The 270946-nt window shown below is 44.6% G+C and overlaps 1 protein-coding gene across 9 annotated transcripts; it reads right to left on the bottom strand.

The window, feature by feature from the left end:
* Positions 1–36700: 36700 nt before the first annotated feature.
* DGKG (diacylglycerol kinase gamma) lies at positions 36701–260658 on the bottom strand. Of its 9 annotated transcripts, none has more exons than XM_069558572.1 (25): positions 260310–260652; positions 207412–207728; positions 190366–190442; positions 182073–182337; positions 181591–181653; positions 169187–169357; positions 165855–165904; positions 162521–162595; positions 161724–161846; positions 157048–157165; positions 155437–155522; positions 152098–152214; positions 151007–151099; positions 149360–149419; positions 146687–146766; positions 145457–145531; positions 142730–142815; positions 137999–138088; positions 135230–135390; positions 127843–127907; positions 92942–93032; positions 73048–73225; positions 51357–51477; positions 48966–49026; positions 36701–37640 (listed from the first exon to the last, which is right to left on the bottom strand). In XM_069558572.1, exons 2-25 carry the CDS (start codon positions 207476–207478, stop codon positions 37542–37544), a joined length of 2472 nt encoding a protein of 823 aa, XP_069414673.1. In that variant the 5' UTR covers positions 207479–207728; positions 260310–260652; the 3' UTR covers positions 36701–37541. The 9 variants fall into 9 exon arrangements, with proteins under 9 accessions (XP_069414673.1, XP_069414704.1, XP_069414709.1 ...); XM_069558603.1 differs by having other exon boundaries at positions 182172–182337; XM_069558594.1 differs by lacking the exon at positions 36701–37640 and adding an exon at positions 46306–46375.
* Positions 260659–270946: the final 10288 nt, after the last annotated feature.

The raw sequence follows: 270946 nt of genomic DNA, 5'->3' as shown, positions 1-270946 counted from the left end.
TTTACCGAGGTTTGGCTCTTTCCCCTTTCCCATTCACTCCTGCTTCTCTCCCCCCCAAACCCCCCACTCCCAGCAACACCCCCGCCAGGATAGGGCTACTGGGCGCCAGTCGTTCGCAGCTGCAGAACCAAAAGAAGCTATCATTTTAGGATTCAGACGAGAGGAATCCGTCATTCCACCCAGAAAGAAACTCGCTGACCGACCTGGGCGTTCGGCCCACAGAAACACAGAAAACGGAAACCGAGCTCTCTAATCTTAGTTACCTTTAAGAGAGGCCTTAATTTCCTTTAACTAGGTTTCCAGTGAGGGAAGAATAAGCAGTATCTTCCTTTTAAAATCTGAGCTCTCAAACAGATTTTAGTTACTATTTTATACTGGCAGGCCAAGGCCCAACCAAATCTCCATTTCTCCCCACGTTTAATTGCAGTTTATAACCGCCAGAGTGGGTTTTAGGACCCGAGATGAGAGAGGGTTGGCGCTCAAAGAAATCCTCTCCAGAGACGACGCCAGTCAGTCAGCCGACCTAGAAACATAAATCCCTCCGAAAGGGGCTTACAGAGGTAGATCGCCTGCCTCCCTCCTGGGACTGCTGTTTTCCATTTAAGTGTTGAATGCAAGATGGTGTATTTGCGAATTAGATCCCGTGCAGCTGGGAACGATGAGAAGCTACTCTGCTTGCCAAACGACCGGGCACTAACTGCAATTGCTGAGATTCTTAACACAGTGTTCCAGGAAACAAATAAGCAGTCCTCTCCCCTCTCCGCCCCCTCTGTCCCCTCCTGTGAAGGCCGTGGGGCGGCTCTCTACTCTCCCAGCATCCTGGGGCTTGTGAGGGAGTTCTTCTGTTCTCGTTTGTGTGCCCTGCCATTCACCCCATGTGCCAGGGGTGGAGAGGGAAGAAACCAAATGTCAAGAGAGAGCCCCTAATAAAAGGGGGCCCTAGCCAACTCTGGGGCTGCCTCCTACCACCATGGGCCTGGAGTGTGGATTTTAGAGAAAAAAAATTTTTTTTAAGTCAAAATTTTCCCACTTTCTTTTCTGCTTCCACTTAAGGTTCTTGTTAGTCACTCAGTCATGTCCCATTCTTTGAGGTCCTGTGGACTGTAGCAGGCCAGGCTCTGCTGTCCATGGGATTCTCCACATAAGAACACTGGAGTGGGTTGCCATGCTTTCCTCCAGGGGATCTTCCTGACCCAGGGACCGAACCCCAGTCTCCTGCGTTGCAGGCAGATTCTTTACCATCTGAACCACCAGGGAAGCCTTGGTCTGTCATTTATAGCCAAGAAAGACCAGAATTCACCAAAGGAAACCTGTAATTCCTAGGCCCAGTGCTGCCAAGCAAGAACCTTTGCAAAAGAATGGGATGGACATGGGTGGGTGGGTGGGAAAGTGCTCTGAACTTTTAGCAAGCAGTTCCATGGTATCTAGGGATTCCCTGATAGCTTGGTTTGTAAAGAATCCACCTGCAATGCAGGAGACCCTGGTTTGATTCCTGGATCGGGAAGATCTGCTGGAAGATTCCTGGGTTGGGAAGAAGAGATAGGCTACCCACTCTAGTATTCTTGGGCTTTCCTTGTGGCTCAGTTGGTAAAGAATCTGCCTGCAATGCGGAAGACCTGAGTTCAACCCCTAGGTTGGAAAGATCCCCTGGAGAAGGGAAAGGCTACCCACTCTAGTATTCTGGCCTGGAGAATTCCATGGACTGTATAGTCCATGGGGTTGCAAAGAGTTGGACACCACTGAGCGACTTTCACTTCACTTCACTTCACTTCCATGATATCTAGTGTCCTAGGAGAGCAATCTGAGAAGGCAATGGCACCGCACTGCAGTACTCTTGTCGGGAAAATCCTATGAACAAAGGAGCCTGGTAGGCTGCAGTCCATGGGGTCGCTAAGAGTCAGACATGACTGAGTGACTTCCCTTTTACTTTTCACTTTCATGCATTGGAGAAGGAAATGGCAACCCACTCCAGTGTTCTTGCCTGGAGAGTCCCAGAGACGGGGGAGCCTGGTGGGCTGCCGTCTATGGGGTTGCACCGAGTCAGACATGACTGAAGTGACTTAGCAGTAGTCGGACAGCAATATGCTCCCCACCCCAGCTGCAGTGAAGTTTTCCCCTAGAGAGCACAGCCCTAGAGCAATTGTGCTCCCTATGTTTTGCCGAGGGCTGTCTCCCTCCCTAGACTCAAGGCCCAGATAGTTCCAGGTTCTAGTCCTCCTCCTCCCCAGCTTGTCTGCCCTTCTCCTACCCCATTTCATCCCACCTTGTACTGCCCTTTGATCTAGTTTCTCCAGAAGAGCTTCAGAACTCCTCGTCAATCTGTCTTCAGGCCCCAACCTTTGGGTAGGCCTGCAGCCCATGGGGCCACATGTCCTTTACCATATAAGCCTTGGCACATCAATCACACTGGCTACAGGGAAACTATACAGGACACTTCAGTGAATTCCTCCATGGGGTTGGACTTGAAGCCTAAAGTATACCTTGGATGACCTATGCCTCAAGCCAAGGCTCTCCATCCCACCTTGGGAAGAAAAGCTGGGTATTTAAGTGGTAATGATGCATGCGAGCTTAGTCATGTCTAACTCTTTGTGACCCCCATGGACCGTAGCCCATCCTGGCAGAAATACTGGAGTGGGTTGCCGTTTCCTCCTTCAGGGGATCTGAGTCTCCTTCTTTGGCAGGTGGCTTCTTTACCACTGTACCATCTGGGAAGCCCAAATGGTAATAGCAGCTAGATTGGGGGCAGGGAAGGAGTTGGAAGATGGATTTTTAGGAGAAGATTGTCATTGACAGAAGATCATGGAGGGATTTGCACCAGAGCAGAGCTCTTGCCAACTAATGAGTCATTCAGTAAACATTTATTTTGTACCCAATACTCAGCCAAACCCTGTGTGCAGCAAAAATGTTAGCAATGAGTAAGATCCAGTGCTTGTCTTGGAGGAGCCCACCATCTATTGTACCATTCAACAACTTGAGTTTACCTAATGTGAAACCTGAACATGCCATGTACAATTCTCTATAGATTCTCTCATTTAATCCCCGTAAGAATAGAATTGGTCTCTGTAAAGTACAGATATTAACAATAGACAACAAACAAAGGCACAGATTAACTAATCTGCCAGTAGTTGCACAGTTTGTAGGTTTGTGAACCTGGATAGCACTAAGGCAAGTAGGCTTCAGACCCCATGTGCGGGAGACATAGCATGTGTCTCTGCTCAGAAAACCACCAGGAAATATAATTTGAACCCCAAATCGTAGAGGGCAGAACTGGTTGAAGTCATAAGGAGTCAGATTTTTAACTCAGTATAGGGTTAGGAAGGACTTTGGAATGTGTGCAGTGGCTCCCAAAGGAATGCTGCTGCTAGTAATGCTAGAATGCCTCACCAGAGGCATTAGGGCAGAAAGATTCAGTGCAGAGGGACTATTACACTGGGTGGGCTAGATGAACTTGGAGGATTGCTCCAGATCAAAGAATATGACTCTGAGGATTAGGCGCTTGTGTTAGATGGGGATCAGGCCCTGGGCTCAGGCATCTTGGCTCTGCTGTGAAATGTGAGGGTGTAACTCGTGATGCACTTCCCCAACTGACTCCTGGGCCCAGAGTCGGTTCCTCACTGATAAGTGTTTATCATGTCTCTTGTCTTCACCTCTTTCTCCTGATTCTCCGTCTTAATGACTCCCATCCCCATCCCACCCCCATCTGCTTGAATGAACTTTGCTTTAAAAACAGCTGTGTGCACACTCAGATGTGTCTGACTCTATGGACTGTAGCCCACCAGGCTACCCTGTCCATGAGATTTCCCAGAAGAACAATGGAATGGGTTGCCATCTCCTACTCTGGGGGGATCTCCTAGACCCAGGGATCGAACCTGTGTCACTTGGCATCTCCTGCATTGGCAGGTGGATTCTTTAACACTGTGCCACCTGGGAAGCCCTTTGAAAGAGTGAATATGGGTCAATATTTTGAAGTTATTTGTTTAGTACACTGAGTGTGTCTTCCTAAGAACATCACTTACATTGGAGGATTTTTCTAGCCTGTGTTCTGATGTAGCATAGTCTCTCTTCAGGAGAGAAACAGGACTGGGAACGATAACAAAAAGAGACCAGCCCTCAGAAACATCCATGTCGTGTCAATCTAGCCTTTGTTCTCTGGCAGCAGCAAAACTCAGTCGCAGTGGGATAGCTAGCCCCTTGTTCTTCAATTTGCAGTATGTCTTCAGAGAAACAACACGGAAGGATAGAAAAACGAGTCCCTTGCCCCCAGCCTGAAAGCTTCTGTTTCCCGTTAGAGGACTGGTTTTAAAGTCTTCCTCTAACCCCCTCAAAGCATGTTTAAGTATAAGGCAGGTAACCCTGCCTTGAGCTGATCACCAAGATGGCAGTGGGAAATATGTGTCCCCTCACAGGGGACGATGCCTCCCTTTCCTCTCTTGGAAGTCGCATCAAGGGACTTCCCAGGTGGTCCAGTGCTTAAGAATCCACCTTCCAGTGCAGAGGGGAAGGGTTTGATCTCTGGTGGGGGAACTAAGATCTCACACGCCTTGTGGCCAAAAAACCAAAGCATAAAACAGAAACAATATTACAATACATTCAATAAAGACTGTAAATATGGTCCACATGGGAAAAAAAAAAACCTTAAAAAAAATGCTGTGAGGAGGGTAACCCTGTCTGAATGTAACGGTGTGGGCTTCACGACCCTGGGTTGTGGGGAGTCCTTTTCCATTTTTGTTCAGGATGATCTAAGGAACTTGAGGACTACATCTGAAGGGTACAGCAATGTGTTTCTTGTCCTCATGGCATAAAGAATTCTATCTGGCTGGCACACCTTCCTCTGTAGAATTCAGATATAAATACCCTAAAAACTGAGGCAAGAAAAGAAAATCTTTTAGATTTTTAATGTCTCTTTAAACAGCTAGGTGCCATATTGTCTTCAGGGTTCTTTGTAGTCAGGGAATAATAATAGCTGACATTTACTGAGTGCTTCATATGAGCCAGACACTTTTCTAAACACTTCACACGTATTAGCACATTTAGTCCCAACAACAACCTTCTGAGGGAGGTACTATTATTATCACCTCCACTTTTCACAGAGGAGGAAGGTTAGGTACAGGGAGGTTACATAAATTGCTATGTGGCTAGCACATGTTCAGAGGGTGAGGGTACCCACTGGGCCCCCTCTGGAGCCCGGCCAGTAACCATTCTGCTGGGCCATCTCAGCTCCAGGGATGGCATGTGTGCTTAGTGACAATAGCTGACACAGAAAGATCTTTTTCTGTGCCAGGCCATTTAGAGGCTTTGCCTATACTTACCACCTAACCACCCTGTGATGTAAATAACCATTATTGTCCTTATTTCATACATGACAAAGCACAGAGAGGTAACTTGCTGAAGATCACACAGCCAGGAAGAGTTGGAGTCAGGAGCCCTATTCAGATCGTGAGCAGCCCTTGCTAGGAGCCACTTTACCATACGGTCTTCACTCTAGCCATCTCCCACTCTGTCGGTTTTCCTCCTCTTGCCTTTGGGGCTCTGGCTGCTTCCTGGCCTCTCCCATGAGAGGTGCTCTGCTTCCTTGGGAACGTGCTCCAGCAATCCCAGGCAGACTTCTGCATTATTATTCTGGGCCAGCTAGAATTTGTCTTTATCAGTCACAGAAGAAAGACTGGAAATCCCCTGTACTAAGGATGCCCTAGATGCCAGGCTCTGGACCGAGACCCTTCACATACGTGGTCACTTAGTGTTCCCGTTCCTCCTCACAGGTGGTGATCGTACCCAATTTGCAGATGTGAAAACAAAGCGAGAAGTTAAAAGCTGATGTCTGAGTCTTCACACTTAGGAGCAATCAGGGTCTCTGACCCAACAGGCTGACCCTGTGACTCATGGCCTAGTGGCACCTCTTTCCTCTCCTGGCTCATTTTCTGAGCTCAAGGACACCCTCTCTCCTAACTCCTTCTCCCAACTGTCAATTCTTGGACTTTATAAAACATCCACTATCAAGAAAACCTGGGGGCACATGTCATATTTAGATTGTCTGATGACTGGGGAATTTCTCCCTTAAGCCTCAAACCTTCTCAGAACAGTGGGTGTCAATCTTTGGAAGCTTTCCTGTGGCTTCCTGTTGCCTTCAGAAAGGAGTCCAGCCCAGCAGCAGGATCTTTACTGCACCCTGGGGGCCTTGCAGTCACTCCTGAGGCTCCTGGGCCCTTGGGTCTGGCCATGCAGGACACAGCTGCCAGACTCCTGTCAGCACGCTACTGTACCTCTGAGGCCTGTGAAGGGTTCCTGTGTGAAGCAGCTTCAGGTTGATGGGCTTCTGGGGAAACCCGTGTCTGATCTTTAGTGTCTTCCTGCTCCTTTTCCATGATAGGTTGTCAATCAGAACTTGTCAGTACCTTAAGAACATCCTTTTCCAGCAACTCTTCATATTTGCCAGGATTTTCAGCCTCAAATGGACCATGACCTTGGAAACCCGCAACCCAAGGGAGTTGGAAACTGCGCCCGTGGGTTCTGAGTGAGAGCAAAAGGGCCCCTCCAGTGAGGAAGCGAATGAACTTGAATGTGTAGACTTGACAAAAACGATTTTGACCTTTCGGAGTCTGCCTTTTGCTTCTTTCTCCTTAATGGAGAGTTTCCTTTGGCCTAAGGCTAACCCTTGCTTGGGCAGGCTCGGGCTTTAGGCTCTGAGGTCTGCTCCGGCCGTGCTGGGTGAGCAGGCTGAGCGAATGGTGGGCTGAGAGGCACATCCTCTCATGGATCTGCTTCACCATGGCAGCGGAGAGCGGGTGGTGAGGAGGGCAGTTTTTTTCAGCTCTTGGCTTGTTTTGTGAGTGCCCGCCCTGGCTCTGTCAGGCCTGTGGAGGGAGGGGTTGTATTTATTTTGAGTTGGACGAAGAGATCAACTGTGCCTGACTGGTAATAGAGCCTGCAGGTGAAATAATCCCCCAGTGTGGATTTCATCCCAAGGCTTCAAATCAGGCGTCCAGCAGTCTTCCTGCCTGTTGTCACCTGAAGCCAAACAGAGTGTTTAAAAACACGTAGGTGGCCTCTCAGGCTTCCCAGGTGGCTCAGTGGTAAAGACTCCTCCTGCAATGTAGGAGACATGGGTTCAATCCCTGGGTCAGGAAGATCCCCTGAAAGAGAAAATGGAAACCCACTCCAGTGTTCTTGCCTGGGAAATCCAATGGACACAGGAGCCTGGCAGGATAGAGTCCATGGGCTCTGGATTTGTAAAAGATTCAGGCACGATTTAGTGACTGCACAACTAACAGATGGCCTCTGCTAATGTTTCCCCATCTTGATTCTTACTGTCTGTCTCTGACACCTTCCATTTAAACCAGAGCCCACCTGAACACCTCTCTTTACCCCTGCTCCTCTCCCTTTTGGCCCATCAAAAACCCTGTGCTTGCATGCTAAGTCACTTGGGTCTTCTCTTCCCGGCCCAGGGATTGAACCTCTGCCTCTTGAGTCTCCTGCACTGGCAGGCGGGTTCTTTACCACTAGTGCAGCCTGGGAAGCCCTTAAAAAGCCAAACTACTGGGTTAGAAAGGCGAAGTATGAGAACAGCATCTCCTTCCAGGAAACTCGGGCTGCTGTGTGTCTTGGAGGTGCTCAGGTGCTCTGCACTCAGGCTTTCCCTTGCGTGGTGCACAGGTGCTCATAAAACCATTAGGGAACCACGGCTTAGATCCCACTTCCCACTGCTATGCCATCAGCTGGCCATCTAGGAAGCTGGAAGTTCAGCGTCTGACTCTCAAGGGGGCTGTCAGCTTGGTGTAATGGAATGCTCAGGCATCTCATTTGCGGCCTATTTCATGTGTTTGTTTGCTTTTCACCAATGTATAATGTACATATAGGAAAGTACACAGATCGTAAGTGTGGAACTTAATGAATTTTCACAAAGCAAACACTTCTGTGCATCTAGGACCTAGACTACAAAACATTTCAGCTCACCCCTCCCAAAGGGCCCCCTCAATCCCCCTTCTAGTCACTAACTTAACCCTGCCCCCGACAAGGGTAGCTACTGTCCTGGCTTCCAGCATCACAGATCAATTTTGCCTGGTTTTGTACATTATATAAGTGGAATCCTACAGTACATACTCTTTTGTATCTGGCTTCTTCAACATGATGTTTGGAAAAGTCATCCATTTCGTAGTGTGTACCTGTGCTTTGCTCATTCTCTTTGCTGTATAGTATTCCATTGTATGAATACATTATAACTGATTTTTCGAGTTAACTGTTAATGGACCCTTGAATGGTTTCCAGATTTTTTTTTTTTTTTTTTTTTTTTGCTATTAATGACATTGCTGTGAACACTCTGTGTGTTAGTCACTCAGCTGTTTAACTCTTTGCAACCCCATGGACTGTATAGCCTGCCAGGATTTTCTATCTGTGGAATTCTCCAGGCAAGAATACTGGAGTGGATTGCCATTCTTTTTTTCCAGGGGATCTTTCTGATCCAGGGATCAAACCCAGGTCTCCTGCATTGCAGGCAGATTTTTTTTTTTTCTTTTAACCATCTGAGCCACCAGGGAAGCCCATGAACACTCCAGTGAGACTCTAGTGTATGTTCTTTGGTAAACCGCCACCTAAGTTTCATTGCTCATTTAAGGTATAGTCATAGGATTCATTTTCATGTCTTATTTGTTTGAAAAGTGACAGAGACTCATGACAAATCTCAAATCACAGAAAGGTACAGAGTGGAAAACTCCCCACGTCATCTCCTAGCCTGTCCTCCTCCAAAATCCTACACTAGTAACACTTTCTGGATATGCTCTGTTGCCTAGACAATCATACCTAAGTATACGCATTTTAGCCTTTAAAAAACACAGGTTGGACTTTACCACCCTGTATTTCTGCCCCCTGCCCTTTCCCTCCCCACTATACCCTCCCCCTGACCCCAGCAATACGGAGGCTCAGCAATAAGGAGGTCAGAGTGTTTGGCCGTGGAAGGTGAACGGCACTTCCCATCTGTCAGACAAGGCTGGGCTATCACTTTTAATAGGCCCTTACCTTATTAAGGTAAGACACACGGGGGTTTACCCAGCCGTAAACTTCATTTCCACGTCCATAAACATTTATTGACTGACCGGTGTCCTCCGCGTGGGGCTTGTCTGCTGAGAAGAGCTCCCAGTCTGGTGGGAGGTGGGTGAAAGGCGCAGGAACAAATAGCCATTATACAGTGTTTACAGGCGTCATAACTGAGGCCTGTAAATGGGTTCTGGGAGTACAAACGAAGGAGGAGCGAGTACTTCCTGTTAGGGTCAAGGAAGAACCAGAGGGCTTGACATATGGACCAACCCTTGAGTGATTAATTACTAGAACTTTGCTGGGCTGAGCGAGGAGGGAAGAGCCTTCCAGGCAGAGAGAACAGTGCACAGACACGGAGGCCTGGTGGTCTCTGGGGAGTGTGGCTAAACTGTAGACGGTCGGTCCGGGAGGAGATGTGACTGGGAGGGGAGCTAGTTGGGTACTTGGGGACAGGGCATCAGGGATCCTATATAGTCATTAAAGAGGGATCATTCACATTTTGAAACCACAGGATACACACAGGTGCTTTCAGCCATCCACCGAAAGGCACACAAAGACGACTTCTCCTGTGTTGTCCTTCAGGAGAGTGTGTATCAATCACATTGTCTGTGTGGCTGTGTTGCCCAAAGGAGAAATTCCTCTAATAGGGACCCTCCTGGATGCCTGTGAATTACCCAGCCCCAAACACAGCACCTGTGTCTTAGCAGGCGGTCACTAAAAATGAATGAACAGGTGAAGGTGCGAGTGACTTCTTGTGTAAGTGTGCTCAGCCATGCCCGACTCTTTGCGACCCCCTGGACTGTAGCCTGCCAGACTCCTCTGTCCATACATATTCTAGGCAAGATTACTGGAGTAGGTTGCCATTTCCTTCTCCAGGGGATCTTCCCAACTCAGGGATCAAACCTGCAGCTCCTGAGTTGGCAGGTGGATTCTTTTTTTTAATCAATTAACTTTTTAATGGAAGGATAATTGCTTTACAGAATTTCGTTGTTTTCTGTCAAACCTCAACATGAATCAGCCATAGGTATACATATATTCTCTCTCTCTTGAATCTCCCTCCCATCTTCCACCTCTCTAGGTTGATGTGGAGTCCCTGTTTGAGTTTCCTGAAACATACAGCAAATTCCTGTTGGCTATCTCTTTTATATATGGTAAGTTTCCATGTTACTCTCTCCATACATCTCACACTCTCTACCCCTCTCCCCATGTCCATAAGTCTGTTCTCTCTGTTTTTCTCCATTGCTGCCCTGCAAATACATTCTTTGGTACCATCTTTCATATATTTTGTATATATGTGTTAGTATATGATATTTGTTTTTCTCTTTCTGACTTACTTCACTCTGTATAATAGGCTCTAGGTTCATCCACCTCATTAGAACTGACTCGAATGTGTTCCTTTTTATGGCTGAGTAACATTCTGTTGTGTATATGTACCACAACTTCTTTATCCATTCATCTGTCGATGGACAGCTAGGTTTCTTCCATGTTCTAGCTATTGTAAATAGTGCTGGCAGTTGGATTCTTTACCGCTGAGCCACCTCTACTGCAGAGCAAAACCCTGTGCTCAAGAAAGGGGGTGCCTGAGTTACCCTCTCTTCATGGATTTTTTCCATGCATGGCCAGCTTCAGCCTGCCCACTTGGTGGCGAGGAACAAGGAGTGGATGACCTGGGCTCTGTGATAGCTCAGGGTGTGGGCTGAGGGAGGCGCTGCATTTTCTTAGCAGCAGCACCTGGGCCTGGGACACTGGGTTCCCTTTTATCCAGATCTGGGGTGGCATGGAGCGTGGTGGGAACCTTATCTTGGCCCTTAGCAACCCAGAGCAAATCATGTTCCTGAATGCCCCAATCTCCCATTTGTATTTTGAAAGTCCAGACCTTGTTTAGGAGGGGAATCGGCATCCTTATCAACTTATTCAACCCAGATGCTCCCCGACAGGCGCCCCCTTGCCCACTGGGCGGGCAATCTTGAACAGCTTGGAAGAACCACATTCCTTTTCTCCTTGGGCCTCAGGTGGCCAGCTTCCTGGGATAAACCCCCAGGGCACCTTGTCTGTCTCCTTTAGGCAGCCAAGAATGATAAACGTTTCAGCCTGACCACTGAGGAATTTCCTTTACCAGGTAGCATCCTGGTTGGGAGGATTTCATGTACCCTTTGACTTGAACTGCTTTTGAAATCTTTCCTCACTCTCCTTGCTCCTTTCTCCATAACCTAATTGCTTTGGATATTTATCTGGGTTTCATCTGGACTTTCCCACCTAGGAATATTCATCTTAAACTGGAAACTGACCTCAGGGCCTGTCCTGACAAGGTAGTCTCAGCCACAGCAGAATATCAAAACTAAATATGGTTTTCCTCTTCCTCCCTGTATGTTAAATTTCCTTCAAAGATAAGATGTAATTTCTCCTTATGGAATCCATGTTTTACCCTTTCCAACCCACGCATCCTGACTGGAATGCGGGCAGCATTCATTTACAACTGTGTGTACACCTTGCAAATGTAAATGGTAACTAGGTAATCCATATGGTAATAGCTCTACAGACTCCTGTCTGGAAGCAGTTTTTGATTTATTCAAAGATTTTCAGTGGGTTAATTAGCTCCCCCTGCTCCCCAGATTCATTGCCTTCACTTGCAGTTACTAAGTTATACCTGTACTCTTTGCCTGGTGAATCAAGGGTGGACATGAAGTTAAATGCCCATTTCCTAGCTCACCTCCATCATTGCTAACTGACACAGGCTGGGACCCAGGACCCTTTGCTGCCATGCTTGCACTTGGACAAATGTCTTCTACAGCAACAACATACAAAGAAACCATAAGGGATAAAAAATAATTACGTGCATGCGAGGTTGGGGCAAATTTTGGACAGCAAGATACAAAAAGACCACCTCCCTGCCCCACTTGCCACTTCTGAAGAGCTGGGAGCAAAAACAGGATGTTGGGAGCAAAAAAGCAGGGTGCTGTGCATGCCCCCTGCACTCAATATCACCAAAGTGAAGTGAAGTCGCTTAGTCGTGTCCGGCTCTTTGTGACCCCATGGACTGTAGCCTACCAGGCTCCTCCATCCATGGGATTCTCCAGGCAAGAATATTGGAGTGGGTTGCCATTTCCTTCTCCAGGGGATCTTCCCGACCCAGGGATTGAACCCAGGTCTCCCGCAATGCAAGCAGAGGCTTTATGGACAAAACACCTAGGCCACACCTCTGGCCTGACCCCTGAATCCACCCCTACCCTCACCCCATGTAAGGAAACAGCTTGCCTCTGTTAGGGAACGAGCAAGGGAACCTTCTACTTGTTTTTGCTCCTCTTCTCTGCAGCAGGGGCCCCACTCAAGCCTCGTCTGAATTTCTTGTCTGACCTCTAGTAGAAGTAATATTAGTTGCTCAGTTGTGTCTGACTCTTTGGAACCCCATGGACTTTAGCCCACCAGGGATTCTGTCCATGGGATTCCCCGGGAAAATATACTGGAGTGGGTTGCCATTTCCTTCTCCATGTCTGACTGCTAGTCAATTTCTGTTGATTAGGAAAGGCCAAGAACCCTGGTCGCCATCATAACTACGTGACTGTCATCAGACCATTTCAATTCTCTGTACTCTAGTCTCCTTGAAAAAATGGGAATCACAACTCCTGACTCACAGAGCTGTTGGATTGTTCAGGGAGAGCATGAGTGAATATCCAGTGCCTAGTAGATGTGGGCAGTGGACCTGGGTGTCCCTCCCGGCTCTGCCACTTGCTAAGTGGGTGACTTCAAGCAACCTCAGCCTTGCTGAGACACAGTCATATCATTTGCAGAATAAAGAGGATCATGCAAATCTTAAGATTTCTGAGGAGGGATAAATATTCAAAAAGCACCTAACAATGTCTGGCATAGAGTGAAAACATACTACATCTTCTCCCTCCCCTCTTCTCTGTATGAATGCAGGCACTAGGTGCTAACCTTTCGTGACCATTACTGATGCTTTTAGTATCTGCCCCCCTACACCACAACCTCAGTAAATTAAAGAGTTCCCAACATTTTGCTTCTCAGTATTATTTCCTCTTTTGTAGATTTCACTTAGTATTTTCTTAACTACTTTTCTCTGATGTCTAGTGTTTTTTCTTCATAGATTTCTAGAGGAACTAAAGGAGTTCTGTTGGATCTCAGGACAGGGCAGAAAGCCTTCATGAAGGCTGCGCAATGAGACCTTGCAGAATGCAGAGGGGTTCAAAGATCATAGATGACAAAGGCACAAATGTGTCTGTGTGTGTGATATGTTGGAAAAGGGGCATTGTGTGTTCAAAGCAGTGGTTTGTAAAATCACCCAGTGTCCTGGCTCACAGCAAACATAATTTTCTTAGCAGACCATGAAGATTAAAAAAAAAAAAGACCATCATAAAAGCATGTGAGACATAATTCTATAACATGAACCAATGACAATTTTATTAGCAGAAAATGGAAATTTATTTTATGTGTACATATAAAACCACAAGCGTGAGCACATGTCTGTGAAATAAACAAGCTGTTAAAGACACGTGATGGGCTGTTCCTAAGGCTTTTCCATGAATTTTCACCAGGGACTTGTTTTTTCATTTTGCCATCTGTAGGCTCTCACTAGCGCTAGGCAGAGCTGCTGGTGCCAAAGGTTTAACAGAAGTTGATGGGAGAAAACTTAACATTGGAGAAAATTGTATCTTTGAGCACAGTTTGGACAAGACTCCATTATTCTATTTTAGTAAAGGAACATTTCTTTCCACTGGATGGGACTTGGGAAGGCCATTGACGTGCAGCCTGCCAGATGGGAGGGCTGGGCTGGATGCTAAGGTGGGTGGTAGGGTGGATGGGGGAGGTGGAGGTCAGAGGAAGATGGGTTTGGAGAGGGTTGAGTAGGGATTGTGTCTTGGAGATCTGAGGAGTCTGGATCTGATTCCTTGAGCAAGAGAGAACCAGGGGAAGTTCTGGAGTAAGGGAGGGACAAGTGGAAAGAGCTGCAGAAGATCAATGAAAATGGGTGTAGGGTGGCTTCAAGTGCCTCAGAGCAGAGAGGTGAGAGAAAAACTGCGGCTTCCAGATGAAAAGAAAAGGTCAGCAAAGCATCTGTTAGGTGCCTTCTCATCCTAGGTCAGATCACCCCAAAGCGCAAATAAACAGGACCGAGTCCACAGGCAGGATGGCGAAGGCTGTCTATGAGCTGCTAGTGTTCCGAGAGCTTCGGAAGGATTGGCGTCAACCCAGCATGTCCTGCTGCTGCTGCTGCTGCTGCTGCTGCGGCTTTCTGCCTCTGCTGGCTGGCAGAGAAGGGGGAGAACCGGTCTAAATTCTTTCAGTGAGTGAGTGACTAAGCTCACAGTAGGCTGGGGAGGAGGTGCAGGCTTGCTTGCCCCTGCCTCCTTTCTACCCCCCACACACCAGGGATTTCTTCCAGGGGCCCTTCATCAAGCCTGACCACGAATGGTAGAGGTCAGTTCAAGCTATTTTCCACCCAAGTCCATGGTTGACAAGTAACAGAATCCTGCACGTTGTTACATTTGTTATTTTAAAAGACTTGGTACATTTTTACTTGTAAGGGAGTAGGATCGGAAGTAGAAGTTGTTCTTTTTAACAGGCAAGCATTCATATCTATCTTGATACTCAAAAATTTTTCTAAATTTATGGCCTAATTCCAATCAGAATTTTCAGATATTTAATACATTTTTGCAGTTTCCCCCAAGTTTTTAATTTTTAAAATCAGACTTCTTAAAATTTTAAAAATATTTCAGATTATAAAATCATTATATATGCATAGTGTACAATTGCATGCGTGTGTGCTAAGTCACTTCAGTCGTGTCTGAATCTTCATGACCGCATGGACTGTAGCCCTCCAGGCTCCGCTGTCCGTGGGACTCTCCAGGCAAGAGTACTGGAGTGGGTTGCCCTTTCCTTCTCCAATAGTGTACAATTAGGAAATACAAAAACCAAAAATGAACAGGCACCTATAATTCTATAAATGAATACTGTTGACATTTAAACATATTTCTTCCCTGTCTTTTTTTGGGGGGGAGGGAGGTCTGTTTTGTATATTAGAGATATTTTTTAAACATAACTTTTCATTTGCCTAGCATTATATCATAGACATGTCCCCCTAGGGCATTAAACACTCTCCATGAGTTCCATTTTTAAGGTTTGTCTAATACACCTTCTTACAGCTATAACACTTACTTAATTCCCTGCTGTTGGAAATTAGGCTGTTTCCAGTTTTTTGAAGTTAAGAACAGCACTACCATGAACAATGTGTGTGTGTGCATTAGTGTAGATCAGACTGTTGGAGATCTGGCTAGACTTCGTTGCTTATTTCAGATAAGGGTCAAAGGCTCCCTTTCATTGTGAATGACAGCTGTCAGGCAAAGGGAGGACTGCGTCAGAGGCATCCATCTGGCTCCTGGGAGAGGCAGTAGGACTCAGAGCATTGGGGTGTTGTCAACACATCACTTTGTAATGGGGGAATGTAAAAGGCAGTTTTCAAAAGAAATATAGAGATTTTTTAAAAAGTCTGAATTTTTGAAATTCAGTTTGAATTGATCAGGTTATTATTGTGTACCTTTTAAATTGCATTACATATATTAAAAGACAGAATTTAATGAGCAGAGAATAACAGTTGCTTTGAAAAACAACTGGTAGGAATAGGCAGACCTTGGCTTTTGTGCAGACTGGCTCCCTTGGTGAAGTGATCCCCTGGGAAGGAGCTTTAAAGTCAGCAAACTGGACTTCTGTCTTGAGCTGGGCTATCTCAGGCAAGTTGCTTGACCTCTCTGAGTCTCAGATTCTCCACTTACAAAATGAGGTTGATGAGGACACCATCAAGGCTCACCTGCAGTTTGTTGAGAGGATTTGAACACCAAGTGAGGGGAGGGAAATGGTGGCTGAGTTGTGCCCTAAGGAGGGGCTGAGGCGTGATCAGCCCAGAATTCTAAATAGATATGCCTGTCCCCCCAGGATAGCCCAATCTAGAAGGTTCACACTTACAAGACATGGAAATGAAGTGGGCATCCTGGGTTATAGTTTCAGAGTCCACTGCAGGGATCTTAAATGATCTCTCTTCAGGTGTTTAATAAATGGTTTAATTTGCACACACTGGGTTTCCATAACTGTTAGTTCAATGCTGTGCTTCCCCACCCCCACCTCCCAGCCTGTAATAGGGACAGGGCTGGCTAAACACTGAAACATCGCATTCCTTGGTCAGACACTTTAAAACCCTGCAATCAAACCTGAGGCTGTATTCGGAAACAACTGTATCCTATGACAGCTTATTATGGAAGGTTCTGAACTTCTAAGAATTCCTTAGTAGGAAACAAACAAACTACAAAGATCTCTTTCGAATTTTCTGCCAGGAGGAATTTTTTCTTTTTCTGATGTTTCCAACTGTGCTCCATCTTTGCTAAAATATAGGTACACAGATACAGGGCGCATGATGCTTGGGTGGGCAGAAGGATAGTTCCAGGAGACCGGAGAGCTGGAGAGAGTTTTGGTCAACTCCCACACATTCCTGGGAGGTAGATTTCTCCATTAGCTCACCATGGACATCAAGTAGAGGTTTCTGGTGTGAGCATGTTGGTGTGGTTTCAGATCACAGGCACTTCTGAATCTGTAGAATGATAGGAAAGAAAATGTTGATCACTGGTTGTGTCTAGGATGCTGATATCCCGCACCCCTCCAGAGGTTTCACTGAGAGCTATTCCAAGGGGAATTTATCACCCTGGCTTCATCTTCTCTTCTCTCTGGGGAGGAAAGGGTTACACTCTTCCTGTTCCCTGCCTGGACATTTTATTTTCACAGTTCTTTGAAGTGCCCTCAGAAAGCTAAGTGTCAGACTGAAGGCTCTGTGTATCTTTGCAACAGATTAGAACATATTCACATTTTATGTGTTCCCAGGGCAAATATTTCCTTTGGAATGAAACTGAGGCAGCGGAACAGGATCAGGCAGGACTGGCCACCAAAAACAGAACCCCCGGCCCCCAGGGCCTACATGGTGGTTCTCCCCTATCTGCTCACTTAGGCCAGAGAGACCCACACTGATTCACTGATTCATTCAGAAATAATCACTGAGTCTCAGCCATGAACCAAGCACTGTGCAGTTTTCAGAAATAAACAGAGAAACAGATCCTGTCCTCAAGGGTCATAGTCAAGTAGGGGAGATAAGAGGTGTTTGCGTATGAATGACACTTAAGTCTTCAGAATTGGGGAGATCAAACATTCTGAGGTGGGTCATTATTCTGTGTGTGTGTGTAAGGGTGGGGGGACTAGCAGAAGGTGTGTGGTACAGTCAGTTGTGATGCGTACGTGCCTCTATGTGCGGGGGTGGTGGTGTTCAGTTGCTTAGTCAAGTTCGGCTCTTTGCAACCCTGAGTGTGTGCATGTTAACAGGAGTAAGCATATTAAGTGGTGGTGGTAAATGTGGGTGTGGGTGTGAGTGTGATTGTGGAGGGGGTGTGTTTGTGATAGCGGCAGAGTGAGTGTGTGTATTGATCATGGTGGTGGTGGAAATGAGGTAGGGAAGACTTGGGCAAAGGGGGACGGGTAGGAAAAAGAAGGGGTGTATACGTGTGTGTGTGTGTGCGTGTGTGTGCGCACACATATGTACACAGGGCTCCCTGTGGAGGGTGGTTGTAGGAGAGGGAGAGCGAAGGCCTACACAAGTGCAGATGGAGGAGGGGGCACAGCAGGCAGGGACTGTGCCAGCAAGGCATGCAGGTGGGACACCTCTGGGTGGGTGGGGCGGGAGGCACGTACAAGGGGAGGCTGGGTGGTAGGAGTTAAGCTAAGATGGCGTGTTTAACTTTGATAAGTGTTTTCGGATCAAGACAAAGGCCGTTTGGCATTCACCAGCTGTCCCTCTTCCTAGGTTCCTGCTGGGACCTTGGGTAAAGGAGCTTTTTCTTTCCCTGAGGGGCAGACCCAGCAAGAAGTCGGGCCTCCTGCCCTACTCTCTCAGTGTTGACTGGGCCCCCTCTCTACCTGTGCTGCTTCTCAGTTTCCAGCCTCCTGAGGTCTCAGGGTGGTGAAGGTGGATTCCACTGGGCAAATGCTAGAGGAAGGACACGCTGTGTGTAAGCTACCCGCCAGCAGAGCATGGGGCTCTCCAGCACTCTCACAGGTCAGGGCTGCCCTGGCTGGGTCTGCATTTTGTGGCGCTCTTTAAAGAACAAACAAGGAGGCAGATGGTAGGAGCTGGCTCCCTTTCTCAAATTTTGGTTTGCTTTTCATTACTTTCCCCTCTCTAGATAGGGTCAAAGCTGCTGCGTGATTAAACCTTGGCCAGATAAGAATGTTTTATTTCCATTTAATCAGACAAGGAAAAGAAACTAACATTGAGAGAGAGTCTAATGTTTGCAAGATACATGTCCTCTTCACAGTTCTCTGAGAGGTAAATATTATCATCTTATTTTACAGGTAAGGAAATTAAGGCTAAGAGAAGCAGGGTAACTAACACAAAATTGCTCTGATAACCTCTGTAGTGAGTTCCCCATTACTGGTCTCCTCGCTGAAGCTTGAATGCAATTCTATTTGGCATTAAAGACCATGCTTTTTTCATAACACTTCCTGAAGTTTAGGAGGTAGCATGATATAGTGAAGGGATGGTATATTTTATCATCAGATGGACATAGTTTCAAACCCAAGCTCTTCCCTGTACTGACTGGGTATGACAGCTTGGATTCCTCTCTTCGTTGCTTTCTTGGCAAATATTCGTCAGGGTATATTTTATTCGCGCCAAGCACTGAGCTGGGAGTGTATCAGTGAACTGCACTGCCTCTGGCATCCCAGAGCTCCAGTCTGGTGGCTCGTGCAGACCATGAAGCAGGCAGCTGTGCTGGAGAAGTGCTGTGATGGGGAAGCACCAGACACTGTGGGAGCTTCTCTGTCTGATATGGTGGCCACTTAGCCCAGGCTAGTTGCTGATGTAAATTAAATACTGGTTTTGAAGACTTAGTATGAAAAAATAATGTTAAGTAACTCATTTTTATATGAGTACAGGTTGAAATTATAGCATTTGAAATATGCTGAGTTAAATATTTGATTAAAGTTCATTTCACCTGTTCCTTTTTATTCCTTTTGTGTGCCTACTAGGAAATTTAAACTTACATAGGTGGCTCACATTATAATTCTATTGAACAGCTCTACTCTGGAAGAATAAAGACATGGATGATGTTTCCTATCTTAATGCAACGAGCTAAGAACATTTATCATGTGACTGCCCTAGAAAGGCACGCAAGAGTTGCTTAACTAGTAAGGGTTTCCTTTCCCACATCATCTAAGTGGTCACGGTGGAAGGGTTGTTCTTTGTGGGGCCCTTAGTACCCTGTGAAGAGGGTGTCAGGTGACAGCTGCAGAGCCTCTTGTTTAGACTCCTTGAGGATTCCTTAATCTTGGGGTCCTGCTTCTTGAGAGGTAGCTGTTGTAATCCTTTTCTCCTCCTCCCCCCACAAAACTCGGGACTGGAAATCAGGTGAAATAAACATTGTTTATTGCCATAACCCCTAGCCATATTTGCTTTTCTTTATTTTAGCAAAAGAAATTCATGTGCAATATCTGATGTTCAATATCTTCATTGAGTTGAAATAAAAGAACTGTTGAATTAACAATAAAGTCTTTTCAACCTGGGCTTCACCTGTCAAACATGAGACTTGGGTTCAATCCTTGGGTCAGGAAGATCCCCTGGAGAAGGAAATGGCAACCCATTCTAGTATTCTTGCCTGGAAAATTCCATGGACAGAGGAGCCTGGTGGGCTACAGTCCATGGGGTTGCAAAGAGTCAGACATAACTTTTCTACTTATTAGATTCACAGAACTGAGAAAGTTCTTGGAAATGGACTAGTCTCACTGAGATGCCCGCCCCTCAAAGTGAGACTCTGATAGGCTGGGGGCTTGCCTTGGTGTCAGGACCAGACAAGGTGAATGGGACATGGAACGCACTGCTACAAACCCCCTGTGGAGCACACACATGCCACCTCACATTGCCCATTCTGAGGCTTTCTTCCAGCTCTGCCCTCCCAAAGGCTCTCTCTGGCAAGTTGTCCTTTTCTGCTGTCTTTCCTCTCTGATGCGGTGTCTTCCTTTTAAGCTGAGGGGCAGTAGAAATGGGAGTCAAAAGATGGAGATAAGGTGAAGGTGGGAAGAAATTAACAAGACAAAATGGAACATAAAAGATGATTTTGAATAGACACTAACAGATGATGTCAGGGAGACTTTCTTGGGCTTAACAGAGGTTCAAGTGAAAAGACAAACATGGGTGTGTTTGGAGGAGCATGGATTTGGCTTGAGCCTGGCAATGTGGCCTTGGAAAAACCTTAGTTTCTTCATCTTTAATCAACTTCACTGGCTTGTAGTGAAGAGTAAAAGAGACCGTGTTTCTGAAAGGACTTTGTGATCTGTGAAGCACCGCACTAGTGGTCATTATTAGCACACGTTAGAGGCTAGGAGAGGTTGGCTGTGAGGGCCAGATGAATTAGCAGGGTGGCACAGGTGCCAAAGAAAGCTAGCGTGGCATCCAGAGCAAGGATGCGGCTCTGCATTTGTCCACCCAATCCTGTGCTGTGCTCAGTTCTGGGAACCGCAGTTTAGGAGGGATGTGGACAAACTGCTGTCATTCCAGAGAAAGCTGCAAGAATAGATTAGGGTCTGAGAGTCATGATCCTATATAAGGGATGATCCTATCTAAGGGTATGACCCATATAAGGGATGACTTAAGGATTTAGAGAATGTTGTTCGGAGGGGGGAAAAAAATTAGGACAGATGTTTCCAAACATCTGAAAGCTGTCCTGCAGAAGGGAGGAGAGATTTATTTTGTGTTTCTAGTGACCAAGTCAGGGCCCACCAATGGGAGTGAATGGCAGGCAGATGTGGGTGCAAGGGGGCACCTAAGGCTCAGAAAACCACTCTTCCTGGGAAGGTGGTGGGCCGCGCATCAGCAGAAGTCCTCAAGCAGAGGTGGCCACATACAGAGGGGTATGGTCCTGGGGAGTCCAGCTCTGGCTGGAGGGTAGGCTAAGTGTTCTCTGAGAGTACTCTGATGCTGAGACCGTGACCACATCCGTACGCTCTCACTGATCTTTCCTAGCTGCTCCTATCACCGCTTCTTGCTGCTTTCTGACTTTTTATAATTTTATTTATTTTTGGCTGTGCTGGGTCTCTGTTGCTGTGCGGGCTTTTCTCTGGTTGGGGTGAGCAGGGGCTACTGTCTAGTTGCGGTGCTTGGGCTTCTCATTGCAGTGGCTTCTCTTGTGGAGCACGGGCTCTAGGGTGTGTGGGCTTCAGTAGTGACGGCACGTGAGCTCAATAATCGCAGCTCCCGGGCTCTAGAGCACAGACTCAACACTTATGATGCACAGGCTTAGTTTCGCTGTTGCATGTGGGATCTTCTTGGACCAGGCGAACCTGTGTCTCCTGGACTGGCAGACAGATTCTTTACTACTGAACCACCAGGGAAGCCCTGCTTTCTGACTTTTTCTCCCATTGTGAATGGCTTTAGGATTTTAGATTCAGAAATATATCTGTAATTGATAGTTTGGGTTAATGAAAAGTGGGAGGGAAGAACATTTAAAAACAAAGGCAGTTTTGTTCCTTTACAGGGCACACAGTAACCTGTTGCATGGTGGGAGGAGTAGGAACTTGGTCCCCTGAGTTAGAAAATCTTGTCAATATTACAGCAAATGGCTCATTCTTTGCTATTGTTGCAAACACAAACACAATTGCTAAAAGCCTTTGTTCTTGAAAGGACCAGCATTTTCTTTGTTTACCCAATTCTTTTGTTAGCTACAGAGATTCAAGAAAACTCTACGATAAGAGTTCAGTATTATAAATGACTTTCCATATTCATAATTTCAGTGTTTTGCTGATTTGGTAACTTCAGATTCTGTACCAGAGGGGTTTTCTTGAATTCTTGAGGAAAATATTTTCTTGAGGAAAATATTTTTCATGCATAGTTAGTGTTTCAACGGGGAGGGTGAGAGCTAAATCTCCCCAAAGTTGAGTGGGCAGCTGAGCTATTTCCAGAACTTTCTTCTGCCCTCAAGTAGCAATTACACATCTGTCTCAGTGGCCCCACCTCAAACATCCCAACCAACGTTTCAGAAACCTCTACCTAGACTGAGGCACAAAATAGAACTCGGCAGATCCAGGTGGACGGGGAAGGGAATGGGTAGGAGTGAGTAACATTTTGGGAAGGTTCCCTGAGGTTAGAGTCCTTGCCCAGCTCTGAGGATGATGGCAGGGACGTGGAGAAGACTTGAGAGGTCCAGGAGTGAGTTCTGGGGCTGTTGGAACCTTGTTGGTCAGTTGTGACAGAAAGAGCCTGGAGAGTAGACACTGATGACTTTTTAAATACCAAGGAGAGGCCAGTCAGGCTGGGCTGGGCCACGAGGTGGGGCTGAGAAGGCCGCAGGAGCCCGACAGCAGTGGCCAAGTGCCCGGGGCCCCACCCTCTGGGGATGCTGCCCCACAGCTCTGCAGGGCCCGGCCCCAGGGCTCCTGTGTTGGAACCACACCTCCTTGCCCAGCCCCACCCCGGTGTGACCTTGGACCCTGTGGCTCAGGACAGCCTCCACCTAGAGCCTAGCTGAAGATCTTGTTTTTAGGGTCTAAATTCTGGGGTGAGGGGCAGCCTACCCTGATGTGAAGTCCGGGGCCTCACTTCTTTTCGCCCTGTCAGTGCAGACCGGCTTTCTCTCTAGGACTCTTCTGTCTAAGGATGTTCTTCTTCAATCTCCGCCTAGAGCGGCCCTGCCCTCTAGCAGGTGTGGTACGGTGGTTCTCAAGCTTTCGGGGGCACAAGGATCTATCAATAGTCCCAGGTTATATGATGAAAACACATTGGAACTAGAAGTGGTGGTTGTACAACATCATCATTATACCAAATTCCACCAAAAAACACTTAAAATGGCTCACTTTATGTCATGCAAATTTCACTTCAATAAAAATATTTCTCAAACAAACAGACAAATGATCCCAGGTTATAAATATCAGATCTCAGGGTCTCAGCCTCAGAGATCATGATTCAGGAGAATGTTCTTGCTGTAAGCAGTCCATGGTCCATACTTGGAGAAACACTAGAGAAGAGAACATGAATCTGGGGGTCTGCAAGAGACAGAACCAGGATACTTATGTGTTAATTATTGAGCAAGCTCATTCCTTTTTCTGTGCCTTTGTTTCCTTATCTACAAAATGCTAACCAATTCATAAGGGACTCTTCAGATGTCAGTGAGCTTGTTTACATGAAACATTTAACAGGTGCTTATTTAACAAAATTTTTGGCTTCCTCTTTCTCTCCTTCAGTATCAGGAAAGTGGCACCTGGAATTTCTATTCTTCCTGGTCCTGGCATTTCAGTGGTACCCACCTCCCCCTGGCAATGGGTAACTGGGGAGAGGCTACAGAGTAGTCTAGAGAACATGCGCATCTCCAGTGCTCTTCACTGACCAGACAATCCTGATTTCTCAAGCCATGGCATGGAAAAAACCTACCAGCAGGTCAGAGGCCAGCCAGCTGTCATTTTTATTTACAGTAAACCACAGAATCAGACACACATACACACGGTAAGCTACAGAACAAGTCCACAAGGCACTCTGGGCTGGCAGACAGGTGGGCTGGAGCAGGCACTGCCACGGCAGAACAGCATACCTATGGGTGGAGGAGGAGGGGGAGGTGGAGAGCCAGGAGGGAGGGATCTGGGCCCTGGCACTGCCTAGCTGGTTGCTGCCCCAGTCTCCGCTGGTAGAGTCTGCATTTAGGGGCTGCAGTTGAGGGGTGTTAGAACAGCAGTTGAGGGGTGTTAGAACATTTAGCTTCATTCAGCCTGAGCCCAGGGTTACCCCCAAACATGGAGGTTTGGCTAAGTTCCATAAGAGGAAGAAGTGCTTTTTGTTGGTGGGACTGAACTCTCTCCTAACACACTGGCAATTAGAAAAAGTAATACAGACTTGGTAGAAAGAAGGGAAAATGTTTACACTTCAGGGTTTGAATATGTGTGTCTGTATATATGTGTGTGTGTGTGTGTATGTGTGTGTGTGTGAATGTGTGTACAGGTGGAGGGATTATCAAAGAATTGTAGTGTTTTTTTTTTTTTCATTTTGGCCCCCCAAATCAGCTGATTTCTGAGCACTATCAATCCTCCACAAGGAAGGAAGGTAGACTCTTGGCTGAGAGGCTAAGAGTAGCCCTGTGAGGTTGGCAGGGCAGGGGGGTACCTTGGGGCTTGTGGAAGACCCACGAGAATAAGCAAAGCAACGTTTGTCCCGGGTGAAGGTAAGATTGGTAAAGTGAGAAGGTCTCCAGAGACCCCTTGTGTGATACACAGAGAAAGTTCAGTTCAGTTCAGTCATTCAGTTGTGTCTGACTCTTTGCCACCCCATGGACTGCAGCATGCCAGGCCTCCCTGTCCATCACCAACTCCCGGAGTTTACTCAAGAGGACTCCCAAAAGGCTAAAGGACATGTCCAAGGCCACAAGGCCTCCCCAGTTTGCTCTTGTTTCCCAGGCAGAGCTTCTTTCTTCACACCATCATGGGACAGGGCATGGCTTCCTTCCTCAGCAGCCTTGATGGAACATTTGCCAGATTTTTCTAAGAGAGAAGGGTCTTGTTTTCTGCAGAAAGAGAAAAATATCCATCCTTAAAAGAACCATCCTTAGCAGGTTGTTTCTTGGAGTTACAGTTCCTTGCCATCAACAGTCCTTCCCCTGGGATCTCTCTCGAACACTGAGGATGATGGTATGGAAAGGCACACCAGGGGATTTCTTCCCGTTCTATGGGAGAGGGCAGCTGTCCTGTAGGCTAGGTTGGTGACTTGTTGTCAGGCACTCTTTTCTTCAGTTGGGTCTCCTGGCTCTTGTCATTTGGGGAAGAAAGAGAAAAGATGCCACAGGTTTTGAAATCTGCCTCTTTGTCCGGTGACCTGCTCACTAGATCACACTGCCTCTATCAAGACCATAAGCCACCTTGGCAGGTTCACATGGACCAAAAGGGGCACATTCTGGAGCATCGGGTCTTATTCAAGTGTAGATCTGGCCTGCTCCCTCTCTGAGGGCCTGCGAAAATGGCTTTGGAGAGGATTTCTATTTATGGTGACACAGGAACTAAGGCTGAATGACCACCATCCATCGTTCAACTACCATCAACAGAGCACAAACATTACGCCATGCAGGCGACCAACTCAGTGTGAAAGGTTGGACTTGATGACTTCTATGCAAGGGCTTTCCAACAGGAGGGGCCTAGGATTCCAGAACTCCCTGTTCAATGACATTTCAGATCAGTTGAGATCGTATATCAAATTGTGACTCCAGAGGGTTAGGCTTATTTGTTCTGTTTTTGTTGATAGAAGCCAAACCCTCTTAACTGTCACGGTCTCTAGTGCCTTCTTTGTTCCTGATTCTGTTGTTTTTACACTGAAACTAATATTTTTATGTTCTGGGATGTTGAACAATGTCATTTTGTGCTAAATGTCCCAACAGTTCTGTACCCAGAAAGGTGCTGTAGGCTGAGAAGTGACTCAAAATGTAAAGAGAAAGAGGAGTGTAGCATTGTGTATAAGTGAGACTGAGGACAAGTTCTTGATGGGAGAAGCTGAGACGTTGGAATGCATCCTGAGACAGGGCTCTGGACTATGTCCTCGGATCTTTTGAGCACAGAATTGCCTGGAGATAACAAAGTAGGGAGATATCCCCTTATAATCCCTCTGATCCTCTGATTTTATGTAAAAACACTAAAAATAGAATCATGGGAATGAAGAGAAATATCATGAGGCTAAAAAGAGGAAGAAAAAGCAGAAGCAACAGGCTCTGGGGGTGGAGGTTGAGACAAGCAGAATATGAGAAAAAGTAAGATTATTGCATTGCAACATGTTAGGTTAAGGTACATACTTAGCAAATAGACATTGGTTAATCACAAAATACTCTGAGTACATGAATAAAGGCATTAACCATCCTCTCCAGCCCCATTTCACAGGTGGAAAGCTTGAGATATAACATGAGTTGCCCAAGTCCTTCCTATGAACTGGTGTCAGGGTAGGACAGGGCGTTGGCCCATGAGAGGAGCACCACAGCGCTAAGCAGAGTGCTTGTTCCCAGTGATGCTGCATGGAGAGGAGGTGCCCTTGGGTCAGCAGGAGGCAGGCTGAGACCCCAGTCTTCTCCGGCCTTGCCTCCAGCTGCCCAGGCCTGGAGTAACCAAGGCCACGGCATGGAACTCATTACTGCCAAGGGTCCTCCCCACTCCTTTCTTTTCCTTGAAAGAAAGAAATGGCAGCAAAAACACCAAGCCCTGACCTAACATCTTCCGCCCTCCTCTTGGGAGCCGTGTGAAACACCTGCTGGATGTGGAGGTTGGGCTCTCAGCCTTCCCTTGTTTTCTCTGACTCCTCACTTCTTTTTGAGCCTCCTGGGTACAGTTCCCAAAAGTTTCTTTCCTACTTCAAGAAAACAGGGTCTGGACAAGGATGGGAATTCTTCCCAAGTCAAGTGGAGGCAGGATCAATTTCCTGCAGATAGCCTGCTTCTGAGAACATCTGACAGATCTCCATAAACCCCCCTACTTTTCTTCCCTTTTGGGGGAAGATAGAATTCCCATCCATGTTGTCTCTCCCTCTGGCCTCGACCCTGCTCACCAGCATCTCAGAAGGAACATTTGAACTGGCATCCTTAGAGTCACCAAGAAGTCCTGTCCTCTGATTCTGTTTGTTTTTTTAAACTATTTCCTATTGGAGTATAGCTGATTAACAATATTGTGATAGTTTCAGGTGAACAGCAAAGGGACTCAGCCATACATATACACACGTATCCATTCTCCCCCAAACTCCCCTCCCACTGATTCCATTTTCTTTCTTTTCTTGCTCCTCTGTCCACATACTAAGCAGTACAGGCTGATAATGGAAAAGAGCCAAGCAAAGGGCAGTGCCACCATGAAGAAGGCTCAACAGCTGCAAGTGAACTTTCTCTGTTATTCTCCACCCGCCCCCCCACCCCACCCCAGGAAACTGTGTCAATTTTGATCCCTGGGATATAGGAGGTGATGCTGTCCTTCCTCCTTCCTGCTACCAAAACCACTCATGAGCAGCAGTATAGCCAGGTCTCTGGTTCAGAGAAGACGGGGGAAAGGAAAGTCATGTGGCCCAGAGGAGGCAGCACGGGTGAGCAAACGCAGCCCACCATTGTCTGCAAGAAGGTCTGCCAAGAACTCTTCTCTAAGCCCTAGGGAGCTCATATGTTTTCACGTCCATCACCGGATCCTGGGCTTTCGGGTGCCAGGGGTTAGGCTGGAGGAGGGAGCTCAGAAGAGATGGTGTTCTTCTAAAGAGGGGGTGCTCTGAGAAGAAAACATACTCCCACTGGCAGGATGATGCAAACAATTTTCATTCCCATCCTAGTCAACACTGGCTCTCATTTCTCATGGCAGCTATGTCAGTAAAGGTGGTGGTGGTGGTCTTATGAGCCCCATGGTTTTGGGGCATGGGGTGATGGGCTGGGGTGTTTAATAAGTGAGAGGTCTGCAAGAGTGCGCTGGGACTGTGGCTAAGAGTGCTCCCTCCTGATGGGTGGGGAAGTCAGATGGGCGCTCAGGTCCACTGGCCACAGGCTGGGAATTGCACCTTGGTGAATATCAGGCCTTGCTTTCCAAGTGTTGCTGCACCTAGGCTGTTCTTGAATAACAAACTCATTTCACTCATTGGTGGGCTGAGTATTCAGGAACCTGCTGTCACTCACTCTATCCTCGTCCCTTTGGTTGGGCAGAGTCACTTTTGAGAGCAAGCCAGCCTACTATATTGCCCACCCTCTTGTCCAGAACATCTACGGTCAGTCCACCCTGACACCAGCAGCCCAACACAGAGCATATGGAATGCTACCTGCTCCCCTTACCCTTTGCTCATTGAAAATGATAAATTGCCCTGCCAACTAGGCCTCCCAGATGGTTTCTCAGGGCCTGACACACCCCCAGTTCAGTTGCCCCAGTGTGTGTGTGGTGGGGAGGATCTGTCTGTACAACTCAGCAGCTGCCCTCTCCCTCAGTCTAGCTTCCTCTTTTCATGTGGCGGGGCAATAACTAGAATTGGTTCTTATGCGATCAAATGAATCTGCAGGTATGATGTTTCACTGTTTTATTTGTCCCAGCTAATGCTGTGCCCTGTCTTCCTGTAACTCCTAATGTTTTAAACAATGTTTATTTCAAAAATAAGGATACACATCCTTCAGGTACATTCCCAAGTCCTCCAAGTGCTTTCTTTGCCTTTTCCCTGACATCATTAATGCTTTAATACTCCCCAGTTTAGTGTCTTTTGAGAATTTAGTTAATGTGTTTATCTTCCTCTTTTCCTCTTTCCAAATCAATCAGGTATGCTTTGAATGCAGCTAAGATCTTCCTTGGTTTCCACCCCCAAACTTTCTCCTATCAGTGACAAAATGATGTCCTGGTTAACTTCGACTTGTGCAACTGGATTCAATTCAGTTGAGAAATGACTGAGCTCATATGTACAATACCCTGAAATCTCCCTCCAGCAACATGGATGATACCCACAAAGTTGAACACTTAAAGGAACCCTCACCATGATGAATATGTAGTATTTTGGTGTGAGGTGTCATGACACCTATTATTTAAAGTATTCCAGTGGGAAAAAAGATGAAGCAAATATGGCAAAATGATAACAACTGTTGAATCTAAATGATGGGTCTATGGGTTCTTGTTATATGTATGGCTCTAGTTTTGTGTATGGTTGAAAATTGTCATAATGGAAAGAAATTATTCCCAGATGTTCTAATTTCAAGACATATATAACTGGGATGGGAGCTTCAGGAGGCTAAAGGGGGGGGCATGGGATTGGGAACTGCTTAATCCTCTTAAGTTTATGATCATTACCTTAATGCCTGGTAGTAGTACAGTGTGATGTGTTTGACCCCAAACAGCAATACAATGACATCTTCTATCATTGACGCCTTCCATGCATGGATGTTTCTCTAAATTAAAGGCTCTAGTTCTCAATCTTTTTACCTCAAGGTTGTGGGGGAGAGAGGAAATATTCAACAGGAAATTTTTTTTTCTTGAAGGTCATGCCATTTTCTGGTAACCAACTGGTACTAGTTTTCTTAAAAAAAAAATAAATAAAATAAAGTTCATGACTTTGAAAGTACTGTTGTTTAGTACCTCAGCAGCAAAGGCAGACTCTCTGGAATCTTTTTCTGGATTGCCACTTAGATTGTGACATTTATAAATTCTTTTTTTTTTTTTTGGTATTATCTAACATAAAAAGAAATTACCATTTTTATTACCCCTCACTTGTAATTCTTGCAAAGATTCCATTTTAAAAATAATATTTTTGGAAAGGAAAATTTTTTTGCATTATTTTAGAAGCAGTCTTTTTACTCCAAATTATGATTCACTCAACACATTTTTAAAAGGACACTTCAAGTCTCCATCCCACCTTTAGGTATCAGGTACTGAATTTTGATGTTTGACTAACCAACCTCATTTCACTGGACCTTTTGATGTGGTTTCTTGGTGTGTTTTTTTAATATGATCTTTAATATCCTGCAAGTACTCTGATCTGGCTGAGTTCTTCACCAGGTGTTCACGTTGGCACTCTGTTCTCTGAGTGGTGTTTGAGGAGGTTCCCCTCATGCCTGGGAGCAAGGGCCTAGGAAAGGAGGTGGGCAAGGCATGTGTGGACTTGCTGAGTCCAGACCTGCTCTTCCAAGCATGCCATTGAACCCAAGCCAATGCTGAATGCCGTTTCCCACTCCAGCTCTGTGGAAGGGGAGGGGACATGGATTTCAAGTTTGAGATGTAGGTGACCATGCACACGGGGTGGGTTTGGGAATAGTAAATCCCTGTCACCATGCTTGAAGCTCAGTGGCCTCAGCCAGGGCACTGCAGCCACGAACACGGACCCTGAAAGGCAGATTCTGACAGACCTGCATCCCAGATCTGCCTCATGGGATTTGCTCTCTTTCTGAGTTTCTTCGTTTGTCTAGTTCTCAATCTTTTTACCTCAGTGTTCTGGGGGAGAGAGGAAGTAGTCACCAGGAAAGTTTTTTTCTTGCAGGTCATGTCATGCCATTTTCTGGTAACCAACTGGTACCAGTTTGTGTGTGTGTGTGTGTGTGCGCGTGTGTGTGTGTGTGCGCGCGTGCGTGTGTGTAGTAGAGTTTTATTAAAGTAAGAAAAGGGACAGAGAAAGCTTCTGACATAGACATCAGAAGGGGGAACAGAGAATGAATGCCCCACTAGCTAGTCTTATCAAGGCCTTATATACTTTTTTCAGACCCACTCCCACAATCTTAAATTAACAACATTAGAACAAACAATAGAAAGATCTTACCAGACCCACTCCCATAATATACATTAAAAAAAAGGCAAAAATTATAAAGTTCATGACTTTGAAAGTATTGTTGTTTAGTCCTTCAACAGCAAAGGCGGACTGTCTGGAATCTGGGGAACTGGAAGTGGGGAACCATATAGCCCTCACCTCAAAAGGTTCTTGTGAAGTTTGAAAGTGGTCACAAAAGCTATAGGTCTTGGACTGGACAATAAATGATCGTTGTTATTTAATAGATGTCAATGCCTGGACGTTTCTGCTTTACCATGAACTCAATGTTAAGCTTTTTTAATTTCTCAGTTCTTTCTTCCATTTTGTCCAGGCTCATGTCCCTTGCCCAGATAAACCTGCTAAAAATCCATCTCTTCTCTATCCTATGAATTCTCTCTTTTCATCTCATGAGTCTGTATCTTATCATGCTGATCTCTTACTCTATTGTAATTCCACTTCTGCGCTGTCTTTTTGGTTTTGTCAGTTCAGACCTGATCTCTAAGAAATAGATTGCAAACAGTTCTTTTTGTCCAAGTTGAATTTTATATTTTCTGAATCATGAAGCTGCCCTCCATGTGACCTAGAAAGCCCTTTGATGATCCATATTTAGCTGTATCCATCATTCAACAGATGTCTGAGTAGTTAAAGGCCCCTATGAGCTCCCTCTACATCCTGTGGTTTCAAGTTCCCGAGTTGTTAGTTAAGAAGCTTTCATCCCCTCTACCCCAATCCCTCCTCCCCTACCCATTCCAGGGTAGAAGGACAGATACCACTTTGGCTATTCATTCATTTAGTAAATATTTGCTTATTACCTGTTACATGCTTGATACAGGATTAGATGTTATCCTCTTTGCTTCCAAACTGCATTTTCTAATTTGACCTATTTAGACAAGTCCTCCAAATTTTCTGATTATTCCCCTAGAATCTGCATTGAGCATCCAGTTAAATGGTCTCTTCTACCTATAGTGTTTCCTGAGCCCTGGGAGACTTGGAGGCTTAATTCCAAATCCTGGTGCCTTGCTATAATGCATCTGCCATTGCACCTACAGATTCTAGGATAATAGGTTCAGCTTGGGATCCATGTAAGGGAGTTAACTTAGCAGATGAGACTGGGAGTCTCCCTGTCCTGCACCATGGACACGAAGGGTGAAGTGGTAGCAAAGGCAAAATGCCCTGCAATTAAGCTGCTAGTTTCCAAAACCCCTTGGTTTTCTGTGTGTCCCTGGTTTCCCACAGAGAGGCCCAGGAGGAAAATGCCTCTCTGCTTTTTGAGCTCCCTGGATCTTGCCATTAGATAGCATCATTTGGCATCTGAAAGGCAGTCTGCCATTCTGTTCTCCTGTGGAACACAGATGGCCCAGCCCACGCCTATCACTAATGATGATCACATGCAGAGCCTTCTTGCTGGAGGCTCCCTTCCACAACCCTAGCTCTCCTTCCCTGTGCAGGCCAGTCATTGCTGACCATAGCATTTGAGTCTGAGAAGGCTGCTTGCTGCTCTCTCACTCAGTGCTGAATAGAAAAATCTATTAGGCGGGCCTTGGGAAACAATTCTCATTCAGCTGGAATTTGAAACACTGAGGATTAAGGGATAGCTGCCAGTTTGATTGCAAGGGTGAGGCTTTGGGTTCTAGCTGCCCACGGAGGCTGCTGAGTTTCAATATGAGCAAGTGTTGGAAGCTCTTCAGTAGAAATATGAGCAGATGGCCATGCAGAGGTTGACCAGATAGAACATCAACTATCTGTGTAATCTCACCCAGGATGAGTTGGAAATAGATATAAAGGTTAAAGACACTAAAATACAGTAGAAAAAGCACCAACATTGATATAAGTCAGACCCATGTCAAGTCTTTGCTCTACCACTTGTATCTGTTTGACCTTGAACAAGGTACTTCATCTTTCTATGTACTAACTCCTTTATCTGTGAAAGAAGCAAAATGCCCAGATCATGGGCTGTTCTGAGGATTAAATAGGATAGCACATGAAAAGGCCTTGACATAGTGCCTCATCCCTGGTGACTCAGATGGTTCCTATAGAAAGAATCTGCCTGCAATGCAAGGGACTCAGGTTCAATCCCTGGGTTGTGAAGATTCCCTGGAGAAGGGAATGGCTACCCACTCCAGTATTCTTGCCTGGAGAATTCCACGGACAGATGGGCTACAGTCCATAGGGTTGCAAAGAGTCAGACACAACTGAGTGACTAACACTTCCACTTTCACCAAGCAAGCCAGAAATGAGAATTCCCTTTCTTGTTTTCTCCCTATAGTAGAAAGTTAAAAGATGTATTTGAATATGGTGGAACATTAAAGTGAGCTAAAAACCATGGTCTCATGTGAAATTCTACACAATTCTATTCACCTGTTTTATGCAAAACTGGATTGGTATTCGAGATGGGATAGTTTCTTTTTTCTTGCTATTTATTCCAAGTTGGATGCAGGTCTGGTATTCATGACTAAGAGAAGATTTCCAAACTGCTAATATGAACACCAACAGAAATCCAAGCTCTCTTTTGGGCGTAACACTGTAACTCTTTCCTTTAACTCAGAACAGCTGAGGAAAGATCACCACCACCACTAGTTGCCCTTGACGGCACCAACAATTTTGGTCAGTCTCGCCATGTACCAGTGTGGTCTAACTGGTCAGTACCCACTGATCCGGAACCCCTCTGGGAGTCATTTTTCACTCTTTCAGAAAATGATGGACGCTGAGGTTTGCTCCTCAAAAGGAAGTAGCAGATTTAACTATTGATTTAACACTGATGCCTATGAAAATAGTTTCAATAGCTTTTCAACAAGGTAGATCAATCACTACTTGTTCCTCCCCAACTAGGTCAAGGTTCTTTCTATAAGAACAGGTGGTTGTTCAACTTCTCACAAAACAGCTCTTTCCATGTTTTGCCAGCTAGCTTCAAAAGTGGTCATTAAATTGAATAAACATTGACTCTTCCCACAACTGTGTTCTTCAGACCTGGTTCACTCCTCTGGACCAACATAGTCTGACCTTTATCATGGTTTTCCCTTAATTTCCCCCCAATCCTTTCTCCATTCAGGAAACAAGGAGGCCAGATCCTTGATTCTTGCTTGAAGACATGTAGATCAGAACAATAAAAGTAGTTAAACAATCACAGAAGAAACTAGAAAGAGTGTCTTAAGAGTAGAGACTCCTTGTCCTGGAAAAGTACTTTATGGAATATTGCAGAGGATGGTAACTTACATGTTCCCATATCCCTAGAGAACAAAAAGAAATGGTGGGGTTAGGGCAAGTTTCTAACTTACTGATGTTGCCAAATAAATCCCCTTCTCTCTTCTAGAAGGGGATCTAGTACTTGATCACAGAACTGTTATTGTGCATGGAGCATAGATACCAGTATTGCGTGAAACACATTTTAGGAAATTATGGTTTCAGATGTGCTGCAGAAACTTAGACTAGATTTTGGAGTAACTTCCTAATTGATGGTCAGATCCTGGAACTGGTGGCCAAGGAACACGGTTTCCTTCCTTGGATGGTTGGTAGATTCTTCCTCTCTCTCCTCACCTCTCCCTTTAATATCAGCACTAGGCATCCGCCTACCTGGGAACATCGATACAGGGGATCTGGGGGTCTAGATCCATCCCATCCCCAGAATCTATTTTTATGGATCCCAGTCATGGTAGTATTCCATGGTAGGTGCAGCCTAGCTAGGACAGGAGGTAGCTAAGGGTTTTGGCCAAGAGGAGAGGGGGCTAGAGATGGGAAAAGTTGATGCAATTATTTTTGGCAGGAGTTGGAACCAAAGCAGCAGGAGAGAGTAAGTTTTAAGACTCTCTGGCAAGGCAACTTCCTAATCTGTCACTGGGTATGTGTAAAAAGTGATTAGTGGGTCTCTATATTTATCATGATTACTCACAAATATGTAATTTACATAATATATACAGCACATTAAGTACTATGTCACCTTATATAATGTGCATATGTATAATGTATATGCATGTTATGTAACGCCAGTCTGGAGGCTCTTCCAGATTCTGCCAAGTATTTCCTAATTTATTTGGCAATTTCAACATATCTTTTCCATCTGTGGAAAGAACTCTCTTGAGAGGAGCTGGTCTCTGACCTGAAATAAAATCGTTCTACCAAATCTATCTCCATTCTCAACTCACTGGAGGAAACCTACAAAGACCAACTTATAATAAGATGCAACACCTCATCCATTAGTCCAGAGACACAGAATGTATTGAAGATTTCCTGTTTCATTTTTATTGCCAGAGGGGTAGAAGTGTGTGGGGGCAGGTGAGAACATGTCTGTGCATGGTCAGAATCAGATAAGATGAGGAATAAGGGAGGATTTTCCCCTGACTGCCTAATTTTGAGAAGTCACTAAGTTATATTAAGCCTTGTTTTCCTCATTATTTAGATGGGGTTAATAATACCTTCTCCAGTCTCAGGGGTTGCTGTGAGGAGCACTATGATGAGGTACTCCACAGTTGGAAACTACAGTCCCACTAGTTAAAAGATGAGTTGCAAAGTCAGATTAAACAACATCACTAGACTCAGGTTACAAAACTGTAAGTACAATTCCACCAACATTTGTTATACTCTGTGGTTTTAAGGAGGAGGACATGGGACGTGTCTTTTAAGCAACATTGCCAGTCCTGTGCACCCGAGTGGGCAGGCAGGGTCCAGTCTCTGATGGGTGAATCTCTGAGGATCAGTCTCATCTGTTGACAGTAGTGCAGTGTCTCAACAGCCCCAATCTTGGGGGGTTGGGGCGGAAGCACATGCAATAACTTCTATAAATGTCTTACAATCAGTGACTTCCAAACTGAACCTGCCTTCATTTCAGAAGCAAGCGGCTTCCAAGAGTATCTGCTATCATTCTGGAGCTTGTTGGTCCCATCGCAAGGAGCCCATCATTCAGGACATTCTTCAGGGGTTTCCCTTCGTCTGGTGTTCCTCGCTGTTAGGTTGAACGGGATGGTTCTAGATCTCTTATCTGAGGTGGTCCCAGATGACTGCTTCCTTCAGAGTTATGAACAGTTTGTACATACAATCTTAACTTTCCCTTCTTTGCACAAAGTTCCTGACCCAGTACGAGGAGATGAGAGGGAGTTTAGTGGGGTGATGCCAAGTGGGTACAGGTTTGCTTTTCAGAAATCTCAGAGGGGATAGGGGACAAGGTGAATGTTTCTTTCTACCAACGAAGCTCTCCACACACAGGCTTGCCCTTGGGGAAGGCAGTGATGCTCGTGCCAGTGGAATGAAGCCCACTGAGCTCTGCCAAGACCCCTCTGGCTGGCAGTTCCTTGCTGACGGTGCCTTTGTCCTCCTTGTGCCTCTCTGCTGAGGTCATTCCTGCAGCCAGGAGTGTTTCCAGATTTAAGAGACTATGATGATGTGACATGTGGAGAGTTTAACCTGTCTACTGACCAGGTTAGGGCTTCCCCCGTGTCTCAGCAGTACAGAATCTGCCTGCCAGTGCAGGAGATGCGGGAGATGTGGGTTTGAACCCTGGGTCAGGAAGGTCCCCTAGAAGAGGGCATGGCAACCTGCTCCAGAATTCTTGCCTGGAAAATCCCACGGACAGCAGACCCTGGCGGGCTATAGTCCACGGGGTCACAAAGAGTCTGACACGACGGAGCACGCATGCACACACTGACCCGCTCAGACCTGAGAGAGTCTCCACAAGCATGGGGGAGGCCCTTATTTTCTCACATGGGCTTGTCCCGTCCACATGTGTACCACATGCTCATTCCTCCCTGGCAACCTGGATCTAAATGGAATCACTTCTCAGTGACCAGAAATGACCCTATTCCAAGATGTGTAGGCTCTTTTCTCTACTAAGTATCTTTTTAGTGGCACCGAGTCCCAAACCACTTTAGCCAAGATACCATGGACAAGTCTCTTAACTTCCCTAGGACTCAGTTTCCTTATTTGACAAATGAGAAAGTAAATCCTGCCCCTCATAGCTTTCATAGTTGTTCTGAGAATAGAAATTCTCAGTCTCTTTATAAGAAGATACTTCAATTTCCCTTGAATCCTATGATCACCAGGGAGAAATGTGTCTTGACAATGAAATGGCAGAAACAAGCATTTCTTTTTCTTTCCCACTTTCAATTCTTATACTGCATTTTTTTTCAATTAGGAAAAATCCATAAGTAAATAAATATTTATATATATATAAATATATATATATATATATGCTACATATATGTACACACACTGAAGACCTGCAGAAGGGTCTTCAGGTCGTTCTTTGGGAGTGGCAAGTACAAAGAGGCAGGAGGGAACAGCCTGAAGGCTTGTCTCCTGGTCTCCTCAGCGAAAGGCCCTTCCCTCCCATCTTCTTTGCCTTCAGGAATAGTCTGCCACCAGGCCCTGGAACTCAAACAGGAAACACGCTTTGGCTTGAAAAAGAAAGAAGCTGGGGGTGTTTTTTTTTTCCCTCTTCCCTTTTTACACAATATTATGACACCGATTTAAAACATAAATCCCAGTTTCTCTGCTTTCCCTCCCAGGTGTTCACAGACCTAAGAAAATAAATACCACATCTAAGGTGTGCTGTGCACGCAGCTCTGGGGGATCTTGGAGCTGGCTCTAAACAAGCACACAGTCACCAGAAGGCTTCAGGAGAACCACTAGTGCCCACTGACAACGTGCAGAACCAAGAAGGGAAACACAGCTTTCCACAGCCTTTCTGCCTCCTCAGCTAGTTCAGGGAGAAGCTTGAAGGACAACTGAGAGACCAGCATGCGGGTACCAAGCCCTGCCAAGGGCTGCGCTCTGAGAGTCCGAGGCCGTCCTGTCTCCGCACAGAGGGATCTTTGTGCGAGTTTTCTGGAACACAGACTCTTTTTCTTGGCCACATCCGACCTCAGCATAGGCAGGAAACCTGCAGCCTGCTCCTTGCAAGCAGCCGTGAGGAAACTTGCAGGGCTGGTGGAAAAAAGGGGGATTTCTCCTTCAGTCTCAGAAAGTCCCACTCAAGGCCTTCTGGGAAAGTGAAGGTTGCTGCACGAGCCAGCCACACCCTGGAGAATCCCAAGTCCACTCAAAACGTCCTGGCGGCACTGGCTCTGGTGGGGATGCATCCATGGTTGAAACAGTGGATGAAACTTTCTTCCTGAAGGGTGGCTTGGCTTCCGTTGGTTGGAGAAGAGTATGGCGTTTGTGTGTGTGCATGTGGGTGTGTGCGTGTGTTTCAGCTTCCTGTCTTCTCTCTTGGTTGAACTGGCGTTGGGCACAGTGTCTAGTCCTTTGAACGGCTTTTCCTCCTCAGCGAAAAGAAGCTGCTCTTGTGAGGGGGCCCCATCATCATAGGCGCTTGGTTCTTATGAGTAATTTTAATCTAAAAGTAAAGACGGAGAAATGAATTAGTGGCCTGCAAACCCCAGGAGCCTATGGGAGAGTGACTTGCAGAGAGAGGAAGGGAGGCCAGCTTCGAGCTGGAAGGAGCCCCACGCAGAAGGACGACTGTCCTTGAACAGCTTCACAATTGGCAACTGGACCCTGAATGGTGCTGGAAGCAAGGGGCGGAAACGCTGGGGAGAGACAGGTGTGAGCTTCCCACGTGGTGATCAGCTCGCACCTGTCTTGTGTCCTTGCTATTCATAGACTCAGAATGTCACAACCGGAGGAGACCTCGGGACCATCTCAGTCAAGCCCTCTGTAGGACAGATAAAGGAATGGAGACCCCCAAGGCTCTGCTGAGCCTCAGGTTAGCCTAAGGTTGCACAGAGAGGGGCAGAACAGCCAGAGTCCCACTCTTCCCTGTTCCTGGCCATTCCTGCCCAAGCATAGAGACATAAACCAGGAGCTCCAAACTGACCTAGGACCTTGAATCTGACCTCTGAACCAATCGCCACTCATGTGGATAGTTTAAAAGTGAGTCTTAGGCATTTCCTCTTTTGTTAGTCTTCCAGGGGAGATCCAACTTTCTTATAAAAGCTTTCTTTCTTTCTTTCTTTTTTTTTTTTTACTTTTAGGTTTAATGAGTGTTTTCTCCTTCAAACATGAAGTTTGCAATTGGAAGTGAAAGACACTGGTGAAGTCTTTTTTCCTCTTTCTTGCCAACCTTACCTTCAGGGCGTGGGTTCAAAATGCTTGTTATCTATTTGAATGTGGCCTAGTGACCCTGATACATTGATAATCTGCACTCTCAGTCTTATCAACATTTATCAAATAGGAAGATGAAGTGGGAACAAGAGGCATTTAGGATTCAAAGACCTGGATTTGGGTCTTAGAACTCCCCCTTCTTTGCTGTGGACTTTTGGACAAATCATTTAGCCTTCATAATCAGTGCTTGCTGAACTGTAAAATGATAGTAACATTTGTTCTAGTTTCCTCACAAAGTTGTGAAGATGAAATGACAGTCAATGAAAACCCAGTGTAAACAATGGAATGCACCAGTTAAAAACTTACCCTATACTGGAGAAGGAGAAAGATGTATGTCAAACAGAATCTGGACACCAAGAGGGGAAAGGGAGGGGTGGGATGAATTGGGAGTTTGGGACTGACATATACATACACTACTATGCAGCCATGAAATTAACAGACGCTTACTCCTTGGAAGAAAAGTTATGACCAACCTAGATAGCATATTCAAAAGCAGAGATATTACTTTGCTGACTAAGGTCTGTCTAGTCAAGGCTATGGTTTTTCCTATGGTCATGTATGGATGTGAGAATTGGACTGTGAAGAAGGCTGAGCGCCGAAGAATTGATGCTTTTGAACCATGGTGTTGGAGAAGACTCTTGAGAGTCCCTTGGACTGCAAGGAGATCCAACCAGTCCATTCTGAAGGAGATCAGCCCTGGGATTTCTTTGGAAGGAATGATGCTAAAGCTGAAACTCCAATACTTTGGCCACCTCATGCGAAGAGTTGACTCATTGGCAAAGACTCTGATGCTGGGAGGGATTGAGGGCAGGAGGAGAAGGGGACGACAGAGGATGAGATGGCTGGATGGCATCAGGGACTCGATGGACGTGAGTCTGAGTGAACTCCGGGAGTTGGTGATGGACAGGGAGGCCTGGCATGCTGCGATTCATGGGGTCGCAAAGATCGGACACGACTGAGCGACTGAACTGAACTGAACTATGTGTAAAACAGATAACTAATGAGAACCTACTGTGTAGCACAGCGAACTCTACTAAGTGCTCCGTGGTGACCTAAATGGGAAGGAAATCCAAAAATTGGGGCTGTGTGTATACACACAGCTGATTCACTTTGCTGTACAACACTGGAAAGCTATACTGTACTCTAATACAAATTAATTTAAAAAACTATCAAAAAGAAACAGTCTATGAACCCGCTCTCATGGCTTTTGCCACCTATTCAAATGACAGTGTGATCCCAGAGAACAACGGAAGAGCTCTTGAAGAGCCAGACTCATCAACATGTTTAAATTAACGTAGGATAAACCAAGTGGTGTCAGAAAGAAGGTTCAGTAAGGAATGAGAAGAATCTGAATGGAGCAACTGAGGAAGCATTTTAAGATCTGAAAGGAAGGGAAGAAAATGTATTGGTGAGAGAGAAAGGGAAGGCACTAGCTTAAGGGGCCACATACCAACTGGTTGAGTGTGGACCGCAGGATGAGAAGGGAAATCAGGGACACCAGAGGGGAAGGTGGTGAAGGGCTTTAAAGGGGAGGTGGCAGAGATTGGGTTTAATATGAGGTAATGGGAACCATGACAACTTTTTAAGCTGGAGAATTCACTAGGAAAAAAAAGCTTGAAAGGAATTATTCAATAGCTGTTGTCAGGATGAGCTGGAGTAGGGGAGTGTCTGGCTAAGAAGTTCTATTGCAACCTGGATTTAAATTTATAAGGCTGCAGGTTGTGAAAAGCAAAAGATGGGACCAAAAGACACTGTGGAAGAATGAGCTTAACCTGGGGGAAGAAAGCTTTAAATGACTGTTAGGTTGGTTTCCACCAGCCTGGAGATATAGGAGGTGAATAGTAAGTCTCTGTGCTTTGGGGTGGTCCCCAGAGGAGTACACCAAGGACACTTCAAGCACCATTTTGCCTGATTATGGCATCATCTTTATCTCAGAATTCAGGGAAGTGAGGCGCAGATGACAGGGGGCCCTGATACTACTCATCTGTGGCATGCAATTTAGCCCCAGCTGATGGCAGTGATTTGTGGCAAGAAATTCATCCTATTCACCTTGGTATTTCCTGAGAAAGCACAGAACTGGTACCTGCTATGGAAGTACTGACTAGTTAGCCCAGCCAAGAAGAACGAGGGATATCCTGTCAGTGGAGCTGGACGTGCTTGGGGCAGAGTGGCAGCTGGTGCACTGCTTACATTTCCCGCTGATGGAGCCCATTTTTTTTAGACCATAGAAGACCTTTGCTTCTCCTTTTTCTCCCCCTAGCTGACCAACTTATTTGCTTGTTAGCACCTCCTGGGCAAAGAGGAGGAAGTGAAACTCAAATCCCTCCCATTTGGGTTTTCAGCAGTTTTGAGAAATGTCTTGATAAGGTAGGAGTTTGGAGATGCTGGGCAATGTGAGGTTTTGTGGTTTGTGGATTCTAGTACTACAAGCATGAGAGGTTAGTATATAGTCATCCCTTGGTATCCATAAGGAATTGTTTCCAGGACCCCTGGGGCTACCAAAATCCATGGATGCTGGTTTTATACAAGCCCCTTATGTAAGATGGTATAGTATTTGTGAATAACCTATGCATATCCTGTATCCTTTAAGTCATCTCTAGATTACTTACTGCAATGTAAATACCTAATGTAATGTAAATGCTATGTAAATAGTTGTAAATACAATGTTAATGTTATTTAAATAGTTCCCAGCACAGAGCAAATTCTAGTTTTGCTTTTTGGAACTTTCTGGAATTTTTTTTCCTGAATATTTTCTATTCAAGGTCGGTTGACTCCAAGGATGTGAAGCCCATGGATGTGGAGGTCTAATTGTATAATGGCATTTTCCCAAACAGGCAATTTCTTGGATACCATATGTTAAACAGTCCATTACTTTCAAATTAATTTATGATCTTTCTTTTTTCCTTCACTACCTTTTATATACACTAGAGTTTCTTAGGGCTCTCTTCTGTATCATTGATTTACCTATCCAATATTGGGCCAATTATTGTAGCTATATAACTATTTTAATATCTTGTGGGAAGTTCTTCACAGCTCTTTTATAAAATGCCTTAGCTATGGCATTGTTTTGTCAAGTTAAAAAATTGCATTGGAATTTTGTTTGGGGGTCCCTTTTAGAAACATGGGATGTGTCTAAATTCAAATCTTTTAAAAAATATTAACTAAGTCTTGCTTGCAGTCTTCTTCATCTATTTTTCACAGTTCGGCTTGGTATTTTGTTTTTATTTGTTGCCATATAATATTTCAGCTTTTTTCTATTATGTTCTTCCGATTGGTTATTGCTGGTATGTACAAAAGCTGTTAACTTTTGTCTCTTTCTATATAGCTTCACTGAAATAATTTAACCTATGAGGTTTTCAGTTGATTTTATTAGATTTCTTTTACATATATTACCTGCAAATAATGAGTTTTGATTCTTTTCCAAATAGTTATATCTCTTTTCTGCTTCATGCGTTTTGCGCTGGTTAGAATTTCCAAACAACATTAGCATACGTCTTATCCACAATTTTAATGAAAATTGTACTACTGTTTTACATTAAGTATTAGTTATTGGTTTAATAACGAATTATTTTATTTTGAGGAAGTGTCTTCCTAATCTGAGTTTTGCAAGAGTTTCTAATCTTTAAAAATCAGAAATGTTCAATGTGTTTGAGTATTTTGGGTCATCTATTCATATTACTGGAGAAGGCAATGGCAACCCACTCCAGTACTCTTGCCTGGAAACTCCCATGGACGGAGGAGCCTGGTAGGCTGCAGTCCATGGGGTCGCTAAGAGTCAGACACGATTGAGCAACTTCAGTTTCACGCATTGGCGAAGGAAATGGCAACCCACTCCAGCGTTCTTGCCTGGAGAATCCCAAGGACAGAGGAGCCTGGTAGGCTGCAGTCTATGGGGTCGCACAGAGTTGGACACGACTGAAGCGACTTCGCAGCAGCAGCAGCAGCATTCATATTACCATGTAATTTTTCTATCTAAACTTCTATTAAGGAGACTTCCTTAGGGAAGGGAATTAACATATCCTGCTACACACCAAGCCTATTAATATAAAAGTTTTTATCCTTTGTATCTAATAACTTTGTGCTGTGCTTAGTCACTCAGTCCTGTCTGACTCTTTGTGACCCCATAGACTGTAGCCCACCAGGCTCCCCTGTCCATGGGGATTCGCCAGGCAAGAATACTGGAGTGGGTTGCCATGTCCTCCTCCAGGGGATCTTCCCGACCCAGGGATTGAAGCCAGGTCTCCTGCATGGTAGGTGGATTCTTTACCATCTGAGCCATCAGGGAAGCCCAATCTTTATTTATTTGGCTGAGTTAGGTCTTAGTTACAGTATGTAGGATCTAGTTCCCTGACCAGGGATAGAACCTAGGCCCCTGCATCAGGAGCTCAGAGTCATCCACTGGACCACTGGGGTGGGAAATGCTTTTTATGTTAAATAAGGCAATTGGTTTTGTTAAAAACAAAAAACTTTAAAACAGACTTTCTTGCACATTTCTTTGATATATTCTTGAGGAGTGACTGATTCTTTTAATATGTTGTTCAATTCTATCTACCAATACTTTGACAATTTTTATATCATTCATATTTGAGATTGGTCTGTAGCTTTCTTTCTTTTTTTTTTCCCCAGCTGCACCATGCAGCAGGCAGGATTTTCTTTCCCCAACCAGGGATTGAACCCATGTCCTCTGCATTGGGAGCACAGAGTTTTAACCATTGGATCACAAAGGAAGTCCCAGTAGCTTTCTAATTTTAAGCACAGCTTTTGTTAGATTTTTCTATCTGTCTTAATTCTATGAAATGGATTGGATAGCTTTCTATCTTTGTCTATTCTATGGAACAAAGACTTCAAATAAATATTTATTCCATAACAGTATGGAAGAACTCACCGGTAAGATCAAATATTTTTCATTTCATTAAGGGTTACCTAAAATTTTTTAAAAACTTTTTATTTTACACTGGAGCATAGCCAGTTAACAATGTCATAGTTTCAGGTGGACAGCAAAGTAACTCATCCATAACATACATGTATCCACCCTCTCCCAGTTTTCTCTCCCATCCAGGCTGCCATGCAACATTGAGCAGAGTTCTCTGTGCTATAAAGTAGGTCCTTGTTGGTTATCTATTTTAAATGGAGCAGTATGTACAGGTCCATCCCAAACTCCCTAACTAGCCCTTCCTCCCACTCTTCCCCCAATGGTTACCTAGGATTTTTATCAGATGTTCAAGTTTATTAGAATCAAGAAAACTATAAATGTCACATAATGTCTTATAATTAAATAAAACCATTACCACATTTATATTTATATATATTTTAAATATATATCTCTAATCTCTTCTTAAAATTATGTTTTCAAACATTTCACATTTAAAGAACTAGTTCTGTATTTTCCTGTTTTTTTAATTATTTAATTTCTAATTATATCTTTTGTTTTCTTTTTTCTGCTTCTCCTAACTTTGTTTTATTATTGTTCTTTTAATTTGGGGATTATATATTACATTTTTTCCCTTTTCAAATGATGGTAATATATGAGACTTTGAATTTATTTCCAAATATGCTGCTGCTGCTGCTAAGTCGCTTCAGTCGTGCCCGACTCTGTGCGACCCCAGAGACAGCAGCCCACCAGGTTTCCAAATATAGTTTAGGCTATATTCTAAAACTTTTGAATGAGAGCCTTCTAATTTTATTATTTTTTAAATAGTCAATAATACTGGCTTTGATCCCCTCTTAAATCTATTCTTTAGGAGAATGTAATAATCTGATTGGATTTCATTTATCATTTAATCTATTATTTATAGTTTTATTGCTTTGTGGTCAAATAAAACAACCTTTATAATATCTGTTATTGGATTCTGTTTTTTTCTTCATGAACTGGTTTATAGTCTATTTTAGTAAACATCCTGTGGACCTTGAAGAAATTAGATTTGTTTAAGGCATAGTTATTTCATCCAAGTTTAATTCTTGAATGAATGTCATATAATTGACATATGACATTATATTAGTTTCAGGTGTACAGGTTAATGATTTGATATTTGTATATAATGTGAAATGACCACCACAATAAGTCTAGTTAACATCTGACACCATAGTTACAAAATTACTTTTTCTTGTGATAGGAAATTTTAAGATTTACTCACTTGAGTTCAGTTCAGTTCAGTCACTCAGTTGTGTCTGACTCTTTGCGACCCCATGAATCGCAGCACGCCAGGCCTCCCTGTCCATCACCAACTCCCAGAGTTCACCCAGACTCATGTGCGAGTCAGTGATGCCATCCAGCCATCTCATCCTCGGTCGTCCCCTTCTCCTCCTGCCCCCAATCCCTCCCAGCATCAGGGTCTTTTCCCATAGTCAACTCTTCACATGAGGTGGCCAGAGTTAGAAACTTCTAAATATGCAATACAGTATGATCAACTCTAGTCACTCTGCTGTATATTACATCTTCAGGACTCCTTTATTTTATAACTGGAAGTTTGTACATTTTTACCCCATCCACCCATTTCACTTACCTTGCCCTCCCTGCTCCCACCTCTGAAAACCCATCAGTCTACTCTTTGTATCTCTGAACTTGTGTTTTAAAAACAGAAGTTTTATGTCATCTATGTTTTTTTTTTTTTTTTACAACTTGACCTCAAAGACAGAAACAAATATTTTAAAGTCTCTCAATAACTGTCTTTTCGTAAGTTTCTTATGTATCTTTATTCTCAGAATATACTACATCTATACAGTTTTTCACCGGCTGTTCACTGATGGCTCAGTCGGTAAAGAATCTTCCTGCAGTGCAGGGAGACCCGGGTTTGATCCCTGTGTTGGATAGACTCCCTGGAGAAGGGAATGGTGGCCCACTCCAGTATCCTTGCCTGGAGAATCCCATGGACAGAGGGGCCTGGTGGGCTGGTCCATGGGGTCGCAAAGAGTCGGGCACAACTGAGCGACTAACACTACTACTACTAAGAACACTATACAGTTTTTCACAGTATAAATGTTGATTCTATTATCAGACAAATAAATTTTTATGACCATTAGATCTCAAAACTGAGTGTACTTTTTACTAAATAAAAAGTGACCTTCTTTATTCCACTTTATGCTTTTGGCATGTTGGAAGGTTAGTTTGCCCCAAGTTATCATATCTTACTTTTAATTTCTCTATGCTCGATAAAGGATACGATAAAAATTTATGTTTTGTTGCTTTAGATGTATCTCTTTACAAGAAATGTATTGACGCATTTTAACCCAATGTGGGAGTTTTGTTTTTCTAATAGGGAACATAAGCACGTTTATGGTATTTTGTCATTATTGATATATTTAGTCCTAACTTCTTTTATCTTAAAGCATTTAAAATGTTTGCTTGTTTTTCTCTTTTTTGTGTTACACTGATAGGGTTCATAAAATTTAAGTGCTCCCAGATTCAGAAGGTGTCTACCCTGTTTTTAGTTTCACTAGTAATTATCTAGTTACTAAATTTTTCTTCAGATTTACATTTTTAAATTACCAACGTGAAGTGAATTATCAATTACCAAATTTAACATACTTTTACTATTCCTTCAACAAGGTCTCCCACGTGCTTTCAGTCTCGGTGAATATCACTTTAGGTTTGGGATCCAAGTTACGAATGTTTACACTATCTTCTCTTTCAAAAAATGATTTCTGCCATTTGGATTTAGTTGCATAGCCATATTCAACAGTTTGTTTCTTCATTCTAATTTGCTGCTGTTGTTCCGTCGCTCAATCATGTCTGAGTCTTTACAGCCCCATTAGGCTGCAGCATGACAGACTTCCCTGTCCTTCACCATCTCCTGAAGTTTGTACAAACTCATGTCCGTTGAGTCAGTGATGCTATCTAACCATCTCATCCTCTGTCACCCCATTCTCCTTTTACCTTCGGTCTTTCTCAGAATCAGGGTCTTATTTCCAATGAGTTGGCTCTTCATATCAGGTGGCCAAAGTATTGGAGCTTCAGCTTCTGCGTCAGTCCTTCCAATAAATATTCAGGGTTGATTTCCTTCAGAATGGACTGGTTGGATCTCCTTGCAGTCCAAGGGACTCTCAAGAGTCTTCTCCAACACCACAGTTCAAAAGCATCAGTTGAACACTCAGCCTTCTTCATGGTCCAACTCTCACATCCATACATGACTACTGGAAAAACCGTAGCTTTGACTATATGGACCTTTGTCAGCAAAGTGATGTCTCTGCTTTTTAATACTGTCTAGATTTGTCATAGCTTTCTTTCTAATTTAACTGGTTTTAATTTTCATCAAACATTCTTTTGTTGCTGTGATGTCCTATCATTAAGCCTTCAATTCTGAATCACTTCACAGTTAGTGAGTGCCTTCACTCAGGAAAATGTTTCATAAAGGGTGTTTTAACTTTTGGAAGTTTAAGAAGGACTTCTGTTACCTTCTGCTATGGACTAAACTGTGTTCCCTACCAAATTCATGTGTTGAAGCCCTAATCCCCAGGGTGACTACATTTGGAGATACGGCCTTTAAGGAGGTGCTTGCATGCTCAGGCATATCTGACTGTAGCCCGCCAGGCTTCTCTGTCCATGGGATTCTCCAGGCAAGCATACTGGAGTGGGTCACCATTTCCTTCTCCAAGGGATCTTCCCAACCCAAGGATCAAAACCATACCTCCAGCATTGTCAGGTGAGCTCTCTACCACTAAGCCAACAGGGAAGCCCGTTAAGGAGGTAAATAAGGTTAAATGGAATCATAAAGGTGGGGCCCTAGTCCAATAGGACTGGTGTCTGTACGAGAATAGGAAGAGACATCAGTAGTAAATGCACACATAGAAAAGGCCATGTGAAGACATGGTGAAAGAGCTTCTATCTGCAAATCAGGAAGACAGGCCTCACCAGAAAGCAACCCTGCTGACACCTCAGTGTTGGACTTGGAGGCTCTAGATCTATGAGAAACTATGCTGTTTATGCCACCCAGTCTGTAGTATTTTGTTAGGGCAGCCTGAGCTGACTAACATACCTTCACATATGACTGTATACCATAAAATCACTGGGTTTTATTATTATTATTATTTTTCATAGTAAGTAGTAATGTCTGAAGGGTGGCATGGAGAGAGAGCAGGGATTGGAGGAATGTTTGGCTACTTTAAAACCAGTACTTGGATCTGGAGGGATGGCAGTTCAGTTTCTAGATATCACTGAGCTGGGTAGCCAAGGGTTTGCTTTCTTCCAGCTTTTTCTTTTTTCCTTTTAGGAGACAGGAGGACTTTGGATAGAGTTTTCTTAATTCAATTCTATCAAAATTAAAAATAGTACAAATTCCCTCCATTCTTCCCAACTAGGGTAAGATATTATTAGATTTTGCTATAGTGTATTCATCCTTTCCTTAGACTTCATAGAAGCCAAAAGATTGAGGTAAGATTTTACAGAAAAAGTTATACTTTTGATATCTTCTATAAAAGATGCCATTTTAAAAAGTCTTTGTCTCTAGGGACTAACTTGGCAATTTGTAGAAGTTACACAGAGCAAAGAGTTATAGAAATAAACCTACAGTTCATGCCCAGTAGCTATCTCGTGAAAATCCTTTCTCTAGTAGAGGACGAATTGATGTTCTGAAGGGCTCCAAATAGCAGGTTCTTGAGGTATCTGAATACTCCACTAGAGTGAGGAAGCTCAGAAACATAAGTTCTGTCTTTTGAAATTTGCACACTTACAACAGTATCAAAGATGTTGCTAACATCATATTCCAGTTAATACCCTGGGCTCTAAATACCAGGACAGTGGTTTCTCTTCGCCATAGAGAGTCTAGTTGGGTTTCTGAGAACAAACTGCCAACGAACTGGTAAGGCAGAGAATGGGATTGTTCCCTTTATTTTTGTTTGTTCATTTGTTCAATTCTTTATTCACCTTTCAACAAATATTGTGCAACTATTGCAAAACAGGCACAGTCCTAGGGGATGGGTAACATGGGTCACAGAAATGCCATAAAGGCAATAGATAACCTATGAGGTTACACTTTCAGGGGAGTTTTCAGGCAGTTCCTCGGGGTTGTGGGTGCATCTGGGGTGCAGCGTGCCTGTGCATTGTGGGAATTCTTCCCCAGGAGCCCGAGTGGTCATAGTAACTAGGTGGAATTCTAAGGTCAAGTGTGCAGATTTTGCTCCACATAAAGAAGCATTTTCTAGTAATTAGGCTTGCTCATTATTGTAACAGTCTTCCTTTTGGGTCGTAAGTTCCTTGCCACTAAAGCAATTCAAGTGGAGGCTCTCAAGGATAGAGAAGAAGCCTCAGATGAAGCAAGAAAATAAGGCCTCAGAGTAGATGAAGCCTCAGAGTTCACCTAGAACTATAAGCTCCTTGAAGACAGGTCTATGTCTCCTTTGGTTTTGGAACTGGTGCCTCCCAGTGCTTGGCTCATAGCACCTAATCAATAAAAGCTCAGCAGATAAATGAATGGATGGATGAACTAAGTGGAAGAGAAGCTGTGCTGGATGATCTCCCAAAGCCCCTGTAATTCAGAGACTCAGAATTTCATGTTAAGTCAGTGCCCCAAAGGGATCCCACATAAAACTTCTCACCCTCATCTCAAAGATTGGTATAACTCACCGAGCATGGCGGCTGCATCCAGGGCTCGCCATCCACTTGCATTGGCAGCAGCTTGTTTGTCCTGGAGACCGGAGAACAGAGAGAGCACAGTGGGCTTCTTAGAGTTGGAGAATGAAGGCTGTCCTTTCCAGGGAAACAGAAGTTGAAAGTGGAGCCACCTAGGAGTGGTTCTGAAGACTCCTGGGGGGCTTGTTGAAAACAGATTTCTGAGCTCACCTCAGGGGGTCCCAATGTGGCAGGTCTGAGTCAGGCCTAGGGGTCTGTGTTTTCATAAGCACTATGGACAACTCTGTTGCTCTGGTCCTCAGACTATTTTGAGAAACATGGCCCTGAATGAGCAGTGAAATCCACAGGCGTCTGGGGAGAAGTGGCCAACAAGTATGGCAGCACCATATCTAAGGGGACCCCTAGTCAAACAACCAGCCAGAGGGCTTGCCCATGGTGCCAAAAACTCCACTGTGAAATGGGAAAGGTTATGAAATAGGGAAAGGCATGGGTTCTATGTTGAGTGAGCAGTTGCATAATGTCAGTGAGGTAATGTCTCCTACTTATACGAGGTACAGCTCAGGTCTGAGTATGTCTTGCCTTGCCCCCAATCCTCAACCATCCCCTCTTTTATCTCCTGAACAACCGTAGACATTATGGTTGCATGGACTGTGGACCTGGCTTAGCTGGGGAAGCAGGGTCATTGGGAATGTGATCCCTACGGGTAGGCAGAGGGGAGAGGAGAAAGCCTTATTTCCTTGCTTGGGTCAAGGCTTCTTTGGCTTATGGACTGTTAAGGCTGAGGGACAATGGAGAAAAGGTAGGTCCTTTTGGAGGTCTCCGGTCTGGGCCAGCCAGGAGCAGTTGCCAGGCACTGGCCAGAAAGCCCTCACCTGGGTCTGGCATCTGCCCTGTTTCTGAAATTATAAAATGAGGGAGGCAAGCTGTTTTGATGTAGATGATTCCCCAACTGACCCTGAGGATATTTAATAACAAAAACCAATAAACCTAATAATAAAACAAATAATAAAAGGAAAGAGTAGAATTTTGCTTTTGTGGCGTGAGGAGATTATGTAGGGAATGCCCAGGGGGCTAGGGCTCCTGACTCAACCCCTGTTTTTATGTGGAAACAGAAAATATCCTCTCTCTTACACATTTTTTTTTCCCCAAATTCTTCAGGAATCAAAATTCTCTGGTCCACATAAGTTATGGCTTAGATGTTCTAACAGACTGGATCTACTTGGTGTTAAGAGTCATGGAGAAAGGAATTAAAGAGATGAACTTGGAAAACAGGTCCCAGCAACACAATAGCCCAAAAGGAAAGAGAAGCAAAGATCTGGGGAATAATAGAAAGGACAGGAGACACAGAGGGAATGAAGAAAGGGGGTTAGTGGGATAGATCAGGGAACAGCTCCGGGGACCTCTATGAAGGATGCAGGGTGGCACTAAGAACAGATATTCCCCCAAAGAACTCTGAGGACATTTCACCCAGGATAAGGGGTAAAAGGGTTCTGTGTTTAAACAACTTTGGGAAACCTGCACATGGGAGTCCCCTCTAGGACATCCCCAAGACACACTATAGAAATTAAATGGGAAATGGAAAGGAATAAGGACCCTGGAAATAATAATGCGGAGAAAAATCTGTGACTAGTTGCATTTATTAAACAGAAGCAACCAAAAATCAGAAGATCCCCTCCATTAGACCCCATCTGGTAAGGAGTCTGTATTGGCTGACCTATGTGGTTCATACTCTAAAAAACTGTCATCCTCTTTGTCAATTATGACGGGTTTGCTGACGTCAGTTTAGCTCTACAAAGGTATATGCGACTGTTTAATAAAAGTGTTTCTGAGACCACTATCCAAGAATGAGCAGTGTAGAGCAGAGAGTCTCAGTTCAGTTCAGTCGCTCAGTCGTGTCCAACTCTGCGACCCCATGAATCACAGCACGCCAGGCCTCCCTGTCCAACACCAACTCTTGGAGTTCACTCAAACTCATGTCCATCGAGTCGGTGATGCCATCCAGAGCAGAGAGCCTGGTTTTTGTTAAAGCTGCCCTCTGGCATGTGTTGAGCATTTCAATATGGAGATAAGGAAGGCAAGGAGTTGGATCTCTGGTTCTCTGGACCTCATCTTACAATCCTATTTCTAGAGTTTCATCCATTTTAAGAGAACGGCAAACTGGTTGTGGTGGGACCCTCCAGTTGATGTCCTGGATGGTTGTAATACCTGGTTTGGAAAGTGGTCTCCAAAAACATTCTTTATAAACGTTATTGAACTTCTACCCCCACCCTGCCCCCACACTCGCTGCACTGAAATCTAAAGAGGGCTTTCAAGGTGTTATCTGTAGGAATCCGGGTGGGGGTGGGGGGTGGGGGGCACGGCCTGCTGGGTGACGAGGAAACGTACCTGATGGAGACCGAGGAGCACTGGGCTAGCCTCCTGCCTGCACTCTTCAGGCCAGTGTAGATCTGCCCCATTTCCATGGCTCCCTCTAGCCCCACCACTTCAAGAAGCTGGTCACTGAGGTCTGTGGAGTGAGACAAGCAGAACCAGTGTGTACACATGTCTCTGTTCCCCAGTGTGGTTTGGGCCAGAAGGTGTAGTCCCCAGATGGCCTACCTAGAACTGTCAGTGTCTTTTAGCTCCCACCAAACAGCATTTCACCCTCATTCTGAATAGGGCATTTCCCCAGAAGTCAATAAATGTACCTTTTCATAAACAGAAACCTGGTTCCAGTGAAAAAAGGTTTTGCTCCAGATTGCATGATCATGCATGCACTGAATAGAGTGACATATCCAGAAGTTTCTTCAAAGGCAGAGTAATGTAAAGGATGAACCATCTGTTTCTGAAATACCCCGCCCCCCGCCCCCACCTTGCAGCTAAAGACACACTGGTTTGGGATTAGGATAGGAAGGAATGCTGATGAAGGTCATTATCCAGAGCTGGATCAGGTTTCTCTTCCCTGAATGCCTGAATAACATCTTGGCCCTACTGATGATGACTGATGCTTAATTAACTTCAAATTTGGCCTGCGGTAAGCCAGTGGTGAGCCAACCTCCTTGGACATCCTTGGGGGAAGTCAGTGACCTCTTTCAGGACACCAGGTGCCTAATCTGAGCCAAGGAAAAGAATATTTCACCTACATCAGATTATCCTGGGTCCAAAGTACAAAAAGAGGGACAGAAAATATGAGTCTCAGGCTCAGAGTCGCATAGGATCCATGGCCTCCTACAGTGGGAGTTACTTCTGATTCAGCACCTAGAAGAGATCCTTTCTTTCCAAAGTTCCTGGGACTCGGACTGTGCCTGTCCAACTTCTGGGGAAAGCAACGGCAGGATTAAGGTTTGATGTTGGCCCAAAGACTCATTTTTACAACACAACTTTTATTTACTTAAAACAGAAGCAAAATAAAAAGGCAGATTCTTTAAAAGCTTCCATTCCTCCTCTGCCTACCAAAGCAAGTGTAATTCTCTCATAGTTTGTGGCTAATCACTAACATCCTATTAATATTCACAAAGTAGAAAACTGCTCTATGTTAATGTTTTGCTTCTTTGGCAGATGGCTTCTGTCTTCTAAGGTACCCATGCTCAGTTGGTTCAGTTGTGTCTGACTCTTTGTGACCCCATGGACTACAGCCCGCTAGGCTCCTCTGTCCTCCAGGCAAGAATACTGCAGTGGGTTGCCATGCCCTCCTCCAGAGAATCTTCGCCACCCAGGGATCAAACCCACATCTCCTGTGTCTCCTGCATTCCAGACGGATTCCTTACCGCTGAGCCACTGGGGAAGCCCATCTTCTATGGTGTCTCCTGGCATAACGCGATACTGTTTATTAAGACTGGCAAGGGGATATTTGGGTTTGTCTTTCTTGTTCAGAACACTATTGATTAAAAAACATTCTCTTGACAAATATACTTCTATTTTACATTCACTTCATTCTTTCTACCAATTTTTATTGAATACAAATTGTGTGCAGGACACTTTTCTATGTCTTTGGAACTCAGCTTGTAAGAGGTGTAGGATCTAATATGGGAGGTAAGACATATATACAAATAGTCATGTACATAAATTTAAAATTATAAACAGATCATAGGAGAAATGTTCTGTTAGAATGGAAGCTTGAGTGGAAGGAGCTAAATATATCTTTCCCAAAGTTAATGAAATCCTGTATATGACTTTATGGATATTCTTCTAACGAAGACAGGTAAACTATTGGGCTGCCCACAAATGTGTAAACATTGCTAAAGTTTGCTAACCTACTGAGGATCACCGATGAACACCAGCTGCCAACAGCTACCCAAACTGTTAGTCTCTCTGTGATGGCACATAGGTTGCCTCCTTTATACCCACTGACACTCCCATTTTTCTTCTCTGGTACTCCTTTTTTTCACATGTGTGAAAAGATACAGTCTCCTTAAACCCTCCATCTCATTTGGACTTTAACAAGTCCAAAGAAGCCACAAAAGGGCAAAGTTTGTTTAGGAGAATGCTTCAGGCTCTTTTAAGGAGTTTAGATCCAATAAACAGTGAACGTCTAAGCCTCTAGTCACTTAATTAATTCCCTTCTTACCCAAGCGTGTTGAATAACCATTGGATAGTTTGGCTTACTGTGTCATTTTACAGTGTCTGTGATATCCATAAGGGTTGTGAATGAGAGAAGGAGGAGAAGAAGGGGGAGGGGAGGAAGAACTGGAGGGGGAGAAGGGAGGAGGGAGTTGTACTGGGGTGGGAAAAAGGAGGAGAAAAGAGAGGCAGAAGTTTCTCTGTTGGCAGAGAGACAGATGTCTTTTAAAATGTTGCTCTCTGTACCAGGCTTTGGTGTCTAACAGTGCTGTGATAGTTCAATGTTTTCCCTCCTTGAAACATTCCCTCGTAACAAAATGTTCTAAGAAGCAGGGGACTGAACAGACTCAAGTTCAGCTTTTACAATGTCTTGGTCTTTTAACAAATTTCCCTGTTGAATGGCTTTAACTCGAAAAGTTGTTATCACTTCCCACACATTACCTTGCAGCTATCACTTCCCACACATTACCTTGCTTCCTGGCTCTAGAAGAGATGTAATCCAGGCTGATCTCATCAGTGTGGTGGGTGGTTGGGCGGGGGGCAGGGGGTTTACACAGATGTGGGACTGGGGGGCAGAGAGGGGATAAGTGCAGGAGAATGGCAAGGATCTTGTTATACTTTTGGCCACTCTGCCTTTGACTCTGAATCTCTCCTGGCATTAAGAGGCTCGGATGACTCCTGACTGCTACTGCAGGAAGGCTGACTGCTCTTCTGTCTCTCTACCCTTGCCCGACTGATCTTTCAGCTTAAAGTGCCTACCAGGAAGTTCTGAGGTAAAGAAATATATTTAACTCTGCTTCCCAAACCTGCTGGACCATGAGACTCTTCTTTTGTGTGACATCTATAAAACAGTTTTGTAGGTATCTATGGTCGTTTTCTTTGGAACACATTTTGGGAAATTCTGGCATCACTTAATTCCCTGTGCTTCCTTTAGCACACAGATACTTATGCAGAAACTAAATCTGGAGTTAAAATGAAACAGAAACAGAGTTACAAGTCAATGACCAGGTACACAGACCACTTAATGTTCAGAACATAGAATCCAGGATCAGGACATCTGCTATACCAGGTGTCCTGTTTTACCTTGCTGTGCTGTGCTTAGTCGCTCAGTCAAGTCCGACTCTTTGCGACCCCATGGACTGTAGCCCCCCAGGCTCCTCTGTCCATGGGGTTTCTCCAGGCAAGAATACTGGAGAGGGTTGTTGCCATGAGCTCCTCCAGGGGATCTTCCCAGCCCAGGGATCAAACCTGGGTCTCCCACATTGCAGGTGGATTCTTTACCATCTGAGCCACCAGGGAAGCCCAAGAATATTGGAGTGGGTAGCTGATCCCTTCTCCAGGGGAACTTCCCATCCCAGGAATCGAACCGGGGTCTCCAGCACTGCAGGCAGATTCTTTACCCACTGAGCTACCGGGCAAGCCCCCTGTTTTACCTCAGGTATGAATGACTCAGAGAGTGGTTTTCGGCAATTCATATCATCTCCATATTGTTTCTATACTCAAGTCACTTGTATTTAAGATGGAATGTCCGTGTACCTTAGTAAAACAGGAATGCGTTAATTCACTCATTCAACAGTTACTGAGTGACAACCATGTGCCAGACACTGTGTTAAGAACTGGGAATACAAAATGTTCTACTCCTCAAGGACTCTTAGCCAAGAGGGAGAAAGTGTTAGGTATAGAAAATGTTGTGAGTAAACTACTAGAAGAAGGATGCCTGAGTAACTGATTCTGGGCAAGGTATGGAAGGAAGGTGCCACAGACTTAAGCAAGGTCTTGAAGGATGAATGTCAAGATAATTTGCTGGGTTAAGAGGAAAGAAGGACATTTCAGGGACAGGGATTGTTACGTGTAGGACTGGATAGTCACTGGATGCACAAGGAAACTAATTTAGCAATAAACTCACTTGGAAGTGTCACTGGAAAATATAAAAAGGTATTTCTACCTAGTTAGAATTACTATTTAGAGATTTGTTTTCTATAAAACTATCAAAAGAGGGTCTCTGGGCTGGGCATCAACTTACTGCAACCATAGAGCTAGGTCTTTCAGCACTTTTCTTGGTAACAAAGCATTATTCCCGGCTCTATGTGAAGCAAACACTTACTATATGCTCTCCAAGAAAGAATAAAGATGAAGAATGGGAACACGGGATTAGGAAAAAGTGGAAGCAAAGACGGAACACCATGGGCAGCCATAGTTGTTCCAACCTGGTGCATCTGATTCAGCCTCCAGTATAGGATTTTATAAATGCACAGCTGCTGATGTCACGCCCATGGCAAAAACTCTTCAGGGGCACCAGCCATGATACCGGGTGCTGGAAAGGGAAGATGAAATGTGCATTCTTTGACACCTATGATCAGAGTGTAAACTGGAAGAGAAGTTTTTAGAAGTTTGGTAATGAGTCTAAAACGTTCATACTGTTGATTCATATCTCTCTTGATATTGATCACAAGAACATTGCAAAACCTAAGTTCATACAGATATGAATATTGTGGCATCAGTTATTATAGTGAAACGTCTCCCTCTCCCATTTCTAGGTTTATGAAAATGGTAAATTATATGGTATCATACTATAGAACTATTATAATGCTTACATTTAAATAACACTAAATATGTATATGTTATAATTTTAAGTGTGAAGGCAGAATGTAAACTTTTACAGCATGTTCTCAACTATGTAAGAACGTGCATAGAAGACAACAAATTCCCCCAAAATCTTAACAGTTGTGGGTTCTGGGTCATTAGATTAAAAATGATTATTTTCTACTTGATGCTTTCCTAGTTATTCTGCATTTTCTAAGTATATATTACTATTTCAATTTAAAAGTCATTTTAAAATGCCTATCAACTACCATTTATACTTGGAAAGATGTAAGTTTCCTCACCTGATGCCCAAGACCCACCCCCATCTGGCGAAAGGCTGCCTCCACAGTGTTTTCCTGACATCACAGGGCAAGTTCCTGCTGCAGACACACACAGCAACATGAAGCTCCCCCAGGAACCTCACTGTTCCCCTCTCTTCTGTGCTTCTACCTCTGCTGTATCCCTGCTTGAAACACTCTCTTTCATTTTTACCTGCCCATCCAGACTTGGCTCGAGTGCCATCCACTTCAAGAAGCCTCCTGGACCTCCATGCCTGCAGTCAGATTTAGATATTCCTCCTCAGATTTTCCCAGGTAGACATATATGGTCAAAGGAAGAACAGGGTGCTTGTTGTATTGCTGTGGGCAAGAGATGGCTGCAGTGATCAGATTTATGTTGAACAGAGAAGGAGATGATGGACTAGGCAAAAAGGGAAAAGGCACGTGAGAGACTGGATGAGCTCCAGGGGCGGGAGTTCTAAGATGGCTGGGAGGACGTGTTGCAAGTGGGGCTAGTATGACACGTTCAGTGGTGGCAGCTGAGGGACAGGGTTCTGATGGAGATCAGAGTCAAGGAGAAAAGAGGCTAGGTCAGTGGCTCCTCAACTTTGCTGCATGTGAGAATTACCTGGGGGGTGGTGGTATTTAAAAATAATGATGCCGAGGTTGCCCCTATACCAGTTAAATCAAAATGTGTGGACCTCCTACTGTATAGCACAGGGAACTATATTCAGTATCTTGTAATAACCTCTAATGGAAAAGAATCTGAATATATCTGTATACGTATATAATGAATAACGGAATCACTCTGCTGTATACCTGAAACATGGTGAATCAACTAAACTTCAATGAAAAATAAAGTGTGAGCCTGGAGCCAGGCATCAGTATTTCCTTTTAAAGATCCTCAGGTGATTCCAAAATGCAAACAGTTTGGGAATCCCTGGGCCAGGTTACTGGGTAGATCATTCCCATGGGCCAGTGATTCTCAGAGTGTGGTTGTTTCCAGGGGAGGCCGAGCGGCAGCACCAGCCTCACCTGGAAACTTGTTAGAAGCGGAAATCCTCAGGCCTCACCCAGACCGACTGAATCAGAAACTCAAGGGGCTGGGCTGGGCGGTCTGTGTTCTAACAAGCCCTCTGGAAGAGTCTGAGGCACACTCAAGTTGGAGAACTCGAGCCTCAGGCAATAAAACTGCCCCAAACATACGCTGGAGTTGGCATGAAGAAAAATGTAAACAAGTTACTTCCTGACTGCTTTGATCCACAGCTTCCTCACCCTGAAAAGAAGTTAGGAATAATAATACTGACCTCAAAGAGTGGTTATGAGATTCAGTGGCAGGGGTGTAGGTGAAAGCGCCTGGCACAGAGCGGGCTCCAAAAATATTATCAGTTTTGCTTTCCTTTATGTCACATTCACCCTCCCAACTCCCAACTCTGTGTACCTCAGAGCTGTGTACGAGAGTCTACACCATCATGTTCAGGGTAAAACACATTTAACAATCTGCAGGGTTCCTCATGGTTTCACACGTCCACACAAATGCCATAATTCCAGTTGAGCTTTAGATGAACTGGGAGTCCTGCTCCAGCTGTATTTCCTCCTTTAAACTCTTCCCTGACTCTGCTCCTTTTCCCACTTCGTCGATCTCAACAGTCCCATTTTGCTTTTCTATCTTGAGACCTGCGTGCAGGTGGGAGGAGGGGCTGGAGCTCAGTACTGACAGGCAGAGGCTAGGAGGGTGCTCATATTTGAGGAGCACATCTTCTTTCTTCAAACTCTCTGGAAGCCCAAGGGACAACGTCTTAGTTCTCAGTGAGGTGTGCGAGGTCCCCCGCTATCTGTCCCTGTTCCCAGCACAGGAATGCCTCTGCCTGGAGAACTCATACTTACCCTCCTGTGTTACCCCAGGCAGCGTGCCTTTTCCCCTCTCCTGTGCTCAGTGGATCTCGCCCAACAACAACTGTCTCTGTACACATCACTCTCCCAAGCCCACTGAGAGACGAAGGCTGGGAGATAATATTCTTATTTTGTTTATGTTTGAATCCTTAGCAGCCATCCCAGGCCTTGGCATACAGAAGTGAAGTCGCTCAGTCATGTCCGACTCTTTGCGACCCCATGGACTGTAGCCTACCAGGCTCCTCCATCCATGGGATTTTCCAGGCAACAGTACTGGAGTGGGTCACCATTTCCTTCTCCAGGAGATCGTCCCGACCCAGGGATTGAACCCGGGTCTCCTGCATTGTAGGCAGACGCTTTACCATCTGAGCCACCCCCTCTAAATGCTTGTTAAATAAATTGAATAAACGACATGCTTTGGTGCCAAAGACTTTGACATGTTTAGCTTGAAACAGGAAAAAGATGGTGATTAATGATAATGATAAAACAATTTGCCTGGATGGAAACTGGGTAACATGCTCTCCATGCATCAACCCATTTAATCTGCATACAGTGATGGCCCAGTCTGGTTTTCACCTCTCTTCTTTAATGAATAATTTTTATGTTCATTCTCATCTTGGCTGCTGGTTCACACTGATGAAAATTTCGTCCTTTAAGATGTGAGGGATATGTGGGTGTCATGATCTGGGCTCCTTGCTTGTGGGGCCCTGGAGAAGCATGGGAGATCTAGCAAGGCTTAGCAGGATGCCTTGCTACTGTCAATCCCACTGCCAACCCACTTTCCCCTTCCATCAGCACGAAGGTCTGAGGACTGCCATGGACCACCCTGGGAATCAAGCAATCCTCAGTGGAGGTGCTGAAACTCTGAGTATGTGATGGCACCCAGAGGATTTCTGAAACATCGCATCCCGGTGGTGGGGAAGGCTGCCCATACCCTGTGGTGGCTGTGTGATGTAATAAACTGGTGGGCTCTGCCCCCTTACGTAGGTTCCAGCAGCACCGGTGGACTGAGTTGCTAGGGCTCCAGCCCAAAGTAAGGATGGACACGGGTCGATTCAGTGGGCAACATGCATCAGCTAACGCGGATCTGAAGCTCTGACGGACAGATCTGTGTGTCTGATTAATTCAAAATGCAGAAATGCGTCACTACTACGTGTGTGGCCTCTGACAGACAAATATGAAGTCTCAGGATAAAGGCTGAGACACAAGTTCTTGAGTTCGGGGCTAACAGCCTGATGGCTGTGTCCATATAGGGCAGGGTGTTTGTTTTCTGAGTCTGTTCTTTTGCTTGGGGTGCCGCAGGCTGAATGGCTTAAACAACACACATCTAGTCTTTCATGGTTCTAGAGGCTGGAAGGTCAAGGTGAAGTTACACCTTGCAAGGTTGGCTTCTTCTGAAGCCCCTGTCCTTGATTTGCACATGGCCAGCCCCCACCCCTGGCTGCCTCTTCATGTGGCCCTTCCTCTGTGCACCCCCAGGGCCTCTCTCTGTGCCCAAATGTTGTCTTCTTATAAGGACACCAATCAGATGGGAGTAGGGCCCTAACTGCCCATTTAAACTGAATCACCTTTTTAAACTATCTCCAAATACAACCATGTTCCAGGGTACTGGGAATCAGGGCTTCAACATATGAACAAAATTCCCCCCACGATGTCCCTGCCCATAAGAGGGACAATAATAAAACCTGTATCATGGGTTATTTTGAAGACTAGAGAAAGAAAGAATGTGCAGGTGTGCAGTAAAACAGCAACTAGAAATGTCCCTTATCACTTGGTTACTGAGACACCCATGTGCATGGGGAGGGCGGGTGTGCTATCTTCTCACTCTCCCTAGAAGGAAGGGATGTAACCCTGCCCTGCCTTGCGGTTCAGCCCCCACCGTCTAGAAGGTGAGTGGTAGCTGGCAAGCTCCACCCACCAAGACTGTGTCCCCTCCCCCTTGGGCTCCCCTCCTGCTACCAAATTTCCATGGAGATAGGCCACACACCCTAGGAAGCTCAGGAACACTGAGCCCCGCAGACCTGGGCACAGATCAGCCCACCTAAGCTGCCCACTGGCTCTGGTCTGTGAAGAAGAAAGGCTGCTTCCAACTAGAGAGCTTCAAAGCTGGCTTTGAAGCATGGCAGCCTGAAAATGGCCTGGGGGTGGGGAGACGAAGATGGAGGGGACTTTAAGGCTTCCCTGGTCACACAAAGGTGAGTAAGTAAAGAAGGCTGTCAGTTACCTGCCATGTTCCCACTTGGTCTTTCACAGCACCAGGCCTCAGGTATCCCAATCATAATTTATCTGAAGAGTAATCTGTGACCTGTGCTTTCCCTAGAGATTCTAAGTCAGACCCAGCATAAAGGAAGAGGGGCCCCATGCCGGCAAATGGAATAGGTAAGGGGCTCACCCCTTGGCCTAGAGAAGGAAATGGCAACCCATTGCGGCATTCTTGCCTGGAGAATCCCATGGACAGAAGAGCCTGGTGGGCTACAGTCCATGAGTCTTAAGAGTCGGACACAACTGAGTGACTCTATGTCATGTCACCCCGGCCTTCTATACACCCAGGGTGAAGAACATGCCACTGGGCCAAAGTGTGGCACGCAGAGCGTGGGCTTGAGGCAGATTCGGCGCTCACTAGTTCTATCACTTTGGGATAAGTCACTTAGCTCCTCCAAGTCTTCTTATCAGGAAAATGTAGATCTAATAACCACTTTGGCAGGACTGCTGTAAGGTTTAGACGTGATGCCATCCAGGGCCTGCACAGAGAGCATGAAGAAGGCCCTCAGAAAACAGGGGCTCATTACTGTGACTTTAGGTTTCTTTAGAAATGGATGTCCTGGAAACTGCCTTTGCTGCGTAGTAAGTGTGTGGCCTTTTGCAGATGGTAATTAATGTAACCCAGAGAAGATAGTTCAGGAGGAGATGGAGGGGGAGGAGGGGAGCCAGAGGAGGAGATGGGAGGGTAGGAAAAGGAGGAGAAGGGTGCTGAGGGAGAGAGGTGCAGAAATACTGTGACCTTGAGATTTTAGGGTGACTATCCTTCTGGCAAGAGAAGCATCCCTATTTCAACTTCTTTTATTTTAAGACAGGGAGGTTTTTACTTGTAAATGAGTTTCTAACTTCCTTTCCTTCCCCGTGCGTGCGTGCGTGTGCGTGCGTGCGTGCGTGCGTGTGTGTGTGTGTGTGAGTGAGTGAGAGAGATACAATTTCACAACGGTTCAGGTGACTGTCCCTTGCTTCTGGGCTGAGCAATTGGATGCAGAGCCTTTCAGTCACGGCTCTGTAACGCCTGGTGCAGCCAGGCACCCCTCCTGATGAGCATTTCCTTGATGCCCTCGTCACACTGGCTGGCAGGTGTCGTCCACTCCCAGAAGTCTGTAAAGCACCATCAGGAGCAGGGCTGCAAGGTGGAAGGGAGAGGAGATGCCCTGCAGGCAGGGCTGGTTTTCTGCCTCAGCTCTGGCTGTCTAGTTGTGTGACCTTGGGCCAGTCACTTTTCTTCTCTGGGCCTCTGTTCCCTTGATCAGAGGCAAGGATATTCTATCCTGAGTGTTAGTTTGAGCTCTTCTAACAAAGGTGGAGGCTGGGGTTTCTGGTCGGCTGGGTCAAGAGCAGGCCGGCAGCAGGCCTTGCTATTTCTCACACTGTGCAGAAGACAGAACATTCTGTGCAGCTCTACACGGAGACAAGAGGAAGAGCGAGTGTGGACCCACAGTGGCCTTTGTCACTGGCTCCTAAAAGCCTGTTTGTGCGGTGGGGCGGGGCGGGGGGACAGGGCCTCCATTCTGCGTGGCGTTCCCTTCTCGGGTTTAGCTGGGCTCTGATGAAGGCTCTGTACATTGGGGGAGGGGGCTCCTTATACCCTCCATGCCTCTGGGCAGGTGCTTCAGAAGGGGAGGGCAGAGTGCTGGTGGAGTTGTGTGGTGGGAGATTTCTCCAGAAGAAAGGGTCTCCCCACGTGGCTCTGAGGTGAGGGTCTGACATCATCGTGGCGGCAAGAAAGACCAAGAGTGAGATGTCTTTTAAGGCTTGGGAGGTGGTCAAACTACAGGAATCTTGAGCTGGTGCTTCCAATGACAACAGGAAGGAAAGGACCAGTACTGGCTACAGACTCTAAAGCAGGCCTAGAGCTTTATAAACATTACTGTTTTTAATCCTTGTGGCAACTCTGTTGGGTAGAAACTATTATCCCAACATTAAAAAAATAAAAACTTGAGGCTCAGAGAGGTTGAAAAACTCACCTAATGTCACAGAGCTGGCATATGGTAAAGCTGGAATTCAAACCAAGGCCTGTCTGACATAAAAAACAAGCTTCTAAATAAAGGATGCAAAGCAGAGACCAAATGTCTTGGCAGGCTGGAGTGTCTGATGGCAGGGAAGGGGGTGTGTAGTGGGGTAAGCCCCTCCCTGGCTGCTCTCGGGGGAGATTTCTTGGCAACACAGTCTTGTTAAACAGAATGCCGAAGCTGAAATCCTAATTGGTGTGTGACCTGGCATTACTATGCCCATTGAGCTCAAGAAGCTTCAACTCCACATTCAGTGTCTGTAACAGAATAAATCAGTTAGTGGAGATTTTCCAGTTCAAGCCCGAGGCATGACACACACAAGGTGCATTACAGAGAACAACACCTACTGAACTAATCACAGCTCAGAGGGACTCACGTACCTAGAAGGGCAGAGCTAGAGGAGAGCTGTGACTCTCTGGCTGTTGGGTCAAGACCAACCAGAAATGTGGATGGTGGGAGAGGGTATTGTGGCATGGAAGGAAAGAATACCAGGTTTGGTATACTTGGACGTGGCTCTAGTCCCAGATTCACCAATTAGTGAGGCCTTGGACAGGTCAATTAATCTCGCTGGGCCTCATTTTTCTAATTATAAAGTGTCTCTCAGGGGTGCTGTAAGGGATGAAAAAGAGACGATGAATGCAGAATATTTCTAGTAGCATTGAGTGCTGATTTCAAGTAGGTGCTTAACAAGTGTTGGATGAACTGTCCTGAAAATGGGAAGAACTGGGTGCTGGCTGCAGGTGGAAGACACAGGGCCCTGCTTAAGACATCCATTCTACCAACAGCAGCCACTGGGAATGGGGAGGGCTCTGAAGTGGAGGAAGACAGGAGAAGGCTGAGTTTGTGGGCAGAAGAGGCTGGGACTCTGTTGGGTAGTGTTCCCTTTGTTTGTCTCTCAGTTCCTGTTGACTTTTATCCATTTTTCCTCTCGTGCCACTGACTCTCATTCAAGGCCTTAGACCTGTGAGCCTGTGCTCAGCACCAGCCTCCTAACTGAACCTCTTGCTGCCAGTTCCGTTCCCTTTCTTCCAGTATTTAATGCGTGCTGCTCTCTCATCCTATTGCTCCTGGCTTAGAATGCTTCATCTCTTCCCGTTAGTCAAAGGATCACATATTCAAGGGCACATTATTCAAAGGCCTTTACCAGTCTTCCCTTTGCTATTTCTAGGTGCTAGGTGCTAATGCCCTAGCTCATGTGCCTCTTCTCTCATTCCATCTTTTCAAATCCATTCCAGCTTCAAGTATTGGCACACATACCTTCTACCTTGTTCATTCATTCAGTCCTACATCAAATATTTATTGATTGCCTCCAAGGTCCCTGGCACAGTGCTGGGCAGCTGGGGACTGAGTTCCTAAGGAATGTTGCTCCTATTCTTACCCACCCCCACTCCAATGATACTGTTTCAGCCGATCATGCCAGTGGTAACTTGATGGTTCTACATGCATTTTTTTACATTAGATTGGGAAGTATTGGAAGTCAGGTCCACGTCATCATGCTGACACCCTCTACGGCATCTGGAGCATTCAGTACTTGAAGGCAGGTTGGCATCTGGTTCTATTGGGTATTGTCTTCATTCTTGGGACAGTCACTTAACCTCATTAGCTTCAGCCATAAAATGGATTAAGAAATTAAACAGGCAACAGCTTGGCTCATAAATATGTGCTCAGTAAATAACAGCCTAATACACATATTTATTGATTAATGAAGAAGATAAAGAACTTCTCACATGCCTTAGACATAGATCAAGAAGCATAGGTTATGCAAAATGTGTGGCCAGCATGGAGTCTTGCTGTGGGTTGAGTCTTAGGAGGTGCCAGGTATTAAAGCTGCTACAGGGGAACAGGAGCTGGTATGTGGGTCAAGATGGGGCAAGCAGAAGAGGGAAAAATCTACAATGTCTAGGCCTGCCAGAGAGCCGGTCTAGAAATTTCTTCTGCAAGTGAAAAATGAAAGGTTCTTTCGTTCTATTTTGAGCCGCAAATCTCCAAAGGCAGGAATTCAGTTGGAGTTTAACTCCAACTTGAACCTGTGTGAGCAAGTTTCCCTCTGGAGAAGGGGAACAGCCTCTGGAGGCCCAATTCTGCCTCCCCTGCCCCTCCCAGTCTTGGCAGGGAGTGGGTGGGAGGAGACACAGCTGGAGGCAGAGTTCTCTTGATTCACAAGTCAGCTGGGAAAGAAAGAGGAATTGCTTCACTCGAATTTCTAGTAAATGCGGGTTGGGTCAGGGACTGGCAGAAGTGGGGAGGATGGGATGGGTTCTCTGGTGTGTGTAGAAGCAATTCCATGTTTGAAAGACTAGAACTTGGGCTCTAGTCCCTGGTCCACCAACTTGTGTCACCCTGAATGGGCCAAGTAACCTCCCTGGGCCGTATTTTTCTACTCTGGAAATTTCTTCTTGGCATTCTCAGCGGGGGCAGCCGGGCCCACCAGTGCAGTACTTCTCAATCTGGAGCAAGCAAACACCACCAGGGGATCTTGCTGACAGGCAGACTTGGCTTCGGGAGGTCTGGCCTATATTCTGACACTCTCAGGTGATGCCTTTGATGCTGGCTGTGGACCACATGAGGTCCCAGTGCAGGGCTGGGCAAACCACAGTTGGAGGGCCAGACCCAGCCCGCTGCTTGTTTGTGTAAATAAAGTTGGACTGGAACCCAGCCACGCCCGTTCGCCTGCGTGTTGTCTATGACCACTTTCCTGCTAAGTGGTTGGAGGAAAGCAGTTGTACCTGAGATGGTATGGCCCACAAGACCTAACTATTTTAATAGTTACTATGTGGTCTTTTATAGGAGAAATTTGCAACCTCTGCTCTAGAGCACAGAAGGCAGGCCTGTGTGAACTAAAAGACTGGCATTTCAGTCCGGGTTTGGTCAAGCCAGCTACTTCACCTTGCTGGTTCTCACTCTCTTTCTAGAGGAAAGGACCTCTAAATTTCTAAAGAGACCTGTGATTCTGGGATTTCAATACTACATAGGAAACATTATAGCTTCTACGGGCATCTGAGAATCAGGTTGTATGGCTTTTATTTGGAAGCTGTGAAAACACACCTGGATAACCCGCAGAGTCCAGCAGACAGCCTTGACAGGAGCAGAGGGGCTGCGCAACATAGAGGCAGCTGAAAATACACAGGGGCTCAGAGAGAGGACCAGTAAAGATGGAAGGGGACCTCCTGGCCTCCTGTACAGGCTGACGCCAGCACACAGGCCCTGGAACACTGCTCACGAGCATCACACACACGTGTTCCATCCCATCAAACACAATTCCCTATCTTACCACTCCGGGTGCTCCTGGCCCTGGGAGCTCCTGGTCAACCAATGTTAATTAGCTCTTTCGAGGTCTCAGAGACCATGCCAGGCATAGGCAAGTAGAAGGAACTATGACATCTAGAACTGTGAGCTCACAGTTGGGTGGGAGAGACACCATCTGAGTTAATAATTACAGGACAGTTTCATGAGCAAACCACAGGGGAAATGCTTGACTCTGGGTCCCTACCTTGGGCAACAGGTGACGCTGTCAGCACGGCAGGGAACGTGGGGGTGGGTAGTGGGCGATAGGAGAGGAGGGAGGATATGTAAAGAGGGCGAAGACAATGCCTTGGGCTTTGTTGATTCCAATGTGGGTGCCTGAAGGACTGAGTGACAAAGCTGATTTTCTGTGGAAAGCAGAGCAGGGTCACTCTGCAGGCCTGCCACTGTCACAAGGAATGACTAGTATGTTGCCATGGTTACTTCCCAGCACTGAGGGACATCCCAGTGCACATCTAAGTATCTCCAGGCTCTTAGGGGGTCACTCTCCTTGCTCTGTCTCAGCCCTGAGGTGAGACCTTGGCCAGAGAGACCTCTGCAAAATGCATGCTTTTTAGGAACATTTCTATTTTTCAACTTGAATGAGCATTAAGAAGCTGGTGATTGCTCACTATGACTGTCTTTCTGGTCAGGTCTCCACCAAATAGGAAAATTGGGAACCTACAGCCCTGGACAGCTCTTGAACCCAACTGGCTACTTTCTGTTCTGGGGTCATACAAGTGAGGAAGGAGCCCCAAGAAGCAATGAACTCATGTGCTCGTGATTATCGTGTTGTCTCACTGAACTGTGGCTCTCCACCTGGGATGGTGGATCTGTCATGTCTAGTTGGGGTCCCTTTCCCTTGTTTTGGGATTAAGGGTATGACCCATACAACTAGTGAAGATCTATGCGGGCACTGCGTGGGCAGACTGAATGACCTGTGCCTGCATAGTGGTGTCAACTGAGTGTGAGGCGGCGGGTTTTCCTCTTCCCAGGCAAGGCCTGGGCATCTGGGCGGCATATTTGATGACTATATGCTTTTGCCAGGAGGCTGCCTCTGTAAGTGCCTGCTAGTCGGTTTGAGTACCAAGCTAGTGAGGCATATCTGCAGCCACACCCGGCTGGCCGACTGGCATACTGGGTAGTCGTGATACTCCTTCTTAGTACTTATGACAGATTCTAATTATATACCTGTCAGTGGGACTATTTAACTGAGGCCTGGCTCCCGCAATCCCTAATGGCTGCAGGCGTTAGGCCTGGTTTTGCTCGTCACTGTGCCTGGCATTTGGCCGGTGCTTCGTATGTGTGTGTTGAATAAATGACAGAAAGCCTGTCCCCAATGCTGGGAAACTGACTCAAACTGTATATCCTACCAATGGTGTCTGTCTCCCTGTCTTTACAAGGAATTGAAAAAATTATTACCTAATGAGACTCCAGGCAGATTTATGCCCTCACTGCTTAGAAACTCGTCTAGGACACTCTGGTGGCAGTTCAAATGGGATTGACTAAGAAATCACTGAGGGGAAGGTGACCTTAATATTGAATAACCAGAGGGGCCAGCTGTGGTTGACATAGCCTCAAGGCTACTACTGGCTCCAGACTGAAGGCTGGACGGGGACAGATATGAAGCTCAGAGAAGAGTCTGAGAACATGTGTAGGAAGTCTCTGCATTCACATCCAGGGTGGTGCCAGACAGAAGCAGTGGCAGTTTCCAGGGCTTTACTCTCTAGCCTCTAGCCTGATAAGGACTGATGCAATCTTGTGCCGTGCATACCCTTGGTGCTTCAAGATTTGGCACGGTTCCCCTTACCTTGCTTCAGCAGACAGCTTGCTCAGGTGGAACCCCCACACTGGCAGCAACAGCCAAACACATTAGGTACAGTGCCAACAAGTAACCTTTGTTAGAGTTATGGGTTGCTCTAGACCAAATTTCTGAAGCAGAGATCAAGAGAGTGAAATTCTAAATTTGGTCATTTTCTTACATACCAAATACTTATCATTTAATTCTTCTGATCACTATTGATCAAGTGCTTACTATGTTCTAGGCATTCTGATAAGTATTCTAAGTGGATGATCTCATTTAACCCTCAAAACAAGGTGGCTATGCTGAGGGAGAGAGATTATACCAGGTTCCATTTTGCAAGGGTTGACATGGAGGCTTGGAGAGGTTCAATGACTCAACCAACGTCACATGGCTGGTGGTGGGGAGGCCTAGGTCTTTCAAGTTCTAGTTAAATGGTTAGGCTCTTACTCCACACTGACTCTCAGCTATAAGTCCTCTAGGCTACGGGTCGGGAAGATCCCCTGGAGAAGGAAATGGCAACCCACTCCAGTATTGCCTGGAAAATCCCATGGACAGAGGAGCCTGGTGGGCTACAGACGATGGGGTCGCAAAGAGTTGGATACGACTGAGTGACTTCACTTTCACTTTTTCAGGCATATCTTACCAACTGAGTTTCTAATGGTTTCATAAAATGAAATTCTCAGTTTCACAAATACTTGCATTAAACAGTTTATAAGACGATTTTTCTCTAACATTTTTCATGGAGGGTCTGTTCCTGTCCAGCTCCAGAATCTACTGCCCACTGTGCTCACAGACCAAAGGCAAGATTCCTTTCTCTCTCTCTACCTCCTTCTGACAAGCATTTCTATAGAAATGGGCCAGGTAGAATGTTAGTCTTTGAAGGGGACACAAAGGTGAAGAACACGTGCTCCCTATTTTCCAGGTGCTGGCAAGAGAAAGATACGATGAGGATACACATGCCTACGAGAAAAGGCCACCTATAACCAGTGTGCTGTCAAGACAAAAGGCAAAATTAAGTGCTCTAGGAACTCAGAGGCCAGATTCACTTCTGGGGGTGCCACTATAGGCACCAGGAAGCAGATGGCCCTTGCGGTAGGTCTTGCAGGAGGAGCAGAATTTCAACCAAGTGTTTGTTTGGATTGGATCATAAATACTTCCTGTTTCCTGAGTGTCTCTGGCTTGTGCAGTGCACATAGTAGGTTCTCAAATAAATGTTCTAGGTGGACACTAACCACTTGGGGCCAGGCTAGGAATCATGAACTTTGTTCTGCTGCAACCACTGGACATAAATTGTGTAGGTCCTGCCACTTCTCTGGGCCTCTGTTTTTCTCAACTATGAAATAGTGACATGGTGGGGAGTGGGTATACCCTTACTCATGGGTTTCTGGTTAGGACTAGATTAAGTCAATATATGCAAAACTAGCTACAAAATACCATCTGTCACTATTCTTATTGGTATTACAAACACTAAAAAGGATGAATGCTGTGGACTGCTCAATTATCCAACAACTTTTTTTCTTTTCTTTTGACTAACTCTATTGGGTCAGGCACTGGGGATACAAAAATTAAAATCATCTAGCCTCCATCCTTGAAAAGTCTGGAAAAGAGGCAGTAGGTACAATTGATGGTATGAGTTTAATGTACTAGGGCAAAGGGGAGGCTGGAGTTTGGCAGGATCTCTACTGTTTCTTAGTGACAGTATGGGTAGGTGGCAAGGCTAGAGATAAGAACTTCACAATCAGAAATTTGGCTGTTAGTACCAATTTAAAACAGAAAGATGAGGAGAAAATTTTCTTACAGCTTGAGGTTATACTATGTTCCAGGTACTCTGACATCCATCAGGATAACAAGCTAGATGTTATTATGCCAATTTTACAGATAAGGAAGCTGAGACTCAGAAAGGTTGGGTGACTTTCCAAGGTTTATAAGATTATAAAGTATAAAGCCTAAATTTAAACCCAGGTCATTCAACTTCAAGCTTGGTGCTTTTCCCAGGACCCCTTCTTGCTTTCTAATCAGCCAACGGTTGTATAGAACTCATTCCATGCTAATCTTTTTTTTTTTTAATTGAAAAACATTTTTTGGGGGGCTACACTGCAGGGCATATGTGATCTTAGTTCCCCAACCAGGGATCAAACCTGAAACCCCCGCACTGGAAACACAGAATCTTAACCAGTGGACCACCAGGGACATCCCCACCAGGGACATCCCCATGTTAATCCTGATTGATCTTTTTTGGATTGCTTTTCCTAGAAGAAAGACTGACCCATGATGAGATTTGACAGTAACCTTTTCTGTTGTCATTTCCTTTAACATTTCCTATGATAAACCCCTTCCCTCCCACTAATTTCTCCTGTCTCCTCCTTGACCCTAAAGCCCAGTAAAATTGCCAAAGAGTAACAAATCCCGACAAATGATGAACGGTGCAGAGAGAGAGATCCCTACCTTCTCAGCCACTGGCCTGTAAGGTGTGAGACAAAACACACTGGAAAAAGAAACCTGCCATATAATTCTGTTCAAGGAATCCATTGGACCAAAACCTGGCCATGCCATAATTCTGCAGCTGCAGCTCTGTAAGGAACCTGTGCGCTACGGGAACCCATACAACTGTCAGATTTGCCTGTGTTATACAGATAATGAAAATTGAAACCCAAGAAGGTGAGTGAACTTGCCAGCATCACACACTAGTGAGAGGCAGAGACTGCACAGGAACCCAGAATTCTCAACATCAGGCCAGTGCTTTTCCACTAAAATGGGTCACCTCCTTAGCTTTTCCTCAGTAACATCTCATCTTTTTTTAAAAAATTTATTTATTTTAATTGGAGGTTAATTACTTTACAATATTGTATTGGTTTTGCCATACATCAACATGAATCCGCCTTAAAGGAGATTATGGCCCTTTAAGAGAGCTCACTGTTGGTTGGTTCTCTGCAAAGCTAAGAAGCCAAGGCTCCCTCTTCAGCCTCTGCTCTGATCAGCTCATGACCTCATCTAAAGAACAGGAAGTAGCTTCATTTTTAGCTCTGAAAGCATATTCTTGGGGTGAGAAAGGGGGATTTGAGGAAGAGAGTTCCTGTACATGATGGTCATGAGCGATCAGCAGATATTCTTGCTTGAAGAAGGGGAAGATAAATGGTAAGACATGTAAGGAACTGACAGTTGTCCTTGAGTTCTAACCAGAACACATCCTCAGCAAGGGTGTCCCCAAGTCTCTGCCTGATATGGGTGGTGGGGTCCTGCCCTGATTCTGTTCTGCTGAGATGACAGAGTGGGGGCTGGGATGAAAGCTCCAGGGTGGGAAAGTTTGCAGGAACTTTCTACAACCTCCAATGCTTCCCCCACCCTCTGCTAGTACCCACAACTTCCCCTGCCAAGGGAGGAAGGAGGAACACATTACTCAGTTTAATAATTTATACAAATTGAAAAATTTACTGTGTGAAGGAAAAGGGACTTAAGAGGGCAGCAGAGAAAAAAAAAAATTCCCCAGTTCTCTCTTAAAAAGGACAGGTGTGACGGTGACGCCTCTTGATGACCTTGGAATATGACAATCTGATTGTCTAACAGGTAGGTCTGAAATAAGCCAGTAACCACTTTCTTGGATGGTCAGCCAAGTTTTGTTTCCTTCTACTGGAGGGATCACATCCAGTCTTAGGACTAACAGCCTCAGACATCAAAGAACCCAGACTCCGATTCCTGGACACTTGTCTGTGTCAGTGTTTCTCAAACCTGGCAGCCCATCAGATCATCTGGGGAGGCCCAGAGTCCCAGGAACCAACCCAGAGATTGATCAGGGAGACCTAGGCTGGGGCCCAGGACTTCATTTGCTATAGACAGGTGTGGTTTAGAAACCAATGATCAATCCCATCCATTCTGTTATCAAAACTTCTACATCAGATGTGGGGTTTACAGCAAAGAAACCCGAGGTGCCAAGAAGTAGGTGAATGCCAGCACCTGGATCTGAATCCATTCTCCTGCCTCCTCACCGGGGGATCTTTGCCATAGCCCTCCTCACATACGGCTTCTCCCCCAGCCCCTGGTCACCAAGTCCACTGGGGATCCCTGGGGGTGAGTGAGGCCTGTTTGTCCAATCCACAGAGGAGTCAGAGATGCCAGGAACTTTGAGTCCCATTCGGTGCATTGGTGGAAATGGCTGGTAAGGCGTAGGGCTGAAAGTAATTTTAAGGGCATTCTCAGAGACCTATGTTCTGTATCCTGGTGGGTAGGATGGCCTACCTGATGGCCTCTAAGGTACACTACCAAGTTGTTCCAGGCAGAAAGAAGAGTCGGCTCATGGAGGCGGCCTGCCATGTTAGAGGTGCCAGGGTGGCAGAGGCAGAGGGAGCTGAGGGGGAGTAAAAGAAGACATCTAGACCTAATGAGAGGCCAGAACATTTAGGGTCCTCGAGGCCACGTGAAGACCTTTAGATTGTAATCTTAGCCACTGCAGAATTTAGAGAAGAGTGGCACCGTCAGACATATTTGCCCATGGGCATTCTGATGAGGTGGTGAGAACAGACTGTAGAGGGTGGGGGTACAAGCAGGGAATTCAGCTGGGAGGATGTGCAGGAATCCAGGGGACAGAGGATGGTGGCTCAGACCAAGGTGGTAGGAACGCAGTGGTGAGAAGTGGGTGACTCTTAGATGTTTTTAAAAAGTAGAGCTAACAGATTTTCTGATGGGTTGGATATGAAATGTGAGATAAAAGGGAATCGAGGATGCTGCCAAGTGTTTTGGCTTAAGCAATGGGCAGGTTGGAGTTATCGTCAACTGAGATGGAGAAGGCTGTGGGTGGAGAAGGTTTGAGGGAGGGACGCTGGAGTTCAGTTTTGGACTTGCTGAATCACTCGCCCTCACGTGGTACTTAAATAAAGTCTCACTACTCAATGAGGTCATCAAGGGAGTGAGAGCAGACAGGGAGGAGAGGGTTGAGGGCCCTGCCTAGGGACCCTCCAGCATCAAGAGGTTAGAAAGAAGATGAGTAATCAGCAAAAGAGACTAATGAGAAGTAACTAGTGGGAAGAAGGGAAACCAGGAAGGTGTGGAGTCCTGGAAGGAGTGATCAGTTAGGGTCAAATGCTGCTGACAGATGAAGCAAGATCAAGGTTGAAAATTGACTACTGGATTTAGTTACTGAAGGACTGGTAATCCTGACACAAGTAGCATTTGACTCCTAACCTCATGGAGTTTCAAGGTTTGATTACTGACTGCCATTTAGGGATCGATCCCTTACTATACATTTTCTCTTCTCAATTAGGTTATAAATGATGACGCATCAGGGATGAGTCAGTGTATTGCTGGGTTCTTGTAAAGCTGCAGAACCTTCTAGAGCCTGCTGTAGACCCTAATACGGTTTGCTCACAGACCCACCTGAATATGGCTCCCACTGGGGCACTGACCCAGCACTATTTTTCTCATGCCTGGCTTACCTTGGACACAGAATTTCAGTTCCTTGGGGTCAGTGACGACCTTCCTGCTTTCCCAGATCACAGCCCGGTTCTTCTTGGTTTCTCCCCAGAGATTGGTGCCACCATACATGCTGGGAATGTTGAGAATAGCAATGCCTTCGAGGAAGATGCTGCTCAGGTCCACCCCAACCCCGTCACACTGGGGGACAGAGAAAAAAAGGTCATCTGTTAATGTCCTCATTGTATCCCAACTCAAGGTGCGGTGAGTGTGGTGGGGGCTCTCATCAAGAATGTGACAGACCCTTAGCCACCAGCCAGCCTTGGCTAAAGTTGCTCAGGTCTAATGCCTTATCCACTGCAGTGAGATGAGGGAGGTGATTTCCTGTCAGCTCTGAGGGTACAGTACAAAGCTTCAGGAACCATCTCTAGCAGGGGTCCCCAACCTCTGGGATCTAATGCTTAATGATCTGAGGCGGAGCTGAAGTAATAATAACAGAAATAAAGTACTCAATGAATGTAATGTGCTTGAATCATCCTGAAGCCACTCCTTCCTCTGTGGAAAAACTGTCTTCCACAAAACCTGTCCTTGGTGCCAAAAATGTTGGGGACCACTGATGTATAGATTTAGAAGGGCTGGTTCAGAAGACAACTGCAAACTGAGCTCCAGTCTAACTTCATTATCATCAATCCTGTCTCTCCTGCACCACTGTGAAGATATGGTGGGACATGGAGTCCAGATTCGAACAAATGACAGGAGAGTTTCATCTTACCCCTTCTCATTTAATCCCTCTTGTGAGAAGTATAAGACTTTAAGATCTGGCCGGCTTTCAGACTTTTTCTGTCTCCTGTATCTCTATCCTAAGTGCAGTTTTGGCATATGTGCTTGCTGATGTAGCAGAGTTTCTTTATCCAGTCTCCACCACCCGCATCCCGCCAGGTACAAAAGGCCAGAAGGCTTGACTCTCTCTGTCTCAGGTATCTTAATAGAAGTCAGCCTACCTTGGCATAATGCTCACCAACACAGCAAGAAATATATTAGCTCTGATCCTTGTTCTTCAGAACTGGAGGTAATTTACTTCATTTACAGAAGAGAACACTACCCAGAGAGGTAAGCTAAGTTGTCCAAGATTGCACAGTTGATAAATAACAGAGCAGGGATTCAAAGTTGGGGAACTGGACTACAAAGCCCTCTTTATCTTGCTTATTATGAGGTAGGAAAAAAGTTAGAAGCATGCAACAAAAATCTCTCTTTGAGGTTACCTACAAATCCAAACTTATAGAGATTTCTCAAAAGAGGAAGAATACAAAGGTAAGGCTTGTTGCCATTCATCCGGGCATCCTGATTTCTTTGCAGCTCCTAATTTATGGTATCTTGTCATCCCCATGACTTGTTTCCCCAGCTACAAAATGGAATAGAGTAGGCTTCTCTTGTGACCAGGAACTCCTTTCTTTATTAGGAAGTTCTGATTATTTGACAGGTCTTTTAATGTTGACCTGCTCCTTCTGTTCCTTCCTGCTTCCACCCATTGGTCCTTTTCTCCCTTCTGAAGTCAGAATGAGCTTCCTTCCTCCTCCATGGGAGCACCCACCAGGTACATGATGATATGTACACTTCATCACCATGCATATGTACTAAAACATTGCCATTGACCAGTAAGCTTTTATACACATCTCCGTTATTGCCTTCATAATAGGCATGATAATAATCTTATAAATTAGTTAATAATCTTACCAATTAGTTACTTTATAATAATCTTATAGATTAGTTACTTATTATAAATCTTATTATAGATTTATAATAATCTTATAAATTAGTTGCTAAGATTACCCTCATTTTACATTTGGGGAAACTTGCCCAAGTCACACAACTTATAAACAGAAGTTCATGGATTGACGGCAGGCTGTGGAGCCTCAGTCTTAGCCACTCCTCTCTCTCCTCTCTCTCACACCACCATCTAGTTGTGCCTCCTCTGGGTGAGTGCTCTCAGCCCTCTGGCCCCTCCTGTGGACTTGACCTGATCTACACAGACTATGCTTTGTTACTCTCCTACTCTACGAGGTCCTGGCACTAAAAACACCACCTGTGGCAGGGTCTGCTGGCACAAGCGGCAAAGGCATCAGCCCTTCCTGGGGCTGGAACCCCCCAGTACTATCATGGCCCAGAAATGAGACTATGGGGAGCCCATGTACGGGCTCAATATGTCCGCCATGATCAATATCCTTACTGTCATGTATGATCAAAGTTGCATTAGCTCTTTTGTGAGCAGCTACATGATGGCTGAATCACTTCACCTTGAATGGGAGGTCATCTCAGGCACTCAGATCCTGATTCCATCATCTACTTCTCAGCCTACTCGTCTTCATCCTGAACTCGTGTACGTATTTTTAAATAACTTAGACATAGGGTTTTATACTTATTTCATCTGGCTTTCAGCCCAAGCTTCCTCCAGTCCATCTAGTTTATATTAAATCTTCATTCTATGACCGTATGCCATGGCTCTCTTCTCATTTGGAGACTGTCTTTAATACATGTATATAATGGGCAAAACAGGGAACAAGCCCTTTCCTTGGTCAGTTTAACACACCAGATATTGTACATTAAATGGTCCTTGGGGTATGGTTGCCTTATTAGGGATGCATTCTCTGTGTACGACTGTCACCTAGCCCACTTTTCATTACAGTGGGGAATCATGGAACTTAGAGATGACAGGGACCTAAGAGAACACGTCCTATCTTTCATCAATGAGGCCAGAGAGGTTAAGGTCACCCAACTCATAATTGTGGAGCTGGGCTAGTATCCCGGTCTGCAGACCTCAAATTTGTGCTCTTTCCACTGAAACATAAGACATTGTGCTGAGATCAAATAATATTTCCTAAATGACCACCTTACGACCTCTATCAGAAAAGGAATAAGAGAACTCATATAAAGCCAAAAATGTCTGTAAAGGGCAAATACTTAGTTAATACTTGATTCCAGAATTTTCCCAGGGATTGGGATAAAGTTTGTCAGTCTGTGCCTTCCAGAATGTATCCCTAATTTAAAAAAAAAACTGGGACATTTGTCTGTTTGCCTCTCATTGGCTGGAACCTACTCTGCTTTGTAGATTTGTCGAAGTGGTCACCAAACGACATCTATATAGGTTTGTCCAGCAACTTCGATTTAAATGTGTATGCTTTCCAAGGTCAATTAGTTCTCTATTGATCAATCTTGGGTTCTGATACCCACCTTTATCATCTATTCTTCTATTTTTTTTGTTAAAGCTACTCTCTCTCCCTCTGGAAAAGATAAAAAAGCTCTCTTGGAATGGCAAAATCCTAATGAGGTATGCTTTCCATGTTCTTTTTTTGCTTCAAACACTGTCTAAGATTCTGCTTGGCCTTCAGCTTGTCCAAAGCCAGGATCCCAGGTCTGAGTTGCCTTTGTATATTCACACTTGGGTGCATACTCACACCTTATCTGCGAGTATGTCTGATGGTGGTGCTTTAGTGACTAAGTCATGTCCTACTTTTGTGATCTCATGGACTGTAGCCTGGCAGGCTCCTCTGTCCATGGGATTTCCCATGGACAAGAATACTGGAATGGACTGCCATTCCCTTCTCCAGGGGATCTTCTCCACCCAGAGATGAAACTCCCGTCTCCTGCATAGCAGGCAGATTCTTTACCGCTGAGCCACCAGGGAAGCCCCTATGAGTATGTGTACAACCCTCCAAAAGCATGGACTCAACCCAGACCTCCTTATTGCTGTCATGGTGATTATTATTGTTTTTTTAATTAAAAACTTTTTGCTGTTTTCTTCCTGAAAGAATTAATGAACTGTTAAGAAATTTACTTTGGGATGTTTTTCATCTTTTTGTCCTTTAAACACATATTCTTATTTAGGGACTTGGGCTAGAATCCCACTGGATCAGACTTTTCACCAAACTCTCTGAAATTATCTTTGTTCAACCCAGTGCCCAGCACTGAATTCTTGCACCCTTATTGCCTCCTAGACCACTCAGACACTCTTTCTTTTGGTTGTAGTTACTTCTGCATGAGCTCAATTTAATCAATGTTGGCCAAAATCCCTCCTCCCTTCTAGAGGTAATAATAATAATATTACCAGTTATCTGATGAGAGCTTCCTTGTGCACTGTCCTGGTCCTGCCCTTACACTCTCTTGGGATGCGTACATGAACACCATGAGGGAGGAACTATTGGTACCTCCAAGTGACAGAGTCTCAGAGAGGTTAGGGTGCTGGTGTAAGGCTACACAACTTCCACTCTACAGGCTGGCAGAGCTCAGTTGCAAACCTAGGCAAGTCAGATGCCAGATTCTACTGGAGATGAAAGTCAGTGCAGCAACGTGGGACTTTTGCTGATGCTAGACTTTTCACAAAATTAAACTTCCAGCTGTTTGAATAACTGAAATCGCCCACCACTGCTCTGTCTTATAGATACTAAGAGGAGTGCCCAGCACGCCAGTGTTGGTATCAGTATTATACTTGCCTCTGTGCCAGCTTGGTGTTTTTTTTTTTTGTTTAAGTAAACTAGTTGCACAGCTCAGTCCTTGGTACCTAGTATTCCACAATGTCCCCTTTCTTCCAACTGCCGTTTTAAGTGTGCCCTATCCCCTCCACTTCTGGTCATAACAAGCTCAGAGTGTTAGTTATTAACTTGGTAAGCTATTAACCTCTCTGGAAGAGCAAACAGTCCTCACTTTGCTTTATGATAGGATGTCCCCTCCCCCACCATCTCACTGAGTCATAGGTGGACTGGGGAGAGTGGAGGAGGTGGGGGGAGCTCCGGGACTGCTGGCTATAGATGCCCCCACCTTCGGAATGCACCTATTTGAAAACTGAGAGGCAGTGCCTTGTCTTGGAAGGAGCATGCCTGAGCTTGGAGACAGAGATATGGGTTTAAATCTTGGCTCTGTCACTTGCCAGCTGTATGATCCTGGATCCTCCTTGGTTCCTTAACTCTTCCAGCTTTAATCTGTCATCTGTAAAATGGGGTGGGGGTAGGGAAATTGCATCTACTTAAACAGTCTGATTGGTCTCTGGAAGGCAGTAGCATTCCATAATTGTCTGCACTGTTATTACTGTTAATAATAATAATAATACCTGTGCTATGAGGCATTTTTCAGCCTGAAATCATTCTCCCACTGTCTGAGGCCTTGCTAGAAGCATTTTAATGGCCTTTTGGCCCAACTCATGCTAGTGGGAGCCTTGCCAGACCATACCTGCATGCCCATTCTCCACGCTTCTTGGCCTAGACACCACTCACTGATTTCTTTCAGAACCCCAGGGCTGCTTAGGGCTCGGGAAAGGTGGAAAGCTGCCGTGCTGGATTTGGAAACGTGGAGCCGTGGAGAGAAGTACACTGGAGGCTTAAATGGTACATAGCCCCCGGCGGGTTCCTGAGCTATATCCTCCTGCAGTTCCATGACGTCATGGGGCCCCTCCCCCTGCTCCCACGGGGGAGGGGAGAGGGGGGCTCCTGGGGAGAGCGCAGGGAGGGCGGCAGTCCCTGCGCGCACCGTTGGCCATCCCTAACCTAGCTTTGGGCCGGCAGGCTCGCCTCCGAGTCGAGGCTGCGTGCAGTGAAACCCAGGTAGTTATAGCCGGGTATGGGTTGAAACAGAGACAGTTCTTGTCCCCAGCCCCCCGGCAGCATGCACGCACACGCCCCGAGCCGTACTCCCGGCCGGCGAGGGCGGTGAGGTGCCGGACACCGGTCTGAGGCAGCGGCGCTGCCGGCGCATGGGGTGGGTGGGTGCAGCCCGGCCCAGCCCGGCTCCTGGCCGCCTGGAAGACGTTCAGGAATCTGCCGGAGCGCGGGCCCGGAGCCGCCCGCACCCGCCTGCTCCAGGCCCCACTGTGCAGGCCCGCAGCTGTCGGCGAGTTCAAACTTCGTGACCCCTGGCGAAGACAATCTCAAGTTCTAGTTTCTGAGCCGAGGGACGGTGGAGAGTCAGTGGGTAGTCCTATTCATTCCCATCCTCCCATCCCCTTCCACCCATCTCATAATTATGGGCAGAGCTAGGACCTGCCAAGTTCACCGTGCTGCCTGAGAGGGACAGAGCCGAGGACGTGAGAGGGCACTGGTGCTTCCCTGTCCGGGCTCTGGGCTTTTCCGCGCCCCGGGTGCCTGGCGGCCTCGGTGACCTGAAAAAGGCGGCGGATGGGGAATGAGGCCGCCTCCATTTTAGCCTTGTGGATCCTATTTTTGAAGGTCCTTAGAGAAGGAGATCCCATAATTTATTTGATGACCTGTTTCAGTTTATAGCAACTAGGAAATTCTCTCGTCTTCTAACCTCGATTCAAGGTGCCACCGATTGCACTGATTTTCTCCAGTTTAGAACTCAAGTGTTTGGTTTCATCCTCCCTGCCATCTGGCAGTGTTCGCTGTCTGGAATGACCTCTTCATTATAAGGTGGAACAACCCTCACCCACCATGACTCTGGGGGCATTTGTCCCCTTTCTGCTTGACATTTTCTATCTTGGGTTCCCCGTCACTGCCTTCTCTTGATGGACGCTCTCATCTTTGATAACTCCTTCTTGGACTTAAAACAAGCAAATTTTTATTAGGGATATTTTCAAATATACAGGACAATAAAATAATAAATCCCATGAATCCCAAATCTAAGCTTCAGCAGTTAGCAACTCATGGCTAATCTTGTTTGAACTCTAACTCAGTTCATTTTCCCCACCACCATGTTGAACTATTATTTTATAGCAAATCTCAGATATTCTATCATGTCATCTACAAATACTTCTAAAAGTAAACTGCTCAGTCATGTCCAGCTCTTTGAGACCCCATGGACTGTGGCCTGTCAGGCTTCTCTGTCCATGGAATTCTCTAGGCAAGAATACTAGAATGGATTGCTATTCCTTTCTCCAAGGGATCTTCCTGACCCAAGGATTGAACCCGGGTCTCCTGCATTGCAGGCAGATTCTTTACATATCTTTAAATGATAAGATTCTTTAAAAGGAATTACCCCAATTCTCTGATCACTTTTTAAATGTAACAATAATTTTTTAATATTGATAAATATCCAGTAGTTGTTCAAATTTCCTCAAGAGTCTCATTTAAAAAAATAACTGGTTTGTCTGAAAGGTCTACAGGTTGAACTTGGCTGATATGTCTTTTAGGTTTCTTCAGATCTATAAACTCCTTGTTCTTTTTTTTTTCCCTTGCCTTGTAATATTTACTGGGGGAAATGGGTCTTTTGTCCCATACAGCAGTGCTTCTCAAACTTTAATGTGCATACAAATCACTTCAGGATGATTTAAATGCAGATTTTGATTCAGGACATCTGAGGTGGCCTGAGACTGCATTTCTGCATCATTATCTGGTGATAATGATGCTGGGTGTGGTGGACCACACTTTGAGACAGAAGGCTGTGTAGTGTTTCCAGATTTTGGATTTTGCCTATTGCACCTCTGAGGTATCTTTTAAACATATTCCAGCCTATCTGCAGGGCTGATCAAATTCAGGATGGACGTTTTAGCAAGATTACTCTATCAGTGTAGTTCCTATTGCATCTCATCAACAGGCACATAATTTGCTGGTCTCACTTTTTGGTGATGTTCGTGTTAGTTAGTGGGTTCAGGTGTTGTCAGCTTGAATCTTTCGTTCTAGAGTTCTTGATCAGTGGGTAGAGGAGGGCACGACAACCCACCCCAGTATTCTTGCTTGGAGAATCCCATGGACAGAGGAGCCTGGCAGGCTATATAGTCCATAGGGTGGCAGAGGTGGACATGACTGAAGCGACTTAGCACAGCACAGTCAGTGGATGACGATCCTTGTCTGGACCCATATCACGGTCCCTCAGTGGTAGGATATCCTTGTGGACACCCAGCACCCTTTCTACACTCTTCGTCTAAGTCTACAAATGCCGTAACAGGATCTCTCTCTCTCTCGTCTCTGCATCTGTGTTCTCACGGAATCAAAGATCTGAAGTGTTTTGAGAGATCATTCAGTCTAATTACCTCATTTTATAGATGAGAAAAATGGAGGTTAAGGAGGTAAAAGGAATGGTCCAACGTCACATAGCTAATCAGGAGTGAGCAGATCTGGAATCAGACCTTCGGTCATGTGGTCTGGCAACTAAGGGGTCAGGAGTGACTTTGTAAAGAGTAATTTTAGCAGCTGAAAGAGGGCCAACGCACAGAATCTTAGAATGGTAAAGCCAGATGGAACATTTGGTTTGTTAATATCTTATCACCATGATGAGAACAATCAGCCCTAGAGTTGGTAAGTAACTTTCCTAGATCACACAGCTGTCTCTTGCAAGAGCTAGGGCTCAACTAGGGCCATATATGTGGGTCACAGAGTTGAGCCTACTTGCTTTTTCTGTTGTACTCACTGTCTGAACTGCCATGCAGCTCTTTTATGCCTGTGAAAATCCTACCCTTTCAAAACTAAACTCCTCCTATGAGGCCTTTCCTATAGAGGCAGCTGCTCTAGATAGAAGTTGATCTTCCCCTCCTCTGAATTTTCCTTGCTTTTTCTGTTGTATATTGAATATGTATTCTGCCATGCATCAGACATACGTACCTATCCCCAGGAGATGTTAAGCTCCCAGAGGGGAGGGGCCACATGCTACCTGGCTCTGTGTTCTCCATAGTTCTGGCATGTATTACCCATTTCCGAAGTCCAATATAACTTTTTTAAACTGGAAGAATTCATTTGTGGAGAGATCCCCAAATGAAAACCAAGGTGTTAAAGAAACCTGGCAAAGGGTCTTTCCTTCCAGATGAGTTTCTACAACTTCCCAGGATGAATATATTGACCAGTGAAAGTGGATTGAGTATCCATATTAGGGAGAAATCTGGAAGCTTAATCCAAGACTTCAAGAAGTGGTCCTCTGATCACAGCTAAGAGAAACCTATATCTAACAGCTAGTAGTAAGCATAGGACACATGGGGCACGATGTATGTGAGAGTAATGTTAAGAGACAGAAGACAAGAATGATGGGGCCCTACTTACTCAGTGCTAGACCCTGGGGAAGGAGTGGAAATGGGTCCTCAAGGGATCTCTCCAGTCAGTGCTAGAGGCAGTGGTGTGCTGCTAAATGTTTAACAGGATCTCCAGGATAAAAAAAAGCTGTGATTGTGGTGTTTCATGGTGTAAATTCTCCCACAATGGCCAATTTGAAGCTACCAACATGCCATCCCTAAAGGCAGAGCTAAGGAGAGATGTGCCAGCAGGCAAGCTGGCCTCAGCACACCACTGAGAAGGCAGTAGACATCTGCATATCTGTAGGGCCTATGGCCAGAACAGAGAAATTTATTGAGAGTGAAAGAAGAGCAGTCAGGGCAACCATGCTGTCTTTTTCCCCTAGAGAAGAACTAGAGAGAATGTTTTTAGTGCCCATAATCTGATGTGGGTCCTGAGGGAAGAAAAGGAAAGAAATTGAGTGGTGTTGATGAGAGGTGACAACATTACTAGAGAGACAGTCCAGTAATATCTACATTAAAAAAATTTAGCCTGGCATGTAGCTGGAGTGGCTTCCCCTGCAATCCAGAGGAACTGTTTTAATTTATTTATTTCATTCATTTTAGAACCTAAGATCTGTTGTGGGCAGTTAGATACTAATATATACATGTTATGTGATAATATTGATAGATAATCATTTATTGAGTAATTCTTATGAACCAGGCACTTCATATATTTTATGTCTAATCCTTAGAGCCCTGCAAGGTTGGTGTTTGTATCTTTTTTTTTTTTTTTTTTTTTTTACAGATGAGGAAACACTCAGTGACGTTTCCCATTTTAATCAGGTTTGTGGTGGGCTTCATGAACCTACAGGTTTCCTGCGAAGATGCAAATGACGAGATCAAAAAGACAGTCTAGCTTACGGAGCATGTACCTGAGGCCTGTTAATTTCATGCTTTGTTACCTATGAGATTACTTTTGGGAAGGATATATAAAATATAAGGGATTTGATTCTTCATTTTAAGGAGACTGGAAAAAATGGATTCTATCAAGAGAAGGCAGGTCAGGATAGTCAGGGACCTATACATCGAGCCATAAAAGGAACTGGGGATATTTAGCTCAGTGAAGAGCAACAGGAGACATGGAAGATAGATTGCACCCTATGAAGGGCAGCCATGTGGAGGAGCAGGAAGGTATGTTCTGTATGCCCCCAGAGAGTGGAACAGGCCCAGAGGATGGGGAATTCAGTCATGCATCCCACAAACACTTATTGTGCACCTATTTTGTTCCAAGAACTGTGCTGAGGGCTGATGAGGGAAGGATATGGCAATGAAAGGGACATTCATCCTTGTTCAACATCGGGAAGAAAACTTTCTGAAAGCGATTTCCAGCAATGGACAGGTTTCTGGCACAGTAGTAAGCTTCCTTTCCTTGGAGTATTCAGGAAAAGGCTAGATGTGTACTTATCAGAATGTGCCAGAATGGATCTTTTTGTTGAGCAGTACACGGGACCAAATCCCTTTCCAGTTCAGAGATTCAGTCTCTGCTCAGCCTTGCTTTGGCAGGCTACAATGCTGTGCTGATAAAGTGGCATCGTGGTCCCCCTCTTGCTGCCCGTGTCCATCTAGCTGCCTGCCCTGCCTTCTCTGACGGGGAGCGGTGGCAGGCCAGTTAGACTGGAAAGTGCCTGCCATCTGTGACGGGGACGATGGTGTTTTGGCGGGTCTGTGTGGGCTCCAGGAATGCAGCATTGAAGCCATGTACACACAACCTGCTTAAGAACATCCCATGGGCAGAAAATGTTTGCTTCCTCTTCAGCCCTCCTCTGTTGCTGTGCCAGGCAGGCACAATGGTGCCTTTGAGAGGGGCAGCTGGAAGGGGGTGTTGGCAGGGAGGCTGGAAGTAGAACACTGCAGCTGAGGGGAGAACCAAATTCATTTCCAGGAGCAAGCCTGCCCTGGGTGCCAGTTTCCAAAACAAAACTGCTGTTTCTCAGAGCTCACAGTGGTGGGTTGCCTCAGATTTGGATAGAGGGCAAAGCTATTTCCTACCCACTGCTCCACCCTCCCCAAGTTTAAAAAAAAAAAAAAAGGAAAGAAAAAAACAACCTAGTGTGTTGAGGCATTCTTGCTCTGGATGCAGTTTAATAGGTCTGAGGTCTGTCTGGGGCGCTCAGACCAACCTGGGGTGGATGGGGCTTTCTGAAGGGTCAGACTCGCCTGCAGACAGAACAGGGCTTATAGCTATAGGGGCTGGCAAGGCTCAGGGCAGGTAGACTTCTGGGCCACCAGAGTGGGCTCAGGGTGGAGACGCCTTCTTCTGCCTTTTGGAGTCACTTCCTCTGACCCCCGAGCAGCCCTGTACCCTTGCTGCCATGTGGGCTCTGCCCACTCACTGTCTTCACTCTCCTTGGTGGGAAAGAGGTGGGAGAACTCTGGCATTTCCTGTCCTGGGTTCACAGTTGTCCCAGACCCTCAGTTACTTTCAAAGGTCCCAGCAACAGCTCAAAGATGGGCGTGGGAGGTCTTCCCACTCACCCAATGGTTAGAAGAAGGCCTGAGTGCCAGGCTGCAAGCCCATTCTGTCTTAAAGACGGAGCGAAGTGGGTCCCTTTTACTTTGGGGACGTCCAACACAAAGGTATCACTTGAGTCTTGTCAAGTAGTAATCTGTTAGTGTTCACATTCATTATGGGATTTTTTTTCACACTGTGGTTGAAATTGTGCAATCAAAAACTAGAGAGCAATGATTTCATTTCAGGTATTGGGGATACAGGGTGAATAAGATGAGTCTTTGCCTAATAGATAGGCCAAGTCCTGAAGGGGAGCCATACCACCAACTCAGCTGATATATACCTGAGGGGGAAAGCAGAGGTAGATTCGACAGGGAGTGCTGTGCTTGGGGCACATGGGCTTGGAACTCATCTGATCTTGGAGTACTTATCTTAAGGAGACTTAGTTTCCTTGTGTACATAATGCACACCATGCAGAGTTGTTATGAGGATTAAACAAGCCAGTGTAGGAAAGTGCCAGGATATAGAGCTTGTTGCAAGGTGAGTGCTTAGTAAAGTGGCTGCTGCTATTAATTTGTGGATTCCAATGAACTTGCATGTAATGTATATGTGTACACAGTATTTAACTGGTCCTTTGTTAGATTATATATCCTTCCTGAGTCATTTCTTCTCTTTTCTTAATTCCTCTTCTGTAGAATACTAGGATCAGCATGTTTATGACCTCACTAAGACAGATAACCAGACTAGTCCACTAAAGCCAAGGAGACATATGTATGTGTAATATTCTGTTTCATAACCCAGTGGTAGAAGCTGGAAAAGATTGAATGCTTTTCATCCAAGCTCCCTGAATGTGCTGAGTGTGGAGATGAAGATCATGAGTTCTTTTCAATGTTCTAAAAAGTCTAAGAGAAATAACACATTTCCCACAGACAGGGCCTCACAGGTTGTTATTATTTAAAAGATGCATTTGTTTGTAGACATAGCTTGGGGAAAGTTATTCTTTCACTAGGGGACCTTGGCGGGTAGAAAAGTTAAGCTTGCTGGGGCAGAGGTTAGCCTTGAGGTCTCTCAGGAACCTGAGTGGAGGTCCTTCTAGCCCAACATGCTGAGTCACGCATGGGACCCCAAGCTTGGTCCCCTGAGACACCCCCAGGCCTCGTCTATCCACTATGCTGCATATATCCCTCCCCCACCATCTGCTTTGTGAAATTGTAAGCATGAGAATTCACCCCTAAAAGTTATTCCAAAGTACTTGGGAGACACAAAGTGTATGAAGGCAGGAATCTGAAGACAAAGAAAATCAAAGCAATTCACAAAGAACAAAAGAAATGGGAAAGAATAAGAAAATAAAAGCACATGGATGAATGGAGGCTTGAAGTGAAATAGAGGGTATGCATGTGTAGGGAATAAAAAAGAGGGTCATTTAAGAGAAAAAGTTATGTGTCAAACTGTAGGCAAGCAATGGGATTTTTAGAGAGAAAGCTGCCAATTTCTTCTCAGTAGGCTGAAAGATTTTGAGGATCTGTGAAGGAAACTTGTAGTCAGTGCATGGCTGAAAGACGAAGAGAGATAGAAAGGATGGAGCTGTGTTTAAAAATGGATAAAGATTAAGGCAAAGAGTCAAAGAGGTCCTCCAGAGGCCTGCTCTTAAAGATACAAGGGCTGACATTATTACAGGACTGAAACAAGGCCAACATTAGAACAGCACTGATCCCTGATTGCTGAGATTGTGGGTTACTTTTCCTTTCCACCTCTCTATGGTTTAACATGTTCTATCATGGATTTGGGGCTTCCCTGGCAACTCAGACAGTAAAGAATCCGCCTGCAATGCAGGAGACCCAGGTTCCATCCCTGGGTCAGGAAGTCCCCCTGGAGAAGGAAATGGCAACCCATTCCAGTATCCTTGCCTAGAGAATTCCATGGACAGAGGAGCCTGGCAGGTTAAAGTCCACAGGGTTGCATAGATTTGGATTACTTTTCTAATCAAAAGAATTTAGCACCTGTCTTAAGAGGGAGCAGGCAGAAACTGAGGCTTGGGTACCTGGAGCAGTGAGAACTGCAGGATAGGGAAGAAGAAATTTGAAGTGGCAAGTGCGGGCCTTGGGTGGTCTCACAGTGAGGATGCTCCTGGAAAGATGGAACCCCTGGACTTGATGGAAGAAGAGAATGGACTCCACAAATGGGAGAGGATGTCTGTGTCCATTCCAGCCTCTGACTTCAAGGTTTGGTGCATGATCAGGTTGCCCTCTTTTGTTTTCTGAGATCTCAACATTTCTACTCTTCTCCATGAATCTTTCTTTCCCTTCCCCATGAATATGTTTTCATTTCATCTCCCTTGGAATCACTGTGGCTGGGTTGATGAGCTGAGCTTTTGGCTAGTTCCCACTTCATTACTCCAAGCTCTGGAAGGTTCCACTTGCCCAAGCACAGATGGTATATATAGATGATGCCAGAAAAGGTGCTTGAAGGTTTATCCTCTAATTTAGGAGTGTGCAACATTGCCAGTGGATATCAAGGCAGCCATGGGCTCTCTTTTGCCACTTACTGGCCGGGTGAAGTTGGCCAACCGACTCAACCTGTAAAGTCCTTGACTTCTCTCTTCTGAGCAAATGGCACCTGGCTGGATTGGAGTAGGTAAAGCTATCTGCTCAATCTTAAAGTAATCTGATTCATTATTTATTCTGCTTCTTTACATACACATAGCTGTGCTAAAGGTTAGTTTTAGAGTTTAGGATTCTCATGGACAGGGCCCATCTCATGATATGGCTTCATGTTGAAAAAAATTAGGATGAAATTCACCTGACACAAAATTAGCCATTTTAAAGAATATAATTCAATGGCCTTCACTCTCTCTCTTTGAAGTGTTGGAATAATATGGTCTCTGGGGTTGGTTCCATTTTGTTGTAATAATAAAGGATTGCACTGTATCTCTGTGCTCATCACCCTGTGAACTTCTGTGCGGGAAACTCTCTAGGTCTAGGATGTGAAGAACCTACTGGGTCATTCGTCCTAAAAGATAATTTTCAGTTCAGTGTTTGTTGTCAGACTGCTCTCCAAAGTGGTTCACCACTCATGTCCCCCGAGAGGGTCTGAGGGTCCCCATTTCTGCTCCTGCTCCCATCACAGGGTGGGGGTATTCCTGGAGCCCCACGGCACAGAGTAGGTAAAAGTAATGAGCTAGCTCCAGCAACATCACCACAGAGAGATCTTGAGAACTAATGGTGAGTGAAAAAGGCAAGTTGCAGAGCACAAAATGGTTGTGGGGAACGCAGTTCCATCCATAAATTTTTATTTCTTTGGTTAAAAAGATACTTGAAGGGAATAAAACAAAATAGTGATAAATATCAATTCTAAGTGAGGGAGAAATGGGAATATCTGATACACTGTTCTCAAAACTTTGTTGTATTAAAAAAACATCCTCAATTAAAAGGGGAAAATTGATGTGCAGAGTTTCCCAAAATACACCGGGTAACAGATTTTTTTTTTTGAAGCAGCCTCCACATTTAGACTCACTTTTCCCCAGGCAGAGGTTCATATTAGGGAAGCTGGCTAGCCTTCCCTTGTGAACATTGTTTAAAAGTAGATATGATATCAAGGAATTTTGGAAGTTCATATTTTTAACCAGTACAATTTCCACAGCATGTAAAATAAGTGCTCAAGTCGATGCCTGCCTGGTTTGCTCCACCTAACCATAACTAAGGCAAAACCTGTGCAAGCCTCTTTTGGGCCTGGGGTGGGGGAGATGACTCACTATGTTCTTCCCTCTCCTCCCCACTCCTTATTCAGGTACAATCAGATCAGAAAAAACATCAAGGACGGCTTTGGAAGGGAAGGGAAGTCAGAGACTTGGAGACCCTGAGAGACTGCTTTTGTTCCACCAGGGCTGATGACAACTATGTGGGTGACAGGCTGCCTTCTTAATTAGAGGCAACCCCAATTGGCTCAGTGGTAAAGAATCTGCCTGCCAATGCAGGAGATGCAGGTTTGATCCCTGGTCTAGGAAGATCCTTGAAAAGGAAGTGGCAACCCACTCCAGTATTCTTGCCTGGAAAAACTCCACAGACAGAGGAGTCTGGCAGGCTATAGTCCATGGATCACAAAGAGTTGAATATGACTTAAGCCTGAACAACAACCAAATTAAAAGCACCCATTTCCCAGGAAGGGTACTCACTCTCATAGCTTGCTTTATGTGCTTGCAGAGGAAGCATTTAGAGCATGCTTTTTTTTTTTTTTTTTTTTTTTAGCTTTTCTTCTTGATAAATGTAAAAGTCTCATACTTGCTTTTCAGTTCAGTTCAGTCGTTCAGTCATGTCCGACTCTTTGAGACCCCATGAATCGCAGCATGCCAGTATCCCTGTCCATCACCAACTCCCGGAGTTTACTGAAACTCATGTCCATTGAGTTGGTGATGCCATCCAGCCATCTCATCCTCGGTCGTCCCCTTTTCCTCCTGCCCCCAATCCCTCCCAGCATCAGAGTCTTTTCCAATGAGTCAACTCTTCGCATGAGATGGCCAAAGTACTGGAGTTTCAGCTTCAGCATCAGTCCTTCCAAAGAATACCCAGGGCTGATCTCCTTCAGAATGGACTGGCTGGATCTCCTTGCAGTCCAAGGGACTCTCAAGAGTCTTCTCCAACACCACAGTTCAAAAGCATCAATTCTTGCTTTTAGTGTTACCCAAAATATTAAAATAAAGTGTATGACTAAAGAGAAGATCAGATATACCTCATACCGGTGAGAATCTCTGCTCTAGAATGATGTGCCAGTACTGCCCTGAAACTCCTGGGTTTTGGGCAAATCTGAATTTGAAGCCTGACCTGACCACTCAGAGTCATGCACCTCAGGTGAACTTTTTCTCAGCTTCTATCCCCATCTCCGGAAAGGGGATGTGACATCTGCCACTTGGGGCTGCTCTGTGGATTCAGTGAGGCACTTGGCACCATTGCCAGTTACTTTAAAAAAAAAAATCTGAAAATGTTAATCAATAGCCTTGGGAAGTAGACTAACCCCTTTCCCCCATTTTATAGACGAGAACACTGAAGCCCAGACAACAGTTCCATGAAGAGGGCTGATGCCTGTCCAAGCCAAGCCCCTTTCACTGAGCAACCCCGCCCCACCACACTGGCCTTGACCAAGTGTCTGCAGGTGACCAGTAGATCTGCAATCATCTTCTCTCTGGCCTTAGTCTCTGACCCCAAAACAGTGTCCAGGGTGATTGCTCACATGGGTCCTCAAGGTCCCAGGATCAAGTTTTCTTAGCACTAGTTAAGTGAGTATTATATTAACCAGCTCATGTTTGTTCTCTCAACTGGGCTGTAAACTATTTCAGAGAAGGGACCAAATTCTCCTAGTTTCCAATACGCTACAAGTCTCTGAAAAACAGGCTGTATTCCTTGCGAGAGACTTTCAGTGCAGAACTTCCGCATAAAACTCATTTTAGCTTTAAATTTCACCATCCAAATGTTACCGAGGTGACACATAGACACAGAATGAAATAGACTTTCTAATCTGTTCTCCTGAACTGCTAACCTTTGTGCCCTTTCACAAGTTGCTGAACTTCTGAGCCTCAGTTTCCTCACCCAGAAAGTAAGGATATTCATGTCTTCCCTGCATACTCTGTGGATCAAAATGAGATGCTGCATGGGAAGACCTCTGGTAAACTTTAAGGCGGTTTTCCTCCCTGACTCCTCCTGTCCATGCCTTCTTCCTCAAATGAGCAAGCAGTAGGACTGTGCCCTCTGTTCTCCTAAAGCGTTTCCCAGCAGCCCTGCCCTTCTGCTGCAGCTGAGACAGAACCAAGCAGCCGTACATTCAGAAAAGGAGGAAGAAACAGTGTATCCGAGCTGAAAAATTCAGCAAGCTCCTAGCACTTGTTAGGTCAATCTGTTTATTGGGTTCCAAGCTAAAGTCCTTTCCAGGAGGTCTAGGAAGGCCTAGACTCTTACACGTTTCCAGCAATGAAACCTTGGTCAAATTACTTAGTGTGTCTGAGCCTCAGTTTCCTCATTTAAAAAAATGTGATCATACTTGCTTTGCTGGGTGATGGAATCAAATGAGGACATGCTACAGTAGGCAGTCAGAGTGTGATTTTCTCCTCTCCCCTTGTTACTTCTCTCTCCGTTCTGCTTATCTTTCTAGCCCTCTGTGCCTTAGCTTGCTTTCTGTGATGTGGGGATAAGAATACCGGGCCTACTTAGCTCACTGGTTGTTGTGTGACTCTGCAATAAAGGCTGTGGTGGGGCTTTGAAAATGGTGGCACATAGTATAAATACCTGTGTATTCTCAGGCTCACTGACCTTGAACTGATGAGCGTGCTGGTCCTCCCAGGCCTGGGCTGTTGTGTGCAGCCGCCACTTGGAGAAGGTCACTTAACATACCTTCTGTTATTGTCCTTCCCGAGGCCCCTGATGCACTCACATCTACCTGGCTGCCCCACAGCCTCCTAACATCTGTTATTCACACGCCTCCCCCTCTGTCTCTCTGGTCTCCTCTGTATCATAAGACCCAGGACTGTCTCCCCTCCGCTCCCTGGATACAAAAGGATGCCTGCCACAATCTTGCAGGCTGTCAGAACAGAAGCTGCCTGTCAGATGCACCCCCACCCCCCATCCTTAGCCTGAGGAATAAATACTAAAAAGACTCATGATGGGGAGCTAAGGAAAACAAGAAGTGCTGCTGAAAGCCCCCAACAACCCACAGTGCGAACACCCCCACCTCCTCCAGAGGCCACCCTCTGCAGGCCACCCTCTGCAATTGAGGACGAGCCGCTGTGCACTGGACTCAGAGGGGCCCATGATGCTGTGGGCTGGAAGCTGGGAGTTGGGAGCTGGGAGGGCGGAGCCCACCGAGGCAGGGGAGCTGAGCTGCTCTATTCTGGGCACAGTTTCAAGGCCAGCTGCAGGGAGAACAAGCAGTCGCTGTGTGTCTGCAGCTGGCAGTGGTTAGGCCAGGGCTGTCCCTCACTTGGGGTATATTTAAAGACACCCCAGATGATCATGCCAACAGGAAAAATGCACACAGAGCTCCAGCCATGTCCAGTTTCCAGCCCAGTCCAGCCCACCCCCACACCCCCACCCCCGCCCCCTTTGCTGTAGAGTTTCTGGCCATGGATTTACGTGTCCATAGAGGAAGGCAGGCTTCTCAGACTTTCCCAGGTGGAGGTGGTACCACCTGGGGACACGTGTCCCACATTCCTGGGCCTCTCTGCCCTCTGACTGAGCTGGCTAGAAGTTCAGGGGATTAGCTGGGCTGGCTCCTCCCAGCCTGGGGTTGGTAACCCAGCAACCGCTGGGGAGAGGCAGGCAGATGAGTTAAAGAGAAGCACAGAATCTCTGGCTTTGCGTTTTGATTGTGAAAACTCCCCGTGAGTGCAGGCTCTCTTCCGCAGGGAGTGGTGGGGCTTTCCCACACTGCTTCAGGCCAAATGCTCCTCCTCCAAGGGATGCCTGGGCCCCACTTGACCACTGCTGCAAGCTCAGGGACAACGCTGGTGGCCCAGCAAGAGCCCATCCAGGCCCAACTCTGACTGCCTTTCACTTGTTTTTCTCAAGTGAAAACAAGACCACTGGCCTGAATTCCATGGGAAGGGGTATGGGGGTTGGTAACAGAACTATGGGCAAGGGGCCCCAAGGGCCTGAGGTCCCGCAGAGCAGAGACAGCAGATGTGCATAGAAGTTTGGGCTTGCAGGTGGATCTTTTCTTAGAAGTGAGAAGACCTCAGGAGAGCAGCCCAGCAGAAGCAGGGTGGGGAATGAGAAGTGGGCAGCTTATCAACCAGTAAGTGAAGCCCACAGGCTGTGTCTGAGGCAGGCTGCTGCAAGTCCTGGGAGAGTTAAAATGCAAGTGCACCAACAGGATCAGCTATGTAATTTGAGTGTTCAAAATGCACATAAAGGGCCCTTTGCTAAAAAAAAAATTACCAAGAATTTTAAGACAGTCACAGAAGAGCATTAAATGAGGAACCTTCTGAGTGACTGTGCAGGTCGCACACTTGGGAAGCTGGCCCTGAGTGCCTGAACTGGCTCCTTGAAAGTTGAGGCAGGTGAGCTGAGGATGTCTGGTCACCTCTGGCCTCAACCGCAGACCCCTCAGCCCTGTGGTCTTCAGTTCCCAGACTTTTACCAGGCTTGGGACATTGCCTCTATCCCCATAGCAGCTTCTTTCCCTGAATGGGTAGCACCTGTCTTCATTTCTTGAAAAAGAAGAAACTGAAAGGTGATGGTGGAGAGAGGGCTGAGGGCAGGAAAGGACTGCAGCCCTGAGTCCACTGGGCCTCTAGGTCTCAGACCCCAGGACTCCCTGGCCGGGCTGAGAAAGGCAGACCCCGAGATTAGAGCCTACAGGGAGTGAGGCTGTGGGCATGTTGGGAACAGGATGGAGGCAAGAAGGATTACACTTGGGACCACCGTGAACCTAGGGGACATGTTCTGAGGGTCTGTGACAGTCCAGGACCAGAACCGACATGCAGTAAGCTTTGGGAACTCACCTCCAACTCTATGTGGTCGTGGAGTTTCTTGCAGGTGGCCGCGAAGGTCTCCGAGGTGCCAAATTCAAAGTACCACAGCTTGTTCTTCATCCTGGGCCAGGAGTCAAAAAGATGGTTCAGTGTTCTGTGTTTGCAATGCCTGTGTACAACAGCTATGCTACTGGGCCAGGACACTCAAGCCCTCAGCTGCCCCCAGTCTTATGTTTTCATCACTTCTTAATTGGATGATCAGAGATGGAAGACTTTTTTAACCAACTGTTCTTGCCACCAACTTAAAGAAAAACCTATTTGTTTCTTAGATATCATGGCTACTCTGGGTGAACAGCCAATGGCTCTCTGATCTTCCTGGTCAGAGCCAGAGAAAGGCCTGCTTGCCTCCGGATCTGGATCAAGGGAGGAGTTCCATGAAAGTCAACCAGGTGGCACCTGAGAGTGTCCTTTCTACCATGAATGCAGAGGAGCTTCAAAAGTTGGGGTACAAAGGGAGGGCGATCAGTTAGCCAGTTGAGACTCGACAGAGGTAGAGCCTCGGGACAGAGGAGGCATAGCCCCACATCAAACCAGCTAAATGTGCGCTGCTTGGTCTGCGCGCTGACTGGGAGAAGCATGATGGAGACATTTAGACACAGATTTGCAGGCAAGGAGGAAAGAGAAAAAAAAAAAGTGAGTTGTTTTGGTAGCAATAGTTTCCCCCCACTTCTTTCCCAATTGTATTTGCTGAGGCTATGACAATCCTTCATTGAGGGGTAGGCCTTGTCCTATTTGCTTCAAAGTAAGAGCTCACTGTTTTGCACTTTAAAGACGTTCAACATTTTCCTGATGGGCGGGGTGGGGGTGGGGAGCCGGAAACAATGGTGTTCCCATGTAGCCAGGAGCTCTGCAAAGTCAGATGGTTGTGTCCTGACACTTGGTCATTTTGATCAGATGGTCTCACCAGGAAGTGTTTCTGAAGGTATTCCATTCCTCCCGTCCCAACTGTCATCCTATTCTCAGGGGCTGGCTAAGAGAAGGGACACCTGTCCAGTTTATAAGCTGGCAGATTTTGCTGAGGAAGGATTAAACAGAATCACAATCTTCTTGGCACGTCTTCAGGAGAGAGGATGCGCCTTGCGTATTGCTGATCCTCCATCCTAAGAGCTGTGGATTAAGAGAAAGGAGCATTCTTCAAAGGAAAGGCTTTCTTCCTAGTATTTCTTAGGCCATAGAAGGTGATGCTTTCAAACAAGAGGCACAACTTTTCTCTCTACGTTTCTCAAAGAGTCCACCCACAGCTTAAAGATGAGTCTGCGTTCTCCCACTGCATGAAGATTTCTAAGATCTAGTTGGGAAGTAGCCTTTCTGACTCTTGGTAAGCAGGAAAAGAAATGATAAACAATGAAGGGAATAAGCAGTATTTATGGAGTTACACTTATGAAGAAACTTAGAAGGGTTGGGTGTTCTTTAAGTAGACCTTCTCAGCCAGTGTACTAGGCCCAGGTGTGCCTGAGATGCCAATCTCCTCAGCTTTGGGTGGCCAGGTTGGGGTCTGGGGCAGGCTGAGCCCCTGATGCCACAGCTGGGGTTCTTTTTGTATGAGATAAACACCAAGCAATTGCTTTTGTTTTCTATGCCTGCCATGATGTGCAGAGGAAACACTGCTCTGATCAGTTCTCGGTATGCACAGAAATGTGAATACAAGTTACCCAGGGATTTCATTAAAATGCAAATTCTGATTCAGTCATTCAGGATTTGGGCAGAAGAATTCCTTGTTTTCTAACATGCTGCTAGTACTGGTCCAGCAATCACACTTGGAGCTGTGAGGATTTGGGGACTCCTTTTGTGGCTCTGAAACATTAGTATTCATAAGAATCACTTGTGAATGTGATTAAAATGCTAGTTCCTGGGCTCTAATTTGTAGAGATTCTATGTGGCCTGTGTCTGACAGGGCCCAGGAATATGCATTTTATGAGTGCCCAGGTGATCACTATTCAGGTGGTCAGCTGTCAGGATTTTCCGAAGCATTGCTCTAGATCCCAGTGAAGTGACAACCAAGGAAGAAGACAGACCGATTAGCCCTGAAAGAGAGGATTCCTCAGGGAAGACAGAATGAGGGTCAGCGCCTTTCAACAGACAATGACAGCAAAAGACCCAGTAACAGGAAAAGCGCAGATTGTCATAAATGCCAAAGTTGAGGATGCCTCACAAGCAGCGAGAGCATCTCTGTAGCCAGGAGACCCGCATTATGATTCCATTTTCAAATATCACTGCTGGTCTGAATCATGACTTTTGAAAGTTATTGCCAGGAGATTTAGAGTTTTAATAAAAATTTCCGGAAGCCGCAAGCTATTTTTACCCAGAAGTGGTGCTTCTGATGATCTAATAAGGTTAAGAGGTCATGGTTAGGTCAGTATTGCAGAAAGACGGAGAAGATCAAACAGACGGCTCTTTTGTTGCTGGTTAGATGTCCATTGCTGGCTGTGAACCCTAAGCCTCAGTTTCCTGATCTGTAAAATGGAGGTAATAAAAAGATCTGCTTAAAAGGGTAGTTGTAAAGATTAAATGGGATGACCGCAAAGCACTTCTTATAATGCTTGCTGCATAATAATCTCACTGATAATGTTAGCTACTTACTTATCAGTTATTATTTCAATGTCTTGGCATGTTTGGATACCATAATAAGGTTATGGTATCAGGTTGGGCAGCCGTAGACACCGTTGTTGTTGTTTAGTCACTAAGTTATGTCCAACTCTTCACAACCCCATGGACTGCAACACGCCAGGCTTCCCTGTCCTTCACCAACTCCTGGAGCTTGCTTAAACTCATGTCTATTGAGTCGGTCATACCATCCAACCATCTCATCCTCTGTTGCCCCCTTCTCCTCCTGCCCTCAATCTTTCCCAGCATCAGGGTCATTTCCAATGAGTTGGCTCTTTGCCTCAGGTAACCAGTGTTGGAGCTTCAGCATTAGTCCTTCCAATGAATATTCAGGGTTGATTTCCTTTAGGATTGACTAATTTGATCTCCTTGCAGTCCAGAGGGACTCTCAAGAGTCTTCTCCAGCACCACAATTCAAAAGCATCAATTCTTCAGTGCTCAGACTTCTTTATGGTCCAATTCTCACATCTGTTCATGACTACCATAGCTTTGACTATATAGACTTTTGTAGACATTATATGTCCAAAATTTTCTGGGACAGAAAAACATGTGATCATACTAGTCAGAGCATGTGTCTTGACTTTTGGCTAAAAATATATGTTCCCTCCATGTCTAATCTAACAGTTTTTTTTTTTTTTTTTCCACAGTCAGACCACACCCTAATCCTTGGTTAATTATCTTGACTGGTCACATGATTGTCCAAAGATATCATATTTGCAAATATGCTTCTGAGAAAGTACACATTTGGTGTGAGACAAAGTATTTATTGACTTAAGAAATATTCAGTGTGCCAGGACTAGATAGGGTGTACTTAGGTGCAGGGGAGAACAAAACACAGAACTCCATGAGCCAGACACCTGGGAAAGGCAGCCGAGGAAACAGACTGGAAACAGTCATGTGCCAAGTACTAAGCCTTGGGTATACCTAGGAAGAGGGACATCCAATTCTTAGTGAGGCCACCACTCATCCTAAGTGAGTGATGAGTTCTGAAGAATGTGGAAGGGAATAAGGAAAGTGGAGGAAGATCACTCCAGGCAGAGGAAAAAGCCCAAGCAATGGCCCAGGGTAAGAGAGAGCACAGTCCTGCTGGAGAGGATCTGGAATTCAAGGAGGGATAGATTGGCCAGATAAGGGGGGGTGCAGTGCTTAGGTGTTTGAGCTTTATCTTAAAGTCTGTACTGTGTTGTGGACCATCCTCAAGTGAGAGTAGTGGTGAGGGGCTGGTGGTAGCGAGCTGACAGATTTTTGTGCTTTTTAAAGATCACTCTGTTCCAAGTCTGGAGAGTCGATTGGAAGGGGTGGGTACAGACCTGAGGCCTGGAGGATGGTGTGTAGGTGGTGTAGAAACCCAGGAGAGAACTGGGAAGGACCTGAACAAAGGTAGTGACAGTAGAGCTCAGGCTAAGGAAAGGGATCCGCAAGCTAAAATTTAGGAGGTGGAACTGACAGGGCTGGTTTGTTGTAAGGAGTGAGTGAGAAAGAATAGTCAACGACACCCAAGTGTTTAGGTTGCATGATAGATGGCGGGTGCTGTTCACTGAGTGAGAAGCACAGGAGTTCAGTTCTCCAGCGACAGTCCTCTTTGTAACTGAAGGACAGCACTTGTGTGTTTTGGCATGTCTACCCATCTATCCATAGATCATCTATTGAGCCATACTATGGACTAGGCACTGCATATGACCTGGAGATGAGTGATAAATAAGAAGGCAGGATCTTTGCCTCACACGTTTCCATACTTTTAACAGCTTCACCAAGATGCTAATATTCAACCTCTGACTGACAGGACTTTTGTTCAGAAATCTGAGAGCTTTTCTTTCTCCTCTTTTAACTCAGGCATACTTTAGTTAGAAGTAAATACAATCTGGAAAATTCCATGGATGGAGGAGCCTGGTGGGCTACGGTCCATGGGGTTGCAAAGAGTTGGACATGACTGAGCAACTTCACTTTCACTTTCAAATACAATATATTCCTATGGTTCTTTGGTTTTTCATTTTGCAAACCATTTCACATGCACTATCTCTTTCCCTTGCTTACAAGTAAGGGAAGACTTGAGGAAAGGTAAATTGTCAAGGTTGTGGAGCAAGTAAGTGTGGAAGTGGCCCCCTCCCTGACTGTCAGGCCCCAGAGCCTGTGTTTTGCTGATTGCCACACTATCTTCTCATGTCTTTGCATGCGGTGTGGTGCTGTGTGCTCTGATCACAGACTAGGCCACTGTAAACCAGGCTATGAAATGCAAGCGGTTGCAGGCCTGGGGTGTAAGTGGTTGCATCACAAGCTGGGAAATGCTGTCTGATGAAGAGTGTACCCTCCCCCCGACCTAAGTCCCAGTGGCCAGGGGCAGGGTCTAGATGAGTCTCAATTGGATTTGTCACAGGAACCTCCTGGTCTTGAATCTAAACAACCTCAGAAAGTTGGGGAAACCAGAATAGATCCCTAGAAAAGCCAGAGGCCCCCAGGACACCCTGGACCTTTTTCTCTCAGCTCACCCAGAAATGAGGCATAGGCAGTGCCCATGAGGCATCTCCTACACAGAAGGAGACGGGGAAAGCTGGGAGACAGATGTAAATTTCACCTCGGGTGCCTCCCATTTCAGCTCTAATGTGGGCCACTTCTGGCCACACATAATAAGAGAGGGCCAAGACCCCAGGATGGAATCTAGGAGCCCTGCTTTCAAATGCTGACTCTGCCCTTTACAGGTTGTATAACTTTGAACTTTTTATTTTTTTTTTTTACTTTTCTGAGCCTCTTTACTCATAAAATGGGTAAATACCTAATTCACAGAGTGTTATCAATACTAAATGAGACATGTAAAGTCATTTAGAACAGGCCTTGGTCTACAGGCCTTCATCCCCTGTATACATTAAAAGTTTGATTATTGGCAAGCCATTAGCAACATTCAATATTAAAAAACAAAGTACCCTCTTCCTAATGAAGGTCATGTCTCTGGTTTCTCAGAAAAAATTGCCAGTAGCCTTATATTAGATAATATAAAGGGGGATTATTCTGATTGCCTCTGCCCTAGCTGCCAAAATGGTTGCAAGTCCAAAGGCTGGAGCCAGGAGGGTACGGACAAAGGAAGGAAGAGACTCCTCTTGGGATGAAGCTTGATCAGGTAGAGATGGCCCCCAGCACCCTGCATGACTGAGGTCAGACATTAATGGTGGGCCTGAGGTGGAGGCTGGCATTGGGCCAAGTAACATATAGGACAGACTCTCTCTTTGTATATGTTGGGGTGTTGTCACCAAGGACTGCACTGGCAGGCCCATCTGAGGCAGGGCTTCCTAAAGGTTTCTCAGCTGCTATGGGGCTTCCCTGATAGCTCAGTTGGTAAAGAATCTGCCTGCAATGCAGGAGATCCCAGTTTGATTCCTGGGTCAGGAAGATCCGCTGGAGAAGGGATAGGCTACCCAAACCAGTATTCTTGGGCTTCCCTTGTAGCTCAGCTGGTAAAGAATCTGCCTGCAACGCGGGACACCTGGGTTTGATGCCTGGGTTGAGAAGATCTCCTGGAGAAGGGAAAGGCTACCCACTCCAGTGCTCTGGCCTGGAGAATTCCATGGACTGTATAGTCCGTGGGGTTGCAAAGAGTCAGACACGACTGAGCGACTTTCACTTTCATGAGAACAGGAAGGAAGCCAAACCCCCAGCCTTCTACCACTGCATATCACAACACCAGGGAGGAGTAACCTAGATTCTCTGGTTCTGTCTACACTGGCAGAGCAGATGTGGATAGTGCTGAGTGCTGACAGGTTCTTTGTTGATCTGGAAGTAGAGAAAGCCTTTCATCAGGGAGGCTTTAGACTTTAGGCTTTACATTTTCCCTGGTGGCTCAGACAGTAAAGAATCTGCCTGCAATGTGGGAGACTTGGGTTTGATCCCTGGGTTGGGAAGATCCCCTGGAGAAAGGAATGGCTCCAGTATTCTTACCTGGAGAATTCCATGAACAGAGGAGCCTGGTGGGATACAGTCTATGGGGTCGTAGAGTCAGACAAGACTAAATGACTAACATTTTCATTTTTTCAAACATTTTATGTATATTATCTCTTTCCATTCTTAGAAGAATCCTATGAGGAGGTGCTCTTGATAAATTCACAGAGTGAAGCAAATTCTTCTCAGCCTCATCTTTTCTCTTTCCCCTTTTGCATCATCACACTAAGCCCCTTTCCAAAGAAAGAGGTAATAAGACTCTCCAACAATTTGACAAAGCCCTCATTCTCCCTGCTGAGTAGACAGCCTGACCGCCAGCGTTCTCTGGTCTTTTGAAGATGTCTTTCCTGCCATTACTTTTAGCCCTGGTTGGAGGCTTGCTGCTGCTGCGTGTGGTACTAGTTTTTGTCTGTTTCATTTTCAGCTGTATAAGAGCTTGGCATTTAGAGTCCGAGAGGCTAGGGTTCACGCCTGGTTCTGCCATTTCCTGGTTAGACAAGTTACTTCAGTCCTTTGACCCTTCATTTCTTCTCCTACAAAACGGGAGTATGATTTTCTACCCAGCAAAGTTGTGAAGCTCATATGGCAAATCCAAAGCAGCAAGCAGGTGTTTCACCCATGGGAAGTACCCCCTCACTGTTCTCTCTTGTTGCTAAGAGACCCACCCCCTGGGAGATTTGTTCCCCAAAGGCTGCAGGGGTAGGGACAGGAGCCTGTGGGGTTTTATCCCAGGCAGCCAATATTTTTTGAAGAAAATAAAGCTAACAATGTTTTAATGACTTTTGGATTGCTTTTTCTGCATCCGTCTTCCTGAGTTGTTTTTGGCCCAGCATTTCTTTCCTTCTCATAATCACCTTTCAGCTGGAGATGACTAATCTGTAACCAGTTGTCCTGAGGCTGGTTTCCAGGTCCAAGAAACTCCTGGGTTCACTGTCAGGCTCTAAGCTACCCTGGTGAACCCGTTCTTGAGGCAGAAGCCCCTCATCTGAGGCAGAAGCTCTCAGGGACTCTGAGGCACGTGGAGGAGTGGTAAACAGCAGCAGTGACACCGTGGGTTGACTCTATTTCTGGGCTTTCTTAATTTCCCCCTGCTTTATAAGAAAATAACATTGATTGCACACTAGTTAGTTGAATCTTTTCATTTGACAGATGAGGGAAAAATGAGACTAATTAAAAATGTTCTTTTATATTTGTCAGCAATTTAGGACTGGATTCAGTCACCATCCTGACAGCCTATGAATAGCCTGTTTTCAAGGATGTCCACAAGTGAAACCAAGCTCACTGCTGGTCATTTTCACCAGCAAAGGCAATGAGCTTCTGATGGCCCTTTTCTGATCATCTAGGAAGTTTTAAAGGCAGTAGACTTTTGAAGTCATCAAAACATGAAAACATTTCTTTGGACGTAGAAGGCTACAAAGAGGACACTATAGCTATTTCTAGAAATAGGAGCCCTTGAACTGAAGGTGTTCCTCTTTGTGGTTTGGACTTTGATAATCAGATTCCCTGAGTGGGTCAGGACTCGGTCAGTCAGTTGGCCTCTGTCAGCCCAGTGAAGCAGATGCTGCTCCCAAGATATGCTCTGTGTTGGGTTGAGGGAGCCAAATGATGTGGTGATCATGCTGGGCCAGCGGGCAGGAGACCTCCAGCCCCACTTCTCATACACACTAGAATGTCGACCCCACGAGAGTTTCGCAGGGTCTCCTGGACTCAGTTTCCTCATCCTACAATGAAGGGTGGAGGACGACAAATTTCAGAGGTTTCTCCAAGCTCCCTGAAGACCCTGAGATGACAAGATATAGGATAGGGCGGGAGGGCCCCCTTGCTCCACAGTCAGAACCATGGAGGAGTGTGGGCCCGAGTATTGCCAGAGCTGCCTTTTTTTTTTTTTTTAACAAAGATGCCACAAAAATGTATTTTAAAGTAAACTCTCTTAATTATTAAAGTTGGCAACTAGTTCAACTCTTTAAAAGAACACCATATGGGCCCCAAACTGCACACCTGGGGAAAACTCCACCTAGCCAATAGGCTACTTTGGTACATTAATTATATATTTTCATAAGGCTCATCTCAATTAAAAAACAGAAACAAATGATCTCAGTACCATGAGTCTGCTGGGTTATTGGTGCTGTTACTGCTTTGACTACTAAAGTTAGACTAGTGTCAGGTTATGAAGGAAAATAGGAATCTAGCACAACCAGAGAGGTATGATAGCAACCTAGGAAGAGCAAGTGCAACTCAAGCTGAATAACAACTGTTATAATATTGAGACCATTTATTTGTTGACATTTTACATTATTTAAGTCCCGAGTGCTTTTGGATGTTCAGTGATTATGTTAACCAGAGTTTAGATCAAAATTTTAAAAAAGAAAAAATAAAAGCCAAGGTAGGTAAGGCTTAGTTCCAAGGCCAGGGTGTCAAGTCCTATAAGGGGCCAGTGAGTGTCGTCTCACAGGTGCTGCAGAGGCCATCTGTGTAACCCGCACACCCAGCTGTCCTGGCCCATCAGAGAGCTTGTCACCACGTCTAATCCACCCTGCGTGCTATCCCCTGCCCTCGCTGCTCATTGGAATGGCACTTGGTGACCTGCTGGCACAGAGCTATGGATGGAAGGATCTTTTCCAAGGGGAGGCAGTGGCCCTGTTGGTCCAAGGGCAAGTGAGCCCCCAGCAATCAGGAAGCGGACTTTATAAATAGCTGTTTTTGTTCTCTGAGTTTGACTCTTGTGCCCGCTGCTCCTGCCAACAGATTTGCCTTGGCTCAGCTCAAGGGGCAAGGTATTCCCTGGCTTTTTTCCATACTAGCGACAAGACTGGTGTTCATGGTGCTCAGAAAAATATAGGGTGGTGAAAGGACAGGTGGACTGCAGACCAAGACCAGAGACCAGAACGGGGTGGGCAACAAGACCAGAAGCGTGTGAGGAACAGGAAAGGGGAAGAGCTCAAGAAGGGGCTAAAGGAAACCGAAAAGGCCAAGAAAGGAGGGAGGAACCTGCCTAGTGTGCACTTTAGAGTATAAAGACAAAATCCTTTTAATAATCTATGAAGACACTTCTTAAGTCATTTTCATGTGGGAAAAATTACCTGCAAAATCACAGGTGACAGATCATTTGCACTTAGGGGAACTCTGGGGTCCAGGGATTCCCAGCTGGGAGATCAGATTCCAAGGACTATTCCAAAGTATGGAAGGAGTTCATGAGTTGCTGTCAGTGTTTCTTAATATGTAACAGTATTTGGGCATTTACTCATAACAAAGACTGTACAGGCTAACTAGCGGGTTAAAAATTTTTTTTTATGTGGAATGGAATAAAATCAATTACATTGGTTACTCTTAGCAACCTGCTCTGATTGAATGGCAAATGGATTCTGTTGAATCCTAAAGATAGAAAATGAATGGTTACTTAGAACAGCCTTTCTGGGCAACAGAAATCTTATTCAGTAGGGCATCCATGGTGGACGGTGGTGAGGAATAAATAAGAGTAGTGCTCCATTTGATAGTATGTGAGTGCAAGCAGAACCACACCAGCTCTGCACAGTGGTTCTCTTCTAAGCCATACCAGCCTTCTCAGGGTACAGATTAGAAGACTGACATCAGCCTTAGGAAGCTGAGATTGAGGATGCCCCAGCTGGGATTCAACTCCCAGCTTCCACCTTCCACCTTCCCATCCTTATTCCTTACCTTGCCATCTACCCCCACTCCCCCTCCTGCGGCTTTACCCCAGAGGCATCTGAGAGAAGTGGAAAGGTCAGCCCAAACCACAAGAGCTGGTGACGGCAAAACTGCGGGCCATTCCCATTCGTGCCTGTGGGCTGGCTTTGATCACAAGCCACGGTAAGACCACAAGCTACAGCTCCAGGTTGGCGGACTCAGGCTACTCCAGCCCTTGTGTTGCTCTTCCCCACGGAGTCGGCCGTCTGGGTCTCCCTATGGGTCTCCATTTCCACTCTCGTCCCCAGAGAAAAGAAGGGCCAAAGCCACTGGCCTCCTCTAGAGCAGCCATTCTGCCCCTCCCTCCCAGGGTAATTTTGAGCCTCGGAGAACCTGCTCCTGTTAAGCAGCGATCCTCCTGCTGCACACAAGACGGTTGCTTTCTGGGGACTAGGGGCAGAGTCTCCTTCGCTGGGCACTCTGGAATTCTGTCTCACACGGAACAGTTTCTCCTCCAAAGGGCGGGACTCGTTGTGGGCACGAAGCCAGTCAGAGTCTGAAACGGGATCCTCCCCCAGGATAGCACCTCCGGGGACACACCCCTGTGCCCAAGCGGGAGGTTTCTCTCAGACCCTCTGTCCCTGGGTACCCAGCACCCTCACAGACTCTGCGGCCCTGAGGCAGAGTCTCTCCCAAGAGACAGAAGTGTGACTTGAGAACTGCCACCGTGATGGGAATGCTACCACATGGTCCTGCCACTTTGGGGGTGACCCTCAGGATAGGCAGCTGGTGAGGCAGCTAAAGTTTTCCTCTATTGAGGGCCCGAGTCTCTGGAGTGTTTTTCCAGTCAGTATCTGTCCTTGCCAAGGGAAAACAGTTCCCTTCCCCCATCCAAAATAATAAAATAAAATAAAAATCTCACCAAGTTTGGCTGCTTTTAGCAATCCTTTCTCTCTTTGAAGATTTATTTGTGGAACGAAAATCCCCTTCAGGCAGATTTGGCTGAGGCTAGAGGCCTCTGAGTAAGCACAACCTCACAGCTCTCAGACAGCAAAGTCAAATACGAGGACAGAGAGCAGCCTGGCTCCCAGAGACAGGGAAAGGGGAGAACGCAGATGGGCACGTGGGGCTCTAAGGCTCTGTAATGATTACTTAGTTGTTGTGTGGCTTTTTGATCCTGATCTGAGCTTTATTAGCATTCACACATCCATCAGGCCAGCAAACTGGTACCTGAAGGCAGTTGGGAACAGTTAAGGCCAAGGTGGGGAGGATGGCTGATTAGAACAGAGTTTGGGATTGACATATTCACACTGCTGTATTTAAAATGGGATAGTCAACAAGGCCCCACTGTATAGCACATGGAACTCTGCTCACTGTTATGTGGCAGTCTTGATGGGAGGAGAATTTGGAGGAAAATGGTTATATATATTTGTATGGCTGAGTCCTTTTGCTGTCCACCTGAAACTATCATAACATTGTTCATTGGCTATATGAAAGTGAAAGTTACTTAGTCGTGTCCAGCTCTTTGCAACCCCATGGACTATACAGTTCAGGGAATTCTCCAGGCCAGAATACTGGAGTGGGTAGCCATTCCCTTCTCCAGGGTATCGAACCCAGGGTATTGATTCCCAACCCAGGGATCGAACCCAGGTCTCTTGCATTGCAAGTGGATTCTTTAACAGCTGAGCCACCAGGAAAGCTCAAGAACACTGGAGTGAGTAGCCTATTCCTTCTCCAGCAGAACTTCCTGACCCAGGAATCAAACCGGGTCTCCTGCATTGCAGGTGGATTCTTTACCAGCTGAGCTACCCCAATAAAAATAAAAAGCTTTTTACAAAATAAGGAAATGAAAGATAAATAAATAAAAAGAGATTTTTGTTCTCCAACCAACCAACCAAATATAGCCCTGAACACCGGGAGAAGGTAGGCTGAGGAAGCTCTCAGAAGCTCTTGCTGAGGAAGACCATTTCCTGGGTTCTGACCAACCAAAGCTAGAAACTAGGAACCGTTTAGTGGAGAAGGAGGCAAACCCCCAAAGCAGGTCCACAACCCCACCCTACAGTAATTCACCCTACGTTATTCCCAGGGAGCCCCGAGAGAGACAGCAGAGCTCCTCCTCTGTCTCTACCCCCTCCACTCCCAGCTCACCCCCAGCTGTTGGGAATTGTCTTGGTCTCTACTTATCCGGTGTCTATTGTGTGCTGGACCTGCATTAGCTGCTTTAGAAACCAAAGGGTCCCCTCCTGTGGTCCTCACATCTGTCTTCTGTGGTGGGTGCTATGTGGTTATTTTACAGATACCTTTGAGGCTGCTGTTTCTGGGCAAACACAAAGCTGGCTTGAAATGGTATCGCGGTGTCTGAGGGGTTGCTGGCTGAATAAGCCTGGTCTCCTCTCTCCCTCCCACAGCCAGCCTTTCTGAGCTTGAGGTGGTGCCCAATTTGTGACAGGTCAGGTTACAAAAGTTCCTTGCTTAAGCCAGTTGTTTGTCACTTCGAGCACATTTTCCCATAGAAACAATGTCATGTTGAGATTGGGTTCTCAGAGTAACCACCAAAGCCAATTATCCCACTAGATATCCAATGTCTAGCTTTGCAGACAGTGTGGTAAGGCTGAAAAAGCCCTGGTCAGAAGCCAGAAAGGCCTGGGTTTCAGCCGCAGATCAGTCACTTACTTGCTACGTGGCCTTGGGCAAGTCATTTAGTCCCTAGCCCTTAGTTTCTTCATCTTTGAATTGGGATGGTATTCCCTACCTTGCAAGGTATTAGTTGAGAAGGTATACATGGGTCCTCTGATATACACTCAGATAATGAAGCAACAGAACTCCATTGCCATGTATAAAACTGGCTTTGTGGCCTCATGGATTCTGAGTCACAACTTGAAATACAAGCGGCACATCTTTCTTGCTGAATTTGGATTGGGGAATCTTTGTTCTCCTTAACTTCCTGGAAAAGAAACATGGGGACTATTAATAAAACCCACCCTAAAATCCCTGGTGGCTACCCTAAAGTTGGGCTGGAGTTCTGCTTAGACTGGGACCAGGGGTGGCAGAGGGAAGTAAGAAGCAAAAGAGGTAAGAAGGGGGAGGAAAGGGCACAACTAAAGGATGCCTCATATTTCTTTGGCTTTCATAAAACTGCACGACGGCCTGGCTGCTTCCTCTGAAGTTTCTGTGCCTCCACACCCTGAGCCAGTTGGATGCTTCCTGGTCAGAACTAAGTACAGAGTAAGGGAGTTCCCGCCTAGGTTTCTCTTTTATATCATGAAATTGTTAGCAAGGCAACAATTCATAAAATGGGGCAGATGCTTGAATAAATACCCTCTTCCCATCTTGATTCCATCTTCTTCCTATGCTACTTAGGAAAAAAGTCTTAAATAGGAAAGCACCAGCCAGGGCCTGTCTCTGCCTGAGAAGACTATAGTGCACACACTGCCAGCAAAATCCTATTTCGCCCTTTTGAAAATCTCATCCATATGCTCTCGGCTTTGCTTCCACTCTCATGTTTGTGACTGCTACTTGTGCGTACACTCCTAACGCCCATTTCAGCGCCTGCAATCACGTGACCTTGTCACCCTGGCCTAGCATGGCGTCCCGGCTGTGTGTCCTAGCCAGCTCACCTCTATTGTCTCGGAGGTCGTGCTTGCCTCCCCCGTTCACTTGGCCCCCTCACCATGCAGCTGGTGAGCGCGTCCCCAGTGTGGATGTGACCCTGCGCCAGTTCCTCAGAGAACTGCTTGGCACCCCCTCTGCCAGGCCTCTTATTTCTAGCTCACACCTGCTGCCCCTCCGTGGGCTGCGATTTTAGAGTTTCATTTGAACATTCCACTTCATCCCCTTTAAATCTCCTTTTACAGCTCTCCTGTTTGGTCTTCAAGTCTCTGGCCAAAAATGCTTTCCTTGGTTTATGTGACAAGCTCCCGATTCCTTGCCAAGGGGCCTGTCATTCCAGCATCCAAATCTGTGGTCCAGGGGAACAGGCGTCCTCGGCTCAGTTACAGAGCAGCTCACGCTCCCCATGCCTGTGTGCCTGTTTCTTCTAAAATCCTGACTCACGGCTCTGGAAGAGACTGGAGCATCAACTCTGCCTCTTGGTTTCCTACCCAAGACACCAGAGTCACCAGAGATACTAACCAGGATCCCTCTGGATGTGTGACTTGTCCCCACATCCATGGCTCGAAGGGAGAAATAGCCTACGGGTTATTTGAGCACGTTTGCTCCTGTTTGTCTCTAATGCACGTTTGTCATCAGCATGAACTCAGCAGAATACTAGTCTCACAAGATGCTCCGGGGTAGGGGGATTATGTGGTCAGCTAAATTAGGGAAACTAAAGACTTTATCCTGGGACATCTCTGGTGGTCCAGTGGTTAAGAATCCACCTTGTAATGCAGGGGGATGCTGGTTGGATCCCTGGTCAGGGAATAAAGATCCCACTTGTAGCAGAGCAACTAAGATCCTGTGTGCCACACAAAAGATCCCATATGATGACCAAAGGTCCCGAAGGCTACAGCTAAGACCTTGCAGCCCAATAAATAAACAGATAGATAAATATTAAAAAATAAATACTTTATCCTGCTTTGGCATGGTCTCAGTAGACTTGAATCGATGGACCGCACAGAAGTGTGCCAGCTGCGACGGACCACGCAGAAGTGTGGCCGAAAGGAGCTACCCCTTGCCCAAGGTCAGGGGTGGCGGCCGAGAAGAGCTTCCCCACGCCCGAGGTCAGGGGCGGTCACCAAGAGAAGCAACCCCACGTCCAAGGAGCAGCAGCTGCGCAGGTGCAGGAGGGCCGAGAGGAGCTACTCCACGTTGAGAATCAGGAGGGGCGGCCGTGAGGAGATACCCTTCATCCAAGGTAAGGAGCAGTGGCTGTGCTTTGCTGGAGCAGCCATGAAGAGACACCCCACGTCCAAGGTAAGAGAAACCTAAGTAAGTTGGTAGTTGCGAGAGGGCATCAGAGGGCAGACACACTGAAACCATAATCACAGAAAACTAGTCAATCTGATCACACGGACCACAGCCTTGTCTAACTCAATGAAACTAAGCCATGCTGTGTGGGGCCACCCAAGATGGGTGGGTCATGCTGGAGAAGTCTGACAGAATGTGGTCCACTGGAGAAGGGAATGGCAAACCACTTCAGTATTCTTGCCTTGAGAACCCCATGAACAGCATTAAAAGGCAAAAGGATAGGATACTGAAAGGGGAACTCCCCAGGTCGGTAGGTGCCCAATATGCTACTGGAGATCAGTGGAGAAATAACTCCAGAAAGAATGAAGGGATGGAACCAAAGCAAAAACAATACCCAGTTGTGGATGTGACTGGTGATAGAAGCAAGATCCGATGCTGTAAAGAGCAATATTGCATAGGAACCTGGAATGTCAGGCCCATGAATCAAGGCAAATTGGAAGTAGTCAAACAGGAGATGGCAAGAGTGAATGTCGACATTCTAGGAATTAGTGAACTAAAATGGACTGGAATGGGTGAATTTAACTCAGATGGCCATTATATCTACTACTGCGGGCAGGAATCCCTTAGAAGAAATGGAGTACCTATCATGGTCAACAAAAGAGTCCAAAATGCAGTACTTGGGTGCAATCTCAGAAATGAAAGAATGATCTCTGTTCATTTCCAAGGCAAACCATTCAATAGCACTGTAATCCAAGCCTATGCCCCAACCAGTAACGCTGAAGAAGCTGAAGTTGAACGGTTCTATGAAGACCTACAAGACCTTCTAGAACTAACACCCAAAAAAGATGTCCTTTTCATTATAGGGGACTGGAATGCAAAAGTAGAAAGTCAAGAAACACCTGGAGTAACAGGCAAATTTGGCCTTGGAATACGGAATGAAGCAGGGCAAAGCCTAATAGAGTTTTGCCAAGAGAACACACTGGTCATAGCAAACACCCTCTTCCAACAACACAAGAGAAGACTCTACACATGGACATCACCAGATGGTCAACACCAAAATCAGATTGATTATATTCTTTGCAGCCAAAGATGGAGAAGCTCTATACAGTCAGCAAAAACAAGACCGGGAGCTGACTGTGGCTCAGATCATGAACTCCTTATTGCCAAATTCAGACTTAAATTGAAGAAAATGGGGAAAACCACTAGGCCATTCAGATATGACCTAAATCAAATCCCTTATGATTATACAGTGGAAGTCACAAATAGATTTAAGGGACTAGATCTGATAGATAGAGTGCCTGATGAACTATGGATAGAGGTTCATGACATTGTATAGGAGCCAGGGATCAACACCATCCCCATGGGAAAGAAATGCAAAAAAGCAAAATGGCTGTCTGGGGAGGCCTTGCAAATAGCTGTGAAAAGAAGAGAAGCAAAAAGCAAAGGAGAAAAGGAAAGATATAAGCATCTGAATGCAGAGTTCCAAAGAATAGCAAGGAGAGATAAGAAAGGCTTCCTCAGTGATCAATGCAAAGAAAGAGGAAAAGAACAGAATGGGAAAGACTAGAGATCTCTTCAAGAAAATTAAAGATACCAAGGGAACATTTCATGCAAAGATGGGCTCGATAAAGGACAGAAATGGTATGGACCTAACAGAAGCAGAAGATATTAAGACGAGGTGGCAAGAATACATGGAAGAACTGTACAAAAAAGATCTTCACAACCCAGATAATCACGATGGTGTAATCACTCACTTAGAGCCTGACATCCTGGAATGTGAAGTCAAGTGGGTCTTAGAAAGCATCACTATGAACAAAGATAGTGGAGGTGATGGAGTTCCAGTTGAGCTATTTCAAATCCTGAAAGATGATGCTGTGAAAGTGCTGCACTCAATATGCCAGCAAATTTGGAAAACTCAGCAGTGGCCACAGGACTGGAAAAGGTTGGTTTTCATTCCAATCCCAAAGAAAGGCAATGCCAAAGAATGCTCAAAGTACCGCACAATTGCACTCATCTCACACGCTACTAATGCTCAAAATTCTCCAAGCCAGGCTTCAGCAATACATGAACTGTAAACTTCCAGATGTTCAAGCTGGTTTTAGAAAAGGCAGAGGAACCAGAGATCAAATTGCCAATATCTGCTGGATCATGGAAAAAGCAAGAGAGTTCCAGAAAAACATCTATTTCTGCTTTATTGACTATGCCAAAGCCTTTGACTATGTGGATCATAATAAACTGTGGAAAATTCTTCAAGAGATGGGAATACCAGACCATCCAACCTGCCTCTTGAGAAATCTGTATGCAGATCAGGAAGCAACAGTTAGAACTGGACATGGAACAACAGACTGGTTCCAAATAGGAAAAGGAGTACATCAAGGCTGTATATTGTCACCCTGCTTATTTAACTTATATGCAGAGTACATCATGAGAAACGTGGGGCTGGAAGAAGCACAAGCTGGAATCAAGATTGCCAGGAGAAATATCAATCACCTCAGATATGCAGATGACACCACCCTTATGGCAGAAAGTGAAGAGGAACTAAAAACCCTCTTGATGAAGGTGAAAGAGGAGAGTGAAAAAGTTGGCTTAAAGCTCAACATTCAGAAAACGAAGATCATGGCATCTGGTCCCATCACTTCATGGCAAATAAATGGGGAAACTGTGGAAACAGTGTCAGACTTTATTTCTTGGGGCTCCAAAATCACTGCAGATGGTGATTGCAGCCATGATATTAAAAGACGCTTACTCCTTGGAAGGAAAGTTATGACCAACCTAGATAGCATATTAAAAAGCAGAGATATTACTTTGCCAACAAAGGTCCGTCTAGTCAAGGCTATGGTTTTTCCAGTGGTCATGTGTGGATGTGAGAGTTGGACTATGAAGAAAGCTGAGTGCCGAAGAATTGATGCTTTTGAACTGTGGTGCTGGAGAAGATTCTTGCAAGTCCCTTGGACTGCAAGGAGATCTAACCAGTCCATCCTAAAGGAGACCAGTCCTGGGCGTTCATTGGAAGGACTGATGCTGAGGCTGAAACTCCAATACTTTGGCCACCTCACGTGAAGAGTTGACTGATTGGAAAAGACCCTGATGCTGGGAGGGATTGGGGGCAGGAGGAGAAGGGGACAACAGAGGGTGAGATGGCTGGATGGCATCACTGAGTGGCATCACTCAGTGGATGGATGATGGCTGGATTATATCACTCATCTATGCACATGAGTTTGGGTGAACTCCGGGAGTTGGTGATGGACAGGGAGGCCTGGCATGCTGCGATTCATGGGGTTGCAAAGAGTCAGACCCGACTGAGTTACTGAACTGATACTAAAGGCTCTACATTATAACACAGAAAAAAATAGATTTAACTTGGAGTTTTCTAACGATTGAGCTCCTGTCTTCCTGGGAATCTCCTTTTAACATCTCACGGAATGTACTTTAGCCAATGCTAATTTTATAGCTTGAAGAAGACAAGCTTGTAGTGACCTCCATAGACTCTTATCAAACTCATGATGATCTCATTGGCTGTTCTTTCCTTTCTCCAGAAGTGCCAAATCTGTCTCCTTTGGGTACAGTTCCATACTTTAATTTTTTTTTCTCCCCATCAAGGGACTGGGCCTTTAATCTTTATCCCCACGTTATATCTACTTAGTTATCACACTCTTGACTTTGCTTTATGTTCTCTTTGAGCTTCTGAGTGCCTTTTCTTTCTGGATCATTTCTTTTAGGACATCTCAGAACCCCTCATCAATGCAAAGACCCTGGCCTCTGAGGTCTTCTGAGGCCCATTCACTCTCTCCTTTGGGAGGAGACCAAATTACATCTGGAAGACCAATAATTTGTGACCATGATCAAGCATAAAAAAAAAGTACTGGCCCCCATAATGGCCCTCATTTTATATTTTCTGGGCACCAGTGTGATAACTTGGAGGCCCACAGATCTTATGAAGCTTGGAAATCTGACTTGCACAGTGGTTTTTAAAATTGGAAGAATTTTAAAATAAACACCTGGAGCCCAACTTCTCTTGAGAAATCAGATCTGTTAATACCGGATTGCTTAATAATGGGTTGCTTTCCAACTTGGCAGCAATTGGCTAGAGCTGAGTACTGGCTACTCCTATCACACAGGGCATATGCTCTCTACCTTACCAGAGTCCTCATCACTCCTTAAAGCCTTACATCCTTGCACCCATTCACATTAACTTGGGTCTCTGCTGGCATTCGGATTTGTGACCCCTCATATGGACCTTTGTTGGAGAAGGCAATGGCACCCCGCTCCAGTACTCTTGCCTGGAGAATCCCATGGACGGAGGAGCCTGGTGGGCTGCCGTCTATGGGGTCGCACAGAGTCGGACATGACTGAAGTGACTTAGCAGCAGCAGCAGCAGCATATGGACCTTTGTAGTTTTCTCCTGGGAATTTTCCTAGAAGCTACTTCAAGAGTATCTCCCACTTTCTTCCCAATCGGATCCTTCCCATCTGAACCCTGGTACCTTTGGTGATGGGTCCTAATGTGCGTCTGGTTTCAAGGGCTGGCCAGCTGCAGCAGAGTAAAAGCTGAAGCTGTTGGAATTTGCAAAGATCATGTGAACAAGAATAAAGTCCACCTTTTCTGGGGAAAAAATATTTTCAGTTTCTCTGTGTTTATAAATCAGGTGCAATCTGGTAGGTTTATTTGACAATCATGGAATACCAAGTAATGAATTTGTCCTTTAACCCTCCAGAAGTAGCTCGCTTTATTTACCACTTTGCACAAATGGATGGTTATTACAAACATTAACATTACACTGAGGAGTCTTGATAATTAAGGGACAAGTTATCCAGTTCTCAAAGCTCTTCTACTTTTCTAACCCATTGACTTATTGTTGGTCATTTAATTTTTCTTTAGTACATTCATCTCTAGTTGGGTGGGGGAGAAGGTTATAAGTACAAATCCTGAACCAGGCCATCAGCTCAAGTCAGAGGGCATCCTGCTTTATTATCTTCACCCAACCTTGTACATGTCTACAGAAATCCTGACGATAAGCAGCCTCCATTATTCTCTCTGCCCAAGTTCCATTACCAGGTGGTACAGAAGACAAAAGGGAGAACCTGATTAATTAGAACACTCTGTGTTGACAGCTTCAGTAAAAGTTTCACTAAGACTAACACTTTTGGGGTTTTCATTTATCCATGACATTCCTACCACCTCTTGCCCTCTGGTAACCCAAAGCTGGAGATTACAGGCACACTTTCAGCTCCTTGAGTTCAAAGGCAAGATAGAGTACTTGGCTTGATTGGCATTTTGGAATGCTCTCCAAAAAGGCTCACTTTCAAGATTAAAGGGACTCTTCATTCAAAAGAATAGAAAACATTTTGTTACTAGACAATGAGGAATTTCAATCTAAGTGTAGGTTAAGTAAACAAGAATATTCAGCAATTATGTAAGTCTCTGATGCTTTGGCAATTTGAGGGTATAAGTGCACTCTTGGAACGAGGAGAGCCCCTCATTCACTGGAGAGCATTAGAAGATTGGGAAAATGCTTTTTTGTAAAATGTGAAGTAGTAAGGCCAAAAAAAGTTAAAAAAAACCAAAACAAAACAGTCCTACAATCTTCAAAGTAGAGATCTATAATCTTCAAAGTAGAGCCCTGAAGACCTCTCTCAGGAGATGTTTATAGAAGGGATACTTATACTGGGAAGGGGGTTAAAACAACCTAAAATCCAGTCTGAAGCTAAGAGTCTATATACAATGTTATAATAGTTAAGGATCACAACAGTATGCACTTAACTGAGAGATTCTGTGGGGTACTCACATATAAACTGCTGAATGTTCTCCTTACAAATTCCTGTAGTAGCCAAAAGCATCATACCAGCACCCAAGATATTTTAAATCTATTTATTTATTCCAAATCTCACGAGCATCTTGTGAGATCATTGTAGTTTCCATTTACACCCCAGAAAATTAGGAATCAGAGAAGTGACTAATTCACAAGGGATTAACATCTACATTTCACATAAGGGTGACACAGCCTGAGATATGGAGTTGTAAAGCCATTTGCCCAGGGTTTCTTGACAGATAATTCACTTATTTCACTAAAGAGAATTACTGAGTTTCCTGATTAGTATAGCAAAACGCTGCTTTCAGAAATTCCTTTGTCCAAGTAATAAATGCAGTAAAATTTTCTTGAATAAATGTTGATTTAAATGAAGAATTAAAATTAATCACTCAAATCTTTCTTGAATATATATTACTCTTCAACCTTGTTTTTCAAACTCTAATAAAACATGTGCAAGTATGAAGAGTTTAAGGAAAATATATGGAAAGGAACATGCTAATCTCATCAGTTCTAAACATAAAGATGTACTGTGTATCACAGAAATGTCCCTATGTAAAAGGACAGTAATTCTCTAACATTTTAATTAGTAAAGTACAATAGAATGTTAATAAGATATTCTTTTCTCTGTAGCTAAAAACAAACAATAAAACACGTTATGCTAAGTTTAAAAGCCACCTAAATCAACTTCTGAAATTGTAGTGGTAGGAAATAGAGACTGACTTACGGAATTAATTTTTTTTCCGAAATGGATTTCTACTTCCACAACCAAAGAGCACACATCAAGGTTCAGGGTCTACAAGATTGTTTTCCATAGTTTTTCTGGTCCTGTGTGCTGTGCGTGCTTAGTCACTGAGTTGTGTCCGACTCTTTTTGACCCCATGGACTGTAGCCTGCCAGGCTCCAGGGTGATTCTCCAGGAAAGAATACTGGGGTGGGTTGTCATGCCCTCCTCCAGGAGATCTTCTCAATCCAGGGGTCGAACCATGTCTCCCATGCTGCAGGTAGATTCTTTACTGTCTGAGACACCAGGGAAGCCCAAGAATGCTGGAGTGGGTAGTCTATCCCTTCTCCAGGGGAATTGCCCTGATATGTGCTAACTCCCCAGGTGAGCAGAGCTGCTGCTGCTGCTGCTGCTGCTAAGCCAGTTCAGTCATGTCCAAATCTGTGACCCCATAGACCATAGCCTGCCAGGCTCCTCTGTCCATGATATTTTTCCTGGCAAGGTAATAGGAAGGGTTACCATTTCCTCCTCCAGGAGATCTTCCTGACCCAGGGATTGAACCTGCATCTCCTGCGTGCACAGCAGGCAGACTGTTTATGCCTGAGCCACCAGGGAAGCCTGTGAGCAGAGCTGGTTCCCCTTATTTCCATCCTGTTCTTTCGGTTTCCTCCTGGGGTTACCTCTCCTCCTTTCTCCTCAGGTATCTGTCTGATCTAATAGCCTGTGCTAGGCTAACCCTTCAGCAAGGCTCAGCATGTAAATGTTTCCGAAGCCCTGACATTTTGGCTCGGGAAATACTGGAAAGAATAATTTATTCCTTCATTGATATTTTCAAAAAGCATTTGTTGACTCATCCACTCACTCACCTATAGGATAAAGTACAAACTCCTGGGCAGAGCACTGAGATCCTGCCATAACAGCCTCCCTCCTGCCCTCCCACCTGCCCTCAGAGCCACTCTCCTTTCCTCTCATGTCTTGTCTTCTTACACTCCTGCCCTTTTCCCAGCCTGCTTCCTGACTCCTTGTAGGCACCCAGCTCCTGTCCTTGTAAATTCCGATTTCTCTCTCAAGCTCACACTCAAACGTAACCTTCTTTGTGTGTGTGTGTGTGAAGTCACTTCAGCCGTGTCTGACTCTTTGTGACCCCATGGATGGTAGCCCACCAGGCTCCTCTGTCCTTGGGGATTCTCCAGGCGGGAATACTGGAGTGGGGTGCCATGCCCTCCTCCAGGGGATCTGCCTGATCTAGGGACTGAACCCATGTCTGTCTCCTGCATTGACAGGCAGGTTCTTTATCACTATTGCCACATGGGAAGTAATAACTTTCTGAAGTCTAACCACACTTTCTCAGTTAGGTCTTTGCACTCGTTATTCATGTCCCCTTGTTAAAGTGAAGCTCAACCATATTATATTGTGTTTCCATCCTTTGTGAGGGTTTGAGGGAGGGATGGTACTGGGAGTTAAATTGTGTTCTCCAGAAGACTTGTTGAAGTCCTGGCCCCCAGCGCCTCAGCATAGGACCTTATACGACCTTTGACATTCTAGATGTCGTCAGGTTAAGAGGAGCTGTGCTAGATCAGGGTGGACCACATCCAGTGACTGGTGTCCTTAAGAGGGAAATGTGGACAGAGAGACACGGACACACAGGGAGAACATCAGGTGAAGACAGGCAGAGATTGGAGTGGGGCAGCTACAAGTCAAGAAATAACAAGACTCGCTGGCAACCACCAGAAGCAAGAGAAGCGGCAAGGAGCAGATTCTTCCTCAGAGCCTGGGAAGGAACCCACATTGCCAACATCTTGATTTCAGACTTCCAGCCTCCAAAGCTGTGAGAGAGAAATTTCTGTTGCTTTAGGCTACCAGGTTTGTGGTACTTTGTCACAGCACCCTTAGGAAACAAATACAGTTGCTAAGAGCCTCTGAATATGCTCATCTTTCCGACTAGACCCACAGACTCTGGCAGGTAGGGGCTGTGGTAACCTCTCTTTGCTTTCGGCCCCAGCATCATGCTACTAGACAGATGTTCAACACGTTTTGGCTGAATGAGGGCACATGCTCAGCACCACCTTTCTGGTTTTAAGTCAGTGGATCCCCAAAGAGTTCAGACCCCGCTCTGAGGGAGGAAGCTTGTGAACAAGGCAGAGAGCATTTGTGCCAAAATGAGGACTTATAAAAAATGAAGAGGAAAAAAAAAATCAAAGTAGGAAAAATATGTGTCAAAAACCTTGTAGAGGACTTCCCTGGTGGCTCAGTGGATAAGAATCCAGCTGCCGATACCGCGGACACAGGTTTTATCCCTGGTCCGGGAAGATCCCGTATGCCACTGAACAACTAAGTCCCCTGTGCCACAACTACTAAGCCTGAGCACTAGAGTCCATGCTCCACAAGAAAAGCCACTTCAATGAAAAGGCTGTGCACCGCAAGAACTAGGCAAAGCCCTTTCACAGCAACAAACACCCAGCACAGCCATAGATAAATTAATGACTGTTAAAACCTTATAGATGGATTCTAAGAAAAGGCAGAGGCCAGGACTCGGGGTGGACAGGGCAGGACTATTGTAGGGTGCATTTTGAGACAATAAGTGACGATTAGGTTCCAGAGGAGATATTATCCTAGACTAAGGAGTTAAGGGCACGTGTGGGCAAGGTGAGAGTAACAGCAACCAAGCACTAAGGCTAGACTGGTGTTTGGGAAGGAGAACTGTATAAAGGGCCCTGAAGGTAAGGCAGATGCATTGAAATTCTATAAAGTGGGACGCTGGTTGTGGCAGCAGGTTCTCATGGGGCAGAAACAGGACAAAAACCATGAGCAGCTCCAGGTAGGGTGGGCCTGAGAGGGAAGAGCATCAGCATGGGCCAGCGGGCTACTGAGGACGTGCTGAGGAAGAGCCAGCATGGGGTCCAAGAAGGAACTGAGGAATAAAGTGGGTGAGAGGTCGCTTGGGGACCACCCATCATGGTGAAGTGGGAAGCAGAGGGTCCCATTTGGTAGCACAATGACTCACTCCTGGGCTCAGAGAAGATGCTGCGCTTGTCAGGCCAGATGAATGAGGCTGCCTTCTGTTTTTAGAAACTTCTGCAAGACATTCCACAATACTTCCCTTGATAACTCACTTTAGCCTTTAATATGTCTCCAAGTCAGGAGATTCTTCCTCCCGTTCCAAAGGCGATTCTTCACTTTATAAGCACATGCTTCCCCCTCGCATTCTTTCCAGAGCTGGGATGAAGAGTTAAGAGGTGTGGTCACTATTTCCTGGTGTGAATCCTTCTCACTCTACTCCCAACACATTCTCTGATTTTCCTCTCCAGGAAAAATAATTTTTTTAAAAAGTTTTCTCATAGGTTCTTTTAACCGTCTCTGTGACTCTTCTTTTGTCTCTTTCCTAAGTGCTTCTTTGTCTTGGGGCACCAAACTGGGCATTCAGGGAGGCAGGAAGTGTAGCAGGCTGAGGGGAAGCTGTAGAGTCAGACAGACTAGATTTGAACAGCCACTCCCCTAACTAGTTGTACGCTCCTAAACTGCATAATCTCTGTGAGCCTCAATGTTCTCCTCTGTAAAATGGAGCAATAATACTTATGGCTACTTGGATAGCTGTGCCAGTTAAAACTAATATACATGAAATTCTTTTTTTTTAACCTGAAATTCTTGAAAGCATTCAACAAATGATGGCTCCTATTGTTAGTATGAGTTGGAGCAATGCTGATTATATTGGGCTTACTACTTTTATAAGCACTTCAATATACCCTGAGAGTCACACATGCTTAGAAAACTATACCACTGCAGAGTCCAGATGGCAGTTTTTGCTACATCTGATGGCCACATAAAACACAAACTAGTCTCTTTCAGATAGAGCAAAACTATGTACAATACTGGGAACTGTGTTAAGATAATTATATCCTTTTTATTTGATCTCCATGAAGTAGAACTCCATAACATATCAAGTAGCTATTTCATTTGCAAAGAGACTTGAATAATAACATCTTTAAAACTTTCACATTAACTGAACAAAATCATTGGAATTTTTTTAATTGGAAGAGAATAATAAAACTCCCACTGCAGATAAACTTACTCCAATCAGTTCTTTTATATCATTTTTCTTTCATAACCTATAAGTGCTACTGGGTTAATAATGTTTTAACTCAGTGTATACCAGTGAGCTTAATTAAATTGTGTGGCAAAGTGTTGAAGGAAAATACATTAAAATGCTAATAATGTTTTTTTGGGGAAGGGGACAATATGATTTACTTTTCTACAATACGCCTTTACTTGTATAAGGAAAAGTTGTTTAAAAAACAGTACATACAACTTTATAAGGACATATTCTAATTATTTTAAAATACATATATGTATACATATATACATAATTATTTTAAAATACAAAGTAAACCTGCCGGAATGCACCAAAATAGCAATATTATGTTTTTGAGTGATGGGAATATGAGTGATTGGCTTTTTCATACTTTAACTTTTCTGAACTTTACAAATTATTTATGATTTTGAAATAAACTATGATCTCATACTATATATTATTAAATTATATAATGACATGCATTGTTATTTTATTGAAAATATTTTGTCAAGATAAATGAAGAAAAAAATGCCGTGTGTTTTTGATGACTCATACCCTATGACCAATAAATATTTACCATTCCTCTTAGAGAATCTCCAAATCTCAGAGTTTTAAGGGCTTTACTGAGTCATTTAACATGACTATTACCTGATGTGGGCTCTGTGTTTGTAATAAGAAAAATGTTAATAATAATAGCTGGCATTGATGGGCCATACCTCTGTAGTAAGCATTTTAAATGCACTGTTTCACTAGACCTTCAAAATAATGCTATGAGGTAAGGCACTTGTGGTGGGTGGAATAATGTCCTAAAGATATCCATGTTCTAATCCCTGGACCCTGTGAATATGAATATGTTAGGTTATATGGCAAAAGGCAATTGAGGTTGCAGCTGGAATTTAAACTGGCAGTCAGTCAGCTGACCCTGAAGGGGAAGATTATCCTGGGTTATTGGAGTCAATCCAAAGAAATCACAAGAACCCTTTTAAGTGGAAGAGGGAGGCAGAAGAGAGATTGTCAGAGGGATTCGCTGTGACAAAGACTTGACTGGCCTTTGCCACCAGGGAAGCCCAGTTCGCTCAGATGGTAAAGAATCTGCCTGCAATGCAGGAGATCTGGGTTCTATCCCTGGGTCAGGAAGATCACCTGGAGAAGGAAGTGGCTACCCACCCCAATATTCTTGCCTGGAGAATTTGAAGAATTGTTGCCTGCCCTTGTGGGTGGCCCTCGTTGGTGGAATTGATGTCCTTATATGGGGCTCAAATTGGTTTACCCAGTCACTTTCCCCATTGATTTATCATTCAAAACAACCTAATTCCTCCTATATGAGAAGCACTTTTAAAATATTTGAGGCCAATAATCACTTTCCCCTAGGTCTTCTCTTCTTTTGGTGAAATAATCCCCTATTCGGCCCTTCCTTATAAGACATGGTTTCAGAGTCCAGTATTTTTCTGACCTCTTCCTTCTGGAAAGCATCCAGACTATCAACACCCATTTGAGGACCTGGCCAGTTCCTACCTTACTCTGAATTTTTGTACTTTGATTTTCTTCCAAGAGGTTATCATGCTGACCATAACCCTTCTGAACTTCATTATATACTGTGTCTTGTGCTCTTTGATGGAAATATTTCTAGAGAGGAATCAACAAATAAGTACTGATAACTTTTGGATTATCTGGCCTATAGACTTGAAAACAGCTGGCTTTCAAGTTCCTTTCTGGTATTATCACAAACTGATTCTACTCTTTGTTGACATGAATCATACCTTTTTTTTTTGTTTTAGTCTGGAAGGGGCTAGAGGGAAAGGCCTGTTAAGCTACAGCAAGGAAATGTTCTGATGAACAAGCAACTTTGTAAGAAGTCTTGAGATATCATAGGCTGCTTGTGTGTACCAGTCTGAGAAGTTGTGCTGTCCATTGCAACGTGGACTGGGGAGCCAGGGGGAAAATGGAAATGTTAAAAGAGTCCGTATAGTTTCATCATATCATTTAGAATATTCTGAATCTTTACAGCAGAGACCTGCACACAAAGATTAATCACAGCCTCCTAAAATCTCTGACCATCCACAGCTTTAAATGATCTGTGTTGCTGTTCCCTCGTTTCTGCAAATAATCAAGGGCTGACTGTAAACAAACAAGGCAGCCAAAAAATCCCTGGTCTTGAGCAGTTGCGTAATGATGAAGGCCTGGTGGAAAAAACACGAACCCATATTTCATTCATTTCACTGCTGTGTCTCTGTTGAGGTGGGGTGAAGAGGGTGGGGGATAAAACATTTTTGTGGGCCAGTATAGAAACATTCAACTAATTAAATAAGTGGGTCTGTCAGACTTGACTTGAAGACTTGAAAGTACTTGAACACAAAGCATAAGGTTTGCATTTCCTTTATAAATACCTACAGGAGTAAGAATAAAAACAGAAAATGCCATAATCAGCTTCATTTGGGAGTTTTCTGAATCCTACATGTTTGACAAAAAAAAATCATTTGATATATTGAGGGAAACAGGTGCAGACAGTTTGGCCCTCTGAATACCTAGGGCAGGTTTTCTTGGGCTCCTGAGTATTAGATAAGGAGATGCAAACCCAATTCAGGCACAGAATATAAACATTTTATTCCTGATGTATCTGCTGCTGTTATACATTGATGCTTTGGAAAAGTCAAACATCTGGGCTGTAACACTGGGCTGCTTCACAGGGCTCCTGGAAAGAATAGCTTAGGCCAGTTTCATTTTTCTAGATGAAAAAGAATATCTTAAGTAAATGGAGATAAGCTTATGTTTGTGACTGCAGACAATGCTATAAGTATTCAAGAGAGGAGGCCTCTTTCCTTCCAGAATTGCGTGACTTGAGCTTTGCTGGCTTCTATTCTGCCTCCCACTGAACATCTCTGGGCTCATCTAAAGTGGGAGAAGAGATGCTCAGTGGGAGAGGCAAGAGCGAGCATCAACGAAGGAAGGGGAGTCACACCTCCAGTGTCTGTCCACCGTGGGTCACCCACCTACCCTGCAGTCGTGCGCTCCATGGCCCCAGCTGGTAAGCCCAAAGTTCCCATGGAGACCAAGGCACCTGTCCTGTAACCACCCCCACCGCCTTTTCACTCCCTTCTATTTCCTCCTGTTACCATTCCTCAGCAGTTGGTGATCACTATCTTGATCTTGCTGGTAGCCTGAACTCGGCATCTGGACTTACAATCTATGGCCTTCAGACCCCAAACCTCTGCCTCTTAGACACCCATGGAGCCAATAAAGGGACTTTTTTTTCTATAGCTCCAATCTGTAGAATTCAATCCTGGTTAATTGGTGCCATCCTTCCATCCTCTGGGGCTTCCCTGGTAGCTCAGATGGTAAAGAATCCGTCTGCAATGCAGGAGACCCGGGTTTGATCCCTGGCTCCAATCCCTGGGTCAGGAAGATCCCCTAGAGAAAGGAATGGATACCTACTCCAGTGTTCTTGCCTGGAGAATTCCACAGGCAGAGGAGCCTGGCAGACTACAGTCCACGTGGTTGCAAAGAATCAGACACTGAGCGACTAACACTTTTGCTTTTTTTTCCTATCCCCCAAGAGAAGATTTGGACAGATTCAATATATCACAGCTGGAGTCTCCTCCAACTTTTAGGTGTCCTCTAACTTTTCAGTCCAAGGGCCATGTCAGTGAGGCAAAGACTCTAGAATTGCATCCCACTTGCCACTCCATCAGAAAAGCCTTTTATTATCAATGCTTTATTGTCAAGTTTAAGGAAATGCTTTCCTCATGCTTGTCATTCAATAATATTCAACAACAAATATTTACTAAGGACCTACTATGTGTCAGGCACTTATGCATTAACTCATTAAGCACTTTTAGCAACCTTGTAAGATTCAGTAGGAAGCAAAGGATTAAACAGATTAAGTAACTTGCCCAAGGTCACATAGCTAGTAAGTGGCAGAGCCAAGTTCTGATGCCAACTTGGGCTATACCCTGCTGCCTCATTCTATAAATAACTATTAAGGGCTTAGTTATTTGTGAGATGTATTTCCAACCTCTTAAGGACTCAGGCTTCGTTAGAGCTTCTGGGGAACCCCTCATCAGCTACTCCTGGTTCTAAGAAAGTGAACATTCCTGAGCCTGTTCACGACCCAAGGGCTTTTGAGAAAGATGGTCAGCTTCTGGTAGGAATGAAGCATTGTTTTCGGTCCCTTTCAAGGACCTAACAGGAAATATCTTGCTTCAGCTTAAACCGCTGAGGGACATATTCAAGTGGATGGCACTCAGCAGGCTTGGAATAACACATTCTTCAAGTGCTCTGAGTTTCTGACCAACAGTGAAAGAGCTCCATAGCTCGACTTCTCTTCCTGGATACTCACTGACAGTGACATTGGAATTAGGTACTTATTCCAATTAGGAACCTCCATCTGTTCCATACAAACACAACGCTTCACAGAGAATTACTCCAGAAACTTCAAGGTCTGCTGGCTCTTGAACACCTGGAAGACACAGCTGGCATCTTTGGCTCATCTGCTAGTACTAACTGCTGCCTGTGTGAGGGACTGAGGATCCTTCCTCCTCCTCCCCTGATTGGAGCCCTGTTTCCTCCACTCTTTTACCTACCTTTATTGCTAACCCCCTTTCTGTGAGCCCTGGCAAATGTGTCTTTGCATCTTAATCTACTCTCTCCTTGTTGTTGACAGAGGAGCCTTGTAGGCTACAGTCCATGGGGTTGCAAAGAGTTGGACACAACTGAGTGGCTAACATAACTTCTTGCCAGGGCCAGCTCATGAATATGAGTTCTGTATAGTCACATGGGGCCTCATATGAGGAGGGCCTTGCGCTTGGTTTAACTCTGCTGTCACTGACTTGAAATTCTTAATGATTTTTGAGCAAGGGACCCACACTTCCACTTCGCACTCGGCCACACAATCACGTAGTCAGTCCTACTCCTTGCTGTGGACGCTGACAGTGGGGGAAGAGTCCTACCACACAACATAAGCATGGTGGGGTAACCCTACCACACAACATAGGCATGGTGGGGTCACTGCAGTCCTCCTTCAGAACTCAGTGGCCTTTCCCCCACAGAGACCATTCATAAAGGCGGATCAAGCTGATAATAGCTCTACCTTCATTAGCCTCAATTTCTTCATCTCTAAAATGGAGCAGCAGCACTTGCCCTTGAATGTCATTGTGAGCACTGGGTGGGATCATGTATAAAGTACCCATCAGAGTGTTTGACATACAACTGGCATTTGCTAGATGCAATCCATGGAAGGTAACAGGTGCAGGAAACAAGAGATTGAACTCTGGAGTTAGAAGCTAGCTCAAATCTTATCATCCCCACTGCTTAAACAAGATGTATGATATGGGCCAGGTGACTTAGCTTCTCTCAGCCTCAGTTCCATTATCTGCAAAATGGGAATGTTAGTATTTACCTTGTAGGGCAGTTTTGGGATTCAAATATTCTAATGAATTTAAAATATCTATTTTACCACCTGGCATGTAGCAGGAGCTCGAAATATAACAGTTCTTAGTTTGGTTTCCTTTTAATATCATTTCTGTACTCTACACAATTCATTTATAAGTGATGTTGGGATACAACCATTAACAAGTGTCTTATTCAATACAACTTCCTATACACTCTATGACCTATAACATATAGCCTCCCTGTATGTGAAAATCATTTGGTAAAAAAAAATGTGAGGCCTGTATTTCCTTCTTTGCTAGACTATGAATTCCTTGAAGGCAGGAACCAAGTCTTATTTACCCTTTTATCCTAGAACACCTTCTAACACATATAATCCCAAGAGAATTAAATCTCTCTTTTGTTGTTCATGCCAACAATGAGATGATAAATTTCATAATATTCCTAAGTCAGCAATTAATAATTAGCCTGTTAATGATTAGGAAGTAGCACACGTGCATGCTAAGTCGTTTCAGCAGTGTCTGACTCTTTGCAGCCCTATGCACTAGAGACTGCCAGGCTCCTCTGTCCATGGGATTCTTCATGCAAGAATACTAGAGTAGGTTGCCATGCCCTTCTCCAGAGGATCTTTCTGACCCAGGGATCAAACCCGTGTCTCTTACATCTCCTACTCCGGCAGGCAGGCTCTTTACCACTAGCACCACCTGGGAAGCCCTAGGAAGTAGGAGCTCCAAATAGTCCCATCTTTGCCATTAAAGGCCTTCTAATCCTTGTCCATCACATCTGGCTCATCACCCAGCATCCTTGGGTCTGGTTCTTGCTTCATTAATAAAGCGATTCCACTGGGAACATAACTTAGTTTTGTGTAACCAACTACCTTCCCTGGCAACAACCTGCGTCCAGAGGCCACTGGGGAAAGAATTTCATGAAATCCCAATAGTTGAGTCATAATTTGATACCTCTTAGGACTCAAAGAGGGCTCAGAACTGTGACTTAAACCACTGAAGGGTAATGGGTCTCTTCAAGAACCTTCTGATAGTTAATGGACATTCTCTCAAGAAAAATATATTCAATATCTTACATACAGTTTCAAGGTGCCTGCAGAACTCCCGCAGCCCTTGTACCTAGGTTAGCAATTCTTGTTAAAATAGCCCAGAAAACTGAAGAGCAATGCAAAAGATTCAGTTTTTCTGATAAACTCTAGCCCTGACAAGTCACATTCCCTTGTTCAAAACAGAACAGAACAAAACAGTTACAACTCCCTAGATTTAACCTCAGAGTTATCCCTGAGGGCCTAGTCCTAGGTATTAACAGTAAGGGCATCCAGCCAAGCAGTGACTACTCTTTGGAAAACCTAAGTTCAGCTGAATAAAACGAAGCTGTGTTTGATAATATCGTTTACATTTCCAAATCCCGGGTATCAAGCTTTCTTCCTATCCCTTGTGGCCCTCCCTAAATTTAGCCGCTGGTGTAATGGGGTAACCATGGCAACAACCACCTGCCTATTTAAAACCATCTCCAAAGCTAAATAAGGAAGCCTGGAAAAAATGGCTGCTCGTCTGCCTCTCCATGGACAAATTGGGCATTCCTGGACATTTTCAATAGGAGTAAGCAGGCAGGGTAGAAGCAGCATGGACTCAAGTTTTTAACAGGAAGTGTTCTGAGACCTTGTGAAATAGGGTCTACCTTGAAGCCACTATGTTTGCACTTATTAGCAGGCACCTGGACTTATACGCAAATCTCCAGGATTGTCTTTCTAGATGATCGCACTACCCTTGACCTCAACCAGGTGAAGGGTGAGGTGCTCACCTCACTGCAAAGGAGAGTCTTGCTGATAGAAACTGGGAAGTGGGGAGGACAAACGTTCATTCAGACCAGTGAGATTGTTCATACTCTGCGCTGAAATGCACAGCCACAACTTTCTCCTGACAGAGGTATCTTTCTAACTATACCTGATCATGTGGATAACTGATGATTGCTTTTTATGTCATATGTTCACCTGTCTATTGATTTTTGGATAATGGAGAAATTCTTCCCGCCTTCTGCTTCCTTGCTGTCTACAGAGGCTTTGCTTCTTTCCATGAAAGGAGACCACCCAACAGACCACACCGAAGAGCTTGCTTTCCCCCAGGCAGGCTGTTTTCCACTGCTCATATGGATGTTTTTGTACATTTGGTTCCTTCTCCCTGGGTTGCCCTTCTTTTCCCTGTCAACCTGAAAAGCAATACTTAACTTGTTTTGTGTCTTGGCCCAGGCAGCTCTCTAGTTGGAAGACCCTCCACATCAAATTCCATGCCCCTGCTTTGTGGATTCATATCGCCTAAAACAAATCACTATGCACCTCTGCATTCTAGTCCTCCATCCCTGGACTGTGAGCCTCCTACACACAGCTATCCAAAACACCTATACAGCAGTGCCTGGTGCTGTGTTCAAAAGATAGATTCACTGAACGAACGAATGAATGAACAGAACCCCCGCGGATTTCACAAACATTTGGCATCTTAAGAAACGTGTGCATGAGTATGCATAATGGTATCTGTGTAAAAAGGGGACCTTAAAAGTCTGGAATGGCTGGAAGAGGAGGAGTATTTTTTAAAAAGTGATTTTTTGTGCGTGTGTATATATCAGAGGGAAAAAGTTCACAAGAAAAGCATCAGTTGATTTGTAAGTTTGTGACTATTGTAGGAACAGGAGTTGAAAATATACATATTAATAGTATTTTGTGAGTTGACTTGGTGTGTTTGAGAGAGAAAATACAGTCTAATAAGGTTAGCTCAGCTACGATTAGATCCCACAGATCCCTCTTCCTGAAGTCGAAGTGGCTTCATTATGTTGAGTTTCTGATCCCTAAAAAGATTTCCGTAATCTTGGTTAAACTCTCAGGCAAGGGGTCAGGGGAAAGAAGAGGAATGAAAATGATAGAGCTCTGAGGAAGTGTATGGGTTTAAACGAAGGTGTGTGGGTAACACTGGACTTCTGCTTGGTGGGCTAAATAAAGTTCCTTAGACTCAATTTGAGCCCAAATCAATACCACTCTCCTTCCCACCTGCTTGAGGGTCCAACCATAAGAAAAGAGAAAGGATGCAAATTAACCAAGAAGAGAAAAAGAAGGGAGAAAGGTAATTGAACCATCCCAGGGGTAGTTCTATGGACCCGCCTGCAGAATGGTATGACTCTGCAAATGATCTGGTTTCCTTTTTTCTATTCCATTTTTGGACCAAGCTTTCGGCCTTCACAAGGTGCGCGCGGGCTGAGGCTGGGCTCTGGTGGGCTCCCGGCCTCAGCAGGGCCGCTCTCTGCTGCCCTCTGCCGGCAGGGGAGAGAGAAGCGCCGCCATCTCGGCCCCTCAGCCAAGGCCAGAGCTGCCACCCGCGCCCCTTTGTGAGGAAGGGAAGCCGAGGCCTCTGCCCTCTGCCTGCTCCTCCCCCGGGGAATCGAGGGGCTCAGGATGGGGACGCTGTAGGTTTTGAGAAAGCGACCGTACCCCAGAGGGGGAATCCAAGTTAGCCAAGCTCAGACCCCTACTCCCCAAGGCGGAACACCACACCCTCCCTCCTGGCCCCAGGCCCTCCCATGCAACATCACCCCCTGGCAGGGGACGGGCTGCCAGACCATGGTGGGTTTCTGACATTGTTTTCTTCTTGGAAATGGAAGCCCTCCTTCCGGCAACGTGGCAGGAAAGCCCTGGGCCGCGGAGCTGAGAACATTTTGGAGGTGGAGGCCTGGGACCCGCGGCCGCGTGGGTGGGGCAGGCAGGCAGGCACGCAGGCAGTGCAGTCCCGGCTACCCCCGCAGGGCCCTCTTACCTGCTGTTGAATTTTTCAGGGTGTTTCTCTCTCATCACATGGAACCTGTGTGCAATGGAAGCATCCTGAAAGGGAAAGGGACAGAAAGCAGATTCCTGGTTAGTGGTCCTGACCCTGTGCAATGTGGAAGGAAGGGAAGGGACACACACTTTCATTGAACTTCCCAGATGTCAGGGGGAGACCAGGGAGGCCCCCTGCAGAGGCTGGACACCAGGTCCAAGGTTAGGGGCGCGGGCCCTCATGCCTTTAGAGCTGATGCCAGACGACTCCTCCTAATGCTCACTCTCTACCCTTTCTAGCTCAGGGTGAGTTAAGGGGATGATGCTGCCCTTTGGGGGAGAGGGAGTGTGTCTGAGTCTGTGAGCAGTGAGGATGCAGAAGCCCACATGGGGCTGAATGTGTTTGGAAATGCCTCACCCTATTCACTCTTTAAAGAAATACTTTGTATTCTGGAATATTTTAAGACTCATAAGTAGTTGCAAAAATAGTACAGAGAGTGCCTGTGGCCCTTTCACCCAGCTCCCCCCAATGATAACATCTTATGTAACTATACATGGTCGAAACCAGAAAACTGATGTTGGTAGAGGCTGTTATATATTAACTCTTAGTCATCCATATCAGTAGACAGAATTGGTAGCACTGGATAACAGGCTTAGCAGATAATATATTTAATATATTGGATAACAGGCTTAGCAGATAATTAAAAATATATTTAAACTTCTGGCTTTTGCCTGGTGATTACTCCATGGAAACGACTCTCCCCAAGGTCAGTAAGAGTCTCATTACCACATGCTATGGATACTTTGCTATCCTACTGTTACCACATTCCTTTGCTCTACTTTGGCCACCTGCTCCTCAGTTAGGGTGGCTCTCACGTCACCATGCTTCCGGGCTCTCCATGCTCAGAGCAGAACCTCTCAGCCTTGAATCCATTCTGCAGCCTGCATTCCTTGCCATGGGCTATATCCAGGTGTCTTAGTTGTTACTAGCATGTAGCTGCTGCTGTCTCTACAATGTATCGCTGGAGAACCAACCCTGACCTTCAGACCTAAAACTGAACTCATCTTTCCTCCTCAGATTTGGTCCTCTGCTCTTGTTACTGGTCTCCTTTTCCAGCAGAAGAATGTGTAAAAGCCTCTTCACGGCTCAGGCCTCCTGCCAGCATGTCAGCTGCAGGTGGCGGGTTTTAGAAATAAACAGGCTAATTGAGCTGGGGGCAGGAGGGGTTGGGGTGGGGGTGGGTTGGTGACAGAACAAGGAAGCTGATTCAGATTTGTGCAGGGAAGAGATACAGAAACTCATTTACTGGAATGTGTAACTAAAAGAAATCTTGAAGTCCATACAGTGAGTTTTTAGCTATATCAATTTCATTTCTTGATACGGAAATTCTACAAATTTTCTGGAAAAAAATGTTAAACATCAGAAGGTATAGTTCAATGAAGCAACTTTCTTTCTTTTTTTTTTTTGAGCATGTGCTGTGAGTGGTGAGTAAAGAATACGGGCTAAGGGTGGGGATAGAAAATCCAGAAGCAAGATAGGGGCCAAAGGGGAACTTTCGTAACATTTTTACTTGGCAGAAGAATAAACCCAGTGAGCAGCCCCCTGTTGAAAGGCAGACAGGGCAAGTCAAGGATATGGGTTTATTTTATGGTTGGCTAACACTCTGCTGAAACAATGTCTTGGGAATTTAACATTTACACTCCAGTTACTGATTCATTATTTATTTAAGATACATCAGGAGTTGAAATTGAAGCACCCCTGTAGACAATGGGAGGAGAGGGGCAACATCAGAGGAGGGTGGTGGGGGGCTGGTCTCTGTCCTCTTGGTGGATCCAGCCTGCACAGCTTCTCCAGGCAGGAGCGTTTCCTGCCCTCAGAGTGCGCCCACCTCCCTCCTAGGCAAGTTTTGTGAGCTTGCTGAATAAGATTCATGTGACATCTGTCAAATGCTTCTCTAGAATTCAAGAAACATTCCGTCTACTTGTGTTCCTTTGAAGCACTGATTTTCTTCTGTCAGGGGAAAAAAAAACCCAGAAGAAAAAGAAAGAAAAGAAAAAAGCAATCACATGTTGCCTGGCACGATTTGTACTTCACTCTCCTCCACCCCCAATGCTGCTGTGACTGGCTCCTGGCTTTTTAATTCCCTAGGATATGTGAATAGGTCCCTGCCCTCTGTGTCATTCCCATTATCCTTGGTTTTTTTTATAACTAGGTTTTGCAAAGTTTCTTTTTACAAAGACCAGGCTTTGCAATATTACTAGCTAAGCATGTGGTTCTGAATTTGACAGTGTGACCCCATGATAAATACACAAAGTGGTAAGAGAGAGATGAGCAGGTCCACTGTTCAGGTTTGGAAAGGCAATGCTGGTAAAGACTAACCGTGTTTCTCTACCTGGGGATTAAGAAGAGAGGCAAGATTCATCTCCACCCTCTGCCGGGCTTCTCTGTGCCAGGCATTAAGCTGGCTGTACTTACATTCAGAGGTGAGTTCATTTAAATTTTAGAAACCAGTGCTATAGTGGTTCCAAACCTTCCCTGTAACACTCACAGCAAAATGAGTCTTCCATTTGGAAGGCTGGGGTGGAGGTGGGATTGCACACTCATGGACATGCCGCACACTCATTTCTGATGGCCTCATTCTCTGGGGTTCTTTCTATGAAGTGTGGGGTAAAAAGGAGATAAAAAGCAGTGTGGACATATGTCTACTCTTTCCTGAACTAAAACTCCCAAGTGCAGAGTTGGACAAAAGAATTTTGTGCCCCTTCCACATATAAGTGGTAATCATTTGGACTCTGAGCTATTTGGATGTCTAAGCCAGTCATGTCCAATAGGAATAAAAGAATTTTTGTAACCACATTAAAAAACTGAAAAGGAACAAATGGAGTTAATTTTAATAATAATAATATATTTCAATGAATATTATTGCTACAATATTAGTTAATATAAAAATTGAGATATTGAAAATTCTTTCATACTACATTTTTGAAATTTGGTGTGCATTTTACATCTCTCAACTTAGAGTAGCCCCATGTCAAGTATACAATAGCCACATGTGGCTAATGGCTACCATATTGGACAATGTAGGTCTAAGTCACTTTGGCAACTTATGGAGATTAAAAAAAACAGAAAGGAGACAATAAAACAGATTATTTGGTATTTGGATTGTTCTGAAGAATTATGGCTGATTGGGAAAGGACAAAGAGTGTAGACCCCTTGTCCAAGACACCTCTCAGTTAGTCCCATTGTTCCTGTAACTTCTTGATTCTCATAGGTGACAGATAAGAAGAACCTGTGGCTGAAGGAACTGAAAAGTTTGCAGGGAAATGATGACTTTCTGATAAATTCCTTAATGGGTTTGCCATTGCGGAAACTTAGCTGGTGAAGTCTAGTAAGTACAGAATATGAGGTGAAAAATGGTACGTGAGTTAGTGTGATGGGCTGTGGCCCGTCCTTGGCCCCTGGGTTCCCCTCGCATCAGAAATAGATTTCATTGACTCAAGGGATTAGCTGTTCACCCATCCTGTTAAGGCTCAGTGAAAGCAGAGCCTTTTCAGTGTTCAGAATTACACATACCCCAGGAATGATTTTTCAGTTCCAAACTTCCTGTCATTGATACCTGGCCATCCTGACATGTCTGCAAATCCAAAAATAAAGAGCAGGGATGAAGAGGCCAGAGAAGTCAGAGGAAGTAGTGTCCTGAATGCCTGGGTTGGAAAATCTCCTGCCAATGGATGTTATCAGATGGAGGGAGTGAGAAGGTCAAGGGTCTTAGCTCTTCACTGGCGGGGAGCTGGGGAGTCTGTGGTGGATGGGAATGTAGAGGCAACGAGGCCCACATCCCTCTCTACATAGGCCAGGAGACCCTGCCCTCGCTACCCCTCCATCTATGAGTGGGCTCTGTTGGCACCAACGGGAGTGTGTGAACTCATCAGAGTGAATTCCCTACTGCCCAGGGACAGCTCAGCGGGGGTCATTGTCACCTCCCTTATAAATGCAGAGCAGCGGACATTTGATATCAGATATTCCAGGTCCTTCAAAAGAGGCGAAGACTTTGCAGTACTCTCTTTGCCAAAGGAGTCTGACTCTAATCGTCTTAAGGAAGTAAAGCCAGGGGGTTGGTTTACATACTGTTTCTCCTCTTACAGAGTTTGGGAAGTCAAATAGGGAGCAAGAGCTTCTGCAAATGTCAGCCCCAGATTCTCTCAGGGTTACATGTTGGCTACTTGTTTTCTCAAGAATTTCCCTTTCCAGCTTTTAAAGAGTGAGCACACAAACCCTGCAAGCATTTTATTGAGAGAAGGCTAAGGTTACACCAGTGAGAGAAAAACAAGCCTGCTTCTTCTCTGATTTGCAATAAAATATTAAACATGGACAAGCTAAAGGTATATGCAAAAAAACCATGAGGAAGATTTTAAGTTCTTCTTCACTTGAAAGATGAGCGGATTGGATTACTGTAGGTCAGCCCGGGTAGATAAATATCTTGACCGCTGAGGGAAATGGAGAATCTTATTCCTATGCTTTTCCTTGGGGGGCGGTTAGTTTATATTTGTCCTTGTTTCCCTCCCTCCTGCCCATCCCCCCACTCACGTCCTTCTTATTTGTAAGAATATATTAAAAGCACGCTCAGTCTTGGCTCGTGGGATTGGGGCTTGGTTATCTAGCTGAGGGAAGGTTGTCTCTTCCTTTTTGGCGTGATTGTCCATTTGGTCAGCAGTACTAAGTGAACGTCATTTTTTTGCATATGGCGCTTTGTAGAGATGGACAGGGAGGCCTTGGGAATACTGTTGTTTCTGGCAGCCAGAGCTGGGCGTGAGAAGAGAAGACTTGGGGTTGAGGACTCTGCCGGTGGCCAAGGACGTAACCTGCCCTCTAGAAGCTCCCAGGCAGATCACCCAGTCTTGTGGATTGGCTTTCACTTCTGGCCCATTGCCCGCAGCTGCTGGTTTCCCCTCCTTTCTGTCTTTCCTCTCCTGTATCTACTTCAGATCTGGTTTCTGTTCCTGTGAAGAACCACTTCCTCTGACCATCCTTCTCAGTTCTAACGGGTTGTCTTCACTCACTGAGGACTTGATTGGGACCGTCTGCATTAAAATGATCTCAGGGGCTTATTAAAGGTGCACATTTCTAGACTTGCCCAGACCAACTGATTCAGAATATGAATGAGGATCTGTCATGTGGGTGGAATCTGCATTTCTGACCAAGGGTACAGGTAGGGTATGGGTGAGCCATCACACTGTAAATTCTGAGGATGCCCCTCTAATGCTGCTGCATTTGGCAGCATGGAGATGACGGCCTGTGCAGGATCTGCCTGGCTCAGGGCCCACAGCAAGGTGGGCTATGCACACTAGGGATTCCCGGCTTGGGCAGGTCACTATCTGTCTAAGCTACAGTTCCTTCTTGCAAAATGCAAAAGGGGAAAGGCTATACCCTCCAAAGGGACACTGTGCCTGGTATGCATTAGGTACTCACTACATGTCAGCAAGTTATTCTCTGGTTACTACAGGAAAAACGACATGTGTTTCAGTCATACTGTAATGGAGGGAAGCTGCATGCTCCAGAATCGCCCTGGCCTCCAACACCAGACTTGTCAGCCAAGTCTCATTTGCAGGAGCTGAAGGCTGCATGTTCCCCTCGTATGAAGTGGAGCCTGAGCAGGTGGCTCCAAAGGAGGAGCTTTTGAGTCAAAAAGAGGAAGGAGGGGTCTCTTCTGTCTACGACACAGGAGGATGAGCTGGTAGGTCCTAGGCAAAGGTATCTCCCCCTTCTGAGGAGGGCGCAGGGGAGCTGAGGAGATCAACCAGATCAGGGCAGCTGAGACCCCGAATATTCTCACCAGCACCTCTATCCTTTCAGAGCCCATTCACGGGTTGAGCAATGCTTCTCGCTTTTGTTTTAGTTAACAGAAAAAGAGTTGGGGACTGGGAGTCAGAGAATGAAAGCAAATCCCTTACTCTGATCCTCTATTTCCTCACTCACCAAACGGAGGGAATACTGCCCTCCACTGTAACCATAAGAACCAAGAAAATATCTGTAAATATGGTAAGTTTTAAATCCCATAAATATAAGGGATTATTATTCTTCCTTTTTGCTTCCATGGCTCTCCTTTTAGTTTTCTTATTAAGAAAACAAAAAACCCTGTCCTTAACCCTGTTCTTCCCTCAGACTACCTATCATTTCTCCTTTTCTCTCCTTTTTTAAAAACCACCAACATTTGCAAAAGAGGCATAGGTGATGACTGAGAGGGTCACAGTCTTGGTCTGGAGAGATTCATGTGCATTTGAAACTGGGCAGCAAAGTTCCCAAGACAGCAGAGAAAAGGGCCTGGTTTCAGAGTGAGGCACAGTGTGTGTGCCCCAGTTCCAACACTTCCACGTTCTGTGTCCCTGAATCTCCTCTGTAACATGCAGATGGTGGGGATGATAATACCTGCAGGATTGCTGTGAGGACTAGAATAAAGTCTAGCACGGTGGGGAACACCCGGCAGGTGCTCAATAAATGCTAATGTCTATGTTTCACCTTCCTCCCAACCCCCACATCTATTTATGGAAAAGACCGACACCTTTTCCCCTCAGTCATGTCTCCAACAATTTGGGAAGCAATGTCCAACCTATGCACTTTGGACCAGAAGCTGAGTTTAGCAAAACAAACTAACTTAGCTGTGCTACATGTGATGGGAGCTGGGGGAGAAAGAGGAATGTGCTGCTGTCCTTATAGTGTGTGTGTTTGTATGTACGTGTGTATGTACATGTATATGTATGTATTTATGCGTACGTGTGTGCATTGCAAGGGGGCTAAGTCAGGCACATGGAAACAAACCCTTTAGTCCAAGGCAGAGGTGACCACAGAGGAGCTTAGGGGTAACACAGAGCTCAGCCTAAGGGGTCAGTGAGGAGGAGATGCCCCAGAGGATTAGGTGCACTTGGAGTGTGGGGAGTGGGGTTGGGAGGAGGAGAGAATTCTGAGAACTAATCCAGGGAGCCAGCTTAAGACCACAACGTCTTCCCTGGAGCATCAGCATTTCCATCTCTGGAAGCTCACCTGAGAATCTCCTCCTGACCTCATCTTTGGTTATTTTTTGGTGTTGCTTTTCCTTAACTATTTCAAATTATCCAAAGAGTAATAGGTCTTTTGAAAAATGTGCTGTTTTTTTCTTGTGTTAGGTAAAATGACAGGGGCAGGAACTTCCTGCATAAACAGGACAGGACTGGGTACAGTAAGGATGTCCACATCCAGGCTGGATGTGAGGATGCCTGGACCCAAGTTGAGGCAGGGGGAAGCTGGGACAAATAAAGAGCAGGGACCCAGAGTGGACCGTGAAAGACTAGAAACCTTCCTGCCCACCGGGGCACTTCTCTTCCATGCAAAAAGCCATTCCTGGCCAACTCACCACACCGATGGAGAAATAGTTGTTCATGATGTTGTATGGGACCTGGTCTCCATTCTCCACCTCCTCTCTGGGGATGACTTCCAGATGCCAGCGGTCCAGCATCACCAAGGGGCTCTGCTCGATGTCCTTCAGGATTTTTGTCAGGCTGCCCCCTTCATAACCTGCGGAGTGCAGCCCTGCATTTGCCCCAGAGCAGAAAGGCTTGGTTGCTGCGCATGCAGCTGTGGGGTGGGGCACCCCTGGGACACTCCCAGTGTGTCCAGGCCAGAGTCACTCAGGTTCCCTGGGCCACAGGGAAGGAGAGGACAATCTGGAGTAATTAGAAAGAAGCCGGGGCAATCTGGAAGCCAGAATAGCAGGGGTAGGGCCGGGTGCTGGCCAAAGATGGGTAGGCCTGTGTAGCTGAAGCGAGCCCTGGAGAATCAGTGTGCTGGATGGTTGGTAAGCTGCACATGGGAGAACTAGGGATCTGTTCCAGGACTGTGTCATGATGTGGAACAACAGTGCTGTAGGCAGAATTTTAGGATGGTCCCCACATTTCTTGCCCTTGAGGGATTATATACCCAGCAAACTCCAGGACCTGTGGATAAGATGGGCTAGTCAGTTGTGATTTGGTATATTATATGGCACAGCTGACCTTAAGAAAGCAAAATTATCCTAAGTGGATCTGACCTAATCAGGTGAGTCTTTAGAAAGACTGAGCTCTTCCTTAAGAAATAGGTCCGAAGCTTCAGAGGGATTAGAACTGAGGGAGAGTTTCTTTTGCCAGCTTTGAAGATGGAGCGATCCATCACACAAGGAACGAGGAAGGCCTCTAGGATATGAGAGTGAATCCCAGCTGACCACCAGCAAAGAGACAGAGACCTCAGATCTACAAAGAATGGAATTCAGCCAACAACCTGAAAGAGTTTTAGAAGGAAATTCTTCCCTTAGAGTCTTCGGAGAGGAGCACAGCCTGTTCAGTGCCCTGATTCTATCTGCTGAGGCCTAGTCACATTGTTCTAGAATTTTTTTTCTTAAAGCATTTATTTGGGTGCACTGGGTCTGAACTGCAGTACATGGGATCTTGTTCCCTGACCAGGGATTGATACCAAGCCCTCCACATTGGGAGTGCAGAGTCTTAGCCACTGGACCACCAGGGAAGTCGCTGTTCTGGGACCTCTGACCTACAGAGGATACAAGGATATTTTAAGCCTCTATGTTTATAATTATTAGCTGTTACATAGTTTGTGGTTGTTCAGTGGCTAAGTCATGTCTGATGCTTTGCAACCCCATGGACTGTAGCCCTCCAGGCTCTGCTGTCCATGGGATTTCCCAAGCAAGAATACTGGAGTGGATTGCCATTTCCTTCTGGGATGGACTCCTGGGATCTGCCCCACCCAGAAGTCAAACCCTCCTCTCTGTGTCTCCTGCGTTGGCATGCAGATTCTTAACCACTGAGCCACCAGGGAAGCCCTTGTTTGTACATAGTAGCAATGGAAAACCAATGTAGCAAGTGAACTGTAAGTAAGAAGTTAGTGGGAGAGAGAGACTTTTCTTTCAAACAACACTTCCATGTTCCTGCTTACCTCTGGGACAAGCTTGAAGAGCATTTTCAAGTTGTCAGGCGTCTGGTCAGCACCTCAGGGGATGCATCATGAGATAGCAATGAAAGTAATGAGGTAGCTGAGGGCCTTGATGCTAACTGGGAGCACGGAGCTGCAGGAAATTGGTGCCTCGCTCTGCTGCCTAGATGCCCAGAGTCTGAGGCCACAGTCCGCTGTCCCTCTTGAGTAGAGGGTCTTTCCCAAGCCCAGTGTGTGGCTGAGGACCCTGGCAGCTCTTCCCATGCCTGCCAGCTTCCTTCTAGGGCTAGCTTCTGCTTGCTCTGACCCCGCCCTCCAAGCAGGCACACTGACCGCTACGGGCCTGGTCTTGGATCACTCCCAGAATTGATCAGCCATCTGGAGTCTCATCCCAATTCTGCCTGCCACCCTGATCTGTCTACTTCAAGTGCTGCCCTGAACCTCTCCACTCTCTGGAGCGTGCTCAGCTCCGTGGGGGCTATTGCAGTTTGCAGAGTTCTTAGCTCCTGCCCATTGCCCTATATGCTGGTTACTACTCTGAGGTCCCCCTTAGGGGAATTTCAGAATGAGAGGCCCTGGCCCTGGGATGATCTGAAATGCCCCTGGTAACTGGTTAATTGGACTTTTCAGTCTACATTCTGAGTCTCAGTTCAGAAGAAGGTCAGTAATTTGGAGAGGGGGAATTTCAGGCAGAAAAATTCCTATGTGAGCCCTGACTGGGATGAATCCTGGAGAGGAGACAAAGGAATTGACTTGTTCTGCAGAAGGAGACGGAGCTTCCCCAGTGGCTCAGTGGTAAAGAATCTGCCTGCGGTGAAGGAGCCCTGGGTCAGGGAGATCCCCTGGAGAAGGGCATGGCAACCCACTCCAGTATTCTTGCCTGGAGAATCCCATGGATAGAGGAGCCTAGTGGGCTACAGTTTGTGGGGTCGCACAGAGTTGGCCACGACTGAAGTGACTTAGCACACAGCACACACACTGAGGGAGAAAGGTTCAAAGTTGAGAGTTTCAGGCTGATAGTAAATCTTGTGAAGGGCAGACACAGGCCTTGGCATCAGGGAAAAGGCATGGATTAGACACGATCCCAGAGGTATTTCTCCATGGAATGTAATCCTTAAGAGGGGAGCTCAGCCTAGCTCTGCAGAGCCTCCCTGTAGACTGGGGTGCTTGTCCCTAGGATAGGGCCCCTCCCATGCAGACTCACCTCCTCCCCAGCGGAGACAGCGGGCCAGGTCATTTCCTGTTCCAAGAGGCAGGACAGCCACAGGTGGATGCTTTGCAAAGTTGGCCTTATCTGTAACCCATGAAGAGGAAGAGAGAACCATATGCCACATGATTACAGAAGGTTTAAGTTGTTCAGTTACCCCTTATCTAATGCTTGAAAGCCTCTATGGCATTCTTTGTCTGAATACTTCTGTTGGGGAACTCACTACTTCCTTAAAGCCATCTCTTCCATCTGCAGTAGCTAACCACTGCAAAGGAGCCTTCATACTGAGCTAAATCTGTCTCCCAGTAACTTACACCTGGTTCATCCTTATTTCATCCTAATTCTTTCCAAGGGGTGACAGTGGTACACCTCAAAAACATTGGTTTGCATAGTTTTAATCTTCAATGATAACAAGCATTTATCCCACTTATCCCTTAGACAGATCCTGCAAGATATTATCGTTCACGTGGATGAAGAAATGGAGGTTCATGGAGGGAAAGTCATTCTACAGCCAGCATCCAATCCCAGATTTCTGCCCCTCCACGTCCGTACTCCTCCTTTCTTCAGAGCCTAAGCAGCTGCATAAATAGTAAAACAGGTGGGTCTGAGGCATTGGAAACTGAAGATGCCTCACCTCAAGTCATTCAGGTTCAAAAGCTTAAAAATAACATTGTGTCTAACAAGCCAAACCCTGAGATGTTATCTGGCACCTAGGGAACAGTTTGCCACTTCCACCACTTCCCAGACTTGTAAACACACAGAGTCCTGATCCTATCTCCCACGATGGTTGTGCTGGAGCATCAGGCCAAACCATTAGAGAAAGAATAGCATAACATGTATGTTTTCATCTGACTGCATATCTACAGCAGCATGTTGACTGAGCTGGGAAAGCTGAAGGAGGCCAGACACCCACTGGGCTCCAGGGGATATCACTTATATAAAGCTCAGAGCATCTGACGCAGGGAAGGATGAGGGTGATGTGACTGGGGAGTACAGCTGGGGATTGAGTAGGGGGCAATACAAGAATCATCATCTTGCATGAAATTCATGCCAGGGCTGCCCCAGCAGAACAGGTGACCACTCCCCACCTCCCCCACCCAGGTTGTCACACTCATGCCGGAAATGGCTGAGGCAAGACTCAGGGCTGAGGTTACTGCCAGGAGGGTTGAGATGGAGTAAGCTGGTGGACTTTCCCATTCCCCAGAACAATGCATTTACGCCTCCGGCCTTTGCTGGGACTTCCTTTGCCTGGAAGACCCTTGTTTGCTTAAGTCTGCCCCTTCTTCTGTGGTTCCCTTTGCGGCAGATCAACCATCCTCACAGTGCTGAGGCTAGACACCTGGATATAATTCTAGATTTTTCCTTCTCCCTCACCACACATCCGTTCACACATCAATTTCTACATGCTGTCTCCATAGCTTTCCAGCCACTCTCTCCTCTCCCTCCCTTGGTGATGGCTGAGTTCTGACACAGCACGAGTCCTTCCCACTGCTACTGCTGCAGCTGCCCCTCTCTGTCCTCTTCGCCTCCAGTTTCACCCCCTGGTATGTTCTCCACAGGGCCACCCGGGCAGGCAATCCTCGAACCACAAGCCTGATCACCCTAGCTCACTGCCTTGCCTTCTGCCATGACTCCCATCGCCCCTTAGCCTGGCAGCAAGGCCCTTCTCAGCGCTGCCTTACTCTCTAGCCTCATCCTCCTCACGTCCTGCTTCCCATTCACCAAGTCAACACACGGTTCACTGGAGAGGCCCTTCCTGGTTGGCCTAGTCTGGACCTCGTGGCTCTCCAGAGTGCTTCTCCAGTGCCAGGGATGGTCTCATTCACACTATCTTTGTGAATGACTACTGTTTTGTTCCCAGATGTACTGTGGCCTTGCTGGGTGCCCTGTGTCTCATTTGCTGGAGCATCTCCACACCTTTACTGGAGGCCTACATGCTGTGTTAGGTGCTCTAGCTCTAACAGCAGTTAAAAAAAAAAAAAAAAAAGACATGGCTCTGGCTCCCACGGTGCCTGCCATTGAGAGGGAGAGAGAGCTATTAATGAGGTAATTGGCGCATAATTTCAAATGCATGCTGGGAAGGAGGGGACTGTGGTCCTGTAATGAGTGATCAGGGAAGGCTTCCCCAAGGAAGGCCGAGGTCTGAAGTAGAAGCCGACCGAGCAAAGGCCAGGGGAGCAGAACAGACAGGCCCTGTGGTGGAAGGGACACTGGTGTCTTCAAGGGTCGGAAAGGGATTGAGTGTTTGAGGGGGAGGAAGGGGGTAGGAAACGAGGCTGGAAGGGTGGGCAGCTGCTAGGCACCACTTTGGGCCCCTGAAGCATTGGTTTTATCGTTATCTAAGAGTCCTGGGAAGCCACTGACGTGCTTCACACACATCAAAACCCCGCTGACATTCAGGAAGGACCACTCTGGCTATTGCATGAGAACAGATCAGAGACAGAGCTGAAATGGGGTGGCAGAGAGCACTGAACAAGGGCCTCAGTCTCTTGAATGGATGAATGAATGAATACTGTCCAGTTATTCCTTTCACTCTTGTTTTTTAATCTCTGTTTTTTAACCTGTGAAAAAACAGATCACCTCACAGGCTCTTTCTGTTCTGGGCAGCATATATCACCTGTGTCCTCTGCAGATGAATTTTATAAAGCTTGTCCGCAAACCCTACTTTCTCCTTCCCGATGGAGAGGGAACCCTACAAGCAGCTCCTAGCACTGCAGCCATCCACCCTCTGCTGATCAGCTTTTTCTTCCCTGGCTCCCATAGGATGCCTCCCTCCTCCCACAAACAACTCCAGAGCCCTGGGTGACAAGAGACCGTGGGTGGCTGCTTGGCAGGGCTGTGTCCATGGAAACCAGAGTGCCTGTGAGGGAGCAGATGTGGCGGGTGTGGGGGATGCATGTCCCAACCCAGGTGGTTTGCTTATGACCCCTGGGGGCCCAGCCTTCTCCACCCTGTCCAGGGTCTATCCTGGCCCATCCTCCACTCCCCTCGTCCCAGAGGAAGTAGTTGTCTCCCACGGGAAGTCAGCAAATCCTGTGGGCTCCATCTTCCAGACCCTGACTCCTCCACACCACCTCCTCTGTCTCTACTGTGGTTCACGGCCCAGGTCCCCTCATTGGATCTCTGCAGGAGCCTCCTAACTGGTCTCCCAGCTCCCACCCTTTTCAGTTTCTGTAATCTGTTGTGCCCCTGCCTTGCTCAAAAGAATCTAGCATCTTGGGACCCTCACGGTATGACAGCCGCATTCCGTATCACGTCGCCTATGTCCTAGTGACTTGGCCCTGCTTTGTCTCTGCTCTATCTTCTGCCCCTCTCGCCTCACAGACTCCACCCTAGGCACGCTCTGCAGCCTCCTCACTGGCCTTCTCCTGCTCCTGCCTCAGGGCCTTTGTATCTGCTGTTCCTTCTGCCTGAACTACTCTTTCCTTGGGCATCTGCGAAGCTCTCCTCTTCCAGGTCTCCATGCAAATGTCATCTGCTCCTCAGGGCCTTCAAAACCACCCTGTCTTAGTTTGCAACTCCACCCCCACTGCTGGGTTCCCTTTGCCCATTTTCTGCTGTTCTCTCTTTCTCTTTTTTAATCACCTTCTGTCACGCTGTATATTTCAGTTATTTCTTTGTTTACTGCCTGTCTCTTCCCTCTAGAAGGAAGCTCCATGAGGGTGAGATGGTGTCCTTTTTGAACTGATGCATCGCCAGGGCTTCCATGGGAGCTGAGCACCTGGGGGTACACAGGAGGATCTGGGGACCAAAGGATGAAGACAGCCAAGCAGCCCAGGCTCAATGCTCTGGACCATCTCAGCAATTCCCTTGGTTGCTTTCCTGAGTTTATGTTCTATATCTCAGTGTTTATCTGGGCTCTCCAGGGTTAGATCTTGAATGTATCCCTCGTCCCAGAATCTCAGAGTCATTCTCCATCATTTACTGGTGGTGCTGTGTCCAAGGACCCACAAATCCAGGCAGGCCTTCTGATTCCCAGCCTGGCCCCTCCCCACCATCCCCATCACCCTTTCGATCAAAGCATATTGGACATACCCCATCGCAGCTTTTCTTTGCTTGAACTGATCTGAGCTTTCTAGATGTGCTTTGTGGGCTCTGGGCTCTTGGCGTTCATCTCAAGGTGGCTTGCCCTGCACTATGCATCTATCCTTAGTTCCCTTGCCTTTATCCAGCACCCTGGACCTGCCTGGAGTCCCAGGCCTGCTGCCTTCCCCCCAGTCTCCCCATCTGGCCTGTCCTGCAACTGCCCAAATCCTGCCCATGACAGATATTTTTGAAGCAAGGCCTGAGACTAAGCTGTTAACATCTGTACATGTGGAAATCCTTCCATTGTGTTTGCTTTCTTTTGTCCACCCGAAGTAGGTATTTAGTGAAGCATTGGTCCAAGAGTAGAAACAAAGATAAACAAGGCATGGTTCCATTTCTCTTTTTTATTACCTTCCTCTGACTTTAAATATGGGCTTCCCAGGTGGTACTAGTGGTAAAGAACCCGACTGCCAAAGCAGGAGATGTGGGTTCCATCCCTGGGTCAGCAAGATCCCTTGGAGGAGGGCATGGCAACCCACTCCAATATTCTTGCCTGGAGAATCCCATGGACAGAAGAGCCTGGAGGGCTATAGTCCATGGGGTCGCAAAGAGACACGACTGACGCAACTTAGCACTCACATGCACAACTTTAAATACACTTGTTGTAAATCAACTACAAAGGTCCTTCCAGCCCATTCTTACCAATGCAATCCAAAATCCAGCCAACTGTCCCATCACCTCCACAGGCCAAAACACGGAAGTCTGGAGTATCACGGAAAAAGTTAAGTCTGGGAAGTAGAAAGGCCAAAATGGTTTTGTTTACAGGCTGAACTTTGACACTCTTTGAGGTAAAGTCCCCCCACCCCACCCCAACACCCTGCTTCCTTCCCTGGAAGCATATTATGACCTTGGCTCCTTTAAGGGTTGAAAGGGTCACTTAGTGTTCTGAGACCAGAACATACTAAGCAATGCCATTGAGTATGAACCCCATGGCGCCACCTTTGTCTAAGGAGATTCTGACTCAATATTCAACACAGAAAATGGTTTTCTAGAAACTGTCTATGATTTATGCATAGGAATCCACAGTTTGCTTATTTGGATGCCAATACAATTAACCCCCAACATCTGCCTCCTTTCTGGCTCTCACCTACTCTGCCCTCACAGCTCCTGAGATGCACCGAACTAGCTGAATCTTCATCCCACCCCAGACCTAAATGGAGTGAGCACCATCTCCCCTCAGGGGCCTTAACCCTGTACAGCAGGGCTGTTAACTTGGGGTGCATACCTAAGGGGTCTGTGGGTAGAATCCAAAGGGCCTTGAACTTGAAAAAAAAGTTACACTATTATCTTCCCTAAACTCTAACTGAAAATTAGCATTTCCTTCAACAATACCTGTGACTTTGTTAAGCAGCCGAAATGACAGGTATTTCAATGTTTTACTACAGTTGTGGCAGGCATTTTCTATTATCACTTCTGCTCATTACTGTTTTAATTTACAGTAGCTATTAGACCCGCCTCTGGAACTTGCTATGTAACGTCTTAATAAATCATGTGTGCTTTCCTGTCACAGATTTGTTGTCTAACCTTTAGTAACTGTTTTTTCAATAAAGTTTCCCTGGGTATTCCTATGTATTTCATTTTATACATTAAAAAATATTATCTTAATATTAAGAAGGGGTCCATGGGCTCCATAAGACTGCCAAATGGGTTCCTGGTACAAAAAAGGTTAAGAACCTCTGCTGTAGCACACACAGGATCTGGGGAGGCCTCGGGGTGGGGCTTGAGAAGCTGAAGCCCAGGATTTCCTCTTTGCCCTGCTTGGTGATCTGAGGAGACCCCTGGGGTCTTCTGCCAATGCAAGTGTGGGCAAATTAACATCTCCTCCCCACCTTTCTCTTGCAGAACTGGATTCTGAATGAAGGCTCCCTTCAGCTAGACAGCCTCTCTGATTATAGGCTGACACATACAGCAGAGAGAGATACTCAGGGCACAGTGGCCCCAGAAGCAGCCACCAGGCTTGTCATCCTGGGCAAAACCAATTTAGGATGGATGCGGTTAAGGGACAGTACTGTCTGTCTTCAAGTATCAAAATGCCCTAGAAGAGAGCAGGCTGGTAAAGGCATCCGTGGGCTGCTGCCCAATCACAAGTCACAGATGGAGCAGTCATCGGCTATCACGGGGGCCGTGATGGCACGTGCAGCAGCACAGGTGGGCTTTATTTTGAAATTAATTTTATAGGTAAGTCACGGCGGAGGTGCTGAATTGGCACTCATGTTTCTTTCCCCTTCAGGGGTCTTATATCATCACTGCTATAAATAATAGCTGTGTGTCAAACAGCTGAAGACACAGTCTCTTCTTACTTATTTTTAAAAATGAAAAATACTTAAAAAAATTTGTGGCTATGCTGCATGGGATCTGGGATCTTAGTTTCCTCACCAGGAATTGAACCCACACCCCTTGCAGTGGAAGTACAAAGTCCTAACCACTGGGACCACCAGGGAGGGTCTCAGAGTCCCTTTTTAGAGTCCTTACCCAGACCCTCTTAAGGTCTTGGTGAGCCAAGCACAGTGATGCAAGTCTGGGTGCTGGAAACCCCAGCCCGGGAGGCACAGAGCTGAGGACTGGCACTGAGGTGGCCTCGGGCTGGCCAGTGTCTCTGGTGCCCTGGCTCCGGCTGGTAGGATGGTCACAGTCTTCAGGTACCTTCCAGCCCCAGTGCTGGAGGAGCCTCTGATTACAGCGCCCATCATGTCATGGCTCCTCCCACAGACCTTGGGGAGAGCTGCAGAGGGGCTGCCTCACCTCCTTTTGTTGCTCCCCATCTCCTCAACACAGGGAAAGAGCCAATAGGCAAATGACAGGAGACGGGCCAGTGGGGGTGCGGAAGGGGTGCACCGAACCACCTCTAAACTGGATGATTCAGGAAAAAATGTGATTTCATTGAACAACTAATTGTCTTGATCCTAAAATGCCTCGACAACAGAACATGCTGTGGAACTCTGAGTCAGCTGTATAGATTTCTGAAATACCGACAGTGCTAAGAAAACTCTTTTTTTCTCCCTGATGATTCAGTATGAAGATGCCAGCTAATACAGCCTTGCGAATAAGTTAATTTACCAGCCTGCCCTTCTTGTCAATCCCACAAATGACATTTGCAATTTTTCCCTCTTACAAAATCAATAGCTTTTTCTGGGATAAAGTAGAGTAGGCTGCTTCCCAGAGTCAGCTGTAACGGGTGTTCCTGAGTATCTCCAGGAGGAAGTAAGAGTAGATAACGAAGAAAAAGAAGAGAAAAGGAGTGAATTGGTAGGAAGGACAAGTCTACGGATGAAAGAGATTTAAAAAAAACCAAACCATTCAGAAAGCTATCCTCTTTAGAGATTACAGGGGACGGGGGAGAAATAAGAAGTAAAGATTGTGTCTCCATACCCTGGAGTAGGCCCCCCATTGTCCAGGTTGAAAACTTGTTTGGGGTTGAGCAGATAGTGGAATTTCCGAAGAATTCTATGGAAAAAAAAGAAAGAGAGAGAGAGAGAGAGAGACCAAGACAGAGAAGGGGAATGTCATTGTGAGAAGTCATAGGAGGGCAAGTACCTCTCCAGCCCAGTGATGGTGGGAACGTGGGTCTCTTTAAACCCAAGGTGGGGAAGACTGCACACAGGTCCTGCAGACCCTGAACTCCCAGGTCCAGCTGGCTTCACCCAGGCCCTCACCCTGGTTCAAAGTATCCCCACCATCCAAGATTCTAGTCTCCAACCCCAGGAGTAGTATGCCTTGCACAGAGGACAGTGCAGAGCAACCTAGAGAACAGAACTTCCATTCTCCTGAGGCCTTCTCCTTCATGGAGAACTTCTCCCAAATGTTCTGCATGTTCTAGGCAGTATGATTCTGCTCTTTGTGGACTAGACAAAGGTCCCCCAAGTCCTGGGGTCAGGAGGACTTGCAGGAGGTGGCGCTGGGGCAGAGGAGCACTGGGGGCAGTAGCCACATCTAGGCTTGGTTTCAAGGCTTCAGCTTGAGGCTGATTAGGTCAGTTCAGAAAGGGTGCTTGGCCCCTAGGATTGGGGGTGGGGCCTCATAATTCTTGTTTAAGATCTGCTTATTATTTTTTAAAACGTGGATTCCAGATCACCGTGTCAACAATTCATTGCCTCAGAGCTGAACACAGGGAGGCAGAGCTGCTCCACCCATCTGTCACCCTCTGCAGACTGGGCACTTCCTTCACTGATGAGATGGGTGCCCTGCTTTCTCAGAGTGGAATAGGCCGAGAAGTCTCAACCAGGTGCCTCTGCCATGTCTCTTAAGTCAACAAAAGGCTTGAGAGCCCGGGAACTTAACAGGCATCTCAGAACTTAGCCTGATTCTGGGAAACAGAATAATGGCCCATGTGACAATCCCTAGGATAAGTCTATGTCTACCTTAATACTCGCAAAACCCCCATGGGAGAAGAAATGATTATTATCTCCATTTTACGGAGGATGAAACCAAGGCACAGGGACGTTCAGTCACTTGGACCAGGTCATCAAGTGATGTGCGGTAGGGCTGGGACTGGACCACAGGTCTGCCACCTCCATAGCCCACTCGGTTGTGGCTGAGGGGAAGAAAGGACCCACATGAAGTTGTTCGAGCCTCTCCATCTCAAAAAAGAAGAGAACATACCTTTCTCCTTGTCTCCCTCCACTCTTGGGGTTCACCAAGACCAGCAGGGGGTGGGTACCCGGAGTGGGGATGATCTTATACTTCAAAGGCAAAAGAAAAAGAAGTTAGCTGTGTTTCAGCCCATAGGACTAGGAATGTGATGAGAGTGGATACTGAGACAGATCCCGGGAGAGGCAGCTGGGAAGCAGATCCAGGCATGGGGTAGAGGAGGTCAGGAGGCAGTAGGTGCTGCTCCATTGGCTTAATCTGAGGGATTAAGCAGTTAAGTGTCTCCAGCCTTAAGTGGTTTTTTAAGTAGCATTAATGGTGACAAGGGTTTGAGGTGGGGATCAGAGATGGGGCTTCAAATTATTCAGCAATGGTGTGGCTTTGTGCCCACAGCACAAGATTAGCTTGTGTAAAGATACAACTGAAATGATCTTAGAAAATATGACCATCCGGTCCTACACCTAAATAGAATGGAGCTAATCATCACTTCCACCCCCAGCATCTTTCAAATCCACATTTGCAGCCCCAGTTCTCCTCCCGAGCTCTGGTTCTACCTTCCTCGCTGTCAAAGGGGGTGTCTTCAGCCAGTGGAATGTGCCCCAGATCTGACTCACCTTCTTTCACCCCAAAACTGGTCGTCTCCTGGTTACTATTATTACTCATCCAGTCTCCCAGGGAAGACCCTGTCCTGCCAGCTCTTCCCCTGGAAAGTCTCACTATCTCCAGCAGCTGCCACAATGCCCACACTGCTCAGGCCTTTCTCACTTCAGGTGAAGCCCTGTAAGCTGCCCCCATGCAGTTCTTTCCCAGGCATCACTAGTCATACCACTCCTGCTCAAAATCCTTTAATGACATCTCATTACCCAGAGGATAAAATCCAAACCTACTAACCTGGCCTGCAAGGTATTTCTGTGTAGCCCTGTTCTATCAGTTCTCCCTTAATCACTTTAACCTTCACTGCAGCTCCAGCCAAGTCTGGCTCTTACCCTCTATGAGTGAATTCCCACCCTGTGGGGCTGCTCACACTGGTTTCTTCTCCTCCTTAATGCCCTGAAATGTCTATTTCCTTCATAGAAACCTCAAGAAAAACTTCTCATCCTCAAGGCCCAATTCAAGACCTACTTTGTCTATGAAGTTTTGCTTGATCATTGCAATGGAAACTATTGCATTTGAAGCATATAATATCTTCTGCATTTTGTTTGGTATTATTTGCACGATTTCATGTTTTATTTCCTTGGGTGAAGCGAAAGTGAAAGTGTTAGCCACTTAGTCTTGTCTGATGCTTTGTGACCACATAGAGTGTACCACACCAGGCTCCCCTGTCCATGTGATTCTCTAGGCGAGAATACTGGAGTGGGTAGCCATTCCCTTCTCCAGGGTATCTTCCTGGCCCAGGGATCGAACCTGGGTCTCCTGCATTGCAGGCAGATTCTTTATCATCTAAGCACCAGGGAAGCCCAAATGTCTCAAAACATCAACTGGATATTAAATGTCTCAAGAGCAGGGTGGGAGTGTGTATAACCCTCCTACCAAGTATCCCGTTGCCCCAGAGACAAGTATACTCAGTAAATACTTGTAGCTTCAGCAGAAAGATACACTGATACAGAGGAGCAGCGCTGCTCCATAGTCACTGTCTTATGCCTACTTTTCTATATCTCAAGCTAAAAATTCAGCAAACCCAGTGCCAGATAAGTTGAAATGGACAGCAACATTCTTTACAAATTTTAGGAATTTTTCATCTGCCAAGGGTGATTATTTGTGTGGTACCCAGAAGCATCTTGGAGACTGAGAAGTAAGTCTTTACCTCTGGGGGTGATATTCAGAATGCTGAACAACCTGCATAGCATGGACACTGTCCAATCAGAACAGATACAGGACAAGCAGATAGATGCCAGCTGTGAACTGACATAGCTGCGCTGTGCAAGTGCTCCATCTGACTTTCTCCCCTTCAAGGTGTCTAGAGCTTTCCCGCATCAAGCTTCTGGCATCACTGTGCCTTATGTTTTATACTCATCTACAAGTTCTCATTGAATCTTGGAGCATCTCTGGGAGGTGGGCAATGCAGGGATATGCTATGTGCCTTTTCAAACAAGGAAACTTAAGGGTCAGAGGGAGAGGAAGAGGCCCCAGTGTTCTTTCTTTTCCTGTTTCTCATTCCACCTCACCAGGCTGCCTTTTCTGCATTCCCTGGCTCTTCGTGAAAGGCACAGAGAGAAGTTCACTGGTGAATCCAACTTTAAAAAAAAAACAAAAAAACACTGAGTTCTTAAATACACATTTAAGGATGAAGGAGAACTTTTGGATCTATTTAACTCTTTTGGCAGATCACATTCTGGAGACAGCTTGGCAGTCTTGGAAAACCCAATTGTCTATTTTTAGGCCACATTCTTGTTATTATTCAGGGGGTATGCACACTGAAGTTTCATGCAATGTGTTCCTTAAAAGGTGATAAAGCCAGTGTGGCCAGCTACAGGATCAACCAACCTCCCTTTGCACCTCTTGCCTACAGCGTGGCGGCCAAAGGTAACCCCAGAGACTGGAAATCCAGTGTCTTCTGCGATATAATCAATCAGATAAGAAGGCAGATGTTAAGATGTGTTTCTCTAGAACTCAAATCCTGTCCTCCCCTCCACAACCTTGGACCAGCTTAGAAGGAATGAACAGACTCAGGGTTCGCTGAGGTACCTGCATGACAAGTTCACCCTTGGCTGACACGCTGCCATCAGACTTCCCATCTGGCCTGTCCTGTGAAAAGAGGAAAGACAAGCATCCTTTGAAAAAAATATGCCTCCTGCAAAAAAAGAAATCAAAAGAAAAACAAATGGTTAATATAAAGAAAGAGAATAGGAAACCAGTATAGCATAGGATGGAGTCTTCAAAGTGGGGCTTTGAACCAAAACAAAGAAATGCTCCCTTTGGGTTCCTCAAAGACTCTCCAGGCCTTTGTCATCACTTGCCCTGACTTTGACTTCGAGACACTAGAAAGAACACAGTGTTTCAGAGGAAACACTGAAATGGGCAGAAATCTACTCTGTTGATTTAGAAGCTTGATCTCTGAGAAGCAAGGCCTGAGATCTGGTTTCTATGCTTAGCACTACTAAATGATACGACACTAAGTCATCTTTCAGGTTTTGTTTTTTCTTCAATGTTTATTATTCATCTTATTGAAGTTTATGTCACATACAGTAAGATGCTCAAATCTAAACCTACAGTTCTATGAATTTCTGCATATGTACCTGCCCTTGTCATACTGCATCTTTTGGTATCATTCTGTCGTGACTCCTGATGCCACACTGACTTTGCCTGGCTTTTGAGTCTCATATAGATGGAATCATATACCATGTCTTTTGAGTCCAACTTCTTTTGTTCAGCATTATATTTTGGGGATTACCCATATTTTTGCATCAAAGCATGGCTCTTTTCCATTGCGATACAGTATTATTGAATCTGCCTCAACTTATTAATCTGTTCTTGTCAGTGGTCATTAAGCTTGTTTCCAGTGCTTAACTGTTATGAATAAAGTTGATAGGAACATTCTTGTGCATGTCTTATGGTGGAATAAATGCTTGTATTTCTCAGATAGACAGGAGGGGACTTGTTGAGTCATAAAGTTTGTGTAACTCCAACTTAGTAGATACTGCCAAATGGTTTTTGAAAGTGTTTTTTTTTTTTTTTCCCATCAATTTTTAATGAGAAAGAAGATGCTCAAGTAAAGGGTGAAATGTGAGGAGTCAGTGATCCTCAGCCACATCTCTAAGATGAAAAGAGAACAATTTAAGGTCTTTGGTACTTGATTTGAAAAAAGGGTCTTCAACACAGGAGACAGAAAGAATTTCAGATGGGGACAACTGGAGTTTAATTTTGCAGCTTTCATTTCCAGGATGAGGCTGTGACACCCTTGGAAATCTTCAAGACACTGGGAAGTCCATGTTTGGACACAGCAGAGAGGGAGACAGAGATAAGGGAGGCCTGGGAAGCCTCGCTGTGCACGGGTGGTGACTGGGGTTCCTTGAGCTATGATCTGCCTGCAAGGTGCTGGGAACGAAGAATGTGCTTTTCTTGCTGGGCCATGTCAGAGCATTTTGGGTGGTGGTGGTCGGGACTGCTTCAGCCTGGGAAGTTTTCTCTGACAACCTGACTGTGCAGCACTGACCTCTCTTCAACTTGTGCTGAAAACACAAATCCTAAGAGTTGTTGAGGGAGCCCGCAGAGGGATGTAAATGTCTAAATGCTCCTGCATCTGAAATGTGAGCTGGGGTTGCCCGGGGCGGGGGGTGGTGGAGGTGGGTCGGGGGTGGAGACAGAGCCCTGTGGTTGGGAGGCAACACTTACCCGGGTAATGGGGCATATTGATGTGGGCAGCAAAATATGGTCTCGGAGCTCTCCACCATCACATAGGGTTGACAATTCACACTTGCGGTGAAACTGGAGGGGAAAAATGAAGATGAGAGTGAGTGAAAGTGTTCAAGGAAATGTCAAGTATGAGAGGCTAGAAGCTTCCTAGGGAGGCAAGTTGTCTAGGGCGCCTTCCAACCCTGATGCACTGCCGCTTTGGCAGTATAGCTTAGACAGTGTGTGTGTTCCCATGTGCGGTGTGTGCTTAGGGATGCCAAGTCTGCTGTGGGCAGAGAAAGGAGGCCCAGTGCTGCCCGTGGCAGCGGGAGCGAAATGGTCCCAGGCAGACTTGTGGGCCGTCAGTGTGGCAGCCGCATGGGGATGCCCGAGGCCCCCTTGGTTGTTTGCTCCCTAGGCACTGAGACACTGGTAGGAAGGAGATCTTGTTGAAGACACTCATGAGACGCTGGAAGTAAACCCCATGGCTCGACCTCTGTTTTCAGGGTTCTGCAATCTGATCTGGAGGTATGTCCTTTTCATGACACCTGGGGGTAAAGGGGACAAGATGCAGCACCGAGTCCGCTGTGGAAGGCAGGCCAGGCAGCTCTGGGTGTCCAGGATGGACGTGGACGTTTGCTGCGGCTGGGGGGCACAGGTCTCTGGCCCAGGCAGTGGGGCTGCTATCAGCACTGCGGCTTCCTCTGACACAGTGATTCTGGTGTCTGATTCTTCTCTCACTCTGTCAATGCCCGTGGCCCAGCCAATACCCAGGAGAAGGAAGCTAATGGTCCAGCCTGCTGTTCTCAGCTGCCTGGTCACAGACAGCAGACTGGCCAGCATCATCTTAAGCAGACCTGGGTGGGGGTGGGGGGACACCCTCTCTCTGCACAGTTTGATGATTTAGTGGAGGCAATTAGACTTTGGGCACTGGCAGCGGCTCTGGGTGCCCCCTCCAGCCTTGCCCATGGAGCTCTGCTCACGCCCCCTGGCAAGATGTCCACTGCTGCCTGGCTGCAGCTTGAGCAAAAAAAAAAAAAAAACCAAAACCACACTGAAAAGAAGCAGGGCTGCTCTGGGCGCCAACCCACCGTCATCCGGCACCACACGCAATGCCGCGCGGTGACACTCTGGTAGCACTTGATACTTTTGTGGCACCGGTCACACTTGACGGAGGAGTTCCCTTCCACCCATGCGTGCTGCATCACCTGCAGGAGGGAAGGGAAGGATACCAGGGAAGGCTGCAGACCCATGGCCCAGCGCCCTGGGCCTGAGGAGGTCTGGGGAGGGAACAGGGATGGGGAGGCCAGAGGGCTGGTTCCTGTTTAGTGGGCACTGGGCAGCTTAGCTGAATTGCACAGGGTGGTCTCTCCCTACCTAATCACTATCACTCTAATCAAGCTGGATGAAAGCCACTTTGCCTGCTTTTTGAACAGTCCATCTCCCGGCATTTAAGCCTCTGAGCAGTGCCTCGTCTGGCAGTCCATCTGCCTGTCTTGCAGACCTCTTTGCAAAGGGATGTGCTTGCGAGCGCTCTCTTTTGGAAGGCTGCTCTGTGCAGGGAAACACAGGAGGGTGTGGTCTGCAGACCAAGCTGGTGAGAGTCACTGATCTTCCACTTTATAGCAGGGTGACCTTTGCCCAGTTCCTGGACCTCTCTGAGTCTCAGGTCCTTCATCTGTAGAAATTGGCATAATAAGCCCTACCCCTGGGCTTGCGGGGAGAATTAAAGGAGCCAGCCTATTTGGAAGGGCCTTCCTAGTACAGCCCTGGGCCTTGGGAGGTACTCTGATCAGGAACTCCCTTTGCCCTTCTTGCTTCTATGGGCTGGTGTGTCTCAACCTTAGCAGCCCCTTAAGACCACCTGGGGAGTTTCTAGAAGTCCTAATGCCCAGCCCTCACTCCAAGTCAAGTAAATTAAAGTCCCTGAGGATAAGGCCCATCATTAGTTTGTTTTAAAGCCCCCTGAGTGCAGCCCAGGGTGAGAAGCACTCTGTAAGGAAGTTAGAGAGAAAGCCCAGAGGAATTAGTGTGGGTCATCAGCTAGTGGCTTTCACATCTTTTTCCTGCAGAGCTGGTTGTTACCTGCTTCTTGGCCAGGACCTGCTTCTAGAGCAGCCCAGGAACCTGGGAAACAGGCGGGCACGTATGTGTATGCATGCGACTGTGAGTGCAAAGTAACCATGATGCCAAATTCTGGGGGGGCTGAGCACTCAGTTAAGCACCCCAGGAATTCTACAGAACTTCTAAAAACTGTTCTCTACTAAGGCACCCTGAATAGCAGAAGGGGTGGCTATGGACTCTGGGGAAATGTGGGGGCATAGCCTGAAGTGCCAACAACAAGCACAATATTAAAAATACATGGACTATTTGCCTGACACCGTCCATGTTTGTATTAGGTAAAAGTTTTAAATTACTTATCAGTTAAGTTACTGTGTCCTCCTCCCAAAAGGTTTTTGGTAAAACTGTTGCTCTAAGCGTCCCGTTTACTTTGTGGTTTCTCACCTGCTGTTCACCCCTGAGGATGTAAAGAACTCGGTTTCCTAATCAGCCTGTCACCAACATGGTCACAATTAATTTGCTCCAAGATTATTATTATTTCCATTATATATAGAAAAAAAAATGAGGCTTCAGAGAGGTTAAGTGACTGGTCCTAGGTTCCAAGGCTGAGAAGTGGCCAAGCAGGGACTCAGGGCCAGGTCTCCTGACTCCAAGTCCATGGGACGTTCCCAACACCACGTTGCCTTCTCCCTCCTCTTCTGGGATCAGAAGAGATAGTGAAGGACTTGGGTTGCCCCTGGAGTCTCAGAAAGCCAGGAATGTGCCCTAGTGGTCTCCGTCTATTCCGAGTGTGGCAGTGCAGAGTGCAGGCTCAGGGCCTGAGCCCAGGAGGCGCATCGTATGTCCTGGTGAAAGGCGTGGGCATGGAAAGGCGTGTGCATGGGCATGGTGCGGGAGGAGCAGACAAGAGGCCACGTGGTGCCTCGCAGGCATGCATGCGTGTCCCTGGAGGCACCCTTCTCTCTCAGACTCCTTCTGCGGATGGCTGGAGACTACTCCCGCCTGCTCATCATCTCCTGACTCAGATTCCTTAATGGGCTCTTCCCTCTGCAATAACTGAGTGTCCTTCCCCTGCTAATTTGAAGAAGTGTCTATTTCCAGACTCAGTGAATGGCACCCCTACATGGCCACCTTAGAAACATGGTAGCCACTGCCAACCTCCTTTCCTCGCTCATTCCCTACACCACTGCCACCAAGTCCTGGTGGTAGGACCTCCAAATTATCTCTCAAACTCTCCGCTCTCCCTTTAAGTCCTTTTTCTCTGCCAGTAAGACAGTCAGAACACTCAACAGCTGGCATGACTGGGGGGCAGTCACTCAGCACAGACACAGCAGAGAAGGCGAGCACAGACCCAACCCAGGCAGGCCCTCGGCAGCCCTATCTTGCCTGAACTGTTGGACGGGTTTGCCCCTCTTGGATCTGATCTCTTTCCGGAACCACAGTCAGAGCGTGTGTGCATGCTCAGTTATTTTAGTCATGTCCAGCTCGGTGACCCCTTAGACTGTAGCCCGCCAGGCTCCTCTGTCCATGGGGTTCTTCAGGCAAGAATACCGGAGTGGGTTGCTATGACCTCCTCCAGGGGATATTCCTGACCCAGGGATCAAACCTGCATCTCTTACATCTACCTGCATTGGCAGGTGGGTTCTTTATCCCGAGTACCAGCAGTGACCCTAATTTGCAAACCCAATCATCTCTTCACATGCTCAAAATTCTTTAGCAGTCCCTTAGCTACTTATGAACCTCCTTCCCAGCTCCTCAGCCTGGATCTCTCCAGTCCAGAGCACATCGCCTGCCTTTCCCTCTGACCCTCCTCTATGCCAGTCACACTAAACCAGCTACAGACCCCAGAATAAGTCACGTATCCATGCCTTCACTCTTGAGGTTTCTCCAGCCCAGAGCGCCTTGTCCTCCTCGATTCCTTGTGAAATCCTACTGACTTGGGTTCAAGACACAACTCAAATGCCACTTGTTTTTTTTTGGTGAAAGCTTCCTTGTTCGTCTCTTCTCCCTTCCCTCCGCCCCCATGCCTCAACTGTAAGTCCCACACAGTGCGATCACTACCACGCTGCTCGATACATTATGCTCTGCTTATGTGTCTGCCTCCTCCCACTAGACTGCATGGCTCCCCAGGCTGAGGACCACCTTATGACCCTCATATCCCCTGGAACAGGGCCTGGCAAAGGGTGGGTGGGTACTAGGGAGATGCTGAATGGATTGATGGATGGAAAAGATGGTTTCAGCGTGGTCCTCGAGGCAGAGAAGGGACAGGATAAAGCTCCCAAAGTCCCTTCCTGTCCAGGAATCTGTGGAGATGGATATGTTGCCCGGGACACAGCATGCAGTAGAACAAGGCAACTGGTATCACCAACCTCGCCCCTTTTGGTTTTGGAGTTCGTTTTGATACACGCAGGAATGTTTTTGGATACACAGCGTTCGTGGACAGTGTATTTACAGTCTGCAAAATAAATGAATAAATAAATAAGAATAGTGCCTGTGAGTGACCACCTAGGGAAGGTCAGCCATCCTCTTCCCCACTAGCTGAGGCCCAGGCCTCCCTCCATGGGGCAGGGGACACGTGGAGCTGGCCTTGCCAACTGGAAATTCAAGTCCCCAGTTACTCACTGACAGGAATCCATGGTTATCTCCCAGACATGCTTCTACACCCTCCACCCCGCCCACTGGCTTTCACTGGTGAACACAGCAGGAAAACATCCCTTAAAGGGAATGTGAGGTGTCACCCTGGCTATGCCAACAACACAGTATTGAATGTTGGGATGTTGGGGAGTGGAGAGCAAGGCCAGGGTCTCTCTAACTGCAGACAGGCAGACCTGGGCCTGAATTCTGGCTCTGCCCTTTGTAACTACCCACATGATCTAGGGTATGTGCCTTCACAGCTCTGAAATTCAGAGTGTTCTACAAGATGGGAATAAAATTAGCTTTTACTTTGGGGAGCTTTTGCAGCATTAAATGATTTGTATAAAGCACCACTTGTGCAAGTCAGAATAGCTATTCCACAAATTTATTGTTGTTACTACTTACTATTATGCCACAGGCCTAGAACCTGCTAGGAATGAGGCTGGGTCTATGAAAACTGCGTGAGAGCCAGATATGAGAGGGTGCTGGAAAGACAGGAGGCCCCTTCTTATGCCTGCTGATGCTTGTTCAAGGGACACTGGGCCCAGCTCTGCTACAATGTCTTTTGTGGTGGAGGTTGCCTGCTGCCTGGCTCCCACGTACATGGCAGATGAAACAGTTTGGTGACCCACACCATACCCAAGGGCCCTCCCCACAGCATCAGGTCCCCGGCCCCTGGAGGGTTCAGGCTGAGTCCTTGCTGTCTGCATCCTGAGGTTGGGGTGGGGGCAGGCAGGATTCTGCACCCATACACCCAGGGCCTTGCAAAGCCTTCCTGTTGCAGCCCTGCCCCTCTCTTCCTGTCCCCCAAATTCACATGCATTCCACTATCACCCCTTCTCCCTTCCTTCCCCTCCATCTTTTTCTTCTGCTCTCTTTTCCAGGCTCCCTCCCTCCTTTCTCATGTTTTTTTAACTCCTTTCAAGTCTGACTTCACTAAGTGGATTATAAAGTAAAACAAATGGATAATTTTAATTTCCATTGTATTTATGAATATTAATTAAATTTAAAAAACCCTCAGGTTCTTCTGACCATGCAAACATTCACTAGCAAAACGCAACTCAAATTAATATGAGATGTTTTTTAGTTACTTGCGAATTTTAATAACTTTTTTCTAGGGAGTCAGTGGCTCATGACATAACTCCAGCAGACTAATATTCGTCCATTTGATATGGGTTGAATAAGAATAGGACATGGAGGTCTTGTTAAATTTCCTGCTGTGGGAAGAATATGGCAGGTCCCTCAAGCTAGGAAGGAGAGATGCCTAAACCTTCCTGGGACTGGCTCAACCATGTGCAGAGCAAGCCAGTTCCTGGCAAAAAAGGGTTTGAAGGAAGTTTACTCACAAATGCAGCAGAGGCCTTGCTTCCGAACACCCATGAGCATGACGTGGCAGAAGTTGCAGTAGGTTGGTTTCTTGAAGTGCTTCAGGGTCCAGGCGTGCTTCCCATCCCCCTTGGAGTCCTGAGGGGACAGCAATTTCAGAATGCGATGCTCAGCAGGAAGCCCCACTTTCTCTAAAAAGAGTTTCTTCTCATATTTGGAAGATGAATTATTTAATTTACTGATATAAATACTCTGAATAGAAATGCAAATAAAAACAAAATCCTTTGTGTGTGTATGTGTGTATGTTCTAAAATAAGCAAAAATTAAAAATTAGGACTGAATGGAGTATGTGTGTGGGAGATAAAATTAGCCCTCTCCTGCATGGCTGGTGGAGTAGAAATCAGAACAAACTAACTTAGTTATTTTTCTCTTAACTTCGTCCTTTCTTTTTTCAATCATTTATCTATTATCTGTCAAGCATCTATTTATTATGTCAATCACCTATTATTTATCAATTGTCTATTATCCATCAATCACCTATCATTTATCAACCATCTTATCTATCCATCTATCCATTCATCCATCCATTTCTCTATCTAAAGGTCCTTTAAATGTTTATAACTTTCTACTTACAAATTTCCTTTCCTGGATTCTATCCTAAATAGATTTTTGAAAGATATATGAGCATTTTTGTGCTCTATCAGATGTTGAGCCCAGAATTACTTAAAATAACGAAAAACTGAAAATATCCTGAAGCCCTCAAAAATGACCAAAAGGTTTGCGGTACACCTCTATGATTTAATGTTAAGTGGCCATCAAAAAGATACTGATAAGAACCTTGGATGGCTTGGGAATGTGCTCATGATATTAAGTGCTAAGACAAAAAAGCAGAACACAAATTTGATGACATATTATGATCTTGGTTTTATATGATACATTGGATGGGAAAAAAAAAGTGACCAAATTGTTAACAGAGGTTAGCTATAGCTAACAACACTACAGATTTATTTTATTCTCTAATTTCTACTTTCTCTGTATTTATCAAGTTTTTTACAGTCAGGAGGTACTAGTTTTATAATCAGGAAAAATTTAGCTTAGTAAGAATACTGTACTCCTCTCCTCAAACTTTCTGTACGTAGGAAAAAATAACAAAGAGACAGAGAGGGTTAAATCCTTTCCCCCTGGCTTGGCTCAGAAGCAAATTCATCCTTATCCACCAGGCAAGCCAAGCTTGACAAAATCACAACACCTTCTAGCCCCTGGGAGCACAGCCTCACTGGAGACTGTGGTTTCAGGAGCATCCCTCCACATACAGTGTCCTTGGACTTTTGTCATAGACTCCATCAAAAAAGTAACGCTCTTGGGCTGATCTTAAGGGTAGTAAAAAAAAAAAAAGTACTGTAAGCTCATAACGATCGAGAGTCAGGTACACGGAGTCCAGCGTGCTGGACTTACTTACTTCTGGCCCCTCTGGTTTGGGCTGGCCATAGCGGCCAGCCCTATTCCTGTGCTCGACTCCTCTGTTAATGGTCTCCAGAGAAGCCCACGTGCCTTTTCAAATGCTGGTCTCCTCCTGGGGCCAGAATATGCTTTTTTCTTCTTACCACCTCAGAACCCTGCTTCTTCCAAAACCCGAGTTTTATAGAATTAAAGCCTTTTCATCTAATGGTTTCTACTTTAGTAAATGGGTTCATTAATTGATTAAATGATTCATTAAAAGACAGATTCATTCGTTCTTTTGACAAACATTGACCACAAGGCATTATTATAAAAACGAAATGAAATATAAATGAAGCTCCTAATCCAGTGCCTGACACATTGTGAATGAACACTTTTATTCTTACTCTGCACTAGGAGTAGGGAACATAAAAGTAAAGAGTGTTTTCCTACATGAGAGGAGGTAGATTTATACCTATTCTAGAAACGATGAAGCAGAGACTCATGGAAGTCAGATAAACAGCCCAAGACCACACAAATATTAAGTGACTGAGCCAAGCCAGGGGTCATAATGGCTTCCAAATCCATGTTTCTTCTTGTATCTCCATCAACCAGGGTTTTCCTTCACGGACAAAAGGGAAATTACAGTATTCTTAGCAGACCCAGCCCGAAGGACTGTCACCTGACCTAAAAATGCCTTCATGAGCAAAATTAATTAGCTGACTCTCCCTTTCTCAGATACTGTTTTCACAGATACAGGGTAAGAATCAAAAGGACCTTGACTTGGAAAAAGTAACATTTCTGCTTGGGTTATAGCGCCATCATGTGGCTCTTTCATTTTTGCACATTGGAGGCTGCAGTGTTTGGGAGTCCTGCACACCAGGTTTTATGCTGCGCCTACAGCTCCTTGGAGACAGACTGTTTCTCATTTATCCCATTCAGAGATCTCCAGACTTTTCAGTGGCAATAAGCGGGTTTTGATAAAAGCCAAACAAGCACTGTGACTTACAAGACATCGAGGAATGTTTTCCCTAGAACCCCTATTATTAAGTGTGAAAACATACAACGTAGTGCGTATTTTCAAATGAACACATAAAACTTTTGGTTCATGAAAACCAAATGCACTTTTGCTTTTTGTTTGCATTATTCCTGATATAAAGTATGGTTTTCTACAAGGTTCATTTGGCATCGGGGGGAGACCCTGGGGAGAACGTTGGAGAAATGATGTCTCTCCCTCTTCCAGCCATAAAAAGTGGAACCCCTCTAAACAAAGAGTTGGTGGCACCTTGGGCTCAGCAAGTCCCATCTAAGAAATAGAACTAGAAATGGGTTCTTTGTGATTAAAATGTCCCATCTCTATTCTTATGTTTTAGAGAAAAGGAGGAGAAGGCAATGGCACCCCACTCCAGTACTCTTGCCTGGAAAATCCCATGGGCAGAGGAGCCTGGTAGGCTGCAGTCCACGGGGTCGCTAAGAGTCGGACACGACTGAGCGACTTCACTTTCACTTTCCACTTTCATGCATTGGAGAAGGAAATGGCAACCCACTCCAGTGTTCTTGCCTGGAGAATCCCAGGGACGGGGGAGCCTGGTGGGCTGCCGTCTATGGGGTCGCACAGAGTCGGACACAACTGAAGCGACTTAGCAGTAGTAGCAGCAGAGAAAAGGAAAAAAACAAAACAAAACAAAAACCCAAAATTGGTGTGTTAGAACAATACTCAAGCAGAACTCCTACTTTGATTCAGGTATCATCTTGAACCTTAACAGCAGAAAGTATACCATACATATCTGGGCTCCCCCAGGTCCTAGCTCACGTGGGTTCGTGCACACAGTAGAGGCTCATCACTGCATGAGAAATGTCCTGTTACTGAATATGGAAGATGGGCTCTGGTACTAATTAGGTGTGTGACCGACCGCAAGCGCCTTTACTTCTCTAGTCCTCAGTATAAAAAACAAAAGGGATGGACCAGGGATCACCAAATTCTCTTCTAGCTCTGACCTTCCAGGGTTCTAAGGATAAAGGAGTTCCTGGTTCATTGATTTCTATTAGTACACGGAAAGACCTAAACATGCTGTGAGATAATTGCAGGATTCTTAGTCCTGAACTGCAGAACTGTCAGATGAACATTTCACAGGCCACAATGTCAGCTAGAGGCCAACCTAGCTGAACCTTCTCTTCTGTCCCCTCTATGCCATTTCAGTAATCTCAAACAGGTGTTGATTACAGCCCATGTGGCTGCACTGGTAAATGCTAATGCTGCCATTTTCACTCCTGGTTCTAACCTTCCCTACCTCATGTATGGAAGCTACTTTTCATGGTAAATAAGCAGACCAGGTCAGATGCCAGTGCTTCACATAAATATTGGGAGGTTCCTCTAACACACCCTGAACTTTCTTTCGCGTCGGTTTTTGATCAAGCTCTTCTGCCTGTAAACTCTCTTCCACCAGCCAAACCATACCCATTATTGAGAACCAGATCAAATATCATTTCACTTGATCTTTATCTCAAGAATGGGGTATCAAAATCCCATGCATCCCTCAGAGTCAGGGCAAAGTTTCTTCCACTGGCCTCACTCTTAAGTGTGGGGTGTTCAAAAGTGCAGGTTCTTTAGAGTCAGGTATCCCATGGACGGCAGCCCACCAGGCTCCCTCGTCCCTGGGACTCTCCAGGCAAGAACACTGGAGTGGGTTGCCATTTCCTTCTCCAGCACATAAATGCTGGCTCCTCTTTTTCATCTTCAGACTCAGAATCTCCAATTTTCCATCTGTATAAATGGGTAAAAAAATATCTACCTTATCTGGTTATTCTGATTGCTAAATATTATCATTGAACACTCTTTGCCTCACAACAGATCAGTATTTTTCCTCTCCTTTCCTTCCCTCCCTCCCTGCTTCCCTTCTTTCCCAAACTCTCTCAGCATTTTTACAGCTAATTTTGAGAAAAGATGGAATTCTTCCCTAAAAATTTTTTGTTCTTTGCGTGGCTGAACATAAGTTTCGGGTGGGTGAATATGATATCTGTGTCTCCTCTCAGTCCTCAGGACAGTATCTTTATTTAGTAATAATTCAGTAAATGTCTGTCAAATGAATGAACATATTTCAGGCACTAACAGGTAAAAAAGAGAGGACTTCGGGGCTGGCCTGGAGCATATGAGGTATCCACTGGCAAATCCAGAACAGAAACCAAGGATATTAACTTCCACATGGAACCTGCTGTTTCTGAAAGGCGAGGGGTCTTGGACCTCACGTGTGCAACTTACAGAGTCGTCCATGCCCAGGAGGACTAGCAGTGGGATGGTGGTCATCCCTCCGTGGACCCACTCCTCAAGAGACACAAAGCCATCCCGGTCGTAGTCCATGCCTTGTAACATCTCCTTCAGTATCTGTGAATCCGTAGGGCAACAATTGTCCACTTTCACCCTCGGCTTCTCTGCCCACCCCCGCCCTTTGCTTTCTCTTTTGTTCTGAGTTTTCTTGTGTTTTACCCCTTTCTCTCCGATTCAGAGTGAGTAGAGGGCAGTGACAGGAACTGGGGTGAGGGGAACAGAGGTCCCAGCCTGGCTCTTCCTAGACCTGTGTGCCCTTAAGCAAGCCACCTGGACTCTCTGGGCTCTGTTTTTCTGATTTGCCCGTCTGCAAAACAGAACTAGCATTGCTGTGCTTGCAGCCTGGTAGCAAAGATTAGAGAAAATGTACACAAAATGCCAAACATAATATTGGTCTCATGGGAGCCTCCAATGTAATAATTATTATTATCTGATGACTGAGAAAAATCTTTGAATTTCTTTCTAGCACTAAATTCTCTGACCTATGAACTCCTGTTATAAAAATTCAGCTAGGGGGTATTATTAGGTATTATTAGTCTACGCTCTTCCCTGTTGCCTCTAATTTTTCCTATCAGAGAAGTGGGAGGTCAAGGAGGTGTAGGACCCCAAAGGAGACACCTCTGAGAAGATGAGTCTGGGAGACACTCTACTGTAAACAAATGTGTTTCTTCAAGTCCCACTCTTATCTTAGAAGCTCACTGGGAAGTCACCCCAGGCTGCTGGAAACTCACAGGCCTTAGCTCCGTGGGATCCCACTCGAGATACTGGGCAATGTGCAGCATCTGGCTGACAATACGATCCATCTCCTAGAAAACACCAAGGAGAGAAACCAACTGAAGATGTGTTTCCAAGAGCAAGAGTCAAAATCAAACCCCGTGGGAAGATGGGCAGGGTGTCGTCTGAGAAGCGGCTGGTACAAAACACTGGCATTTCATCATGAGCTCACTGTTTATTTCTACTCTTTATTTCTGCCTTGACCACAAAGCTCACAAGAAGCATAGACCGTGGATAAGCCAGAGGTATGCAGAAAGCTCACTGAACACTGACCTTCTCCTAAATCCACCTTCCTTCCCCTATTCTGCACTTTGACTCAGCACAGAAAGCACTCCTGTTTCCTCCTTCTTTGTGATCACAGCTCCTAAAAATACTTACAAACCAAGGCACTTCTTCCCTCCCCCTTTTCCCACACCTCATTCCCACAGCTTTAGCAACTTGGGATTCATCTATACCCCTTGGGGGTCAGTTTCAGTTGGATGTAGGGCCACTGGGTTGGTCCTTTCTCAGGCACTATGATTCAGATTCTTTTTGGCATCTCCTTTGTATCCTTTGTATCAAGTCCAGCCCTGGGTCTGGGACTCCTGAAACAGGAAATTCATGAAGGCTACGCTTCTCTAATGAGTGAGCCTTTTGTTTGGTACCAAGGTCAGGCTCCATCTAAAGCCTCACAGAATTGCTGGATGCTAATGAATCAGTGCCCTGAGAGTCCCACGGAAACACACTGGACTGAGGCAGCATTTGCACAGTTAGGGTACCATCTAGGATATTCATAATGAAGTTATTTGGGGACGCGTGTTGGAGAACTAAAGCAAGGGTTAAAGGTGTTACTTTCACCTGACAGAATGCTGGGTGGGTCAACATAAGCAAGCTAAAACCCAACAGGGATTTTTAACATTGTATTTAAATTAGAAAATAGCCCACTGCGAAACTGCAGATGAGGCAGTCGGTGGGGAAAAGGAAGTGGGCAGTAAGGTGGGAACAGAGCCCAGCAGATGTTCCAGTGGCACATCTTGTGAATCTAGCAGGGCTCAAGATTCAATGTGAGCAAACAATGTGATTGTGAACTGGAGAATTAGACTTGATCTAGAGCTGTGTAAATGGGTGGGCATTTTCAGGAAGCAGAGTGGGCAGATTTCAGGAAGAACGAGTTCTCCTGATATGGATACTTAAGGAATCCTGGAGCGGCAGGTTCAATTCTATGCCATATTTTAAGAATGGCATTGCCAAACTAGAGCTTGACTAGAGTGGGTATTTAAATTTGCTTTACCAGAAATACTGTAGAAATTAGGAAATTGGAGCTTGGAGAAGATTTTAGGGAAGATGTGGTCAGATGTTCAAATACTTGAAGGCCTACTGGGTACAACTGGTACTATGCTGGTCAGCTAGAGAGAGCAGAAATAAGCTGAGGGACAGAGGGAGGGAGGAGTTGAAGGTTGGCCTATTTTGACCTCACCATTGGGCTGGGGGAGGGGAGAGAAGGGCAGAATCGAGTTTTGTACTGAAAATTTCCCTGGTGGACTAGAGGTGGCTTTGATGCCGGAAAGATGCCCTCTCTACCATCATCCTCAGCAATGGACTGGCTGTTTTAAGGTAATAGGTGAATTCTCCATTACTGGGAGTGTTCACAAAGAGGCTGGATATCCAACTGCCAAGGGGTCTTGGTGGGAAGTTGAGGGACAGAACTATTTTGAGACTTGCTTCAGTCCACCAATGGTACCTTCCAAACAGATGCAGAATTTAACCGCTTCTCACCACCTGCAATGCGGCTACCCTAAGGCAAGCCACCTTCATTTGTCTTGCTTATTTTTACAGCCTCCCAACTGGTATCCCTGCCTACGTCCCTACAGTCTAGACTCAACACAGCAGCTAGAGAGACTCTGTGAGGACCTAAGTCAATCATGTCACTCGTCTGCTCAGAAACTGCAATGGTTCTCCACTTCTCCAGAGAAAACCCTTGTAATCACCTTTAAGGCTTGAGAATGCTTTGCAAATATCGTGTCCCTTCTCATTACTTCTCTGACCTCATCTGTTCACCCCTCCTGCTCCACTCATTCTTGCCTCCTCCTTAATCTGCTGATATTCCAGGCACCCCTCAAGGACCTGTGCCCTTGTTGCTCCCTCTGCCTGGGAGGTGATTCCTCATGATTCACTGCCTTCAAATCCTTCAAGTATCTTCTCAGATGTCTTTCCCTCAGGGAGTCCTTCCTTAGCTCCTCCTGCTAAAACTGAAGCTCATCCAATACTTTCTTTCCCTTCTTTATCCTTCTCTGGTACACATGTGTATTGAACACATAGTTGACTACACTTTGCAGTGTGTGTGTTTTTGTTAAAATGAAAGCAATATGAGGACCTGCATCTCTGTCCATTGGCTCACTGATACATCCCCAGGGCTTAGACCAGCGCCTGACATATACGAGATAATCAATGGGCATTAAACAAATGTTTAAGAGTCCACGATTCTCCAGCGGTCCCCTTGCATGATCCAACCCACAGCACTGAAATAGGGATCCCATTAAGACCATCTGGGGTTGAGAGGGAACCAGATGATGCAGGCGGTCTAGTGGACTGCTTCCCTTTCTTCCTCCCTCTGGGCTGTCTCAGCTCCATGTACTTCAACCTCAGAGCCTTTCTGGAAATGCATCCCATCTCTGACCCTGCCAGTCATGAGAACAGGACCTGTCTGATTCTGTCTGCCCTCTCCACTCTCTGCCTTCTTCCTTTTCTGCCCTTCTTCTCACCCTGTGATCCCCACCCTATTCCTGCCTCTTCCTGAGAGAAGGTGAGGGCAAGACTCAGGCTTCCCAGGTTTGATGGGATGGGATGATGTGCTTGGAGAAGATAGAGTGAGACTCCTAGTGTTAGTGCCTAGGATATGAGAAGAAGGCAAGGGTGATGGCCAAGCTCACCAGAAATTACCTGCCTTCCTCCTGTCTTCCTGCCCTGGTCTCGCTGCCTCTCCCCACCGCCTTTCCTCCATGCTTGAACTTCAGTAGGAAACTGAAGGGGGAATTTCTGAACCAACTGGGAAGTTAACTACATTTTACATCCCCTCAATCTTGAGATTTTGCAATTTGGGCTCCTGGAATGAAAAGGCAAGCTGGCATTCACTCTCCTCTGGCCCGGCTCTTTGGATGTTAGAAGGAGGGGGCTTCTATTCATCTCTGCAGCTCATATTGAGACACAGCTATTCTGATGATGGTGGAACTGGGAGTTTTTGAACTCTCCCTTCACCTGCTCCCCTCTCCCCTAGCCTTTCTTGGATCTTGGAGGAATATTTGGAGAGCTTACCGCTTGGTCCAGGAGACCGTTCTCATCCGAATCATAGAGGCGAAACATGACTGCAAGAAACACAAAGGTGAGGCTTGAGGAGGTCTTCCAGGCACCAAGGATGGGCTGAGACTTTGGTGCCAGTTTTCAGGTCAGTTCTAACCATCACTGGGGAGAAGTCTGTTGCAGCCAACTAACCCACCCTTCAAGGCACAGTCTGTTTCCTTACAAAGAGGGTGGGAAGAGGGAGGAGAACCAAGCCACCTGGCTTCTAGGACTGTCTAAGCAATAACTCTTTGGCTGATGAGATCTGGATCATGAGTGTGATTCCCTATGGAGCATTCACACCTCTCAGCATCATGGGAACACAACGCAAAGCAGATGCCTTGCTGGTGGTGGGCAGACACTGGAGTGATAGATGGGGCACTGCTTCCACTGCATGTAAGAAGGGTGTGAAGTTAGACGGTTTCAGACCACGGCCCTGTCCTACCACCTCTAGCACATCAGATAAGGCATTCATCTTCTTTAGATTCAATTTCTTCATCTGTAAGATGGTGATTAGAATAGTTTCTTTATCCTAAGTCTTTTTTCAAATGAAGACTAATACGTGATACACCAAAATCTATAGTGCTTGGAGTGTAGGAAACACTCAACAGATGTTATTTCTATTTTCTTTCATTAATGAATACTTATATATGGCATTTAATATGTATAATATACCATCTTATGGACCTATCATTATTACTATTTAATGCTCAATAATATTATGAAGTAGCTACTATTATAGATAGTAGTTACTATCTCTTTTTCTAAAATGTCAACATGTGATTCAGAAACATCCTCTGCCGTATTCTAACTGTAGAGAATCGATGGAGGATAAGAAAGATTTGGGAATGAATTTTGGGGAAAGGACTAGATGTTCATTTATGAGATTTGGAAACTTGCTGTTTAATTAATCTCAAGGTAGAGATTCTGTCTGTGGTCTCAGAAGCAAGCAGGGTGGGGAGCAGAGCTGAAAATGTCTTCACTTCCTTCCTATCCTTTGAAGTGTTCCCTCGTGCCAGCACTCTCCGCGGAGCCTCCCCTGACTGACCCTTCGCTCATGTAACTACTCTGGACCTCTCGGGATGTACCCACAGTGTCACAGCACTCCTGTTAATTTGTTAATCTGCCCTTGCGTTGTCACTTCCTTCTACATGTTTTATGTCTCTGGACCTTGTGTATATAGTGATGTGTCTCTGGCTGGAGTTTAAGTTGTTTAAAAGTAGGGTCATGGGCTTCCAATTCTTTGGGGCTCCTCTGAATGTCTCGGTCAGAGACACTCTGGGCCCAGGTGGCTCTAATGTGGAGCCCACTTCAGTCCTACTGTGAGGAGCAGAACAAGGAAGTATGAGCAAGCATTTTTCTTTTCAGAAGCATGGTCTTGGGCAAGTCATTTAACTTTTCCATGCTTTCTTATATATAAATGACAAAATTATATATATAAATAAAATGACAAAAATCGTGTCACTTTTCTAGGGTTACTGCGAGGTTAATAGTGCATTTAAAGAGTTTCACAAAAATGAGATGTTCGATGTTGAGTCTTTTTTATTACATTGATAATAGGTGAAATTTCAGCCTATCACTTCGTACACACACACACACACACACACACACACACACACACCCTTTTTTTTTTAAGGTTTAACTTGGTTTCAATCACTAAAATCTGAGATGATTTGAATTTATTTGACTCAATTAAAGAAAACTTTAAGGAAGGACAAATGACCAAGTTTCTGCAACAAAAAATTTGAGGGAAAAAAATAAGCAAAAGGTCAACATAGTAACCAATGGCAGTGTATGGACTTTACTTGGACCCCAATTCAAATACACAATGTTTGAATTGTTTCCCATGATGGGAAAACAATGAATACTGAAAATAATGAAAACAAGGTTTGAAAATAGTAAGGAATCATTTTCTTTAGATGTGATAACAGTGCTGGGATTATATTTAAGGAAAAGTCATATATCAGAGGTACATACTGAGATATTTACAAATGAAATTATATGATGTTCGAAATTGGCTTCAAAATAATCTGGTGCAGGAGAAATGAGTAGGAGCTATAAATAAAACACAACTGACCAGAAGCTGGTAATTACTGAAGGTGGTTGATGGATATAGGGAAGTTCTTTGCATTCTCTACTTTTATCTGTATTTAAAATTTTCTATAAGAAAAAGCTTTTAAAATCAGTTTATTTTTATTGCCATTACAGGATTCAGTCTGAGAGGCACTCATATGAAGACTGCCATATCCTCTTTGGTAGTTATGAACAAATACAATGCCCCAAATCCAACCGAATGTGGGAAATAATCTGACATTTCCCTTTTAACATTAGTACAAACAGAAATCTGGTACATTTGCTTCCAAATTATTATTTAAGACTGGCAGTTATTAATACTTCAAACCTGTGGGGTAGATTCTAAGCTCAGTTAATGAGCAAATGTTTCATTTTGTTTTTGGCAAGGGTTAACCTCTGCCAGACTTCTTGCTAATGTTTATTTCATTGACAATTCTGATTATTGGCTGGAATTCTAAGTTTTGCTATAATGTGTATGCTCTTCCCTTAAGTCTCCTAAGATCCTAAGAGAAACCAAAGTAATGTATATTTTTAAACAAGACCCACCTATAACCTGTTGTAAAATTTGCCTGTAGGCTCGCAGAGGCCAGCGAGACCGTCTCCAGAGTGATTGTCTGCGAGACTGCACTTTGTGGGCTTTCCTTTCTGCTATTATTTTCTTTCTGAAGACTTGTTTTTAAAACCAAGCTCAACTCCCTTAATTAACTAGCCTTCTTTCTGTAGAGGCCAAAACACTTGGGGTTGGGATGTGTGAAGACATAGAAATAAGCTTTAACAAGGTAGAGGGTGATTAGGTCTCAAGAAAAAAAAGGATTCCTCATAGTTAAAGAATTGCTTGGGCATGGAACAGGGGAAGGTAGACAGATGTTGCAAATCTTCCCTTGAAAAATCTTCTAAGGGGAAGCAGCAGCTTTCTGATTAGAGGCTTTCAGGAAATCCTGCCAGCAAAGAAAGGGAGTCTTCACCCCTTTTAAAGACCTCTTCCCTTTCTAGATCTTGATTCTCAACCCCAAGGTGTCAAATGCACCCCCCACCCTATACAACTGGTACTATGTTCCAGGGTAGATTCTAGGAAATGTTTATGTCACTACTGGTGACAGGGCAGAGACCTCCCTCAAGGAGGCAGTACCCACCCCCAGGATCCCAGATCAACCTCAGCCTGTTTAGAAGGACGGAGAGACACTAGGTCTTCCCCTAGGAAAAAGTCAAAGCCCCTTGACAGGGTACGTACTTACACTCTAGCTTATCCTGAGGTCTCCCCGACTCGAGTAGGGACAGGTAACACACGACATCCTTCAGGTAGACTATGGGGGGTTCTGAGCCTGAAGACTGAGCAACAAGGTTCCCCACAGGGGTTGCAGCTGTTTGGTTGTTAGCAGGCACTTGCTTCTCTGTGATCTTTGTTTCTGCATCATGCAAAATGAAAGCATCCAAAGACACAAGGTTTAGTAAATATGAAACCCTTGTTGCCCCATTCTTTTCATGGAAGAGGCAAGAGTTTTATATAAATGTCTTCAAAGGCATGGATGATGCTTTTGATCAAATAGAAAAGATATGATTAAATCAGAGGTCTTAGAAATCCAGTTTGTAAGCTTCATACTTTTTGAAAGAACTGCATAGACCCTTTAAAGAGTCTATAGCCATATAAGAAAGTCCCTTATGCTATGTGAATTTTTAGAAAAGATGACAGTGAATTTTAGTAATATCAATCAGGTAAATGTCATTTAGCTTAATTTTGGGGGGAATACATCAAAGAGGTAATTTTAGCTAGGACTCCAAAAATCCAGACTATTGGTTATGTACCAACATGCTGCTGCTAAGTCGCTTCAGTCGTGTCCGACTCTGTGCGACCCCAGAGACGGCAGCCCAACAGGCTTCCCTGTCCCTGGGATTCTCCAGGCAAGAACACTGGAATGAGTTGCCATTTCCTTCTCCATGTACCAACATACCCCTTCACAGTTTTCTTCTCAAGTGCATTTAAAGATAAATGAAAAAGATAAAAGTTCAAAAGAGAAAACTGGGATCAACAATCAGCTAACTTCCAGAGACTAGGAAGAGTTTTCACTTACTGAAAGCCTAATCAGTAGCATAAAGAAAGTGCAGAAAGTGACTCAATATACCACAGGAGTAGAGTAAGTTTTCCCTCTGAAAATTTCCTTCTTTTCATTCTTATAGGTAGGAAAGGCCTTCCCTGGTGGTTCATATGGTAAAGAATATGCCTGGAATGCAGGAGACCTGGGTTCAATCCCTGGGTTGGGAAGATTCCCTGGAGGAGGGAATGGCAACCCACTCCAATATTCTTGCCTGCAAAATTCCATAGACAGAGGAGCCTGGGGTCTACAGTCCATGGGGTCGCAGAGTCAGACAAGACCAAGTGACTGGACTAGAAATAGGAGAACCATTTCTTTGTCCCCTGGTTAAGAAATCTGATGTTATTAACATTAATACTAACCAGAAAACCAGATACCTATATTTTACTGTGTGGATTATATTTTTTTGAGGTACTTTAAGGGCCATCTCTCTTTCCCCACCCTCTTCACATCCATGATCTTAATATTGAATAAAGGACAATAATTGAATAAACAACTCACAAAAACCACAGGAAACAGTAAAAGGAAGACTGGTACTGGAAAATGCAACCGAAGTGTTGTACTACCAAGTAACAGGGTCTTGAAGGCATAAGCAGAGGGAGTGACAACCTCGATAGTAATGCCTGCTGGGGAAAGCAATGTCACCAGCACACTATTTAGAGAAGCAAAATGCCAAGCAATGGCAAACAGTTCATCTCAGGCCAACAGAGCTGTGCTACACGAAAGCCTTCCAGGTCCTAGAGGTTAGCTGTGGCTTGAGAAGGGAATTACCCATCACCCAGATGGACAGTGGGGAGACCAAAGGTCGCCGACATACTCTGTATGGCACAAAGGGCCCTGTGAAGAGACCATGATGGAATCCATGAAACAGAGCTGCAAAACAAGGAAAGGAAGTTTTATCCTGAAATCTCAGAGGACCATATCTCCGGAAATGATTTCTTACAGGGCAGGACACTCAGTAGATTGAAGAAGGTGCAACCTCTATTAAACAGGAGTAGAAAGCCTCAGGGGTGAGCAAATTGAGACGAAAGCACAATAGGATGAAATAAAAACAAGGACGGTGAGATGGAGGAAATTGCTATGAAATTACATATGCAACAGAAGTACTAAAATCCCACGAGTTAAAGTTACAGAAAAACTTAAATATATAAGACAAATGTGAAAAATTCTTTGTATTAGGTAGCTCAAGTTATTGTTATATCCTCCAATTATTCATTCAATAAAACACTATTTTAGTGACTTCCATGCCAACTATGTTGGAATAAGAGGGACCAGTTTTACCCTCCTACTGATGCAACTAAAAAATTGGACAAAAGATACAAAATAATGGTTCATAGGACATTCACTATGGCCAGCACCAATGAGTGATCCCAAGAGATGGGAAACAATTGAGGTGATCCCTGCAAATGCCACATCTTACTGACTGGAAAGTTTCTAGACTGAGGCACAAGGAGGGAAGCCAAGGAACGTTCTGGAAATCTCTGTGAGTTGCAGAGATGGAGCTGGGAGTCTGGGGAGCTCACGGTGGGTGGAATTCACAGAGCAGAGCACTGGATGGGAGGCAGCTGCACAGAGAGAACTCCAGCAGTCTCTGCAGAAGGGCCTTTTGAGTAACTGGCTGAGAGTTCCCTCAATTACTCATCCGAGTAATGATCAGCACACATGTGTAAGGAAACTACCTGAGGCTGGGGAAGGAATCCAGATGAGAGGGAACAATCCCTGGACTGCACAGAGAACCAGGCATACTGTCTATTTCCAGCAATCAAAGTAGAAAGCTCCTACAATTAATGAACCACTAAGTAGAGTACTCAGAAGAGTTTTGCCTTGATAACTGGGAAAACTAGCCCTAGAGAAAAGGCCTCCCTGGTCTGATTTGACAAAGCTTTAAAAGCTTGACCCCTAAAGGTCAAACTATTTCTAAGTAAACCTAAATGTATCCCAAAACAAACAGCAAGAATATTTATAAGAGCACAAAAATTTCTAGGACCAACACTGTAAAATTTTCAAAGTCTGGCATTCAATAAGATATTGCCATGTATACAAAGCAAGTATGAATAATAATAATGAGAAAAATCTATTGAAATGGATTCAGAATGATACAGATGATATAGTAGACAAAAACTTTAAAACAGTTATTATAACTACATTCGACATATCCAAGAAGCTGGAGGAAAGACTGAATATGTTAAGTAGAGACATGAAAGATATTTTATGATGTTCACCTCAAGTGTCTAGATATGATGTTAAATGAAAAATACAAATATACTGAGCAGTGTTAACAGCAGATTAGATATTGCAGAAGGAAAGATTAGTGAATTTGAAGCATTGCAACAGAAACTAGCCAAAAAGACTATATTAAAAAAAAAGTATCATACCAGTGAGCCGTTGGACAACTTCAAGTAGTCAAATAAACATGTAATTGGAATACTTAAAGAAGAGTCAGGAGCAGAAAAGTATTAAATAATGGTTGATATTTTCCCAGATTTGTTATTTGATACAAACTAGAGGACCTCAGATACAAGATGCTCAATGAAACCCAAACATAAGAAATATATATAAAACTACACCAAGGAACACCAAAATCAAATTGATTAAAATCAGTGATAGAAAATCATAAAAGAAACTAGAGAAAAAACATCTGATAAGGAGAGAAGCAAAGATAAGAATGACTATAATTTTCTTACTGGAAACAAAACATGCTGGTAGCCAGTGGAACAACATCTTTAAAAAAGTACTAAAAGAAAAAAACCTGTCAAATTAGACTTCTTGATTCTGCAAAATATCTTTAGGAAAAAAAGGCTAAATAAAGAACTTTTCAAATGTACAAGCTATATAGACCTACATTACAAGAAATGGTAAAGGAAATCTTTTTACTAGAATTACAATCTATGGAAACCTGGATTTACACACAAGAATGATGAGCATTAAAACTAGTAAACCAGGTAGATAAATATTAAGAATATTTTTCCTATTAACTAAATCTTTTAAAAAGATAGCTAACTATGACAATAACAACATGTTGTGTGGTTTACAACATGTTGAAGTAAAAAAACACAAAGACCTGGGGAAATAGAAGTATGTTGTTGTAAATTTCTTATAGTATATGCAAAATGAAATACTACTACTTGAAGGTACACTGTCATAGTTAAAACTAAGATAAAAAAGGAGATAAAGTAAAATCATAAAAAATTCAATTAATTTAAAAGTATTCAGAAAAAAGAGCAAATGGGAATAAAAGAAAAGATTGGAAAAAAGAAAACAGCAATATAGTAGTTGTAAACCTAATTACATCAATTACCACAGTAAATGTAAATGTTCTAAAACTTTAAATGGCAGATATTGTCAGAATGGATTAAAAAATAAGACCCCAAAACATACTTCCTAAAAGAAAGTCAATTTAAATATAAAGACACAAATCCATTAAAAGAATGAAATAAGATATACTCTGGTAACACTAGTTGACTAAGGTGGTTTTATCAGTTATGAGGAGCCTGGTGGGTTCATTGGGTTACAAAGAGTCAGACACGACTGAGCAACTCACACTTATCACACAAATTTCAAAACCAAGACTATTACTAGGGATAAAGAGAGTCATTTCATAATGGTAAAGAGGTCAAGTCATTAAGACCACATAATACTCCTAAACATTCTACTTCCAGCTCTTTACTCAAAAGGAATGAAAGCTGTCTGTATGAAGACTTGTATATGAATATTCATTTTATTTTTAATAGCCCAAAGCTGGAAATAACCCAAATGTCCATTGATAAATGAACGGATAAATAAATTGTGGAATATCTACCTGTATACTAAAATACTAGTCAACAGTAAAAATATGCTAATTATTGATATACCGAGCAACATGGATGAATTTTTAAATTATGCTGAATGGAAGAAGCCAGATGGGAAAAAGTACATACATTATCAATCTATTCATATAAAATCTAGAAAATGCACTCTAGTCTATAGTGACCACAAGCAGATCAGTGGCTGTATAGAAATGGAAGTGTACACATAAGGAGGGTGGGAAAAAGAGACTATAAAGGAAATTTTTGAGGCTGATGAATAATTTCATTATATTGGTATATGCTGATTTTATTGATGAATACAGACATAAAACCTTACTAACTGTACATTTTAAATGTGTATAATTCATTTTATGCCAATTGTACCTCAACAAAGCTGTTTTAAAACAAAATTATGTGGAGATAATGTAATACTTTATTACACTGTTGTTGTTTAGCCACTCAGTCATGTCCAACCCTTTTGCAGCCCCATGGACTGAAGCCTTCCAGGCTCCTCTGTTCATGGGATTTCCCAGGCAAGAATACTGGAGTGGGTTGCCATTTCCTTCTCCAGGGGATCTTCCTGACCCAGGGATCAAACCCATGTCTCCTGAGCCTCATGTATTGGCAGGCAGATTCTTTACTGAGCCACCTGGGAAGCCCAATACTTTACATACTGCTACTGCTAAGTCACTTCAGTCGTGTCCGACTCTGTGCAACCCCATAGACGGCAGCCCACCAGGTTCCCCTGTCCCTGGGATTCTCCTGGCAAGAACACTGGAGTGGGTGAAAGTGAAGTCGCTCAGTCGTGTCCGACTGTTCGCAACCCCATGGACATAGAGCACACTAAAGGCTTCATGCAAAACCTATAAGAACTAATACATGAATTTGGTAAAGTAGCAGGACACAAAATTAATACACAGAAATTTGTTGCATTTTTTTACACTAAAAATGAAATATCAGCAAGAGAAAAAATTTTAAAAATCCCATTTGAAATTTCAATTAAAAACCTAGGAATAAACCTAACGAAGGAGGTAAGGACTATAAAACATTGATGAGTGAAGTCGCTCAGTCAAGTCCGACTCTTTGCGACCCCATGGACTGTAGCCTACCAGGCTTTTCCATCCATGGGATTTCCCAGGCAAGAATACTGGAGTGGGTTACCATTTCCTTCTTCAGGGGATCTTCCTGACCCAGGGATCGAACCCGGGTCTTCCGCATTGGAGGCAGGCACTTTAACCTCTGAGCCACCAGGGAAGCCCAAAGGAAACCAAAGATGATTCAAAGAAATGGAAAGATACCCCATGCTCTTGGATTGGAAGAATTAATATTGTTAAAATCACCACACTACCCAAAACAATCTATAGATTTAATGTGATCCTTAACAAATTACCCATGACATTTTCTATAGAACTAGAACAAATAATACTGAAACTTAGATGGAACCACAAAAGACCCAGAATCGTCAAAGCAATCCTGAGGAAACAGAGCAAAGCTGGAGGCATGACCCTCCAGGACTTCAGAGGTACAGTAATCTAAACATCACGGTATTGGCACAAGAACAGACATACAGATCAATGGAACAGAATAGAGAGCCCTCAGATAAACCCATATACTTGAGGACTTCCCTGGTGGCTCAGACGGTAAAGCGTCTGCCTACAATGAGGAAGACCCAGGTTCAATCTCTGGGTCGGGAAGATCTCCTGGAGAAGGAAATGGCAACCCACTCCAGTATTTTTGCCTGGAAAACCCCATGGACTGAGGAGCCTGGTAGGCTACTGTCCATGGGGTCTCAAAGAGTTGGACATGACTGAGCAACTTCACTTCACTTCATTTCACTTGAAGCTAATTAATCTTCAATAAGGGACAGAAGAATATACAGTGGAGAAAAGATAGTCTCTTTAGCAAGTGCTGTTGGGAAAGCTGGAGAGCCCGACGTAAATCAGTGAAGTTAGAATACACCCTCACACCATACACAAAAGTAAACTCAAAATGGTTTAAAGACCTAAATATAAAGTAGGACACCATAAAAACTCTTAGAAGAGAACATAGGCAAAACATTATCTGACATAAATCATAGCAGTATTTTCTTAGATCATTTTTCCAAGGCAAAAGAAAAACTTAAATAATAATCAACTTAAAGTTTTTGCACAGCAAAGGCATCAACAAAATGAAAAGATGACTTACAGAACAGGAGAAAATACTGACAGATGATGCCACTAGCAAGAGGTTAATATTTTAAGTATTTGACAAATGTGTGTTAGTCACTCAGTCCGTGTCCAAGTTTTTGTGACCCCATGGATTGTAGCCCACCAGGCTCCTCTGTCCATGGGATTCTCCAGGCACGAATACTGGAGTGCGTTGTCATTTTCTTCTCCAGGGGATCTTCCTGACCCAAGGATCAAACCTGGCTCTCCTGCATTGCAAGCAGATTCTTTACTGTCTGAGCCACCAGAGAAGCTCAAAATATACAAATGGCTCATACAATTTAACATGAAAAGAACCTAATCAAAAATTGGACAGAAGACCTAAATAGACATTTCTCCAAAGAAAACATATAGATGACCAATAGGCACAAGAAATAAAGCTCAGCATCACTACTGCTACTGCTAAGTCACTTCTCGTGTCCGACTCTGTGTGACCCCAGAGACGGCAGCCCACCAGGCTCCCCCGTCCCTGGGATTCTCCAGGCAAGAACACTGGAGTGGGTTGCCATATCCTTCTCCAATGCATGAAAGTGAAAAGTGAAAGTGAAGTCACTCAGTCGTGTCCGACTCTTAGCGACCCCATGGACTACAGCCCACCTGGCTCCTCCGCCCATGGGATTTTCCAGGCAAGAGTACTGGAGTGGGGTGCCATTGCCTTCTCTGTCAACATCACTAATTACTAGAGAAATGAAATCAAAGTCACAATGAGATATCACCTCACACTGGTCAGAAGAGCCATCATTAAAAATTGTACAAATAATAAATGCTGGAGAATATATGGGAAAAAAGGAACCTTTCTACGCTGTCGGTGGGAATGGAAATTGCTCCACTATGGAAACCAGCATGGAGGTTGCTTAAAAACTAAAACTAGAACTACCACATGACACAGCAATCCCACTTCTGGGAAAAGACCAAAACTCTAATTCCAAATGACACACACACCCCAATGTTCATAGCAACACTATTTACAATAGCCAAGATGTGGAAGCAACCTAAGTGTCCATCAACAGATGAACGGATAAAGAGGATGTGGTTTGTACATATACAATGGAATATTATTCAGCCATTTAAAAAGAATGAAATAATACTATTTGCAGCAACATGGGTGGACCTAGAGAATATCATACTAAGTGAAGTCAGTCAGTCAGAGAAGGAGAAATATTATATGATATCACTCATCTGTGGAATCTAAAAAATAATACGGGGAGTGGGAGGAGGGATAAATAGGAGATGGGATGAAGAGATACACACTACCACATGTAAAAGAGGTAAGCAATGATGATTTACTGTACAGTACAGAAAACTATGAGTAAAGAACCCGCCTGCCAGTGCAGGAGACCTAAGAGATGTGGTTTCCATCCCTGGGTTGGGAAGATCCCCTGGACGAGGGCATGGCAATCCACTCCAGTATTCTTGCTTGAAGAATCCCAGGGACATAGGAGCCTGGTGGGTTACAGTCCATAAGGTTGCAAGGAGTTGGACACGACTGAAGTGTCTTAGCACACATGCACTCACAGGAAACTATAGCCAGTATCTTGCAACAACCTATAATGGAAAATAATCTGAAAAAATATACATCTGAATCACTTTATACACCTGAATACACCTGAAACTAACACAGTATTATAAATCAACCATACTTCAGTTAAAAACACTAACATTATCCTTTTGCAAAGACATTTTGGTTACCAGAGCTGTGACTGGATCTTGAGCCACTGTTTAAGTCCTCAGTTTGGCCTACTGTTCAGTCCAGCAGTGGAAATGCTGGGGTGCAGAAGGATTGAGTGGCATACGGTCCCAGTGGTGTCGCACCTGCTCATGCTACCTTACATGAAATACCCCTGACCCACAGCCATTGAGCACATCCCTCAGGGACTACCCTCTTCAGAGCACAGAGGTTCCATCCAGATGCCACATCACACTCCCTTCTTAGTGATGGTTCTTGGGCAGAGCTGACTTGTTCCACCTTCTTTCTAAGTCTCCCCATTACTTCATGCCTTCCAGCTGGGCAATGTGGAAAGGATACCAGACTAAGCAGAAACCTGGGTTTGTGCTAAATGATGTGCGATCTTGTAAAAGTAGGCTTACTCCCCACACCCAACCTCAGTCTTCTCATCTGTTAAAAGACAGACTTGTATTAAAACTGATGTTTAACAAAAGTTGTGAATGACATGAAAAGTGATTTTGAATATAATGCTAAGTAAAAAATCTGGATCCAAAATCATATATATACAATCTAATTCCAGTTCTATAAAAAATTTATGGAAAAAAAAGACCCCTACAAGGATAGAGGTGTAGTGGGGGGCGGGGTTGGGTGGGTGTGGGTGTGTGTGGGGTATGTGTGTGTGTTTAGCACTGGAAGATTTAGATGATTTTGTTGTTTCTTTCATTTCCCATACTCTTAAAAAAATTTTTTTTACATTATGTTACTTCTAAATTAAAAAATGGATGGATTTTCCTTGAGACTCTAATAGTCCAAGCTGCTGAACCATCTCAACTGCCTGAGGAAGCAAATAAAAACCAGGAGAATGAAGTTTAGGCTGTTTATCCCATTTTTCCTGGGCACTTAGGGAGGGGTGAGATCGGCCTTTCCTGAGCTGACACTCTTGAGAAGGACAGGCTGCTTGAGGCCCTGAGCTGACCTCTGGACTCAGTGAAAGGCCCTCTCTGCTATGCTTATGGATCCAGCCATGCCCCCACCTGGCTCCAGGAATGAATAATTAAAGTGGGTGGTTGTAGAACTGAGCCTGGAGCTTGATCAGGTAGGTCTACACAGGCCACATCAAAAGAGAATTAAGTTTCTTTGGCTTCTGCTGGGGCACCAGGAAAAGGGTGAAATTTTCAACAGATGGCCTGATCTAAAGTGACTCCAGAACTTGGCTCTTTCTTGTTGGCAGAGGCCCCTCTCTGTGGTGTCCACCTGTCCCTACATTCTTGTTTCTGCTGAACAGGGGCATCTAATTAAGACATTTGTGGAAGGTGGCCCAACCGGAAAAGAATTTGCTACTTAAAATCTCAAGTCTCAAAAGATGAAAAAATGTTGTACACTGCCCTGGGCCAGCAGTCAGATAACTGCCCTTTCATGACTGAACCACAGGAGGCTAGTATTCTCGCAGAGGAAAGCAGTACCTGACAAATCACTTCTCCAGGAGAAGAACTTCCTCTGGAAGTTACTCTGAGACTCAAAATGATACAAATATAGCAAATAAGCATGGTGGTCAAATAAGCCAGCCACCCTCTGTTATCATCATTGGTTATATTTACTCAGATATCACATAATGACAGCCCTCACTAAGTTCTTGGAAACTTCAGCCACAGAAACAAAACCCTGTCCAGACAATCTGGAACCTCAGGGAATGAATGTAACTTCTCTCAGGCTCCTCTTGAAGTTCCTGATACTTGGACTAAGAAAATCTCTGGACAAAGTGTCCGGGTAAAGAAGAAGACAGCTTTCTTAGCTGATTTTCTTGCTGAGAGTTTAGAATCTCAAAGCTTCCAGTTTGAAGCTTTTCTTTCTACCATAGAATAGAATGATTTATATCATAATATGATCTCTCTATTCCACATAAGATTTAAGATTTACTCATGACCTATCCATTCTGACCAGTGGGCCCTGGACCTAGCACGCCTGAGTGAGATGCTGGGCAGAGGAGTGGGTGAGCTAAACTTGGCAGTCTTGCCCTGCTGCTGGCCGCGAAGACCTCAGAAGGCAGCGATGCTCTTAATTTCGCTTTCTGAAGCTCTAGGAGAAGCCTGGAATTTGATTAGTTTATGGTCCAGAGGCAAGTCTCCTTTCCCAACCATGTTCTGCTTTCCATCTGGAGTGAGTGTTTGATCTCATTAGTCCTTCAGTGACACACTGAAACTTCTATAATCCTCTAGCTGCCCTTTTTGCCATGACTAGAGAAAAAGATCAGACCTACATCTAGCATCTGCTTAAAGAAATTCTCTCATCCTAGGTCCCTGTTACAGACAGTTCTCATTCTGTGTTATCTTTTATCTATCCTGCCAGGTATGTATGTATTTAGATAGATAGATATCTAGGTAGGTTTGCAAGTACTAGTTGCTCAGTTGTGTCTGACTCTTTGTGACTCCATGGACTATAGCTAGGTAGGTAGGTAAGTAGATAGATACATTAAAACTGCATTCTTTATCCGTTGGGCACATCTTAAGAGCTGGAGTTCACCAATGTGTATCAATCTTTTCCAAACAATAATGCAAAGGAAAAAAGGTCTGTCTCCCTTATTCCAAGAGCAACCTGGGAAGGAGACAGTCCCTAAGGGTCCTTCCATGCAAAGGGGATGCCCAGTGGATACATTTGGAGACTGAGGGTATACACTGAAAGAGGTTCTGGCAGACACAATGAATTGAGAATAGCGTGACTTTCTGGAGAGTGGCCTGAATGATAATTGCTGAACATTTACTCTGTTGCAGGCACTACTGTAAGCATCTTATACACATAACTCACTTAACCTCGGTAGTAACACTTACTGTCATCTCATGTTACAGATGGGGAAACTGAGGCCCAGAGACATGATCCAAACATACCCAAGGTTATAGAGATAGATATTGTCAGACCTTGGCCTCAAACCCAAGAACTCTACCTCTAAAGTCCAGATTCTTAGCCAACAGTCTTACTGTCTGACCCAGCTTGAATTGATTGTACCCAGGAAATTTGTATTATATCTTAGAACAGAGGTCAAGGAGGATAATATTTTCTTTCCTAGGAGCTTCTGCCCTTGGGACGGTGCCTGTTAACGGAGGAACGGCCTCCCTTTGATAAATGTGCCAGGGAAGGTTCTCCATCAATCATGACCCAAGAGCCGGTACACAGCCAGCCAGGCATGAGGGCAGTGGCCCCACGGGGAGTGCAGCCTTGATCATTCCCTTAGGACCTAAGCAGACTGGTGCCTCTATGTGGAGACAAACCTTAGTCTAGGCATCTCAGGAGAGACCACTGCTTCCTCTCTCAGTGTAGGAAAGAGCAGCAGCTTGGGGTCTGAACAATCCTGGGTTGAATCTCTAGATCCACAGTCACACAGTGGTATGGAATCTCTTAACGCCTCAGTTCAGTGTGTGAAGTGGCGTGATTACAGAGGCTGAGGTGAGACATGCAATAAAAGCAGATGCCTGGCAAACGGATCATCAAAACAATGTTAGCCGGCTTCCTCTTGCTTCCCTCCACTTTTCAAACGCATGCATGTGGATATTGCTGGAAATCAACCAAGCCTCTTCTCGCCTTCTCGCCCTGCCCCCTCTTAGCCATTCCACGATAGCCCTAGAGCCACTTCTTCACATACACTCTCTGACTCTGGCTCTCTCTCTCTGCTCCCCTTCTCCCAAACTCCCATTGTACACATTCTCCTTCGCCCTCAACCCTTTGGCTAGGCAGATCCATCAGAAGTAAACGTCTAATGAGCTGTCGGAAGTCCTGACCTGCCCTTCTGAGTAGATGAGACCTTTACAAGGGTATACTGTTACAAGGAGACAAAATTGCTAGTCAGATTTCCCCGTGCCCCCCAGGAATGAGGTTCTGCCCTCTCCTCCTCCAAAGACTCACCCATATCAGGGGCACAAGCCTCGTCTGCTTTGGCACCATTATCTGCATTCTGTATGTTGGAATCTGGGGAATAAAAAGAAGATATCATGACCGGCCCCTGTCCTCTAGGTTTTTTGGGAGGTAGGAGACCCCACAAAGTCTGGATCTCAGTGCCTCTGGTGTCTGCTGGGTTCATGCTCACTTACTGGAGTTGGCTGAGTCTTCCCTGCTACAGCCCAAACTCCAGAAAGGCAGTAACCACACCTTCCCCTGCGCTAACACCCTCAGGGCACACAAGCTGACTGTGCTCCCCAGGAACTGGCAACTTTTGTGGAAGACCCACCCCCACTGCCATACATTACCTTATGCCTCCTCTTCCCCATCCTCTTCTCTGATTCTGAGTGGCAGGCATTATGAGAGATGTGTCAGACAGGACTTCCTGAGAGGGCAGGAGTCCTGGTTCCTTGATCCCCATTCCCTCCTCCTCCCCATAGGGAAGTTACCATGCACAAGGGATCCTCCACAAGTGCAGCCTGAGCTTGTGGCAAGTGGGTCAGAGCCGCAAAACCTCCCCTCCGTCTCGGGGATGCTGGTCCAGGTACCTGCGCCACTGGCCTCACTGTTGCTGGCTCCCTCCTTTGGGTGCTCAGGGGTCTCCTGTCGGGGCTTCTGGCTGAAAGCCAGGAAGAGGTGTGTGCTCAGTGGCTGAGGAAGGTCCACCTCCAGGTATGCCTTCATGAACAGCTTGAAGACATCATAGCTGATTGGCTGAGAAGGGATAAAGAGGGAAATGTCAGTGGAGAGACATGAAAAGACAGAGAAGTGAGTGGGGAGAGAAGAAGGAGGAACTGGGGAGCTGGCAGTGGAAAGGCAAGTTGGAGGGAGTGGAGTGATTGTTGGGGGCAGGAATAAAAAGGCTCAGCGTGTGATAGAGAGACAGGTACAGGGAGTAGGGGTAGGATGTAAGAAAGAGAAAAAACTGGTGGTTATATGTTGGGGCTTGGTAGGACACGAATCCACAGCAGGCTTTTGTAACAAGACTTGTCTAAGTTTAGGCCGAAAAGGGGGCAATGGAGAGTGAGTCCTGGGAATGAGGGCCCTGTTTGAGTCCAGCCCCACATGAGGGTCTTGACTCTAATGAGCAGGACTAGGTCAGTGCCCTGGAATCCTAGTTAAGATGAAGACAAGGAGAGAGGGGAGAGGAAAGTGAGGAGGGCAAGACAGGGGCATGGGATTAAGAGGTTCAAACTACTATGTATAAAATAAATAAGCAACAAGGATATAGTGTAGAGCACAGGGAAACACAACCATTATTCTGTAATAACTTTAAATGGAGCATAACCTGTAAAAATATTGAATCACTATGCTGCACACATGACAATAATATAATGTCATGAATCAGATGTACTTCAATTAAAAAAAGATGAAGAAGGATATAGTTGAAAACACAATGGAGAGCAATTGCTCTTCTGTGGTATGTCAATTTTCTGCTTACACTGTGAGGGATGTGATTCCTGAGGATTCAGGTCCCAGAAAATAAAAAGGGGACAGGCTCCATCTTTCATTACTTTCATAATTGACCTTCTTTGGAGAAACCTCAAGATAACAGGGGAGGGTGTGTGTCTGGCTCATTTGTTCTCAAAACATGTCCTTGTGAAGGTTTCAGGCTCCAGGAGAGAAGAACAGGATGCCAAGGACAGAAGGTAGAACCAAGAAACATGCCCCAAACTAGCACCTCTCCTTGCTGTATGTTGCCCAGTGCTGCCTGGCTTCTGGTCCCAGGTTGGGAGGACTGCCAGAAAGAGCTGCTGCTCTCAGCAAACGCCCGACAACAACAGCGCGCAGTGAGTCATCACTGGCTTGGGTTTTGATGGCATCAGATTTTTCATCAAATCGGCAGATGCTCCTGGAAATCATCTGAGGAAGCGCTGCTCCAAGATCCGCTGTGCAGGCTTTTGTGAACAATAGCAATAAAAATCCCTTTTTGGGAGGCTACTTGGCTCTCCCTGAAAATGTGAATAGCTTTTAACCCCTTGTCTCTTCTGGAAGATCTGAGAGTCTTCCCAGAACCAGGAGCTGGCTGGCACATGCACCATCAGGTTTGCGATACCGAGTCTTGGTCCTTAAAACAAGCAGCGCTCTCTGGACCACACTGGGAGGGCGCTTGCAAGGTGGCTTCTCTTTAGCCTCAGGGTGGGCAGTTCAAATATCTCCCTGGCAGAGCGGAGGAAGCCTGATTTGGTTGGACAGAAGATAATGAAGGCTCTTACCAGAGGAAGGATCTCCATGCAAGTGGTGGACTCACATTTCTGGGATAGCTCTCAGCCTCCGTCTCTCTCTTTGCCTTTCCTGAATTTTGTGGTCTTTCTGTCCTGTCTCCACTACCTCAGCACTTCAGAATGTCTCTTCCTTGCACATCCTCTGCCGTTTTCCCAGTTCACAATGGCAAAATCTTCTCCTACTTTTCAAGTGGAACCCACCCAATGTGACCCTGGATTTTACCTTCTCTGTCTCTTATGGCATATCCCAGCACCTGCTTCTCTACCTGTGAACACGTTCAGACCACTCTTCCAAAGAAATTATTGATGGCTTGAGCTACTAGCCTGTGCTTCTTCCCATCCCCTTCACACTTCTCCTCCCCTCCTTAATCCACTCAACTTGGATTCCAGTGCATTACCTCTGAATCTCCTCTCTTGAGGGTTACAAATTCAATGATCTATTTTTAGATTTTCTCATCTTTATTATTAATTTATTTTAAAAGGCTCTTTTTTTTTTTTTTGCATTGTCCTTCTTTTACACATTTTAATCAACAAGTACCGTTTAACAATATAGTTTTGAGCTCCAAAATGTTCTGTTAACTTTTTCTGGGTTGGCCTCAAATTGAAAACTATCAGCATAAAATATTTCTGGAAAATAGAGTGTACTAAATGATTTAATAAAAATGAAATTCAGTTAAAGTCTTACATAATGCTCTTAAAAAACCAAAGCTGGAAGATCTTCAAACAAGACCAGTGTAAGATTCAGGAGACCTTGTGACTAATATAAGGTCCACCACATTTTCCTCCTTGGGTTTTTCCTCAGCAAACTATGTAGGGCTGGACCAGAAGATCTCAAGCTGTAAACTACCATTAGATTCTTTCTTAAACTGGCTCCTCTTCCTGACTGTGCTGCTGTGCTGTGCTTAGTTGCTGAGGCGTGTCTGACTCTTTGCGACCCTGTGGACCCTAGCCCATCAGGCTCCTCTGTCCATGGGGATTCTCCATGCAAGAATACTGGAGTGGGTTGCTATGCCCTCCTCCAGGGGATCTTCCCAACCCAGGGATTGAACCTAGGTCTCCTGTATTGCAGGCGGATTCTTTACCATCTGTGCCACAAGGGAAGGCCTTCTAACTGTGCAGTTTCTGTTAATGCCAGTGGCAGCATTTCTCTCAATATTCCAGGCTCAGCTTTGAACTCCCAGTTGTCTGAGATCAATTCTTGTCTCTTCCTTCTTTCCACTGTTCTTTTGCAACTTCTGTCATATCCAGGTCTTTTTTGTGTCCATGGCCCATCAGCCACCATCCTGACAAGGAATGTTGAAGGCCCTCACATACCTGGTTTCAGACTCCTGTTTCATGTATCCCATCTGGGCCACGGTAATGCCCCTCCAAGCCTTCTCTGCCTCCACCTCCATCTGTGAGTCCTCTCATCTTTCCCATCCTTGCCAGGTTGATCTTCCCAAAGCTCAATTCTGATCAGATTGCTTCTCAACACAAAAACTTTCCTCAGCCTCTAATTACCCATGGGAGAGTCGAGATCACTTGTCTCCAAACTTTTAAAATCATGTGCCCTTCTGTTAAGATTTTCAAACACACACTCTCGTTTATCTTCATGTACACATTGTATACATGTGTTACTGTGCTGCTCTACTATACATTATAAAAGACAAAGAAATTAGAAAAAAATAGATGTAAATAGAAGATCTAATATGCAGCATTGCTGCAGTCCGGTGGATCATCCTGTTCATTCCTTGAGTCCTTTGGGATTCAAAGCCCTATTATACTCCCACTCCAACCTAGGTTTGTAGCTGCTTCAAGCTCGGAAACCACTCTGGTCTTTTCTCCTCTGATTCTCTGTGTGTACCTCTACACTGATCTCTGTTCTTTCCTGGCCAGGCTTTCATGTACTTACATGAACTACTTTCTTGGCCCAACTCAGATGCCACCTCCTCCAGAAAGCCTAGTATGATCTCTTGTGCCTGAATTGCTCTACTTTTCCACCTTGGTTCCTGACTTGGGATGCCCACATTGCTACCCTCTCAATATATAGTTGATCATGACACACACACTAAAACGTAGGGATTTGTCTTATATCATCTTTGTATCCCCCACACCGCCTATCATGGTATTTCCTGATAGTATTTTAATGGATGTTTGGTTTCTAGTTGGTATACTTGCTGTCATCAGTTACTGTGGGGTCTCTTCAATCAATGTACTGAGTCTCCTAGGTACAAGACACAGTGCTAGGCACCAGTGGGGAACTCACTGGTGAATTAGGCATGAGTCCATACTTTTAAGAGACTCAGTGGCAAAGGTACTGAAATAATTCTAATACAGGGTCAACAGTGGTGAGTGCCGTAGAAGAAAAACTGACAAACTGTTAGAACTTAGAAAGCAGTTGTGACTGAGCACATGTTCAATCACTCTGGCCCTGTCCTGGGGAACAAAGTGGTAAAAATAAGCCCAGAAACACAGAGCATTCACATCAGAAGAGCTCAGAGTGAACTTGATCGCCTTATATCACCAAGACTCTGGAAGTTAGTCTGTCTCAGCCAGTTCACAGCAAAGTGAAACCAGAAGCATCATCTCCCGACTCCTGGTCCAGTGCTCCTGCCATTTTATTTGTCCAGGCCCCAGTGCTGACACTGTGCTCCCTGCCAGCCCCTCTAAGCACTCCAAGTTCAACAGGCAAGGAGATGTGACTAGGGCCCACTGTTAGTGACATCTGGGTTGCAAAAGAATACGTTTTTTTATGAGTACAGAACAAGTTCAGGGTAGCTGCCTGGTTATTGTGTGATGGGTAGGAAGTGGTTGCCCAAAGCAGATAACCAACCGCTATGCAGCACACTGGCAGTTCTCAGAACCCTGAGTAATATCTTAGACACTGCCATTGTTCAGACTTTTTTTTTTCTTTTTCCCCAGAAAGTGTGACTTTCATGTGGAAACTAGCTAGGCAATTGTTAATTCTTCCACAGGCTAAAAAGGAAGGAGATGAAGAGTCTGTTGATCACTGTCTTGCTTAAGTCTTAAAACAACAATGTGAGATGGTACTGTTACTGTCATGTGGTGGATGAAGAAATAATTCTGGAAACATAACCTGCTCAAAGTCATAAAGCAGGAGGCAGAGCTGTGCTTTGTGTGGAGATGCTACCAGGTGCCCCTGCCTTTTTGGCTTCACTGTTTCTGTCTACTTTCTTCAGTCTTCAGCGGCACTCTGTTCTCCAGAGAATCACGCGGTGCCAGCGGGCAAGAGTACGCTTATCATGGCCACCCTACAAACTTTTCTTTCTGGCCTTGCTTTCCTAAGCAACCTGCCCCTTCCAACAGCTAACTCACTGTTCGCTGAGACATTTTAGCAGCAGTAAGCCATCAAGCTCAAGAGAATTTAAACCCTTGTTTCTGAACCCCGTGCTGGCACATAATACCTACTTGAAGCCAGCCACACTGTGAGAGAGAATGAAATCAGAGTGATGGAGCTCCCCTGGGACACAGGAATGCCAGGGTATAAAGAGCGGCGGGGGTGGCAGCAAGCTCATAGCAGCCAAGCTGCTCCCTGCTTCTGTAAGCTCCTGTGGCCTTCACACCCTCTGCAGCCCTGACCAAACTGTTCCCTCCTACTCGTCAGCCTCAGGGCGGACAGGCTGATTAGCAGCCCCACCCCGTTGGTCTTTATTCCTGTTTTTGGAGGTGGGCATGGCAATTGGGGGGCTGCAAGGTCTTTGCTGCCTTTGGCATCCTTACTACATAGTTTGTCCTCAGGAATGTTCTTTGAAAAGTGTGTTTTCAGTCTGGTCCCTGTTTTGTCAATCTTCTTTCTGCTTTACTCTCAGGTGATTGGTGCATTTTATCTAAAGCACCTCTCAGGTGTATCCCTAGGGTATGGGCTCTGTTGGTTCTCTCCTAGGACCCAGCAGAGAAGGAACTGACTCAAGGTCTACTGAAAGGATGACAACATGAATAAGTAAGCGGCCAGCCTCCTCCCAAGTTTGTCCTTATGATCAGTAGCTTTTCTGCAATTAGCTCTCATAAAAAGACCCAGGACCAGGGAAGAAGGAGTTGAGTTTAAGACATTCTGGGGAAAGGGAACAGAAGGGGAATAATAATAGGCACTATTTTCAGTGTCCTTAAAGTCTTAGACATTTTTCAGAATCATCTTATGTAGTTCACTCATTTGTAAGCTTCAAGGTCTTTCTTTTTGGTTGTTATTATCTTCAGTTCACAGATGAAGAAACTGAGGCTCAAACTGAGGTTCACAGATGAAGAAATATTCAAGGTCACAGTGCTGGTTTGCAGCAAAGGTAGGAGTCTAAACTAAGATCCTGTGACTCCAGGGTCATGGTTCTCAAACTTGGCCCTGCCAGTAGGAAGTAAGTTCTGGAGGGAGGCCGGGAACTGTGCTTCCTCATCTTTATGTCTTCTACAGTGTCCAGCACAGTGCTGGACTCTCAGAAAACTTTACATAAGCTGAATTTGAAAGTAAGCAAAGTCTGGCATACATTTATTCATTCAACAAATGTTTGTTGGGTGCCTGCTATGAGCCAGATACTCTTCTGGGCACTGAGGACATAGCAGTGAACAAAAATATTCCAACGGAAGAGATAGACAATTAAATAATTAAGTTATATAGTATGACAGATGGTGAGAAGTACTAAGGAGGAACATAAGGCAGAGCGGGAAGATATGAAGCGCTAGAAAAGTAGGGCCTAACATTTAGATAGAGAATGTGACATCCACTGAGAAGGTGATTTGAGCAAACACTTGCAGGAGGTGATGGAATGAATGATATGAATAGCTAGGGGAGGAACACGGCAGGAAGAAGCCGGAGCAAAGGCACGGATATTACGGTTAAAGCGACCTTGACTTGTTTGATGGCATCAAAGAGGCTAATGAGGCTGGGAAAAAATGAGAAGAAGATTAGCAGGAGATGAGGTCTGAGAGTAGGGTGGGGGTGCAGATTGTAATGACCTTGATTTTTGACTCTAGTACCAGGTGGGCAGACCATAAGAGATTGTGGAACAGGGCAGTGATATGATCTGACTTCAGTTTTAACAGACTGCTCAGTATGTGTATGAAGAATAGATTTTCAAGGTCAAGAGCAAAAACAGGGAGCCCAGTGAGGAGACTGCTGCAGTGATCTGGGCAAAGCATGGTGGCGATGCAGGTCAGGGAGGTAGCAGAGCATGTAGCGGGATGTGTCTGGAATTTGGGTGTATTTTGAAGGTAGCAGTGATGGAGGTTGCTGGTAAATTATCCACGAGATGTGAGGAAAGCAGGAAAGAGAAAAGTCAATGATGACTCCATAGTTTTAGGCTGAATAACTTGAAATGCGGAGCTGTCGTTTACTGAAATGGGAAAGACTGCTGGAAAAACAAGTTTTATAGAGGAAGATGAAAAAGCTCAGTTAGCTTATGTTAAGTTTCATATTCCTATTTGATTTTCAAGTGGAAATGTCAAGTAAAGGGGTAAGAGAAAAATCAGGAGAGTGTAGTGTCCTGAAAATCAAGTGCAGAAAGTGGAGGAGGATTTGACCAATCATGTCCAATGCTGTTGAGTAAAATGACTTGAGTATAGCCACATGGAGGTTCTTGGCTGTCTCAACTAGTGGTTTTAGTGGAGGAGTGGGGGCTACATGCCGACTGAAGAACTTTCAGAAAAGTGGGAAAAAGAGAAATTGGAAGCAATAAGTATAGACACATCTTTTGAACAGCTTACTTGCGATAAAGGATAGGAGAGAGACGAAGTGGTAGCTGGAGGGAGAAGTGGAGTCAGAGGATTTTTTTTTAAATATAGGAGAAATAGCAGCATGTTTATTTGTTGATGAGATAGATCTAATATATAGAGAAAACTGGTGGGAAGAGACAGAGGGAGAGAAAGAGAGAAATATGTTGCTGAAGCAAGGCCTGTCAGTGGACCAAAGAGGATGGGATTGAGTGTACAAGCAGGGGGCTGAAATGAGATCAGAGCACGGAGAGTTGACCCAGTTACAGGAGAAGCAGTATAGCTAGGTGGGTATATAAGATGAGTATTTTGGGGACGAGTTCTTCTGATTGTTTCTATTTTCTCAGTGACGTAGAAAATAGTCGATGACTGGGAATCGAGGAGGGGAGGAGGATAAGAGACCTGAGGAGAGAAGAGACGCTGAAAGGGTGAATGAACTTGTGAGGTTGTGAGAGAGTGAAGTTGCTCAGTCGTGTCCAACTCTTTATGACCCCATGGACTGTAGCCTACCAGGCTCCTCCGTCCATGGGATTTTCTAGGCAAGAGCACTGGAGTGGGGTGCCATTTCCTTCTCCAGGGGATCTTCCTGACCCAGGGACTGAACACAGGTCTCCTGAATTGTAGGCAGATGCTTTACCATCTGAACCACCAGGATATGGACTTGGGGAACATATAACTCCAGGTAGCACCAATGGCTTACTTGAAACTTGGGAGAAAATGTGTTGAGAAACAAATTCTTCGCAGTGAGCTAAACTTCGAGCAAGTTATGGAAAGGCTAGAACATGGGGTTTTTAAAGGCTTGAAATGAAAATGTTCTTACCTCATGTGGGCCATATTGTTTGAGGCTCCCACCCTCATTAAATTCAGCCAAGACATACTTTATCTTCTTGGAAGAATCTGGAAAGACATAACCCATATGTGAAACATTGGTAAACAGCAAATGGGAGCTAGGCCAAGTCAATCCTTCATGTGTAATGCTGGTTATGATGGAGCAGCCCCTCATTTCCAGAACCACATGGAAGAATGTCACCTTTATCTGCCTTTCTGTCCTCTCAGTTCTTTTTCTTTTTTTTTTAGTACATTTTCACTCTTGCTATATGAACTGTCTTTCTAAAACACAAATCTGATTAGATCATGTCTCTGCTCAAAACCTTTAAACAGTTCTTAATTTTCTAGGATAAAGCTTAACTCCCTTTGCCGGTATACAAGTACGTGGTGATCTGATCCAGCCTACTCCTTATCTCTTACTTTAACCATTCATTCACTCCATTTTTCAGCCATGTCAAATCACATTTCTAGAAATTTCTAAACACACTGTGTACTCTTCCATGGAGTCTCTTTTCTGCATAGCAAACTTCACTCAATTCTCAGTAGTCAGCTGAAATGCTGACTCCCTTGAAAAGCCTTATTTTACTAATCAGTTAAGCACTCTCTCCTCTGGCTTCCACATGACTTGTACATAACTCTGTAACAGCACTTGTCATATAGTGTTATAGTTATTAACTTGCCCATCTTCTGCCTGGTTCTACCTTCAGAGCTATAAGTCTTTATATATCATACCAAGTATTGACACATTCAGAAAATGAAGATCATGGCATCTGGTCCCATCACTTCATGGGGAATAGATGGGGAAACAGTGGAAACAGTGTCAGACTTTATTTTTGGGGACTCCAAAATCACTGCAGATGGTGATTACAGCCATGAAATTAAAAGACGCTTATTCCTTGGAAGGAAAGTTATGGCCAACCTAGATAGCATATTCAAAAGCAGAGACATTACTTTGCCAACAAAGGTCCATCTAGTCAAGGCTATGGTTTTTCCAGTGGTCATGTATGGATGTGAGAGTTGGACTGTGAAGAAAGCTGAGTGCTGAAGAATTGATGTTTTTGAACTGTGGTGTTGGAGAAGACTCTTGAGAGTCCCTTGGACTGCAAGGAGATCCAGCCAGTCCATTCTGAAGGAGATCAGCCCCGGAATTTCTCTGGAGGGAATGATGCTGAAGCTGAAATTCCAGTACTTTGGCCACCTCATGCGAAGAGTTGACTCATTGGAAAAGACTCTGATGCTGGGAGGGATTGGGGGCAGGAGGAGAAGGGGACGACAGAGGATGAGATGGCTGGATGGCATCACTGATTCGATGGACGTGAATCTGAGTGAACTCTGGGAGTTGGCAATGGACAGGGAGGCCTGGCATGCTGCGATTCATGGGGTTGCAGAGTTGGACATGACTGAGCGACTGAACTGAACTGACACATTATTAGTGCTCAGAAGAATAATACATTAGATGATCAAATAAACATCTGAGCAGAAATTTTAAAGCATTTAAAATGTTAATTAAATGGATGGGTGGGCATCAAGCCTGGCAAGGTTCTGTCCTTGGTGCTGAAACAGAGGCAGGCTTCATATGCATGTAGTTTGGAAAAATTCTGCTTTCCATAAGAAGTCATTTAGAAACTACAAGAGAAAAAATGGTGGCTTTTATTTTATAAGGGACTTTGGAGTCAAGAAAAGACAATCAATAATTGTCACATCCTGAGTGCATCCTGTGTAGTTACCAGTGCTCTAGACATCAAAGAAAACCAGAATTTCTGGATTCTCCCTATCTCACAGTATTGTGAATAAGTAACAGCTTCTCAAGCTCCATTACTGCTACAATTTAAGCATCTAAACAAAGGGCAATGTCATTAAATGCTGACGTGGGATTCCTTGGTATTTGGGCTCTTTGTACAGAGGGTTATGCTTTCTTAGGCCCATGGAAAGTAGATATGCCTGTGCTGGGCTGTTCTTCATGACTTTGCTGACTTGGATTCAATCAAGCACAAGTTATAATCATTTCAGGATTGAGACAAATTGAAATGCCACAGGAAAATGCTGCTTTTGCCTAAAAATGGACATTTCTCTCTGAAATTCAAAACAGATGTTGGAAAACTAATAGCTCAGTGAGATCCAGGCAACAGATGCCATCAGTTTGGGTTGCTTCCACTCAATTCAGAAAATACTATGGAGGGTAAGACACTGTTAGGTACTGTTGATGAACTAGTTGGGGACAGGATCTGAATAACTGTGGTAATAATAGTAATTCCTTATTAAGGACCTTTACTACACATTCTCATATACTCTCCCCTACCAATCTGTGCAAATTTGGTAATATTTTCTTCAGTTGACAGAAGAAGAAAACTGAAATTCAGAAAAGTTAAGTGACTTACCTAAGAGTCAGGGTTTTGACTCAGGTCTAGTCTGGGTCAAAAGTCTACATTGCTTTTCCTTAAGCACTATTTACTAGTACTTCCCAAACACTTGCTAACACAAGGCACTATGTAATTAATGCTGCGATAATGATACGAAGCTCAAGGAAGCATCGAGTGGGTAAGAAGTAAAATGAACAGGGAAGAAGTGAAACTAGGGTGGAGTAGGGTTAGGGTGGGGACTGGGGGTGGCCTACGAAGGAGGTGGCATCTGAGATGGGCTATAAAAAATAAGTAAGGCTTTGAAAGGCAGACATTCTTAGGGTATTCTTAGAAGAGACAGGGTGAACCAAGATATGGAGATAGATGAGCATCACAGGACCTTTAGGCAAAGTTAGAACGAGAGAGTAGTCAGAGCCAGATTTGTGGGGGTACTGAATGCCTACTTAAGGACACTGATTTCAAATTGTTAAAAACTTTTTCAGAAGTAGAGCAGAACCAGGTCTGTTTTTTAAAAGTCACTCAGGCAAAAGAATGGAAGAGAGGTTAGTATTAGGTCAGATTTCAGTTAAGGGCACATATACATTATACTCAAATTACTCTAGGAGTAGCTTAAATATTTGGGGAAAACACTATATTTAGGAATCAATTTCAATGGGAGATTTTCAGCTCAGCCAGAGTAGCCAGATTTTTTTTAAAATGAAAAATTTGGAGCCTGAGTCTTCCTGGTGTGGGTTCTGCAAAAGTAACATAAAGACAGCATTTTGATTAAGAACCAAGGGAGTGATTTCACTTAAATTTTTCCTGTTATTGCCACACTTGAGAGATTCACCAGTTCATTCTCGCAGAAATTGTTTGGTTCTCAAGTGCTATTGAGCTAATCCTGGTTCATCCTTAAATGTATGATATGCAAATTTATATATGCATGTGGTGGTGGTGGTTTAGTTGCTAAGTTGTGTATGGCTCTTGTGACCCCTGGACTGTAGCCTGCCAGGCTCCTCTGTCCATGGGGATTATCCAGCCAAGAATACTAGAGTGGGTTGCCATTTCCTTCTCCAGGGGATCTTCCTGACCCCGGAATTGAACCCAGGTCTCCTGCATTACAGGCAGATTCTTTACTGACAGCTACAAGGGAAGCCCCTATATATGCATAGGTGTATATATTTATCTTACATAAAAACATATACACACATGTATTCATCATATGTACACATTCAAGTAAACAGATAGAAAGTGAGGAAAGTGAAAGTGAGGTCGCTCAGTCGTGTCCAACTCTTTGCGGCCCCATGGACTATAGCCTACCAGGCTCCTCTGTCCATGGGATTTTCCAGGCAATAGTACTGGAGTGGATTGCCATTTCCTTCTCCAGGGGATCTTCCCGACCCAGGGATTGAACCCGGGTCTCCCGCACTGTAAACAGATGTTTTGCCGTCTGAGCCACCAGGGAAGTAAACAGATAGAAGCATGTTTATTCTTTGAATACTAGCCTCAAATTAAATAGAAAAAAGCAGTCCAAGAGATTGCTGGCTCCTGGATTTCCAGGAGAGGTGTTTTTCACCACACATTTACATCAATCTCCTTTATAGGTTTTTATGAGTTCAGAGCATCAAATAATTCTTTTTTTTTTTTTTTTGAAAGGGAAACAATTCCATTTCAAAAAAAAAAAAAACCAAAAAAGGGAAAAAATCTAATTCTCAAACTTGAGACCCATTACTTTCTCCTTGGCAGTCCTTTGATACTTTATCTGTTTTCTTCTCAACCGATTTCAGGGCTGGGTTTCCCTTTCCCTGAGGAATAAGTGGGCACTGTGCCATCTTTGAAGACAGTTAAGAACAATGAGGGGCTTCTTCAGAGCATTCCTTGATCTTACTTCAGGGGCCACGTGTGCCTGAGGGTGTGAGAGCACAGCCTCAGTAGAGACCGCCCCATCCACGTCTGTGCTGTAAGACCCCCTCCAGACGCAGGAGACAGAGCTCCATTTCTGAGTGTGCAAAGCAGGGCCATGTCCACAGTTCTTTGCTGTAACAACTCCTATTCTGAGTACCTGCTATGTGCTAAGCACTGTCCTGGCCCCTAATGCATTTTATTTAAATCTCCACAATATAACCCTTCAGATAAGTCACTCCTATTTTAGAGAAGAAGAAACTGAGGTGTATGGAAATTAAATGATTCTTTCAAAGACACAGAGCTAGTAAGTGAGTCACTCTTATTTTTAACACATCTAATAGTGTAACACAGTTGTCAGAGTCATTGGATACACGAATACAAGTAAATCAGAAGATAATGCCCTTTCTCCATGAAAATAGCTCTCAAATCAGGCTGCATGTTAAAATCTCCTAAGGATCCCTAAGCACACTGAATCCCAGGCCTCACCCCAGACCAATTAAGTCAACATCTCTGGGGGAACTCAAGAATCAGTATAAGTTAAAAGCTTCTGCAGTTTCAAACATATATATATAGTCAAAGTTGAGAAACCGTGTTCTATAATGTGGTTTTATTAGTAGTAATAATAATAAATTAGAATGCTGCTGAAAATGTTGGATAACCATTGCAAAAAAGTGGTAGAGAGAAAAAAAATCTGAAAATGTGCTTGGCTAATATTCCTTATTGTTTAAGTGGACAACACTAAAGAGCTCCACCCAAGTCAACTTACTCAGCTGTTGGCAACGTATGGACACATTTTATATTAACTCACTAAGGCAGGACCATCAGTACACAGTTTTACCTGAAATCAGAAGTTTAGAAGGCTCTTTGGTGTGATCAAGGTTGCTAGCCGTAACAACTGCTTTAGGAAGTTTCAGTCCAAAGTTGTTTCTTAATGCCAAGAATTCTGAGATTTTTAACCAAATTGTTCCTATTGTTTGAGCAAATTCAAAGCCTGTTTAAGGAGAGAATCTGTCCCTACTCATAGGCATCTCTGATGCCATGTTTGCATGGGACAGGGATGTCCTCTGTCTGAACAAACAGACACATCTGGAGCTTCGGTGTTCACAGCAGAATGTGAGCTGTGCTGCCTGAACCGGGACCCAATGTTTATGGGCCATCTTCTAGTTAGGAGCCCTGCTGACATTAATCAGACACTGATCAAGTATCCATTAAACTTGGAAATAACTACAAAGCAAAATTTTAAAAAGAGAAACTGAAAACCCGTAGAAGAGAGTGAAAATCTAAAGTACATGATAACTTTCCATTCTTTGAAGTTCCCAATCCATACAAGTGGACTGCCTGGGGATAAGGTTAGCTGAAGCTCCAATACTTTGGCCATCTGATGTGAAGAGCCAACTCACTGGAAAAGACCCTGATTCTGAGAAAGATTGAGGACAGGAGGAGAAGGGGGTGGCAGAGGATAAGAACACTGGATAGCATCATTGATTCAATGGACAGGAGTTTGAGCAAACTCTGGGAGATAGTGAAGGTCAGGGAAGCCTGGCGTGCTGCAGTCCATGGGGTTGCAAAGAGTCGGACATGACTGAGAGACTGAACAACAAGAAGGTTTAAATGCAGATTCTGATTCAGTAGGTCTGGATCATTGCCTGAGATTCTGCATTTCAAGGACTTGGGAGACACCAATTATGCAGGCCCAAGGATCTCAGTTTGCAAGAGCAGACCTGAAGCAACCTGTACATTTGCATCTGACTAGTAAGGCTTGTCTGTCACAACACACACACGAAAACATGATGCTGAGCCTAGAGGAACATATTCCACACACCGGGAAGATAATAAATGACTCTAAACCCAGGGAAGAACAGACACAAAGAGGGAGAAGGGAAAGTGGAAGAACGAAGGGGGAAAACCCTAGATTTTCCTTCTTCCAGTGAGGCCTGGGATGCATGAGGAAGTTTTATAAGTACCCAGAAAGTCAGGAACACAGTAAGATGCACAAAAGCAAGAGTAGGGTTTTCCAAGAGTCCTAGAAAGGAGGAAGATGATGTCAGAACAGAGATTCCAGGTCAGCAGCACTGCTTCAAAAGGCCCACCTTTGCAGCCAGGACGAGTCAGGCCCTGGGGTGGAATGTGGGAAGCATGTGTAGGAAGTGCGGCATTATAAGCACAGGCCCATTCTCCCAGTTATGCTTCTTTTCCTGTCCTGCTTCTCCTCAGAATGTAGCCCACTGCCTGATACAAAATTGATGTTCAATAAAAATTTATGGAATAAATGAGATCATGGCATCTGGTCCCATCACTTCATGGGAAATAGATGGGGAAACAGTGTCAGACTTTATTTTGGGGGGCTCCAAAATCACTGCAGATGGTGACTGCAGCCATGAAATTAAAAGACTCATTGGAAGGAAAGTTATGACCAACCTAGATAGCATATTGAAAAGCAGAGACATTACTTTGCCAACAAAGGTCCGTCTAGTCAAGGTTATGGTTTTATCAGTGGTCATGTATGGATGTGAGGGTTGGACTGTGAAGAAAGCTGAGCGCCGAAGTATTGATGCTTTTGGACTGTGGTGTTGGAGAAGACTGGAGAAGGCGAAGGCTCCCCACTCCAGTACTCTTGCCTGGAAAATCCCATGGGTGGAGGGGCCTGGTAGGCTGCAGTCCATGGGGTCACAAAGAGTCAGACACGACTGAGTGACTTCACTTTCACTTTTCACTTTCATGCATTGGAGAAGGAAATGGCAACCCACTCCAGTGTTCTTGCCTGGAGAATCCCAGGGACGGGGGAGCCTGGTGGGCTGCCGTCTACGGGGTCACACAGAGTCGGACACGACTGAAGCGACTTAGCAGCAGCAGCAGCAGTTGGAGAAGACTCTTGAGAGTCCTTTGCACTGCAAGGAGATCCAACCAGTCCATCCTAAAGGAGATCAGTTCTGGGTGTTCTTTGGAAGGAATGATGCTAAAGCTGAAACTCCAGTACTTTGGCCACCTCATGCGAAGAGTTGACTCATTGGAAAAGACTCTGATGCTGGGAGGGATTGGGGGCAGGAGGAGGAGAAGGGGATGACAGAGGATGAGATGGCTGGATAGCATCACCGACTTGATGGACGTGAGTTTAAGTGAACTCCGGGAGTTGGTGATGGACAGGGAGGCCTGGTGTGCTGCAATTCATGGGGTCGCAAAGAGTCAGACACGACTGAGCGACTGAACTGAACTGAAAAAAGGAATTGGGCTTGTCACGCTTGTTCCATATGTCCTATATTCCCAGAGGCATAGGGAGAAAAGGTAGACCAGTGGTTCTCAATCCTGGCTGCATGTTGAAATGACCAGGGGAGCTTCAAACATCCCTGATGCCTGGGTTTCACACATACAGGTGATAATTAAACAGTCCAGAGACAGGGGAGTGTGTGGGCAGGACATCACAATCGTTTAAAGCCTCCCAGGTATTTCCAATTTGCAGCTAAGGCTGAGGACCACTGGGGCCCACCAAGCTAACTACTTGGGGAAACCCATGGAAGTGAATGTTCTGCTGCACTTCTGAAGGTTATATATAGAATAAAAGAAAAATACTTTATCAGCCAAAATTCCCACTGCTTCGATGTAAAGAAAACCCTCCTCAGGATATTAAGACTTTCTGATTTATCATAAATGACCTGAATGACTGGTATGGCTTTTTATACAAGTAGAATTTGCATTGCTAGCAAGATTTCCCACTTTTTCTCCAAATAATTTGGTCTCATCAGTCATAGGTGGAGGAATACAAGAATAGTTACCTTCTTGCAACTTAAAGTGTGGTCCCTGGACCAGCAGTATCAGCATCACCTGGGAGCTTGTTCGAAAGACAGAATCTCAGAACAAGCCCAGACCTACTGATTTAGAACCAGCATTTTAACAGAATCCAAGGGCTCCACAATCACTGTGGATGGTGACTACAGCCATGGAATTAAAAGACGCTTGCTCCTTGGAAGAAAAGCTATGACAAACCTACACAGCATGTTAAAAAGCAGAGACATCACTTTGCCAACAAAGGTCCATATAGTCAAAGCTATGGTTTTTTCAGTAGTCATGTATGGATGTGAGATTGGACCATAAAGAAGGCTGAGCACTGAAGAATTGATGCTTTCAAACTGTGGTGCTAGAGAAGACTCTTGAGAGTCCCATGGACAGCAAGGAGATCCAACCAGTCCATCCTAAAGGAAATCAATTCTGAATATTCACTGGAAGGACTGAAGCTGAAACTCCAATACTTTGGCCACCAAATGTGAAGAGCTGACTCATTAGAAAAGACCCTGGGATGCTGGGAAAGATTGAAGGCAGGAGGAAAAGGGGGCAACAGAGGATGATGGTTGGCTGGCATCATTGATTCAATGGACATGAGTTTGAGCAACCTCTGGGAGACAGAGAAGGACAGGGAAGCCTGGTGTCCATGGGGTGGCAAAGAGTTAGACACGACTTAGCAACTGAAAAACAACAAAGATTTATGTGCACATTCAAATTTGAGAGCCACTGTTTCAATGAAGTCCCTCCCTATCCATAGCTTCTGTGACTGCTTGTGGGCAGAATTCCAGTCATTACTAATGAAAAGAAGGCCAGCTGTACCAAAAGAGATGTGTGTGAGAAATAGCTGTGATTATCCCTTTCAAGATGGAAGCACCTAGACACGATCCTTTACGGGCCCAGGGTTCCATGAACATTTGATTAAATCTCACTCTACTGGCACATATAAATAGCAAAGTTTCAAGAAAGCTTACTTACAGCCTTCCACAGTTCTACAAATTAGCCCTAAACATTTTCTCTGACTCCTATGTTACACTGACAGGTTTGAATTTTGAGCTATAAATTCCCTACATGTTAAAGTAAAAAAAAAAAAAAAAACCTGCCTTAATTTGATTCTACTGAAATACACTTCTGAATAGCACAAGTTACTGATTCAATCTTTTTAAAATGTATTGAAAATTTTTGTTCAGGAAGGAAGAGTCTATCAGGGCTACCCAACATCAAGTACCCTGATTATCTGTTGGAATTCAGCACCTGGGAAGCAGCATGGGGGTTAAGCTTTCCTGCCCAGGAACCCTGCCTGGGGATCCCTTTCTTCTCATTTACTCCCATTATCCTGAGGTTATGGAAGGAAGAATATAGGAAGAAAAGACCTTCAGATTCTTCTGTCAAGACCTAAATAGAATAGAAACATAAAGTTGGGGCCTTAGAAGGGCACTGAAGTGAATCCCAGTTTTGTCTCTATTTCTTTGTATGACACTATTATTTTTAAAATTCCCTAAAACGCAGAAATAAGAAAAATAAGTAGGCAACACATCTTTTCAATGTCCTATGGAACAAAGGCTATCTAAGGACTGCCTATTGAAGGTAGTTAGCTTCCTCACTGTTTACTATTGATTAAAACATATTAAATGTCCCAGACTTAGTGAAGTTATATGTTAACTTACAGATTTTTTTTTTCCAGCAGAGATGTACAGAACTTCTGTGAAACAGATAACCCGAAAGATTAGGGTTTGTTGTCCTATAACCAGTTTTGTATCTAACCAAGCAATCTTAATTGGAAAAGACCCTGATGCTGGGAGAGATTTTGAACAGGAGGAGAAGGGGACGACAGAGGATGAGATGGTCGGATGGCATCACCAACTCAACGGACGTGAGTTTGAGCAGACTCTGGGAGATAGTGAAGGACAGGGAAGTCTAGCATGCTGCAGTCCACGGGGTCACAAAGAGTCGGACGTGACTGAGCGACTGAACAACAACAAAGCAATCTTATCCTTGCATTTATTTATGAAACTGCCTAACTAGGAATTTATGGATTTCATCTGTATCCATCCAGGGACCATATCTTACTTCTCAACTTTAATGTCTTACTGGCCCCTCCACTAACTGAGCTAAATAAAATCTTCAGCAAAAGTTTATTAAAAGTTTTGTTCTATTGAATATACATACACACATACATACATATATATATGTGTATATATATGTGTATATATATATATATATATATATATATATATATATATATATATAAAATCAATGCATGGTTGAAAGTTGAGCTCCAATGGGTAGATTCTGTTTAATTTGTTGGAACTGAAGTGGAACAAATTAAACTTGACCTCAAATTGAAAACATTGGTTCTAATTCTTATTCTGCCACTGATTTTCTGTGTGACCTTCGGGAATCACTGAGCTCTTCTGAATTTAGTGTTCTCATTTGTAAAATGGATGGTAGTTGGATTTGATCATGGCTAAGAGAGGATGAGATGGCTGGATGGCATCACCAACTTGATGGACGTGAGTCTGAGTGAACTCTAGGAGTTGGTGATGGACAGGGAGGCCTGGCGTGCTGCGATTCATGGGGTCACAAAGAGTCGGACATGACTGAGCGACTGAACTGAACTGAACTGAAGATCTCTCCTAGCTTTAAAAAGTCTACAAAATCAAGCAACCACTAACTGATGTGGGAAATGTTTGGCTTCATTTCTTAGAGAATTAGAGGTGAAAATGGATGTTTTATCAGGATTTTTTTCCTTTTTTGCTTTATGAATAAGAGGATAATTTCTGTCCTTGGTAAATCATGGGGAAAAAACCCTCTCCCCAAATAACAGGATCAGGACAATAAGCCAATTATATTTCTGAAGCTGTTAGGAGGAGGTGGGTCAGTAGAAGGCATTTCCATATGCTCATGCTCTCCAAAGTTGAAAGAGAAACCCGTTGAAACATAGAAACTAAGTATTGAAAGGGCTAATGAAGGTCATTTAATCAACCAGACATCTAATGCTCCAATCTCTCTTAATGTCTCAGCCGACTCTGCTCAGACAGTTCTAGCAAAAGGAAACAGTGGTTTTGAGTCCATGCTGTTCCATCTTAGACAGGTTTCATCATTAGGAAGCAACGTATCCCTTAAAGTCTTTCTTCTGATGATTTCTTCCAATTTGTCCTAAAGCTACTTCTTAAAGCTATTCACCATTAACTTTACACCCTTTTCCCACAATAGTACTGTGGCTATTTTTAATACAACTAGTGCTCCCTCACTCTTCCCTGAGTCTCCCCCTTTCCAGCAAATATACATAGTGTTTTCATCTATTTCTTCATAACGAGGCCCTGAGGCCCCTCACCATGCTATGGGCACTTCCCAACAAGTTCTGCTTTGTCCATTGTAAACTGTAGTAAACTGTGGTGCCCAGAAATAAATCCAGTTCTTTAGAGAGGCCTGATTAGCGTAGGAGAGAATGTAGATATTTATTTGCCTTACTAGAAATTATGAGTCTATTAATACATCCTATGATCACAGTTGGGCTTCTCCAGAGGCTCAGTGGTAAAGAATCTACTTGCCAAGGCAGGAGATGCAGGAGACATGGGTTCAATCCCTGCGTCCAGAAGATCCCCTGGAGTAGGAAATGGCAACCCACTTCAGCATTCTTGTCTGGAGAATCCCATGGACAGTGGAGCATCATGGGCTACAGTCCATGGGGTTGCAAAGAGTCAGACACGACTGGAGTGACTGATCACACAGGCAGGATCACAACTAGTAACTTGGTTAAATAACACAATGTATATGCACTCAAAAGAAATCTCTATAACCACTAAAAGCCATGCTTCTGAAAAGTACTGGGTGATTCAGAAATGCACCCTGACATGCTGTGCGCTAGGCAGTGTCCAGAGATGGCTCTGTCAGTTTTCCTCCACTATGTGAGCTGCTGTCCCATGAGATGTGGAGTCCATTCCTCTACCCCATCAAGTCTGGCCCAGGCCTGTGACTGCTTTGACCAATGGAATGTGGAGAGAGTTATGGTCTAGCACTCAGCCCAAGTATTGAAAAGGTCTGCTGCTGTTTTTATAGCTTGGAGCTCTGAGCCACATGTACAAAGTCCAAACTACCCTGCTGGCAAGAGATGCCACGTGGAGAGGCCCTGAAAAATAGTTGAAGTATTAGTTGCTCAGTCATGTCCAACTCTTTGTGACCTGGACTGTAGCCCATCAAGCCCTTCTGTTCATAGACGTCTCCAGGCAAGAATACTAGAGTGGGTTGCCATTTCCTTCTCCAGTGGATCTTCCCTACCCAGGGACTGAACCTGGATCTCCCACACTGCAGGCAGATTCTTTACCTTCTGAGCCACCAGGGAAGAAGAGAAAGTGCTTGGAGGAACAGGCCCCATGGAGGAGCACTGAGGTACCTGCAAGTGAGTGAACAGGCCATACGGGGTCACGTGAGGCATCCCAGCTGCTACCCCAAACACTGTGGAGCAGGAACAAGTCTTCTTGCTGGGCCCAGGCCAGGTGCCCAAGCCACAGGATCATGGGAACAAAACCAAAACTATCAAGTTTTGAGCCTGTTTTGACACGGCAATGGATAACTGAAACATATTGTTAGAGTGAAGAAAACAGCACACAAAATAGTCTAGATGTTTGTTTTAAAAAATATATGTATATGTGTGTAATATGTATTTTAATATTTATATTTATGCATAAACATATGGGTTGTGGTTATCACTGAGAGAGAGAGGATCGTGTGTGTGTGCCTGCGCGCATGCGCTCGGTCGTGTTCAACTCTTTGTGACCCCATGGACTGTAGCCCGCCAAGCCCCTCTGTCCATGGAATTCTCCAGGCCAAGAATACTGGAGTGGGTTGTCACTTCCTCCTCCAGGGGCTCTTTCCAACCCAGGGATCAAACTAGCGCCACCTGCATTGCAGGTGGAATTTTTTTACCCACTGAGTCATCAGAGAAGTGTGACAGGATCATGAGTAGCTTTAAATTTCATCTTTTCACTTTCAAAATTTTTACACTTGTTTTTATTTGGTAACAAAAAAAGCTTCCTAAACTGTCATATTCTTTTGACAAGCACTCTTAATTCACATTGTACAGTGGTAAAGAATATACCTGCTGATGTAGGAGATGCAGAAGACCTGGGTACTATTCCATCCCTGGGTCAGGAAGATCCCCTGGAGTAGGGAAAAGAAACCCACTCTAGTATTCTTGCCTGAGGAATTCCATGGACAGAGGAGCCTGGTGGGCTATAGTCCATAGGGTCACAAAGAGCTGGACATGACTAAGCACGCATGCACGCCATGTCACTGTCAATTATATAATATATAATACCCAAGGGTAGTTTAACACAGCTTCCCCCCTGACTGAAGCACACCAGCGAATGCAGGGTTTATGCTCTTGAAACAGCATACTGAAAACCTCTTGTCCTGAAATTCTTGGCCTCTCCTACCTAGAACTCCACTGGAGAAAGTTCTCAATTTTCAGCCTGTATACTTCAGCTATTTCGCTGTTGTAAAGCTCCTGTTTTTATGGTTATGAAAGAGCAGTTGCTATGGCAATGCAATATGACTAAATGCCAGAATGTGTCTAAAATTGGTAGAAGTGCCTTGTTCAGGGTTTCCTCTGAGGATTAATCATTTTCTAAGAATCGTATCATTTCTTTCTTTTCTGTTAAAACAATGGTGCTAGAGCCCCTTGTCCTGTCCTGGGACACAGACAAAATGAGGATGCATCCAAGAAGGATAAAGCTGATGGTTGAAAAAAGAGACTGCAGAGGAGCCACTTCCTACCAAACACTTGAGTTTCTTTTCACCTCCTGCCTCCACAATGGCTCTGCCACATCCTCTGTCCCGTATTGTGCACAGATTCACAGGCTTTGAGGTATCTCTGCCAGCCTCCTTTTGTTCCACAAGTTTTGAGGATACTTCGTCAGTAATTTCCCACGAATTAGCATCTGTTCATTGCCACATTTCCCATTTCAGCTCTGTGCCTCAGCTCAGATGAGAAACGTCATCCTTCATCCAAAGGACTTGTCCGCCCTCCCTGACCTGGCAGTTTTCTCATCCAGATCACCCTGCACGCAGCCATCAGATCCATGGCTCTGCATTTTGCCGCTTGGTCCAAAGGCCACGCCTTGACAGGCAGGGCCCCAGGCCTCCTGCTACCCCCTTCCGCCCCTGTCTGCCTCCCCACCCTCCTGCTCCTTTTCCTCACCTGGCCCAGAAGCTCTTCTTACCTCCGCACAGACAACCTCCCCCTTTGCTCCCCTTCACCTTTGCTCTCCCTGTTTCAACTCCTCCCCCCACCATCTACTACTCACGTCTTAAACTCTTTTCTCCACAGACTTCACCCTGATGAATTCTCTGTTACAAGTTAAGTTGTCTCCCCTGCAAATTGATATGTTGAAGTCCCAATTCCTCAGTACCTCAGAATGTGACCTTATTTGGAAACAGGGTCATGGCAGAGGTCATTAGTTACGATGAGGTCTTGCTAGAGTAGGGTGGGTTCAATCCAAAATGACTCTATCCAGACGCAGAGAACAGACTTGTGGTGCCAAGGTGAGGTGCGGGAGGGATGGACTGGGAGTTTAGGATTAGCAGATGCAAGCTGTTACATACAGGATGATAAACAGAATCCTATCATATAGCATGGAGAGTTGTATTCAATACCCTTTGATAAATCATTATGGAAAAGAAAATAAAAATGAATGTGTATATATGTATAACTGAGTCACTTTGCTGTACAGTGGAAATTAACACAACATTGTAAATCAACTACATACTTCAATAAAAAACAAATTTAAAAAGTAAGGATTAAAAAAAAGGCTTTCCACATAAAGAGGGAAATTTGGACACTGAGACACGTGCATAGTGAGAGTACCAGGTGAAAACTAAAGGGAGAAGACAGTCATCCGTAAGCCAAGGAAACAGACCCTTCCCTCACAGCCCTCAGGAGGAGCCTGGAGTTTGGACTTCTGCCCCTAAGAACTGTGAGAGACCTTCTGTCATCCTGTGTGTGCTGTGCTTAATTGCTCAGTCATGTCCGACTCTTTGCAACCCCGTGGACTGTAGTCCACCAGGATCCTCTGTCCATGGGGATTCTCCAGGCAAGAATACTGGAGTGGGTTGCCATGCCCTCCTCCAGGGGATCTTCCTGACCAATGGATGGAACCCAGGTCTCCCACATAGCAGGTGGATTCTTTACTGACTGAGCCACATCCTAAGCTACTTCCCTCAGTCTCCAGCTCTAAACTTCCTTCTCCTTTGTGTATGGTTTCCCTGCTGCCTTGAGTCTGTTCTCTGCTTGTGTCAAAGTACATTTCTGATGCCCTAACAAGATTCCGATTCCTCGGGCAAAGCCTTATCTCTCTGCTTCTTCTTCCTGACAGGGCCTGATATTTTGTTGACCCACAGAGTGGGCAGAATTAGATGAGTTTACCCTGGAGGGTGATTCCTTGCTCCTTATCAATTCATTTCAGAGGTCTCTAAATCTACCGTGGTCATACAAGAGGACACGGGCTCCAGAGTACCAGAGAGAGACAGACTTTGCGACCCATGAACTTTGCAACCCCGTGAAACCCTGCCAGGCTCCACTGTCCATGGGACTCTCCAGGCAACAACACTGGAGTGGGTAGCCATTCCCTTCTCCAGGGGATCTTCCCAAACCAGAGGAACCTGGGTCCTCCTGCATTGTGGGCAGATTCTTTACCATCTGAGCCATCAAGGAAGCCCATGACTAACACTTACCCTGGAGGGTGATTCCTTGCTCCTTGCCAATACATTTCAGACTTCTCTAAATCTACTGTGGTCATACAAGAGGCCACGGGCTCCAGGGTACCGGGGAGAGACAGACCAGTAGTCCTACAGGTGGCTCACATGGAATCACGGGGTGTTAGGCCTGGAGGGACCACAGGGAAAGATCCTCTGGTCCAGCCCTCTCAGTCTGCATAAGAGGACACTAAGGCTGGGGGTGTGGGGAGGGGATCTAAGGGGTGGGGTGGGTGCTAAGGGCTGTCACATCACAGAGACAATGCCAGAGCTGGCACTGAGCCTGGCTCCCTGACTCCCAGACCAGTGCCCTGTGGAAGCGGGGCAGGCTGCCCTACTTCAGAGGATGATCTGCCTGGGCGAGCGCTGTAGGGCAGGTCAAGGAGCGACAGATCGAATGACCTACAAAAACACCAGCGCAATTAATGCGAAGGGAGAGGAGTCAGAAAAATGGGGGTGGAGTTAGGAGTGCTGCTGAGGGCTCTGAGAGACAAAGGGCTCTGTAAAAATTAGTGCCGTTGCAGTCAGGACGGGCACTGTGTGTGCAGAGTGAAGCGGTCAGCCCGGACCAACTCCTGTCAACAGTCAGGACTAGGAGTGGCCTGTGGGGGGCACAACTGTGGGGCTGTGTGTGTACGTAGGCCTTGCCACGACTGTGTGTTGGTGCACTGACATTGCTCCTGGGTGCAGCTAGTGAAACCGACAGCCCCATATGAAAGCCCAGGCTTTCAATACAAAGTGAAGGAAGTGACATGCATCAGAATTTTGTATCTTACTGAAAGAAGGCCTTGGGTCCAAACACAAGAGTATATTAAAGCAAATGACTGAGTAACATAGTAACCAAGCAGCCTGCAGCCTTTCAAAAGGTAGGCTAGAAAGAGGTTTTGACAAGCTGAGAAAACATAATCTTACATTACTAAAAAAAAAATGAACACCGAAAAGGAAAAAGGTATATTCAGGAACTCGACCAAGTAAAGCAATATACACAGGACGAGAGTGTGACAAAATGCTCATAGCATTTAGCTGTGGTTTTTTAACCTACTTTTTATTTTTCTTCCCTGGATATTCCAGATTTCTCCGGTGAGAATGTATCATTTATAGAGTATAAAGATAATTGCATTTTTATGTTTAAAGACACAAATTCTATTTTTATAAGGAGATAATAAGTTGATCTCATTCTCTTTGCTTTGCTACTCTGCTCTCCAAAAATGCTCTCCCCAACCAAGAGGAAATCCCACCTGAGATGGGTCCATCCGTTTACTCACATTCTGCATATTTCTGGAGTTGGCCAAATTCTTCTGGAGTGAGGGACACCCACCGATCTTCACTCATCTTCCCTGGGTGTGAGCGCTTGAGGCTTGGTAGAGAGTTTTGTTCACCAGGCTGTAGCCGTGGCCCAGCTTAGGGCCTGGCTCATTGCAGGTACGCAACAGACAAGCCCTTCAGGAAATTTCTCAAGGACCCGAGTGTCTATGGCACCAGCAGGTTATTGTTGAGCAGATGAGAGAAGACCTCTGCTATTCCTCAGGCAACAATATCCTTCTATCTGTAGTCAAGGTATATTCAGAAATCCTTGCTCTTCCTAGGGTGAGTAGAAAAGATATTGTGAATGAGAATGTTAGAATACATGTCATCTTTTCTTTAAAAAAAAAAAAATCTCCAAATGTTCTTTGCTGAAAGCTCTATTGGAGACAGTGGTTTTCAAGCAGTGGGGGAACGCCACCCCAGGGAAGTCAGAAGAGGATACACAGACCAGACAAGTACAAGTCCAGACAGCTGGATGGCTGGGGTGGCAGTTGGGTAGCCCGTATAAAGAGGCAGCCATACTCCTAAACTCTGGGAAATTTTAAACATCCCTCATCAGAGGTGGTAGTAAGGCCACCTAAGAGCATCCTCCAGGCATGAAAATACTCCAGGCTGTCTCATGAGAAAGTACAGGGACAGTAGCCCACAGGGCGTGATTTGAAAGGTAAGCCAATCTCTTCTCCACTGATTTCTAAATTCCACCATTAGAGCTGCTTACCTTCCTCTGATGAGTCACTAAGCCACTCTGGAAATTCAAATACCAACCCTCCCCCTCAAGGCTGGCTGGCATCTTAGTGACTCTTTCCTCTTAGAACCACAAAAATATAATTAGAGGGAAGGCCTGCCTTCCTGGTGCAGATGAGCCTAAGAGAGGAGGGAGTGGATTTAGACAAATACTTAATATTTTTTCTTTTGAGCCCCTTCTGGCTCCATCAGTTCTAAATCAGTTTAATGGGTTGTGAAATTAATGTGGCAGGCTAAGACCAGCCTCTAAAAACATGATATAGAATAGCACAGAATGGAATGGAATGATGGAATTGAAAATGAGAGTGCATCTCCTTTCAGTTATACATACATGCATCCACCTATCACAGTGCAAAATGTATCTCTTATTCTGAGTTGAGGTTTAAAAATGTTGAAAAGTCATCGGCCTAATAGGACAAGAAATAAAGACTGATGTTACCAAAAATCAAGCCCAGTTTTGATAAAAGAGAATCCACTGTAGAGAGTCAGGGTTGAAGGCAAGTCTGTGAGTCTGGGGATCTGAGGAATGGTGAAGGGGCTGGAGGAGATGATGGAGTGAGCAGGCAGACTGGACAGTTCTCTGGGGTGGCACATATTCTTGGTTGGTATGGACCTGGAGGGCTGAGCTAGAGCCGAGGGAAAGTGCAGGCAGAAGATAGATGTTCTGTAAGAAGAGCCTCTGTAAGCCCTTCCATTAGTCGGAGCTCGCCAATAGTGGGAAGAAATACATGGCAAGGGAGTGAGCATGCTTGTATATCAGGGAGCATCCAAACTCTAGTTTCTCTCCTTAAAAAGTTTAATTTTCTTCTTAATCCACTGGCCAACTGAATTCTGTTTCCGGGCACCTGGTCTTGCCTAGTTTCCAGTCATGAAACTTAATAAAGGGAAAGCTCACTAAAATGGAGCGGGGAGGCCAGAAGGGGGAGCTCTCATGCAATTATCACAGAGGTCAATTACAGGAGCAATTGTCAATCGTAGACCGCAGCAGTTCAGTTCAGTTCGGTCGCTCAGTCGTGTCCGACTCTTTGCAACCCCATGGACTGCAGCACGCCAGGCCTCCCTGTCCATCACCAACTCCCCAAGCCTGCTTAAACTGATGTCCATTGAATCAGTGATGCCATCCAACCATCTCATCCTGTCATCCCCTTCTCCTCCTGCCTTCAATCTTTCCCAGCATCAGGGTCTTTCCAAATACGTCAGTTCTTTGCACTGGGTGGCCAAAGTATTGGAGTTTCAGCTTCAGCATCAGTCCTTCCAATGAATATTCAGGATTGATTTCCTTTAGGATGGACTGGTTGAATCTCCTTGCTGTCCAAGGGACTTTCAAGAGTCTTCTTCAACACCACAGTTCAAAAGCATCAATTCTTCTGTGCTCAGCTTTCTTTATAGTCCAACTCTCACATCCATACATGACCACTGGAAAAACCATAGCCTTGACTAGACGGACCTTTGTTGGCAAAGTAATGTGTCTGCTTTTTAATATGCTGTCTAGGTTGGTCATAACTTTTCTTCCAAGGAGCAAGCATCTTTTAATTTCATGGCTGCAGTCACTGTCTGCAGTGATTTTGGACCCCAACAGAAGAAGTATTAATGGGAAAGAACCATCAAGCACAGGCCCAACAGGAAAAGATATACATTGCATTTCCTACAAAAAATTGACTACCCCAGGGACTTCCCTGGTGGTCCAGTAGCTAAGACTCTGTGCTCTGAATGCAGGGGGCCTGGGTTCAATCCCTAGTCAGGGAACTAGATCCTACGTGCAGTAACTAAGACACAGAGCAGAAAAATAAATAAATGAAAAATAAATAGTTTCTTTGGAAAAAAAAAAAAAAAAGGAAATGGACTACCGAAGAAACTCAACAACCAATGAGTAACGGTCATCACCATGAACTCTCACTTTTCTCCCATGGACTTTTGTTCAAAACACCCCCTTCTCAACTTCCTCCTTTTTTTTGATAAAATAACATTCCTCTCTTTTATATGTTGGACTTGCCTGTGGCTTTTGCCACAGCTCACTTGTTCCAAAGTGCAATTCCTCTGCTATGCCTGAATAAATCCATTTGCTGTTAAAATAACTGGCTGTTTTATTTTTAAGGTCAAAACCACTGACCCAATCGCCAAATCCAACAGGCACGTTCAAGCCTTCCTTGCGTTCTTTGCACTCTCTGCAGCCTTATCCTCAGCCAAAAACAACCCCCTGGAAACTCTTTCATCTTTCTAAGTGTTCCTCCTCAGTCTCCTTCCACTTCTTTTGCCACTGTTAAATACTGTGTGTTGAATACTACCCCATCCTCACCCTACATCCCTTCCCGGGGGACTTCATCCACCTCCATAACCTCAATAACTCCCAGGCCCGCTGCTCGTTGCCTCAATCACGTCCAACTCTTTGTGACCCCGTGGACCGTAGCCCATCAGGCTCCTCTGTCCATGGGATTCTCCAGGCAAGAGCACTGGAGTGGGTTGCCATGTCCTCCTCCAGGGGATCTTCCTGACCCAAAGATCTTCATTGCAGGCGGATTCTTTACCACTAGCGCCACCTCCAGGCCTGCAAGCTCCCATCACTCCAGATCTGCATATTCAACTATCCACTGTGACTTCCTTGTTTGTCCCAGACTACCCTGAATGAGCACCTTTCCATGCCTCCAACCTGCCCCTCCTTTGCAGTCTGATCATGCGCAAGAAAAACCAATACCCAGGCCAGAGGTCTGAGGCTGAGCTCCTCGTTCTTTTTTGCCTGCAAACCCAGGCACCAGTCTGAGACTGTGACTGTCCACTGTGTTCCACATCAGCCCCCCTCCCCCATCATGCCAGCTGGTCTGTTAACTCAGACCCTCATCTGCCTGGTCTCTGACTACAGCCCCCTGCCAGTCTGCTGGCCTTGGCTTCTGCTTTCTTCCCCTCGATCGGCTCTAAATTGCCAACCAAATCACATCTTCCCAAGTCATAAAATTCTTCAGTGGTTTCTATTGCCTGTAGAATAAAACGTAGTCTTCTTTTCATGATACATACAGCTCTTTACGATCTGGCCTCTGATTATCAACTCAGTCCAAAAGTGAGGCCTTTAGAAAAATTTTCCATCATACAAGGGAATTCAGCATTGCAACTGCTATAAACACTGATGCTGGATGCTTACTTTACATTGTGCTCTTTGCTTTATATATGTCATCTAATTTCATCCTCATAACAACCATGGAAATTAAGCTTTGCCTTCCCTATTTTTAGATAAGGAAAATGAGGCAAGACGTTTAGTAAATTCGGTGAGAAGAAAGAAGGAATCCCCTGGTGCTTTTGTTTAAAAATGCCTCTTTGATCTTGCCGTTCTGCATACTTTCAGAAATGCAGAGCTCTAAGAGGACCCAGAGACACACTGCATGATAGAACACCAAGGAACCTGAACTCAAAAGGCAGGGGATTTGAGTCCTGTTTCTGCCTCTTATCAACTATTGGACTTTAGACAAATTTTCCATTTCCTGAACCTTGGGCTCTTCATCTTAAAAACAAGAATAACTAATAAAAAAATCTCACTGAATTAGTATTAGGATTGAGTTAATATATGCAAGGAACAAACATACCCCACCCCCCCAAACTGCACCTAGTATAATGCCTATCACATACTGGAGCCTAAATAAATCTTTATTGTTACCATCCTATTGCAAATACAACGCTGAGCAATGTAACAAGCCATCGGGTGCCAGCAGCTGGGTGCCTTGTGTTGTGTTGGAGATTTCTGAGCTTGATATCCTGCTCCAGGTTGTAGTAATTTTGTAACTGCTCATCAAACTTTTATCCACTGATGGTTTTAGCACCCACTGATGGTTCTTTCCTGGATTAATTATTACCATGATAGTGAATTTCTAATTCCACCCTCGCTTCTATATTTATTAGCTGATTATACTGTAAGAGAGAGCTTTCTCCTCATTTTTTATACTAGACTATACTTTCTTTATACTATAAATATGGCATATACCATAGATATATAAAATATGTTTATATAAATATACATAAATATATAAGTAAAATATGCTCATTGCATTTCCACATAATGTATATTTACTTATATTCATGGATTCTTACTTTATTCAATGGGTTATGATCCATTACCATCATTATTTGATTCCAAATTGTCCCAGATCTGGCCAGAGCAAGGTCATTCAAAGTGATTCCTTGTTCTTCACACATATTCCTATCATTCTTTGATCACATCTTTATTTTCTGGTATTACAAAATATTTCAGGCTCATCTTGTACTTCCTCAGTACTGGTCCTAAAATCAGTCATTTTTTTAGAGAGCCCTGATTCCTTTGAGTGGAGAATGGTTTTTGAAACCAAGGTTTGGGTACTAGGTATGCTCTCTGCTACTAAGGTGTCACTGCTTCTAGGCTCTATCGGTTACAGAGCTAGGAAATAGATGCATGTATACACACATAGCTCATCTCTGGCTATTTATCTTTTCAACCATCCTTCCATCCACCTATCCATGTTAAAAACCCCAAATGCATACTCATACACTACACAAAGTCAATTGTAGCCTCCTCTCATTCCATACCATTAAACTCTTTTCTCTAACAAACTGTTTCCATTATCTACAATGTACTTTTCTCACTTCTAAAATATACATAAAGTTATTTCGGAAGTGCTAGCCACACCTCTGTGAAAAACAGAGTTCAAGATTTATTTACAGCTCCATTGTCCTTAGCCAACAGCATGCCCTCAAAGTACTATTTTCAAAAGTTACTTAGGTAGTTCTTTCCCACTTCCATTCATTCTTGTTTGTATTTCACTGTAGAGATTTTTCTCCATTCCCATAGATTCTTTTTTAGCATGGTTTCAAAAGTCAGGACTATATTAAAAAAAGTGTCTTGGATTCCCGTTTCCTTTACTCTGTTCCCACCTGCCTCCTTTCCATCTTTCCTCCCACCCAATCCTTTTGTTTTCTAGCTTATTCTTCCTGTTTATTTTCATATCAGTGAGCAGATATATGGATATTTTCTTATTTCCCCTTTTCTATCACATAAAAGGTAGCACACTGTGGACTGTTTTTTGTATACTGTTGGTTTCACTTAATATATCCTGTGAATCTCTTCATATCTGTGCGTAGATAACCCCTGCATTTAAAACCAAATTTGATTCTAGCATTTACCTGCTTAAACCCTTTACAGGCCTCCTTTGGCTTCCAGGGTTAAAGGCAGGTTCTTCAGCCAGTTCAAGAAGATCCTTTATCTGTGGTGCAGCCCATCTCTCCATCCTTACTCCAATGACCTCCTGCTCCACATACTCCTTGTTGCAGCCAAATCAACCTACCATGTACCCCTGCTGCTGCTGCTACTGCTAAGTCGCTTCAGTCGTGTCCGACTCTGTGCGACCCCAGAGATGGCAGCCCACCAGGCTCCTGCGTCCCTGAGATTCTAAAGGCAAGAACACTGGAGTGGGTTGCCATTGCCTTCTCCAATGCATGAAAGTGAAAAGTCAAAGTGAAGTTGTTCAGTCATGTCTTACTCTTAGTGATCCCATGGACTGCAGCCTACCAGGCTCCTCCATCCATGGGATTCTCCAGGCAAGAGTACTGGAGTGGGGTGCCATTGCCTTCTCCGACCATGTACTCCTAGCGCCTGGCAAAGCACCTGACATGTGGCAGGACATTAGTCAATGGACCAACAAACACACCATGCCTTTAATCTACCTGGAGTTCCTTTCACTCCTTCCTTCTCATAACAAACCAGTACTCATATATCTGGCTCTAGATACAAAGGTCATTTCTTTCAATAGCTTTTCAAAAACTTTTTGAGCAAATCAAGCTATTCTCCTAGCTGTATTCCTACAGAACACATAAATCATCTATATTTTCTTGTTGTAGTAGTTGATGGTCCCAGGTGGGAGACAGATATCTGAACAGATGATGAACACACAGGCTGGTAAGAGGAGTGATACAGATACGGACAGGGAGCTATGAGGCCAGCACATGTGTCTGTAGCAGGCACAGGGCAGATGGGAAGATTTCTGAGGAAGTTGAGAAGGGGTAACAAGGTAAAGAGGTACCTGTTGCAATAACTCAACGAATACTTCTGTTATTATAACTGCTGTTCCACTGCAGCTCAGTGCTGCTTCATAGTGGAAGACACTGGAACATTTTTAAAAAGTGTTACTTTATATTAGAGTTGATTTACAGTGTTGTGTTAGTCTCAGGTATACGGCAAAGTGATTCATTTATACATATACACATATCCATTCTTTTTCAGATTCTTTTCTCATATAGGTTATTACAGAATATTGAGTAGAGTTCTCTGTGCTATTCATTAGGTCCTTGTTGATTATTTATTTTATATATAGCAGGAGGAAATGGCAACCCACTCTAGTGTTCTTGCCTGGAGAATCCCAGGGATAGGGGAGCCTGGTGGGCTGCCATCTATGGGGTCACACAGAGTCGGACACGACTGAAGTAACTTAGCAGCAGCAGCAGCAGTATATATTTGTTAATCCCAAACTCCTAATTTATCCCTCCCCCTCCATATCTTCCCCTTTGGTAACTATAAGTTTGTTTTTGAAGTCTGAGTCTCTTTCTATTTTGTAAATAAGTTCATTTGTACCATTTTTTTAGATTCAACATATAAGTGATATCACGTGGTATTTGTCTTTGCCTGACTTATTTCACTTAGTATGATAATTTCTAGGTCCATCCATGTCACTACTAATGGTATTATTTCATCCTTTTTATTGCTGAGTAATATTCCATTGTATATATATCACATCTTTATCCATTCATTTGTTGATGGACATATAGGTTGTTTCCCTGTCTTAGCTACTGTAAACAGGGCTGCAATGAACATTGGGGTGGATATATCTTTTTGAATTATGGTTTTCTCCATACATAAGCCCAGGACTGGGATTGCTGAATTATGTGGTAGCTCTATTTTTAGTAAAGCTGCACCATTCTTTATTTCCATCAGCAAACACTGCCTGACTCTCCAGATAGTCACTGCTGACCAGGCTCCCACATGCTAGTCCCCTCTGGTTGTCTGCCTTTTGACAGAGATGATGGCTACCACACAAGAGGGCTTGCTCCAGCTGACCTCTCTCAGCATTTCCCAAGAGCAGCCTGCCCTATCACTCCCCTCTTGGGGACTCTTTACAATATGAACAATCTTCTTATTACTACCCTCAACATCTTTGCTGACAGAAACAAAAATGTAATAGGATCTTCTAAATAGCACTCAAATTAGATATTGTCAGGCTTGGGTAGAAGAAGAGTGTTTTATGTTCCTACAACTAAGCCACTCTGAGCACTCGCTTGAGCTCCCCTGGCCTCCGTTGCTTGTCTAAAAATGAGGGGGTGGGATAATGCTTTCGAACACATTTTCTAGCTCTGCAATTTCGCATAGTGGATCAAACCCTATTTGTTCTATACAGATGTCAGCCTGGAAATCACAAGTCAGAAGGAAGATGGCAAATTCAATGGGTATTGAATTGCACCCCAGGTCTCTCTATTCATTTGAATGAATCAGCCACAGACAATTATCCAAGAACAAACACCTCTTCATCTCCTCTTTGCTCTCATAATAACATTAATTCATGAATACAGCATCAGATTGGGGGAGCTTATTTATATGTGTCTGATGACTTATAACAAACTGTAATGAGTATATTTTTTAAAGGGAAGACTCACTAAAAACTAGTGATTTTTTTGAAAGATATGAACCCCTCTCTTTTCCCAGAAGGGTTCATATCTTTCCAAAAAATCACTAGTCAGATCTTGATAACTGTACCATCTCTGGGCTTTTGCTCTTGCTGATCCTTCTTCAACTTTGCAACTCCTACACAGCCTCTGGAGTTCAGTTCAAGTACCACATTCTCTAAGAAGCTCCCTTTAACTTGCTCACACTGGGCTGGACATACCATCTCTGCTCTCCAGTAACTCCTTGGGCTTTTCCACCGTGGCACTCACCACTCTGCAGCTTCTTTACCTACTCTTCCTTGCAAAACTCCGGGCCCCTGCAGGGTTGAAACAGGGCCTTGCCCACTGTACATCTCTAGTTATTAGAAGATTTCTAAGGGTTCATTTCTTGACCACTAGAAAAGTGGTTTTCAACTTTTTTTTTTGACTGAGACCATTTGCCTGGAGCAATCAGGTGTTCTGTAACAACCTAGAGGGGCAGCAGGGGGTGGGAGGTGGGAGGGAGGTTCACGAGGGAGGAGACATATGTATACCTATGGCTGATTCATGTTGATGTATGGCAGAGACCAACACAATATTGTAAAGCAATTATCCTCCAATTAAAAATAAATAAATTAAAAAGAACTACGTGCTAACCAAGAAATGGAGAGGGATGAAAGGCACTAGTTGATGTAAAACTGGTAATATTAGTTCTGAGTCACTTATACTTAAAAAAAAAACATGAATCAGTGTATATATTTTAATATTAATGACTCATATAAAGAGACCCTGATGCTGGGAAAGACTGAAGGCAAAAGGAGAAGGAGGCAGTGGAGGATGAGATGGTTCGATAGCATCACCAACTCAATGGATATGAATTTGAGCCAACTCCAGGAGATACTGGAGGACAGCGGAGCCTGGCAGTCTACAGTCCACAGAGTTATATGACGTAGTGACTGAACAACCACAACAAATTACCCATAAATTTATAACTATAATCTATAAACTTATAATATCACCTTAATATGCTTAAAATATAGGATGTTAGGGGTTACTTAACTTGCTTGAATTAATCAATGTCACTTGTGTCACAGTCACTTGTGTCAATGTCACTTGTGTCACTGATGGTTCACACCTCCTGAGATTCACGGTCTTTTTATTCTCTGCCCCTTGAATCTGGGCTGCACCTGTGACTTGCTTTAACGTGCAGTAGAAGTGATGTTGTGCCAGTGTTGGGCATAAGCTTCAAGGCCTGGCAGCTTCCACTTCTGTGTTCTTGGAAGCACCGAGTTGCCATGTCAGGAGTTGAGCCATCTTACTGGAGAGATCACAGAGAAACCATGTGGACAGAGGGAGGAGAACCCAGAAACCCAGCTGATGACGGCAAGTGAAACTCCTGCAGTAAGGTCCCTGCCAAACCATCCAGTCACTGCAGTCACGTAAGCCACCCTAGCTGCGAGGAAGCACCTGAAACCACTTCACATGTCACAGCTTTAGTAGACATGATGTAGAGTGGTCATGACTGTCCCTGCTGAGCCCTGTCTGAGTTCTTGATGCATGGAATCATGCAGAATAATAAAACAACAGTTGAGCCACTCCATTTTAGGGTAGTTATGCAATCATATATAATCCAAACAACTTAAAGAGGCACGTTTAGGTTTGGATTACATATGTATCTGTTTAGCAAGAGAATACCATGATTCATGCTTGAACTGAAGCTTGTTCATGTCTTAAAATCTAGTAATTGGAAAATTACAGGCCTAAAATATGTTTGATGCAAATATGTATCACTGCCTGCTATCAGGTTAACCAAATGTCCTCCACAAACTAATGTGATAATGATGAAGTTAAATGAACTACCATTTCTAATTAAAAAGCAAGAATAGTGGTAGCTGAACACCAAAACTGACTCAAAGCAAGTCTGACATTGCAATGGTAACAGCATGACTTTACTCCATGTCACAGGAATCCAACCATCTGGCTGAGTGAGGAGGCAGTCATTGCTGAGCATTTAGAGGCAGCCTGACTTCAAAGATAACTGAATTAGAGCCCCTGGGGAACTTGGTAATGATCTAATTTAAGTTCATGAATAGCAAGTATGAGTAATCCCTAATAACTCACTTAGTAAATTATCAGCACATAGTTCTTACACATACACAAAAATAAAAGTCTCAAATTTGCATGCTACCCAAAAGAATTCAGAGAGGACTTGCATTTGAGGACTTCGTATCTCTTAGTGGCCTCAGAGTGAATATAAGAAGCCCTGCTCTCGGGGAGGTGTGAAAATGTCAGGCTGAACAGAGATGTCTAGGTGCAGGGGGCTAGTACCCAGGAGAGGCATGCAGTCTCCTGGGAGAAGCCGAGACCTGCTACTTGAGGGGCTGCCTGTGCTATCAGACTGGGGAGTGTTTACATCCCAAGGTGTTCACAGCTCAAGTGGGCTCATTCATTCATTTATTTGTTCTCCCATTCTAAACAGTCATTAAAATATAAGCCACGGTGGCAACCTTCCCTTATAGACTATCACACATCTGGTGCTTTGCACACTGCATCTGTAATACTCACCAAACCCTGAGGGGAAGACATTTTATAGCTGTAAGAAACAGCCCCAGCATGATTTTCCCAAGTTCATCCACCAGTAAGTGACAGAACTGGTATTCAGACTCAAGTCTGTTTAGTCCTAAAGCTCATGATCTTTCTTTCACCATAACACCTCTGGATGAATACCTACTGAGTACCTAAGTGCTAGGCTCTGTGCTAAGTGCTGATACCATCAATAAACCCACACAGAGAGCCTATACCCTCAGCCTCAAATTGGAAGGTAAATTAGAAGCCAGAGGAAAAATGAAGACACGCACCCAGAAAGCTAATACTATTTGAGGAGGGAAGAAATCTATATGAAACTTGAACAGAGAATGTGATAGAGTGCAAAATATGTAGGAAGTTTGAGGTAAAACATGAGACTTCAAAAAAAAAAATTGTTTTTGCCCTGGCTGCTCCTGCTAAGTCGCTTCAGTCGTGTCTGACTCTGTGCGACCTCAGAGACGGCAACCCATCAGGCTCCCTCGTCCCTGGGACTCTCTAGGCAAGAACACTGGAGTGGGTTGCCATTTCCTTCTCCAATGCATGAAAGTGAAAAGTCAAAGTGAAGTCGCTTAGTCGTGTCTGACTCTTAGCGACCCCATGGACTGCAGCCCACCAGGCTCCTCCATCCATGGGATTTTCCAGGCAAGAGTACTGGAGTGGGGTGCCATTGCCCTGGGGCTACCTTTAACTTTTCTCAAAATTGTGGGAGAGCATTCACTTGGCTCTGCCAGTAGGTGTGCACTACAGCAAAAATGCTAAACAAATGGGCCTGTAAACAGCAAGACCAAGGTCCAATTCTGGACTTCAGAGCTAAGGGGATGATGTAGGGATAAGAGCACAGAGGAGGCCTCCTTCACAAAACTACCACCTGGGGAAAATGACTTATATCCCATGTTAGGGAGCCTTCTTCCCAAAGCACCAAGCACAAGTCTGGAAACGGAATTAGAACAGAATTCAAATCTTGGCTCTACCACTTACAACTATGTGACATTAAACCAGTGTTCTTCATTTCTAAATGGGAATAACAGAAGCAGTAGTACATCTTTCCAGGGTTGTTCTGAGAATTATTCGGATAATGTTTTATGAAAGTCACAGCATGAAAAATTTCCTATCAGTGGTTCTTAAAATGTGGTCCTCACACCAGCAGTACCAGCATCAACTGGTATATTCACAGACCCCGTAGCAGATCTATAGAAATTCAAGGTGGTCCAAAAATTTGTGTTTTGTAGAGCCCTAGGGATTCTGATACATGCCAGTGTTTTTAAGCACTGCTTTACACTAACGTCTCTGCTTTTGAATATACTATCTAGATTGGTCATAACTTTTCTTTCAAGGAGTAAGCGTCTTTTAATTTCATGGCTGCAGTCACCATCTGCAGTGATTTTGGAGCCCAGAAAAATAAAGTCTGACACTGTTTCCCCATCTATTTCCCATAAGTGATGGGACCAGATGCCATGATCTTCGTTTTCTGAATGTTGAGCTTTAAGCCAACTTTGTCACTCTCCTCTTTCACTTTCATCAAGAGGCTTTTTAGCTCCTCTTCACTTTCTGCCATAAGGGTGGTGTCATCTGCATATCTGAGGTTATTGATATTTCTCTCGGCAATCTTGATTCCAGCTTGTGTTTCTTCCAACCCAGCATTTCTCATGATGTACTCTGCATATAAGTTAAATAAGCAGGGTGACAATGTACAGCCTTGACCTACTCCTTTTCCTATTCGGTGAGCGCCGAAGAATTGATACTTTTGAACTGTGTTGTTGGAGAAGACTCTTGAGAGTCCCTTGGACTGCAAGGAGATCCAACCAGTCCATTCTGAAGGAGATCAACCCTGGGATTTCTTTGGAAAGAATGATGCTAAAGCTGAAACTCCAGTACTTTGGCCACCTCATGCGAAGAGTTGACTCATTGGAAAAGACTCTGATGCTGGGAGGGATTGGGGGCAGGAGGAGAAGGGGACAACAGAGGATGAGATGGCTGTATGGCATCACGGACTCGATGGAGATGAGTCTGAGTGAACTCTGGGAGATGGTGATGGACAGGGAGGCCTGGCGTGCTGTGATTCATGGGGTCGCAAAGAGTTGGACACGACTGAGCGACTGAATTGAACTGAACTTACACTAATGTAAGGCACAGGACATCTTTTTTGGGTGTTAGTTCTCCAAGGTCTTGTAGGTCTTCATACAACCATTCAACTTCAGCTTCTTTAGCATTACTGGTTGGGGCATAGGCTTGGATTACTGTGAATGGTTTGGCTTGGAAATGAACAGAGATCATTCTGTCGTTTTTGAGACTGCATCCAAGTATTGCATTTCGGACTCTTTTGTTGACCATAATGCATACTCCATTTCTTCTAAGGGGTTCCTGCCCACAGTAGTAGACACAATGGTCATCCGAGTTAAATTCACCCATTCCAGTCCATCTTAGTTTGCTGATTCCTAGAATGTCGACGTTCACTCTGGCCATCTCCTGTTTGACCACTTCCAATTTGCCTTGATTCATGGACCTAACGTTCCAGGTTCCTATGGAACATTGCTCTTTATAGCATCAGACCTTGCTTCTATCACCAGTCATATCCACAGCTGGGTATTGTTTTTGCTTTGGCTCCATCCCTTCATTCTTTCTGGAGTTATTTCTCCACTGATTTCCAGTAGCATATTGGGCACCTGCCGACCTGGGGAATTCCTCTTTCAGTATCCTATCATTTTGCCTTTTCATACTGTTCATGGGGTTCAAACAACAGAATGGGAAAGATCTCTTCAAGAAAATTAGAGATACCAAGGGAATATTTCATGCAAAGATGGGCTCGATAAAGGACAGAAATGGTATGGACTTAACAGAAGCAGAAGATATTAAGAAGAGGTGGCAAGAATACACAGAGAACTGTACAAAAAAGATCTTCACGACCAAGATAATCACAATGGTGTGATCACTCACCTAGAGCCTGACATCTTGGAATGTGAAGTCAAGTGGGCCTTAGAAAGCATCACTACGAACAAAGCTAGTGGAGGTGATGGAATTCCAGTAGAGCTGTTTCAAATCCTGAAAGATGATGCTGTGAAAGTGCTACACTCAATATGCCAGCAAATTTGGAAAACTCAGCAGTGGCCACAGGACTGGAAAAGGTCAGTTTTCATTCCAATCCCAAAGAAAGGCAATGCCAAAGAATGCTCAAACTACTGCACAATTGCACTCATCTCACATGCTAGTAAAGTAATACTCAAAATTCTCTAAGCCAGGCTTCAGCAATACATAAACTGTGAACTTCCAGATGTTCAAGCTGGTTTTAGAAAAGGCAGAGGAACCAGAGATCAAATTGCCAACATCTGCTGGATCATGGAAAAAGCAAGAGAGTTCCAGAAAAACATCTATTTCTGCTTTATTGACTATTTCAAAGCCTTTGACTGCGTGGATCATAAGAAACTGTGGAAAATTCTTCAAGAGATGAGAATACCAGATCACCTGACCTGCCTCTTGAGAAACCTATATGCAGGTCAGGAAGCAACAGTTAGAACTGGACTTGGAACAACAGACTGGTTCCAAATAGGAAAAGGAGTATGTCAAGGCTGTATAATGTCACCCTGCTTATTTAACTTCTATGCAGAGTACATCATGAGAAACGCTGGGCTGGAAGAAGCACAAGCTGGAATCAAGATTGCCAGGAGGAATATGAATAACCTCAGATATGCAGATGACACCACCCTTATGGCAGAAAGTGAAGAGAAACTAAAAAGCCTCTAGATGAAAGTGAAAGAGGAGAGTGAAAAAGCTGGCTTGAAGCTCAACATTCAGAAAACGAAGATCATGGCATCCGGTCCCATCACTTCATGGCAAATAGATGGGGAAACAGTGGAAACAGTGTCAGACTTTATTTTGGGGGGGTCCAAAATCACTGCAGATGGTGACTGCAGCCATGAAATTAAAAGACGCTTACCCCTTGGAAGGAAAGTTATGACCAACCTAGACAGCATATTCAAAAGCAGACACATTACTTTGCCAACAAAGGTCCGTCTAGTCAAGGCTATGGTTTTTCCTGTGGTCATGTATGGATGTGAGAGTTGGACTGTGAAGAAATCTGAGCGCTGAAGAATTGATGCTTTTGAACTGTGGTGTTGGAGAAGACTCTTGAGAGTCCCTTGGACTGCAAGGAGATACAACCAGTCCATTTTAAAGGAAATCAGTCCTGAGTGTTCACTGTAAGGACTGATGCTGACGCTGAAACTCCAATACTTTGTCCACCTGATACGAAAAGTTGACTCATTGGAAAAGACCCTGATGCTGGGAGGGATTGGGGGCAGGAGGAGAAGGGGACGACAGAGGATGAGATGGCTGGATGGCATCACTGACTCGATGGACATGAGTCTGAGTGAACTCCGGGAGTTGGTGATGGACAGGGAGGCCTGGCGTGCTGTGATTCATGGGGTCGCAAAGAGTCGGACACGACTGAGCAACTGAACTGAACTGAAGGGACAGGATGGAGAAGAGAAGCTTGGACTATGTGGAGCCATTCCTTCTCCTTCCGGGGGCCCGAAAGCAGACAGATTCTGAAAGTCTCAGGCAGTTCTACTTTCTCAAGGCAGGAAAATGTAACAGAGTTATGCCAGAGTCCCCTGACTGCCAGATGGCTGTCATCGTGCTGAGCTCCTAAAATTCTCATGTTATGATATATTCCCTGTGGAATTTCCCTTTCTTTACAAGCTGGATCTATTTTTCATACTCCTACTGTGACATTTTGTGCCAAATATATAATCCAGAGAGGGTACAGAACAGATAATAGAAGCATCCCACCATCAAGTGAAGGGTGAAACTCAGCAAACAGAAAAGCCTGAGAGGGCGGGAAAATGACAGTCCATTCACACCACAGAGCACCCATGTGTCAGGAATGGAACAGTCACAGAAGAGACATCCCAAGCACAAGTATGAGTCTCTGGCAGGACTAGAAAGACAGTGCTCTAAAAACACCAGGTATTGTGGAGGCTGTGGTGTTGTGGTGTGCTGTGTGCTTATGTGTGTGTTAACAATAACCAAAACAAGACCACACCAAAGAGGCAACACTCAAGTTTGGAAGTATACGAAACCACATTCAGCTTGGACAGTTCCTGTGGGCCAGGAGGAACTTGTGCTAAGCCAGCTCAGGAATATTCTCAGATTCACGAACCCCCCTGTTCCTCCTCTGCAACCTGGCCAACTCCATTCTCTAATTGTCCTCTCCATTTCCTTCTTCCCACTTCCTCCTTCCCAGAACAATCTAAACAATAGCTGCTATTTATTGAGAATATACTGCCTTCTTCACATTAATACAATCTTTTGAGGTATGTATTATTATGCCACTGTATCTAAGGTCAGACTCCTTGTAGGCAGCTTGAGCCATTATTATTCAAACTCATGTACGCCTCAGGCAAAGCCCATACTTTCTCCAGTACCGGTGCTGGATTTCAGATCTAGGAAAATTATTAATACTATCTTTAGATTGTAGACCGCCTGAGGATCAATTTTCTGGCTCATTTCAGGAAACCAGGATTCAGTTTACAGAAGACTCCATCCATAAAGCAGTAACATCCTTTGGGCAATTACACAACAATGATTCAGTACCATGGACAACAGCACCTAGGGATGGCTACACATTATACTCACCCATGACAATATGTCCCTAGATGGCCTCCTCCCACCTCAGAGGTGTTCAGTCTCCAATTTGAAAAACACCTTATTAATAACAGTTAACCTTTACAACGTTCTGGAGAGTCCTAAGCAATTTATGTGAATTATCTGGTTGACTACTCTGAATAACCCTATGAGGTAGATACAAATATACCTATTTTAAAGATAAGGAAACTACAGAATGGAGGTTTAATTTGTCCTAATTCATGTAGCTATGAATTCATAAATACAGGATTAAAATCCAGATAATCTGATGCTGGGGATGGTTCTTCACCATCTTATGCCACATGATATAACAAGGGCACTGAAGTCATATGGGAATACTTGGCATTAGATTGGTCATCAAGAAAATACAAAAATATTTATAACAATTTAAAAATATTCTGATTTGAGTAAAAATACAAAATCTAGAACATTTCATAGGTGGCTCATCATTTCCAGATTCAGAAACACCACAGTTTGATGGAGTTTTGGAAACTGAGAAAGAAAGGTACGTTCGTTTCCCAGGCAAATCAGAGAATGTGAGATGTGTGACTTGGAACCCTTGCGTGAAACCCTGGTTCTGATATTTAGGAATAGGTGACCTTGAGCAAGTCAATTCTGCTCTCTAGACCTCAAATTCCTCATCTGATAATTGCAGACAGTGGAATAAGTAATATTTAAGGTTCACTCTAAAAGTCAAAGCTATGGCTTTTCTAGTAGTCATGTATGGATGTGAGAGTTGGACCATAAAACAGGCTGAGTGCTGAAGAATTGATGGTTTTGAACTGTAGTGTTGGAGAAGACTCTTGAGAGTCCCTTGGACCGCAAGGAGATCAAACCAGTCAATCCTAAAGGAAATCAACCTTGAATATTCATTGGAAGGACTGATGCTGAAGCTGAAGCTCCAATACTTTGGCCACCTAGTGAGAAGAGATGACTCATTGGAAGAGATCCTGATGCTAGGAATGATAGAAGGCAGGAAGACAAGGGGATGACAGAGGATGAAATGGTTGGGTGGCATCACTGACTCAATGGACATGAGTTCGAGCAAGCTCCAGGAGATGGTGAAGGACCGGGAAGCCTTGTGTGCTGCAGTCCATGGGGTTGCAAAGAGCTGGATAGGACTCGGTGACTGAACAAAAACAACTAAAAGTAACTACATTTTCCTTCTGGAAATGTTAGACATCAAGTCTTTGCTCTTGCCACATGGTATCTGGTGCCAATATTTTAGGATGGGAAATCTCATTTGTTTTTATACTCATTTAAAGCATACTTCATTGAATAGAAACAATAATAAGACATTATTGCTACTGTATCAAATTGTCAACAATTTTAAAATAAGGAACATCCTTGTTGGTAAGAAAGCAAGGAGACAGAAACTCTCCAACACTGCTCATACTGAAGCATATTAGCCAAAACAGCACTATATACCAACAGCCTTAAAATGTACATTCCTGTGTAATTTTACTTCCATACATATGTCTTAAAGTAACTATGGATTTTAGAGGTAGTGGCCAAGATGGTAGAGTAGAAAGACCCTGAGCACATCTCCTCCCATGGACACCCCAAAATTACAATTATTCACAGAGCAACTATTGATAAGAAAAGCCAAGAGACTAGCAGAAAAGATCTTCTGCAACTAAATAAAGAGGGAGCCACAAGAGAGTAAAAGGAACAGAGATGTGATATAGGCAAGATTCATACCCCTGGGTGTGTGACCCACAAACAAGAGGATAGTCAGAATTGCAGAGGTTCTCCCCAAGGAGTGAGTGAGCTGAGCCCCACATCAGGGAGGCTCAGGGGAGGGGTCCTGCACTGGGAAGATAAGCCATCAGAACATTTGGCTTTGAAAGCTAATGGGCCTTACTTTTGGGAGATCCAGAGGACTGTGGGAAATAGAGACTCTACTCTTAAAGAGTGCACACAAAATCTCACATGCTCTGGGACCCAGAGCAGAAGCAGTAATTTGAAAGAAACCTGGGTAAGACCCACTGACTGATCTTGGAAGGCCTCCTGGAGAGGCAGGAGGCAAGCGGCACTCACCCTGAGGGCACAAACACGGGCAGGAGCCATTTGGGGGGTTTGTTCTACCACATGGACACTGGTGCTGGCAAGGGCCGTGTTGGAATCCTCCCAGTCCTGCCCACCAGCCTTGCAGCACTAGTAATGGGATACAACCAGCTGCGGAGAGACACAGCCCCAGACACAAGCAGGGCTGCTGCCCTGAGACCACTTAGTGCACTGCTGCCCCAGGAGAGGGCCCAAGACCTGTCTCTGAACACCAGTGGGCAGGCACCAGCCCCAGGATCAGCACAGCCCTGCAGCCTGCCATATCAGCATACAGCCCACCCACGAGGTCAGCACTGGGCCTACGGGGCCCCAGCCCTGCCTAACTGCAAGTGAAGTAAGCCAGCACCCGCTCTGGGACACCTTGGGCCCCTCAGCCAGTCACCCTGGGAACTGGCCCAAACTACCAGCATACTGACATCCATTTGAGACACCTCAGTTAGCCACGTCAAGAACTGGCCATGCCCACCAATAGGCCAACACTGGATCTGGGACCCCTGGCCCCACAACCACCTACTCCAGAACTCAGTTCCATTTACCAGTAGGCCAGCTCTAGTTCTGGGAACCCCCAGGGCCCCAGAGCCAGCAGCTTCCTAACCAGGCCCCTCTCACCATTGAATAGCATCCTCTGCACAAGGGAAGGCCTGGTAAGCAACTGGAAGGGGGCTAGCCATGCAGTCAGCCCACCGCAACAGAACGACCCACACAGTCTAAACGGGGGCCCCACCTAGAGCATACAGCTCTAGTGATGAGCAGGGAGTGAGACATACAAGATGTCTCCTACAAAAAAGCCACTTCTCCAAGATCAGGAAACATAACCAACCTACCAGATACCTTGAAATAAAAACAGCAAATTAGGCAAAACGAGGCAACAGAGGATTATGTTCAAAACAAAGGAACAAGTTAAAACCTCAGAAGACGAACTAAATGGAGCAGAGAAAGTCAGTCTACCCAAAAGAGAGTTCAAGGCAATGACTGTAAAGATGTTCAAAGAACTTGGGAGAAGAATGAACAGAGTAGGAGGTTTTTTAACAAAAGTTGGAAAATATAAAGACAAATCAGAGGTGAAGAACACAATAACTGAAATCAACAGATTAGATAAGAGACAGGAACAAGATCAGTGAGCTGGAAGACAGAGTAGTGGAAATCACTGAAGCTGCAGAGAAAAAGGAATAAAAAGAAATGAGTGCAGTTTAAGAGACTTCGGGGACAACATCAAACGTATAACATTCACATTATTAGGGTTGCAGAAGAAGAGAGAAAGAAAGTGGCAGAAAACTTAATTACAGACATAATAGCTGAAAACTTCGCTAACCTTGAAAGGCAAACAGATATCCAAGTCCAGGCAGCACAGAATCCCAAACAAGGACAACACCAAAGAGGACACACAAGATCAACCCAAAGAGGACAACACCAAGACACATTGCAATTAAAATGGCAAAAATTAAAGATAAAGAGAGAATATTAAAAACAACAAGGGAAAGGCAATACGTTCTATACAAAAGAACTTCCCTAAGGCTATCAGTTGACTTTTTAGCAGAAACTGCAGACAGAAAGAAGTGGCATGATATATTCAAAGTGGTGAAAGGGGAACACCTACAACCAGGAATACTCTACCCCGCAAGGCTTTCATTCACAATTGATGGAGAGATCTAAAGCTTTACGGATAAGCAAAAGCTAAAAAAGCTCAGCACCACTAAATCAACTTTACAAGAAATGTTAGACTTCTTTAAGCGAAAGAGGAAAAGGCCACAACTAGAAACATGAGGAGTGTGAAAGGAAAAACTCGTCAGCAAAGGCAAATATACAGAAGGCAGGAAATCAGTGTGCTGATCGCTGTGAAATACACAGAAATGCCAAGTTGTGTAACAAGAATGAACACAGTGTTGTTGGTCTGTTATACTTCAAAAACAAACAAACAAAGTCATAGAAAAAGAGATCAGATTTGTGGCTACCAGAGTTGGGGGTGGGGGGTGGGGGGCGGAAATTAGATGAGGGTGGTCAAAAGGTAGAAACTTCCAGTAAGAAAATAAATGAATATAATGTACAACATAAATATAATTAAAGCTGTTGTATGTTATACATGAAAGTTGTTGAGAGTAAAACCTAAGAGTTCTCATCACAAGAAAAAAATATTTCTCTCTCTTTTATTTTGTGTCTATATGAGATGGTGGATGCTCATGGAATTTACTGCGACAATCATTTCATAATGTATGTAAGTCAAATCACCATGCTATCCACCCCAAACTTATACATTGCTGTATGTCAATTATATCTCAAATTTAAAGAAAAAACAAAGTAAAACAAACAAAAAAAATGACGTATTTCTCATGAACCATTATAGACAACTTATCAGGATTTATTACTAAGAGAGAAGTTAAAGTTGTAGAATAGTGAACATAGCATAAAAAGGTGAGAAGGAATAAATAAATAAATATATGATAAAAAATAAAGTAACTACAGAGAAAAATAACAGCACTACCTCTGAGACTACTGTCAGTACTTCTCTAAGATTTCAACTCCAAGGCTATCTTTGGCAGCATTGTTTATAATAGAAAATAATCCCAAGCAATTTAAATGTCTCACAATATGGGACTGCTAACTACATTTTAGCAAGTGCATCTGATTAAATACTCTGAAAGTCGCTGAAACTCAGTGTATGTGTCTATATAGAAGTAAAGTGAAGTCGCTCAGTCGTGTTCGACTCTTTGCGACTCCATGGACTGTAGCCTACCAGGCTCTTAGGAGCCTCTCAGTCCATGGAATTTTCCAGGCAAGAGTACTGGAGTGGGTTGCCATTTCTTTCTCCAGGGGATCTTCCCAACCCAGGGATCGAACCCGGGTCTCCCGCATTGCAGGCAGACGCTTTACTGTCTGAGCCGCCAGCGAAGCCTTCATATATATATATATATATGGATCCGTGGGGAAATGTCTTATACAGATTAAATGTCAAAGGCCAAAAGTTAGTTAAAATATTAAACTATAAATATTTGTAGTAGGTGCTGAACTGTGCCAACCAGATCCTCTTTTGAAAAGGATCGATTTCCCCAGCTGCTTGGTAGTGCCGCTGGCAGATGATTCGCAGCTCTCAACCCTTTTCAGGAGCTGCTTTAGCTGGAAAGATCTGCCTTGACCAAAGTCATGCCCCTTTCCTGGGCAACCCACTTCCAATTACTGAATGATATACATGGGAGAGGGCATAAAGGCCTGGTCCCCTTACCCCAACAGGGCATAACTCAGCAGGGCCATCCTTGTCCAAATCCTTTGCCAAATCCTGCCCTGTTCCATCCCTTCCACAAGAAGTGATCCTCAAAGCATTCCCTTTAAAATTAAAAATATTCCTGCACTGCAGTCTCATCTCAGAATCTGTTTTCTGGGAAGTCAATCTGCAATAATGTGGCAGTGAGGGTTTCATCACTGTCAGTTGTGTTCAACCCTTGCAACCCCAAGGACTGTAGCCGACCAGGCTCCTCTATCTGTGGGATTTTCCAGGCAAGAATACAGGAGTGTGTTGTCATTTCTTTCTCCAGGGGATCTTCCCAACGCAGGGATGGAACCTGGGTTTCCTGCATTGCAGGTGGATTCTTTGCTGATTGAGCCTCCAAAAAACATGCAACAATATGGCAAGTAAAAAAACCCATATATTCTTAAGTAACTTCTTGTTACTTCTTTTTAAAAAGAAAATGAAAATATGGAAGAGTTGAAAATATGGAAGATTGATATATATCAATCTTGGGCTTCCCTTGTGGCTCAGTTGGTAAAGAATCTGCCTGCAATGCAGGAGACCTGGGTTTGATCTCTGGGTTGGGAAGATCCCCTGGAGAAGGGAATGGCTACTCACTCCAGCATTCTGGCCTGGAAAATTCCATGGACCATATAGTCCATGGGGTCACAAAGAGTCGGACATAACTGAGCCACTTTCACTTTTCACATGTCAATCTAGTAAATATGCAATTTGGTTATAGGACACTTTAAGCCTCAAATAAATTTCTTAGAAAACAAAGAAGATGAAAACTAAATAAGCCAACCAAGTCTCCAACTCAAGAAGCTGGAGAAGGAACAAAAGAAAGCTAAATTAAGCTAAAGAGGACAGCATTGGTATGAAGACTAGAGCCCACAACAGAGCAAACAACTGGACAGCTAGTAAATGCAATCAAAAGCTCTTTGCTGTTGTTGGAACAAAATCAATAAAACAGATGATTCTTTGGGGGAGTGGTGAGGAGGAGGAGGCCTAGGAGAAAGGGAGGAGGAAGGGGGAGGGGTAGGAGGAACCCACAGATATTAGGAATGAAAAGGGGACACCACTATAATAAAAGAGATTTTATTAAATTATAAGAGAATAAAATATTCAACTTTACAGCACCACATTTGAAAGCCTAGATGAAATGGGAAAATTTTGAGAACGTACTAATTCTCAAAAAGGAATCAAGAAGTAGAAAAGTCTGGAACTTCCCTGGTGGTCCAATGGCTAAGACTCTATGCTCCCGATGGAGGGGACGTGGGTTTCATCCCTGGTCAGGGAGCTAGATCTCACATGCGAGATCCTAAATACAACTAAAAAATCTTCCAGATGCTACAACTAAAAGATTCCACATGCTGCAACTAAGACCCATTGCAGCCAAAGAAGGAGAAAAAGAAGTAGAAAAGTCTGATAAAAACAGCAACCACATATGAAATTAAGTCAGTGTTCAAAATTAGACTTGCCCTGTCCTCCTGGGCCAAACAGTATTACAGGCAAGTTTTAAGAATCATCTAGGAACAGATAATTCTCCTCTTACAGAAGTTGTTCTGGAGCATAGAAAAAGATGTTAAGTATAATTTATGAGGTCAGCATAACCCAATTGCAAAAGCTGAACAAGGAGATCACAAATAAAAACAAATTATAGATCAATCTCTTTACTAAACTAACCAAAGCCCCCACAAAACAGCAAAATCCCAGAACAGGTTTAAAAGAATAATATGTGGAGTTATTCCAGGAAAGCAAAATGCGTCAACATTGCAAATATCAGTATAATTTACTATATTAACAGAATAAAAGAACAATTCATATTTTAATATTTCCATCTCAACAGTCAGAAAAAAAATTAACACTGACAGAAAAAACAAACATTCTCTTAAGCACATTAGAAGGTAAGCAGAACATCCTTTACTTCATAAATAGTTATCCACCAAAACCCCACAGAAAACTTTACATTTAAATGACAAAATAGTACTTGGGATGTAATGTACTACAAAATGACTATATTAACACTGCTGTATGGTATATTTAAAGTTGTTAACATTGTAGATACCAAAAGTTTTCATTGAAGGAAAAAAACGTTTGTTTTTCTTTTTCTTTTTTGTATCTATATGAGATGATTGGTGCCAACTAATCTTTTTGCAGTAATTGTTTCATTGTTTTGTAAATTAACCCAATATGCTGAACATATTAAACTTATTCAGTGTTGTATGTTAATTATATCTGAACAAAACTGGAAAATAAACTAAAGATAAAAAAGATACTCTAATGGGAAATAATAAACGTATACTTTTTAATTGAGGTTAGTCGATTTACCATATTATATAAGTTTCAGGTATACAATATAATGATTCACAATTTTAAAAGATTATACTCCATTTATAGTTATTATAAAACATGGCTATATTCCCTGTGTTGTACAATATATCCTTGTAGCTTATGGCTCAGAGGATAAAGTGTCTGCCGGCAATGCAGGAGACCCGGGTTCGATCCCTGAGTTGGGAAGATCCCCTGGAGAAGGAAATGGTAACCCACTCCAGTATTCTTGCCTGGAGAATCCCATGGACAGAGGAGCCTGGTGGGCTACAGTCCACGGGGTCGCAAAGAGTCGTCGGACACGACTGAGCGACTTCACTTTCACTTTAGATGTTTGTACCTCTTAATCCCCTATGCCTATCTTGCCCCTCCCCATCTCTCTCCCCCTTGGAAATCACTAGTTTGTTTTCTGCATCTGTATATCTATATGCTAACAATGTAGGAAAGCAACTCATTTTTAAGTATTGACTTTATATGCAGTCACTGTGAAATTCCTTAATAGTCTTTGTTATTTTATTCTCTTGGTTTTTCTAGATATAATATCATATCATTGAAAAATTGTGATAGAGAAATTAAGGAAATAATTCCATTTATAATCATATCCAAAAGAATAAAAAACCAAGGAATAAACTTATTTAACAAGGTAAAATACCTAAAGTCAGAAAACTATAATACATTGATAAATAAACTAAAGATGACACAAACAGATGGAAAGATATACCCTATTTATGGATTAGAAGAATATCATTAAAATGACCATAAATGTACACTTATTTTTAAACTGCAAAATATGAGAAGAATTACATCAAAATCAAGGACAAGATAAGGATATATGTTAATTCCTCTATTATTTGATAATCTACTCAAGGTCCTAGGCAATGCAATTAAATGAGAAGAAATAAGAGGTATTTATATTAGAAAAGGTAAAACTGTCAGTTTTTCAATGATATGATAGTACATCTAGAAAAACCAAGAGAATAAAATAACACAAGCTATTAAGAAATTTCACGAAGTGACTTCATATAAAGTCAATATTAAACAGTGAATTGCTTTCCTTTATAAAAGTAATAGCCCATTAGAAAATATAGCATAATAGAAAAAGATCTCTTTCAAAATTTCTTTAAAAAGTAGAATGTACCCTGGAATAAACCCAATAAGAAAGATATAAGACCTTAATGGAGAAATCTATAAAAATTTACTGAAGGACAAAGGGAAAAGCTGAAAAAATGGAGAAGCATTTTACACTCAGAAAGGAAGACTCAGTCTAGTTCTGGTACTTACTAGCTATGTGACCTTGGGGAAATTTTAAATCTTTATCTGAATCTCAGTGTCCTCATTTGTAAAATGAAAATAATGGAATCTCCCTTATATAGTTATTGTGATATTAGAACCAATAGAATTAAATGGCATTAAAAAAAACCTTATATGCAATACTTATATGCAATTATAAATGCAATTTTAAATTGTGCAAGTACATGTAACTGCAAAAAGAGAAATATGAAAGGATGCATAGAAAATATCATAATAGTTACCTCTAAGGAACACACAGAAATTAGAAGTTGAGATTTCATCATCTGTTATGTTATAATTTTCTTTTTAAAAAGGTAGTACATTGTTTATAGAATTTAGAAATAAATTCCTTATTTTCACTATCTTTCTATTTTCTCTGGAACAACTCAAATCAGTCTTCTCAAAGTTTACCTACATTAGTTAGAGACTGAGCCTTAAAGCACATTGACTTGGGGGTAGATATCCAAGCAGTTGTATGGAGCATAAGTCTATGTTTATTACATATGAACATGTGTATTGTGTATGGGCTTTCAGTATGAACTATGTGCATCTATGTCCTTTTGAGTACATGTATATATGTGAATTTCAGTTATTAGTGAGCTATACATAAATGTATACTGTGATTAAATAAACGAATAACCTACAACAGAACTGCTATTTTGTACCTCATAGTGGATATTCCTCTACCTTAAAATCCTACTCTATCTTCTATTTGTCATATTTTTTCCTATCAGTCCAGTTCACTTCAGTCACTCAGTTATGTCCGACTCTTTGCGACCCCATGAATCACAGCACGCCAGGCCTCCTTGTCCATCACCAACTCCTGGAGATCAGACTCACATCAACAGAGTCAGTGATGCCATCCAGCCATCTCATCCTCTGTCGTCCCCTTCTCCTCCTGCTCCCAATCCCGCTCAGCATCAGACTCTTTTCCAGTGAGTCAACTCTTCACATGAGGTGGCCAAAGCACTTGAGTATCAGCTTTAGCATCATTCCTTCCAAAGAAATCCCAGGGCTGATCTCCTTCAGAATGGATTGGTTGGATCTCCTTGCAGTCCAAGGGACTCTCAAGAGTCTTCTCCAATGCCACAGTTCAAAAGCATCAATTCTTTGGCACTCAGCCTTCTTCACAGTGCAACTCTCACATCCATGCATGACCACTGGAAAAACCATAGCCTTGACTAGACGGACCTTAGTCAGCAAAGTAATGTCTCTGCTTTTTAATATGCTATCTAGGTTGGTCATAACTTTTCTTCCAAGGAGTAAGTGTCTTTTAATTTCATGGCTGCAATCACCATCTGCAGTGATTTTGGAGCCCCCCAAAATAAAGTCTGACACTGTTTCCACTGTTTCCCCATCTATTTCCCATGAAGTGATGAGACCAGATGCCATGATCTTCGTTTTCTGAATGTTGAACTTTAAGCCAACTTTTTCACTCTCCACTTTCACTTTCATCAAGAGGCTTTTTAGTTTCTCTTCACTTTCTGCTATAAGGGTGGTGTCATCTGCATATCTGAGGTTGTTGGTATTTCTCCCGGCAATCTTGATTCCAGCTTGTGTTTCTTCCAGTCCAGCGTTTCTCATGATGTACTCTGCATAGAAGTTAAATAAGCAGGGTGACAATATATAGCCTTGACGTACTCCTTTTCCTATTTGAAACCAGTCTGTTGTTCCATGTCCAGTTCTAACTGTTGCTTCTTGACCTGCATACAGATTTCTCAAGAGGCAGGTCAGGTGGTCTGGTATTCCCATCTCTTTCAGAATTTTCCACAGTTTATTGTGAAAAATTTGGTTAAAATAATGATGTTCCAAAGGCAATTATACTTGTACATTTACCTACCTCTTAGTATGGCAGAAAGTGAAGAAGAACTAAAGAGCCTCTTTATGAAAGTGAAAGAGGAGAGTGAAAAAGTTGGCTTAAAGCTCAACATTCAGAAAACGAAAATCATGGCATCCAGTCCCATCACTTCATGGCAAATAGATGGGGAAACAGTGGAAACAGTGTCAGACTTTATTTTTCTGGGCTCCAAAATCACTGCAGACGGTGATTGCAGCCATGAAATTAAAAGACGCTTACTCCTTGGAAGGAAAGTTATGACCAACCTAGATAGCATATTAAAAAGCAGAGACATTACTTGGCCAACAAAGATCCGTCTAGTCAAAGCTACGGTTTTTCCAGTGGTCATGTATAGATGTGAGAGTTGGACTATAAAGCTGAGTGCTGAAGAATTGATGCCTTTGAACTGTGGTGTTGGAGAAGACTTTTGAGAGTCCCTTGGACCATAAAGAGATCCAACCAGTCCATCCTAAAGGAGATCAGTCCTGAGTGTTCATTGGAAGGACTGATGCTGAAGCTGAAATTCCAATACTTTGGCCAACCGATGTGAAGAACTGACTCATTGGAAAAGACCTTGATGCTGGAAAAGATTGAAGGCGGGAGGAGAAGGGGATGACAGAGGATGAGATGGCTGGATGGCATCACTGACTCAATGGACATGAGTTTGAGTAAACTCCGGGGGTTGGAGATGGACAGGGAGGCCTGGCGTGCTGCAGTCCATGGGGTCACAGAGAGTCGGACATGACTGAGCGACTGAACTGAACTGAACTAGTATGTGTAAAATACTCTGCTAGGAGCTGTGGGGGTTGCTGGGATGAATTAGGACTTTCCTCAGCCCTCAGTGAACTGACAGTCCACTAGGGATACAGAGCTTCCCTAAAAACTGTTACACAGGGCAGTGTGCACTAAGCACCATGCAGTTCAGAGACAGGAGAGCTCAGCTCAGAATGATGCTCACATGCTGATGCTGATGCTGATGCGAAAGGGCAGTGGAGAGAAAAGACTCTGGTTTACTAAGGGTACCTGATATACTTGCACTGGAGGGAGGAACCACTGAAATCAAAACATCAAGACTCCTAAATTGGGTCTAATTTAAAAGAGTTCCTTCATTCTCTAAGATAATTTCTTTAATTTTCAATTTCAATACAAAGTTAGGTAATGGATTTCTCAGTTCAAACTGATTAGGAGTAAAGCCATTTCATTTCCCCCAAATCTTCCAAACCCATGGGCTCTGTACATTCAACAGTGTGTATGGATGATGGGTGTGGGTGAAATGTCAGGAGATCTATACACCAGGTTCTGTGAGGTATAAGGCACTTCTCAACTGTTCCTGTGCTCCACTGGTGTCTGGTGCAGAGAATAGTATACCAACAATACTCTATACCTGAACAGCAAGATCGGTCTTAAAGCAGAGAAGAGTATGACCCAGGAATCTGAAACTCTGTGTCTGCCTCTCATCCATGACAGTTCCTAGATTTGTGGTCTTGAGCACGTTACTTATTCTCACTTCATCTCTGAGTCCAAGTTTCTTCAGCTGGAAAGTGGGAATAGTGGTATTACCTTGCAGAACAGGATTGAACAAAATGAATGCAAATTTCCTAGCATAGTGCCTAGCACACAGGGCTCAGTGGTTGCTAACTGCCTTCCCATCTTCTTTATCAGACTCACGTAAATGTGCTCCTGATCCCTTGCATGGCCTCATATAAAGGAGAAAGGGATTTAAGATGAGAAAAGATAGGAACTTAGGGGTGAAAAATCTTAGGTTTCAATTTAAGGAAGAGGATTTATGGGCTCAACAAAGGACAGAAATGGTAGGGACCTAACAGGAGCAGAAGATATTAAGAAGAGGTGTCAAGAATACACAGAAGAACTGTACAAAAAAGATCTTCACGACCAAGATAATCACAATGGTGTGATCACTCACCTAGAGCCTGACATCCTGGAATGTGAAGTCAATTGGGCCTTAGAAAGCACCATTATGAACAAAGCTAGTGGAGGTGATGAAATTCCAGTTGAGCTGTTTCAAATCCTGAAAGATGATGCTGTGAAAGTGCTACACTCAATATGCCAGCAAATTTGGAAAACTCAGCAGTGGCCACAGGACTGGAAAAGGTCAGTTTTCATTCCAATCCCAAAGAAAGGCAATGCCAAAGAATGCTCAAACTACTGCACAATTGCACTCATCTCACACGCTAGCAAAGTAATGCTCAAAATTCTCCAAGCCAGGCTTCAGCAATACGTGAACCGTGAACTTCCAGATGTTCAAGCTGGTTTTAGAAAAGGCAGAGGAACCAGAGATCAAATTGCCAACATCCACTGGATCGTGGAAAAAGCAAGAGAGTTCCAGAAAAACATCTATTTCTGCTTTATTGACGATGCCAAAGCCTTTGACTGTGTGGATCACAAGAAACTGTGGAAAATTCTTCAAGAGATAAGAATACCAGACCACCTGACCTGCCTCTTGAGAAACCTATATGCAGGTCAGGAAGCAACAGTTAGAACTGGACATGGAACAACAGATTGGTTCCAAATAGGAAAAGGAGTACGTCAAGGCTGTATAATGTCACCCTGCTTATTTAACTTCTATGCAGAGTACATCATGAGAAACGCTGGGCTGGAAGAAGCACAAGCTGGAATCAAGATTGCTGGGAGAAATATCAATAACCTCAGATATGCAGATGACACCACCCTTATGGCAGAAAGTGAAGAGGAGCTAAAAAAGCCTCTTGATAAAAATGAAAGTGGATAGCGAAAAAGTTGGCTTAAAGCTCAACATTCAGAAAACTAAGATCACGGCATCTGGTCTCATCACTTCATGGGAAATAGATGGGGAAACAGTGGAAACAGTGTCAGACTTTAGTTTTTGGGGGTCCAAAATCACTGCAGATGGTGATTGCAGCCATGAAATTAAAAGACGCTTACTCCTTGGAAGGAAAGTTATGACTAACCTAGATAGCATATTAAAAAGCAGAGACATTACTTTGCCAACAAAGGTCCATTTAGTCAAGGCTATGGTTTTTCCAATGGACTGTGAAGAAAGCTGAGCGCCAGAGAATTGATGCTTTCGAACTGTGGTGTTGGAGAACACTCTTGAGAGTCCCTTGGACTGCAAGGAGATACAACCAGTCCATTCTGAAGGAGATCAGCCCTGGGATTTCTTTGGAAGGAATGATGCTAAAGCTGAAACTCCAGTACTTTGGCCACCTCATGTGAAGAGTTGACTCATTGGAAAAGAGTCTGATGCTGGGAGGGATTGGGGGCAGGAAGAGAAGGGGACGACAGAGGATGAGATGGCTGGATGGCATCACTGACTCGATGGACGTGAGTTTGAGTGAACTAAAGGAATTTGTGATGGACAAGGAGGCCTGGCGTGCTGCAATTCATGGGGTCACAAGGAGTAGGACACGACTGAGCGACTGAACTGACTGACTCACTCACTCATGGAAGAGAATCATGATGCTTTTCAGAACCAGCTATAAAAAAACAAATAAAATAGTGTAAATTTTCATCTTCACTCCTCAGAAGCAATTAATGAATAAAGCAAACAAACAAAACAGCTATGACGTGGGAACTGTGTGGCAACATCTGCCTGCAGGGATTAGGAGTGGCTGGGTACATGACCTAGATTAGAACACTGGAGGGTTTGGGAGATGAGCACAGTTAGTCATTTGGCTGAATGTGTTTAATAAATTAGAATTCAATTGGAGGAACTGTCCTCCCTGGGTGAATTACTTTGAGCTAGACAAAAATAGCCACAGAAAGCAGCCTCCACTGAAGAAGAAGTAGTAGAAAGAAAAAATTGATTTGGTTGACTACTATTTTGATCAGAGTGTGAAATCCTATACTGACTTAGCTTGGTCAGAAAGACATCCTACTGCTGATGGAATCACAGACATTTATACAGTCCTTCAGCCATTTAGGAAGGAAATGGCAACCCATTCCACTATTCTTGCCTGGAGAATCCCATGGACGGAGGAGCTTGGTGGGCTACAGAGTTGGGTCGCAAAGAGTTGGACACGACTGAGAGACTTCACTTTCACTTTCAGCCATTTATAAGGTGTGACTTTCAAATATATAAATAGATCTATTCTCAAACTTATCTTTCCCCATCTCTAGCTCAAAAACTAAGCAGCATAGATTTTCCTAACTTTTTTAATGGGAGGTTCATTATCCATATTCAGGGGGTTGATTGGCGTTCTTTACTTTCAATCTTCTTCCTTCTCGCAAAACTTCAATACCAAATCAGAAACCAACTTACCACGTTTTGTTTGGCATCATCTCTTAGCTCCATCCTTGCATTACATGCCTTGCGACAGCACCCCCCAATTTCTGAGTAACAGCCTGCTTATTGCCCTCAGCATTTGCCTCTTCTCTTTAAAACTGCCTTAACCCATTTCAGCCTGCTGCGCATATGAATTCTAGACACTAGGAAAACCATTAGTTTCATTTATATCCATTTTCAAGAACCAAGAATTAATTAATTCTTATTGACGATCATTTTGTGTCCAATTCCTTTTCCAGGCATTTAAATTTCTTTATCATCTAATCTGACCTGATGTCCCACTAGTCTTGAGCAAGACAGTGAAAAATCTGGAAATAAGGTTGGTGTTGTCATCCATTCTTTCTGCTGACAGTTGGATTCTAAGATGAAATGGAAGCAAACAGTGTCGGTACTGGATGTAGCTTTCTGGGTCATGATTCACTATGTGATGAAAGGGCGGAGTTCATATCTAGTAATCAAAGACTTGTATCTTATGAGCATGGTGTGAGAGGGGAGTGTATTTGCCTAGAGATGGATGGGAAAATGATCAAAGAGCTGGAATAACAAGAATCGATCCAAAGTGTAGCACTGCTGATAAAACCACCAGGAGAGATGAGGTGCCAGGTAACACATACAGATAGACACAGGTGTATACATGATTACAATGGGTACTAAAAACTGTATTTAAGGACTTCCCTGGTGATCCAAGGGTTAAGAATCCACCTGCCATTGCAAAAACAAGATCAGGAGCTGTCTGTGGCTCGGATCATTAACTCCTTATTGCCAAATTTAGACTTAAATTGAAGAAAGTAGGGAAAACCACTAGGCCATTCAGGTAAGACCTAAATCAAATCCCTTAAGATTATACAGTGGAAGTGACAAATAGATTCAAGGGATTATATCTGATAGAGTGCCTGAAGAACTATGGACAAAGATTCATAACACTGTACAGGAGGTGGTGACCAAAACCATCTCCAAGAAAAAGAAATATGAAAAGGCAAAATGGTTTTCTGAGGAGGCCTTACAAATAGCTGAGAAAAGAAGGGAAGCAAAAGGCATAGGAGAAAAGAAAAGATACACCCATCTGAATGCAGAGTTCAAACGAATAGCAAGGAGAGATAAGAAAGCCTTCACTTAAGTGAGCAATGCAAAGAAATAGAGGAAAACAGTAGAATTAGAGAGACTAAGATCTCTTCAAGAAAATTAGAGATACCAAGGGACATTTCACGAAAAGATGGGCACAATAAAGGACAAAAATGGTATGGATCTAAAGAAGCAGAAAAGATTAAGAAGAGGTGGCAAGAATACACAGATGAACTGTATAAAAAAGGTCTTAGTGACCTGGTTAACCACAATGGTGTGATCACTTACCTAGAGCCAGACATCCTGGAGTATGAACCCAAGTAGGCCTTAGGAAGCATTACTACGAACAAAGCTAGTGGAAGTGATGGAATTTCAGCTGAGCTATTTCAAATCCTAAAAGATGGTGATATTAAAGTGTTGCACTCAATATGCCAGCAAATTTGGAAAACTCAGCAGTGGCCACAGCACTGGAAAAGGTGCTTTCATTCCAACACCAAAGAAGGGCAATGCCACAGAATGTTCAAACTACCTTACAATTGGGCTCATTTCACATGCTACCAAGGTAATGCTCAAAATTCTTCAAGCTAGGCTTCATTAGTATATGAACCAAGCACTTCCAGATGTACAAGCTGGATTTAGAAAAGGCAGAGGAACAAGAGATCAAACTGCAATATCCATTGGATCACAGAAAAAGCAAGGGAATTCCAGAAGAGCAGCTACTTTTGCTTCATTGACTATGCTAAAGCCTTTGACTATGTAGATCACAACAAACTCTGGAAAATTTTTAAAGAGACAGGTATACCAGACCACTTAACCTGCCTCCTGAGAAACCTATATACAGGTCAAGAAGCAACAGTTAGAACCAGACATGGAACAATGGACAGGTTCAAAATTGGGAAAGGAGTACGTCTGGCCTGTATATTATCACCCTGCTTATTTAACTTCTATGGAGAGTACAACGTGTGAAATGCTGGGCTGGGTGAAGCACAGGTGGGAATCAAGATAATCAGGAGAAATATTAAAAATCTCAGATATGCAGATGATACCACCCTAATGGCAGAAAGCAAAGAGGAACTAAGAAAGCAAAGAGCCCCTTGATGAAGTTAAAAGAGGAGAATGAAAAAGCTGACTTAAAACTCAACGTTCAAAAAACTAAGATGATGGCATCCAGTCCCATCACTTCATAGCAAATATATGGGGAAACAATGGAAATGGTGATAGACTTTATCTTCTTGGGCTCCAAAATCACTGCAGACGGTGACAGCAACCATGAAATTAAATGACACTGGCTCCTTAGAAGAAAAGCTATGGTAAACTTAGACAGTGTATTAAAAAGAAGAGATATCACTTTGCTGACAAAGGTTTGTATAGTCAAAGCTATGGTTTTCCAGTAGTCATGTATGGCTGTGAGAGCTGGACCATAGAGAAGGCTGAGCGCCAAGGAATTGATGCTTTCAAACTGTGTGATGCTTGAGAAGACTCTTGAGAGTCCTTTGGATAGCAAGGAGATCAAGTCAGTCAATCCTAAAGGAAATCAACCCTGAATATTCAATGGAAGGACTGATGCTGAAGCTCTAATACTTTGGCCATCTGTTGAGAAAAGTCAACTCACTGGAAAAGACCCTGATGCTGGGAAAGACTGAGGGCAGGAAAAGAAGGGTGTGACAGAGGATGAGCTGGTTGGATGGCATCATTGGCTCAATGGATATGAGTTTGAACAAACTCCAGGAGACGGTGAAGGACAGGGAAATCTGTTATGCTACAGTCCATGGGGGCACAAAGAGTCAGACATGACTGAACAGCAACAACTGTCGATGCAAGGAATATGGGTCCAATTCCTGATCTGGGAAGAGTCCACATGCTATGGAGCAACTAAGATCATGGCATCCAGTCCCATCACTTCATAGCAAATAGATGGGGAAACAATGGAAACAGTGGCAGACTTTATTTTCTTGGGCTCCAAAATCACTGCAGACGGTGAGTGCAACCATGAAATTAAAAAGACACTGGCTCCTTGGAAGAAAAGCTATGATAAACCTAGACAGTATATTAAAAAGAACAGATATCACTTTGCTGACAAAGGTTTGCATAGTCAAACTATAGTCAAACTATACACTACTGAGCTCGTGTTCTGTGACAAGAGAAGCCATAGCAATGAGAAGCCGGTGAACCACAACTAGAGAGTAGCCCCTACTCACTGAAGCTAGAGAAAGCCCATGAGCAGCAGGGAAGAGCTGGAGTGGCTCTCCAGCACAGCCAAACAAACCAGCTGTATTTAAGGGCTGGTGGTGCAGCGGTAAAGAAAATGCCTGACAATGCAGGAGACCCAAGAGACACAGGTTTGATTCCTGGATTGAGAAAATCCCTTGGAATAAGAAAGGGCCACCTGGTCCAGTATTCTTGCCTGGAAAACTTCATGGACAGAGGAGCCTGGTGGGCTACAGTCCATGGGGTTGTAAACAGTCAGACACAACAGCACTTAGCATACACACACGTCTACGTGGCAACGTAGCTTTGGACTAAAAATTGGTTTATGATGGATATTCATGACTGTAAAGATAGAGCACCTAAAATATCTCATGAGTGAGCAGAAGAGGGTGAGGAACAGTATGATATCATCGTGAACACTTCTACCAACCTCTTGACCACAAGGGGGAAATAAACAGTGTAGTCCTAGTCCCTGCTCTTCTGGCACAAGGGAAGTTAGATGAATGAAAGGGAACTTGTACTGGTTAAACATTTGCAGAAAGCCTCATTTGGCTAAAAGAACATCGGACAAGTGTTTCTATTTCCCTTGTTGAAATGGAATAAAGAAGTTTAACTGGATGAACTCCTAGACCTCACTTTGACCAACAGAAAGACCCTGCTTGCAGAAGGGTGAAGCCAGCATAAAAGACATTTTAGGAGAAAGAAGTCACTCCAACTCAGAGGTCCTGACTGTCAAAGAGAAGCCTGGCTGTAATAAACAGTCAGGACCTCTAGACTTATTCAGACATAAGAAGGTAAAGGAATAGTTCTTTTAAAAAACATGCCTGCAGGACTAATCCACAGGTTCATAACTAAAAAGGACATTTAGAAATTTAAAAAAGGGAAGGTACACAAGCAAATGATATACAGGAAGATGGTAAAAAATGCATATGAATTACATAATGAAAAAGTAGCTCAGAATGATCTGAAAATATTAAGAGACAAACAGAAAGAAAGAAACTAACTAACCCCAAACAATATCGACCAAACCATAGTTGAGAGACGTTTACAGAGCAGACTGGTTAATTCTAAAACAAGAAGAGCAAAGAATAGCTTGGTCAACTGCTTGGGACAAGGATGACCAGGTTACTTAACCACTTTTATTGATCTCTGAAGAATTTTGGAAAACAACAACAGCAAAAACAAAAAGTCAAAGGTCTAGAAACTAGCAAACTAATCTGTTATAAAAACAATTGGAAAAATATGGATTCTACAAAATATAAACTGTGTGAGCATAATATTAATCTTAGCCAAGAATCCAAATCATATTTTAATTAAAATCATATTTTAATTTGATTTTGAAATAAAAATCACATGCAACCTCACCATCAGTTATAACCACACTTAGCATTTTGCTGTGAATTATTTCTAAAATTTCCCCACATATAAATGCATACACTCTCTTTAAATTTCTTTTGACCATTTTCAGACATTTTTCACTCTTTTATGGTGACCATTATTTGGTGTAAATAAATATCCTTCTACATACAATATTGTCTTCCATGGCTACATAGTACTTTATTATATAAACAGACCATAATTTATTGCTTATCCCCCATACTGTTATTTATTATTATTCATTTCTAATGATTAGAGACTATGATCTTTATTATTTCTGCTTTAATAATGCATAACTTATAGATATTTTATTTTAGAGCTAATAGAAAATACATTTTTGTAAATGTTCATGAGCCCTGGAAAAGAAATTTTATTCTCTACATTTTGGGTATTATACAGCATGTATTTTGAAAATCATATTTGCAATATTACATAATTCTTCTATTTATTTTTGTTTCTTTACTTGATATATGAAAGCCCTATAGTGACATTTTGAAATCTTTAAACAGGATTATGTTTTGGATGCAACATTAGTTTTTCTTCTATCAGTGTTAATTGATGCATATATTTCTATAGCAGTGTACCTTCACTGTGAATTGGACTATTTGTTTATATAAAACCACCCTCATTGTCTTAAAGTATTTGTCTTTGCTGGAGAGGGTATGGAGAAAAGGGAACCCTCCTATGTTGTTGGTGGGAATGTAGTTGGTGTAGCCACTGTGGAAAACATTATGAAGGTTCCTCAAAAAAATAAAAATAGAATTACCATATGATCCAGCAATCCCACTACTGGGCATATATCCAGACAATACTATATATAATTCAAAAAGATACACGCACCCCCTATGTTCATAGCAGAACTATTCACGATAGCCAAGACATGGAAACAATCTAAAAGTCCTTGACAGATGAATGGAACAAGAAGTGGTGGCGCATGTATACAGTGGAAAACTACACCGCCATAAAAAAGAATTAAATAATACCGCGTGCGGCAACATGGATGCAATTAGAGATGACCCTTCTAAGTCAAGTCAGAAAGAGTAAGACAAATACCGTGTGATATCACTTATATGAGGAATCTAAAATAGGACACAGATGAAGCTATCTATGAAACAGAAGCAGAATCCCAGACATAGGAAATAGGACGGTGGTTGTCAAGGTTGGGAGGCGGGTAGGGGAGGGATGGGCTGGGAGTTTACTGGATGCAAACTAGTCTATACAAAATGGATAAACAAGATCCAACTGTATAGCGCAGGGAACTATAGTCAATATCCTAGGATAAACTATAACGGAAAAGAATATGAAAAAGAATGGATATGTATACAAAACTGAGTCACTTTGCTGTACAGCAGGAAGTAACACAACTCTGTAATTTAACTATACTTCAATTAAAATAAATACATAAATATCTTAAAAAAACAAAGTATTTGTATTGAGTTGCATTTTGTCTTACATTAATATCATGACTTCTGCTTTAGTGTTTGTTGCACCTTCCTGCTATATCTTTTCTCAGCATTTCTTTAAATCTTTGTACATTGTTTTGTTTTAGGGATGACTATGGCAAATAACATATGGTTGAATTTTAGTTTTGGTCCCAATACAAAAACCTTTATTAAAAACAGATCATTTAGTCCATTTATGTCAGTTGTTAATAACTGAAGTATTTGACCTTATCATTTTCATGCTGCTTTTTTTTTTCTTTTTTTCTCCCCCAAACTCCCCCTCCCATCCAGGTTGCAAAAGAACATTGAGAAGAATTCCATGTGCTATACAATAGATCCTTGTTGGTTATCCATTTTAAATATAGCAGTGTGTACATGCCCATCCCAAACTCCTTTTTAATTTTTTTAAAAGCTTCCTTGCCATCTCCTTTCTTTTTTGTCCTTTGCCATATGAAATATGTTTTCTTGGATCCCTTAGTTTAGAAGATAGAATAATGGGGATAAAGATTCTATTTCTATTTTTAAACTTTTTTTTTGGCCTCACTGCATAGCATGTGGGATCTTAGTTCCCCAACCAGGGATCCAACCCACATCCCTTGCAGTGGAAGGGTGGAGTCTTAGCCACTGGACCACCAGGGAAATCTCAATAACTATTATTTTCTAAACTTTAAATGTCAGGAATACAATGAGTCTCTCATAGTTGAACCAAGGGTTTCAGAACATTCTATTTTCATTGTCTCATCCTGTCCTATATTCTCCAGAGAAATACTAGCCTTTCAGACTTAAAAATGCTTTTTGGTGTCTAAAATCTTCACTTGTTGTTTTATAACGTTGTGTAGCAATACATATCTTCTCTTTGAAAGTATCTTACTTTTGCATACTATTTAAAAACTGGATTTATAATAATTACGTAGACATCTCTTTTTAAATTGGCTTCAGTACTGATTGCCTATCCTTTATAACATTACTTCCTCCACAGGCTTGATTTGCTTAGCTATAGTTTAAATTCTGCTAGTTAGTTTCACCTAATAGACTTTAATTCTGTTGCTGTGTTTGAGTTTCTTCACCACCTTTCCATATCTCATTCCTATCTTTGCAAACCATATTTCATTATCACCTCGGCCTTTTCTCCTTGTCTTCTGATTTATAAAGACCATGGCTTCTTGCCCTCTTAAGAGGATTCTGGTCTCCTAAAACAATCTTTCAGGTCCAGCTGGAGGAGCCCATTTATTTTAATTCTGTATGCTATTCTTTTGTTTTACATTTTCCTTCGTTCCTCTCTGTTTTACTCTTCATTCATTCTTAAGGAAGAAAGCACTCTATAGACCTGGTGCTTGTCAAAGAACAGGTCTTGGGTCTTGTTCTCTCTGAAGGCTGAATTAACAGTGGCTGGTGGGTATGCACAGAGCTGAGGCAACATCAAGTCCTAGAATATATTATTCTAGAGTAACTTTTTAATTTTTCTTATTGCCAGAATAAGTTCTACTGTTTGGAATGTATCACAATTTTCTTAACAATGTGACCAAAATTTCTTAAGTGTTTAAATAGACACATTTTCATTCTTGAATGGGAAGGAGTACATGTCCATTGCATCAACTTTCTTACACCCTTAAAATTCTTTACTTACTCCTTTGTTTTGTCACTCAGCATGTTGAAGATTGATAGAAATATGTTGTTTTCCTCTGTAATTGAGTTTTGTCAAGATTATTTTATATATTTTAATATTTTATATTATTCAGAATAAAAATATTCAATGATGGTAAGTCTTCTAATGGATTATGTCTTTTAGCCACATTTAATGCATCAATTAACATTTCCTGCATTTATGTCTACTTTGTCTAATTCTGCTTTCCCTTCTTTCTTTGTTTTACATTTTCCTGGTGTACCTATACTCTTTTTTTCCCTCCTTTCTGCCCCATTTTGTATAAAACAGCATGCATTTAGAATCAGAATTTTGCCCATTCAACTTTCTTCATTTTTTAATAGAATGATCAAACCATTCATATGAATGGAATCACAGTATTTGTCCTATTGTAACTAGCTTATTTCACTTAGTGTAACGTCTTCAAAGTTCATCCATGTTGGAGCATGTGTCAGAACTTCCTCCCTTTTAAAGGCTGAGTAATATTTCACTGCATACACACATTAAGTTAAGTTGCTCAGTTGTGTCTGACTCTTTGCAACCCCATGGACTGTAGCCCACCAGGCTCCTCCATCCATGGGATTCTCCAGGCAAGAATCCTGGAGTGGGTTGCCATTTCCTTCTCCAGGGGATCTTCCTGACCCAGGGATCAAACCCAGGTCTCTCGCATTAGAGGCAGACGCTTTAACCTCTGAGTCACCACAACAACCACCATTACATTTTATTTATTCATCGATGACACTTGGGTGACTTCCACCTTTTGTCTACTGTGAATGATGTTCCTCTGATCATGGGTATGCAAATATTTTTTGTATACTGTCTTTCAATTCCTTTGAGTATATAACCATAGTGGAATTGATGGATCATATGGTATTCTATTTTTAATTTTTTGAGGAACTGAGCTATTGTTTTCCATAGTGGTTGCACCATTTTACAATCATACCAACAATGCACAATGGTTTTAATTTCTCTATAACCTCAGTACCATGTTATTTTGTTATTTTTTTTGACAATAGATATCCTAAAGGATATGAAGTGCTATCTCATTATGATTTTGACTTTCACTTTATTAATGATTAGTGACGTTGATCATCTGCTCATGTGCTTATTTGTCTATTTGCATATTGTCTTTGGAGAAAAGTTTTTCAAATCCCTTGCTCATTTTTGAACTGGATTTTTGTCTTATTGTTGAATTTGGAGAATTCTCTACATATTCTGAATAATAATCCCCTTTCAGATATGTGATTTGCAAATATTTTGTCCCATTCTTTGCTGCCTCTGCTCTCTTAACTTAGAAATGATAGTGAATTTCTGGGCTCCCACTCTACACCTCTGGGTCTAGGTCCCCACCTACACCTCCTAATCAGAATCTCAGAGGAGGAAAGTCTCCAGGCAATTTGAATGTAAATAAAAATTCATTCAAGAACTGCTGCCTTGTAAGCATTTAGAAGAGAAAGCAAGGATCCCTTGGAACTAACCGAGTTTCACTCAGAAGTCATGATGGGTGGTTCCTAAGTCTTTTTAACAGGTCTATCAGTTATATAACCCAGAAAGTGGTAAACAGAGGCTGGAAGCACAGAATGTTGGACAGAATTTCCCATGAGCCTTACAGGCACAAGGGAGAAATGTGTGTTGAATGCAAAGGTAAGGACAATATGCCCAAAGCCACCGTTGAAGTGCAGTGTGTAGTGTAGGGTCTGACACATTGAAGTGATTTTTAGAGAAACTGTAATAGAACCATATGCCAGAATTGCCAGAGGAGGTAAAGAATTAAAAACCCTGTAGTTTGGGAAATCACTGAAGGAACTTCTTGTTCTTAACTTTGCTGAACACCACTGTCACTTGGAGACCTTTAAAAAAAATACTCAGGCTCAGGCCCTGACCCTAGACCAATTAAATCAGCATCTCCTGGATTGGGACCCACAAGTGGTGTTACTGCAAAGCTCCCCAGGTGATTTTAATGTTTAACCAGCATCGAGGGCCACTGGTCTAGAGAAAAGGACCATGTTGACAATGTGTGAGGCTCTAACATAGAAGAGGAATACAATAGTTTCTATAAAAACCTCCATGCTTGACCACTCAGTTGGCAGAAGTGGGTACTGGTCTAGCTGGTCAGCAGATGGCTATTGGCATAGCTTGCCTTTCAAGCCCAGACTCTCAGTGCTGTGAAAAGCCTCCTCCCTTTGTTAAAAAGGCATGAATCTCCTTGATGTGGATCTTTTGAATACTGGCAATGGATGTATTAATATCAAGATAAGTGAAAATTGATCTCCCATGATCTCCTCAGCTCTTGTGGTTACAGCCACCCCTTAGACTCATCCCTTTCCAATCTGGGTCTCTAGCCACAGAGTTCATCTATCAACTACCTCTCCATCTGGATCTCTCACTAATACTGCAAATTCAGCAGGCCTCGAACTGAACTCATCAATAATCCTGCTACAGCTCCTTGAGCCTCTTGGTCGATGGAACCGCTATCCTCCCAGATGCACCAGGTAGAAGCCTCAGAGCTGCCCTAGGTTTCCCTGCCCCCCTCACTATCCTGACATCCACCTAATTACCAGTTCTTTCCTGATTCTGTCCTTCCTTCCATCTGAACTACCTTGTTCAGCCCTCATAGTTCTTAAGCTCTCAGAAAAGCCTCCCTTGGGTAGCCCTGCTTCCTGTCTTCTTTCCTCCCAACCCTGCAATTAGAGGGGCTGCTCTAATGTTAAAATCTGATCTGATCAAATTTTAAGTTCTCACTTAAAATTTCTCAGTGACCCCTCACTGTCTACCAGAACAGATCCACACTATTTAACTTGGGAGACAAGGCCCTCCTGTCCACATATCTAGACTCATCTCCTACCTCAACTCATCTCCATTTCTCAGCTCAGTTTTTGCTCCATCCACACTGTACCCAAGAGCTACCTCTGAGCCTTCACTTATGCTGTTCCCTTTACTAGAATGTATTACCCACACTTGTCTCTTCACTTAGCCTCTAGCCAGCTTTTACACTTTGGCCGGGGCCCATCTACTCCAGAGAGTATTACCTGACCTCTTGGTGACCTTGCTCTGACTCTCATCTAAAGATGATGCTGCGGTTTGTCTGTCTCTGTCTCTCGTCTACCCAGTTCTACCCAGCTCCCCTTGAACCGGCTGGTCCTATGCCCAGCAACTCATCCTGTGTCTAGCACAGAGTGCATTCTCAATATTTATTGACTGGTTTAATGTTGATCAGATGATTGAGTGAATGTCCTCAGGAGTGCATTTTCCAGGATATTCATGATTTAGGGCTTAGGAACCATGGGGGCTTTGGGGCAGCATGGGAATTGCCCCAGCTATAGAAAAATATGGCTACTGACTTCCTGTTGGGAAAGATAATTTTTTGTGAGATCATGTTCTCATCCTGGCATGAGAAAAGGGCAAGGACAGTCTCCTACCAGTGGGTGACCTGGGGTCAGGTTCTGTGGGCCGTGGATATCCTTGTTGATGAGACCTTGGGACAGGGAGGGTGGGGGACTGGGTTAATGGCACCCATTTAGCATGACTATCAAGGATCCTGGAAGGAACACTATGGCCCTGGGGGACTGAGAGAGCCTTCTCCAGCTCCTTCACATTATCTGAAAGGCAGGGGAACTGAGGCAGCAGGTATAGTGCTATAGGCTGCTGTCCCAGAGCAGAGAGGTGAAAAAATGCAGCCAGGAATGAAAACATTTGGGCAAAAACATTTCAAGAATTTCAGCATCAAGGGTCAAGTGGCCTTGCTGACCTCTGGCCACTTGGCACTTTCACACCAGGTCAGAAAACAGGAACGTGAAAACTTGGTGCCTGGGCAGATGACACCATCTATGCCTTAAACAAAGAGAAAACTTTCCAGACTCACATAGAAAGGAGGGATGGGCCCAAATGGCCAGCTGCTGCTTGGTCACTGAGTTTTATCCTTCATCCCTTTTCTTGCCATAGTAGACTCTTCTACTCTTCACAGCCTCTGCTTCGGTGAACTCTACTGAAATGAGGCCGATGACATCCAAGCTACCTGCCTCACACTTATGACTGGAATCAGGAAAGACCATAAACACAAATACACTGTTACCTTCCAAGTGTGGTACATGTCTAAAGGATAGTTATTATTATTGTGATTTCATCATCAAAAAGTGTACAAACACAAATACTATATATTAACTCACATAAATGGAATCTAGAAAGATGGTACCAATGATCCTACATGCAGGGCAGCAAAGGAGATATGGACATAAAGAATAGACTTTTGGACTCAGTGGGAGAAGGAGAGGGTGAAATGATTTGTGAGAATAGCATTGAAACATATATATTACCATATGCAAAATAGATAAAAAGCGCAAGTTCGATGTATGACGCAGGGCGCCCAAAGCCAGTGCCCTGTGACAACCTGGACGGATAGGGTGTGGAAGGAGGCAGGAAGGGGCTTCAGGACGAATGGGACACATGTATACCTATGGCTGATTCATACTGATGTATGGCAAAAAAAAATCACAATATTGTAAAGCAGTTATCCTCCAATTAAAATAAATAAATAAATAAATTTAAGAAGTCTACAAACAATACATGTTGGAGATGGTGTGCAGAAAAGGGAAACTTTCTACACTATTGGTGGGAATGTAAATTGGTATAGCCACTATGGAGAACAGTTTGGAGATTCCTTTAAAAGCTAATATAGAGCTACTATATGATCCAGGAATCCCACTCCTGGGCATATATCTGGAGAAAACCATAATTGGAAAAGATGCATGCACCCCAATGTTCACTGTGGCACTACTTACAACAGCCAGGACATGGAAGCAACCTAAATATCCATGGACAGAGAAATGGAAATAGAAGTTGTATGCACATACAATGGAATGTTACTTAGCCATAAAAAATGAAATAATGCCTTTGCAGTAAGCTGGATGGATCCAGAAATTATCAAACTAAGTGAAGTAAGTCAGATAGAGAAAGACAAATATCATATGATATCACTTATATGCAGAATCTTAAAAAAATGATACAAATGAAATTATTTATAAAACAGAAACAGATTCACAGACTTAGAAAACAAACGTATGGCTGCCAAAGGGGAAACATGATGGGGAGGGATAAATTAGTAGTTTGGGATGAGCATATACACACTACTATATATAAAACAGATAATCAACCAAGATGTACTATATAGCAATATTTTGGAATAACCTAGATGGGAGGAGAATTTGAAAAACAATGGAGATATATATATATATATACACACATACATATGGCTCCCATGGTAAAGCATCTGCCTGCAATGCAGGAGACCTGGGTTTGATTCCTGGGTCAGGAAGATCCCCTGGAGAAGGAAACAGCAATCCACTCCAGCACTCTTGCCTACAAAATTCCATGGACGGAGAAGCCTGATAGTCTACAGTCCATGGGGTTGCAAAGAGTTGGACACGACTGAGCGACTTCTCTTTCACATATATATACACAAATGAATCACTTTGCTGTAGCTGAAACTAACAGAACATTGTAAATCAACTATACTACAACATAAAAATAAAATACAAAAATTTTTTAAAGTCTTCTCTTACTTGGACCTTTTTTCTCTGTGTTCCATGTCTTGCCATGGAGACCTTTCAGCTCCATTTCCCACTTGAACAATAAGCTTGCTCCTCCTTTCTCCTATTAAACCATGATACCAGGAAAGACTCTTTAATTTTCACTGAGACATCAATGATTAAGAGGTTAATTCCAAGAGAACAAAAGAACATTTCTGCAGAAAACAAAGCCTTAGGCTTCTTCAGAATCAAAGATGGAGAGAAGAAGTATACCCTGGAGAAAGCATTCAGGAACAGTTATGTGACCTTGGCCTGTCTTGAAGGTGTGAGCCCATGCAGGGCCCTTTCCTTTAGATGGAGGATTCCTCATATTGAAGAGGAAGGCCTGGGACCAACTGCTTCTCTGGCTCCTTCTCTGATCTCATGTTCAGTAATGCTAGAGACTATTAGATCTGCCTCAAATTAATACAATCTCTTGGCCTAACAATAATATTCCAGGGTGTCAAGACAATATACAGTTGAGATTATTAAATCACTCTCCTTAATCTGTACAGAATCACAGAATGAGGAACCTACTAATACTACAGCTACCATCATCATTCCCATGAACCACAACTCCACCACTACCATCAATCCCATGAACCACCACTCCACCACTACCATCATTACCATGAACCACCACTACTACTGCTACCACATCATCACAATCACCATGAATCACACCATGCCAGGCCTCCTTGTTCAACACCAACTCCCGGAGTTCACCCAAACTCATGTCCATCGAGTCAGTGATGCCATCCAGCCATCTCATCCTCTGTCGTCCCCTTCTCCTCCTGCCCCCTATCCCTCCCAGTATCAGGGTCTTTTCCAATGAGTCAACTCTTTGCATGAGGTAGCCAAAGTACTGGAGTTTCAGCTTTAGCATCAGTCCTTCCAATGGACACCTAGGACTGATCTTATTTAGGATGGACTGGTTGGATCTCCTTGCAGTCCAAGGGACTCTCAAGAGTATTCTCCAACACCACAGTTCAAAAGCATCAATTCTTTGGCACTCAGCCTTCTTCACAGTCCAACTCTCACACCCATACACGACCACTGGAAAAACCATAGCCTTCACTAGATAGACCTTTGTTGACAAAGTAATGTCTCCGCTTTTTAGTATGCTATCTAGGTTGGTCATAACTTTCCTTCCAAGGAGTAAGCGTCTTTTAATTTCATGGCTGCAATCACCATCTGCAGTGATTCTGGAGCCCCCAAAAATAAAGTCTGACACTGTTTCCACTGTTTTCCCATCTATTTCCCATAAAGTGATGGGACCAGATGCCATGATCTTCGTTTTCTGAATGTTGAGCTTTAAGCCAACATTTTCACTCTCCTCTTTCACTTTCTTCAAGAGGCTTTTTAGTTCCTCTTCACTTTCTGCCGTAAGGGTGGTGTCATCTGCATATCTGAGGTTATTGATGTTTCTCCCAGCAATCTCGATTTCAGCTTGTGCTTCTTCCAGCCCAGCTGATGTACTCTGATGTACTCTGCATAGAAGTTAAATAAGCAGGGTGACAATATACAGCCTTGACATACTCCTTTTCCTGTTTGGAACCAGTCTGTTTTTCCATGTCCAGTTCTAACTGTTGCTTCCTGACCTGCATATAGGTTTCTCAAGAGGCAGGTCAGGTGGTCTGGTATTCCCATCTCTTTCGGAATTTTCCACAGTTTATTGTGATCCACACAGTCAAAGGCTTTGAAATAGTCAATAAAGCAGAAATAGATGTTTTTCTGGAACTCTCTTGCTTTTTCGATGATCGAGCAGATGTTGGCAATTTGATCTCTGGTTCCTCTGCCTTTTCTAAAACCAGCTTGAACATCTGGAGTTTTGTGGTTCATGTATTGCTGAAGCCTAGCTTAGAGAATTTTGAGCATTACTTTACTAGTGTGTGAGATGAGTGCAATTGTGCGGTAGTTTGAGCATTCTTTGGCATTACAGAAGAGGATTTGGAATGAGCTTTTAGGACTGAAGTTTTGATCTTAAGAAATCAACATGGGTTAACTGCTAGCAGTTTATGTCAAAGTAACAAATTTGTTTCTTTGACAACCTTAGGCAGGGAGATGGGGGAAATACCAGTGAGAAGGAGTATCTGGACTTTATCAAGGCCTTTGATAAGATTCCTCTGATAATCTTCTGAAGAAGGATAATTAGGGTTGAGTGATAATACAAGAAGATAAATTATCTTAAAAAGTGCCATGTATTTATTGAATTGACATCTATCAGGAGCATATATTGGAATGCTCCAGAATGCTGTAATGTTTATAATTTTTTATTAATGACTTAGTTGAAGAGGTCATACTCATGTCTGGGGACAATAGGAAGCCAGATGGAAGGGACAGGATATATTCTGGGTGACAGGATCAAAGCCAGAAATATCTGGGCAAGCTGGAAAGACAGATTGAATTAAGCAAGACAAAACTGGGAATAAATGCAAGGGCTCTGTATTTGGGTCCCAGGTAGCATCTCTACAAATATGGGATGGGAGGACAGCAGCAGGCAGGGGATACAGTTCAAGAGCAAGTTTAAAAGAAAGTTGGTTTTTTTCAAAGGATATAAAACTCAACAGCTATAACTTGTATAGAAGCTGGTGCACTGAGATGACCCAGACGGATGGTACGGGGAGGGAAGAGGGAGGGGGGTTCAGGATGGGGAACACGTGAATACCTGCGGCGGATTCATGTTGATGTATGGCAAAACCAATACAATATTTTAAAGTAATTAACCTCCAATTAAAATAAATAAGTTTATATTAAAAAAAAAAAAAAGCTAGTTCAGCCTGACAGGGTTTTAACAGAAACCTGAGTGTAGAATAAAGGAAGCGATCATCTCATGCCACGTGGTGCTGATTAAGCCTTCTTTGAAATGTTATGCTTTATTCATTAAGAATAAAATTAAGAAAAACTGGGGCAAGAGAGTGAGGACGATCCTGGAGCCAGTGACCTATGGGCCCAGATAGAGCAGCGGGGCGGGCACAGGCCATGGAGTTGGAGCCCAGTTTTATCAATAGCTGGCTGTGATTGGATACTGTAGATTCTAACCAAGCCAGTATTTCTATCCAGAATGATGATCAGCTTCCCTGAGAAGCACAGATGGTGGTGGTTGGCTGGCCTGCTCTCCTAGGTTTTGGTCCTCTGGTCAGATCACATTATAGGTGGGTTCCTTTCTCCTGACCTCACCCATCCAGGGACAGTCTCTTATGCCCCCAAGCAAATTTTCACACTTTTGAAATGCGAATGTGTGCATTCTCCAATATGGCAGCCGGAAGCTATATATGGCATTTCAGCACTGGAAATATGACTGAGAAACTGAAATTTTTATTTTAATTTTAATGAAGTGAAAATGGCAAGTCACATGCGTAAATACACTGCACAGCTCTAAACAGCTTTCAGATGCATTTCTGAGACTGATCAATCTGAGCAGAATCAAGATGCATCAAAAGAGAAATGCACATGGAGTACCCAGCACAGTACCTGGAAAATTCTCTTGCTCAGTCAGCTCACTGAATTGTCTACTCTGTGAAAGTACTAGTTCAGGTGCTGGGCACAGCACTAGCTATACCTCTAGGAGTTTACAGTTTAGTGGGGGATGGGCAGATAAGTGATGTCACCACAGAGAGCTAAGTGTATGCACAGCTATAGCAGAGAGATAGCTAACCTAGATGAACAGTTGAGGAAGGATTACTAGAAAATTTTAAGACCTGAGCTGAGTCTTAAACAAGTAGACCTCATGCTAGAGGCTCAATGGATATTTATTCCACTTATGAGATTATATTCCAAGGCTGCCAAGCCCACTGCTGGTGGCAGAGGTGGCTGTGGGGCAAACATAGCCCTAGAGAAAATTCATAGCTAGGGGCAATTAGTTTTATTTGAAAATCCCCCCTTTTGTATTGCCTAATTTCTCTTCTGTGGCCACATTTTCTTCGCGTGAGGACATTTTTTGCTGATGTGTATAACCTTAATTTTTACAGCATAATTAGTAGTCCCTAACCATGAGTGGGTGGAGGCAGTCGGTAGTTGAACAGGTGAATTTTGTTACATATAAAGATAACTCACTATGGTTTGGTTGTGGAATTCTATTACTACTTGGTGTAAACAAACAGCTTGGTGAAAATAGCCAGTGTGTGAAGAAGCTATCACTGACTGGCTGGGCTGGCTGAATTGGGCTCTGATAGTGATGTACCTTCTAAGAGTGGGGGCTAATCTATTAATTTGTGTGGAGAAGTAGGATGTTATGCTACTTATATTTTACACAGTTGTCTGTTCAAAGGTAGTAAATGATGTCTAGCCAGAGAATTTTGCAATTGATACTTGTGCACACACAAAAAACAGGCACGGCCATATAGTATGTGGTTTTCACAATCACACTTGTGTGTATACATCAGGGAAATATGTGTAATCCCTCCCCCATGAGGCCAAGTGAATGCCCATGAGGGCTGGATTGGTCGTGTGAGGAGACCCTCCTATGCTTTGACTGTGGCAGAGTTGCCTCATGGGGATGGAAGTATAAACTGGTATATCCTTTTTGCAAACCAGCTTGTCATATATACTAGGAACTTTAAAACATTCATGCCCTTTGGCCTAGCGATTTAACTTCTGGGCATCTATACACAGGAAGTATTTGGAAATGCCTGCAGGAAGACTGCACAGAGATGTTGTGCAGAGTTATGTCATTGCTAAACACAGGAAACAATTTAAATAACTAACAAAATAATAATACGCAGCCATGTGAAGGACTTTCACTACAGTACTATTTAGGAGAAAAAGTAGAGAAGTAATAGCTACAGAGGCTAAGCAACCCCTCAGTTGTTGAACAACCTGGGTTTGAATCCTGACCCTGCTGCTTACAAGTGGTGGGGCTTGGGAAGTCCCCTGCACTCTCTGGGGTTAATAATACTGCCTCAGGACTTTTGAGGATTACATGGCACAGAATTTAAAATACTTAACACTTGCAAGGTACATTGCCAAGCCATGATAAAGTCTCTTCAGTTGTGTCCGATTCTTTGCGACCCTATGGATTGTAGCCTGCTTGGGCTCCTCTGTCCATGGGATTCTCCAGGCAAGAATACTGGAGTGGGTTGCTCTGCCCTCATCCAGGCGATCTTCCCCACCCAGGGATCGAACCCATGTCTCCTGTAGCTCCTGTATTATAGGTAGATTATTTACCGCTGAGCCACCAGGGAAGCCTGCAAGGTACATTAGGTATCCACTAAATGCTTACTCCTTGGAAGGAAAGTTATGACCAACCTAGACAGCATACTAAAAAGCAGATACATTGCTTTGCCAACAAAGGTCCGTCTAGTGAAGGCTATGGTTTTCCAGTGGTCATGTATGGGTGTGAGAGTTGGACTGTGAAGAAGGTTGAGCACCAAAGAACTGATGCTTTTGAAGTGTGGTGTTGGAGAACACTCTTGAGAGTCCCTTGGACTGCAAGGAGATCCAACCAGTCCATCCTAAAGGAGATCAGCCCTAGGTGTTAAGGACTGATGCTAAAGCTGAAACTCCAGTACTTTGGCCACCTCATGTGAAGAGTTGACTCACTGGAAAAGACTCTGATGCTGGGAGGGATAGGGGGCAGGAGGAGAAGGGGACGACAGAGGATGAGATGGCTGGATGGCATCACCGACTCGATGGACATGAGTTTGGGTGAACTCCGGGAGTTGGTGATGGACAGGGAGGCCTGGTGTGCTGCGGTTCATGGGGTCGCAAAGAGTCGGACACAACTGAGCGACTGAACTGAACTGAAATGTTGGCTCCCCCTGGACTGTACAATTTCAAGACATAAAAATAGCTGGAAAGGAAATATGCTAATATATTAGCCTTGTGGAAATGTCTGTAGTTTGATTATTTGTACACTTTTCAACTTGCCAACATTCAATGTGAATTATTTTTATACTAAAAATGTATATCATAATGTTGCAATACAATAAGATTTGTTTTTTTTAGGTTTTACCACAACAAAAATAGTGCTTCTCTGCCAGAGAAGATGGATGGAAGTGCTTCTCTTCCAGAGGATGAGCTAGGGATCAGCAGTAGAGGAAAGAGCTACTGTTTTATGGGTACTTCCTGGAGCAGAGCCTCAGGCATGCACAGCTGGGACCTCTAGGAGTGCAACGCTGGTGGCATCCACCCCCACCTGTTGAAGGTGCTCTGGGAGATCTGAGGGGGAGCTGGAACAGATGGCCTTAGTAGTTTTTCCTGTCTCTGAAAGTCTAAGCATCTTAGATTCCAAGATGCTTTGATTGTTCATCATTACCTCCCCATGTCTTGGTTGATCTGAACCAAACACTGACACGAAACTGTAAGACAGGGAAGACTCATCTGCTTGCTCCCCATTTCCACCCCTCCCCCCGCCAAATGCTTGTAATAACGTCTACCAGCGCTATTCATAAACGTTAAGGGTGATCCCTAAAGACACGAATGGAAGGTATAGTAGGAAGGTTAGATTAATGGCAGCCTTTTATTTGATGACTATAATTTGCCTTCAGAACCGAGGCAAACACAGTCCTTTTAAACTAAACTAAGTCCCCTCCCACCCTAGGACAAAGCTCTGAAATGAGAGGAGCACAAAGCATGTGTGCGTGGGTGACCAAATACTGGTGACCTTTGCCCCCTGTGATCTAATACCTTTCGTTGACAACGAGGGGTACCCTGTGCTCTAGCAAGTGACTTTTGGGGGCTGTTTTTTAAGCAAAAACTCCCAGGCACCGAAGTAACGGCGTCGTCTTCCCGCTTTCGAACCCGAGCCCTGTATTCTGACCGCTGCCCCTCATCAGTGATGTTTTCTGGTCCACACCTCCCAAACCAAAGCGCATTACCCTAAGTCCCGAAAACAGAAAGGACGAACAGCCCTCTCAGGGCCCCCTCCGGACCGCGAGGTCATCGTTTGCTAATGAAGCAGCAGGAGACAGTCGCCCCGAGCCCGCCTGCGAGCGCGCCCGCGGGTTCGCAGCTCTCCCGCGCGCCACTGCGGCGCAGCCACGAATCGCCGCGCGTGCCGCAGACCCTCCTGCCCTTCCGCGGGGAAAGAAGGGGCATGCGGAAAGGTCTCCCCGCCACTCTGAGTCCCGCACCCGGATGGCTCACACCTGGGAGCTGCCTCTTCCCTCCTGCCTCGTGCTTCCCGCTGCAGCGATGGCGCGGATGAGGGCAGCGCATCGGAATCACCTGTAGGGCTTTTTCGAACTCCACAGCCCCCCGCCCCCTCAAATTCTAGTCCACTTGTCCAGAGGAAGGAAATCTCTGAATGTGCAGGATGAGTGGACTGGTGGAGTTTTCGAAAGCCCCACAGGTGATACTAAATGCACGCACATGCACAAACATCTTTTGAGTCCGAAACTAAGCAGGTCAACCCGACCTCCCTGACCCTCCTCTCCTTCCGTAGCTTCTATTTGTCAAGGTCTCCGCGTTCTCTTCAGCTTCCCTTTACGCTCCCCCAGCACGGGGGCTTTGTGGAGTCCCCCCAAAGTCCCAGAACCCTGCGGGACGGTCAGAGGTTTGGCGGCCAGGCGTCAGAAAAAGTGTCCCCGCTCTTTGCTGCCCTTGCGCACTCTGGGGGCGCGAACTGGATACCAAAGGTAAGCCTAGAAGGGGCAAAATCTGACCAGTTGTTTCAGCACCCTGCGTGGAGCCAGGCCACCTCCCGCCCGCACACCTTTGAGGTTCGGAAGGTCCTCCCAATCAAAGAGGAAGCCGGTGCCCCGCCCTCGGCGCCTCCCCGTGCCCTCACACTGCCAGGGGGCATCTCCTCCTGCAGGGGCTGTGCGGCAGGTGGCATCGTCAGGAGGAGGGCGCCGTGGCCTTGGCTGCAGCTCCCTCCCCTGGCCATGGGACCAGCACCCGCTTTGGCCCCCTTTTCCAACTTGCTGCAGCTCGCGCCCCCAGCCCGAGCCCCCTCCGCCGCGCGGGCCGCGTCTTACCTCTGCGAGCAACACTTGGTTGCGCGGTTCCTCGGCGCGCTCCTTCCTCGGGGCTTATTCCCTTACTTGGGAGGAAAGAGGAACCGAGAGACTGAAAGGGGACCGAGGCTGGCGTCTGGGCGTCTGCCCGCCCGCGCAGCCCTCCCAGGGAGGGGGATGGAGCTCGGGTGGGCGCCCCAGGAGCTCCGGCGGCCCGGTTGGGATTAGGCGGCGCTGGGGTCTCTGCCCGCCCAGGTACCCGCGGCTCCGGAGCGGTGCGTCTCGGCGGCCCGCTACTACGGCACTGCGGCGCCCTGCCACTAGCAGCGGGCAAGTCCGGCTGCCACTCTCACGGCGGAGCCCTGCCCCCGGGCGCAGAGCCCGCCCCCGCCACACACCCGCGTGCGCGCGCACACGCGCAACACACCGGCGCGTGCACACACGCGTGAATGCGGTGGGCTCAGAGCGAACCTGCGCCTCTTTGGTGGTTCGGGCACTTCTCACTGGTAGGGCTTCGGTCTGGGAGGAGGAGTTGGAGGCTGAGGGATTTAGAAAGGCTGCAGCAGCGGTGGGCTGCGCAGAGAGGCCCAAGGCCGGGTGACGCAGGGGACAGGGACAACTGTTTGACAAATACCTACAGCTCAGCCAGGGCCTCGGCTGCCTCACTATCTCGACCAAGTCAAAGAAAAACAAAAAATGCAAAGTCAACACATTTTCTCCGTTTCCTAGGCACTCAATGTCTCTAGCATCTAAATCATTACCCCTTCCCAAGGGCGCATTTCAGAGGCAGGGGACTGGTGACTGTTCCATCTGAAAAAATTTCTCCCATGGAAGATGTAGGGGCACCATCGCAGCCCACCGAAGTTGGGCTCTGATCGCTGATCAGGTCTTAAGACTGAGGCTTAATTTTCTTTCTCCTTTACTTTTAGGTGACCACGGGTTGTTTTCCTCCACAGCAAATAGATCACTTCTTACTTTAAAAACGTAGAAAAGCACAGAAAAGGGGCTGGAAGGGAGGGGTAAGGAATGAAGGCCAGCGTTGGCCAAGACACTGCTCTTTCCATGACGTGCAGGTCTGTATGTGGTGATGGTGGTGGAGAGGACACTGTCTCAGGCATGTCACACCAGCAGGGTGTGTCTGTCCATTTCACACCACATTTAAAGCCATCCAGAGTTTGGCCTCTCATCTGTAAAATATGTAGAGTTTTCCAGTTTCCACAACTGAGAATTCTTTTCTGCCAGCAGGCAGTGAAGGTCCCGGGTCAGGACTGCAGCCAAGAAGCTTTCTGATGATGCTAAGGCACCAAGGGGCCCTGGGTGTCTGGGCATTTGGGGAAGAAGCCTCAAGCATGAGTGCCAGACAGCACTGAAGACCCTGATGGTCAGTGTCCATATCGGGCCATCTGCAGGCAAGCCAATGGTGTACATGAGAAACTGAAGCTCAGAGATTTCCCCAGGTTTCACGTGGTAGGGAAGGCAGCGCTTGTGTTCATAATTCATCTGACCATTCACCTATCATCTATTATCTCTATTCTCTCTCATCCTGGCTTGGTTCTTTGAGCTCCCTTCAGTTAGAATGAAATAATCCTAGTGAGGGGGCTCTCAAAGGTCTTTTATCTTTTCTTGTTTCCCTTTTAGTCCCTGATGCATTCATTTCCCTGTCTATTAAGCTCCTGCTGTGTCGTCAGGCACTTTCCCTTGACTCTAGTCCTGAGCCTTACTTGGGAAGAAAGAGGACCCAAGAGACAGAAAGGGCTTAGAACTGTCCATCTCAGGCTTACTGTGTATATTTTCAGTCTGCTAGGTTGGGTGGATATGGAAGACAAAATCCTTGGCTTCTGAACCACATTATCTGTGGAGGAAAACACATATGTGTGCACACACTTGTCACAAGATAACATTCTTGTTCTCTCTAATCTGGATTCCTTCCAAAGAAGGGGAAACTGAGAGAGGACTTGTATTTGGGCGTCATGGTGGATCTAGGAGGGGTGCATGCATATAGGTAGGGGTTGGGGCAATGTTGAGTTGTTCTGCCTATTTGAACAGGAAGGAAATAAGCTGGGTGGGAGGAATGGGGAAGACATGCAGAGACAGAATGCAGACACTTGGCTGGGAGTGCACTGAGGAAGAGTAATAAGAGAGAAACTCCCAGAACAGGGCTGCCAAGCAAGGATTTGGAGAACAGGACTGCTTGCAAAGATGAGTAAGTACTTTGCTAGGAGGGAGGGTGTTCACTATAAGGTCCCTGTTCTCTACCCTTCCGATGAGATAAATCATTTGTAAAGGCAGTTGTCCCCTATTTTGTGAGTGGATTCCTCTGGGGAAGGCAGGCTGGTGCTGAGTTCAGCATCTGGGTTGATACAGGGTGAGTACAGAGAAGCCTGTGTGGGCAGAAGACTTAAAGACAGCTGGCTCCTGGGTTCCATGCAAATAACATGGAGGAAAAGTGTTGTAGAAGAGATTGAAGCAATGTGGAAGGCATGGGGCCGGAGGTGGGAAGAAGCGCAGACAAGAACAGTTACAGTGATTGAGGCATCACAGGGGAGGGGAGGTTTGGGCTGGGATATGAGAGGAGAGTAGGGGTCTGACACGCAGGTAAGCAAGACAAGCACAATCTAGGCGGAAGGAAAGCAAAAGCACAGAAGGAGGACTGCTCATGGTGAGTTTGGGGCCTTCAATAGAAAAAAGAAAGTTCTTTGTCCATGTTGGAAAGACTCCCTAAGTGTAGACTTCAGGACATGAGTATCAAGGAGCTATGGAAGATGTGCGCTTCTTGGTTTGGTTTTGATGGGGAAGAGGCTGGGATCCTTTGATGCCAGCTTCCCCAAATAAGGTTTTTTCATCAGAATGGAGAGTCAGGGAGGGTCAGGTGGCAGAGACATTGTGGTGTTGCTGTCCCCATGAGGAATCAGTTGCCCAGGGGGCCCCATGAGGGGCTGAAGCCCAGGCCCCACCAGCCTAGCTGCGCAGTTCAGCAGAGCCACATGTCCTGCCTTTTCTCTAATTTGCAAAGAGGCTTGGTGTGGACTGACAGAGGCCCTGGCTGCTGAGCTCATCCGTCTCTGAAGAGACTAAAGCCCCAGTAAAACAAGTGAGGGTTCCTTGAGCGTTTGCTGGAAGTGCAAATGCAGGTGAAGTAGAAAGAGACTGAAGTCAGGAGTAGCTGTGAGCCTGAGCATGTCTCTGCTCTTGGGCTACCAGGTGCAGAGGAGGAGGCTTACTTCCTCCCCTCAGAGCATTTGCAACCCATGTAGGCTATAAAACAAACACGCAAAGCGATTAAGAGGCAATGAAAGACAGTGTAAAATTAAGTGTCAAGTTGTGTAGAGCAGATTTTCAGGGCATGAGAAGGGAGACCTCCTCCACGCTTTAAGAATCCAGGGAGGTTTCCGGGAGGGGAAGATGGGGCTTCCCAGTGGAGATGAGAACTCAGGGCTGGAGGCTGGACAGCAGGAGGCCTCTGAGTGTGAGCTTGGCCACTCTAATGCCGTTCCTATTCATGGCCAGGCACTGTGATGAGTCACCTTTGTTTCTGAGAGACGGGGCATTTTTGGATGTTTAACTGGCTCAACACTTTACATTCTCTGAGACTTCAGTGTTGGCAGCTCACACTCGCCATGTTGCTCTGGGAACACATCATCCAAGCCGGCAGCTGACGCCTGATCTCTATTGCCAAGGCAAAGCTGGGGCTGAGTCAGGTACCTGTGTCTGGAAATTTTTAAGTTGGACTGTCTCTGACAAGCTGAGTGAACTGCACGTGACGCTGTGCATAGCTGAGGCCATGGAGGTAGGGTCAGAGAATCTAGCTAGGCCCCCTGGTTTCAATCAAGTCCCTGCTTGGGGAGCTCAGTTTACTTCATTTTTCTCGGCCTCACTTTTCTCACCTATAAAATAAAAAAATTATGCTAGATTCTCTCCAAGCTGCCTTCCACCCAGTATTTCGTAATTTCATAATTAGTAGGCTCTTTCCATTTTATCAAATAGGTACAAGATGGGAACAGATATTTACCAAGCCCTGACTTCGCTTTTCTCTCTGCTTTGGCTGTGAAGGGTATGCTTGGGAGAAATTGTGATGCTGTGGATGGGGACAGAGGTTTTGCCAGGAACAGGTTAGGTGGATCCAGCCCTGGGAATGTAGGCAGGTCACCCTATCTGCAAGCCTCCATTTTCTTATTGGTAAGAGAAGGAGGTTGGAAATGGTGTCTACAACTTTTTCTGGCTCTGATACTGTGTTAAGGAAGTATTGTCAACTGAACAACTTATATGTCCTGCTTCTTAACTGGGGTGAACCACCTTCTCAAGGCTGGCTTGGAAAATAACCATAATAACAACTGATAAGCTTGGGGGAAAGCATAGGAGAGAAACCATGAGGTTAAGAGTAATAAGCAGACCATCCAGATGGAGCTGGAAGACCTGGGTCTGTGTCTCTAGCCTCAGTTTCCTTTTCTGTAGGGTAATGATTAAATGAAGAATTAATCATTAAATCAAATGAAGAATATGTGGAAATGCTTTGTGTATTTAGAATTGCTATGCAAAAAATGAATAGTTATTAAAGATAGTCAGTTACTGTAACACAGACTATTTAAAAAACACATACACAAAACAACAACAACAAAACCCCCAGTTATATTATTTACTCGTCTGCTTCCTAGGAAGCAACAATTTGGGTCAGCAACTGTCTCCATGCTGCTAAGGATGGTAATATTTTAACACAGAAACTTAATAAAGGAGTTGGCTGGACTTTGCCCCCTGCCTAGAATTCTGCAGTGTCACAGTGGATTTCCGAGGAATTTTGATTGGATTTATTTGGAATAGGAGGAGAAACCCCCATCCAAGATCCTGCTTTGATTGTTGCCTGTCATGAGAGGGCCGGTGGGAGGAAGAGAGGAGAAGCATGAGGACACAGAGACAAAGCGAGAAGCCTGTTCGCTTCCTGTTGTATTTTGGGCAATGGATGCTTCACTTCATGCTTTTTAATGAGCTTGTAAAGAGGCTAATTTTGGTTCACCCACATTACTCTGGATCTGTTTTCTGCTGTGTCTGGTCAGAAGACACTGCTGTGGAATTCTTCACTGCTGTCCCAAAAGGGGAAGCTTTTCTGGGGACCCCTGGGAAGAACCAGAGGGAGGAAAAGCTTCCAATTCCATAAATGACCATGTGCTTCAAAGCCTGTCCAACTCACACAATTTTTGAGAGAATCAGTCCATTTTTAGAAGGACTAGTCACCTCTTTATCTCTTGTTAACCAGTTTAGGGGGACAAAATGGCACAATATGTTAGAAATTAGGGGGGTCCTAAGTGCTGGCCCCTCTCACCCATTCTCTAAACCTGCTGATGCCGGAATTACTTTCCAAAAGCAGACACCCCAAAGCCCTCCCTCTGCTTGAAAGCTTTCAAGGCCTCAGATTCCTCTTTCATAAAAGGACATCATAACACAGTGCATAGGTTTTAACAGAGTTTAGAAGAAACATCTATTAAAAAATTAACACAATGTCAACCACATAAGTTCTCAGTGAATTACTGTGGTTACTGCTTTAGAATATTCCCTAAAATGGCATGTGAGATTCTCCATGAAATGGTCCCAGCTTACTCACCCACTTCCGCTTCTGGTAGGCCATTCAAGGACTCGGTCCACACACTGACTGGCTTCATCATCCCAACACACCCTTTTCTGTATCCTACTCAGGCTCCTCGCTCGGCAGGAAGATCTGCCTTTTTTTCCCTCTCTACCGTGTGTGTGCTCAGTTACTCATTTGTGTCCAATTCTGTGACCCCATGGACTGTAGCCCGCCAGGCTTCTCTGTCCATGGGATTTCCCAGGCATACTGGAGTGGGTTGCCATGCCTTCCTCCCAGGGATTGAACCAGTGTCTCCTGCTCGGCGGGTGGATTCTTTACCACTGAGCCACCTGGTGCCACCTCTTAAATGCACACTGCTGAAGTTACTTTTTCTCTCTCCTCTACTCCCATTGAGCTTTAGATAACATTTACCCTGGTACTTAGCATCAGGCTGCCTCCTATAATGGTTACCTGCATGTGCTTCACACCCACTGCCCTGCCTCATCCTTGGGATGGCAATTGATCCTCCTTAGACTCATCTTAATCATCTTCCTATCACTCAGGGAAAGTATTGTGCATAGTAGGGGATCGATAATATTCGACTGAGTTTAATGAAGACAGATTTAAAGAAGACCTCCTTGTTGGCCCTGAGATTCCATCACTGAAGGAAGGTTGATCCCCACTTTCAAATCTTCTACAGAGCTACCAGTCACTGAGCACTTATTGTGTGACAGACACTGTGTGGACTCATATGTTAACCCTCCTGAGAGCCACGTGAGAGTGCCTTCAGCATCACTTTACACTGGAGACTTGATTGCTTGAGGTCGCCCAGGCAGTAAGCCATGGAGCCTGTACCAGAAACCAGAACCCCTGGTGAGCTTCCTTGGAGTGTCTCTCCCACACTGTACTTGCCTGAATGTTCATCCTCTAGCACTTGTGAACAAAGTGAACTATATGATGTAAAACTGATTTTTTGTTGCCTTGTTGTATTTTTTGATATTGTTCTGCTTCTCCAAGTATCAGTAGTTGTAGAGCACTATGACAATACGAATAAATAACCACTTGTTAAACACTTATGTATCTAGCACTTTATACAGATACACACACACATTAATTCTATAAAGAAGATGTTATTAATCCCAATCTACAGGGAGTTTAATTGGGGACTTCCCAGGTGGTTCAGTGGTAAAGAATCCATCTGTCAATGTGGGAGAAGAGGGTTTGATCCCTGGATGGAGAAGATCCCCTGGAGTAGGAAATAACCCACTCCAGTATTCTTGCCTGGGAAATCCCAAGGACAGAGGAGCCTGGAAGGCTACAGTCCATGAGGTCACAAACAGTCAGGCATGACTGAGCAGCAACTTTGTTTTGTTTGTATTGGCAGAGAAGCACTGATCATTTCTTTCATCTCTCTGACATATTCTCTTAACCCTAAACCCTTACATGTCTTGTCAAGTGACAGGTAGTCCCTGGTTGCCTTATTCTACCAATGAACGGAAACAGGAAGAGAAAGAAGGGGCAAGGGGCTGTACCAGAGAGATAGTCTCAGGAGACAGACCTAAGTCAGCTAAGGTGATGTTCCTTCCCCTCCATCTGGCAGTCCTCTGGGTATGGTCCTCAGATCACCCAGTTTAGACTCTCCCGTGTGCTTGTTAAAATGTATATTACTGGGCTCTACCTCCCTGGTGGCTCAGACGGTAAAGAATCCACCTTCAGGGTGGGAGACCTGGGTTCAATCCCTGGGTTGGGAAGATCCCCTGGAGGAGGGCATGCCAACCCACTCCAGTATTCTTGCCTGGAGAATCCCCATGGACAGAGGAGCCTGGCTGACTACAGTCCATGGGAATCCAAACAGCTAGGCTCTACCTCAGACCCAGCCAATCTGCCTCTCTGGGGACAGAAGCCAGAAATTTGCACTTCAAACACATTCTGCAGGTGACTCACCCGGACTCTGAAATCTGAGCACAACAGCCTGGCTCCTGTCAGGGATCCCTTTCAACTGCAGCTGTTCCCAACGAAACTGCCATTTTCTCAAATTATTAGCATCCATAATAAAGAGAAACCAGTCAAATTTTCCTTTTATTGTTTCTCAGTATTGCCCCTGGTCCAAAGGCTATTATGTAGTTTGACACATTGCCTATGTCTATTTCATAATGTTTAAAAGACAAAGTTCCCTTCCCAGAATAGCTTTATTCCTTCTTATTATTTTTCTTTACAAATACCATCAGTTATAACTACATTGTCAGTTACTTTTCTTAACATAATTCCATGAAAAACTGTATTCTGAATTTCAAACAACAATTTCATAAATAGACTTTCAGAACACAACATGTTCCTAAGTAGGGAACTGACTGTATTTTACGATTTTTGTAGTTATTTGTCTCCGAGAAAGATTTTTACAGTTAGCCCTAGAAGGATGCGAATTGGGAGACTCTGTGTTTTCCCAGATTGCCTTCTCTCGGAACTCTGGCTAGCCTCATAGCTTTCTTGATCTGCAGATTGTTTCTAGGTGTTCCTGGGAGCTTTGCCAATCTGGGATATACAAACTACAGGTGTAGGAAATGGACATTTTTTTCTCATTTGTGCTTTTCTTCATTGAACAAATGCTTCTTGGGCACATCAGTGTACAGATGTTTTGCTAGGCCAAGACTCAGACAGGAGTCTTGCTGTCTGTCCTCATGGGGCTGAGTCTAGTAGTGGAGCAAAAATTGCCAACTGCCCAGGGAAGGAATGGGCTTCCCCAGGGGCTCAGCAGTAAGGAATCCACCTGGGATGCAGGAGACACAGGAGATGTGGGTTCGACCCCTGGGTCAGGGAGATCCCCTGGAGGAGGAAATGGCAACCAGCTCCAGTATTCTTGCCAGAACAGTCCATGGGGTCACAAATCGGAGACAGTGGAGCACGCATGCAGGAAAGGAGTTGGTGGTGAGAAGGGTGCTGCGGAGTTAAGGTCTAAAGGGAAGAGAGTCAAGCAGTTAGTGGCAGAAGGATGAGAAAAATTCCATGCACCCACCAGAAGTTCTTCTTCTCCTTCTGTATACCGGGAGGAGCTATTCCATTGCTTTGAGTGATCCCTATCTATGCTGGCCAAGCCACGCACACCAGCAGATGTTCCCTTGATATCTGTGACAACAGTAAAAACTCTGTGCCAGGGTGTCAGGGCAGGCTGGAGGCAGAGGGAATAGACTAGGGCCATTTTTCAAGTGGGTGAAGGGCAGGAGATGCTAGCTGAGAGGGGGAGGGCCAGAAGGACCCTGCATTCTGGGGCTTTATAGGGTCTGGGAGCTCTGATTATTTTTTCAGAGGGACTCTAAACACGTATTCTTGCCACTTCCTCTTGGTCCCAATTTTGCCCTGGTATCCACAAGAATAAAATGTATCCCTTTTTTATAGAGCATCTCTGCTGATGCTTGATGGAAGTTTCTGTGTCCCTCCTCCTTTCCTCCCCAGTACATTCACGGATCATTCATTCTGGTGTCCATCCAATACATATTTAGTTGCCGAACGCTCTTTACAAGCCTTTTTCCAGGGACTCTGCTAGGTGCTGGGGGTATTGGAAATGAAGAATGGGCCTGTATTTATTGAGAGGACTGGTATGCAGACAGCTGATGACACCACAACCTCACAAATAATCTGGGAGAGAGAGGCACAGGGCATTCAGCTGAGGTCTTTGGGTGGAGGAGGACAATAAGGAGACTTCTCTGACGTAGGTGATGATGCCTTACCTGTGTCTTCAAAGCTAGCCAGGGCACTCCATCTGTCCTTCTGTGACCCATGGAACCTATTGACAATGCAAGCAGGGCTGGTCCCAGGGCCCTAACCAGTAGTGTGCTTGAGACAACGGTATACATCTCTTCCCAGTTCTCTGTTCAGTGACATCTTGTTGGTAGTTTGAAAACAGTCACAGTGGGGGTATTTATGCCACTGCAATCTGCAGATGCTGTTAGTCAGGCACCCTTGCCTCACTGCCACCAGCCCTGGTTGTCAAACATTTCCTAGCACGGAGCTGGTCCTCCGATACGTCACACATTGCAGAAACTAACACGGGTGAGGAAGAGACTCAGCTCAGTTTCTGGTTCTACCATGTGGATGGTATGCCCACCTTCCTACCCTTAGCTCTCCGGGCTCCTGGGTAAATACTCCCTGTGGACCCTCAGAGTGACCCCTGCCCTCCGTTGGGTCTCTCAACAGAAGCCCAAGCAAGCCTCTGGGAGTGATGGGCTGTGCCACTGTGTTGAGAACCAAGAAGCTGGTTTCTGATGGTGGGTCTCCTAAGGGTGGTGAGGCTAAAAAGGCAGAGACTGCTGCTCATACAGCTTTTCTCAGATATTTTCGCCCCCAGAAATATCATGTCAATGCAGGGCAAACTTGTGTCTTCCTTTTTAGGTCTCAAGGCAGAGCTTGAAGCGCATCCTGTGAGCTTGGATCTCTTGACTGTCTTATGCTTGATCGTTAACATTGACGGAAATTCAGACTTCAGCTCTGTGGTCTTTTCGTGATCGCTTAGTAAATAAACAGCAGAAATGTGCTATTTGCACGTGTGCCCTGTCACTCAGTCATGCCCAGCTCTTTGCAACTGCGTGGACCATAGCCCACCAGGCTCCTCTGTCCGTGGAATTTTTCAGGCAAGAATACTGGAGTGGATTGCCATTTCCTCCTCCCAGGGATCTTCCTGACCCAGGGGTCCAACCTGCGTCTCTTGCACTGGCAGGCAGATTCCTTACCACTGAGCCACCTGGGAAGCCCTGTATGGTATTTCCTTTTGCTTTTGAGTGGTGAGTGGGGATGGAGAAACGTTCCCAAAGTGAGCTCCAAAGCTTGAGTTGCTGCATAAGCATCACTGTGCTGCCTTGTTCTAGGTGACTATCTGCTTCTTGTATTAAACTCAAAACATAAGTATATTTGGAGATTTTCTTTCTCAGCCTGGGTATTGGTGTTACCTCATCTCTGCAGCATCAAAAAAAGAGGTGGTGAGAATAGGAGCTCAGCCAGTTCTCCATCCATCCACAAAGTCAGAGTCAGCTTATTTTGTTGGATTCTGGATGCTGGTTTTTCTGTTCTCTTCTGCTGACAATTACATTTAATAGTCATTTAATAGATT

This window comes from Ovis canadensis, chromosome 1 (genome assembly GCF_042477335.2).
Source record: "Ovis canadensis isolate MfBH-ARS-UI-01 breed Bighorn chromosome 1, ARS-UI_OviCan_v2, whole genome shotgun sequence".
In the NCBI taxonomy this organism is placed as follows: domain Eukaryota; kingdom Metazoa; phylum Chordata; class Mammalia; order Artiodactyla; family Bovidae; genus Ovis; species Ovis canadensis.
The sequence above is the reverse complement of the archived record's forward strand: the minus strand, read 5'-3'. Positions and strand labels throughout refer to the sequence as shown.

What these genes read in the sequence shown, in the direction of transcription:
- DGKG (XM_069558572.1), bottom strand. Translation starts at nt 207,478, where the DNA reads ATGAGTGAAGATCGGTGGGTGTCCCTCACTCCAGAAGAATTTGGCCAA. An exon ending in GGCTTGTGCCCCTGATATGG is followed by an intron (nt 169,358 to 181,590) that starts GTGAGTCTTTGG and finishes TGCATGATGCAG; the next exon opens with AAACAAAGATCACAGAGAAG. An exon ending in GCAAGGCCTCTGCTGCATTT is followed by an intron (nt 155,523 to 157,047) that starts GTGAGTAAACTT and finishes TTTATTTTGCAG; the next exon opens with ACTGTAAATACACTGTCCAC.